Genomic DNA, 288,358 nt, shown 5'->3' on the forward strand with positions numbered 1-288,358 from the left:
CAACATCCTTCAGCACTATCCACAACTCCACCGACATTAGTGTCATCAGCAAATTTACTAAATCATTTTTCTGCGCCCTCATCTCTGTCATTTATAAAAATGACAAACAGTTTTGAATCCAAAACAGATCCTTGTGGTACACCACTAGTAACTGAACTCTAGGATGAACATTTCCCATCAACCATCACCCTCTGTCTTCTTTCAGCTAGCCAATTTCTGATCTAAAGCCCTGCTAAATCACCCTCAATCCCATGTCTCCATATTTTGTGCAATTGTCTACCATAGAGAACCTTATCTAACCCCTTACTGAAATCCACATACACCACATCAACCGCTTTACTTTTATCCACCTGTTTAGTCACCTTCTCAAAGAACTCAATAAGGTTTGTGAGGTATGAACTACCTTTCACAAAACCGTGTTGACTATCCCTAATCAACTTAGTTCTCTCTAGTTGATTATAAATACTATCTCTTATAACCTTTTCCAACAGCTTTCCCACAATCAAAGTAAGGCTCACTGGTCTATAATTACCAGGGTTATCTCTACTCCCCTTCTTGGAAAAAGGGGCAACATTTGCTATCCTCCAGTCTTCTGACACTATTCCTGTAGACAATGATAACATAAAGATCAAAGCCAAAGGTTCTGCAATCTCCTCCCTGACTTCCCAGAGAATCCTAGGATAAATCCCTTTCGACCCAGGGGACTTAACTGTTTTCCTACTTTCCAGAATTGCTAACACCTCCATCCTGTCTAGTCTAGTAGCCTGTATCTCAGTATTCTCCTCAACAACATTGTCTTTTTGCAGCATGAATACTGACTAATAATATTCATTTCATGCTTCTCCTATCTCCTTGGACTCCACGCGCAATGTCCTAACAGCTGAACTGTAACAGCTTGGTTTGGGATACCACCAGTTCTGGAGCACAAGTCTTTGGTACTATTACTGGAATTATTTCAGGGTGTATAGGCGTTGAAGTATCCAGTGCCACTAACTATTTCTTGGTATCATATGGAGTAAAGTGAGTTGGCTGAAGACTGGCATGTGTGATGGTGGGAACCTTGGGTGGATGACAAAGTGAAACATCCAGTTCGCAGTTCTGGCTGAAGATTATTGCGAATGCTTTATTCTTATCTTATGCACTGATGTGCTGGACTCCCCTATCATTGAGGATGGGGATATTTGTGGAGTCTCCTCCTCTAGCAAATTGCTTAATTACTCATCACCTTTGACAACTGGATGTAGCAGGAGTACAGAGTTTAAGGCCTTACCTGTTAGTTTTGGGATCACTTAGCTCTGTACATCGGCATGTTGCTTCTGCTGTTTGGCATGCAGATGGTCCTGTGTGTTTTTAAGTATACATTGTGTTGCTCCTGGCATGCGCTCCTTTACTTTTCATTGTATCAGGGTTAATCCCTTGACCTGATGTTAACGATAGAGTAGGGTACATGTCAGGGCATGAGTTTACAGATTTTTTAATACAATTCTGTTGCTGCTAATGGCATATAGCACTTTGTGGATATCCAGTTTTGAGTTGCTAACTCTGTTTGATGCTTATTCCTTTTTGTACTGTGTTAGTGCCTTACAACATGATCATGGTGCTGTGATCATTTCTACCAAAACTGTCATATGGAGATGTATCTGCAACATATAGATTGTTGAGAACAAGTCGATCTTGCTGTCTTGTCAGTTCCCTTACCAGATGCCACAGATCCAGTTTAGTTATAGAGTCATAGAGTCACAGAGTCATACAGTGTGGAAACAGACCCTTCAGTTCAACTCGTCCATGCTGATCTAGACATCCGAATCTGACATAGACCCATTTGCCAGCTTTTGGCCCATATCCCTCTAATCCCTTCCTATTCATATACACATTCAAATACCTTTTAAATGTTGTATTTGTATCCATCTCCATCACTTCCTCTGGCAGCTCATTCCTTAAAGGCACCACCCTTTGCATGAAAAAGGTATCCCTCAGGTCCTATTCAGCAAGCAGGGACTGTACTGGCTACCCTTGGTGATGGACTTTGAAATTTTCCACCCAGAATGCATTTTCTATACCTCAGCAGTTCTTTCAATGGATCTTAAAGGATCTTGAAGGAGGGTTGATTCATCAAAAAAGGAAGGGGCATTAGGTATTAATCAACTGGAGGTTTCCTTGTGCATGTTTAATCATAATAATCTAATCAAGCAAAGTCAGCTTGGCTTCAGGAAAGGGAAATAGTGTCTGACTAATTTATTAGAGATTTTTCCATATAGTCTCGATCAGAACAAGTAGAAGGGACCAGTTGATATGCTTTATTTGGACTTGCAGAAGGCATTTGAAGTTACTTTAAAAAGTTTGGAGATAGTATATTGGCATGGAAAGAGAATTAGCTCAAATGCAGGAAACAGCGAGTTGGATAAAGGGTTCTTTTTCACATTGGCATCAAATTTGGATTCCACAGGGATGAATGCTGGGACTGCAACTGTTTACAAAAAATTAATGATATGGGTGATGGAACTTAACTCAACAGTAAAATACATGGAAAGGCAACTTGTGACAAGGATATAAACAATTCACAGAGAGATATTGATAGTTAGCAAAAAGGTTTTTAAAAATGGAGTATAATGTGGGAAAATGCAAAGTTATTCATTTGGGAAGGGATAATAAAAGAGTAGAATATTATTTAAATGGAGAAAATCTGTAGAAATCTGCAACGCAAAGGGATTTGGAGATGCTTGTGTATAAAACACAGAAAGCTCGCACACTGGTTCCGCAGACAATCAGAAAGGCTAATGGGATGTTGGCCCTTATTTCAAGGGAACTGGAGGATAAGAGTAGAGAAGTCTTACTGCTGGTGAAGTAAGAGCAAGTCTAAAGTACTGTGAGCAGTTTTGAGTCTTTTATTTAAGGGAAGATATCATTTGGTTCAAGGCAGTTCAGAGAAGGTTCATTCGGATGATTGCTGAGGGATTGTCTTATCAGCAAAGGCTAAACAGGTTGGGAATCAACTCACTGGAGTTAGAAGAATGAGACATGATTTTACTGAAACATCTAGGATTTTTAACGGTCTTGACAGGGTAAATGCTAAAAGGATGTTTCCTATCATGGGTGATTCTAGGACCAAAGGGCATAGTCTCAGAATAAACGGGTGCCAATTTAATACTGAGATCATGAGAAATTTCTTCTCTCAGAGTTTTGAGAGTCTTTGGAATTTCTTGCCACAGAAAGCTGTGGAGACAGACAGGCAGGAGGCTGGAAGAACACAGCAAGCCAGGCAGCATCAGGAGGTGGAGAAGTCGACGTTTCAGGTGTAGCTTCCTGATGTTGACCTTAGATTTCAGCATCTGCAGTTTTTCTTTTGTTTCTAACAGACAGCTGTGGAGGCAGAATCCTTGTGTACAGTTAAGGGTGGGATGCATAGGTTCTTGATCAGTCAGGGCCCCAAGGGTTAAAGGAGAAGGGCAGGAAAGTGGAGTGAGGGAAGTCAGATGATGGAGCAAGTTGAGAGGCCAAACAGCTTAGTCTGGTTCTACTTCTTATGGTCTTGTGATCTTAGACCAGCTGCCAGTGTTATGGACCAGACTAAACCCCTCAAAACATACCAAGAAGATAGCCTAGACCTCAACTTTTTCTTATTTATTAGGGAAGTGTAAGGTGTTGTGTTCCAGATGTAATTCAATTGGTCAAACTACCAGGCTTAAAGCAAAATACACATTATTCTTACACTATAATTCAAATTTAAAAAAAGAAAAAAGAATTGGAATAACTTAACTCTATTGGAAAACAACAGAATGATAGATTACTTAAATACTAAAGAGCACTTGTTCCAATATAGTAACATCCCATAAACACACCCTTGGCGAAGGTAAATTCAGTAAAATAAGTAGCTTCACATGAAATTCTCCAGTTTTGGGGGAAAGAACACCAAGAGAAAACTCATAGAGAGAAAGAGAGAGAGAGAACTCAAGCATTTAGCTGCTGCAGGGAGAGGCGTATAGCAGCTTCCAAGCCCCAACAGCAACTGAAAGTTAAACTCAAACCCTGGTTTTGTGTGAGCTTGACCCTACCCCTTCAGGCGGCTTCAATTGTTCCAGCTTAAAGAAAATTCCAAGGCCTCACAAGCTGTTTACTTTGTGGCTTTGAGCAGACCACTTGGTAATTCGGTCTCAACGTCTCTTCATAAAAACAGGATACAATGTACCTCTTAAAGCCATAGCATTGTCACACCAGGAGACTTCATGGAGGCCAGAGACAACTCCATCTCTCTTGTATTCTGCTGAGCCATCATCTCAATGATTGCCTCCTGCCGATAGGTCAGGATTAACCCGTTGATATACCTTATAATTTTGTCTGAAAGCTCTCATAATTTTGCAAAAATGTTTACATAATTAATAACAGTGGTCCTTTTTTTGTTGTTGTTCATAGCAGTTTTTGGTACGACTGAGTGGTTTTGCTAACACATTTCTGGGTCAACCATATTGTTGTGGATCTGGAGTCCGGGCCAGGTAAGGATGGTAGAGTTCTCTTTATAAATGACATGAGTGAACCAGATGAGCTAAATGACAATGGACAATGGTTACTATTAGGCAAGCTTTTAATTCCAGATTGATTGCATTTCACCATCTACCCTAGTAGAATTCAAATCCATATCCACAGAGTGTCAGCCTGTGTCTTTGGATTATTAGTCCAATGACATGGTCAATATATTACTGCCTCCCCTTGCTTGCCATCTCCCTGCTTCCCTCACAGTTACCTTTGACATCTGATATTCTGCTCTCAGTAGCCACTTAAATGTTAACTGCCTACCCCCAGCAGAAAAAGGAAAGTGAGTGAGCAACAGTGCATATTGCAGAAGGGCTAGGCCTCTTGATCAACACTTGCAGTCACCACCTTAGAATCAGCACTGCATTTAACTTGAAGGCAAGTGTTATGCCTGAATCAGTACATGGTGACTCTTTGGGAGAAATGGGCTGATGATGTATGTACCAGGTTAGTGGATAGTGAAAATTACAGACAGATGCTGTCATAGGGGGCTTGACTGGATGCAGGAGAGCCACTGATGACCATGCACACCAATGCTATGTGTATCAGTTGGCTTCCTGGAGCAAAGAGTTGTCTTGTTTGAAGTTGACAGAGGGGCACATTGAGTTTTGCTCTTACTACACTCTCTATCCCATCTCCTTGTCATGCTACAGATGCAGGCACTCCCACTGTAGAGGAGTTGTGGTTCTGTTCACTGCTTCACTACTCGCTCCTGGGTTCAGGTTCCATTCCATAACTTAAATAGATAAAAAACTAAAGCTGACACTCCAGGAAAATATTGAGGTAGCACTACACTATCACAGGTAACTGTGTTCACTTTATATTAATAAAATATGAAATGTTAAAGTCGCACTGTCTGCCTGCTCAGGAGGAAGGACAGGGGAGTTAATTCCAATGTCCTGGCCAATAACTGTCCTTGAGTTGACATCACAAAGAATAACTTATTTGATCATTATCACATTCCTAACGACATCTAGAAAATGAAATAAATATTGGCTGAATGCTAATGTTAGTCTGTGATGCTGACACAACTGAAGAAGTCGAAGCCACTGTCATATTTGTTATGTATACAGGGTTTCCAGATTCCCTGCCAGATCCTCCTTTGAGGATGTAGAAGTATGCCAGGAACTCACTCATGTACCTCCCAGACATCTCCACAGTACCTCCAATCACTTTGTTATTGCAGAATGTATTCAGGATCAACTTTGTATTGGTTTTACTGGTCTTTTAAATAACTCTCACACCCTTCTCCTTTTGCAGCTGAACACTTGATATTTGGTGAGTGACATAGGAAATTATTAACTAACCCAGAGAGTCCAGGAGGGTAGTGTGGCAGGAAATCTCATTACCTTGATAAAGTTATTGGATGTTAGTGTCATAACATTCAAAGTTAAAGGTTTAGTGCAGGGAAATTGCACTATTGTAGGTAGTAGTATATGAATGGTGGTGCAGTCTTGATGGGCTGAAGGGCTTCTTCTGTACTGTGTGGTTCTTTAATTCTATGATTCTATGACTTGCATGGGTCCAGATATTAAAATAAGTTTTGCATCAGCTGGTAGGGTTGAGCCAGTTCATGATGCCACCAGCCTAGTTACTTACAGAACTTGTAGAGGTCACCTATGCAGGCACTCTTCGCAAAGCACTGGATTCTGGAAGGCTATCTCTAGCACAGCTCTGGACCCATGTCATACTCTGTTTGTGCAATATTGGTAAACTACTTTCTTTTTCTCTTGCTCTTGTTTCAAGACTGTGAAACATAAAGACAAATTACTTTACAAAGTCCCAGATAGCTGACATTTTTGACAATATTCTGCCCCACAGAGTGAAATCAACTGAAGTTTCATACATAAGAAGAAAACATTCCAAGGTTTTCTTGATGCAGCCGTAATGTAACTCCAATGGCGTATCTATAGATGAGGCCAAAAAGGTCTGAAAAATAAAAAAAAAAGACTGTTTATGAAGCATCTTTTACAACCTCAGGATATCCCAAAGTGCTTGACGACCACTTGAGTACTCTTGAAATGTACTCACTGTTATAATGTAGAAAATGCAGCAGCCAATTTGTAAACAGCCAACTTTCACAGAACAACAGTTTAAGAGGCAATTTTAGAATCCTTTTGGCAAGTTTGGAGGTGAAGAGTGATGGACTTTGTGATTTTTCTATATGTCAGTATCACAGAATTGGGTCCTGACTTGGATAGATACGTTAAAGTTTATTGATAAAACTAGCTGTTTACTTGGCTACAATGCCAAAGACCAAGACACACAGTCTGCGCTTTGTGCTCACTAATGTATCTGCACTTTACATTTCACATGGCTGACTGACTGAAGACACCACAATGACTCAATTACAGAGACAGAGTGATTGAAGGTGAGGCAGATTCCTTTGCATGGAACATCGCATGTCATGTAACTGTCTTAAAGGTAAAACCAGTCTGCCATGGAAACTGTCACAACAATGCAAGAGAGAGGATATTTATTCAGATGGGATGATGGCAGTTCTGTTGGGCAGTTTTAATTGGTGTGAGTGCAGGAATCTGTGTGTGTGGTAGGAAAGTCCATGGATAGCTTACTCATCCCACCAGTTATAAAGGCCCTCAAGGGGAACTGAATGCTCAATTCAATATCTACTCCAGCTATCACTGGAATTAACCCAGCAAACATGCAAACCTGTGAGAGTTGCATTTTTTCTTTCATTTAATCATGGTCTGTAGGGGTATCGCCAGCTTGGCCAGAATTTATTGTCCATTCCTAGTTGGCCTTCAGAAGATGGCAGTGGGCTGTCTTCTTGAACCTTTGCAGACCATGTGCTTCAAGTCGACCCACAATGCTGTTGGGGCAGGAGTTCCTAGATTCTAACCCAGCAACTCTGAAGAAACAGTAATATATTTCCCAATGATGATAGTAAAAGGAGGTGGACTTGTAGCTGGTAGTGTTTTAATGTATCTGCTGCCATTGTCCACCTAAATGATATTGACCATGGGTTTGAAACGTGTTAAGGATCTTTGGTAACTTTCTGTGATGCAAGTTGTAGATGGGACACACAGTTGCTATCAAGCATCAGTGGTGGAGGGAGTGAACGTTTGCTGATGTTGCTTCAATCACGTGTGCAGCCTTATCTTAGATGATATTGAGTTTCTTGAGCATTATTGGAGCTGTACCCATCCAGGCAAGTGGGGAGTATTCACCACAATTTTAACTTGTCTTGTAGCAAGTGAACAGGTTTTGAGGAGTCAGGAGTTGATTTGTTCATTGCAAGATCCCTAGCCTCTGACCTGCTCTTGTAGACACTCCATTTATATGACGCATCTTGTTCAAATTCTGGTCAATGATAAATCCTGGAGTTTTGATAGTGGCGGTTAGAGTTATGATGATAACATCAGTGATGCCAAAATATTGAATGTCAAGGGGCAGTGGTTAGATTGCTTTTTTTAATTGGAGGTGGCTATTGGCTTACATTTGTGTGGCACGAATGTTATTTGCCACGTGTCAGCCTGAACCTGGATATTATCCAGATCTTGTTGCGTGAGACCATGGATTGCTTCAGTACCTGAGGAGTCATGAATGGTGCTAAATGAATAGTGCACAAGCATTAGCAAATATCCCCACTTCTGACTTTCCAATGGAGGGAAGGTCATTGATGAAGCAGCTGAAGATAGTTGGGCCTAGGACACTACCCTGAGGAGCTCCTGCAGAGATGTTCTGGAGTTAAGGTGATTGACCTCCAACAACTATGATCATCTTCCTATGTGTCAAGGATGACTCCAACCACTGGAGAGTTTGGCTCCTGTTATCTATTGATTCCAGTTTTGCTAGGGCTCCTTGATGCTATGCTTGATCACTCCCACTTCACCTCTCCAAATGCACGTAAATCCAATCTCTCAGAATCCTCTCCAGCAACTTACTCATCACTAATATCACCAGTCATCTCCCAGGCATCTCCTTACAGTCTTTCTTAAAATAAAGGCACAGCATTAGCCACCCTTCAGTCCTCCGATGGCTCACCCAGTTTTGATGGCAAGGGCTGTCACTCTCACCTGCCCTGCAGAATTCAGCTCTTTTGTCCATGTTTGAGCCAAGGCTGCAATGAGGTCAGGAGCTGAGTGGCCCTGGCAGAACCCAAATTGGGCATCACTGAGCAGGTTATTGCTGAGCATGTACTATTTGATAGCAGTGTTGACAACACCTTCCACCACTTTACTGATGATCGAGAGCAGTCTGGTGGGGCTGTAATTGGCTGGGTTGGATTTGTCTTGCTTTTTATATGCAGGACATACCTGAGCTATTTTCTACATTGACATGTTGAAACCAATGTTTTCACTGTACTGCAAAGGCTTGGTTTAGGATACGACATGTTTTGGAGCGCATATCTTAGTATTGTTATTGGAGTATTGTCAGTGCCCATAGTCTTTGCAGTATCCAGTATCTTTAGACATTTTCTTGATATTACATGGAGAGAATCGAGTTGACATATATGATTTTGGAGACCACAATGAAGACTGAGGTGGACCATTTACTCAGGACTTTTGGTTGAAGCTTGCTGTGAATACTTTAGCCTTTTATTTTGCACTGTTGTATTGGGGTCACCTGTGATTGAGGAGAGAGGTATTTCTGGAGCCTTCTCCTCCAGTGAGTTGTTTGATTATTTTTCACCCTTCACTACTGGATGTGGTAGAACTGCACAGCTTAGATCTGGTCCATTGGCTGTGGATTCATTTGGCTCTATCTGTCATTTGCTGCTTAAGCTTTTTGGTATGCAAGTAGTTCTGTTTGGTAGCTTCCCCAGATTGACACCTCATTTCTCGGTTTGCCTGGTGCTACACCTGGCATGCCCTCCTGTGGTCTTCATACAAAACCGCAGTTGCCACCACTTATCTCTGGGGTGTTTCCAGGTATGTCCAGTAGGTGTCATTCTAGCAGCAGCCACTGCATTGGTACTGCTGTTCTATAAAGGCTCTGACTGGCTGGCAGTTTCTGTTAGCAGTAAGATAGAGACGGCGACAGTGCAGCACTCCTCAGTGTGGGCCTGGATTTTTCTGCTCAGGCCTTGAACTCATAATCTTCTGAATCAGACATGAGGGTTACTCCATGAAGCATGACTTTTGTACCGAGTTTCTGTACAGCCTGGTGAGGGAAAAGCTTCCTGAAAAAAAATCATAAAATCATGATGATAAAGGATTGTAGGCAGCAAGGTTTGGTCATTTGACCACGATCTTCGAATGATGTGATTGCGTCCCTAACCCCACTTTCCTGCCTCTTCCTCATAACATCCTCAGCAGCAAAATTTAAATCAAAATGCTAAGCATTGGAAATAAATTAAGGCACTCACCAACTTTAGCATTGCAGTTCCCTAACCAATTTGGAGGATTTTCTTTTTCTATGACTCCTGAGCAAGCTTGGGAAAATAAATGTGAGGAAAATCATATCACAAAAGCCTTGCCTTCTGGTTGTGGAGCATCCATTTTTGTGGCAGCTGAACAACGTGAGAAGCCTACAATACGACAGGTAAAATGTACACATGCATTACGAGGAAAGGCCAAAACATTGTTATACAGTGCACGTATTTTTAACACAATAGAAACTTTGTAAAAACAATGACTGCAGATGCTGGAAACCAGATTCTGGATTAGAGTGGTGGTGGAAAAGCACAGCAGTTCAGGCAGCATCCGAGGAGCAGAAAAATCAACGTTTCGGGCAAAAGCCCTTAATCAGGAATAGAGGCAGAATGCCTGCCGTGTGGAGAGATCAATGAGAGGAGGGTGGGGGTGGGGAGAAAGTAGCATAGAGTACAATAGGTGAATGGGGGTGGGGATGGAGGTGATAGGTCAGAGAGGAGGGTGGAGTGGATAGGCGGAAAGGAAGATAGGCAGGTAGGACAAGTCATGGGGAGAGTGCTGAGCTGGAAGTTTGGAACTGCAGTGAGGTGGGGGAAGGGGAAATGAGGAAAATGTTGAAGTCCACATTAATGCCCTGGGGTTGAAGTCTTCTGAGGCGGAAGATGAGGCATTCTTCCTCCGAGTGTCGGATGGTGAGGGAGCGGCGGTGAAGGAGGCCCAGGACCTCCATGTCCTCGGCAGAGTGGGAGGGGGAGTTGAAATGTTGGGCCACAGGGTGGTGTGGTTGATTGGTGCGGGTGTCCCAGAGATATTCCCTAAAGCTCTCTGCTGGGAGGCGTCCAGTCTCCTCAATGTAGAGGAGACCGCATCGGGAGCAACAGATACAATAAATGATATTGGTGGATGTGCAGGTGAAACTTTGATGGATGTGGAAGGCTCCTTTGGGGCCTTGGATGGAGGTGAGGGAGGAGGTGTGGGTGCAGGTTTTGCAATTCCTGCGGTGACAGGGGAAGGTACCAGGACGGGAGGGTGGGTTGTTGGGAGGGGCGTGGACCTGACCAGGTAGTCATGGAGGGAATGGTCTTTGCGGAAAGCGGAAAGGGGTGGAGAGGGAAATATATCCCTGGTGGTGGGGTCCGTTTGGAGCTGGCAGAAATGTAATCAGATGATTTGGTTTATGCAAAGGTTGGTACCTTAAAAATTTTTACACACCTAAATATGGCACCTAAAATATTATGTGTGACCTACTACTAGGTAGGTTTAACCTGTTGTAGCAGGCACTAATGCTGGCTGTTCTGAGGAATTAAAACAATCTAATAGGCTGCACTTTATGGAATTTGAGACCAAAATAAGCAAATAAAGTTTTCAAACTTTCTTGACTTGCATAAGCAGTAATATGTCACCTTTTATGATCTTTAAACAATGGAGCACTGCACCATTCAGGCCCAGAGTTATCAGTCCCAAATTTCCAGGCCATCATTTTAAGTTCTGAAATTAAAAGAAAATGCCATTAATTATGCTAAGCCAAGTCAGAAGAATATAAAAAGCAGCAAAGAAGGACATAAAAAGGGGCAAAATTACAGACTGAGAAAAATAGCCTGTAATGTAAAAACAGATAGTAAGGGTTCTATAAATATATAAAGAACAGCTAACAAAGTGAGTGTGGGAAATGAGGCTGGAGAATTAATAATAAAAAATAAGGAAACATCAAATAGGTATTTTGCATCAGGCTTCACTATAGAGGATTTCAACAACAACTCAGAAGGATCAATCGGTCAGAAAATGAAAGGAGGAAAGGAAATCAGGAAAGTCACAATCTCCAGTGAATGAGGTACTAAGCAAATTGATGGAGGTGAAAATGTGTTGCTGGAAAAGCACAGCAGGTCAGGCAGCATCCAGGGAACAGGAGAATCGACGTTTCGGGCATAAGCCCTTCTTCAGGCTTATGCCCAAAACGTCGATTCTCCTGTTCCCTGGATGTTGCCTGACCTGCTGCGCTTTTCCAGCAACACATTTTCAGCTCTGATCTCCAGCATCTGCAGTCCTCACTTTCTCCCCAAATTGATGGAGGTGCCAGCTGACAATTGTTTGGGTCCTAATGGACCTCAAACTAGGGTCTGTAGGGCAACACCTCATGGGTGACCCATCTTTAAGTTGCTAGATCTTACCAATATTGTACTGACAGCTTAATCTACAACAGATGATGAAACCAAGTATATTTTTCTTGCTTGTTGGTATTATGGGATCTCATGGTATCTAGAGTTAATATTGAGAACTCCCAGGGCTACATTCTCCTCTGGTATGCATCTGCACCACCATCTTTGCTAGATCTGTCCTATGAATGAGTTATAACAGAGCTATGTTGGCAAATGGTGTTGTCAACCGCATTGTCGTGGGCCTGGAGTCACTCAAAGACCAGACCAAATAAGCACAGCAGTATCCTTTCTTTATAACAATCAGTTTGGAATCATGAGACTTATAAAAATAATTACTCAGTATTGGTCCACTTTTTAAAAGAGATTATGTAAATTAATTTGAATATGTTCAGAGAAGGCTTGTTCAAATATTGACTGGATTGGGTGAGTTGCCCTATCAGGAAAGGCTGGACAGACTAGGCTTGAATTCACTAGAGTTTAGAAGATTGACAAGTGACTTGATTGAGGTCTGTTAGGTCCTGAAGCTTTTGATAAGGTGCAGATGGAGAGCATGGTTCCCTTGGGGAAAGAAAAAAAGAAAATTAATGGTCATTTTTAAATATAAGACATCACCCATTTAAAACAGATTAGATTAGATTAGATTACTTACAGTGTGGAAACAGGCCCTTCGGCCCAACAAGTCCACACCGCCCCACCGAAGCGCAACCCACCCATACCCCTACATTTACCCCTTCCCTAACACTACAGGCAATTTAGCATGGCCAATTCACCTGACCTGCACATGTTTGGACTGTGGGAGGAAACCGGAGCACCCGGAGAAAACCCACGCAGACACGGGGAGAACGTGCAAACTCCACACAGTCAGTCGCCTGAGGAGGGAATTGAACCCGGGTCTCGGGCACTGTGAGGCAGCAGTGCTAACCACTGTGCCACCGTGCCACCCAGATGAGAATTTCATTTTCTTCAAAGAGTGTTGTGAGTGTCAGGGGATGGCATGGTGGCTCAGTGGTTAGCACTGCTGTCTCTTAGTGCCAGGGACCTGGGTTTGATTCCTGCCTTGGGCACCTGTCTGTGTGGAGTTTGCACATTCTCCCCGTGTCTGCGTGGGTTTCTTCCACAATCCAAAGGTGTGCAGATCAGGTGAATTGGCCATGCTAAATTGCTCCTAGTGATAGGTGCATTAGTCAGGGGCATATATAGGGTAAGGGGATGGGTCTGAATGCGTTATTCTTTGGAGGGTGAGTGTGGCCGAAGGGCCTGTTTCCATACTGTAGGGAATCTAATCTAATAAGTGGAGATCTTTTTTCTCTAATGCCTTGTGGGAAAGGAATTTTTGAATATTATTAAAGCAGAGATGGGTAGATTCTTGATAAGCAGGGGTTGGGAGTTTATCTGATTCAGCACGAGTATAGAATATTCATATCAGCCATGGTGTTATTGAATGCCAGAGCAGCTTCAAGAGGCCAAGGAACCTCCTGATTCAAAAGGCTGCATGTCATCTTCATTTTGCCACCTTCAGGGTATTTTAGGAGATTTGGCAGTGCTCACGTATCTTTCATAAAAAGAACTAGACAATCTTGTCTAGCATGGTATTGAAAGATCAAATAGAGCTTGTAACAGCTCATTGATATCCACAACTATTACGTTCATAGGTACTTCAGTCCTTTGGCTGGTCACATTGTTTGGTAACAAAAGGTAGTATGCTTTCAGCAGCATGTTGTGCTTCAAGTGACCAAAGTTAGGATGGAGTCTGAGACCAGTATATCCTCAGGTCACAGATTGTGTACAATACTGAGATGACATCATGACCATATCTCTTCAAGGCATAACGACATACTGACTGTAAAACATAGCAAAAGTATATGTAATTCTTTGTTCCTTCATTGCTTGGCTTTTCTAGTTCCCTATTCTATTTGTCTTATCATTGATCGCCAAGGCTATGCTCTGAACCTTGAATTTGTCTCCTTAAAAACTGCTGTCTCTCCACCACCCTCACCTCTGTTCACTACACCCAAGCCCACTACAATCACCATCACCACAACCAGTAATACACATCTTAAACCCTAATTTCTTCAACAAGATGTTTAGTCGCTACTCCTAATATCTCCTTTTTGGCTAATTGTCAATTTGTGTTTGATTATGCTACTGTGAAGTACTTTAGAATGATTTTCTACATTAAATCCAACATAATCGTTGTTGTGATTATTGACAAGATCATTGTGAGACTTGTACGAAAGAAACAATGAAATCTCATTAAAGATAATGAGGTAACAACAACAATGTCAAAATTTGAAACAATAGACCTGATGAAGCTAAATTTAAGACAAAAAGATCATTTTTTTCAAGATCAAAGCAATTTCAAAGGGTGCAGCTGGCTTGCATTCAGCCTAGGAAAACCATCCTCAGTCTGTATTACCCTATAGTGATGAACTGGCAAGAAAAACATTTAGATCCAAATATTGTGTATGATAAAGCATCCTGGTATTGTATACACATTCATGGAAGGCATTCCAAATGGATACACTTACATGACATCTACATTGGATTTCAGTGACATCATGAACAATCTCTAGTTTCTCCTGATTCCTGACTGGTTCAGTGTCCTAGTTCTCTGGGATGGTTTCTGTTTGCCTCAGCATTGTTTTATCTTTGGCAATTTCTCACTCCAGTCATCCTCAGGCTGTAACTGCTTGTTTTTTTGGCTTATCAGTTTAACTATCTGCAGCATTCAGCATTTCCTTTTAGAATCTGTTAAAAACTGTGTCAGCAACTGATGTTTTCTCTGCAGTCTGTTATGATTCTTAATTAGTTCTCCATGCTGAAGGGCAACTTTACTTGAATTAGTTTACATTATTTATAGTTTTACTCCTACCATTGCTCTTAATAATTTTATTTGCTTGCTGCTTGCTGATCTAAGATGCTTTAGCATTCATTTCCTGTGCATGTCTGTTTATTCCACTTTCATCTTTCATTTATGCAGTTAATCTAATTTTTCTGAATGTGATGCATCTCCTCCAACAATGAAGGTAAATATGAATTTGGAATCCACATTTGGTCATAATATTCACAAAGAAACAGTCCAGACATCCTGTTGTCTGGTTTGTCAAAGACTGGGAGTACAACCTAATCTATGAGTCAAGGTCCTACTGAAGTCCTGCTATACTGACTCCTTGGGAATTGCCCAAGGAGGTTTGAACTTTGGGTGGACAACTTTCCTACTCTTCAGCATGCTGTAATAAAGTATCTGACTCTATAAGTCAGAGGTTTTGGATCATTCCAATTTCATTACATACATAGTTACCAAGAAGTGTTAGACAAGTAACAATCCCAGTCTAATTCCTGGGTGATTGTGGCTCAAAGGGACCAAACCCAGCCATCGGTGTGCTGATGCTGATCTCAGCACTGACTTCCAGTTCTGGAGTTCAATGCCGTAAATGAATTTTAATCATCCAACCTAATTACTTTGGCCAGCTACACTTTTACACATTTGCATTTTCACCCACCACCCATCATCATCTTAATGTAACTGACTGTGTCCTCTTCACAACTTATTTTTCTATCTGTTTTTATGTTGTCAGCCAATTCAGTAAACATCCATTCCATCCCTTCTCATACGTTGTTAAAAAGTTGAGATGCCAGCCAATGAACCCTTCTGCATGTCACTCTTTGCATCGTGAAAATCTGAAATAGACTCATTTACACGGACTCTCTGCTTCCTGTTAGCCAGCCAATCTTTTATCCATGCCAATATGTTACTCCTAACGTCATGAGATTTTATTTCCAGCAATAACCTGTGATGTAGCACATTCTAGACATTTAAGTGCAGAATATATATCACTTCCACTTTGTTCATAACTTGTCACTTCCACAAAAATGCCAATAAAAAATCGGTTAAATATGATTTCCCATTCACAAACCATGTTGGCACTGTCTGAAGAACTTTTCTAAGTGCTGTTATAACTTAATTTATATTAGTTTTAACTTGTTTCTTGTGACAGAGAAGACAATAAGGCACAGTAGTACCAGTAGGTCATTTTGCCCATCACATCAACTCTGCCATTCAATGAGATCATTGCTGATTTAATAATCTTCAAATCCTGCCTTTTCTCCATAACCTTTGATTCCCCTAATGATTAAATCAGTCTGTCTCAGCCTTGTTTATATTTAATGACCTAACCTTGACAGTCCTCTCTGATAAAGAATTCCACAGACTCATTAGCCTCTGAGAGAAGAAATTCCTCCTTACATCTATCTTAAATGTGAGATCCCTTCTGGCCCTAGATTCCCACAAGGAGAAATAAACTTTCCACATCTACCCTGTCAAATACCCTAAGAATCTTATATGTTTCATTCAGATTGTCTCTCATACTTCGAAATTCCAATGGGCAAAGGCCCAACTTACTAAACCTCTCCGTTATAAAGTTGGGATCAGCCTGGTGAACCTTTTGTGTACTGCCACCAATGCCAGAATATCATTTCTTCCAAAAGAAGCCCAAGACCGTTCACAATATTCCAGCTGTGGTCTGACATGTGACTTGTATGGTTTTAGCAAAACCTCTCCTCTTTTCTACTCCATTCCTTTTGAAATTAAGGCCAACATTCTATTTGTCTTCCCTGCAGAACTTGGATTCTAATTTTTAGTGAGTCATGGACAAAGAGTCTTAAATCCTTCTGTTCTATATCTTTATTGAGTCTTTCTCCAATTTAATAACATTCAGCTCCTCTACTCTTCCTAACCTTTAAGTACTTACAATTTTCTGCAAAATGTTCCATCTACCTCACTCTTTCCAATTGCTTATCAAAATCCTTCTGAAAACATTTTACACTTTCCTTACAACATAAGTTTCTGCTTTCCTTTGTATCATTTGCAAATTTGAAAATATTACTTTTGGTCTCCACTTCCAAATCATTGAAAAACATTGTTGTCAGCTAGGGCCCAAGTATTGATCCTTATGGTACCTAATGAATCAAGCTAAATGCACTAATGTGGACTCATCTTTTTCCTGCTCTCTGTTTTCTGTGTGTCAGCCAATCCTTAGTTCATGTTGGTATCTCCTATGTAATGTACTTTAAGTTTTCTAACCAGCCTTCTGTTGCAGACATGATCAAAAACATTCTGATAATCCAAATCTATTACATCCATTGACTCTCATCAATTTTGGTGGCAAAATCCTCAAGAGTCTCCATCAATTTTGTCAAACATGATTTTCCCTTTACAAATCCACACTGACTGTGCACAATCAGATTTCCTATTTATCAGTGTCCATTTATCACATCCTTTATGATAGTTTCTAGAATTTTCTCTATGAGTGATGTAAAGTTAATGGGTCTGCAGGTTTTTTTTCATTTTCCCTTGCTCCTTTTGAGTAACGAGGTGACATTTACAAGCTTCCAATCTGTAGGAATTATTCAAGTATCTCTGGAGTTAGGAAAATGATTACCAATACATCAACTCTCTGTAATAACTTACTTTACCAGTCTAGGATGTAGACTGTCAGATCCCAGGAACTTATAAACTTCCATCCCCATTAATTTCTTCTGTACAATCTTCTTGCTAAAACTAATCTCCTTCAATACCTCATTCTCCTTAATCACTTGGATGTCTACTGCATGGAATAGCATAACATCCTTACAAAGTGGAAACAGGCCATTTGGCCCAACAGGTCCACACCTATCCTCCAAAGAGTGCCCTACACAGACCCATTCCCCTACCCTATTACGTTATATTTCTGGGAGAGTTCTTGTATCCTGAAAACAGACATAAATTAATCATTTAGCTTCTCTGCCAACAAACAAAGCATAACAAGAAAAGCAGAAAAGAAAAACTGACCGAAAGATTAAAAAGGAGGGCAAATGTATGAGGGGTAAATAGCTAGAAATATAAAAACAGATAATAAGAGTTTCTGTAGATGTTTAGCAAAGAATAATTAACAATATAAATATTAGCCCTTTTAAAGTGATTTTGCAAAATTAATAAAGTAAAATAAGAAGATGACAGATTAATTGAATGGTATTTTGCATTGATTTTCATTGTAGTGTATGTAAGTAACATCCCATAAAGAGCTGTAAATTAGGAAATGGAAAGGAGGGAGAACTCAAGAAAATTATAATCTATTGAGACTGATACTTGGCAAATTATTAGAAATGTGGATTCAGAAATATTTGCGTTCTGATGGACTTCATCTTTGGGTCTAAAAACATGTCACTAGTTAGATAGATGATGCATTGGTTTCACTGTTACAGAATTGTTTCGATTCTGGGAAGATTGCATTAGTACAGAAAATAGTGAATGTAACTTATTCAGAAATGGAGGGAGACAGATGCAGCAAACTATTGGCAATTGGCCTAATATCATGACAAGGGACAAAGGATGGGAGGAAATCAATATAATAACTATTTCTAGAGAAAATATGGTAGTGAGTGAGCGTGGTTAAATGCTGATAAGTCCCTTGGATCTAATGGGATATTAACAGGAATAGCTACAAAGATAGTAGATATATTAGTAGGAATCTTCAAAGGATCTTTAGATTCCAGAAAAGTCCCAGAAGATTGGGAATTTGCCAATGTCACACCTTTTTTTGTTTGAAAAGGGGAGACAAGAGCAGGTGGCTTGGTGGTTAGCACTGCTGCCTCATGGTGCCAGGGAACTGGATTCGATTTCAGCCTCAGGCAACTATCTGTGTGGATTTTGCATATTCTCCCCATGCCTGTGTGGATTTCCTCTGGGTGCTCCGGTTTCCTCCCATTGTCCAAAGCTGTGCAGGTTAGGTGGACTGGCCATGCTGAAATTGTCCATGGTGTTCAGGGATGTATAGGTTAGGTGGGTTAGCCAGAGTAGATGTGGGGATATGGGTCTGAGTGGGATGCTCTTCAGTGGATCAGTGTGGCTAAATGGCTGCCTTCCACACTGTAAGGATTCTATAAAGTAACTTTAGGCAAGTTAGCTTAACTTCTGTCATTGGGAAAATATTAGAAATATTATTATGAAAACATATTCCATTTTCCTTCCTCAGCTTGACCTTAAGCACTCACAGTGTTGCCTTGCTGCTTAACAGCTTGTCATAGTCATCAGCAGTTATCAGTCAAGAGAGTGGACATCTTCCTGTACGGCATTATACTTAGCCAATTTCACACCTATATAACCTTTTTGCCCCCAACCTTTTAGGCAGTTCTGAATATGGGTCACTGGACCCAAAATATTAACTTTTCTTTCTCTCCACAAGTGCTGCCAGACCTGCTCAGTTTTTTCCGAAATATTCTCTCATTGTTTCTGAACAAGAGAAGATTTAACCATCACTGCTTCAGTCAGTGCCAAGGAAGTTATAATGGGAATAAAGAAATGGCAGAGTGATCAAATACATAATTTGGTTATGTCTTCAGAAAGAAGAAAGCAAGTAACATGCCAAAAATGATTTGGAGATGTCAGTGTTGGACTGAGGTGTACAAAGTTAAAAATCACACAACACCAGGTTATAGTCCAACAGTTTTAATTGGAAGCACACTAGCTTTCGGAGCAACACTCCTTCATCAGGTGGTTGTGGCTGTGCCTTACAATTGTATCCGCCACTATCACCTGATGAAGGACGCGCTCTGAAAGCTAGTGTACTTCCAATTAAACCTGTTGGACTATAACCTGATGTTGTGTGATTTTTAACCTCATGCCAAAACTGTTAGGGATTGCAGGACTAGAGAGAGAGAGGAGTTGAAGGAAATCAGCATTAGTAGGCAAATGGTGTTGGGCAAATTTACGTGATTAAAGGCAAATAAAGCCCCAGTGTCTGATAATCTCCATCTCAGAGTATTTAAGGAAGTAGCCCTTGAAATGTGGATACATTAGTAGACATCTTTCAAAATTCAGTATACCTGGGACAGTTCTTATGGATTAGAAGGTAGCCAATGTTACTTAAAAAACAAATTGAGGTAAAAGGGAAAACAGAAAATTATAGACCGAAAATTGGTACTGGTAGTGATGAAAATTCTAGAATCTATTATAATAGCAGAGAATTTGGAAAACAGTGACAGGATCTGACAAAGTCAGCGTGGTTTTTTGAAAAGGAAATCATCCTCAACATGTGCACTGGAATTTTTGAAGGATGTAACTAATCAAGTTGATAAGGGACAGCCAAAGACTATGGTTGACTTGGTCTTTCAGAAGACTGTCAAAAGGGTCCTATATAAAGAAATGAGCATGTAAAGTTAAAGGGCATGGGATTTTGGGTAATTTACTGACATGTAAAAAGAATTGGCTGGCAGACAGAACACAAAGATGAGGAATATACTGGACTTTTCAAATGGACTGCAGTATTTCAAGAAGACAACTCACCACTACCACGTTAAGGATGGCTATAAATCTTGACCCACCCAGCAACAACCACATTTCTTGATTGAACCAAAATATACTTAGACATTGACCAGAGTGATAGCGCCAAGGCGCGGTGGGGAAAGACCACTGTGTAAAGTCTGCCTGCCTAACGAAGAACAGGGGGCCCATGCAGTCATTTGGACTCTGCTGACGCCTCAGCTAATTTTTTGGGCATATGATTGAAAAATGTACAGACCTGTATAAAAATGATAAATTCTGATCTCTGTATGTACATGTTTACATATGTATGGCATGACCAACTGTACAGACCATCAAATTATTTTATGAATAAAGTATATTTTTGAAATTAAAAAAAAGATATTTTCCAAACACTCAAATACCAACTAAGCATTGAAAAGGGTGCAATCCCTTTCAGTTACAGTACATCTGAGAATTGACAGGCAGTGCCCACAAATTAAATGTGTGGAGTCAATGGCATTCTGTACAATGGGCATTGCTGCAATCCTGTCAAACCATCTGCTCATAACAGCTGCTTCTGTAGGGCAGGAGACAATGAAATATATTCAGCTCTCTTGAAATGCACACTGTTGTGACCTTCCTTACACATCAGTGGGTGGCAGACTGGAACACTGTGTTCAAATATCACCCGCTGCAGCTTAAAAGAAGCCTGACATATAAAAGTTAATTTTTGCAGTCACCCTCAGAGTCACAGACACTGCCACCTTCACTCTACCCTGACTTTCCAACTGTGGCTACAACATGTGGCAGATCTTCATGAGGAGATTTAGTCAAACAGTAGCATCTGATGCACTGTCTCGTGGAGCAGGATGTTTCATAAAACAAGGGAGCTGAGCCATTGGGAGGCAGGGATACCTGCAAACTTTGTACCTGAGTTAAGGTGAGGAGGTGATGTGGGTGTGGATTGACTCTCCAATGGCTGTCACAGAGCTGATAAAAAAACTGATGAACATGGAGGATGATAGTATATTCCTGCCTCATGTCCCTTCTTAGCTTGCAACTTAGTCTTATCCTGTAACATGATGCAATGATGCTGCAACCTGCAGTTAGTGTAACAATGAATCTTTTACATGTCAATCCTTTCCTCTAACCTTTCCCTTCTGCTTTCAGATATGCAAGAACTGCCACCTGCCCAACTCTGGATGGAAAGTAGCAATTCAGAAATGATGGAAAATTGCCTGACCTGACCTGGCTCACCAGCTGAGAAGCTGTTATTGTTTGTTCTTTAAAAGTTAGAATGGAGTTGGAATTAGCACATGGTCAATCATGTGGGCATCTGGACCAAGGATTACAGACTGTTCATATGCCAGTCACTGGAAGTGAGGTTGCAGACGAGTTCTGCTCCAGAGGACATCAATGCTGCGGCATTCGGTGAAGCACTCATGGACATATACTCTGTGATGCTGGGACCATTGGGTGTTTTGCTAGACAGACTCCTGTCACTGTTCAGGAGAACTGAAGAATCCAGCTCCAACTTTGCAAAAGCCATTGCACAGAGCTTGTTCTTTCTGCAGCCACAATCTCACCATCATGTTACATACTTTACGTCACTGTGACTATAATTTCCATAACTATTGCAGTCTTTGGGTCCACAGATCACTAAATTCCTTCCTTCTCTGTATGAAGGCAACAATGTTCTCTGTCAACTACAAAAACTAAACGCTACTCATCCAAAAATATTCCTGAACACTTCCAGTTTTCTTGTAACTTTAAAACAATCTGGCCTGCATCTGGCTACTTAGCCCTTTAACTAACAACGGTGCTGATCCCCTTTGGAACTGAGCATTTCATTGTTGAATGAGAAGTAAATTTGTTGAATGGATTGGTATGAGCGGGTAACACTTCAGCCAGTAAGGTCAGCCACTATACTTCAGCTCCGTATAGTGCTCATGATGGTGAGTCCACAATACCTACCTGATTCCACACAGGCCTCACGAGAAGAGACTGGCAGCCCAATGTGCCGCCCAGGTTGAAATTCCATCTCCAAAGATGAGAATTTCTCATCCCATTGTCCATGCGCAGCTACCAGTAAATGACTTTGTCACTGCTCACTCCGGATGGTAATGGTCTCCTGCTGCAGTCAGTTCCTTCTTGTCAGCCTTCTCCAATAACTCACTCTTCCCTGTGTTACCTCTGCACCTGCTTCTTGTCATATATAGTTTGAGGGGAATATCCACCGCTGCACTCATGTCTCATGCGCCTCATGAATTATATCCTTCAAACTTGGCCTCAGAGCCCCCTGTAGACACTAACAACCTTGCAGAATTATAGAAACCACTGGCCAATAGTGCAATTGCAGCAACAACCAGTATAAACTAACCAGATAAGTAGAAGTTTATATTCACTTTGAGCAGCACTGGTGAGTGATCCTTCCTGCAGTTAACCATGTGTTCAGCTGTGCAATTTAAGAGAGGTCACTAGCTGGAGTTATGCTCCAAAGTGACAGCATTGGCATCAAATCACACTGATTTACATCTCAGTCTGCCCACTCTGCATATTTCCAGCAAATATCCCGACATGTGCTCTAATGTCCTTATCAAAATGGTTTTCAGATCTATGCTTGTGAACCTCTAACGTCATATTGAAGTTAAGATAGCATTCACAATGCTGACTAACTGGGCACTAAGGAGCAGAATTTTTGGAGCCAAAATATTTTATTTTTGGAAGCGAATTCAATCTCCGATCAAAATGTTCTTGCTTTCACAGATGGCAATAGGATGCACGTGTACTTTTTCCAACTGTTAGCAGTACATTTTCTGTCATGCTATGTTCCTTTAACTTGGAATTGGTCACAGCATAAATATTACAAAAGAGATGCCTCAATTTCAGTAAGTGACAATGCAAGAGCACAGCATCTCCCATTTTACATTGCCATGTAAATGGTACTTAGAGCAAAATGCAAACAACTTCTGGTTTCCAGGATAACAGGTTAGAAGCAAAATATTGTAGATACAAAAGTTCTTCAATAAAAACAAAAAAACCTCAGCAGATCTGGCAGTATCTGTGAGAGAGCAAAAAAAACATATAACATTTTGAGTCCAATATGTCTCTCTTTCCATGGATGCTTTTTCTTTATATGCATTCACAGGATGAGGGTGCTGCTGGCTAGACCAGCATTTATCAAGCACATTGCTTTGGGTCTGGAGTCACATGTAGACTCGGTAAGGATGGCAGATTTCCATCTCTAAAGCCTCCGTAAATCAGATGGGTCTTTCTCACAACAATGGCGGCATGGTGGCACAGTGGTTAGCACTGCTGCCTCACAGCACCAGACACCCGGGTTCAATTCCTGCCTCGGGCAACTGTCTGTGTGGAGTTTACACATCTCCCTGTGTCTGCGTGGGTTTCCTCCGGGTGCTCCGGTTTCCTTCCACAGTCAAAGATGTGCAGGTTAGGTGAATTGGCCATGCTAAATTGCCCGTAGTGTTAGGTGAAGGGGTAAATGTAAGGGAATGGGTCTGGGTGGGTTGCTCTTCGGAGAGTCGGTGTGGACTTGTTGGGCCAAAGGATCTGTTTCCACACTGTAGGGAATCTAATCTAAAAAAAATGGCCATCATTAGACTCTTAATTCTAAATTATATTTTTCCTTTTCATTGAATTCAAATTTCACCATCTCCAATGGCAGGATTCAAACCAAAGTCCTGAGAGCGTTGCTGCAAGTCTCTGGATTAATCAATAATAATATCACTAGTCTATCACCTCCCCGTGGTGCTGCACTTATCATGACCTCCTCCACTCTTCATTGAACCAGAGTTCATCTCCCAGCTTGATGGTAATGGTGGAGTGTGGGACATGCTGGGTTTTAATGTTATAGATTGTCACTTAATACAATTCAGGTACATAGCACCTCTTTGTTGTCCAGTCTTGAGGTGTTAGGTCTATTTGCAATCTATTCTATTGAGCATGTTGGTAGGTCCACACAAATTGATGGAGGGTGAAAACAGGACTTTCTCTCCATGAAGACTGTGCAGTAATCACTCTTACCAATATTGTCATGGTCAGATATGTCTGCTGCCAGTCCTGCTGAAGATAAACAGGTTATTAGACTAATCAAATGATTTGTAATGGAATTTGTACCTAACAAGCTCTCAGTGGCTGAACCAGACAAGTAGTAGGTCTGCCTGACAGGAATACAGAAATGAAATACACACCGAAGTTTCAATGCTCCAGCATGTTAAAAGGAGAGACCAGTCTTTTAATTTTTGACCTCTTAGATCAATGCAACAAACAAGTTCAAATATCTACCGTAACCGTTGGCATTGATCATTCTTTGAAGATGGGTCCTTCCCTAAACTAGGCGAGCTTTGTAGCTCAGCACAAATGAACAACTGGAGGGCACCAGGGAATATGCAGTACAGTCTGCTAGCTTTATGACTGTGAAATATTTGCCAAAGTCTAAGCAATAGGTGCTGGTTTGATGATTACTGATATTTCAGCTAATCTGCTTCCTTAATATTGATTTTAAACATGGCTCAAAGCACTTTAGTGTTAAAAAAACTTCACAAAAGCGCAGATCAGCAAATGCACTTCTGGTAAGGTTTTATGCTAGTCAGAACTACTGAAAGTACACTAATTATTTAGCCTTGCATAGGAATAAATTTCTTCCATATTCACAACCTTTAGCTCAGGAGAGGACCCTTTTCTTTTCTATGATCAACTACTAGATGATGTGCTGAGTATTTTTGATCAGAAGAAAACATATGAGCTATTTGAAAGATGGGTTAGATATGTAGATTATTTAATATTTGAAATTATTTGTTTATTATTATGGAATATCATTTAACATATTCACATGGCATCACATCACCAACAGTAATTCCATTCCCATAAATATAAGATGATGAAAGAACAAATTACTATTTGTTGCACTAAGGCATTCAATAATTTATGTACAATTTATACTGTGATGAACTCAAAGTTTAAAATGAACTCTAATGAAAGTGAACCATGGGGAACATATAGTGCTATTTGGTTCATTTAGTAACACTGATGCCTTTAAGTCACAAGATCATGTTTCAACCATTCTCGTATCCAAAGTCTGACACTGCAGTGCATTTCTGACAGAGTGCTAACACAAATGGCTATTCAGAAACAGGCTATTCAACTGCCCAAGCATGTTTCATCAGTCAATTAGAATTGGTTGATCTGTACTTCAAATCAACTTATGATGAGAAATGGTGGCTTTCTACTAATGTCATTGACAAGTAAGACCAAAACTTAGCAATATTTTTGGGATACTGGTTCAAATCCTACCAAATCCTACCACATAATTATATAATTTTGAACTCAAAGGTAGTTACAGTACTGGTTCCCACAAAAGATTTCTTTTCATTCATGGGATATGGGCATCAGTGGCTGGCCAGCATTTGATGCCCGACTCTAGTTGGCCTTGAAATGGTGGTGGTGGCAAGCTGCCTTCAATAGACAGTACACACTGATGGTACTGAATGTCAGTGGTGAAGAGGCCTAATGCTTGTGGATGTGTTCTCAATTAAACTGGCTGCTTTGTCCTAGATGTTGTGAAGCTTCCAGGCACGTGGGGGGGGGGGGGGGGGGGTATTCCATCATACTCCTAACTTGTGCCTTGCAGATGGTGGACAGGCTTTGGGCAGTTGGGGGTGAGTTACTTGTCGTAGTGTTCCTAGCCTCTGGCCTTCTTGTAGCCATTGTGTTTATAAGGCTAGTCGATTTCAATTTCTGATGCATTCGTTTATGGGAGTGTCTGTGTCTATCTGTGAGTGTGTGTCTGTCTGTGTGTATGTCCATCTATCTGTGTGTGCATATAGTGCAATGGGGCCACCTGTAGTGTGACATGAACCCAAGATCCCGTTGAGGCCATCCCCATGGGTACCGATCTTGCTATCAGTCTCTGCTTGGCCACTTTTCGTTGTTGCCTGTCCCAAAGTCCGCCTTGGAGGATGGTCACACCAAGGTCTAAGGTTGAATGTCACGGATATCTGAAGTGTTCTCCGACTGGGAGGGAGCACTCCTGTCTGTTGATTGTCAAGCGGTGTCCATTCATGTGTGTACTGACAACTGAAAAACCAGGAACACTACATACAACTACCTGTCGATCCGACCAAAGAGCACACCCATGAATTAAACACATCGATCAGAACTTTATATCCATTGCTTCAGAGTTCCCAATGCATCCTCATCCCACGTACTTCTCATGTAAATGACTTTTACTGCCTTCCGAAGATGCACATAGCCAACACACCAGGACGTCCCATCGTATCAGGCAATGGGACCTGTGTGAGAATCCCTCTGGCTATGTCAAAGGTATCGTGAAACCCATTGTACAGCCCCACCCCGGCTTCTGTTGCAACACTACAGATTTTTTACAGAAACTTAGCACCCATGGACCAGTCAAACCGGGAACATTCCTCGTCACAGTGAACGTTTCAGCACTTTACACCAGCATCCCCCACAATGATGGCATCACAGCAACAGGCTCAGTACTCAACACCAACAACTGCCTATCTCCAAGCACCATCCTACAACTCATCTGCTTTATCCTTGACCACAACATTTTCACCTTTGACAACCAGTTCTTCATCTCGACACATGGAACAGCCATGGGGACCAGATTTGCACCCCAATATGCCAGGTTCGAACAAGACTTCATCTCCGGTCCAACCAACACTATACACCAGGTACTATGACGACATTTTCTTCCTCTGGACCCATGGTGAGGAGTCATTGAAGAAACTCAATAGTGATATAATTGAGTTTCGTCCCACCATTAAACTCACCATGGACTACTCTTTAGTATCTGTCTCATTCTTGGACACATGCATCTCGATCAAGGATGGGCACCTCAGCACCTCACTCTACCACAAACCCACATACAACCTCACAATGCTACACTTCTCCAGCTTCCACCCAAACATATTAAAATAGCCATTCCCTATGGACAAGCCCTACGCATACACCAGATCTGTTCAGATGAGGAGGAATGTGATGGACATCTGGATGCTCTCATAAGAATGGGGTATGATGCTCAACTTATTGACCACCAGTTCCGATGTGCTACAGCAAGGAACAGTAATGACGTCCTCGGGAGACAGACACAAGCTGCTAGCAACAGGGTACCCTTCGTTGTTCAGTATTTCCCAGGAGCCAAAAAACTATGCCATGTTCTTCGCAGCCTGGAAAACATTATAAATGAGGATGAGCCCCTTGCCAAGACCTTCCCCACACCTCCACTTCTCACCTTTAAACAACCACCAAACCTCAAACAAATCATTGTTTGCAGCAAACTGCCCAGCTTTCAGGGCAATGCCATTTAACCCTGTCACGGTAGACACTGCAAGACGTGTCAGAGTGTTAATACGGATACCACCATTACGCATGGGATACCTCCCATTATGTATGTGGCAGGTACTCATAGGACTCAGCCAATGTTGCCTATCATGTGTGCTGAAGCATGGTACATTGGCAAGACCAAGCAGAGGCTATGGCAACTGATGAATGGGCACCGCACAACAATCAATAGATATGAGTGTTCCCTCCCAGTCGGAGAACACGTCAGTAGTCCGGGACATTCGACCTTGGATCTTCAGGTGACCGTCCTCCAAGGCTGACTTCAGAACAGGCAACAATGAAAAGTGGCCGAACAGAGGTTGATAGCCAAGTTCAATGCCCATGGGGATGGCCTCAACCGGGACCTTGGGTTAATGTCACACTACAGGTGACCCCACTGCACTACATACACACACACACACGTTTGTACTTACAGAATTACATTTTATATTGCTCAAAAACTGCATGAATCCATGTAAGATTCTGTGAACCCACTTTTTAGATTAGAATCAGTCTACCCATTGTGGCACAGGCAGTCTCACACAGGGCACCTCACACCTTCAATGTATTATCTGGTCTGACATGACACCAATTGTTAAAGTTCACTTGAGAATGTAACTTCAAAAGTTCTGCGATTTACATATGAAACAACTGAAACCAAAATCTTCATTCAAAAATATGAGAGACTGAACAAATAATCCATGTCTTTTTCAATTTGTAATTTCAGTGACATCACACTGTAAACTTTTGTTGTAATTCTGTGTCTTATGATCTTATACTCCACAGCCACCTGATGAAGGAGCAGTGCTCCGAAAGCTAGTGCTTCCAAATAAACCTGTTGCACTATAACCCGGTGTTGTGTGATTTTTAAGTTTAAGGTTATTGGCAGATTTCTACTATACTCTGTCTGAAAAGGTACTCTGCATTTTACTACTATATCGCATAATTCAGTTTAATTATGGGCTATGTTCTTCTGCATTTTGTGATCAGAGGAAATGATTTCTCTGCCTTACTGAATATTTTCATTGAATCGCAGAATCTCAATTTGTTACAGAAGAAATCTATTCACTCAATAATGTCCATGCTAATTCTTCAAAAGAGCATCTCACTCCATACCATTCTGTCTTTTTACTGTCACCTTACACTTGTTCCTTTCCAATTTACAGTCTCGTTTCCTTTCGAATGCCTCGATTGAACCTGCCTCCAACACAATATCGTGCCAGATCCTAACCACTTGTGCATGATAAAATTGTTCCTCATAACACTTTTTTGCTTCTTTTTCTGATTACTTTACATCTTTAACTTCCTATACTTGATCATTTTACATATACGAGTAGTTTTTCCCTATTTACTTTACTCAAGTTTCTCATTATTTATAATGCTTCAATCAAATTGGTTAGCAAGCAGCATGGTCAGTGTGAATAAGACTGCAGTGGAGGGAGACGAAGGCTGAGTGAGTCATTGACTATACTATTGGAAATTTGGTTCAAAGTGGAAATTTGGTGCGAAGAGGGACAGAGGTGCTTTAACCAGGGGGTTTTACTGCAAGAAGTAAACTCGCCACAGTGTGAGGAAAGAAAAGCGTGAATCAAGAGGCCATCCTGCAATGAGACCAGCAGCAAAGTGACAGGACGGACCAAGCGTAACACGAGTGGAGGGGAAAAAGCTGATTGGTAAGTGGGCCTGGTGAACAGTTCTCATCATTGAACTAAAATTCAAGTCTTTGGTTTGTTTCGGTGATGCTCTTGTCCTTTTTCATAAAAATAAATGGTTAAGTCTTAGATTTATGCTGGTGATTTTGTTTCCATCCTTTTAGTTATATACATAATATATCAACTCAGTGAAGGGCAGGGAATCGCAACTAATTAATTTGTAAGTTTAAATCAAATAAGATAGTGATGGCAGGATAGGTGATGTGTTACCGAGAAGTCACTAGTTAGATCACAGTTGGAATACAGTGCACCGTTTGGGGCCTTTTATCTAACAAAAAATGTATTGACTTTGGAGACAGTCCAGAGAACTTTCACTAGGCCAGAGATTCCCAACTTTTTCAATACTGAAGCACATTTCAATAAGGCAAACAATTCTTTGGCATATCCACTTTTCTGAGCAGGACTGATTGCTCATTTACTCTCATTACAGCCTTCCGAGAGAGGTTCCCAACAAAGTGCACACAACCAGCCAAAGAGAGATCAGAAACATTAATGTTTCAAACCACTGGCACAAATATACCATCTTCAATTGTGAGCAAGGATACGTTTTCAAACTCAACTATTTCTAACTAATTATTAACAATGGATCAGAGCAAAGCACAAAGTAGAGCAAATTGCAATTTACTGGGTTATTGAGAAACTTGGACAGGCTGGTGTGCACAGAGTCTTTTGTCGGTGCTGATGGAACACTTCAAGTGAGCTGTTTCTTGCCAAAAGTCAGTTTGGGCCCAAAACCTTGAAGTTTATCTGTGCATGTTCAAAATCATTTCATTCTTCCCTGCATTCGAGGATTCGGTTTATTCAAGTGGCTGAAAATGTCTGCGAGATGGGCCAACTTAGTCTACCAGTAATAATCAGACAGCAAGCTTTTACACAAAAGTTCATGCATTGTTGGAAACTCTGTCAGCTCTCCCCAAAGCAATGAACATGGGAGAGAATCCTTCCCCACAATAACTATTGCACTCTAGTGTGTAACAGTAAACTATGATGTCTGCCCCATCTCTGCACACTAAATAATGAATACATGGTCTCAATGGCTGAAATTTTACGTAATTTATAATTTTCACCAGAGTTAACTCTAGTGGCATTGTTTTGACTACAAGTGCTTCATGGTGGAGAATGCTAATGGTGACCTGGATGTCAGGATTTTGCTTTTATCTTACTGATAAATCTTTTGAATCTCCCTGTCCGAGACAATGCTCCATCAGTTCGAATCCACGAACACAACTTTGCTTTCCCTCAAGTAGATATCTGTGACCCAAAAATCACACGACACCAGGTTATAGTCTAACAAATTTATTTGAAAACAATTGCTTTCGGAGTGCTGCTCTTTCATCAGGTGTTAGTGAGAGAGGAAGACCTTAGACACAGAATTTATCAGAAAAAGATCAAAGGGTCATGCAGCCAATGCAAACGAATTGAACACCCATAAGATGGCCCTTAAATCTTTAATCAGTTAGAATGGAGATGCAGGTTTCGATTGATAAATATGCAAATCCCAGAATTTTTTTCAAGTCGCTGTGCTGAGAAAACTTAAGGTGTTATTAATGTAAAGGAGGTGACATCTGGTGTCATGTGATTTTTGATCTTGTCCAACTCCAGCACCTGCATATCTGTTAACCAAAATATTTCACGACCCCTCACATGACTTAGTAGCTCCTTTTGAAAGCAACATTCTCCTGAATAGAGCTGCTATCAACAAATCAGCCATTTGGTCAGTAATGAATGGCATCAGCTTATATATGTGGATTCGTCCATGTGTAGAACAAAACTTCCCATGAATAACTAACTTTTCTTGCAACACCTCCTTGATGCCAGATGACATGTCATCAATTCACTGCTTAACTGTATTATCAGAAAGTGCAATTCTGTCAATCTCTTTAGTAGCATCTACCTCTGACATCACAATTATATATTTTTTTATTTGCAGGCATGATTAAGGTTTTGGCAATGGTATGGGGCTTCTTTGATTTTGCTATCACCAAGTTCAATCACCAACCAACTAGCCCCTTGAACTTTATCCACTACCCGCGCACACTCCAGTGGGTCTGCTTGATATTTTGTTCTCTCAATCTCTTGGAATGCTCAATGCGTTTGTTCACAAAAGATGGATACTTTGTGTCTTAACTTAATTGGTACCATTATAGTGTTTGCCAACATCCCCCCACAGATGATACATTCGGGGAAAGGGCAGGTATCATCTCCTGTCCATGAACATCCAAAGACCAGACAGCTGTCGTTGTGCAGTGCCCCGACAGTTCTTGCTTCTTTTGCTTTAGGTTCAGATGTTTCATCAATGGAATTAGTAGAGAAATTGCCTCTTTTCACAAGAAGAGGCAATTTGTTTCTTCCGCAAATCTAAGACTTAGATAGGTGGCGTAAGTTTCAGAAAAAGCTTCCGAAAACATTCATTTTAAAACCCATTCTAAAGTGGGTCCAGGCAGACCAGCTCAAAAGCCATTGCAATTGTGCAGCTCTTGACTGAACATGCACCCTTTATCCTCATATCAAATGTTTGGTCCCATGCATTCACGTGCTAAATCTCTGCACATGTGCAGTATCAGAAACCATGACATAAAGTGGTGCTGCTCCCTAACGTTTCAGAGCACACTTCTACACTCAGCTGATATCAGATATGGAGAAAATGCCTGACAGGACAGGTTGAGTAAGTTGGGCCTATAATCATTGGAATTTAGAGGTAACCCTATTGAAATATATACAATTCTTAGGGGACTCAACAGGGTAAATGCTGGGAGGTTCTTTGTTCTTTTTGTGGGAGAATCTAGAACTAGAGGGCGTAATCTCAGAAAAAGGCGGCGCACATTTTAAGTTAGAGATGAGGAAGAATTTCTTCTCTCAGATGGTAATGAATCTATGGAATTTTTTTTTACTGCACAAAATGCAATGCCCAGAAGTGAATATCATATTCCAGCTGAGGCTGCACCAATGAAATTCAACAAACCCTCCTCACTCTTGTAGTCTATGTCCCTATTGATAAACCCCAGAACATTGAAAGTTTCAGCTGCTATCTCCAACTATACTGCCATCTTTGATGACCTGAACACATATACATTCAGATCTCTCTACTACTCCAGCCCTTTACAGTTCTAACCTTTACTTTGTATTGTTGCTCCATGTTTATCCTGTCAAAATATATCAAAACATAATGCTCCACATTGAATTTCATCTGCCACTATTTGCCCATTCCACCAATCTGACTATTATTGTGAGCAATCTCTAGGCAAGGTTCATCAATTTGCTATGATTCCATATGGGATATCCCAAATTGTCAAGATCTCAGTTAAGGAGTGATTAACAGGCTGCCCTTTTTATTCGGCCACGTCAACATGACTGAGCTGTTCAGACACGCGCCCGCACACACACACACACTCGTCCATGCCAACCAGATATCCCAACTCAATCTAGTCCCACCTGCCAGTGCCCAGCCCATATCCCTCCAAACCCTTCCTATTCATATACCCATCCAGATGCCTTTTAAATGTTGCAATCGTATTAGCCTCCACCACTTCCTATGCCAATTCATTCCATACATGTACCACCCTTTGTGTGAAAAAGTTGCCCCTTAGATCCCTTTTAAATCTTGCCCCTCTAACCCTAAACCTGTGCCCTCTACTTCTGGACTCGCCCAACCCAGAGAAGAGACTTTGCCTATTTATCCTAAAAATGCCCCTCATGATTTTAAAAGTCTCTACAAGGTCACCCCTCAACCACTGACACTCCAGGGAAAACAGCCCCAAGCTGATCAACCTCTCCCTACAGCTCAAATCCTCCAACCCTGGCAACATCTTGTGAATCTTTTCTGAACCCTTTCAAGTTTCACAACATCCTTCAAATAGAAAGGAGACCAGAATTACACGCATTATTCCAAAAGTGGCCTGTACAACTGCAACATGATCTCCCAACTCCTGTACTCAATACTCTGACCAACAAAGGAAAGCATACTGAACACCTTCTTCACTATCCTATCTACCTGCAACTCCACTTTCAAGGAGTTTTGAACCTGCACTCCAAGGTCTCTTTGTTCAGCAGCACTCTATTGGACCTTACCATTAAGTGGATAAGTCCTATTAAGATGTACTTTCCCAAAGTCAGTACCTCGCATTTATCTAAATTGAACTCCATCTGCCACTTCTCAGTCCATTGGCCCATCTGATCAAGATCCCAATGCAATCCAAGGTAATCTGTCCACATTCTTTGCTGTCCACAACACCTCCAATTTTGGTGTCATCTGCAAACTTACTAACGATACCTCCTATGTTCACATCCAAATCATTTATACAAAGGATGAAAAGAAGTGAACCCAGCACCGATCCTTGTGGCACTCCACTGGTTACAGACATCCACTCTCCACTACCACCCTCTGTCTTCCACCTTTGAGCCAGGTCTGCATCCAACTGGCTAGTTCTCCCTGTATTCCATGAGATCCAGCTTTGCTAACCAGTCTCCCATGGGAAACCTTGTCGAACATCTTCCTGAAGTCCATGTAGCTCACATTCACTGCTCTGCCCTTATCAATCCTCTTTGTTACTTCTTCAAAAACCTCAACCAAGCTTGTGAGACATAATTTCCCATGCACAAAGCTGTGCTGACTATTCCTAATCAGTCCTTGCCTTTCCAAATACATGTACATCCTATCCCTTAGGATTTCCTCCAATAACTTGCCCACCGCCGATGTCAGGCTCACTTGTCTATCATACCCGGGCTTGTCCTTACCATCCTTCTTAAATAATGGCACTACGTTAGCCAACCTCCAGTCTTCTAGCACCTCACCTGTGAGTATTGATGATGCAAATATCTCAGCAAGGGACCCAGCAATCACTTTCCTAGCTTCTACAGAGTTCTAGGGTATATCTGATCAGGTCCTGGGGATTTATCCACTTTTATGTGCTTCAAGACATCCAGCACTTCCTCCTCTGTGGTATGGACATTTTTCAAAATATCATCTATTTCCCTACATTCTATATCTTCCATGTCCTTTTCCGCACTAAACACTGATGCAAAATACTCATTTAGTATCTCCCCTATGTCCTGCGGCTCCATACAAAGGCCGCCTTGCTGATCTTTGAGGTGCCCTATTCTCTTCCTAGTTACCCTTTTGTCCTTAATGGGTTTATAAAAACCATTTGGATTCTCCTTAGCTCTATTTGCCAAAGCTATCTCATGTCCCCTTTTAGCCGTCCTGATTTCCCTCTTAAGTATACTCCTATTGCCTTTATACTCTTCTGAGGATTCACTTGATCTATCCTGTCTATACTTGACATATGCTTCCTTCTTTTTAACCAAGCCCTCAATTTCTTTAGTCATCTAGCATTCTCTCCTTTCACCCTAACAGGAATATACTGTCTCTGGACTTTTGTTATCTCATTTATGAAGACTTCCCATTTTCCAGCTGTCCCTTTACCTGCGAACATCTGCCCCCAATCAGCTTTTGAAAGTTCTTGCCTAATACCGTCAAAATTAGCCTTCCTCCAATTTAGAATTTCAACTTTTAGATCTGGTCTATCCTTTTCTATCATTATTTTAAAACTAATAGAATGACTTCACATTCAAACAGTATCATCCATCATTTACTGCTTGCTGCAGTAAATGAAAACAAGGTGTTTTTAGGGCAATTAGTTCCCTTGTAACCATTGTCATTGGTTGTCAAAAATCGCCCCCTATTTTTTTCCTTGACCTTTGTGTTAAATATTGTTGGTGCTGAATGAAGTAGTCTGTGGCAGGGATGTGTACAGCAAACAGGGAGTTAATGCATAAGGGCCAACAGGGCTTAGGGACCACACAAGTTCATGTCCAGTACATTGCATGGAACAGTGTGTACAGTTCTTATTCTCAAAAGAGTATCACATCTGAGTCTTGTAGCACCTCCCACATATTTTGAGACATTTATCCTGCCCACACAGGGTGTGATCACAACAATTTACTTCACATTGCATACTTTTGATTTCCAACATGATGGAAGGTGTCAGGTAGTGAGTGCTCCCCTTCCTGATAGCCTTTCTGTAAACCCTGTAGAATTCGCCCCTCCTCAATTCACTAAAATAATTTGGAGCAATCTGCATTGTACACCTCTAATGTAAATATATCCTATTTGAGATACAGTGCACAAAACTGAACACAAATTTAAAATGAGCTCTGAGCAAGGGCCTGTACACTTTGAAGTGTAACTTCCATTCTGTTGTTTTTTTTTATTTCCTTGAGATAGCGATGGAAAGCAATTGGAAGGTACTTATAGGTATTGATTTATTTTTTGGTAATCTTTTGTATTAGTGCAGTGTCAGTGGTTTGTGAACTTGCATACTCAAATTCCTTTGACGCTCCACAGTTCCTCATCTTTCATCTGTGAGAAACATATTGTAATTAGTCTTTCTTGGATGCAATGTAGATGAGATCTCACATCCCTCATTGAAATCCAGCTACCATTGTTTTGTACACAGGTTTAATTTGTCTATGTCCTTTAATGCCTTATTGTTTCTATTTGCAATTGTTACATTGTGTTCTACTTAAATCTCAACATTTGAATGCATAAACTATATTCTTTCAGCCAAGTTACAAATATACATGGTGACAAGCTGACATCCCACTTCATTTCTGTAGGAAATGCCATTGTTCACAACCCTCCCATCAAAAAACATTCTTTTTTATTCTTACATTTTATGTTCCACCGAATATAATTAGTAATCCACATCAAAAGATTGTCTTAAATTCCATGCTTTTACTACTGCTATTATTCATTGTGAAAAAACTTATGTCCTCTGCAAGTCCACATCAACAGTATTCATAAACTTCTTTAGCTTAGTGCAACCACCCAAAAAGAAAATTAATCTAAATTAGAATTTAAATAGTAAAATAGGTAACACCAAACTGAGCCTCAATAGTCTCCAGTAGTGAAAACCTTCGAGGAGAAAGTGAGGACTGCAGATGCTGGAGATCAGAGCTGAAAATGTGTTGCTGGAAAAGCACAGCAGGACAGGCAGCATCCAAGGAACAGGAGAATTGACGTTTCGGGCATAAGCCCTTCTTCAGGAATGAACTCAGGAATGAACAAGGGGTGAACTCAGATTTCTCCAGTTTCCTCATTTCCACGCCCCCCACCTTGTCTCAGTCAAATCCCTCGAACTCAGCACCGCCTTCCTAACCTGCAATCTTCCTCCTGACCTCTCCGCCCCCACCCCCACTCCGGCCTGTCACCCTCACCTTGACCTCCTTCCACCTATTGCATTTCCAACGCCCCTCCCCCAAGTCCCCCCTCCCTACCTTTTATCTTAGCCTACTGGACACACTTTCCTCATTCCTGAAGAAGGGCTCATGCCCGAAACGTCGATTCTCCTGCTCCTTGGATGCTGCCTGACCTGCTGCACTTTTCCAGCAACACATTTTCAGCTCCAGTAGTGAAAAGGTTGTTAAACGCACTTGCTGTGAGATTTATTATGGCACTGTGAGAAGCTATGCATAATGATTTGTAGAGATTTGGTATGTGCAAAAATAATGGCAATGTTGTCATATTTGAGATTTGCAGATAGGGAAGGCTGCACACCCTTGGGTAAGTTTGTTTTTAAAGGCATGGCATGGCAATATTAGTAATTGGCGGCATTCTTATTTGTTCCTCAGTTGAAAACTTTCCCTAGGATCTGAAAATCCAATTGTCTGGCTGCAGGTAGAACTGAATTTTAGTGTAACATTGTTGAAGGATTATCTTGAAGTAATCCCACTGTGATCTACAGTTGGGGAAATACAGGTGCTAACGGATAGCAAACAAGTTACTTCAGATGTTTGTTCAGTCTGGCATCTGCGTGGTAGGCATTGTCATCCATCCTTAGCAAAGCAGAGGACCAGAGAAGACACAAAAAGGAGACCTCAATAGTTGCCCAATTTGTTAAAACAATTTAAAAGTGCATTGAATTAATTTTAAATTCTTAGCTCTCCTTTAGAAATGCTAAAATAAAAACCAAATAAAGAAAATTTCAACAAGAAGAACTATTTTATCATTATAAAAAATGTTAACATTTTACAAAAGCTTAATGGCAGCTTGCTCTAAGAGTGTTAACGTCCTCATGCATGAAGTGCCTACAGGTTGCTACAAGCAGGCATCATCATGCTTCCTGAGACGCTTTTTACAAATGAACTCCCTGCTTTCATTTGCCTGGAGCAAGAAACCAATCAGTTATACAATGCAGGCCAAAGCAAAATGCTTTTGAAGTGTTTTTCTAAGCAGGAAGCAAGAATATATCAGGCCTTACCATTCGCTTTTCTTCCATTAGTCAACAGGGTAGCATTGAAAATGAGCACTATAACGAAGGAAAGTCAGATGCATTCAAACAATGATGTAAGATATAAAAAATACTAATGATACTGATACTGCAGGATAAAGGACAAATATTTCTTATGTAAGTTGTTACTAATGCTGGCTTTCTTTCTAGACATAGATTAAAACATAGAAGGTCTTTAAAAAGACACTGCACCAATTAATTTACTATACAAGTTAAAGGTGAAAAGTGAGTGCAAGAGAAGTTTGATTACTTCTCTTGTATATTAGTCTGTTCCATGTATATTATTGACCCATGGAATGCTTGCTTACAAATGTTTCTAGTCTATGCCAATTCTTGTTAAATATTACATAATACATCAGAAAATATTGCTGATTTTATTGATCAGGCTGCTTATCTGATATTCAGTACAGAATCAGCAGATATTTGTTCAAATGCAATATTAGGAAAATTAAGCCATTGCTTTCAGATCCCATTGTGAATTCCATTCACTTGCTACTTTGTCCTTTTCTCTGTCAACAATCTAAGATAAAGCCAGACAGTTCATGACTTTAGTGTCACAGCTTATATGGCGATGACCTTCTGCCAAGAAGACCTTTAACCAAACTTCTGTCTTAATATTTCACATGTGTCTTGTGGTCAAATTTTGTGCAGTCACCTGCCTGTGAAACATGTTGGAATGTTCCATTTTGTAAATAGTATAAAAGTCAAAGTTGATGGTTATGCTTTTCTAACTTACCTTAAAATCGATACATTTCACATTGGAGATTATTTGGTCAGATTTTCCCATTAGGAGTGGGGATTGGGAGTCAGGAATGATCCAGTATTGCATTCCCATCTCTTTCTTCAAGGGCCCCAATTGTCCTGGAGATGGGTCAATCTGCGGATCCTGTACTGAATATCAGATAAACAGCCCAATCAATAATCTGGTGCATTATGTAATATTTAATAAGAATCTGCCTAGACTTGAAACATTTTATGCTCAAAGCTACTTAATTCAAGAAAAATAGTTCTCTCTTAAGATTCTATACAGCCTCCATTAAGAGTTTTAAGTAACTTGCTGGTTTTCTAAAGTTTTCATCAACATTATAAGGATTTTTTTAAAAAAACATGAATTGATTGTACTCCCAACACCATTATTCAATTCACAACCTGAAGATTCCATACATATAATTGTTTGCTTTCAGAACAAGGGAGGTTGAATCACATTTATTAACAATTATCACCTTGTTGAAAGTGTATGTACACTGTTAATTACCAGTTTTAATTATCAGACCTACCTAGCTGTGACCAATTTAATGAGTAATTGGCAGAAAAATACAGCTTTGTCATGAAATTCACAGGGATACTTGCCTCAAAGATGAGTGAAGTGGTGCAAATTGGTCAACAATTTGTACAAATCACTTGCATGGTGTCGCTTTTCCTTGCAATAACTTACTTGCAAAATTTTGCATTAGAAATAGTTTACATTGTCAGACAGCAATATATTTGGAGGAAAATCTGGCTGTTATATTTGTTTATGCTAAAAGGATTTAAATATTCATCTATTCACAAATGTGGTGCCATATTTTAATTCTCACTTTAAGTAACAAACTTGGAATGCCTGAAAACGAACAGTCTATAACCAAATGAATATACAGATTTTGTTTCCATTGCCACCTTGTAATACTCCTCAATATACAGGTATTAAGATTCAGCTCAACAGTGTACTACATAGGACATTTCTTTTAGTTGATGTATATTTTAATGTTTTCATTTTAAAAGCCCAAAATGTGGGTGAAGTATTATCAGGCTTTGGAGTATGGAGTCTTTTTTATAGAATTTGAGTTTTATAATATCCCTACAGTGCGGAAAGAGGCAATTCAGCCCATTGAGTCTGCACCAACCCTCCAAAGAGCATCCCAACCAGATGCACCCCCTACCATATCAGTGTAACCCCAAATCTACACTGCCTAATCTACCTATCCTGCACATCCCTGGACACTACAGACAATTTAACATGGCTGATTCAACTAACCTGCATACTTTTGGACTGTGGGAAGAAACCGGAGCACCCAGAGGACACCTACACAGACACAGGGAGAATGTGTAAGCTCCACACAGACAGGAACCAAGGCAGGAACCTCCATGGTGCCCCTATGGCACATCATAGATTGAGAACTGGGTGAGCTATTTGGCAAGGTTCATCTCAACATCAAGATCATCTCTGCTTGGGGGTGGCCGAGCATGATTAGTCAAAGGCAGCCACCCACTCCAGTCTCAGGCTTTGCCATGGTCAGCTGTCCAGTTAGGGTAACATTGCACAGGAGACTGCTGTACTGAGGAAGCAGGTCATGTCGCACGTTTGTCTCCATAGGGAACACTCTTTTGTGGGGAGGAGAACTGTCACAGTTGGGACACCTGTCTCCACCAGTGAGGGATCTGGGAAGGTCCGCTCACACATGAGAGGGTGAACCACAGCCATCCTGGCATTTCTCACATAGATTAAGGGGAGGGTGGGGAGATGGTGAATACCGGGAACTGGGGAGGAGGGGTACAGGTTGGTAGTTTCTGTCACATTTGTCCAGCTTGGGTGATGACCTGGCAATGCATGAAACCGATGGGTTCAATGGAATAGGCAGCTAGAAAGATTCCTGATGAAGGGCTTTTGCCCAAAACATCAATTTTCCTGCTCCTCGGATGCTGCCTGACCTGCTGTGCTTTTCAGCACCATACTCTTGACTCTAATCTCCAGCAACTGCAGTCCTCACTTTTGCCTAGCTAGAAAGGAGAACCTGATGTGGGGACCCTCAATAGCACATTAATGCTGAAACTGAAAACTACTCACAGAGGACTAATCACTGTCCTACCAATCGCGAAACATAAAAGTAGCTAGCAGTATTAAGGAGAATAACTGGAAAGGGCCTCACAATGGGTGAGATAAGTGAGTCAACTTGTGAGGGAGAGAGTTGCACATGCAGAGGGAGCAGCATTGATGGGCTAATGGACTGAGGATGGCAGATGGAGTTTAATTTAGATAAATGCGAGGTGCTGCATTTTGGAAAAGCAATCAGAGCAGGAGTTATACACTTAATGGTACTAAAATTGGTGGAATAGTGGATAGTGAAGATAGTTATCTAAGAGTACAACAGGATCTTGATCAACTGGGCTAGTGGGCCAAGGAGTGGCAGATGGAATTTAATTCAGATAAATGCAAGGTGTTGCATTTTGACAAGACAAACCATGGCAGGATTTATAGTTAATGGTAGGGCCCTGGGGAGTCTTGTCATGACAGAGAGACCGAGGGGTGTAGTTACATAGTTTCTTGAAAATGGCATCACAGACAAAGTGGTGAAGAAGTAGCATGTTTGCTTTCATTGGTATTGAGTACAGAAGTTAGGATATCATGTTACTGCTATACAAGACATTGGTAAGGCCACATTTGAAATACTGCATACAATTTTGCTATAGGAAGGATATTATTCAACTGGAAAGGTTGCTAAAAGTATTTACAAGGATTTTACCAGAACTGGAGAGTTTGAATCATAGGGAGAGGCTGAATAGGTTGGAGCTTTTTTCCCTGGGATATATGAAGCTGAGGGGTGACCTGATAGCTGTATTTAATATCATGAGTCACATACAGAAGGTGAAGAGACAAGGTCTTTTCTCCAGGATAGGGGAGTCCAAGACATAAGTTTAAAGTGAGAGGGGAAAGATTTAAAAGGGATCTGAGGGGAAACTTTATCACACAGAGAGTGGTGCACATATGGAATGAGCTGCCAGAGGAAGTGGTAGAGGCTGGTACAATTACAACATTTAAAAGGCATTTGAACAGATACAGAGTAACCTTGATTATCCAGCATTTGATTATCCGAATAGCAGATTGTCCAGCAAGAACACAAGATTCAGCGGGATATGGGCCAAAACCAGGCAAGTGGGATTGGGTTAGCTTAGAAAATATGATTGGCATAGACAAGTTGGGCTGAAGGGCCTGCTTCTGTGCCGTGTGACTCTATGTCTCTATTAGAATAATATGTGCATATTTTCCAGCGATATCAACACATCAGCAGTACACTTCTCTCCTTTTGTATCTCCCACAGTGTTTTACCGAGATGGAATGGAGAGACACTGTTCAGTTGTGCAGTTCATTGGCCCTGAAGGTTTGGTCAATTGACTCCAGGGGCATTTGGTTTTGAGGACCAGATCTGAAGAGGCAAAAATGACCTTTCTTGACTGAAATTTCCAACGTTCAGAGGAGGACTCGCAGGGTGAAGGTGGAGTTCTCAAAAACATAGAGTCACAGAAACAGCACGGAAAGAGACCATTCGGTCCAACTGACTAGATAACCTACATTTATCGAGTCCAATTTAGTGAAGGGGCAAGTATTTGGCTCCTTCTTTAACTGAGTACCTTCCTGTACCACCCTATCACCTTGTGAAGGGGTGTGTGGGAATTGGACTTGACTTCTCATCCTGCCTTCAGTCCTGAGGTCCATTGTGTATGGTGATGGAGTGCAGCTGTTTTTGACTCTCTAAGCTGCTGAAGCTGTTGGGCCTGTTTCTCTATGGTAGCCACAAACCTGTCCATGCAGACAGACAGACCACCACAGGACTGACCTGAGACTGATCTCTTTTATTTGTTAAGCAAAGGTATTAAGGGATTTGGACAAATGCAGGTATAGGGGGTTATCCCACAGATCAGCCACGATCTCACTGAATAGCAGAACAAACTCGAGGGGCTGAATGACCTGGTCTTGTTGCAATGGTCCTATGACTGCATTGTTGACTGGTAGTGTGTCGCTATACTGACTGTATTCAACTTCTCCACTTTGAGGCTAGTCTATCTCTCTCTCTCTCTCTCTCTCTCTCTATCTCTGTCTCTCTCCCTCTCTCTCTCTCTCTCTATATATAGGCACACATAGGCCAAGAATTTGGTCAAAGGAGCTTCCTAAAGGAGAAGAGAGAAATAGAGCTTTAGGAAGTGAGTTCCTGAGCTGAGCTCCCAGTCCGGTGAAGAGATGGCCACTAATGGTAAGGCTTTTAAGAATGGATATTACTCAAGGTGCCATAATTGGAGGAGTGCAGATACCTCAAAGGATTTGAGGGCTGGTTGAGATTTCAAAGAGGAACAAGGCCATGGAGGATCTGTACCTGACTGCTTGTTGGTTAAGTGGGAGGCATGAGTTGACTGAAGTGATTCACATTGTGAGGCTGAGCGAGTTTAATTATCACCACTTTAATTGTCGTTTGAGCCCTTACAGTGAGAATCATGTCCAATTTCTGACCATTCTTCCCTTGCACAATTCACTGAGGAGATCACCACTGTTTTCCATCAGACAAGCACCTGTTTGGACCATGCCATCTTTCATAGCCTGAAGCACACCTTGAGGACTGATGAATCTACAAGCCATGCTGCTTGGCTGTAGTAGGCTTCAGGAGAGATGCCAGACAAGGGCAGATTGACACCACGGCTATCTGAGAGGGACCTGGAGGTCCATATGGACAGATTGCTGGAGAGATGAAATGTCCTCTCCCTGGAGGACCAGTAGAGGAGGCCATGCTATGAAACCATGTCAGCCTGGTCAGGAACTGCCATGCAGATCAGTGCCATCTCCAGGGTGAGAAAGAGGAGGAAGCAATACAGGAGGTAGGTGAATGACCTGGTCACCCATCAGGGTAAATGCAATACTTGTCCATCTGCTGCTTCATGCTTATCTGTGCCATTTCAGCCAACCCCCACCAATGCAAATGTTCTAGTACACCCTGTGCAGCATAAAACACCTCCCCCCGGCTCATTCTCATCACCCCCATTTTCTCATCACCCCCATTCTCTCACACCCTATTTATGCTGCATCCTCACTCCCTCAGAACCTTACCCCAACAAGCACCAGCCCTAATAACCATGCCACCCTCAGTCAGCCCATTCTCATAGGAACAGACATCCTCTAATGGGGTGAACAATGGCAAACAGGTTGGCAGTGTTCCAGACACCTGTCTCCTCACATCCTCTGAGGAAAGGAGAAGCTGGGGACTTCTCCCATGGGGCTGGAGAGATATCCATATCCCGAAACCCAAGCAAGTGACATATGTTAATCCAGCTACAATGTTTTCTACCCATTTTGACTTCCAGGCAGAACCATCTCGCCCAGGAATGGTCCAAAATCCCAAAAGATGCCCAGCGAGGAGCAGCAGTGACAGTAGGCAGGTGTATATATAGGAAGTTAATATTGAAGTTTACTGCATATCATAATGCAATAGCACATTTCAAATATTCTTCTAAGAAGCTTTATATCCTTTGAGCAAATATAAAACTAAGAAAGGCAAATGAAGAATATTTCTGAAAGCAAGGGGATGAAATGCCGAGAAGTGGAAATCATAGACACATTGCAACTTCATTCCTACTATTTTCAAATTAAGATAGAGTTCCACATTTCAGGCAGGGGATTGCAATCACAGCTCCTTCAGAATTAAGGGGTGTACCATAATGTAATGTAATCACTGTCTCGTAATGTAGGATTGTCAGGGTAAGTAGGACCATACTCCATTTCTCACAGCAATAGTTGCTGTTGAGAAACACAGACAGCCAGTTGGATAGTTCCTGTAAAAGAGTAAGAATGGAAGCTAAGTATAGGGTTAGACTGCAGGTTGGTCAGGTGGCAGGGTATGAGGAAGTAGGATATAGGGTCCACAGGGTGCCAAGCAGATTCTCTACCATGGTGCCAGGTACAGAGAGTGATGAGTGATGGAGTGTTTAGGAAGGGATGATTCCGATCTTGGAGACAGTGGTGTTGAAATGAGGAGAAGGTTGTTGGCTCTCCAGTAGGAAGATGTGTCAGATCCTAGGAGGGAGGGTATCTGGTGATGGTGGAAGAGGGGTGTGTTGGGGCTTGGCAGGAGAAGAGCTTTTCATGTCCCAGAGAGGAGGGGATTGTTTTGTCGCAGGGGAACAATCCTGAGTAGGATATGATGTCAGGTTCTGGGTGGAAGGGCTGCGTCAAGTCCAGAGGAGAGGCTGTTGGGTGCTGGGAGTGTGGTTCATGTGGCTTGGAGGAGGGTAGAGGGATTGTTGTGTGCTTGATCAGTGTCCAGAGATGTAAGGCATCTGGGGGGAGGCTTCATTGGGGAATGAATGCTAAGGTGGGAGCTCAGTTTAATAACGACGTTAGACTAAGTTTAAATGTTTTAACTTTTCCTGGGTTACCATTAACGTAACAGTGCCATAACTCTCCTAACTCTCCAATCTAACTGGATACCGACAGAGGGTTACTGTTGTAGGGGAATTGCTCAACTGAATCTTTAATTTCCCAAACAGTTCTCTGAATCTGCTACATCAGAGATTCTATCGTGTCCCAATGAGCAATTCCCATCATTGCTGCAGAAATGACATTCTGACTGTTGGAAAATTCAGGCCAAGATTTCATGCCATTAGGATTTAAATGGTATTTTCTCATTTAACAGCTATGTGTTAAAGGCAGTACCGGCTTTGATTCATATTTTCCTTTATTCTGTAAGATAGGAACTAATTACCCATAAATATGACAAATAATTCAGGTAATTAACTTAAAAATATTATCGCTTGCGGTTTGTCTTTTTTTTGTCTATTTTTCTTCCATTTATTACATCCTTCTCCAAACCATTGAGTCTAGGTTCAGCTCTATTCTCGAGATAGTGGACTTCCAGTATTTTCAACACTTTGCATGCCTGAGCCCAGTGAAGTTGAGATATCTGCTAACCTTTTGGTTAACACCACAATCAACAAGTCGATTCACTCCAGACATTTGACAACAAAATCCACGCAAATTATGCAATATTGAAGATGCAGTCATTTTCTAATTGAGGTGCTCAATGCCTCTTCTGCCAGGCTAGCTTTCTTTACTTTCCTGACATTTACAAATTTATCCTTTCCAACCAAGCTCAGGGAGTAGGTAAGCTTAGCTGATGCTTTGTTAGATGGTGCAGGGACTTCGAGAGCAATTACAAAGTTACAATTACCAGCTTTGCTGAGGGCAGCTAGTTCAGCATAACTTGCAAATTGAACCTTTGACCTTTATTCCTATGTGTCTCAACTACATTCTGGTTTTATCAATAAGAAATCACAATGTCATATTTTCTTTTATTCTTGAAAAATAGAATAGAAGGACCAAGGCCAGAAATTGCAGGACCCCAGTTTAAAAAGAATAAGGAAAGTAGGGGAAATAAATTAAGAAATAATCAGTTCATAATGAAATGCTTGAGTTGTAGAAGCCTGTAAACCACATCATTAAAGGAAGATTAGAGGGCCTGAGGCATATTGTAGCTTTGAACATAGAGAATTGTTAAACTAGAAGAGAAAGAAGGAAAGTGAAGGTGACTGTTATTGCAAAATTGTAACGGACAAGATGGGGTTGGGAGGGATATTTGAAGTTACCACTGTGCCTCTTGCAAGTTGCTTACATCTCATTTCAAACTGGTACCTTTCATTTCTGGTGTCTGCATATTTTGTAAAAGGAGGAGAATAGATTTTTTAAAATGTCACCGTGAGCTGGAAAGAATGTTACTAAGCCGAGGACACGGCCTGTGTTCAGTCTGGCAAGTACACTGTCCATCTTGCTTTATTCTGCTGCCCTGGTACAATTATCATCAAAAACACCTAGGACAACCAGTTTGGAGGTAAACTTGGTCTCATCTGAGACAGATGTATCGCATTCCCTCCTCAGTTACAAATATATGACCATACAAAATAAGGGGAGAGGTAAATCATTCCTCCCTTGATCCTGTTCTGCCTCTTAATAAGATAATGGTTGATATGTTTGTGTTATAAATTCAATGTTCCAGGTGACTTTGGTTTTCTTGGCTAACAAAAATCCATTCACCTCTCCCTGCACTGCCTTCTGAGGCAGAGTTCAACAGTCACCTGACTCTCTAAGAGAAGAAGGTTCTCTTCATCTCTATTCAGAAAGTGTGATCCTTACTTTACAACTAAGCCTCCCTTGTTCTTCACTAGTCCACAAGGCGAAATATCCTCTCCATGTCCATCTTTTGAAGGCATTGTAGGATCTTATATAATTCAATACACTCATTCCCCATTCTTTTAAACTACAGTGAAAAGCAGCCCAGCATGTCCAACATTTCTTCCTAAGACAACCCACTCATTTCAGGTATCAATCTAAGAAATGTCCTCTGCACCATCTCCAACGCATTTACATCCTTTCTTAAATAAAGACGTGGTCTCACCACTGACCTGTAAAATGGAAGCATAATGTCTTTACTTTTTTGTTAAATTCTATTTGTAATAAAAGATCACAGACAATTAGCCATCTTACTGTACCTCCAGGCTAAATTTCTATAACCTTGGAACTCTGCAGTCATTCTCCATTGAAGTAGTGCTCTGCTTTAATGTTTCCTGCTAAAATTCAGAAGCATTTTCCCACGTTATCCTCCACCTGCCAGATATTTTCCTATTCACTCAATCTCCCTATGTGCATCTGCTACGTTCGTTAGTCATCTTCACAACATATTCTCCTGTCCTTGTGCTGACCTAGCGACCATGCCTTCACTCCCATCATCTCGGTCATTGAGGTAAATCATAAAAAGTTGGAAACCAGCACACTCATCTGTCAGACTCTAATCATCACATCTTGCCAATCAGACAAAGAGACATTTATACATATTCACTGTTTCCTGCCAGCCAGCCAATCTTCAATCTGTGCTAATTTGTTACTCTCTGCACCACCAGCTTTTATTTTCTGCAAAAACCTTTAACACAGCTATGCATAAAATGCTTTCCAGAACTCGGTCTACAGTACACCTGCAGATTTTCTATAATCCACAGCATGTATTACAGCTTCAAAAAACTGGAATGAATTGTTTAAAAAAGTGATTTCCCTTTGATAAAATAAAATAAGACCATAAGACCCTCTCCCGACGTCCCCAACAGTACCCTTCCACTGACACTCTCATTCGTTTGGCCGAACTGGTCCTCACCATTAACAATTTCTTCTTTGAATCCTCCCACTTCCTCCAGACCAAAGGGGTAGCCATGGGTACCCGTATGGGCCCCAGCTATGCCTGTCTCTTTGTTGGCTACGTTGAACAGTTGATCTTCCGTAATTACACCGGCATCACTCCCCACCTCTTCCTCCACTACATTGATGACTGCATCAGCGCCACCTTGTGCTTTCGTGAGGAGGTTGAGCAATTCATCAACTTCACCAACACATTCCACCCTGACCTTAAATTTATCTGGACCATCTCTGACACCTCCCTCCCCTTCCTGGACCTCTCCATCTCCATTAATGACAACCGACTTGATACCGACATTTTTTACAAACCCACCGACTCCCACACCCCTCCAACCGTAACAAGTACAGAACGCCCCTGGTGCTCACCTTCCACCCTACCAACCTTCGCATAAACCAGATCAGCCGCCGACATTTCCGCCACCTCGAAACGGACCCCACCACCAGGGATATATTTCCCTCCCCACTCCTTTCCACCTTCCGCAAAGACCGTTCCTTCCGTGACTACCTGGTCAGGTCCACACCCCCCTTCAACCTACCCTCCCATCCTTGCACCTTCCCCTGCCACCGCAGGAATTGCAAAACCTGCACCCACACTTCCCTCACTTCCAGCTAAGGCCCTAAAGGAGCCTTCCACATCCATCAAAGTTTTACCTGCACATCCACTAATATCATTTATTGTATCCGTTGCTCCCGATGCAGTCTCCTCTACATTGGGGAGACTGGACGCCTCCTAGCAGAGCACTTTAGGGAACATTTCCGGGACACCCGCACGAATCAACCCCACCGCCCTGTGGCCCAACATTTCAACTCCCCCTCCCACTCTGCCGAGGACATGGAGGTCCTGGGCCTCCTTCACCGCCGCTCCCTCACCACCAGACGCCTGGAGGCAGAACGCCTCATCTTCCGCCTCGGAACACTGGGCATCAATGTGGACTTCAACAGTTTCCTCATTTCCCCTTCCCCCACCTCACCGCAGTTCCAAACTTCAGCTCAGCACTGTCCCCATGACTTGTCCTACCTGCCTATCTCCTTTTCCACCTATCCACTCCACCCTCCTCCCTGACCTATCACCTTCATCCCCTCCCCCACTCACCTATTGTACTCTAAGCTACTTTTTCCCCACTCCCACCCTCCTCTAGCTTATCTCTCCACGCTTCAGGCTCTCTGCCTGTATTCCTGATGAAGGGCTTTTGCCCGAAACGTCGATTTTGCTGCTCCTCGGATGCTGCCTGACCTGCTTTGCTCTTCCAGCACCACTAATCCAGAACCTGGTTTCCAGCATCTGCAGTCATTGTTTTTACCCATAAGACAATAAGACATAGGAGAGGAAGTAAGGCCATTTGGCCCATCGAATCCACTCCGCCATTTAATCATAGCTGATGGGCATTTCACCTCCATTCTTCCGCAGTCTCCCCATAGCCCTTAATTCCTTTCAAGATCAAGAATTTATCATTCTCTGCCTTGAAGATGTTTAATGTCCCAGCCTCCACTGCATTCCATTGCAATGAATTCCACCACTCTCTGGCTGAAGAAATGTCTCCTCATTTCCATTCTAAATTGACCCCCTCTAATTCTAAGGCTGTGCCCACGGTCCTAGTCTCCCCACCTAACAGAAACAAATTCCCAGCATTCACTTTTTCTAAGCCATGCATTATCTTGTAAGTTTCTATTAGATCTCCCCTGAATCTTCTAAACTCTAATGAATACAATCCCACGATCCTCAGCCGTTCGTCCTATGTTAGGCCTACTATTCCAGGGATCATCTGTGTGAATCTCCGCTGGACACGCTGCAGTGCCTGTATGTCCTTCCTGAGGTGTGGGGCCCAAAATTGGACACTGTATTCTAAATGGGGCCTAATTAGAGCTTTATAAAGTCTCAGAAGCGCATCGCTGTTTTTATATTCCAACCCTCTTGAGATAAATGACAACATTACATTTGCTTTCTTAATCATGGACTCAACCTGCAAGTTAACCTTTAGCAAATCCTGTTCTAGCACTCCCAGATCCCTTTGTAATTTGGATTTATGAATTGTTTTCACTTTTTAGAAAATAGACCATGCATGTATTCTTTTTTTCCAAAATGCAAGACCTCGCATTTGCTCACGTTGAATTTCATCAGCCATTTCCTGGACCACTTTTCTAAACTGTCTAAATCTTTCTGCAGCCTCCCCACCTCCTCAGTACTACCTGCCTGTCTGCCTAACTTCGTATCATCAGCAAACTTTGCCAGAATGCCCCCAGTCCCTTCATCCAGATTATTCATATATAAAGTGAACAGCTGTGGTCCCAACACTGAACCCTGCAGGACACCACTTGTCACCGGCTGCCCATTCTGAAAAAGAACCTTTTATCCCAACTCTCTGCCTTCTGTCAGACAGCCAATCCTCAATCCATGCCAGTAGCTCACCTCGAACACCATGGGCCCTTACCTTGCTCAGCAGCCTCCCGTGAGGCACTTTATCAAAGCCCTTTTGGAAGTCTAGATAGATAAACATCCACTGGGTTTCCCTGGTCTAACCTACTTGTTACCTCTTCAAAGAATTCTAACAGGTTTGTCAGACACGACCTCCCCTTACTAAATCCATGCTGACTTGTTCTAATACAACCCTATACTTCCAAGAATTTAGAAATATCATCCTTAACGATGCATTCTAAAATTTTACCTACAACTGAGGGTAGGCTAATCGGCCTATAATTTTCTATCTTTTGTCTTGATTCTTTTTTGAACAAGGTTACAACAACGATTTTCCAATCATCTAGGACTTTCCCTAACACCAGTGACTTTTGCAAGATCACAACCAATGCTTCCACTATTCCCTTAGCCACGTCCCTTAGAACTTTAGGCTATTGTCCGTCGGACCAGGAGATTTATCAATTTTTAGACTTTTTAGCTTTTCTAACACTTTGTCTTTTGTAATGACTACTATACTCAACTCTGGCCCCGACTCTCCTTAACTGTTGGGATATTACTCATGTCTTCCACTGTGAAGACTGACCCAAAGTACTTATTAAGTTCTTCAGCTATTTCCTTATCTTCCATCACTAGCCTTCCTGCTTCAATTTGGAGCAGCCCAATGTCTACTTTTGCCTCTTGTTTGTTTCTTATGTATTGAAAGAAACGTTTACTATCATTTCTAATATTACCGGCTAGCTTACCTTCATATTTGATTCTCTCCTTCCTTATTTCTCTCTTTATTATCCTCTGTTTGTTTTTGTAGTCTTCCCAATCTTCTGATTTCGCAGTGCTCTTGGCTACTTTATAAGATCTCTGTATTTCTTTGATACATTTCCTGACTTCCTTTGTCAGCTGTGGCTGTCTAATTCCCTCCTCCCAGATAATCTTTCTTTTCTTTGGGATGAACCTCTGTGCTGTGTCCTCAATTACACCCAGAAACTCTTGCCATTGTTGCTCTACTGTCTTCCCCACTAGACTCTGCTTCCAGTCGATTTTCATCAGTTCCTCGCTCATGCCCCTGTAATTACCTTTATTTAACTGTAACACTATTACATCCAATTTTGCCTTCTCTCTTTCAAATTGCAGACTGAACTCTACCATATTATGATCGCTGCCTCCTAAGTGTTCCCTTGCTTTAAGTTCTTTTACAAAGTCTGGCTCATTACAGAACACTACGTCCAGAATAGCCTGCTCCCTTGTGCGCTCCATCACAAGCTGTTCCAAAAAGCCATCCTGTAAGCATTCCATGAATTCCCTTTCTTTGGATCCACCGGCAACATTATTCCTGCACATTGAAGTCCCCCATGATCACTGTGATCTTGCCTTTCTGACATTCCCAGTGCATCTTGCGCCCCTGATCCTGACCACTGTTAGGAGGTCTGTACATAACTTCCATTATGGTTTTATTGCCTTTGTGGTTTCTCAACTCCACCTGCACAGACTCCACATCATCTGACCCTATGCCATTCAGTGCCATAGATTTAATTTCATTCTTAACTAACAAGGCAACCCCGCCACCTCGGCCCACTTCCCTGTCTTTTCAATAATTTTTAAGTCCCTAGATGTTTACTGCTAGTCCTGAACCCCCTACAACCACGTCTCTGTGATGCCCATCACATCATAATCATTAACGATGATTTGTGCCGTTAATTCATCTACTTTGTTATGAATACTACAAGCATTCAGGTAAAGTGCCTTAATGCTAACTTTCTTATCCTCATGATTTCCAACATCTCTCGTCATATGTCCTAAGTTATCCTTCCTTTTTGCTTCATTCCTAGTCTGCCTCGAACTTAAACCCTGCACACATGCTAACCTGCTGCTTATGTTTCTACTTGACTCCATACTCTCTGTTGCTTTCCCTTTTCCTTCCCCTGACTCACAAATTTAAAGTTCTTATGACCACCCTATTTATCCTTTTCACCCAAATACTGGTTCCAGAAAGGTTCAGGTGGAGACCGTCGCATCGATACAGATCGCCCCAGTTCCAAATCTGATTGGAATAGATTCCATGAAATGGAATCCCTCTTTCCCACAACAATCTCTTAGCCATGTGTTTGCTTCCCTAATTTTCTTATCCCTATGCCAATTGGCACGTGGCTCGGGCAGTAATCCGGAGATTATGACCCTCGAGAACCTGTTCTTCAATTTCCTTCCTAGTGCTTGATAATCCCCAAACAGGTCCTCCACCCTAGCTTTGCCTATGTTGTTAGTGCCAATGTGGACCACAACAACTGGATCTTCTCCGTCTCACTCCAATATCCTTTCAAGCCGGTCAGAGATGTCTTGCACCCTGGCACCGGGCAGGCAACATACAATGTGGGACTCCTGATCCCCCTCAAAAAGGATACTATCTATCCCCGTAATTATAGAATCCCCTATAACAACTACTTGTCTTTTTGCTCCCCCCTTCTTGAATGGCCTTCTGCACCATGGTGCCTTGGTCAGCTGGCTCATCCTGTCCAGAGCCCTTTTCCTCATCCATACAGGGAGCAAGAATCTCATACCTGTTGGACAAGGTCAAGGGCTGAGGCTCCTGCACTCCTGAACTCAGAATCCCCCCAACTGCCTCACTTACAGTCACACTCTGATGTCCCTGATCACTAACTGAATGTGAATTACTTAATCTCCCGGGTGTGACTGCCTCCTGAAACAAAGTGTCCAGGTAACTCTCCCCCTCCCGGATGTGCCGCAGTGTTTGAAGCTCAGATTCCAGATCATCAACTCTGATCTGGAGTTCTTCCAGCAACCAACACTTGCTGCAGATTTTGGTCACTGCCGTTCACAATGGGATCAGCCAGCTCCCACATCATACAGCAACAGCACACCACCTGCCCAGCCATCTCTGCTTAGTTAATTAATTTACACAGATTTATGAGTCAAATAATTTCTCGTACTTCTCTCTGGTCTTATTCAACTAACCAACTAACAGTAAACTTTTAATCAATTACTCGATTCACACACGAGTCCTTTTTCTTTGGTTAGAGGAGGGGAGCGGGTGGGAGACACTACACATGCAGTGTCTCGGGATTCAGCCGCTGCCCAAATATATACCCAGCAGCCCTCTGCTCCTCCCTTTGGCCTCTCCCTCAGCTGCTCCTTTAAAAATGGTTCTTGCACTCTCCCTTCCCGGCAGCCCTTGCTTCTCTCCGCCCTCTCTCCTTGCTGCTCCTGAGGTAAGCCCCTTTTTAGGTGGGAAACTTACCCTTCCTGCAGCCATCTGTTGCCTCCGCCCTCTCTCCTCACCGCTCTGTAAAAATGGTGAATCTTCCCAATTATCTTGAGCTTTTTGAAGTGCACAGCTACAGTCTCTTTACTGTTATTCACCCTATCCATGTCCCTTATGATTTTATAAATCTCAACCACCAGAGAAAACGTCCTGCCTGTTTAGCCCTCCCTATAGCTCAAACCCTCTGGTTCTGGCAACATCTTTGTAAGTCCTTTCTGCACCTCCATCAAGTTTAACAACTCCTTCCTATACAAGAGCAACCAGAACTGTATGCAGTATTCTAAAAGTGGTCTCACCAATGTCCTGTACAGGCACAAAATGATCTCCCATCCCTTATACTGAATGCACTGATCAATTAAGTCAAGTGTGCCAAATGCCTCCTTCACCACACTGTCTGCCTGCGACTCCAATTTCAAGCAAGTATGTATCCACACCCCTCGTTCTCTTTGTTTAGATACGCACCCCAGGGCTCTACCATTAAGTGTATAAATCCCGCCTTGGTTTGCCTGACCAAAATGCAATACCTCACATTAATCTAAATTAAACTCCATCTGTCACTCCTCAGTCCATTGGGCCAATTGATCAAGATCATTTTGTAATCTTAGATAACCTTCTTCACTGGTGACTATTTTGGTGTCATCCGCAATTTACCAACCAGTCCTTCTAAGTTCTCATTCAAAGATTTAATAAATGACAAACAACAGTGGATCTAACACTGATCCCTTTGGCACACTGCTGGTGACAGGTGGACAGTCTGAATAACAGCCCTCCACTACCATTCTCCATCTCCTACTGTCAAGCCAATTTTTATTTGATTGGCCAGCTCATCCCAAATCCCATGTGATCTAACTGTACTAATCAGTCTCCTGTGCAGAACCTTGTCAAAGGCTTTGCTAAAGTCCATGTAGATAATGTCTACTGCTTTGCCCTCATTTATCTTATTGATTACATCCTTAACAAACTCAATCAAGTTTGTCAGACATGATTTCCCACTACCATTCATGACTGGATGTGGCAGGACTACAGAGCTTAGATCTGATCTGTTGGTTGTGGGATCGCTCAGCTATGTCTGTCACTTGCTGCTTATGTTGTTTGGCATGCAAGTAGTCCTGCTTGGTGACTTTACTAGGTTGACATCTTATTTGCAGGTCTGCCTGGTGCTGCTCTTGGCATGCCCTCCTGTGTTCTCCATTGAACCAGAGTTGATGGTAATGGTTCAGTGGGGGCTATGCTGAGCCATAAAGTTGCAGATTGTGCTGGAGTACAATTCTGCTACTGTTGATTGTGCAATCTTGACTTGCTCGATCTGTTTGAACTCTGTCGTACTTAACATGTTGATCATGCCCACAATACAGTAAAAGATATTCTCTATATGAAAGTGGTACTTTGTCTCCACGAGAACGGCAGGTTATCTTTCTTGCTAACACTCTCATCGACAGGTGTATTTGCAGCTGGCAGATTGGTAAGGATGAGATAAAATATGTTTTTTCCTCTTGCTAGCTCCCCCACCACCTGCCGCAGACCCAGTCCAGCAGCTATGTCATTTTGGAACTGACCAGCTCAATCAGTAGTGCTGCTACTGAGCCACTCCTGGTGATGGACAGTGAAGTCACCATTTTGCACCTTTGCCGTCCTCAGTGTTTCCTCCAAGTGTTTTTCAACATGGAAGAGTGCTGATTCATCAGAGAGGGAGGACCGGACTTGGTAATCAGCACTTATAAAATAAAAAGTTATGGTCCTTTTGTAATTGTAATCGTTTCCTGACTGTGTGTTTCTTTATGAGTGTAAGCATGGGTGAGTTTGTTTGGATATTGAACAATAAACGTGTATTTTAATCTCTCTGTTCCTCAACACTATCAAGAATCCTGCTTTTAACCCTGTAGTCTGCATTCAAATTCAACCTTCCAAAATGAATCACTTCACACTTTTTCAGGTTGAACTCCATCTGCCACTGCTCATCCCAGTTCTGCATCCTATTAATGCCCCATTGCAACCTACAACAGCCCTTACACTATCCACCATTTCACCAACCTTCGTGTCATCGGCAAACTTACTAACCCATCCTTCCATTTCCTTATCCAATCATTTATAAAAAGTACAAAGAGCAGAGGTCCGAGAACAGATCTCAGTGGAACATTACTGGTCACCCATCTCCAGGCTGAATACTTTACATCTACTACTACCCTTCTATGGGCCAGCCAATTCTGTATCCAGACAGCCAAATTTCCCTGTATCCCATGCGTCTTTATTTTCTGAATGAGCCTACTATGGGGAATCTTATTAAATGCCTTGTGAAAATCCCACATCCACTGCTGTACCTTCATCAATATGTTTTGTCACATCCGCAAAGAATTCAGTAAGGCTTGTGAGGTATGACCTGCGCTGAAAATGTGTTGCTGGAAAAGCGCAGCAGGTCAGGCAGCATCCAGGGAACAGGAGAATCGACGTTTCGGGCATAAGCCCTTCTTCAGGTTTCCTGAAGAAGGGCTTATGCCCGAAACGTCGATTCTCCTGTTCCCGGGATGCTGCCTGACCTGCTGCGCTTTTCCAGCAACACATTTTCAGCTCTGATCTCCAGCATCTGCAGACCTCACTTTCTCCTCAGAGGTATGACCTGCCCCTCACAAAGCCATGCTGACTATCTTTAATCAAACTTTCAATCAATTTTCCAAATAATCATAAATCCTGTCTCTCGGAATCTTCTCCAATAATTTCCCCACCACCAACGTAAGACTAGCTGGTCTGTAATTCCCAGGGTTATCCCTATTCCCTTTCTTGAACAAGGCAATAACATTTGCCCCCCCTTCCAATCATCAGGTACTACTCCAGTGGACAGTGAGGGTGCACAGGTCATTGCCAAAGGCACAACAATGTCTTCCCTCACTTCCTGTTGTAACTTTAGGTATATCCAGTCTGACCCAGAGGATTTACCTGTCCTCGCGTTTTTCAAAATTTCCAGCACATCCATCTTTTTAACATCAACCTGTTTGAGCATATCAGCCTGTTTCATACTTTCCTTACAAATGACAAGGTGCCTCTCATTCGTGAATACTGAAGCAAAGTGTTCATTAAGGCCCTCCCGAACTCCTCTGATTCCAGACACAAGTTCCCTCCACTACCTTTGATCAGCCCTATCCTCACTCTGGCCATCCTCTTGTTCCTCACATAAGTGTAGAGCATCTTGGGGTTTTCCTTGCCAAGGCTTTTTCATGCCCCCTTCTAGCTCTAGTCCATTCTTCAGTTCCTTCCTGGTTACCTTGACAGCCCTGTCTGATCCTTGCTTCCTCAACCTTAAGTGAGCATCCTTCTTCCCCTTGATTAGTTGTTCCACAACTCATGTCATTCAAGGTTCCTTCACCCTATTCTCCCTTTCTTGCCTCAGTGGGACAACTCTATCCAGTGCTCGCAATAAATTCTCCCTAAATAACCTGCACATTTCTGTTTTGCATTTCACTGGGAATAGCTGCACCCAGTTTATGCTCCATAGTTCCTAGCATTGTAATTCCCCTCCCCCAATTAAGTACTTTCCCATACCGGCTGCTCCTATCCCTCTCCATGACTACTGTAAATGTCAGGGAATGTCGATCACTATCATCTAAATGCTCTCCCACCGAGAGATCTCACACCTGATCTGGTTCATTGCCAACCATCTCCCTACATATTGAGTCAAGAATCCATCCTGGACTCAACTGACAAAATCGGCTCCATCCAAACATGCGCCATGGTGGCTTATTGGTTGGCACTGCTGCCTCATAGCAGATCCATGTTCGATTCCAGCTTCCAGTGTGGAGTTTGTACATTCTCACCGTGTCTGCATGGGTTTCCTCCGGGTGCTCCGGATTCCTCCCACAGTCCAAAGATGTGCAGGTCGAGTGAAATGGCCATGCTAGGTTGCCCATAGTGTTAGGTGCATTAGTCAGAGGGAAATGGGACTGGGTGGGTTACTCTTCAGGGGGTCGATGTGGACTTGTTGGGCCGAAGGGCCTGTTTCCACATTATAGGGAATCTAATCTAATCTAATCAAACTATTTGCATTAAGGAGGTTCCAATGAATATTAGGGAAGTTGAAATCACCTATAATAACAACCCTGCCACTTCTGCATCTTTTCAAAATATGTCTCCCAATCTATTCCTCCGTGTCTCTGTTGCTACTGGAGGGGACGGGTGGGTGTTTACAGAAAATTCCCAATAAAGTGACTGCTCCTTTCCTGTTTCTGACTTCCACCCATACTGACTCAGTAGACAAACCCTCCTCAAGGGGATGAGCAATAAATAGCTACCTATGTCCTGTGAATGAATTTAAAAAATAAAGTTTGAATGCTGCCTTCCTCCTAAGTATACGTTTTCATCCCTGCACACAACCCCTTGCCTAATTATTTGTTTTTATTCAGTGCCGATGCTACTTTCTCCTTTGCAATACAAACATCTCTTTGATTCTCCCATGTTCTCAAATTCTGCAGTTTGCTCTTTTATCAGGATGCTTATTCAGATTTACATATTTCTCTTTGTCCTCATTGCTTCCTGTTCATCATTCACCCATCACTATTTGTAACTAGTGCACTTGGCAAAACTTATGTTGAGTTTTGATGCTTAAAGGTAATTTGAATTGATAAATATCTGGTAGAATTATTTAACTTTTATTTCTAATTGATAAGCAGGCTCACTGGTCCTTTACAACTTCTCTGTCAAAGTTTATTGTCCTCCTCATTCCCATTCCTGATAGCAGGTAATTGATGTTGAACATAAAATTTATTGTTAGAAGATCTGACACATGACCTTTCCAAAGAATAATTCCTTTTAATCACCAATTGGGTAATTTGCACTTTTGAATTCCGAACTGAAATTCTGTGTTTTGCTGTTTGCTGACTGCTATTTGTAATCAAGGTCTGATAGCTGGTGAGATTCAAACACCACTGCAGGAGACCATTTAAATAGATGCCAGAACATGCACTTGAGAGACAGATTACAAGCAAACTGTCAGTCTTACCCTGGAAAGTTATCCACTTGTAAATTGAAGAAGTTCGCTAGAGAGAGAGATGTGGTGCTTTTTTCTAGAAAATCATTTAATTAAGCAACCTCCTAGTTTGAGAGTGGGTTGACTTAACAATAAAGCTTCACTGAATTTAGTAGTTGTGATAGCTAAGTAGTCATTCTCTCAATCATTACATCGTTAAGTAGACTTCACTTTTTTTTTGACCAATACCAACCAAACTGATCCTGAATCTAACTGCTTTTTTCCACTGAAATTAAAGTGTCACTCACTGTTAAGTTCATATATCGATGAGAGATGATATGAGGTAGCATGACACACTGTCACTTAAAAACAAACCTGTTGAACTATTCAGTTACTTCATTTTTGACAAGGTTGCAGCTGGAAGCAGTACAGATAACAGTGCCAACAACGACATGTCTATCAGAAAGTGGATGAGTCTTCCACCATATTAAAGGAATTTGCTGAAAAATCGAACAGCTAAGCCTATTTGTTGGAGAGTGGCAGACCACTGACTGTTCTGAACTGTTGTAGCCTGTGTAGAGAGTAATTTTAACGTGACTATAGTTTAGTGATTAATTGACACTAGTTAGTTGATTCCAGGTTGACAATTTAGTAAAAACAAATAAAATGGTGACCTGATAAACTATGAATGATTGTTTGTGAATATTATTGATAACTGAAACTGATGGACAATAGCTCAAGTTTTCTTTTACATGTAATTCTGGGCAAGTGCTTATAGTTTGATGTTAAGGTTAACAATCCATTCAATGGCTTCAATTGATGCAGTGTTGAATGGTTTTGATGCCACAGGGAATGTAGCTCTCAGGGCAGAAGCTCAGTATGTGGGGGATGGTCTGATTTGGCTGGTCACAATCACAATTTGAAGTATTTACCATGTTCCACTTGTGGAGCAAGTGGTTTTGTCTTTTCAGGCCTGTCCTGAAGGGATTGTATAGTATTTGCTTGGCAGGTTGTAACCCCAGAACCCTGTTACTCCAGACAGTTGTCAGGTTATGGCTGGTGATGTTTGCAGCCAACCAGAGGATGTGTCATCTGAGAGGTGGGGCTGTCATCAGTTTATAAGGTGAAGAGTGTGTTCCAGTAGAAAGTATGGGATTCCAAATGAATGTGTGGGTGTTTTTTTTTTAAGGTCTTATGTCATTAGCATGAGCCAGTGGTGTTCTTTGAGGAGGGCATTTTCCCTAAGGAAATCAAGAGGTTCAATATATGCAAACACGGGAAACTACTTGAGTTGTGCTTGTTTCCACATTCTTAACAAAATCCTCATAGCAATCCCTGTTTTTGAAAAGAAACCTCAAAATCTTTTTGGCACCAGGTTCTGAACATGTTTCAATTTAAATCCAAACTCTCACAAAAAAAATCCATAAATTATTATCTATAAAGCGAAAGAGCGCATTAATAAATGGCACAAATTGCTTTGTCATTCTTCCTGATTTGTTTTCTTGTATATTTTAATAAAACTGATCTAATGCTGTTGGAATTTACAAATTGACACTATACATGTTGATAATTTGTACAAGGAAAGATACAAACCAAGAAACATACATCCTTTAAAAGAGGATTTACTACAACAATTACACGCACAAATGCGAGGTACTATGGTTTCTAAATGGTTTTATTCAAACATATCCAATAGTGTAAATTATCCATACAATTCAATATCATCATATTCCAACATATTTATATGTTTTACAAAGTATATTAGATTTACCACTGTCTCCTGTTAACAGTACACACTTCCCTGCTCATAAAAGTTTCAACCCTCATCACTTTTAAGAGAACATTTTATGAAGTTATATCATTGCCAACTAATAGGTTTTTGCAGTGACACCACACAGCATATTATCAGTATTGCTGCTTTGCTTTATAACATTTGAAAAGTAGTTCACAAACTAATATACCTGTCACAAATGATCCTTGCTGTCTTTAAATTTGGTGGACATATTATTTAAGCTTTTACTATCAGGCCTTCAGCTGTCAGGAACCCTAGCCGCTGCTATAATCAGAAGAAAAGAGGGGAATAGACAGTACAATTATACCATAGTCTCCCCAGTACACCTTGTGACATTCAGATAATACAATTCTGAATTAGCAATATAGTTTAATTTAAAGTATACTTCACGAGTTCTTGTTAACAAAGAAATATCTTCTTGTTTTAAATCATCTTATATTGCTTGTTTGACACATCCTTGATCCTGGCACCAGGAAAGCAACACACAATTCTGATTTTTTGTTGCTGGCCACAGAAGTGTCTGTCTGTGCCTCGGACTAGAGAATCCCCTAACACAATCGATTTCTTGGAACCCAACATACACCTCATTGCATTAGAGCCTGTCACAATACCAGAAACTTGACTGTTTGTGCTACGTTCCCCTGAGAATCCATCACCCCCTACATTTTCCAAAACACCATACTTGTTTGAAATAGGGATAGCCGCAGAAGACTCCTGCACTACCTGCCTTCCTCTCTTACATTTCCTGGAGTTAACCCATCCTATAACTGCCATCCATCACATCCCCCTGCTCTTGCAAATTCCTCATTGCCTCTAACTGTCACTCTAATTGTTCCATTTGATCTGATAGGATTCACAACAAACGACATTTATTGCAGTTATAATCCTCAGTAACATGTAAACTGTCGCGAAACTCCCACATCTGACAAGAACAGCATATCACTCTACTAAGGGCCACTTTTGCTTCTTCCAATCTGCAGACCCAGAAATTAACACCGTCTTATTCCTCTACAAAACTCTGCTCCAGGCTAATGTAATACTTATGGCTTATATTTTTAAGTTAACCACGAGACATATCACAATAATACATACAATCAAGAAAGAACCCACTCTACTCACTACTGCAGACTTATAGCAAGGCCACACTTATATCTATTCACTTATCTGTTTCTGTTCTCTGACCTCTCCCAATCAGGTTCCTCCAAGATCAGATGTAAATTTCACTGTTTGTTAATTTTCCCATTTGCACTCTGATGTCCAGTGATATATGAATTCAACAGCAAAGTCAGTAACTGTGCAGGTTCACTGCTGTGTCAGTTACCAGTGGGAGTTTCTTTCCCTGTCTCTCGCCTGCACAGATCATGTGCTGTCCTTGTCTGTTCCTCTCCCTTTTAGAAGAGCTATTGTTTTCATTTTATTTCTTCAAAATTCCAAGACAATGCAACAGCATATAAAACAGTAATCGCTGCTCCCGGAATTCGAGGAAATCACCTCCAACACCTAAAAATGTAGCAGCCTGTTACAGCCAGAAATTTATTTTCCTGTCCTCCATCTTGGATTACCCAGAATCTTCCATTGCAACTACAGAAACATGACTCAGGGATAAACAGGACTGGCAGCTCTGAAGAGCAACCCACCCAGTCCCATTCCCCTAACTAATGCACCTAAGGTGATAAGGACAAGCCAGGGAACTATAGACCAGTGACCCTGATGTCGGTAATGGGTAAGTTGTTGGAGGGAATCCTAAGGGACAGGGTGTACATGCATTTGGAAAGGCAAGGACTGATCATGGATACTCAACATGGCTTTGTGCGAGGGAAATCATGTCTCACAACTTGATTGAGTTTTTGAAGAAGTAACAATTGATGAGGGCAGAGCAGTAGACGTGACATATATGAACTTCAGTAAGATGTTTGACAAGGTTCGCCATGGGAGATTGTTTAGCATGGTTAGAACTAGCCATTTGGATACAGAACTGGCTTAAAGGTTGAAGACAGAGAGTTGTGGTAGAGGGTTGTTTTTCAGACTGGAGGCCTGTGACCAGTGGAGTGCCACAGGGATCGGTGCAGGGTCCACTACTTTTCTTCATTTATATAAATTATTTGGATGTGAGCATAAGAGGTACAGTTAGTAAGTTTGCAGATGACACCAAAATTGGAGGTATAGTGGACAGCGAAGAAGGTTACCTCAGATTACAACAGGATCTTGACCAGATGGGCCAATGGGCTGAGAAGTGGCAAATGGAGTTTAATTTAGATAAATGAGAGGTGCTGCATTTTGGGAAAGCAAATCTTAGCAGGACTTATACACTTATTGATAAGGTCCTAGGGAGTGTTGCTGAACAAAGAGACCTTGGAGTGCAGGTTCATTGCGCCTTGAAAGTTGAGTCACAGGTAATAAGATAGTGAAGAAGGCGTTTGGTATGCTTTCTTTTATTGGTTAGATCATTGAGTACAGGAGTTGGGAGATCATATTGCGGCTGTACAGGACATTGGTTAGGCTACTTGTAGAATATTGCATGCAATTCTGGTCTCCCTCCTATCGGAAGAATGTTGTGAAACTTGAAAAGATTCAGAAAGGATTTACAAGGACGTTGACAGGGTTGGAGGATTTGAGCTACAGGGAGAGGCTACACAGTCTAGGGCTGTTTTCCCTGGAGCGTTGGAGGCTGAGGCATAGGTAGGGTAAATAGACAAGATCTTTTCCCTGGGGTGGAGGAATCCAGAAGAGAGGGCATAGGCTTAGGGTGAGAGTAGAAAGATATAACAGAAACCTAAGGAGCAACCTTTTCATGCAGAGGGTGTTGTATGTTGAATGGGCTGCCAGAGGAAGTAGTGGTGGCTGGTACGATTGCAACATTCAAAAGGCATCTGGATGGGTATATGAATAGGAAGGGTTTGGAGGGATATGGGCCAGGTGCTGGCAGGTGGGACTAGATTGGTTTGGGATATCTGGTCTGCATGGACATATTGGACCAAAGGGTCTGTTTCCATGCTTTTCATCTCTATGATTCTCTGACTCTATGCTGCACAACTGTCGAAAAGAACAAGAGATAAAAATGATGCAACAAAATATGAGATCAAAAGGGTCCCAGGGAAAAGGTTTTCTTTAGGTACTGATAAGTCACAAATTGTTGCTGCTAAGTTAATGGCTGCTTAACTGTTTATACATCTTATTACAGGAATTAATTTGCAGTCTTGTTCAGCATGTCCCAAATGATTTTCTCAACTGTAGTCCATTAATTCAGACCCTGCTTTACTCTTACCTGCATGTTTATTTTTACTGGTGCTCTTCCTTCTCTTCATTTCTTTTTCAATTAATCTAATACATTGTTCCCAGTGGAATGACAAGAGTAACCATAGTTACTGTCTGATTTCTTGTCTCTATTGACTTTTAAAGCATTGGAAAACGAAGAATAAAATTGCTAGAGAAGGAACAGAAGAAAGCATATGTTAGGTATAGCCAGCTGGGATCAAGTAAACCCCTTGGGTAGTATAGAGGGAGTAAAGGATACACTTCAGAGGGAAATCAGGAGGGCAAAAAGGGACATGAAATAGCATTGGCTAATAAAGTAAAGGAGAATCCAAAAAGATTCTATATGTATATGAAGGGCAGAAGAGTAACTAGGGAGACAATAGGGCTCCTGAAAGATCAACAAAGTGGTCGATGTGTGGGACCACAGAAAATGGGTGAGATCTTAATTGAATATTTCTCATCAGTATTTACCATGGAGAAAGACATGAAAGCCAAGGAACTCTAGGAAATAAATGGTAAAGTCTTGAAAAGTGTCCACATTACAGAAGAAGAAATGCTAGAGATCTTAAAATACATAAAGGTAGATAAATGCCCAGGACCTGATCAAATGTATCCCAGGATATTTTGAAAAATTAGGCAAAAACTCTTGGGGCCTCTAGCACAGATATTTGTATCATCAACAGCCACAGGTGAGGTGCCAGAAGACAGGTTTGGAGGCTAATACTGTGCCATTATTTAAGAAAGGTTGCAAGGAAAAGTCAGGGAACTACATACTGATGAGCTTAACATCAGTGGTGGGTAAGTTGTAGGAGATTCTGAGAGACAAGGTCTGCATTTATTTGGAAAGGCAAAGACCCCTGATTAAGGATAGTCAGTATGGCTTTGTGCTTGGGAAATCATGTCTTACAAATTTAATTGACTTTTTGGAAGAGGTGATTAAGAAGATAGATAAAGACAGAGTGATCAACGTTGTCTTTGTGGACTGTAGCAAGGCCTTCAACAAAGTTTCGCATGGTAGACTGGTTAGTAAGGTTAGATCACATGGGATCCAGGGCGAGCTAGCGAATTGGATACACAATTGGCTTGACCATAGGAGACAGAGGGTAGTGTTGGAAGGTTGTTGTTCAAACTGGAGACCTGTGACCAACAGCGTGCCACAAGGATTGGTGCTGACTCCAGTGTTGTTTGTCATTTCTATAAACAATTTGGATGAGAAAAGAGGAGGTATGTTTGTAAATTTGCGAATGACACTAAAATTAGTGTTATAATGAACAGTGAAGAAAGTTATCCAGGAATACAACCAGATCTTGATCAACTGAGCCAGAGGGCCTAGAAATGGCAGATGGAGGTAATGCAGAAAGGTGTGAGGTGTTTTGGTAAGTCAAACCAGGGCAGTACTTATAAAATTAATGGTAGGCCTCGAGGGAATGTTGTCGAACAGAGATGCAAGTACGCAGTTCCTTAAAAGCGGTGTCACATGTAGATAGCATAGTGAAGAATGTATTTGGCTCGCCTGTCTTCACCAGTCAGAGGACTGAGTACAGGAGGTGGATCATCATGTTAATGCCCTATTATAAGAAGTATGTTATTAAACTGGAAGGGGTGGAAAAAAGTTTTACAAGGATGTTACTGAGACAGGAAAGTTTGAATTATAAGGAGAGGCTGGATAGCCTGGGACTTCTTTCCCTGGAGTTCACTTGGCTCAGGGGTGGCCTTACAGAAGTGTATAAAATCATGAGGGGCACAGATAAGGTGAATAGCCAAGGTCTTTTCTCAGAGTATGGGATGCCAAAACTAGAGAGCATAGCTTCAAGGTGAGATGGGAAAGGTTTAAAAGGGAGCTAAAGGACAACTTTTTCACATAGAGAATTTTGTGTATATAGACAATAGACAATAGACAATAGGTGCAGGAGTAGGCCATTCAGCCCTTCGAGCCTGCACCGCCATTCAATATAATCATGGCTGATCATTCCTAATCAGTATCCTGTTCCTGCCTTATTTCCATAACCCTTGATTCCACTATCTTTGGGAGCTCTATCCAACTCCTTCTTAAATGAATCCAGAGAGTGGGCCTCCACTGCCCTCTGGGGCAGAGCATTCCACACAGCCACCACTCTCTGGGTGAAGAAGTTTCTCCTGAGCTCTGTCCTAAATGGTCTACCCCGTATTTTTAAGCTGTGTCCTCTGGTTCGGCACTCACCCATCAGTGGAAATATGTTTCCTACTGCCAGAGTGTCCAATCCTTTCATAATCTTATACGTCTCAATCAGATCCCCTCTCAATCTTCGAAACTCAAGGGTATACAAGTCCAGTCGCTTCAGTCTTTCAGTGTAAGGTAATCCTGCCATTCCAGGAATTGACCTCGTGAACCTACGCTGCACTCCCTCAATAGCCAGAATGTCTTTTCTCAAATTTGGAGACCAGAACTGCACACAGTACTCCAGGTGTGGTCTCACCAGGGCCCTGTACAGCTGCAGAAGTACCTCTTTGCTTCTATACTCAATTCCTCTTGTTATGAAGGCCAGCATGCTATTAGCCTTCTTCACTACCTGCTGTACCTGCATGCTTGCCTTCATTGACTGGTGTACAAGAACACCCAGATCTCTCTGTACTGCCCCTTTACATAAATTGATTCCATTGAGGTAGTAGTCTGCCTTCCTGTTCTTGCTACCAAAGTGGATAACCGTACATTTATCCACATTAAACTGCATCTGCCATGCATCTGCCCACTCACCTAACTTGTCCAGGTCACCCTGTAATCTCCTGACATCCTCATCACTTTTCACCCTGCCACCCAGCTTTGTATCATCAGCAAATTTGCTAATGTTATTGCTGATACCATCTTCTATATCATTAACATATATTGTAAAAAGCTGTGGTCCCAGCACGGATCCCTGCGGTACCCCACTGGTCACTGCCTGCCATTCCGAAATGGAGCCGTTTATCACTACCCTTTGTTTCCTATTAGCCAACCAATTTTCAATCCAATCTAGTACTTTGCCCCCAATACCATGCACCCTAATTTTACTCACTAACCTCCTGTGTGGGACTTTATCAAAAGCTTTCTGAAAGTCCAGGTACACTACATCTACTGGATTTCCCTCGTCCAACTTCATAGTTACATCCTCAAAAAATTCAAGAAGATTAGTCAAGCATGATTTCCCTTCATAAATCCATGCTGACTCTGTCCTATCCTGTTACTACTATCCAGATGTGCAGTAATTTCATCCTTTATAATAGACTCCAGCATCTTTCCCACCTCTGAGGTCAGACTAACTGGTCTATAATTTCCTGCTTTCTCTCACCCACCTTTCTTAAAAAGTGGTATAACATTAGCCACCCTCCAATCCTCAGGAACCGACCCCGAATCTATTGAACTCTGGAAAATAATCACCAACGCATCCACGATTTCCCGAGCCACCTCCTTCAGTACCCTGGGATGCAGACCATCAGGCCCCGGAGACTTATCAACCTTCAGACCTAACAGTCTCTCCAACACCAAATCCTGGCAAATATAAATTCCCTTAAGTTCAGGTCCTTCAGCCACTGTTACCACTGATATGGAATGAATTACCAGAGGAAGTGGTAGAGGCAAGTACAATTACAAAATTTAAAAGACACCCGGACACCATGGTGGCTCAATGATTAGTATTACTGCCCCACAGCACCAGCGACCCGGGTTTGGTTCCACCCTCAGACCACTATCTGTAGGAGTGTGCACATTCTTCCCATATCTATGTGGGTTTCCTCTGGGTGCTCTGGTTTCCTCCCACAACCCAAAACTGTGCAAGTTAGGTGGATTGGTCATGCTCAATTGCCCCATAGTGTCTGGAAATGCATGGGTTAGGTGGGTTAGCCACATTAAAAATGCAGGGTTACAGGGATAGGGGAGTAGGTCTGTATAGGATACTCTTTGGAGGGTTGATGCAGACTCATTGGCCTAAATGGCCTGTTTCCATACTGTAGTCCTTCTATGATTTCTATTTGAACAGGTACATGGATAAGAAAGGTTGAGAGAGAAATGGGCCTAACACAGGCAAATAGAATTAATTCAGTTCAGGAAATCTGATCGGCATGGACAAGTTGGGCCGAGGGGCCCGTTTCTGTGCTGTATGGCTCTATACTAACATTTTATGCCTCATGCTCTGGAGTACCTAAGTCCATTGAACTTCAGAATTCTGCAGTCATTTTCCTTTTTAAGGAATACTCTGCTTTCTCATCCTTGCTGCCAAGTGAACAACTTCATATTTTGTTTCATTATGCTCCATCTGACACATCTTTGCCCACTCACTCAACTATTGATATCCATGTACAATCTCCTTATATCTTTTTCACAATGTACTTACCAGTAAATTATGAGTTTTCTTCTCAACTTCAATAAGCTTTGATATCAACTTCCTCACTTAACTTTGAGAGATGTATCAATTGCTTTCTGGAAATCTAAGTAGAATACAGCTGTGGTCTCCCTATGATCCACATCAGATGTTACTCACTGAAAGAACACCAAATGGACTCAGTAAATAAAACATTGGTTTAAGTATGATTTCCCATTGAAAAAACCATAATAACTCTTTGTGATTATTGTCAGTTTTAATCAGAATACATTTCACCACCCTATCACTTTACAACATTAGACTCTATATAAAATTTCTAATGAGATAATAAATGTTTTGTTTTGATTTTCTACAATTTCCTTGATTCAGGAAAGGTTTCATCAGATAGGAAAGGAGCAAATATAATGCCTACATTCAAGAAGGAAGAAAGGCAGAAGAGTAGTTATGATTTCTTTAACAATCAATGTTAATACATTCCCCATGATAGATATCAAGTAAACTGGTTTACAATTTCAAATTTTCTGCCTTTCTTCCTTCTTGAATGTAGGCATTATATTTGCTCCTTTCCTATCTGATGAAACCTTTCCTGAATCAAGGAAATGGTAGAAAATTAAAACAAAACATTTATTATCTCATGAAAACTTCTTCAAGATCCTTATGTTGTCAAGTGAAAGGGAGGATGAATGCACTCTGACTAACTTCGACTAAGTTTGCAGTAACTCTTTTCAACTCAGGTGCATTTCACAGTGAAATAGACAAAGGGACAAGAGGGACAGTAGAATGTCCAGCAGAACAGTATTGAACACTTTATCAAGGAAATATAATATTTAACAGACTCTACTATCATACTTTAATTAAATTCTATTGATCTCTTCATAGGATTGCTCAGTAAACAGCCTTATATTTCTAAGTAATCTGTCTCAAAGCTACACTGGCTACCTACTTCTGACATAGACTTTCACGGATTCACTGCACCCTGTCCAAGGATGCCTACCAATGTTTTTGAACTGTTTGTCTGAAAAGACTGGTGGTACTTATTCAGTAAGGCACAGGCTGTTCGTTGGTCTGTGAGTGTTGTCATAATTGTTGATCTGGCTTACCCTCTCATTTACGGCTGCTTCTGGTCTTCGGGTCATATCACTGATGTGGTCACTCGAGGTCTAGTCAATCTGATGATGCTCACCATGAGGTACAATGAGTTAAAGATGCTGTGAAGCTCAACTGCCAGTTGAAGAAGCTCTCAGGAGATGCCATTGAAGAAAATGCAAAAGCAGAGTGGATTGGGGCTCCTGTTTGTACCTCTCATCCCCCTCTTTGTGCCTTTCACAAAGACTCTGTGTCTGTGTTCCATATGAAAACAGGTAGAAGCATTCAATGAGAGAACTCCTTTCCATACCTGGAGATCATGGAAAATAGTTTTGAATCTCCAGTTGTCAAGTGCTGATCTTGTAACTCTATGCCTCTGGCGCCATCAAATCTGTGTAACATTCTTCTAACAAAGCAGTTTACTGGACATGGAAACAATGGTGAGGCATTGGCTCAGTGGTTAGCACTGCTATCTCACAGTGCCAAAGACCCGGGTTCAATTCCAGCTTCTGTGGAGTTTGCACATTCTCCCCGTAACTGTGTGGGTTTCTTCTGGGTGCTCCAGTTTCCTCCCACAATCCAAAGACCTGTAGGTTAGGTGAATTGGCCATGTTAAATTGCCCATAGTGTTCAGGGATGTGTAGGTTAGGTGCATTAGTCAGGGAAAATGTAGAGTAATAGGGTGGGGAAACGGTTCTGATTGGGATACTCTTCAGAGGATTGGTGCGGACACGTTAAGCCAAATGGCCTGTTTCCACACTGTAGGGATTCTATGATTCAACAATTGTATGAATGGTTTATTCTGAAATAATGTGATCATTAGCACCCTGCCATGTAGTTTCAGGCCTGTCTGGTTTCGATGGGAAGTTGATTGTCAAAGGCCTGGATTGTAGTTGCCCCATGGCTGAATATGACAAAATGTTATTAAGTGTTTTTTTAACTGACACAGACAATCGAAGGAAATTTTAGCTGAACTAGCATTTCACATTATTGAAACCACAACCGTTCCAGCCAGATGATAAAATGCTTCTGAGACCTAGTAAGATGGAACTAAAATTCAGATAGTAAGACTCTCATAAGGCAGCTTGGATGAAAACCAAAACAGAAGCTGCTGGAAAAGTTCATCAGGTCTGGCAGCATCTGTGCAGAGAAACCAGAGTTAACATTTCAGGTTGACTGACTCTTCCTCAGATGATTGGAAGTCCTAGGAACCATGAAATTGTCCATCCTTGATTCACAGGATTGGATGTGTAGGTCAGCGGGGATGTGACAAGAACTGATGTCAATGTTGCATATAACCATTGCAGTGTGATACATGTAAATATCCTGCACTTTATTGGGAAAGGGAGCGTGTCATTGACCTCTGATGTGAGCTGTATTTAAGAGGGAAATGGGCCTCATGTGAAAGCCAGATTCAGACTCACTCTGGCCTCTCCCATACGTGTGCTAAAAGGGGTCCGAACAAAGATGCTGAACACAGAACTGAGACTCCTCTTTAAAATCCCTCTCCATTATCTTGGCTGCATGAATGCTGTCTATTCCAGCTCTGTAGTTTGCAATTTGCAATTTGCTGAATCCGACAAAATTTAAACTTGGCTTCCACGTTTGCTCAGCAAAACATGTCAATGTGTCTGTAACTATCCTGGAAGTCATGAGTCACTTGGCTAAACTAAGGTAAAGTCCATTGAGACCTGAGACTTATCAGCTGCAGCTCCTTCAGTTTATTTGTTATTGCTGTGATAGTACTTGTAATTTCACTAAATTCCCCTCTTTCTTTTCCATCTACCGCTTTACATCTATTAATAGAATGCTTGTTGCATCCTCTGCAGCGAAGACAGAAGCAAACTATTTTTCATTTCATCCACCCATTTTCTTATCATCTGCAGTTAAGTCTCCATTCTTACCGTCTCCAGTGCCAACATTCATTTTACTGACTGTATTTCCTTTTGAAATGCTTACCAAAACTCTTACTGTCCGTTTTCTAGCTAGTTTCCTCTTATTCTCTGATTTCATCCTCCTGATTAACTTTTCAGTCATTAAATCATTCTATATATTCTGACTAATCATCTGACCTTTTACTCATTTACATGCACTTTTTCCTTAAGCTTGATGTTTTCTTAAATTCTTGACTTAATGAAAGATGGTGGGTCTTCCTTTTATGGTAGGAGTATACTAATTTTGAATATCCTTAAATATCCTCTAAAATGTCTGCCACTGCATCTCTTTTAATCAATCCCCCAGCCTTCTATGTCTTTACACTTCAGCTACCTCAGCTTTCAAGTTCATATTGTTCCTTTATTTACATTTAAAATATTAGTCTTAGATCCAATCTGCTCTTTTTCAAACTGGATATAAAATTCAGCCATACTGTAATCTGTGTTACTAAGGGGTGCCTTTACTCTGTTTTCATTAGTTAATATTGTCACATTATATAATACCAAGCCGAATATCACTTGCTCATTGATCGGTACCAGAATGTGATGTTTGAAGGAACTATCTCAAAAGCATTCTATGAACTTCACATTCAGGCTTTTATGACAAATTAGATTTTTCCAGCTTATATGTAGGCCAAAGCCATCTATGATTATTGCTGTCCCTTATCACAAGCACCTATTTTTTACTTTCTGAATAAATAAAAGCAAAATACTGCAGATCTTGGAAATCTGAAATAACAAAAAGAAAATGCTGGGGAAACTCAACAGGTGGTTTAATAGCAATTGCGGGGGTAGTTCTTCTTCAGAACTGAAAGGGGTTTGAAAATGAAGAGTTTTCTGCTGTTGGAAGAGAGCAGGGGAATGATTTGAACAGATGGAGGGGGTGTGCAAAGCAAAAGACAAAAGGAGAACTATTTGTGGTAAAAGGAGACAGAGTTGTAAAATAGATATAAATTATCAATATGAAAAGGTGAAAATGGGTTTGCTCTGCTTGTGGGATTGTCGTATGAGTGAATGGTGTACAGGTTGGGACCCATCTCATTGAAATTTCGAGAAATGATCTCATTGAAACATACAAAATTCTTAAGCTGGTCTCATGGCATCTGTGAGAAGAAGGCAGAGATAGCTGAAGGAGTTGAACTATAAGAATACAGAACTTTTACTGCAACTGTACAAGGTGTTGGTGAGAGGATATTATTAAAAGGTTCACCAAAATGTTACCAGGAATCGAGGGTTTGAGTTCTAAAAATAGGCTGAATAGGCTGGAACTTTTTTCCCTAGAGCATAGGAGCTTAAGAAGTAATCGAGGTTTATAAACCTTATAGAGGTTTATAACATCATGAGGGGCATAGATAAGGTCTTTTTCCTGAGGTGGAGGAGTTCAAAGCAAGATGGGCATATTTTTTGTGCGAGAGCAGAAATATTTAAAAAGAACATGAGTGACAACTTTTTGACACAGAGAGTGGTTAGTGTGTGGAATGAACTGCCAGAGGAAGTAGTAGATGCAGGTATAGTTGCAGTTGCAATGTTTTAAAGTCATTTAGTCAGTATACAAATAGGGAAGGTTTGGAGGGATCTGGGTCAAATACAGGCAAGTGGGATTAGTTTAGTTTGGGAACATGGTTGGCCTAGACTAGTTGGACCGAAGGATCTGTCTCCATGCTGCATTACTCTATGACTCCATGAGACCACATCTGGAGTACCATGAGCAGTCTGGTCCCTTTATTTAAGGAAATACAGTATATCCTTTCATTGGAGGTGAATGCTGAGAGGATGTCTCCTGGCATGGAAGATTCTAAGGTCAGAAGGCACAGTCTCAGAATAAAGGTGCATCAGTTTCAGAGGAGGTTGAGGAGAAATTTCATCTCTCAAAGGGTTGAGAGTCTTTGGAACTCCATGTCATAGAGAACTGGGGCAATAGTGTCCTCGTGCATATTTAATGCTGAGATAGAGAAATTCTCGAAGAATGAAAATATTGGGGCAAATTGCCGGAAAGTTCAGGTGAAGAATGCTGAATCAGCCACAATCCAATTGAATGATGGAGCAGGTTTGAGGGGCTGAATGGCCTATTCCTGTGCCCATTTCTTATGGTCTTATAGTACAAAGAATTCAAGTAATTTTCCCAATCCTTATTACATCTCAGTATCTGAGGAACTGCCATTTTCTTAAGTTTTAATTAATTATCTAATTTTATTACTTACTTATGTTTATTTTTATATGTTTTATTAACTGAACTAATGCATATACGACTTTACGATTTAAGAAAAAAAAACTCAATAGCCACTTCACCGAGTCTCACCAAATAACGACCTTCTGTTTCTGTTGTACAGCATGAACCAGTTCCAGCTCGCTGTACTGAATCTAGCTTTGACTTTGCCTGTGCCGAGGTCTTGTTCTTACTTGCTCCTGGGAGTTCGCTCTAAAGCCACCTGCAACTTCTCCTTGAAGCCATTCCCTATCCTGCTTTGTAATGATATCTCCATTCCTTTACTGTGGCTGGATCAAAATCCTGCAATTCCTTTCCTGTCTTCACAATGGGCGAACCTGTCCCCCATGGATTTCAGCTGCTCAAGAAGGCAACCCACCATCAGCTTCTCAAGGACAAGTTGTGCAGGGCAATAAATGCTGATCGAGCAAGTGCTGCCTGCATCTGTCAACAAATAAAAATAATTGACAGTTTAGAAGTATTCCATTGGCTCTATTTGGGATTTTCAAATGTCCTCATGTTATGCAAGGCAGTATACAAGTCTCTCTTTTTCTCTTCTGGCAATACAATATAAAATATTCAGCATAATTCATTTGTTCTGCAATGATGTCAGCTTGTTCAGAACAACTCTTCGTTCAATCCTCAATATGGTATCAGGAAAAGCTTCTTTTATCGTGTGTCAGAAGTGATGTACTACTCATGCCTTAACTTCAAATATTTTATTGTGAAATATTCCAGGCAGTATTTGACATGGTAATTAGTTATTTCAATGAATAAAATTTCACTCACAATTAAATAGATTCTCTAGTAATAATTAACTCAAAGGCTAGTCTGCCTTTTGTGCTACAATAACTGGATGAGGAATGTCATCAATTGTGTTATTATCTTATATAATATCATAAATTTAGGATGGAAAATTATGAGGAATATAGGTAAGGCGAATGGCAGGTGTCTTTTCTCTAAAGTGGGGGATTTCAATACTAAGGGGCATATTTTAAGATGAGAGAATAAAGATGTTAAAAAGATATGTTTTTTTTTCCCCACAGGAATCTCAGTGAGTCTCTCTCACTGTAACCCCCACTTACTCTTCTCTACCTTCCCCCCACCCTCCTCCCTGACCTATCATCTCCATCCTCACCTCCATTCACCTATTGTACTCTTTGCTACCTTCTCCCCAGCACCCTCCCTCCCCATTTATCTCTCCACCCTGGAGGCTCCCTCCCTTCCTTTTGCCCGAAACATCGATTTTCCTACTCCCCGGATGCTGCCTGACCTGCTGTGCTTTTCCAGCACCACTCTAATCTAGACTCTGGTTTCCAGCATCTGCAGTCCTCACTTTTTCCTAATTGATTTTAACCTTACTGCAAATCCTCTTGCAAGGATGCCTACCTTGAAGAAGTTCTCCTCCTCTCTCCACAAAAATCTCCGAGAGTCTCTCTCTCACTGCAACCCCCAGGTACTCTTTGCTACCTTCCTCCACCCTCCTCTCTGGTCTATTACCTCCATCCCCACCCCCATTCGCCTATTGTACTCTTTGCTATCTTCTCCTCAGCTCCCCCCCATTTATCTCTCCACCGTGGACTCTATTCCTGATGAAGGGCTTTTGCCCGAAACATCGATTTTCCTGCTCCTCGGATGCTGCCTGACCTGATGTGCTTTTCCAGCACCACTCTGATCTAAACTCTGGTTTCCAGCATTTGCAGTCCTCACTTCTGCCTGGCTTTTTTTTTACACAGAGAGTGGTTCGTGTATGGAATGAACTTCCAGGGGAAGTGATGTTTGGGGGTACAGCTACAACATTTAAAAGACATTTGGATAAGTACATGAATAAGAAATGTCTGGAGGGATATGAACCAAGCACAGGCAGAGAGGACTAGTTTAGTTGGGATTATCGTTGGCACGGAGAGAGTGAGGACTGCAGATGCTGGTGATCAGAGTCGAGAGTGTGATGCTGGAAAAGCACAGCATGTCAGGCAGCATCTAGGAGCAGGAGAATTGACGATTCAGGCAAAAGTCCTTCATCTGAAGTGCCCGAAGCCTGAAGGGCTTATGCTTGAAATGTCTATTATCCTGCTCGTCGGATGCTGCTTGACCTTCCGTACTTTTCCAGTACCATACTCTCGGCTTATGGCTGTGACTCTGTGTATCAGGAGATATGTTTTTAATTTGCAAGATTATTCTGGATCAAATAGCTACTGCATGCAGAATAAGCACTAAGGCAGAAAGCTGCAATGAATATTATTGGAGCCATTAGTGCTTCATAACTGATTGAACTCAGTACATATAATTTATTTATTCATCAAAGATGCATTTAGAAACTGATCTGTTGCTATTCTTTCAAAAAAATTGTTAAAAAGATTATGATTATAATTCCCACAAGTATCCTTAGAATTTTTATATTGTTTTAAAGCCACCCTTGGGAAATTGTGTGTTAGTATTTCCAGGAGCCAGGGATGACATGTGGGAAAATAAGTCTGTCCCTTTTTCTTACATCACATGTAGTTAGCTTGCTTCACACCATATCCTGGTATTCCTTTATATCTTTCTCAACACAAAGCATCTCTTAATCTCAGATACACTTTGGTGTTCTTCCAAGTCATTTACTACAACAGCCTTCAACCCTCTGATCACAAATGTTTCACCTGACTTTGTGTACATTCAATTTTCAAATTGTACCAGCGGTATTTAAAATCTGTAATATATTTTGTCTTGATAATTTATGTTAATCTCCTTTATAAACTTCAGTGTGGTCTGAAAAGATTTATGAATTGAGCAGTGATGGAGTTGGATTAATATAAGTAAGATTAAGTAATTTGATTTGATTACTCAAGAGACCCTGACATTTCAGCTGGGACTAAGGCCTGGATTGTGTTGATACTGAATGATTGCCAAAAGGAAAACAAGTTCATTTCCTTGCAGACAAGAATGGATATGTTGGTGAATCTTAGCCAGCTGCATTATGAGGAGTCAGTTCAGAGATCTTTGCCGACCACAGCAGTGTTCATTCCCTTAACAGATCAGTTAAAAATAAAATCAATTCTCTGTCACCATTTCAGCCACTTATACTGGATGCCAATTTATGTTAGACGTTTTTTTTACTGTTTGTCATGGGATGTGAGTATTAGTCACAAGGCCAGCATTTCCTGCATGTCTGTAATTAGCATTGAGAAGGCGGTGGTGAGCTGTATTTGCATACTGCTGCAGTCCTTATATATGTATATATGTGTTTGTATAGAAATATCAATAGATCTGTTTGGAGGGAGTTTGAAGGTCATTCAATAAATGAGTACTGATCATTTCCAAGTTATTGGGATTGGGAGGAGTGTACTGACATGGATAGAGAACTGGTTGGCAGACAGGAAGCAAAAAGCAGGAATAAATGGGTCTTTTTTTGGTATGACAGCAAGGGAATGGTGGGCTACCATGGGTATCAGTGCTAGGACCTCAACTATTCACAATATATTAATGATTTAGAGGAAGGCACTAAATGCAATATCTCTGAGTTGGCAAATGACACAACGTTGTGTGGAAGAGTTGGGGTGATGCAAAGATGCTTCAGTCAATTAGAACAAGTTGAGAGAATGGGCCAGTACATTGCTAGATGAAGTACAATGTGGACAAATGTGAGGTTATCCATTTTGGTAACAAAAACAGGGAAACAGATTATTATCTGAATAGTGACTAGATTAGGAAGAGAGAGGTGCAAAGAGACCTGGGTGTCTGTGTATCCAGGTTGCTGACAGCGAACATGAAAGTGCATCATGTGGTGAGGGTGGCAAATGATATGTTGGCCTTCATAGCAAGAGGGTTTGAGTGCAGGAGCAGGAATGTCGTGCTGCAATTGATTCGGACTACATCCGGGATAATGTGAGCAATTCTGATTTTCTTATTTGAGGAAGGACAGTCTGGCTATGGAGGAAGTACAACCAAGGTTTTACCAGACTGATTCCGGGATGGTAAGACTGGTATATGAGGAGAGATTGGATCAGTTAGGACTACAGTCACTGAAGGTTAGAAGACATAGGGCGGATCTCATAGAAATCGAAAACTTCCAACAGGACCCAACAGGGTAAATGCAGGAAGGATGTTCCTCCTGATGGGTGAGTAGAACCAGGGTTGCTGACTATGGATACAGTTTCGGCCATTTAGGACTGAGATGAGGAGAAATGTCTTCACCCTGAGAGTAGAGTCAATAGAATCTGTCATAGAAAGTGGTTAAGGCCAATACATTGAATGGTTTTCAAGAAGTAGTTACACATAGTTCTTAGGGCAAAAAGGGTCTTAGGGTATGCGGTGAAAGCAGGAACAGGGTACTGAGTGGGATGATCAGCCATGATTATATTGAATGGCAGAGCACCATCAAAGAGCTGAATAGCTAACTCCTTCTCTATGTTTCTAAGTCAGAATAATGTGTAACTTGAGGAGAGGTTAGAGCTGGCATTATTCCTATGTGCCTGCTGCCCTTTTCCTTGTTCCAAGACTGTTTGGAATCTGTTGTCAAAGGAGCAACGGTGATATGTTGCATTGTTTATGTATATGGTGTGGCCAAAGAGGAAGGAGCAAATGTTTAAATTAACGGATGGGGTTCTGATCAAGCAGACAACTCAGTCCAGAATGGTGTTGAACTCTTTATCTGTTCTTAATTACCTACTGTTGCAGCCACAATTTATGTTAGCTGATTCCAGTTGGTTTCTTGTCAATGTTAAGGCCCAAGACAGTGATCATCAAGAGGATCACACAGGGAAGGGAGTGAGCTGGTGAGCTCAGTAATTATAATGTTATTGAATGTCAAAAGGATGTGCTAAGATTCTTGCATATTACAGACTGTCATTATCTGGCTCTTATGTAGTGCAACTGTAACAAACATGGGCTGTTGTCCAGACTTGCTGCATATGGATACAGATTGTTTCAGTAGCTGAGGAATCATGACTGGTGCTGAACATTGACCAAGAAGCTGTAACCATCCCCATTTTTGACCTTACAATGGAGGAAGGGTAATTGATTGAGCAACTGACGATGGTTGGGTGTAGGACTCTGCCCTGAGGACCTCCTGCAAAATGTCCTGACGCAAAGATGACTGATTTCCAACAACCACAAACATCTTCCTTTCGGCTAGGTATGATTCCAACTAATGGACAGCTTTGCATAGGATTCCTTTGACTTCAGTTTTGCTCAGGCTCCTTAATGCAATACCTGGTTGAATGCTGTTTGGATGCCAAGAGATGTTATCTTTGCCTTGCTTCTGAATTTCAGCTCTTTTGTCAATGTTTATAGCAATGGCTTAATGGGGTCAGGGCTCTGGCAGAACCTGAAATGAGCATAAAGGAACAGAGTATTGCTTAGAAAGTGCTACGTATTGACTGCCACTGACCCCTTCCATCACTTTGCCTGATGATTGACAGTAGACTAATAAGGCAGTAACTAGCTATGTTGGATTTGATTTGTGTATTTTGTGGACAGGGCAATTTTCCACATAGCTGATTAGATAAAAATGTTGGAGCTCTGCTGTAATAGCTTGGCTGTGGATGCAGCTAATTCTCAAGCAAGTCTTCAGAACTGTTCCTGGAATGCTGAGAGGGTCCACAGTCTTTGCAGTATTTAGTACCGTTAGCGGTTTCTTGATATCACTTGGTATGAATTAAATTTGCTGAGGACAGACATCTGTGATGGTGGAGACCTCAGGAGCAGGCCAAGATTGGTAATTCATTCAGCAAACCAGGCTGAAGGTTGTTGTGAATGTATCAGCAATATTTTTTAATGCTTAATCAGAAATTGCTTAAAAATCTCAGCAGGTCTGGCAGCATCTGTGGAGAGAAATCAAAGTTAACTTTTCGGGGCCAGTGACCCTTCTTCACTTCCGACTCTCTCTCCACAAACACTGTCAGATCAGCTGAGTTTTTCCAGCAAACTCTGTTATTGTTTCTGATTTCCAGCAGTCACAAACCTTTGTGTTTTTTTGCTTTTTATACTAAGGTGCTCTGCATCATTGAGTTTTGGGGATAGTTGTGAAGTCTCTTCTTTTTATACTAATGTGCTCTGCACCATTGAGTTTGGGGATCGTTGTGAAGTCTCCTCTTCCTGTTAGTTGTTTAATTGCTCACCAAGATTCATGGCAGGATGTGGCAGGACTGCAGCGCTTAGATCTAGTTCACTGGTTACAGGTAAGTCACGTCTTAAACCATGGTTAATCTCCTTATGATAACAATAGACTGGGAGACCACTGCATGATGGTCACTCCTACTAATACTGTCTTGGACAATTGCAACTACAAGATCTGATTCCTCTTCTTGTAGTTCCCTCACAACCATCATATTATAAACATGTAAATGTTTTTAAACACATTGGTCAGAATCTTACTGGGGGGGGGAGGAGGGGGGGAGGGAGTCTGATGTGAACTATGGCAAGAGTTGTGGCAAAGTCACATTGAAAGTCCAGTGAGGCCCAACTTGATATCAGGAGTAATTCACATTTGACCAAGATTGTGGTGAGTTTCTCACTCAGCAGTGGCAAGTTGCCAATTAAAGGCAATTAATTGTTCACATCTCACTTCATTAATATTCAGTTTCCTGTCTTACTGAACACATCAAATTAAATGTTGAGAATTCTCAACATGGAAGTCAGAGCGGGTGCCTAGCAACAACAGCTTGCCCCAGCTACAAGCAACTTCTTTTTTTTTTAATTGCTGAGGGCATAGCTAGCTTGGCCAACATTTACTGCCCATCTTTAATTACCCAGATAAGAGTCAACCACATTGCAGTGGCTATGGAGTCACATGTAGGCCAGACTAGATAAGGATGGCAGTTTCTTTCCTCAAAAGACATTAGAGAACCAGATGTTTTACTTTCCCAACAACCAAAAATAGGTTTGTGGTCAACATTAGACTCTTAATTCCAGATTTTAATTGAATTCAAATTCCACCATCTGCTGATGGAATTACCCCCAGAACATTGCCTTAATGTCTGGATTAACAGTCCAATGATAACATCATGAGGCCTTTGCCTTCCAAAAAGCACCAAAGAACATCTCAGGGTCCCATCCATCTGCACCAGACAATGAACATTTTCCAGTATCTCATGATCATCATGCCATGTCTCCAGTCCACTTGCAGGATGTTCGCAGACCTGCACTGGCAAGGAACATTGTAAGCCCGCTGCACAGATGCACTGTGTACAATGGTAGGTACATAATCATGAGATCCTCACCTTTTCTGGCAAGGGAACGGGTTTCAGACAGTGCATGTTGGATAGTCTTGGGGTAGGGCTATCATTAATATGTCAGGGATATATAGGGATCTCAACTGGGGCTATCCAATTAGGTCACTCGTGGAGTGGGCCATCGTCAGTCCTTCAGATCCGTCCTCAGAAATGAATTGGAAAGGGGAGTTGGGGAGGTGGAGGTGTGGCGGGGGGTTAGAGTTCAGACAGGGCTCTGTGTGGTTCCCCACCAGCTAACTACCTCCCAACCCCAGATAAGAGTCAACCACATTGCAGTGGCTATGGAGTCACATGTAGGCCAGACTAGATAAGGATGGCAGTTTCTTTCCACAAAAGACATTAGAGAACCAGATGTTTTACTTTCCCAACAACCAAAAATAGGTTTGTGGTCAACATTAGACTCTTAATTCCAGATTTTAATTGAATTCAAATTCCACCATCTGCTGATGGAATTACTCCCAGAACATTGCCTTAATGTCTGGATTAACAGTCTAATGATAACATCATGAGGCCTTTGCCTTCCAAAAAGCACCAAAGAACATCTCAGGGTCCCATCCTTATTTTGTAACATTGTGAGGCAGAGCCTTCAGAGTGCTCACTAAGCTGCCCACCATGCATTGATTCCTGAGGACCAGTGACTAGGCTGATGGAGTGCAGGAGTCTGTGCCTCTCCAGCAGACCCTGACTCTCTATCGCAGCTGCCAACCTGTCCAGGAGAGGCAGCCAGATGATTGCATGTGTATCTGCACTCCTGCAGCTTCTGAGCAATGAGGATGGGTGTGTCCCACATGCCTTCAGCTGTTACTGTGCCATCCTGTGCATTCTGGCAAAGTCCCTGATTGGTACCTGGTATCTCCTGCCTAGGCCTCCAGGGACTTCCAAGTGCTAGCAACATGGGGCATTTCTTCCATGGCCAGCTGCGGGTGCATGGCAGCATAATGTTCACTAGCAAGTTCTCCTGATTCTACTCTCCAACATACCTACCAGGCTGTCAGTGTGTGACTGATGAGGGAATGCCACTGCAACTATATGCTCTATTCTTCACAGCTTTTGGTGCTAGTGCAGGGCAAGTGAAGTACCCTGAGTGAGGGAGAAAGCAGTGCAGAGGGCATTTGGGTTTTGAAAGGTCAGGATGGGTCAGGGAAAGTGAGGAGAGTAGCTGCAGGCGGTCGAAGCAGTACAACAACATGAGTCTTGGTAATAGTTGGGTGTAGTAGCAGAGATCGTAAGAATGTGAAGTAGCAGAGAAAAGATGGTGGCATTTACCCTGGCAGAGAGGAAAAGGTCACTTGCCCTCTTGCTCGATAGCTGATACTGCACTGACCCAGATGGCAACATTGGCTGGCAAGGTCTGGTATCATGAGTTACTCTATTTCTCATGGGAGAAGGGACAGACTTGCTCTGCAACACCCCGTTCACCAGAACATTCAAGTCCCGTCCCCAAAACCAGGTGCTAACTTTGCAGGACATAGTCTTGGGCCACACAGGGCAGCTCTGGACTGACAGTGCTTCACCGTGTGCATCATGGCCTTTTGGTGATGGCAGCAATGTTTTGATGCCAGGATATATCAGCAGTAGGGTGGCATGGTGGCTCAGTGGTTAGCACTGTTGCCTCACAGCACCAGTGACACGGGTTCAATTCCAGCGTCAGGTGACTGTCTGTGTGGAGCTTGCACATTCTCCCCATGTTGGCATGGGTTTCCTCTGGGTGCTCCGAATTCCTCCCACAATCCAAAGATGTGCAGGCCAGGTGAATTGGCCCAGTGTTCAGGGATACATTAGTTAGGGGTAAATGTAGGGGAATGGGTTTGGGTGGGATACTCTTCAGAAGGTCGGTTTGGACTTGTTGGACTGAAGGCCTGTTTCAACACTGTAGAGATTTGATTTTATTCTAGTGAATTCTTCTGCCTTTAGCAAGTCGGAAAGTCAGGTTAACATTGGATGAGCGATATACCATAGGTGCATGGTACCTGGTTAATGAGGCAGGTTTGGGACAATAGCTTGAGAGAAACCCTCCTTGAAACTTCAGAAAAATATCGTTAGCTGCTTTCTGGTAAGATAGAGTTCTTAATTTTTCATGCACAATGTTCTATACCTCAGTGATGCAAGATTCGTCATTACATAATATAAATATAAAAGGGTTGATATTTAGATCAATAAACAGAGGAAGAACAATTGACCAGATAAGGCCAGAAAGCAAACAAAAAACATTTCAAGAACTTGATGAACACTAATGATCGAGAAGAAAAATGGGATTCTACATCTGATGCTAAATGCGTTGGTTAACAGAATGTAGCTGACTAAACTGGTGAGGGTTTCAATCTGCCACTGTGATTTCAGCAGAGGATTAGCAATAACTCAAAAATATGGCATAAAATTCACACCTTACTTTCAAAGTTCCTGATGATAATACAGCCGATTCGTGCTCCCATTTTCTTCTTTTCGTCAAAGTTATTGTGGAAAATCCTTGGAAATCTGACATCTTTGTCTTTTTTCCCCCATGAGTGTACATTGCAAACGAAATATATTTTACATGATTAAAAAGTGCATATGAAGAACACAGACTATTAATTTATTAAGGGCAGAGGTGGTACTACAAATGTTGGAGATTAGAGTCAAGATTAGAGTAGTGCTGGAAAAGCACAGCAGATCAGGCAGCATCAATGGAACAGGAAAATTGACGTTTTGGGCAAAAGCCCTCATTCAGTCTATTCCTGATGAAGGCCTTTTGCCCGAAACATCGATTTTCCTGCTCCTTGGATGCTGCCTGGCCTGCTGTGCTTTTCCAGCACCACTCTAATCTATTAATTTATTAATATGAATTTATTAAGCCTATTTTGTTACATTAAAACTGCATTACTACTTAAAATTACATCACTTTAATTAAATTAAATGTTATCTAACATTTCCTGGTTATCTAACATTGTTGTAAAATAGCAATAATGAGTTATTGTTGTTTGAGCAAATTAACAATCCAATCTACATTGTCAAACCTAGATGGATATTACGTAGCCACATGTGTACATCCCAGTATTGGAAGAAGTCCCAATGATTTAGTAAAAGTTTGGGCTGAATTTTCTGTGGAGTGGTGATCTCACGCAAATTGCCACTCTGCCAATTCTTTATTTTATGAAACGGGTGGCTCTGTATTTCCATAGCACAGCAGTGTCAGGAAACGACTCCCCTTTTTCACAGCGGTCATCTGCCATATTTTGGAAATGAGAGGTCCGAAATCACAGATAAAGACTTTGACAGCTAATGTCAATCAGTAAGTACATAAGGTCAATGTGAGGCAAAGGATGCCAAGATACCAGGTAAGTAGGGTGCCATCTAGGGAGGTTGTCAAGTAGGGTGGTTGCCAAGTGGGTAGGATGCTGCTGAAAATGTGTTGTTGGAACAGCGCAGCAGGTCAGGCAGCATCCAGGGAACAGGAGAATCGACGGTTCGGGCATAAGCCCTTCTTCTGGAATGAGGAAAGTGTGTCCAGCAGGCTAAGATAAAAGGTAGGGAGGAGGGACTTGGGGGAGGGGTGTAGGATGTCAAGTAGGTAGGAGATAGGTTTCATACGGATAGGATGCCAGGGTGTAAGGTGGCAAGTGGCTAGCTAAGTGATGCAGTGGTTAGGGTAGGTCAGGGTGGGAGGGAAATATCATGTTGGCTGGTGATGAGGAGAATGAGTGTTGGCTCTGTGGAAGAGTTGGGTCCAACAGAGGAGGATGGGAGTGTTCTGATCCCTGAGCAATGTTGGGTCTAGCAGTTGAACAGCAGAGAGAAGGGTAAGGGGAGGGCATGGGAAGTGTTTATGGGGATGTCCAAAGTAGGAGAAAGAAATTTGACTCATGAGGGTGAAGGGGGATTGGATCCAGAGCATGTGAAGGACATTTGGCTTCATATGATCACAAGATATAGGAGCATAATAAGGCAATTTGTCTCATTAAGTCTGCCCTACCATTCAATCGTAGCTGGTATGTTTTCAACCCCATTCTCCTGCCTTCTTAACGTAACCCTTGATCTCCTTACTCATCAAGCATCTATCTATCTCTGTCTTAAATGCACACAATGATTTGACCTCCACAACCCTCTGCAGCAATGAGTTCCACAGATTCACCATCACCTGGTTGAAGAAATGCTTCCTTCTCTCAGTTCTAAATGGTCATCCCTTCATTCTGAGGCATTCTGAGACTTGAGTCCCTAGTCTCTCCTACTAGTGGAAACATCTTTTCCACATCCACTATCCTGGCTTTCAGTATTCCATAAACTTCAATCAGACTCCCCCCACCCCCAACCTTCTAAACTCCATCAAGTACAGACCAAGAATCCTTAACTGCTCCTTATAAAACAAGTCCTTCATCCCTGAAATCATTCTTGTCAACCTCGTCTGGACCTTCTCTGAAGCCAACACATCCTTCTTTAGTTATGGGGCCCAAAACTGCTCATAATATTCAAATGTGGTCTGACCACAACATTATACAGCCTCAGCAGTACATCGCTGCTCTTGTATTCCAGCCTTTTCAAAATGAGTGATGGTTCTCTATTTGTTTTCCTAACTATTCATTGAGTTTTGTCATAACCCTCCTCATTTCCTGAATTAAAAGGAAGCTTTCAGACTGAACACACCTCCTTCTCCCGGCATAAGGGAATTGCCCAGTGGAAAATTTCATTTCCAGGGCAAATCCTTCCAGGTTTGCTACTACTGGAAGACAATGGAGAATAATAATTGGAAAATCCAGGCTATTGGATTACATGCATTTTTATGCATCCTCCTAAACTTGTTCAGATATTGAACACAGTCTGTTAACTGTCCATTAGTTGTTTTTGATCATTAATCCTGATAGCAATCAGGCTCAGCATTCCTTGAACATAATTTAATGGTCGATACAATCCTGCACAGACTTTGCATCTGCTGATAATAGGTCGAAGTAAATCAATGTTAAATTCAACCTTTGTTGTGGGGCATCAGACCAAATTTACAAAAGATAGGTTGATGCTTTGGGAGGCAGGACTACCATTAAAGGCTTGTCTGAGTTGCAGCACCAGATGTTTTCATGTTGTTTCAATTCTTAATAGTAGTGCACCTCTCAACATCACGGTTCTCAGTTTAACACACAGGCCCTGCTGTCTCTAAACCCTGTCTTGGATCATTCCTTCTTGTCAAAAGCTAGAACAGAATCTCCTCCCCTATTGTATAGAACTCCCTTGCTTGTTATTCATGGATTTAAGCCTTGTGTCTCGCAGTGCTCTGTCTCTACTACCATCTTTGTACAAATTAGTTTGTTTACATGCTGAATTTTCTGCATGAATACTTAACTGTTTTATGTGGTGAAGTGCTGGAATAAGCCTGAAACCTACAGTCATTGAACCCAGAGACTGACTGAATCAAAGCTGACACTGAACCGATAAAGTAGTCCTTATAAATGTCATTCGGTCACTTTCAAATTATGGGGATACAAATTGATAGATTTATTATGTAAAGCAACTTGGTAAATTTATTCCGTTTGGGGAGATTTACTCCAGTCAATAATTCTGGTTAAATTGTAAAAGTGTTTATTTTTACAATGAGCATCAATTTCTACAAAGATTCTCCGAAAATGATGTTTTTCAGAAGATCAGTGAGAGCCCCAGAGAAACACTTTCATTCTGGCCATGATCTGTTACTGCATTTATGACACATCTTCAGGAGAATCCCATGCAAGTGAATAGTGTTTATATTTCAAGACTATTTGCTGACACCAATCAGCTGACAGTAAATTCAAACTCTGTATGTTCACCTCCGATATCAAGACAATTATTTTAAAATTAAAACTTCTATGTTACTTAATAGTTTCTTTTCTTCATCAATATGTTTTTCTTTGCTTTCATGTTAAGGGTTTGTTAAGGTGTTATAATCCTTTGTTTCAGTTTAATTCAGAGATTTTGCTGCTATTAGGCATGTTGCTGGGTGTCAACAAACACAGCCCTTCTCCGTCCCTGCTTTGGTTATTTAACCTCATTCTTCAATGTCCTACAGGCTTGGGCTATGTGCTACATCCTTTAATTATTCACTGCATTTCCATCATCAATAACCACACTTCAAATGTGCTTCATTGGCTGCAAAATGCTTTGAGAGATTCATGATCTTGGAAATCTCTATATAAATGCAGGGCTTTAGTCTCCTGCAATTGTTTTTCAAATAATCTTTAAATTTTCATGAGTATTTTATCTTAAGTACTAAGTATTATTGAATAATTAGTACATCTTTCATGGCATATGACTTTGTGTTAGCATTGCAAAACATTTTTTCTTAGAAATAAGTGCCTTAGTGTAAACCTTGTTACTGCCTAACAACATTAGAAACTGTTTTGCTCTTTCCCATGTTCAGCTTATGATAGAACCCTCATTTTCCATATACATTTGCATCCTGGCCCTTCTTATCCCCATCTCACTCTGCAATCCCAATCTTACAAAATTTGGTCGATAAAACGTTTTGTTTACCTTGAGGCATTTTAGTTTCTGTGAAAATTGACCACAATATCTAATGTAAAAGCAAATTGGTTCTTAAAAAAATAAATCAATTGAAATGGAAAATACATATATCTACACTGAGCAAGCAGTAACCGGAAAAGGTTATTTTAACAATGTTTGTTTATGTCCAAATCAGGAATTGGCAGACCACAGAATAACATACCTTATAAAAATATGATACCGATGCTTAATATTCTATAAAGAAAACAAAGAACTGCAGATGCGAGAAATCAGAAACTAAAACCAAAATTGCTGGAATAACTCAGCAGGTCTGACAGCATCTATGGAGAGAAAGCAGAGTTGACATTAATATTTTACACTTGAGTTTTCAATAGACAATCTTATGCTTATTTTGACTGCAGGCCAGCCTTTTAAACCTTTCGTTCCATAAGGGTTTTTGTGCATGGTCAGTTAATTTAGGAGCTCAACTGAGAATTGAATGTAAGTGGCAGCTAAAATTTTGCCTATTCCTGGATAAACTAAATTTCTCATGTGCAGCATATGGCAGAAAAATCTCACTATGCAGTAAGTTTGGACAGGCGTTTGGGAATGGAGTGAGGCTAGTAGCCAGAAATACATTAGCAATGGCTTGAATATTGTCAGTCTCTCTGGTACAATCACTACTCCATGTATTTGTGCTTGGTATAATGATGGCAACATTAACATATTACTGCCTTACTGTGTTCTGCCTACCAACTTTATCTCCTACAGAGCAAATACTTTCCAGAAAGTTCCACATCATACTCCCAGACAGAGAACCAGGAAAGAAGCGTGCATCCAAATGAAGCATTTCCTTGTTTTGTTAGTTCCATCACATCAACATTGGCCAACAATTGAATACAAGAAACAGTGATGTAAGAAATCAATTAAGCAAGACATTATATTCCAGGCATCCTCATATATTTGACAGGATAAAGGGAGGATATAGCTACTGAGCAGGAATTGCAGTATAAAAGTTGGAGAAACAATGTTTGAAAATGTTGGTTTTGGGAAATCAGTAGATGAGGAAGATAGTCAAAGACAGAATTGCAGAGTACTGACTGTAATTAAAAAATGAACTGTGGATGATGGACATCTGAAACAAAGAAAAACTGAAATTGCTGGAGAAGCTCAGCAGGCCTGGCTTCACCAGTGAAGAGAAAACAACATTAATGCTTTGAGTCCAGTGACCCTTCTTCAGACTTCATCCTACTGTCACCTACAACAAACTGAACTGATAGAGAGAGGGGTTTATTTACAGAGTGAGAAAAACAGGAGAACTCAGTTGGATAATGTATTTGACATGGGGTTAGAGGCTGGAAACTGAGGCAAAAGTGCAAATTTGTAAAAACAACAATCAGCTAAATTTGAATTCAATGCAATGGGGAATAGAAGTCAAATAGAAGTCAGTAGAGACTGGGATGATGACTGCATGGTCCACCCAGTTTGTTCTGGATCAATGGTGCTGGAAGAGCACAGCAGTTCAGGCAGCATCCGAGGAGCTTCAGCAAAATCGACGTTTCGGGCAAAAGCCCTTATTCCTGATGAAGGGCTTTTGCCCGAAACGTCGATTTTGCTGAAGCTCCTCGGATGCTGCCTGAACTGCTGTGCTCTTCCAGCACCATTGATCCAGAATCTGGTTTCCAGCATCTGCAGTCATTGTTTTTACCACCCAGTTTGTTGCTGATCTCTAAACAGCCTTTGACATGGCGGACTATATTCTCCTCTTCCAAGGTTTCTCAATTAACCAGTCTTCAATTTGGTTCTTTCTTTTTTATCCACTCATATTAGAGAATCAAGAGTGTGGTGCTGGAAAAGCACAGCAGGTCAGACAGCATCCAAGGAGCAGGATAATCGACGTTTCGGGCATAAGCCCTTAATTAGGAATGAGGCTTGTGGGCCAGGAGCTGAGAGATAAGTGGTAGGGGGGTGGGACTGTGGAGAATGTAGTTGAGAATGCTGTAGGTAGATGAAGATGAGCATGAAGGTAATAGGTCAGAGAGGAGGGTAGGGTGGCTAGATGGGAAAGATGATGGACAGGTCAAGACAGCGGTGCCAACCTGAAGGCTTGGAACTTGGATAAGGTGGGGGGGAGGGGAAATGAGGAAACTGGTGAAATCCACATTAGTCCCATGTGGTTGCAGGGTCCCCAGGCGGTCAATGAGGCATTCTTCCTCCAGGGATCGGGTGGTTAGGGATTGGCAATGGCAGAGGCTCAGGACCTGCATGTCCTTGGTGGAGTGGAAGAGGAAGTTGTAGAGGAGACCACATTGGGAGCAACGGATACAGTTGCATTTGTGGAAGTACAGGTGAATTTCTGATGGATGTGGAAGGATCCTTTGGGACCTTGTACAGAGGTGAAGGGAGAAATGTGGACGCACATTTGGCACTTTTTGTGGTGGCAGGGGAAGGTGCAAGGAGTGGGGTGTGGGCTGGTGGGGTACATGAATCTGACAAGGAAGTCACGGAGGGAACGGTCTCTCCGAAACGCTCATGGGGGTGGGGATGGAAGTATATCCCTAGTGGTGAGGTCTGTTTGTCGGCGGTGGAATGGCTGAGGATGATGCAATGTACACAGACATTGGTGGCATGGAAGGTGAGGACCAGGGGGATTCTGTTCTTGTTGTGAATGGAGGGATGGGGTTCGAGGGGGGAGGTGTTGGAAGTGGAGGACATGGGCTGGAGGACATTGTTGACCACATGGGAGGGGAAATTGTGGTCACTGAAGAAGAAAGCTATCTAGGATTTTCTGTAGTGGAATTGGTCATCCTGGGAATAGATGCTGGGAGGAGGTGTAGTCCAGGTACTGTGGGAATTGGTGGGTTTGTGGTAGATGTTTGTGGTTAGTCAGTCGCTGGAGATGGAAATGGAGAGGTCCAGGGAGGGGAAGGAGTTATCTGAGATGGTCCAGGTGAATGTGAGGTTGGGGTGGAAGGTGTTAGTGAAGATGATGAACTGTTCAACCTCCTCATGGGAACATGAGGTAGTGCCGATACAGTTATTGATGTAACGGAGGAAAAGATGGGAAATGATGCCAGTGTGGCTGCAGAAGGTGGACTGTTTCATTGACCCAACAAAGAGGCAGGCATAGCTTGGGCCCATATGGGTGCCCATGACTACTCCTTTGGTTTGGAGGAAGTGGGAGGATTGGAAGGAGAAGTTGTTAAGGGTGAGGACTAGTTCAGCCACGTAGATGAGGATGTCAAGTGGATGGGTAATGGTTGGGAAGGCGTGAGAGGAAGAAACCAAGGACTTGGAGGCTTTCGTCATGGCAGATCGATATGCCCATGGTGAAGATAAGGCGTAGGGAGCAGGGGAAACAAAACTCTTGGAGGAGGTGAAGGATATGGGGGGTGTCCCGAATGTAGGTGGGGAGTTCCTTGACTAAGGGTGACAGGGCGGTGTCAAGATATGCAGAGATGAGTTCAGTGGGGCAGGAGCAGGCTGAGACAATGGGTTGAGCAGGGATATCAGGTTTGTGAATCTTCAGTAGGAGATAGAATTGGGCGGTGCAGTATTTCACCAGTTTCCTCATTTCCCCTCCCCCCATCTTATCCCAGTTCCAAGCCTCCAACTCGGCACCACCATCTTGACCTGTCCATTGTCTTTTCCATCTATCCGCTCCGCCCTCCTCTCTGACCTATCACCTTCTCCCCCACCTTCATCTACCTATCACATTCTCAGCTACCTTCCCACCTCCCATTTATCTCTTAGACCCCTGGCCCACAAGCCTCATTCCTGATGAAGGGCTTATGCCCGAAACGTCGATTCACCTGCTCCTCAGATGCTGCCTGACCTGCTGTGCTTTTCCAGCACCACACTCTCGACTCTGATCTCCAGCATCTGCAGTCCTCACTTCCTCCTCATGAATTCTATCCCTCACCATTACATTTAAAGTTTCCCAATGATCGTTTATCAAAAGGAAAAGTGAATAAACAATGAACAAAGAAACTGCATTTCTTTTTAGGTTAAAGCTATGGTCACTTACCTTTCATTCAAGTGTACCTCAAGGCTCATTCCAGACCAATGCAAATCTCTGAAACTTATCTTCAGGACACCCTGTTTGCACTGCATTGTATCGACAGTCAGCGAGTTCTATAATGGAGTCATCAACCATGACTAAAGAGAGCAGCCTTTATCTCCCAGCAACCACCTGAATTATACATCTGTTCTTTGAAACTAAACGGAAATGTGAGAGTGATCAAAAATATTGGTATCATTTCAATTTCCAGGGTACCTGATCCAGACATCTAAGTCATGGCAGCAGTAGCTATACATGGCTTGTCTGCTGATCAAATTGAAGTAATTTCTATTGAACAATTCAACATGTGATGTTTTGTCATTTTCAATGTTATGTTTATATAGTTGATAATATCATTCATCTGGGTAGGCCAGCTACATTGCAAAGTTCCTTGCTGTACACTAGCGAGATTCTCATCTTGCCATTAAAACCTTTGGTGAAAAATTGGATTTCTTTTTCCTCAGTATTGAGAATCCCATTTTCTGATTACACTGTATTTTTTTAACTAACTAGCCCTTGACCAGCTCTGGAGCTAGGAAGATTCTGCTTTGTATCTTCACTCTGTCCCTCTTCCTACCTATGGGGGATGCCACCACTTCCAGTATCTTATAACTGGCAAAGTCCTCATTGCTGTCACCATTTCATAATGTTGGATATGATCTGGGATATTTCGGGCTTGATGCACTGCCACCAATCACTCTTTTTAGTATTCGTCAAGTTCTTGACATGAAATGGGAAAAGCTGTCCACATGACATACCTGAACAAAGGTTAGGCTTGATCTTGACTCAAAAGATAAAGGTTTATTACATATTATTTAGCAGTTGGTTACAATCAACTGAGATACGTGACAGTCTTCTGTGACTTATCAGGCTCAACTTCAGAGTAAATACACATTGCTACTTTAGTGACATGGTGTTAACACTGAACGATCACTGAAGAATCGGATACCTGTTAGCTCTGTCCTAAATCAGCCCTTCATATCCTGATAAGTGGAGCTTGTCTTGTGACACTAATTAAGCCCTTCAAGTGCTAACTACGTTGTACAACAACAAACACTCTCTCTCTCATGACAGTGCAGCCCTAAGATCTGGTAAGACTATGGTGACTTTTTACTGTAACTGTCACAGCCAGAACCTGCCTGTTCCATTTAAGGCCTACCACATGGTGATCACAACCATCAGTTATGTCCTACTGATACATGAATTTTCAGATTAATATTAATCATTCAATGTTAAACTTTTTCCAGATTTGAAATGATAAATAAGGGTTGATATTTGTGACTGAATTGATTGCACTAATTGTTCTCATAATTTATACAAAATCTAATGTCTGAACCTCCAGGTGGCACTATAATACTCACTACAAGTTCCAAGGCTTAGGATTGCTTTTGAACTTGATGCAGTCTATTTACAAAGAAGGCTGGTTATGTCTCCTGCAATATTATTTTTGCTTACATTAAATATTGAATGATGAACTGCCATAGCTTCTAATCGCATTTGTTCTGATTGAGTTATCAGTAATAAATGATAGCAGAAATTTTAAATAACGGTTTTTAAAAAATAGTAAAACAAAGCAGGAATCTGTGAGGTTAGTGTTTTCATATCTTTATCACATTAACAATCCACATTAACAATCCACTTTGATCGAAAAACATTATTAAATAATTAAATTTGATGAAATCCTATCAGTTCAACAAAATAACAATCACTTCTCTTTTGGCAAAATGCAAATTCCTACTGAATACAAAAACACCATTAGGCCTCATTGCATGCTTCCAAGAAAACATCAAGTTATCCTTCACAAGCAAAAAAAAGTGCAGATTGATGCAGCAAGAAATAAACGTTGGTCTTTTGATAAGGTTTCTGCAGCAGTGAAATGTCCCACCATGCTGTAAGTGGGTTATTAACAGCATTGCAACAATAAGTGCACAGCTGGGCAGCACAGATCTGCATTCTATGACAGAGTCACAGAGGAAAGCATGCTGCTTGTGAATTCCCCACCACCCCCAGTTCGATTCAATAAAAGCTGAGATGTGGAGGTGTATATTGTTTATCTTTTAATTTTATCATAGTGTTTTATAACGTGACAAAATTTTATGGTGACACCATACTGGTATACAAACATTCCTTATTAATAATCACCTGGCTTCCTAATCATTATATCTGCCTGATTACACAAGCACAGACTACTGGATTTTGAGAAATAAATGTTAGTATATTCTTTCAACTGATCATTTTTCTCATCTTAACTTGCTTGGATCAATGTTTTGCTTCATATCATTTGAAATGCAGCAGTTCACAAACTAATATACCTGTCACCAACGATCCTTGCTGTCTTTGCAGTTCGGAGACATTTTATTTAAAAACTCCGATACAAATCCTCTACTGTCATCTGTTCTAACTGCTATGGCAATTACAGAGAAAGAAAGGTAGACAGTATTGCGAAGCTTGTGGCCTTGTAATGTGCCTTGTGACTGTCTAATAATGCAAATTTACTCCTGCAATACTGAGACACAATAAAGATGGATGTTCTATATCAATCCCATTATTAAATAAAATACAAAATGTGAGAGGGCAGTCATCTTGTCACGACTGCTTGATAATCTTGAAAAGGCAATGCGACAGATGATGGACTGGTTATTCTGCAGCATATATAATTGAAATATGGGTACCAATTGGTAACATCAATTGGTGACTGCAATTATTTTGTGAATGCAAAGTAGGCCTTTGTGATAAAATACTGCAGACATTCAACTGTGGTCACTTTAAGAATAATTATAGATAATTTAGATTCACATGATCAGAGCTTGTATAACAACTAAATATTGTCTGTGCAATCGATGAACGTAGAAAGGCAAAAGACGTTTGCATTTGTTTGTGTTGAATTTTGGTCGGTGCAATTACAAGCAATCTTTTAGCAGAGATTTGTCACCAGTTTTTTTTTGATATGTGAATCCAACATACACAGTTTAACCTAATTCCCATATTGAGCTTTTTGTTTTTGTTTCAATAATCTATAACACCTATCCATTTCAATCTACTGACACTGTGATAGATTCTGTGCATGCTGGGTGCTTGATTCCCTGTTATAGAGGCATAGAGTCATAGAGCTGTACAGCACAGACAAAGGACCAACTCGTCCATGCTGACCAGATATCCCAACCTAATCTAGTCCCTTTTACCAGCACTTGGCCCATATCCCTCCAAACCCTTCCTATTCATATACCCATCCAAATGCCTTTTAAATATTGCAATTGTACCAGCCTCCACCACTTCCTCTGGCAGCTCATTCCATACTCGCAACACTCTCTGTATGAAAATGTTGCCCCTTAGGTCTGTTTTATATCTTTCCCCTCTCACCCTAAGCCTAAGCCCTCTAGTTCTGGGCTCCCTCACCCCAGGGAAAAGACTTTGTCTATTTATCCTATCCATGCCCTTTATGATTTTATAAACTTCAATAAGGTCACCCCTTAGCCTCTGATGCTCCAGGGAAAACAGCCCCAGCCTGTTCAGCCTCTCCCTATAGCTCAAATCCTCCAACGTTGGTAACATCCTTGTAAATCTTTTCTGAACCCTTCCAGGTTTCACAACATCCTTCCGACAGGAGGGAGATCAGGATTGCATGCAATATTCAAAAGGGGCCTAACCAAAGTCCTGTATAGCCACAACATGACCTCCAAGCTCCTATACTCAATACTCTGACCAATAAAGGAAAGCATATGAAACCCCTTCTTCACTATCCTATCTACCTGCGACTCTGATTTCCAGGAGCTATGAACTTGCACTCCAAGATTTCTTTGTTCAGCAACATTCCCTCATACCTTACCATTAAGAGTATAAGTCCTGCTAAGATTTGATTTCCAAACATGCAACACCTCGTATTTATCTAAATTAAACTTCATCTGCCACTCCTCAACCTATTGGCCCATTTCATCAAGATCCTGTTCTTATCTGAGGTAACCTTCTTCATTGTCCACTACACCTCCAATTTTGGTGTCAACAGCAAACCGACTAACTATACCTCCTATGTTCACATCCAAATCATTCACATAACTGATGAAAAGTAGTGACCCAGCACCGATCCTTGTGGCACTCCACTGGTCACAAGCCTCTAGTCTGAAAACAACTGTCCAACAACATCCTCTGTCTTCTACCTTTGATCCGGTTCTGTATCCAAATGACTCATTCTCCTTATATTCCATGACATCTAACCTTGCTAACAGTCTCAATTTGTCATACAAATCTGTGTATCCATATGAGAATTCCAAACCTGAGGCATTCACAAGAATCAACAGCAGCTATCTATTGAAGGTATCTCTTTCTAAGATGCTCAACAAAATCTAGCCATTTGTCACAGCTCTGTATTTTTTCTAATGTTGTTCTGTGAAAGCATTTCTTGGAAGAGTTCATAGTTCTAATATTATGTGGAAGCAGTTCAATGTAAGATTTTTTTTCCCATGCTCTTCAGGAAATCGGTCTGCTTTTTACAGTCAAGGCTTGCCCTAGTCTCTTTTTTTGAGCGAAAACATAAGCTGAGCTGTTCAGTTGAACAGTGGCTGCTGTAATGCAAGGCCAATGTGCGGTGACCTCTTGCAGATTTGTTTGCAATGCTTATTTTGATACTGAATAGAAACTGCAGCATTATATTGCATCTTTGGCACAAACACAAGTGGTAATAGCCAGTGGACAAACTGCAATATAATTACAAGATCAGTTAGGTCAATTCAGGGATGTTTTAAAATGTATAATGTATACACTTACTGACTGCAGCTGACCTGTACTGTGCCAATCTTATGCTGTATGGTAACTGGGATGCACTGCACAGTCAGCACAACTAAACATTTGATTCTCTACTAATTCAGACAGGCTAAAGGTTATTGCTGGTTATGTCATTGCTGGACATAAATATTATACCAGGCATACTGTAGGGGTTTTTGGTTTATTCCTGATTAAGGGCTTTTGCCCAAAACGTCGATTTTACTGCTCCTTGGATGTTGCCTGAACTGCTGTGCTCTTCCAGCACCACTAATCCAGTTTTTGATAATCATGCAATGCTCTTCTCATTTTATAATTTAATTCAAAGTTCCTTATGATTATGCTTTGATTGAAACTGGAATACAATTAGCCAGACATTTTCTTTGAGAAGTCCTGCAAATTAAGAAATTATATAAACTTATACACTGTTCTCATTTAGTTTCCAAATGTTTGATTTTAAAAAGCAGAATGGCTTTTTATTTAAACAAGATCAAAACTTCGTTTCTGGCCCAATTGTTCCTGAAAGTTTTTAAAGTAAAAACTGATGTAAGAAAATGTGAAGTTATCCATTTTGAACCAAGTAATGATAGATCAGGATACTTTTGAGATAGTATGAAATTAAATACAGTGGATGCGCAAAGAGAATTGGGGTTCAGTTGCATAGATCTTTAAAGTGTTAGGAACAGGTATAGAAACACAGGTAGCTAAACAGCTTATTGTGTGAACAGATGGGTCAGAAACTATTAGCCCTCTGGAGGGAATGAGCTGTTTTTGACCTGTAGTAACAAGCATCTCCAACCTGAAGCCAGTCAGTGTATCTTACTGTCTCAGTTTTGCAGGCTGTGACTTCTAGTTAATCAGTCAGTGTGACCCAGTCACCCTGTGTCTCCTGCAAACAAATAAAAGTACCTGAAGAAGGCAGATTGAGAAGTATCATTTTGACTAGCAAAAGGATCATCTCAGCAAATCCTATGGACACCGAACATTAAAGTTCCTTCCCAATCATTTCCTCCACCCATAGTACCCACTTATTTTTTAATTTATCTGTGTCAGTCTGTTTGTGTCGGTATGAGAGGGTGAACTTTTATAAGTGGGTTGGAGTTTTAACTAGTTGACTTATATATCAAAGGTTCAAATTCTTTATCTGGTTAAAATCTATTTATTGTAAAAATGATAATTTTTTATAAGTATAGAAACATGGTTCATGTTTTCTGTCAACCTGAGTTTAAAACACTAGGAAATTGGGGAATTTTGAGGATCTTATAAAATATTTCAATTTGCGTTGACTCCAGGAAAATCAGTTCAGTTTTTCATCAGTAATGATTCCCAGAATGCTGATGGTTGGTAATTTTGCAATAGTAATGCCATTAAATTTTAATGTGAGCAAGTGTTCAGCTTGTAGGTCGTCATTCTGTTGTATTGGTAATGCACAATTGATACCTGCGCTATCGACAGTACTCTAGAACATTCTGCCTGTTGTATGTGCAGCCACCTGTATCTGATAAATGTATTCTTCAGAGGCTATCATGATTTAATCTGGGAGAGGTTGGCCACCTTCTGATCTAATAAGAAGAGTCATGTACAGTACATAAGTTATAGCTTATTGCAGCTTATAAGAATAGTTTCTGCATAATTACAAAGATTGTTCTCTAAGGCCCTAACCTTAAATCTGCCAACCACAACACATCACTTTACGGTCTTCCACCACATCCTCATTGTTGTCATCACAGTGGATATGGCTTACTCCATTTAATCAAACATTAATCCTTTCATAGGAGAAAGTGAGGACCACTGATGCTGGAGAATTAGAGTTGAAAAGAGTGGCTTATGCCTGAAATGTCAACTCTCCTGCTCTTCAGATGCTGCCTAACGTGCTGTGGTTTTCCATGGCCACTCTTTTCGACATAAATCCTTTCATATTCTTCCAGACCTAGAAGATAACAACTGCTTCATTATCTGATTTGGAGGTGTTGTTGTTGGACTGTGATGTACAAAGTTAAAAATCAGACACCAGGTTATAGTCCAACAAGTTTATTTGGAAGCACTAGCTTTCGGAGCACTGCTCCTTCATCAGGTGGTTGTGGAGTATAAGAACGTCCGAGACCAAATGTCTGAAATCAGGCCGAACTCCTGCATTAATAGCCTTTGGCTGAGATGATTGATCTCTGACAAACCATTGTCTTGGGATAGGTATGATTAAAATTGTATGAAGGTTTCCCCTAATTCCCAATTCATTGCTACTTGATGTCCGTCTTGATCTACTGCTGCCTTGATGTCAAAGATAGTTATTTCATTTCTGAAACTCATTTGACGCTTTTGTCCAGGCTTGAACCAAGCCATTGAAGGCTGAAGCTGAGGAATTTTGGTGTAACACAAATCTCTCAGCCCACACTTCCAATAATTACATCCAAACTTCTTCTTCAGGGTTTTCCTACTTCTTCAGGTGTCCACTACAAGCCTTCAGATTTTCTAACAATGAACCTATCTCCTTCTTTCACAAATGGTAGATTCCAAATTGAATTCTACCCTTCATTGATAATTACTTCTAACTCAGGAAAATGTGTGTTATTGTGATGAAGGTGAAGGATTGAGTTGCATTCTTGTCTTTACTTAAGAGAAAAAGCCAACTCCTTACATGCAGTAAACATTGTTATTTTGAATGGGAATTGTTAGTCATTTTTGGCAAAATTACCTACACAAGAACTGATTCAAGAGCTTTTCAAAATTCTGAGGAATTAATACAATAAAGTTAAGTACTCTTTCATTCGTTTTTTTTATCTGGGAAATCTGACTTAGGTTTACAATACATTCCACAGATGGTTGGTAATGCAACTTGGCAGAAGTGGGTACTGCAGATGCTGGAGATTAGAGTCAAGATTAGAGTGACACTGGAAAAGCACAACAGGTCAGGCAGCATCCAAGGAACAGGAAAATCGACATTTCAGGCAAAAGCCCTTCCTCCTGAACCATGCTAATCTTGACTAGAAATGTAACTTGTACGTTCATCCACTTTTCAAGGTTACTTTGTCAACAAGAAACAGCCCGTTGTACCTCTGAGTGTTCTGAAGAAGGGTTACATCTGAAATGTCGACTTCTCCACTTCCTGATGCTGCTTGGCTTGCTGTGTTTCTCCAGCCTCCTGCCTGTCTACTTTGGATTCCAGCATCTGCAGTTGTTTTATCTCATACCTCTGAGTGTGGAGCATTCTACAGACACACAAAACAAAACAGCTATTCTTACATTGTTCCGAGGAAGGGTCACTTGACCAGAATCATTAACTCTGATTTCTGTCCATAGATGCTGCAAGACCTGTTGAGCTTTTCCAGCAATTTCTGTTTTTTGTAGCAATGCTTAATCATTATTTTGCAGATTTCAGATAACAGAAATGATAATGATATTGCTTTTATTTAAAACACATGAGCAAGGATATATAAGGAGTAACGATGGTGCAACATACTCAGATTCAAATATAATGTGCCCATCCTACATGGACATCATATAAGCAATAGTCATTTAAAAGACCATTGTCTTACAGGAGATGTCATCCCCAGATCATAGTCAAGTAGCAAAGTGCAGTGGGTGCTGGAGATATGAAATAAAAACAGAGGGGTGTTGGAAAAACTCAGCAGCTCTGACAACATCTTGGAGAGAGAAACAATGCTTTGTGTTCGATATGATTAATTCCAAGGAACAGTCATATCAGACTCAAAACAATAGCTTGGTTTCTCTCTCCAGATGATGCCAGACTTGCTGAGTTTGTCCACCACTTTTTGTGTCTGCTCTAAGCCTTTAATTTTACAGAATTGCATTCCATTGAAGAAAAAGAATAAATTATAGTATTTGTTTTCCTGGATGAGTCATTTCTGAGTCAGCTGCTTTGGTGAATAGGACTCAAATGAATTAAAGCCACTAGTGTACATTTTCTACATAACATGCTCCAATTGTGGCTCAAATTTCTAGTTCAACAACACAGACATTTGAGGGACAAATGCAATGGTTCAAGCATATAACAATATTTTTATTTTAAAAACATATTGCTGTCATAGTGAATTACACAAATTCAACCAAATTGTCCTTCATTCTCTTAAAATATTGCTGAACACAGTTCAGATCATATTTCCGCAGAGTAGACTGAATGCGACTTATAAGGAAACTGAAAGAGCATAAAACATTTCTAATATTCGTGGATATGTGAAGCATCAAATTACAAACATAGCTGCACCCGCACAGCAACCCTAAAATACATAATAGTTAATAGATTACTGCTTTAGGCCTTGTGGATGATGAAAATCCTTCTTCAAAGAGGTATTTATTTTTTAAACAACTTAATCCAATGGATGGGTTTAGTCCAAACCTTGTTTGTCCAGGCAAGACAACAGCCAGAATTTTTATATGTAAAAACAATGACTGCAGATGCTGGAAACCAGATTCAGGATTAGTGGTGCTGGAAGAGCACAGCAGTTCAGACAGCATCCGAGGAGCAGTAAAATCGACGTTTCAGGCAAAAGCCCTTCATCAGGAATAAAGGCAGAGAGCCTGAAGCGTGGAGAGATAAGCTAGAGGAGGGTGGGGGTGAGGAGAAAGTAGCATAGAGTACAATAGGTGAGTGGGGGAGGGGATGAAGGTGATAGGTCAGGGAGGAGGGTGAAGTGTATAGGTGGAAAAGGAGATAGGCAGGTGGGACAAGTCCGGACAAGTCATGGGGACAGTGCTGAGCTGGAAGTTTGGAACTAGGGTGAGGTGGGGGAAGGAGAATTGAGGAAACTGTTGAAGTCCACATTGATGCCCTGGGGTTGAAGTGTTCTGAGGCAGAAGATGAGGCGTTCTTCCTCCAGGCGTCTGGTGGTGAGGGAGCGGTGGTGAAGGAGGCCCAGGACCTCCCCACCGCCACCCTCCAGAATTTTTATAGCCACTTAACAACATGGACAATAGTGAGACAGTTGAAAATATACAATAAGAATGGGAAAAGAAAAGAAGATTATCAGTAATAAGAAAGAAATGCTTGACTTTTCTTAGAAGTTTGTACAGAGAATATCATGAGTTAGCACTAAGTGGGCTATTTGTGCGTATTAACGTCACTTTGTTATCTCCTCCTGCCTCATTTATAAGCAAAAGATAAAAAGAGAAATTGGAACTCAATTCTGAGGAAGGGTCACTCGACCCAAAACATTAAATCTGATTTATCCCCACAAATGCTGCCATATCTGCTGAGTTTTTCCAGCAATTTCTATTTTTGTTTCTGATTTACAGCATCCACAATTCTTTTGTTTTTCACTTATATTCAAGCTGCTATTTCTCAGACTGAGAATAGAAACTAAAATTTCTGACAAGAAGCTTAGATCAACTAGAAACTGCAGCTTGTTGGCATCTTCTATGGACATTCTCTTTGGCCAGCAGTTCTAACATTTCAAGGCTATATTCAGGCATCTCGTTACCCTCATTGCCTGATGCTTCCAGGTCCCAGTATATGGAATATGACAGTAAACAGTCATTTATGGTGTTCTGTGATTGCTGACTGATCACATTACAAAAGATATCTTTTGTCTCTGACAATTAGTCACATGGGCTCATTGGAAAGATCACCAACTGATCCTGTAGCTGTTGCTATCTTTATTACCATGGCACCATGAGTGGCCAGTGAAATCAATGAGAATCTCAGATGTGTGGAAGCCCAGGACCAGGAGCAAACTCTGGTGGATGTTGAACAGCCTCTAAAAGCAGAGTTTCATCTGAAAGGTCCACTCATGCTCTGGTGAATACGAAGGAGGCCCACAGTCTTTAATCTTCAAAGGAAAGTTCTCCAGCTGAGCAAGGCACAATGCCATCTCCAAATGATACTGTCCCAGGACATTCTGATAGAATTGCAGCATAGGTAGCCAGGGTGGTTAAGAAGGCATTTAGCAGGCTTGCCTTCATTGCTCAGACCATTGAGTCTGGGAGTTGAGACGTTATCTTGAGCTTGTACAGAACGTTTTGGAGTATTGTGTGCAGTTCTGGCTGACATCCTACATGAATAATATTATTAAGCTGGAGAGGGTTCAGAAAAGATTTACGAGGATGTTGCCAGGAATGGAGGGTTTGAGATATAAGGAAATGCTGGATATGCTGGGACTTCTGTTATGGAAGCGTGGCAGGTTGAAGGGTGACCTTACAGAGGTTTATAAAATCATGAGGGGGATAGAGAATATGAATAGTAAAAGTCTTTTCTCTATGGTAGGGGAGTTCAAAATGAGGGAGCATATTTTTAAAGTGAGAGGAGAAAGATTTAAAAGTGGCCTGAGAGGCAACATTTTCACACAAAGAGTGGTTCTTGTGTAGAATTAATTGCTTTAGGAAATGGTAGATGCACACACAATTTCAACATTTAAAAGGTATTCGGAGAGGTACACAAATGGGAACAGTTTAGAGCGGTTATGGGACAAATTTCACAGGCAATTGGGATTAGTTTAGTTTGGGAAACTTGGTCAACATGTACTAGTTGTATGACTGCATGACTATATAATTATATGGCTGTGTCATACGCTGGAACTGGTGGGGAGAGGTGGGTTGGTAGAGGGTGGGGGGGAGGGAGATGTCTACAAACAGAGTGTGTCACATTGTCATTGCATGTTGTGCACTGAATAATCAGAGGCACAAAAGAGATGTTGTGATGGACGCTGAAGTGCTGGAAGAATAACAGTAGTCTTCCAAGGAGGAAGATGAGGATGTTGAGGAGGATGAACCTTACTGCTGCCATGATAGAGAGATACAGCAATGGGCACAACAAACAGGCACCTGCTTCCAATGAAATTGAATGGAGTAACATCACCATGATGACTGATCATGTGTTAATGCGAGAAGATCAAGTAGGTTTTATTTATTCCAAAACACAAATGCAGTTCTTCTGATTCATCTTTCTTCATGTTTCTAGGTTTTTCATAAAAAAGTTAACATTACCAACTGCTATAATGTTTTAAAATATCTGATACATCACATTTAAACAAAACAGATGTTATGCTCGAGTGGGTATTAGGAGAGTAGCATCTTTCAAACAGGTTGATGCGGCACGAAAGAAGTATACCCTCAGTAGCTTCATTCTTGTAGCTGTATCTAAATGACAGACAATCAGACTGGCAATGATGTAAAATCCCAATGTATTTATGTATGTGGTATTGTATTTCTAATAAGCTATCATGAATACCATCAATGTGTCCTCAGAACGTTGTCTTTTACCTTTGCCTCCCACTACATTCAGTTGTAATCGGGAGTCTGTAACTGGGATGGCATGTGCGAAAGTCTGCTTGCAGATGAGCTAGAGCCAATGAGTGTTACGAATATAAAATTGACTGGCAACAAATATCTGATTGATCTAGAGAATGGTGGCCCATTGACAATAACAAATGCACTCTGCCCGTAACAATATGTGATTGGTTCCTAGATAGCTGAACAGCAGTAAATGTTTGTATAAAATGGCATTGGACACTTGGAAAGGAAAGAACTGTCCTCATCTGCAGTAAAAAAAAACACCTCAACCCTGAAGAAAGCCAGTTTACTTCCCCCATTGGTTGCTGTAAGCTATGCTTATGACAACATGTAAGAGATAGTGTAAATGTTAAATAGTTGACCTGTACCCCCTGCAAGCAAGTGAAAGTACCTAAAGAAGGAAGACTGTGGAGCCATTGTCTGACAAACTGGAAGGATCATTTCAGTTAGCCCTGTAGACAAGTAATATTGAACTCCCCTGCACCAATGATAGCCATGCTTTTGTTTGTGTCTGTCTGCATGTGTGTGTAGGGGAGCTTTGTAAGGGGTCTAGAGTTTTAACAAATGGAGTAATAGTTTGATGATTCATCATAATTTGTAACCAGAATCTATTTATTTGTAATAAATGGTAATTATTCTGAAGTAGAGAAACCTGGTCCATGCTCCCTGTCAACCTGGGTCTAAAGGATGGGTTAATTGGGGAATTTGCCTTACTTTTACAGATTTTATTTAACTTTTATGATTACTCTGGGAATAACAGGGCTTGACTTTCAGAGAGGTGTAACAATAAAACAGTCCTACTTCACAGCAAGACAAAATTGCTCAAGAAATCTCCCTAGAGCTCACAGAAAGGAATCCTCTGTGAAACTCCTCACAATTGGTGCTCAGTCAACCTTTTTGTAAAGTTTAGCCAATTGGGAATGTCGGCTTGCTGATTACTTTTCCAAAATACTTTAAGGAAAAAACAGACAATAATTCAAACATTTTGCGGAAGCAGTGTTTTGAAGTAGTATTTTGCGTTTCAGAATGTTCTGGCACTTGCTTGTGCTTTTATTTCTCAATGCCTTCTCCCAATAAGCCATTTCCAATCAGGTAGTTTCTTTGTTTCATTTCATTGCACAAAATATTATGTCATGGGAGCACTCAAGTTAGTATGATAATGTACTGATTGCTTTTGTTTCAGGCTTTTTACAACATTCCTTACAAATACAAGAAAGAAACAAGAGAACCTGATATGTAATTGTGAATATGTTCTTTCAGAACAAGACACCTTCCAGTGAACAATTTACAGTGTCCATGCACAATGCATATGAAAAAGAAATGGTGAATTTCTTTTCTTTTTTCACTCCACTATCTCCTGAATGTATGGGAAAATTCTGGCCATTGGACTAAACATTAGCCAAGTGTATATTTGTGGGACATTTCAATGGTGGTTTCTCTCAGTGCACTAGAGTGAGTTATGTCATGTGGTTTTTCACTGCTCATCTCATTATATATGTGCCACACCTCTGTGGTGCTGTCCCTGTGCAACTGTGTGTTCACCAGTAGGTGGATATACTCACTTCTGCTGGAAGTGCCCCAGATATCCTCTGACTGCAATATATCAGAAGCACCAGGTTGGTTGTGAAGGCTAGGAAGCATGAACTCTGTCTGGGTCAGTTGGCTGGACAGTTGGATTGTGGTGCAGACTGACTCTAACAGAATGACATCAACCTTTGCCCTTGCCTGAGGTGCTAAACTACCATCAGTTACCTTTCTCTGATGAAAGGTACCAGTGTCGAAAATGCAGAACCAAATTCTAAATGGATCAGAAATGTGGCTTGACGTGATTGCCTTTGATGATGAAGCTGCACTTTGGATGTAGGTACAGATATTCATCTCATAGGTTCAATTAAGGTGCATCACAGGGGCTCCTCGCTTGCTATCTTAGCACCCACTCAATACCAGCCTATTTGGGAGCTCTCATTATCTCTGCCTTGCCTTGAATTGCCTTTTTGCACTTCTCCCCTTAATTCAATTTAAAAACTCATTGTACTTCTTTCGTATTTTGCCTTTAAGACCCAACACAAAGCCAGACACTTTGTCATGATTGTCAAGGGGTGGAATTGTTGCTATATAGCATCACACTACATGAATGTCACACCAGTACTGCATTAAAAAGCCTTAAGTAACTGCGAAGGAGTTTCAGGCTGGAACTTCCTGTAGATGAAACCAATAAGAAGTAGCACATTCCTTTCTCTTAAAAGTATTAGAGAACTATTTGGGGATTTTGTGAAAATTTAATTTTTATTCCCTGGTTCAAGACCAGAAATTACTGGATTAACTGAATCTAAATAAATTATGAATTATAATCTGAATTTTACTTGAGGAATATAGTAAAGACTATACTGTCATTTCTAAATGCAGTGAATTTTCAATGATTGCATCACAATTAGTCTAAAGCTACATTGAGAATTTCTCTCCTTGTGAAAACCACTGCAGCTAAAATTAAGCTGGATGTCTTTTGTAAAAAGGCTATATGTTTGCAATGTCTACAATGACTTAATCCTAATTCATTTGGCATTTTCAGTTTATTTGCACTTTCGTTAGTAATTTTTTTGATTTGATAATTTCATTAATCACATTCTGCAACAGATAGCCAATCATAATTTATGACTAATCGTATTTGATACAAATCAACCAATTATATTTTTCAAATCACATTTGATGCAGTCAACATGTCATGCCTGACTGAACCTGGCTATTACAGAAAATAAGGTAATTCGTCAAAGTTCAGGACCTCTGTTCCTGAAGAAGTCCTCTATTACCATGCTAGGGAGATGTTGCTACAATTTTTTTTGTAAATGCAGAATCTTAAATTGAATCAAATGCTCCACAAGCTTACATTTTGTGTATATTGTCATTGGAATGTTTCCAGTCTCATGAGAACTTTTGAGAATTCAAAGTAAACTTAACAAGACTGCGATTGGGAATAATTACAACAATTCATGCTTTTTTAGCACTATGGCTTGGTATTCTTTCTCTATAGGATTCCATTCTTCTTCTTTAAAGCAACAAAAACTGCCCAAACAACTCAGATATGGATCATGTGACTTCCACCTTTGTGTGGAAGTTTGGCAGTTCTAGATAAGAAAATTAATTTAATAGATTTGAAATATTATTGGTTGCATATATTAAACGTAAAGCATTTGCAGTTTTGTCCAGTATAGATGGTTGAATATAAAATGATTGTCAAATGTGCACACTTCATTTTTATCTATATGGCTTCAACTCATTAAAGTAGGACCATTAAATCATCAGGAGAAAGTGAGGTCTGCAGATGCTGGAGATCAGAGCTGGAAATGTGTTGCTGGAAAAGCGCAGCAGGTCAGGCAGCATCCAGGGAACAGGAGAATCGACGTTTCGGGCATAAGCCCTGCTTCAGGATTCCTGAAGAAGGGCTTATGCCCGAAACGTCGATTCTCCTGTTCCCTGGATGCTGCCTGACCTGCTGCGCTTTTCCAGCAACACATTTCCAGCCATTAAATCATCAGTCTTGTACAATCATCCATTTTTCTGTTAATTAATTATTCCTGCCATCCATACCGCTGTAGACTATTCCTTTTGATCTTTACTTCCTTTTCCCACACTCTGTCTCAGTATCGTCAAGGAACTGTTAGATCCCTGAGTGTTTCCAGTTCTGATGAAAAATCGTCATTTTCTGTTCATAATTGCTGCCTGAAGTTTCTAAACTTTTCTAAAATGATTCTTTTTCTTTTAGATTTTCAAGAGCAGCAGCTTTTTGTTTTTATATAAATATGTTTTCTTTTTTAAATTGCAAGTATCATTGTAGCAGTTCAAGTCAATGCCAGAAGTAGATCCTCTAGCCTCTTAGTTGTGATGAGTTATGTCAACCATTACCAATGCATATTCGAAAATCATGGACTATTCCCAATGATTTTCTGATACATACTGAATGCAGATGACGACTCCTGAAAGGTTACCCTTCTGGGACCTAATTTAGATAGTCCTTGATATGAAAAACAATGTTATTTCAATTTTATATAGAAATTTATTATGCAATTATTATTTTATAAAGAAAACTGAATGGGAAAAAATAATTCATTTATCTTTGAATTACTCAAATGAGTTCATTCAAACATTGTCAATGTGATTATTCTGTATTTTTCCTTCCATTACTCAGATGCCTCTGACAGTTTGACACATAAATTTATAAATAAATTGTCATTGAGAACCAAGAGTCACAACTCAAACCATCTGTCAGCATTACAAAATTGTAGAAATCTTGGAAAACAGGAAGAGATCAGCACATCGAGCAAACTTTCTTATTTTTCAAACATTTACTCAAGTACTGCTACCCAAGTGGGTGGCACGGTGGCACAGTGGTTCGCACTGCTGCCTCACGGTGCCAGAGACCCAGGTTCAATTCCTGCCTCAGGCAACTGTCTATGTGGAGTTTGGGTATTCTCCCCGTATCTGCACGGGTTTCCTCCGGTTTCCTCCCACAGACCAAAAATGTGTACATTAGGTGAATTGGCCATGCTAAAATTGCCTGTAGTGTTAGGTGAAGGGGTAAATGTAGGGGAATGGGTCTGGGTGGGTTGCTCTTTGGAGGGTCAGTGTGGACTTGTTGGGCCAAAGGGCCTGTTTCCACACTGTAAGTAATATTGGGCGGCATGGTGGCACAGTGGTTAGCACTGCTGCCTCACAGCGCCAGAGACCCGGGTTCAATTCCCGCCTCAGGCGACTGACTGTGTGGAGTTTGCACATTCTCCCCGTGTCTGCATGGGTTTCCTCTGGGTGCTCCGGTTTCTTCCCACAGTCCAAAACAATGTGCAGGTTAGGTGAATTGGCCATGCTAAATTGCCTGTAGTGTTAGGTGCAGGGGTAAACATGGGGGAATGGGTCTGGGTGGGTGCGCTTCGGCGGGTCGGTGTGGACTTGTTGGGCCGTAGGGCCTGTTTCCACACTGTAAGTAATCTACTGCTCATTATTTTTATTCTTATTGGATATGTTGTGAACTGATAACATGTCTCAATTTCAGTTCTAATCCTGAACTTTTTAGTTTTAAATTTAAATGATGCATCTGTTGTCATATAGCGGATGAATAAAAATTCACCATCTCCTCACAAACTTGAGCAACATAACTTTGATCAAGAAATGATAGCTGTCATGAACATCAAGTACATGAACATAAGACAACTCAGTCACTGGAAGCCTAAGGAATAGTTGGAAAAAAAGCATAGCAAGAGTAATGACTGTTTTAGTGACAAAGGTGACCTTTTAATGGAAGTTGAGATACCTGTGAAATTTGCCATTCAGTTTCTTATTTTACAAAAAATTGAAATGTGATCTTTTTATGAGACCTTACTATTTTTGGTGAGATTGTGAGCCACACAGTTGGTTTCCAATAGTTACTAATCTTCGTTTCATACATTGGTTCCTGGGTCAGTGATTGATCAGGGCTTCTGGTCAGAATCAAGATTAAGGTCAAAAATCACACAACACCAGGTTATAGTCCAACAGGTTTAATTGGAAGCACTAGCTTTCGGAGCGACGCTCTTTCATCAGGTGGTTGTGGAGTACACAATTGTCAGACACAGAATTTATAGCAAAAATTTACGGTGTGATGTAACTGAAATTATACATTGAATAATACCTTAATTGTTTGTTGTGGCTTTCATTTGTTCGAATACTATGATAGTTTCACTTCTTTTATGTGTAAATCACAAAAACACTTTTTAAAAAGTTGCATTCTCTGGTTAACTGTAACAATTGGTGTTAGCTAGACAATATGTTGAAGGTGTTAGCCCCCTGTGTTCTCTGTCTTTGCCATAATGTTTAGACCGATTGCAAACTAAAAAGTGAGATAACAGAGTTTTACATGAATTCATGCAGTTTTTGAGCAAGGTACAATGTAACTCTGCAAGTCCAAATTCACCCCACAAACGTATGTGTGTGTGTCTGCCTGCCTGGGTTGGGGGGTTGTGAGTGTGAGAGAGTGTGTATATGTGTGTGTAGTGAGTGTAGAGTCTCTTAAGTCTGTGAGGGGGTGCATGTTGAATGTGGGAGTGTGTGTGTCTGTAGGAGTGTGTGTATGTCTGGGGTGGGGGATTGTGAGTGTCTGTAATAGAGAGTGTATATGTGTGTGCATGAGTGTAAAGTAGTCTAAGTCACTGAGAGGATGCATGTGTGAGTGTGGGAGTGTGTGTGTGTCTGTAAGGGTGTGTGTGAGTATCTGCGTGCATGTCTGTGTACATGTGTATCCGTGTGTATGTGTGTATGTGTGTGTATAGGAGTGCCTGCGTGTATATGTAGGAGTGTCTGTGCGTGTGTTTGGTGCAATGGTGGTCAAATGAACCCAAGGTCCCGTTTGAAGCCCTCCCTATGAGTACGGAAATTAGCTATCAGCTTTTGCTCGGTCACTTTTTGCTGCTGCCTGTTCCACAGTCCGCCTTGGAGGATGGTCACCCGAAGGTCCGAGGTCGATGTCCTGGACCGCTGAAGTTTTCCCCAACTGGGAGGGAACACTCCTATCTGTAGATTGTTTTGCGGTGCCCATTCATCCGTTGTTGTAGCCTTTGCTTGGTTTCCCCAATGTACCATGCCTCAGGGCATCCTTGCCTGCAACGTATAAGATAGACAACGTTGGCTGAGTCACATGACTACCTGCCATATACATGGTGGGAGGTGTCCCCACGCGTAATGGTGGTATCCATGTCCACACTCTGACACGTTTTGCAGCGGCTACCATGACAGGGTTGTATGGAGTTGTCCTGAGAGCCGGGCAGTTTGCTACGAACAGTGATCTGTTTGAGGTTTGGCGGTTGTTTGAAGGCAAGTAGTGGAGGTGCGGGGAAGGTCTTGGTGAGGTGCTCATTCTCATTGATAATGTGTTGTAGGTCACAAAGAACATGGCGTAGTTTTTCAGCTCTTGGGAAGTAGTGAACAACGAAGAGTACCCTATCGGTTGCAGCACGTGTCTGTCTCCTGAGGAGGTCATTACGGTTCCTTGCTGTGGACAACTTCATACAACCTTGTCATGGTAGGCGCTGCAAGACGTGTCAGAGTGTGAACATGGATACCACCATTATGTGTGGAACACCTCCCACCTTGTGCATGGCAGGTACTCATGTGACTCAGCCAACGTTGTCTATCTTATACGTTGCAGGCAAGGATGCCCTGAGGCATGGTACATTGAAGAAACTGAGGCAAAGGCTACGGCAACATATGAATGGGCACCCCACAACAATCAGCAGACAGGAGGGTTCCCTCCCAGTTGGGGAACTCTTCAGCAGTCCATGACATTTGACCTCAGACCTTCGGGTAACCATCCTCCAAGGCGGACTTCGGGACAGGCAGCAGTGAAAAGTGGCCGAACAAAGGCTGATAGCTAAGTTCCATACCCATAGGGAGGGCTTCAAATGGGACCTTGGGTTCATGTGACCACCATTGCAATATACACACACAGACACTCCTACATTCACACACAGGCACTCCTATACACACACATACACACGGACACACATGTACACAGACACACACGCAGATACTCACAAACACCCTTATAGACACACAAACTCCCACACTCACACATGCATCCGCTCAGAGACTTAGACCACTCTGCACTCACGCACACACATATACACTCTCTCACAGACACTCACAATCCCCCACCCCAGACTCACGCACACACACTCCCACAGACACACACACCCACACTCACACATGCACCACTTCACAGACTTAAGACACTCTACACTCACATACACACACATATACACTCTCTCTCACTCACAACCCCCCAACCCAGGCAGGCAGACACACACACACACACACACACAGACCCCCCCCCACACACACACAGAAAGACCCACATGCACACAAATACATATATGTTTGTGGGGTGAATTTGGACTTGCAAAGTTACATTGTACTTTGCTCAAAAACTGCATGAATTCATGTAAAACTCTGTTATCTCACTTTTTAGTTTGCAATCGGTCTAAACATTATGGTAAAGACAGAGAACACAGGGGGCTAACATCTTCAACATATTGTCTAGCTATCACCAATTGTTAGTTAACCAGAGAATGCAACTTTTTAAAAAAAAGGTTTTGTGAGTTACACATGAAAGAAGTAAAATTATCATAGTATTCTAACAGATGAAAGCCTCAATAAACAATGTATAATTTCAGTTACATCACACTGTAAACTTCTGCTATAAATTCTGTGTCTGACAATTGTGTACCCCACAACCACCTGATGAAGGAGCGTCGCTCCGAAAGCTCGTGCTTCCAATTAAACCTGTTGGACTATAGCCTGGTGTTGTGTGATTTTTAACTTTGTACTCCCCAGTCCAACACTGGCATCTCCAAATCAAGATTAAGGTCATGAGTAAACACAGAACAGGATCTCAATCTCCACAAAATAAATAGACAGGTTTCTAAGATCAATTATATTTCAAAGTCACTTTTTCAATTAGATTCCCTACAGTGTGGAAACAGGCCCTTCCATCCAACAAGTCCACACCTACCTCTGAAGAGTAGCTAACCATTGAGCCACCATGCCTGAGTAAGAACCTGAATATTAATCTTTAAAGGGTAATCAAACCTTAGTTGGCAAATTATTTGAAGTATACATTTCTGTTTTTAATCATTACAGTTTTACTGATCTTATAAAATGATTTATATGAGCTGTCTACTCACATACCCTAATTGGAAACTTGCGGACATTTTATTATGTAACAGTCATTATGTCTGATGCATTTCTGGATTGATCTTTGAAGGATATAACACCAAATGGAGCATATTTATTGCAAAAACTACTTGCTTCTCCAGGCCTAATTTAATTGTGCCTTGACCACAACGTTCCTGCATACTCCATGGACACAGTCCTTTTCTACTCTCTGACCATGCAAGTGAACATCACCAAATATCTGGCTTCACAACATCATCATGACTGCTTTTGGACAAACACACACACCATTCAGCCCTCCAGGGCTTCACTTTGGGACTCAGGGATAATTATGACTTTCATAACTCTTCCATGTCACATTACACAGGGATACAAAACAGGATACTTGTGGCTTTTAGCTTAATTTATTGCAACTCACTCACTTTGTGCTTTCTTGGAGGCAGTCTGCCTTTGTAGTTTCTGTAGTCTTTTTAGTGCATAGGGAAAAGCAGGGAGCTTGTCACACTTCACAGCACTGAATTGTCAATTGTGTAGACATTTTGCTGTATGGCAGCATGCTACATCAATGTCATGCCTAAAGCATGTGTCAGCAGCTCATGCAGCGAACACACTGCATGTGTGAAAGTCAAAGAGATCAGTCCATAGTGGGGTCAAGAGGAAATACGGTCACTCAGGGGAATACTGCCACAGTCAGTCAAGGGGTTCTTCTAATTCTCGTCCAGGGAATTTGTCAGTCCTGCAGGTCATGTGCAACCACTTTGGGGATTGCAGTTATATTCCTATAATGTATGTAGTCAAGCTACTGCAGCAACATCAGCCAGTGGTCAGTCTTTCCTGAGACAAAGGAAGAGAGTGAGAATAGTGGAACGGGAGAGCAGTTAGTTGTATTGCAGGAGCAGCAGAGATAAAAATGAGTGAATAAGCTATGAAGATCGCAGGAGGGTTAGTAGTTTGTCAAGATGAGGTGTTTGAGTGGACATAATCCATGCAATAATGAGACGTGTGGTCCATGAGACTTGGAGAGATGTATGTGCAGTGGCAGTGTTGGCATTGGCTCTGTGTGTGGGAGGTAGAAGAGAGAAATGGTGGCATTCAGAAGGTTACTCACCTTGTCCATGCATTGCAGGATGTTGCATTTCACCTGAGACATTGCTCTGAACTGGGGCACTTTCTCAGTTCACGCCAGCTGAGTTTGGCAGCACAGTCTCCTTTGTCAGTCAGCAGCAAGAAGAACTACTCTCTTCTCTACCACTCCACCCATGTACATTTGCAGATCTCTGTCAGCAAACTAAGGAGGTGACTTGTTTTTTTTATTTGTGCTTTTTCTTTGAGGATATGGTGCAGGACTAGAGAGTAGTTCTTCCCTTGCAACATCTGAACTGAGTGGAGGTGTTGTTTAATTATGGCACTAGCAGCATGAACGTTACAAGTTATGACAATGGAGAGCGTCCCTCTGCCTTTCCTGCCCCACAATTAAGATACAGACACCAAAGAGGCTAATTGCATATGAATGTGAGGAAGAGTAGAAGATTTGTGAGAAAAGTCAAAATCGCCCATGATGGACCAGCCATCATGCATTTGTCTTAAATAGGTGCCTTGCCAAAAGATGAAAAATGTCAGCCTGATACGTAACAAATATTATTCAATAGCATAGATGCCAAGAGATCATGCTGAATCTTTGGGAAGTCATTTAATAGAGGCTAGTTTATCTAAGTGTAGAATGGGCATTTTAATAAAGCTTTAAAAAATCATTCGCCTTAATGTTTTGTAATAATTTAATAGCAGAAGCCTCAGGTCAGTCACTTCAGGTTTAAGAGTAATTTTCAATGAATTTCTTGTTTTATTATCTATGAGTATCATGGTGCTTTCTTTCTGCAAGAAATTAAGTTGTCACACTGGTCATTCAGACAATGAATATTTTATCAAAGTATTTGCAGATTTTCTTTCCAAGAATAGGAAGATTATTGCTGCTGGAAGCTGACCAAAACACAAAGCCCTTTTGAAAAAGGCACCAATTCATTTGTCACATACTGGACGTGTTGTTTTGGTTACTGAGGCAGCAAAAAGAAAATGTTAATCTGTTCACGTCATCAAAGATCATGAAGACTTTTGGTTTCAAAAGCAGCAAAGTGCATGTTATTTAATTTCCCCAGCAGCTTGTGCCATTGTCCATAGTGTTACATTTCCACTGCACCCTATACTGCCCCATGCTTATCAAGTGTAACAAGGCCTTTCAGTTTATTCTCTTTAAGCCATTAGTTCCTCATTTAATTAAATTCTTTGATTTGTATTGAAATTTCATGCTCAGGTTTTTTACAGGTAATTTTCATCAGCATTTAAAAAGAAAAGATTTTGTTGAAGATGATGATGCTGTTTGTTTAGATTCCTGTTCTTAGTCAGGATTAATTTAAAGAAAAGCTAAAACTCGAAAGAGTTTGCAGTAAGGCTAAATGTACTTACACTTCTTGCTCCCTCGGGAATGCACCACCATAATCAAAGAACCCCCCTTCTCCCCCTGCCCCGGTTATACTCTCTTCCAACCTCTTCCATTGGGGAGGAGGTACAAAAGTCGGAAAAAATGTACTAACAGATTCAAGAACAGTTTATTCCCCGCTGTTATCAGACTTATGAATGGACCTCTCAGATATTAGAGTTGATCTTTTTTCTGCACTTTCCCTGTAAATGTTACACTATATTCTGCATTCTGTTCTATTTCCCTGAAGAACTAACGTAAGGTATGATTTGTCTGGTTAGCATGCAAAGCAATAGTTTTCATCATACCATAGTACATGTGACAATAATAATGCAAATTTCAACACAATTACAACATTTAAAGATTTGACTTTACATACCAAACGAAGAGTGTATTTAGCATCGAAAAGTGTGGTGCTGGATAAACACAGCCAGTCAGGCAGCATTCGAGGAGCAGGAGAATCAACGTTTCGAGTAACTCTCCTGCTCCTCGGATGCTGCCTGACCTGCTGTGATTTTCCAGCACCACACTCTTCGACTCTGATCTCCAAAATCTGCTGTCCTCACTTTCTCCAAGGAGTGTATTTAACCAATGACAAAATATTACATTACCATTGAGTTTTTGTGACAGCACCAAAATTTAAGTTTCACTCAAAAACCTATTATTTATTTCTGAATTCAGGATATCATTAGCTTAAACTGAGAATCTCAACGTATTATATGAGGGATGCTCGGTACTGGCAAGAATTTGACTACTTACCACAAAATTTCACAGTATTCCTAAGAAATAGGCAACATTTTATGACTCTATGGAATGGTACTAATCTGCATAATGTCTTCATGTTGTAAATATGATGACTCATACAGTTACAATGGAGGTAATTTGTGGCCCCTGTGAATTTAGAGTACTTTACATGAAAGATCATTAAAAGAAGAACCAAAGATGCAAATGGTTCCTGTAAATATTTTGTCACATTCTCTGCCCTTGCAGCATTCTATATTTTATCAGCATTGCAATTTGTGACAACTTTTAATTTCATGGTCATGCCATGAATCTAGCTCACAAACAATAGTGATCCTGGCATCAACATTTAAACCATAATGAGATTACGTTTCACCAAAAGTATATTTCTTCATTTCGCATAATACAACTAGCAATACTCTATATTGGACCTTGGTCAAAAAAAAAGAAAGTACAAAACTCAGAATTCCAGTCATGTAACTAACCAGATACATGACCGTCATTAGTCAAAATTGATTGAAATACATCTCTGAAACGCACTACAGTAATCAACTCCAAAACATTTCAATTAGAGCCAGGATGTTAACCCCACCAACCTCCATATACATCGTATCATCTGTCGTCATTTCCGCCATCTCCAAACGGACCCCACCACCAGGGATATATTTCCCTCCCCTCCCCTATCAGCGTTCTGAAAAGTCCACTTCCTCCGTGACTCCCTCGTCAGGTCCACACCCCCACCAACCCAACCTCCACAACCGGCACCTTCCCCTGCAACCGCAAGAAATGCAAAACTTGCGCCCACACCTCCCCCCTTACTTCCCTCCAAGGCCCCAAGGGATCCTTCCATATCCACCACAAATTCACCTGCACCTCCACACACATCATATACTGCATCCACTGCACCCGATGTGGCCTCCTCTATATTGGGGAGACAGGCCGCCTACTTGCGGAACGTTTCAGAGAACACCTCTGGGACACCCAGACCAAGCAACCCAACCACCCCGTGGCTCAACACTTCAACTCCCCCTCCCACTCCACCAATGACATGCAGGTCCTTGGACTCCTCCATCGCCAGACCATAGCAAGACGACGGCTGGAGGAAGAGCACCTCATTTTCCACCTAGGAACCCTCCAGCCACAAGGGATGAACTCAGACTTCTCCAGTTTCCTCATTTCCCCTCCCCCCACCTTGTCTCAGTCCCAACCCTCGAACTCAGCACCACCTTCCTAACCTGCAATCTTCTTCCTGACCTCTCCGCCCCCACCCCCACTCCGGCCTATCACCCTCACCTTAACCTCCTTCCATCTATCGCATTTCCAATGCCCCTCCCCCAAATCCCTCCTCCCTACCTTTTATCTTAGCCTGCTTGGCACACTTCCCTCATTCCTGAAGAAGGGCTCATGCCCGAAACGTCGATTCTCCTGCTCCTTGGATGCTGCCTGACCTGCTGCGCTTTTACAGCAACACATTTTCAGCTCATTCTTTAAGGGGCCAATATTCCCTTTGATTTCTGTCTTCCTTACTGTGTGTTTAAAGAAGCTCTTGCTATCTGTTTTCATCTTACTTGCAAGTTTATCCTAAAACAAAGTATAATATCCTTCATTGGTTTTAGTCTTTTTTTAAAGCTTTCCTAATCCTCTGGCTCACCACTAATCTGTGCTACACTCGATATTTTTTCTTTGAATCTGATGCTGTCCTTGATCACCCAAGTTAACCACGGCTTGCGTATCTACTTCCGAGAATTCGTGTTTCTCACAGGGAGTTACATTTTTAATTACCCAATTACTAAGACAATCATATGATGGCTCATTAAAATCTTGTTTCTCGGGAAATAATTTTAAGAGTCGATACTGAGAGTTCCTCCCTCTCCATTCAGAAGTTGATGATGTGTTTCATTTTGGAAAGGGAATGGCAAGACAGAAAGACAAAATTCATAGGAACAAAGGAAATAGAATCAGGAGTATGCCATTGTGGCCAAGCGACTAGGGGCCAAAAATTACACATTCTAAATTGACCCACAGCCTGATAAATCAAGCCTGACAGAAAACTGACCAAACTAAATTAAATAACAGCCAACAGCTATTAGCTACAGGGAATAGTGGAAATGAAGTTCAATGAGGTCACAAAGTTTCGGGGGGACTAGTTACAATCAGCCAGAGCATTGTATGTTTGAATTAGACTTTCTGGCACTTTAACTTACAGACAATGCCTGAAGACGTGCACTTTACACCTTCCTGGCCTGGCAACAGTAAAGGCGTGTGACCCCATTGGTGTGAGCCCATTGGATGCTTTGAACCTAGCTCATGACTCCATTGGACAAAGGCTACAGAACATTCAGAAAGGTCTGGAGCGAGGTGGAAAACAAACACACACTTGGAAGCCACCTCCTCAGGAAAGGGTCACAGCAACACTGGCAGAAGACAACTTTGCAATCTTGAAGACCCAGGAGAAGATTTGGCCTGGCCTGTGAGACCCACCTTCATGGAAGAGAACCAACCCTTCATCAGATAGGAAGGAGATTCCAATAGCTCAAACATATGGATCATTGTGGGTAATATCCTTTCTCAGACAGATAGAGCAAGATAGAAAGTAAATATTGTGGGAATTTGGAAAATGATGACATGGTGTTTTAATAAGCAATATTTTGTGAATTAAGTCATGTTGAACCACAAATCAAATTCTGTGTCTTTTTGTCTGCCTCATCAACAAGAGAATTTGGGTTAAGTGTTTTTAGTACATAAACTGGTCAAAGTGTTTTTAATACATGAACTGGTCAATGTGTCCAAAGCAAGGACAGCACCATTTATCTGATCAGCCTTTTCCGCCATGCAATAAAATGATTGTTGATCTTCTATCTTAATGCTGTTTTCCCATGTTATCCCCATATCCGAGAGATAAGTCTGATGAGCCTGTGTTGCACTTCCTCTCTGGTAATTCTATTCTTCCTTTGGTAAAGAGATCAAAACAGCACACAAACCTCAAATGCAGTCTCACCAGGCTCTGTAAAAATGGACAAAGACTTCCTGACTCTTGTACTCACGTTTTTGTTTTAAATAAAGTTCAACATACCATTTGTCTTCCGAATTGCATCCTGCAGCTGCTCCATGTTAACTTTCAGTGACATATAAACAAAACTTGTGTGGACATCAACATATCCCCAATTTCTTACCCTTAAAAAGTACATTTCATTTCAGTTTATTTTCCTGTCAAATTGAAAAACTTCATATATTTCTACATTAAATTCCATCTACAATGTTCTTGCCCACTCACTATGCCGAATTTGGATATATCATTAATGTTGATCACAACATATTATCAGTTTGTGATAGTGCTATGAACTAGGCCAGACCACTGAAAACATTCTTAAGCAGGCAGCCCCACACCATTTCTTTGCAATTTGTTTTGATACGTGTACAGTGAAAATTACCCGGAGTAAGATCGCTAGGTTGACTACTAGATTTTAAAACAGGCGAAAATTTTATTCACAAAATTACACAATGAAACACAAAGAACAGAGTAAAAGAACCCCTACAAAACTCAACCTATCCAGCTTGACTTAATAATGCTGTTCCGAATACACACAACAGCCCCAAAAAGTAAACTCCCTTTAAAACCCAGTACAAATAGAATGCATACTTACAGGTTGAAGTTGAAGTTGAAGGGTAGAAAAGAGAGAGAGTTTTCACAGCTCCCTGTTGAACTTCCCAGTTCAAGACTGAACTAAAACTGCTCAGCTCAGCCACCTTGAGAGCTGACCATTCCCTTCTCTTTATACAGGTCACTTCTGACCACTTTAGCTTGAAGTCTCAACTGTTTACATATAAACAAAAGGTTTCTCAACATGCTTTTCATCTCTGTACCAAATCAGACTGTTTCAAGTCCGGCCTGGTTTATTGACCCTCTAAAAACAAATCAAGGATAGGGTCTCCTTGAGCCAAGGAACAGCTTTTAGAAAAAAAAAGGATTAGATTTGTGTCACCGCACCCCTTAAAAAAAGAACCATCCATACAAAAAGATGGCTTCATTTTTAACCCTTCGAAACCCGGTTAGTGGTCTAAACACACATAAACACTATACACATGCACAAATGCACAACCACATGAGAATTCAGGCCATGGCACACCCACCACCGAACACCTCTTTATCTCTTTCCAGTCTCGATAACGCATCGGCAATCACATTTTTGCGACCTGCCACATGCACAATTGTCAAATTGAATGGCTGCAACAAGAATCTCCATCTGAACAGTCTGGCATTTTTGTCCTTAAGTTTTTCCACAAATATCAATGGGTTATGATCAGTGCATATGATTATCTCAGATGCATTGCTGGTAATATAAACACTGTAATGTTGTAATGCCAACACCAAGCTCAAAGTCTCTTTCTCTACAGTTGAATATTTCTGTTGATAAATGTTCAACTTCCTGGAAAAATACCTGATGGGTCTTTCTATTCCCTCGTCATCGTCCTGCAGGAGCACCGTACTGACACCCACATCACTGGCATCAATAGCCACCTTGAAAGACTTTGAGTAATCATTAGATGTGACTCATACTGGGGCAGTTGTGAATACAGTTTTTAGGCTGTCAAATGCCTTTTGACAGTCCCCTGTCCACTGAAATTTCTTGCCCATTTTTAACATTTCAATGAATGGAGCAGCCACACTGCTAAAGTTTGGCACAAACTTTCAGTAAAATCCATTTAACCCCAGGGACCATAGTAGTGCTTTTTTCATTGATGGTGTGGGAAATTCCCCAACTACTTTTGTTTCCGCATCTTGTGGTGCCATTTGTCCATGCCCAATAACATGGCCCAGGAAGGTGACTTGGGCTTTGGCAAATTCATTTTTAGCTAGGTTTGGCTTTTGCCCGAAACGTCGATTTCGAATACTCCTTGGCTGCTGCCTGAACTGCTGTGCTCTTTCAGCACCACTAATCCAGAATCTAGTTTCCAGCATCTGCAGTCATTCTTTTTACCTTGCTACCAAGCCTGCCTTCCGAAGTCAATCGAACAAGTCTGACAAATGCTGTAAATATTCCTTCCATGAGTGAATAAAAATCACCAAGTCATCAATCTCTACCACACAGCTGGGTAATCCGGCAATGACCTTATTAGTCAATCTCTGAAAAGTGGCTGGAATGTTTTTCATACCAAATGGCATGACTTTGAACTGATAAAGTTCATTTGGTGTTACAAAAGCCAAAGTTGCCTTTCTCTCTCTGACAAAGGTATCTCTCTCTTGCCAGTATCCTCTGAGCAAGTCCAATTTAGAAAAGTAAATTGCTTCTCCCACAGTCCTCCAACCGTGGAATTGGATATGCATCAGTCTTTGTAACAGCGTTGACTTTGCGATAGCCCACACATAACCGTTGGGCACCATCTGGCTTTAGCACCATAACTATGGGTGAGCTCCAGTCACTGTAACTCACTTCGCTTATGCCATCTTGGAGCATCTCCTTCTGAACCTGTGCCAACTTTAGAGAATTATGCCTATAAGGATGTTGCTTAATCGGAACAGCATCTCCTATATCTACATCATGCACAATTAAGTTAGGACTTCCCAGTTTATTTCTGTATATCTTCCCAAGTGATAGTAATAGCTCTTTCTGGTCATTTTGATTTTCCTGTTGAAGGTAATTCGATAATTTATCCCACGTTTTGATGACCTCCTCATTGTCCAATTTGATTTGAGGAACGTCAAATTCAGAATCCGCCATACTTGGTTCTTCCTTCTGTGCCGTAATCATTGACACGGTCTCATCTTGCTTTCCTTCCCTGTCAAAATACCATTCGAGCATACTTGTATGACACACTCTGTGAGATTTCTTCCTGTCCGAACTCTTTAATAAATAGGTGCAGCAAGGTGGCTCAGCGGTTAACAGTGTAGCCTCACAATGCCAGGGACCTAGGTTCAATTCTAGCCTTGGGTGACTCTCTGTGTGGAGTTTGCACATTCTCCCCATGTCCGCGTTCTGGTTTCTAAAGATTGCAGGTTAGGTGAATTGGCCATGCTAAATTACCCATAGCGTTAGGTGCCCTGGTCAGAGGGAAATGGGTCTGCGTGGGTTACTCTTCAGAGGGTCAGTGTGGAGTTGCTGGGCCAAATGGCCTGTTTCTGCACTGTAGGTAATCTAATCTAGTTCACCTCACTCTGTATCTTCTCAATTTTATAAAGTCCACTGAATCTTGCTTTTAAAGACTCACCTGTTCCTGAAAGTAACACCAATACCTTATCCCCAATTTCAAAATTACGAATTAGTGGTTTATTATACACTTTTTGTTTCATTGTATGCGGTGAGACCTTCAAATGCTGTGTAGCCAATGCCCCAGCTCTATTTAATCTTTCTCTAAAATTTGATACATAATCCAAGTGGGTGGTCTCTGAAGTCTGACTTATTAATTTCTCCTTAATCAATTTTAACATTCCTCGAGTTACTTCATGATCAAAAATGTGGTCGATTCAATTGATCCATCTCTGATCGCAAACAGTACAAATGGAACTCCCTTATCCCAATCATCTGGATAATCCTGATCATTAGCCCTCAACATGGTCTTTAGTGTTTGATACCATCTCTCTGGCCCTCCCTGCGATTCTGGGTGGTACACAATAGATTTGAATTCATTTATTCCCAAGTTATCCATAACCTCCTTGAATAGTTTGGATGTGAAGTTTGATCCTTGATCTGACTGGATCTCTATTGGTAGGCCGTATCTAGTAAAAACTTTAAGTAATTCTTCTACAACCCTTTTAGCTGTGATATTGCATAATGGGATTGCCTCTGGAAATCAAGTCGACACATCCATTATTATTAATAAATACTTATTCCCACTTTTTGTTTGAGTTGGAGACTTACAGAAACAATTAAGACTCATGTGAAAGGTTCCTTAAATGCTTGAATAGGTATTAAAGATGCAGGCTTTATTACTGCCTGTGATTTTCAGATCAGCTGACTTGTGTGACACATCTGGCAAAATTCAACTATATCTTTGTGTAGTCCAGGCCAGTAAAAATGTCTTTATACTTTAGCCTGTGTTTTCCTTACCCCAAAATGACCTCCAAGTGGTAGCTCATGTGGCACTTTTAGCACCTCCTTTCTCTCCCCTACTGGCAAAACAATTTGATGAATCTCTGCCCATGTCTCATCTGCTTGAATATGCGCTGGTCTCCATTTCCTCATTAAGATATCATTTGTTAAGTAATAACACACAGGAATACATTCACTTTCTTTCTTTGGAAATGCCTTTTGATATAACAGCTTTAAATTCTCATCTTTTTGTTGTAATTCAATCAGCTTAGCAGAGGTAAAGATACTTGCCTGTTTACCTATTTGCTCCTTCTCTGTTCCACTTATCTCATCAAAGAAGATCTTGGATAATGCTATTGTCAGCTTCCTTATCTGTGCCTTTTGATCTCTCCTGCTTCAGTTTGTGCATCTGTGATCTTGGGATCACACAATCTGGGAAAATTTCTGGATAAACATTCTCCAGGTCTTCAGCTGCCTGCATCTCCACTGGCTTTTCAACTAGAGTAGGCAGCACACCTACCAGTGAATCAGCTATATCATTTTCAAGGACAAATTGTATTCCTGGACAAATTTGTACTCCTACCACAAATTCTCCACTCTTCTCTAGACTCTATAGCCTCACTTAACATAACTGAGCACTTCTTATCTCACTATGAATTCCTGTTACTAGTACCTTTTCTGGCAGTAGTCTCTCAGGAGTGCATAACTCCTCATCCATCTGCATTCAAAACTGAGAAGATTCTGTGCCCCTTAATAGTGTAACATCCTTGCCTATTACTCCTGGCCTTGTGAATAAACTTTATCCTTGCCTCTATATTTTTTAAGCAGATCTGGCACTTCCTCCTTCATCAACCTCTGATTATCTTGTACACTCTAAGGCAGTTGTCTAACTTCCCTTGTGCTTTTTTTCACTCGTCCAAAAGAACTTCACTAAGATCTACCTTTCCTATTCCATGTGAAGATTTCTCTTTGTCCCAATTTCTATCCTTCATCGACTAAAATTAATTCTGGAATCCAAACTGAGATTTATGGACCAGCTCATAATCATCAGCTACTTCAGCTGCTAACCTCGCTGTTTTGACTGTCTGCTCTTCCACATGAGATTGCAATACTTCCTCACTGAGCCTGCCCTCAGCCTTTATCTCCAGCCTTTAAGCTGACTTTCCTTTTCAGATGTCAGTTTTTGATGTTCAATAGCTCTTTCTTTTTCTTTCTCTGCACTCTCTTTTTCCCTCTCTTCTATTTTTAATCATAATTCAAACTGCTTCATTTCTGCTGCCCTTTCCTTGTCTCTCGCCTCTAACTCAAGCTGCTTCATTTACAATTGAATTCCTGCCATCTCTATCATTTCTGATGGTTTCTCCAGCAAGTTTAAATGCTGAGTTACTGCTGTAATTATCTCTGCTTTCTTCACAGAAGTAGACAGTTCCAATTCCAACTTCTCTGTTAATTCTTGCAACTTGGTCATATTCACTTTTTGCAAAACTTCTGATGTCCCTGTATCCACTTCCAGAAAACATTTGGCAATTGAAATAACTCCACCTATCCCAAGCTTTAGGAAAAAGTGAGGACTGCAGATGCTGGAAACCAGAGTTTAGATCAGAGTGGTGCTGGAAAAGCACAGCAGGTCAGGCAGCATCCGAGGAGCAGGAAAATCGGCATTTCGGGCAAAAGCCTTGAGCCACAAGGAAATTAGCACAGAGTCAACTAGATTAAAGAGGTGATGAAGGGCCTTTGCCCGAAACGTTGATTTTCCTGCTCCTCGGATGCTGCCTGACCTGTTGTGCTTTTCCAGCACCACTCTGATCTAAACCCTATCCCAAGCTTTGTTTACCCAACCAAACAACGCCTGAAATAAAAACACTAGCTCCTACCACTTGCTGTTTAAAATCCAGCAAAGAGCCCCCAATGTGTTATGGACTAGGCCAGGCCACTCAAAACATTCTTAATCAGGCAATGCCAGACCATAACTTCGCAATTTGTTTCAGTGAGTTTGCAGTGAGAATTACCTGGAGTAAGATAGTTAGGTTGACTACTAGATTTTAAAACAGACAAAAAAAATTATTCACAAAATTATACAACGAAACAGAAAGAACAGAATAAAGAAGCCCCACAGAACTCAACCTATCCAGCTTGACTTAATTATGCTATTCTGAATAAGCAAACTCCCTTTAAAACGCAGTATGAATGGAACACATGCTTGCAGGTTGAAGTTGAAGGGCAGAAAGAAAGAGTGAGTTTTCACAGAGCTCCCTGTTGAACTTCCCAGCTCAAGACTGAACTAAAACTGCTCAGCTCAGCTGGCTAGAGAGCTGACCACTCCCCTCTCTTTATACAGGTCACTTCTAAAACATGACCACTTTAGCCTGAAGTCTCATCTGATTACATAAAAAAAGGCCTCTGAAAATCCTTTATATCTCTGTACCAAACCAGACTGATTGGAGCCTGGTCTGGTTTATTGCCCCTCTGAAAAAAATCAAGGACAGAGTCTCCTTGAGCCAAGGAACAGCTTTTACAAAAAAGGGACTAACTTTATGACAATAGGTTAAATAAGTAGGCAAAAATTTAGTTAATGTCTATATTGTGGGAAGTGGGAAGTTGTTCATTTTAGAAGAGAGAACCAAAGAACAGTATTATTTAAATGGAGAAAAGCTGCAGCACATTGCAACATGAAGGAATGTGGGAGTACCTGTGCACACAGATCCAGCAAATCATCAAGAAGCCTCATAGAATTTTAATCCTTATTTCAAGGGAGTCGGAATGTAAGAGTAGGAAAGTATTACCACTGTACAAGGTGATGGGGAGACCACATCTATAGTCCTCTCAGCAGTTTTGGTCCCTTTATTAAAGAAAGATATTTCATTGAAGGCAGTTCACAGAATGTTCACTAGGATATTCCCCATTATGGTCCAATTATGAGCAAAGGCTAAACAGGTTGGGACTCCACCACTCTCTCTCCACAGTTTTACATTTCCTTCCCCTCAGATAGCATTCCAATTAATTTTTGAATGCCTCAACCACACTTTCAGGCAATGCATTTGAAATCTTAACCACTCACAGCGTGAAGAAATTTTCAACATGTAACATTGCTTCTTTTGAAGAACACTTTAAATCTATGTTCTCATATTTTTGATGTTTTCACTTGCGAGAACAGTTCTCCTGATCTATACTGTCCAGAGCCCTCATGTTTTTAATGCATCTATCAAATGTTCTCTCCACCTTCCCTCGGGAGCAACTTCCCAGCTTCTCCAGTCTGTACTTAAAACTGAAACTCATCTCTAAAGCATTCTTGTGACTCTTCTCTGTATATCTTTGAATGTCATCACATATTTCCGAAATTAAGTCACCCAGAACTGGACTTGGGTTCTCCAGTTAATGCCAAACTATTTTCTTATACAAGTTCAACATAACCTCTTTGTTTTTACTGTACATCTCTATTGATTCAACACGGCTTTGTGAGGGCAAGTCATGCCTCACAAACCTTATCGAGTTCTTTGAGGATGTGACTAGAAAAGTTGATGAAGGTCGAGCTGTGGATGTGGTGTATATATGGACTTCAGCAAGGCATTTGATAAGGTTCCCCATGGTAGGCTCATTCAGAAGGTCAGGAGGAATAGGATACAGGGGAACTTAGCTGTCTGGATACAGAATTGGCTGGCCAACAGAAGACAGCGAGTGGTAGTAGAAGGAAAATATTCTGCCTGGAAGTCTGTGGTGAGTGGTGGTCCACAGGGCTCTGTCCTTGGGCCTCTATTGTTTGTAATTTTTATTAATGACTTGGATGAGGGGATTGAAGGATGGGTCAGCAAGTTTGCAGATGATACAAAGGTTGGAGGACTCGTTGACAGTATAGAGGGCTGTTGTTGGTTGCAGCGGGACATTGACAGGATGCAGAGATGGACTGAGAGGTGGCAGATGGAGTTCAACCTGGATAAATGCGAGGTGATGCACTTTGGAAGGTCGAATTTGAAAGCTGAGTACAGGATTAAGCATAGGATTTTTGGCAGTGTGGAGGAACAGAGGGATCTTGGGGTGCAGGTACATAGAACCCTTAAAATGGCCACCCAAGTGGACAGGGTTGTTAAGAAAGCATATGGTGTTTTGGCTTTCATTAACAGGGGGATTGAGTTTAAGAGCCGTGAGATCTTGTTGCAGCTCTATAAAACTTTGGTTAGACCGCACTTGGAATACTGCGTCCAGTTCTGGTCGCCCTATTATTGGAAAGATGTGGATGCTTTGGAGAGGGTTCAGAGGAGGTTTACCAGGATGCTGCCTGGACTGGAGGGCTTATCTTATGAGGAGAAGTTGACTGAACTTGGACTTTTTTCATTGGAGAAAAGAAGGAGGAGAGGGGACCTAATTGAGGTATACAAGATAATGAGAGGCATAGATAGAGTCGATAGCCAGAGACTATTTCCCAGGGCAGAAATGACTAACATGAGGGATCATAGTTTTAAGCTGGTTGGAGGAAAGTATAGAGGGGATGTCAGAGGTGGGTTCTTTACGCAGAGAGTTGTGAGAGCATGGATGCGTTGCCAGCAGCAGTTGTGGAGGCAGGGTCATTGGGGATATTTAAGAGACTCCTCGACATGCATATGGTCACAGAAATTTGAGGGTGCATACATGAGAATCAGTGGTCGGCACAACATTGTGAGCTGAAGGGTCTGTTCTGTGCTGTACTATTCTATGTTCTATGTTCTATGTTCTATGATAAAGCTTAAGATTCTGTATGCTTCACTAAAGGATCAGCTCAGTTCCCTGAAATATTGTCCCAGCTGCATTATTCAATAATAGTGCCATGGCCTCCATTGTCATATCCCCTTACCCTGACAACCACTTTCCATGCACATGTCAACTTATCCACGACCAATCCTCCAATGACCCCTCATATGCTAACCCATGCTCACCGCCGATTTTCAATGGCTTTTCTAATATTAATGCTATAATTATAGTCTACTTTGGGCCACAGCATGACATGGAGATGGAATAGCACATTAGCCAACATTTTCTTACTGCCTGCCTTGTGGGTGTCTTTTTCTATACTAATTCTCTGCGCAGTACCACCCTGGCATTTGTCACAAGGCTGGCAAAAAGGTCCTAACTTTTAAATTGAGAAGCTACAGAAGGTTTTTTAAGATGCCCTTGTGAAGCTCAAGAGTGGAGCACCTGGTTTTGGATAGCCTCAATGGCGTAAGTCATTGCAGTGGCCACAGTTAGCAGTTCCTCCTTCGAACGATGACAGCTCTCCAATAAAGAAGGACTGATTGCATTTAAAATTGATGAACATAACTGCAACACATTAGCTGATCATGCAGCCACACCCCATGCTATGTATCCAGCCAGCCACATCTATAGGTTGTGCTTTACTGAATATGCTACCTCTTTATTTTAGAGTTTTTAGCAAAGCTGATTTGCTACGTACTCAACAGAATGTTTCACAGGCTTCTTGCAAATCAGAGGCTAGATGTCCAAAGAAATGGACAATTGTACTCTATCAAAAGCTGTTGAATGATATATATCTCTGAGAAATTAATGCCTAGATGATTGAAGAAGAAGCCTATTTTTCTTCACCAGAAGTTGCATTTATGTTACCGGAACTTTGGTTGCTAAAGCAGAGCCATTTTCTTAGCTAGTGCTCATTCAATATTGTAATATCTGGAGACATATTTATCTCTGGCACTTTTCATTTTCTTTTGTTTTGTTCTTTAAGTAGCCATTAACCAAAAATATAAATTTGCTGGGGATAATGTGTTGATTCTCTTAGGAACATCTCCAAGTGAATTACTTTGAAGGACAGTGACTTGCTGGATTGTGATGCTGATGGTGTAGCAAAGTGAATAGGCAGAATTCAAATTAAAATGAGTGGGAATTGCTTTAGTAGACTTGTTCATTCAACTTGGAAGAGCAAGTGTAGGATTAGTTTACTTTTCTATTCAAAATAATGTTCAGAAAATGAATCAACATGCACAGTCTTGGCTCCCTCATGAAAAAAAATATTTAGGCAAGGCATCAGTGCTCACCATTTCATACAGATTCAGTGAGGGAGCCCTCCGACAGTGGAGGCTTATGAGATGTGAGAATGTGTGGAAATATAAGACTCGAACACTACAGCCCTTCTTACTGAACTGCACCTTCATTAACTGAGGCTCCACTCCACAAGCACTGCCTTTCTGAAATTAACCGCAAAGGTTATTCCCTCAAGGAGAGTCATGAACTGGAGAGGTTAAAAAAAATGTTTTTACACATGGAATGGTTAAAGGATAGAAATATCTGCCACAAACAATTACTGATGCAGAGTTCAGAAACTCCTTTGTAACGTGATTAGGTCGTGATTTGGTAAAGAGGATTATTAAAGGGCGTGGGAGGTTAGGGCAGCAAGGTTAGTAAAACTATCAGTGCACACCTGACAGACAAATTTCTGTTCATTGCCTCTAAAGTTCGAGTCACAGAACCAGAGAGTAATACAGCACGGAAACAGACCCTTCAGTCAAACTCGTTCTTGCAGATCCTACACTGATCTGGTCCCATTTGCCAACATTTGGCCCATTTCCCTCTAAATCCTTCCTATTCATGTTCACATCCAGATGCCTTTTAAATGTTGTAATTGTACCAGCCTCTTCTGGCAGCTCATTCCGTACACGCACCACCATCTATGTGAAAAAGCTGCCCCAGCGGTCCCTTTTAAATCTTTCCTCTCTCACCTTAAAACAATGCCTGCTAGAACAAAGCACAAAGAACATTACAGCACAGGAACAGGCCCTTCGGCCCTCCAAGCCTGCACTGATCCAGATCCTCTCTCTAAATCTGCTGCCACCTATTTTCTAAGGATCTGAATCCCTCTGCTCCCTGCCCATTCATGTATCTATTTAGATACATCTTAAATGATGTTGTCATGCCTGCTTCTACCACTTCTGCTGGAAATGTGTTCCAGGCGCCCACTATCCCCTGCGTAAAGAACTTTCCATGGATATTTCTCTTAAACATTTCCCTTGTCACCATGAACTTGTAATACCTAGTAATTGAGTCCCCCATTCTGAGAAAAAGCTTCTTGCTATCTACCCTGTCTATACCTCTCATGATTTGTAAACCTCAATCAGGTCCCTCCTCAAACTCCGTCTTTCTAAAGAAAATAATCCTAATCTACTCAACCTCTCCTCATAGCGAGTGCCCTCCATACCAGACAGCATTCTGGTGAATCTCCTCTACACCCTCTCCAAAACATCCACATTGTTTTGATAATGTAGAAACCAGAACTGTACACAATAGTCCAAATGTGGCCGAATCGAAGTCCTATACAACTGTAACGTGATGTGCCAACTAGTCTAGTTTGGGACTTCCCTAAACTGGGAAAAACACCTTGGCTATTCACCCTATCCATGCCTCTCATGATTTTAAAAACCTCTGTAAGGTCACCCTTCAGTTTATGATGCTCCCGGGAGAACAGCACTAGTCTATACAGCCTCTTTCAATGGCTCAAATCCTTCCATCCCAGCAACATTCTTGCAAATATTTTCTGAACCTTTTCATGTTTAATAAAATGTTTCCTATAGCAAGGAGACCAGAATTGAATGCAGTATTCCAAAAGTGGCCTAACCAATGTCCTGTATAGCCACAACATGATGTCAGAGTCCTGCACACAAAGCATTGACCAATGAAGGCAAACATGCCAAATGTCTTCTTCACCATCCTGTCGACCTGCGACTCCACTTTCCAGAAACCCTGCACCCTAAATGTCTTACAGAAGAAGGAAAATGAGGGAAAATTAAAACAAGGATTATTTTATTTTGACACGGCCACAAAAAGAGACAACACAAAATGTTTGTACTTAGCCACTGAACCTACCCACAATGCCTCAAATTGGCCAAACCAGCTGCTCCAGACATTACACATACCTCAGGACATGACTCATCCAGCTCCAGACCAAGATAATATACTTCTTCAGACTAACTGATAATGAGCCTCCACTCCACAATAGCCCAGCCATCTGTGATGTCCTTAGGGCACAACTATTTCCACTATGAGTCAAGCCTTCACAAAGGGTACCCAGACAAGGAGGCACCAAAGTACTTCACTTGCCCCCTCAACAATACAAACAGAATGATACCAGGATGAAACCCATTAACACCTACTCCATACTCCAGCCAAGGATCAGAATCTCCTGAGTCATTTAAGAAACTCATTGTCAGACACCAGACATTTGAGTATTTTCAATTAATGAATTTTATTTCTCTTTACCATTCAACAATTAGCAGACAGGGGCGTTACCTCCCAATCAGAGAATACTTCAACAGTCAGGGACATTCAGCCTCCAATCTTCAGGTGACCATCTTCCAAGGCAGACTTAAGGATATGCAAGAATGCAGAGTGGCCAAGCAGAGGCTGATAGCCAAGTTCACTACCCATGGGGATGGCATCAACCGGGACCTTGGGTTCATGTCACACTACAGGTGACCCCATTATACTGCACTACACACACACTCTCTCTCTCTCTCTCTCTCACATACACACACACACAAATATATAAGCTCTTGCATGTGTACATACACTCGTACACTCTCTTACATACACACTCATGCAGACTCTGTCTCATACACATGGTCGCTCTCACACATACACCCCGCACACTCACACTCACACGCATACCCTCTCACAGGCTTATACTCCATCACACTCGCGCACATATCTACCAGGCATGCACACATGCAACCACACGCTCTCTCATGTGCACTCACACTCACATGCACACACTCACTCTCTCCCTCACACAAACACACACATACACACACTCAAGTCTATGGGGTGAATTCGCGTTTGCAGATGAATTCTATTTTTGCTCAAAAGGTGCACAACCTACAGGCAGTCAATGCAGGCAGTCAATCCATGTAATATTTTATAAATTTCTACTTTGGAAATACAACAAGTCTAACTCAAGACTGGGATACAGACAGACTCCAAATTCACACCTTTAATACATTGTCTGACCTGAGATGTCACCTTTATTTATAAAACCTTAAATTATTTTGAGAATGTGACTTAAAAGACGTTCTGGGATTTACATATTAATGAACCAAAACCTGCAATCCATTATGAAAGATGAAAGACTTAACAGCAATCTAGGTTTGTTCAATTTATCATTTTAATTGCATGACATTATGATCTTTTGTTATAAATTCCGTGTTTTATGATCCTGCCCCACCAGTTACCTGATTAAGGAGCAGCGGTCTGAAAGCTAGTGCTTCCACATAAACCTGTTGGAATTTAACCTGGTGTTGTGTGATTTTTAACAGGTTTAACAATGGTTCCTTCCACACTGTTATCAGATTCATATATTAGAGTTGATCTTTCTCCGCACCCTCTCTATAGATGCAACACTATATTCTGTATTCTGTTCACGTACCCTGATATACTTATGTAAGTTATGATTTGTCTAGATAGCATGCAAAACAACATTTTTGCTGTATCTCAGTACACGTGACAATATTAAATTAAACTAAATCAAAGAAAAAAAGACTTTTTGACCAATCAAGTCTGTGACAGTCAAAAACAACCACCTAACCTATTCTAATCCCATTTTCCAGCACTTGACCTACAGCCTCGTATGCTTCTCATTACAAGTGCACATTTAAGCAGTTTTTCGATGTAGAGGGATTTTGCCTCTACCAAGTTTACAGGCAGAGAGTTCCAGATTCCCAACACGTTTTGAGTTAAAACATTTTTTCTGACATCTCGTCTAGACTTTCTGGCCCTTATCATAAATCTGTGCCCCCTGGTCACTAACCCCTCCCCCAAGGAGAAATGTTTCTTACTGTCAAACATATCCATACCTATACCCTTATAATTTTATCCAGCTCAAACATTTCCCTCCTCAGTCTCCTTGCTCCAAGGAAAACAACCCTGACAACAATTCTTGCAGAGAGGTCCTGGAGCTGAGGTGATTGATCTCTCATAAACACAAGTATGTTTCTTCAGACTAACTATGGCTCCAACATGTCGGCCAGGAGATTGTTTTATTTTACTCCTTCCTTTTAATAAATGGCAGTGTGTTTTCCTTCCTCCCTCTCTTTGTGCGTTCTGATTCTGCAAGGAAGGCAACAGCATTGTGGTAAAGTTAAGCCAGAAGGAGGATTTATTTCACACTCACAGATATAGGGGAGATCTAATGAGACAAACACACTCACGGATACAGGCTGGTGGCTTTAAATTACAGGCCGGAGACTTCGCTGATTTTATAAGCTGATTTTGACAGTAGGATGAATGTAAAGGTGCTTACTCCTTAACAACCTGCAATTTCAAAACTGTATAATTCAAAAGGTAATTGGGTAGCACACTGTGAGAGTCACATGACCATGCCACCTGGGTGAAGAGAAGCAGTTACCATCGAGACAAAGCCTTGCATTGCAGATAACCAATTGTCTAGGACTCCTTCCAGTTTAAATAGAAAGTCATTTAACACATCTTATGAGACAGGTGCAAATTGCAACCCAATTGTGTAGGACTTTTTTTCTTGGAGGCAATCATTTCTATAGCATCTTTATGAAACTGGTTTAGTATTCTAGTCTCATGAGGATGTATATGAAGAATTGAGAGTCTGGCTGATGTTGCCTGCTGAGAAGCGTTTGGAAGGACTGCTATGTCCAATCATCTGTTTATAGCAGCAAACCTCATGGGACAGTTTAGTGTGTTTTTAAAGCCACAAGGTATGTATGTAATCAAACAAATTTTATTCCATTTAGGACAAGACAATCCTGATGTAGAATCATTCTGGGAGAAAATAGACAAAAATTATACATTTGATATTTCATGCTTCAAGAACAGCTTAACAGGATACAGAACTGGGCTGATAAGTGACAGATGGAGTTCTCCCTGAAAAAGTGTGAATGATTCACTTTGAAAGGTCAAATTTGAATGCAGAAGACAGGGTTAAAGACAGGATTTTTGGCAGTGTGGAGGAACAGTGGGATCTTAGGGTACATGTCTATAGATCCCTCCAAGTTGTCACCCAAGTCGATAGGATTGTTAAAAAGGTGTATGGTGTGTTAGCTTTCGTTAGCAGGGTGATTGAGTTTACGAGCTACAAGGTTATGCTGCATCTCTAGAGAGCTGAAAATGTGTTGCTGGAAAAGCGCAGCAGATCAGGCAGCAACCAAGGAGCAGGAGAATCAACGTTTCGGGCATGAGCCCTTCTTCAGGCTCTGGCTTGACATGGAGGAGACCTGACCAAACTGACCACAAGATTCCCCGGAACACTTGTGAATGAGACTAGTGCCCAAGACGCCAGGAGATGTAGCTACTTACCCTACCACTACTGGAACCACCTACCCAGAGGCCTGCCAACCTCTCAGGCCTGATCTCCCCAACCTCATGGAAAACCAAAACTGAGGTCTGACCAGCATGGGAACAAGACCTGACCACATGGTGACCTAACAACAATGAACCAACTACAAAGCTCTCCCCACCCCTGAAATGCTCAAGGTCGTAACTGGTACACAGACCCCACTGGAAGCACAGACTTAGTTCTTGAAGAAGCAGACTTCCCTCGCTGTCGCCTGGGATAGACCAGGAGCAGCCACCTATCCAAGATCATCGCAGATGGCTGGACTTCAAGTGAGGCTGAACTGTCTGGCTTTCACGTCCATCCACCCCTATGTACTGCTAGCTAATGGAGAGGGATAAGTGAGCACTGCAGGGCAAGAGTTATAGCTGGGGGAAGGGAAATTATGATGCAGTGAGGCATGACTTAGGATGTGTGGCTTGGAAAAGTAGGCTTCAAGGCAAGGGCGTAATTGATATGTGGAGCTTGTTCAAGGAGCAACTATTGAGTGTCCTTGATAAATATGTACCTGTCAGGCAGGGAGGAAAGGGTCGTGTGAGGGAGCCGTGGTTTAATAAGGAATTGGAATCCCTTGTTAAATGGAAGAGGGCGGCCTATGTAAAGATGAGGTGTGAAGGTTCAATTGGGGCGATTGAGAGTTATAAGGTAGCCAGGAAGGATCTGAAGAGAGAACTAAGAGCAGCAAGGAGGGGACATGAAAGGTCCTTAGCTGGTAGGATTAGGGAAAACCCTAAGGCTTTCTATAGGTAGGTCAGGAATAAAAGAATCACTAGGGTAGGAATAGGTCCAGTCAAGGATAGTAGTGAGAAGTTGCGTGTGGAGGCTGAAGAGATTGGGGAGACACTGAATGAATACTTTTCGTCAGTATTCACTCAGAAACAGGACATTGTTGCCGATGTGAATACTGAGTCACAATTAAGTAGAATGAATGGCTTTGAGGTATGTAGGGAAGAGGTCTGGAAATTTTGGAATGGGTGAAAATAGATAAGTCTCCTGGGCCTGATGGCATTTATCCTAGGATTCTCTGGGAAGCAAGGGAGGAGATTGCAGAGCCATTGGCCTTGATTTTTATGTCCTCGTTGTCTACAGGAATAGTGCCAGAAGACTGGAGGCTAGCAAATGTGGTTCCGTTGTTCAAGAAGGGGAGTAGGGATAACCCTAGTAACTGTAGGCCGGTGAGTCTCACTTCTGTTGTGGGCAAAGTCTTAGAGAGAATTGTAAGGGATAGGATTTATGAACATCTGGATAGGAATAATGTGATCAAGGATAGTCAGCATGGTTTTGTGAAGGGCAGGTCGTGCCTCACAAACCTTATTGAATTCTTTGAGAAGATGACTAAGGAGGTGGACGAGGGGAAAGCGGTAGATGTGGTGTATATGGATTTTAGTAAGGCGTTTGATAAGGTTCCCCATGGTAGGCTACTTCAAAAAATACGGAGGTATGGCATTGAGGGTGAGTTGGAGGTTTGGATTAGGAATTGGCTGGCTGGAAGAAGACAGAGGGTAGTAGTTGATGGTAAAGGTTCATCTTAGAGTGCTGTTACTAGCGGTGTTCTGCAAGGATCTGTTTTGGGACCATTGCTGTTTGTCATTTTTATAAATGACCTGGAGGAGGGGCTAGAAGGTTGGGTGAACAAGTTTGCGGATGATACGAAAGTCGGAGGAGTTGTTGACAGTGAGGAAGGATGTGGCAGGTTACAGCGGGATATAGATAAGCTGCAGAACTGGGCAGAGAGGTGGCAAATGGAGTTCAATGTAGCTAAGTGTGAGGTGATTCACTTTGGTAAGAGTAACAAAAAGATGGGGTACTGGGCTAATGGTCGGATACTTGGTAGTGTGGATGAGCAGAGGGATCTTGGTGTCCATGTACACAGATCTTTGAAAGTTGCCACCCAGGTAAATAGTGCGGTGAAGAAGACATATGGCGTACTGGTTTTTATTGGTAGAGGAATTGAGTTCCGGAGTCCTGAGATCATGTTGCAGTTGTATAAGACTCTGGTGCGGCCGCATCTGGAGTATTGTGTGCAGTTTTGGTCGCCATACTATAGGAAGGATGTGGAGGCACTGGAACGGGTGCAGAGGAAGTTTACCAGGATGTTGCCTGGTATGGTAGGAAGATCGTATGAGGAAAGGCTGAGGCACTTGGGGTTGTTTTCATTGGAGAAAAGAAGGTTTGGGGTGACTTGATAGAGGTGTACAAGATGATTAGGGGTTTAGATAGGGTTGACCGTGAGAACCTTTTTCCACATATGGAGTCAGCTATTACGAGGGGGCATAGCTTTAAATTAAGGGGTGGTAGGTATAGGACAGATGTTAGGGGTAGGTTCTTTACTCAGCGAGTCGTGAGTTCACAGATTGCCCTGCCAGTAGCAGTGGTGGACACTCCCTCTTTATGGGTATTTAAGCGGGCATTGGATAGGCATATGGAGGATAGTGGGCTAGTGTAGGTTAGGTGGGCTTGGATCGGCGCAACATCGAGGGCCAAAGGGCCTGTACTGCGCTGTATTCTTCTATGTTCTATGTTCTATGTTCTAATGTCCAAGTCATTGAGACAAAAATGGATGAACTTAATGATAGACTGATCTTCCAGAGGGATTTGAGAGACTGTTGTGTGCTCTCTTTCACAGAGCCATAGTTCACTGATGCTACACTGTGCCTTACAACCTGAGGGATTCTCAGGTCACTTGCTCAATGTCCTCGGCTGACAAAGGGCAGTGGGTCTGCCCCCAGATCAACACTTCCTGGTGCTCAGACGTGGGCAATCCTGGTGAATCACTTCTCCCCAGACCAGAATGTGCTACCAAAATGGATCAATGTGTCTCCTGTCCACCAGAAGTCTGAAAATCTATGACCAGACCCATACAATCATCAAAGATGCCGACCACTCTGTACTCCAGCCACATTTTGGAAAATCAGATCACACTGCTGTGCCTGGCTTACAAGCAGAAATTGAAGTATGAGGATCCAGTACAGTGAGTAGTACAGTATTGGTTTGATGCAATTGAAGGGCTTCAATGGGACTGCTTAGTGTTGGTGGACTGGGACATACTCAAGAACTTAGCCACCAACCTAAACAAGTCAGCAACCCAGACATGTACAGGTAAGCCAGGTACAACGTTCGCAATGCCATCAGGGATGCCAAGAGGCAATACTAAAGTAAAATTTAGACCCAGGCCAACCATACTGACATCCATTGTTTGTGACAAGACTTACAAAACATAATGGGCTACAAAGCAAAGTTGAACAGAATTGGGAGAAACAGTACATCCCTACCTGACATGCTCGCCTTGAGCAGAAGGTCAATGAAATGATGTCACATATCAACAGTCTCGGATGCACCTGTATCCTCGGTCAGCACTGCAAATGTTCACTCGGCCTTCTTTTGAGTGAACCCATAAAAAGTGACTGGCCCAGATGGAGTCCTTCACCATACACTCAGATCCCATGTGGACCAGCTGACTAAAATAATCACATACATCTTTAATCTCACCTTACTTTGATCTGTAGACCACCATCGTCCTGGAGCCAAAGAAAAACCATGCAACATGCCTCAATGACTGACACCAGTTAATCTGGTCTTCATAATTACAAAGTGTTTTGAGAGGTTAGTAATGGTTCACATCAACTCCAGCCAACTGAATTGCTTTGATCCTTTGAAAGTTGCCTACTGGTTTAAACAGGTCCACAGTGGACTCCATCTCCCTGTCCCTACAGATATCTCCAGAACATTTGGATAACAAGGGATTCCTACATCAGGCTCCTATTTATTGACTGCAGTTCCATCTTCAACACCATAATTCCAAATTAATTCATCTTTAAACTCTGAGACTTAGGTCTAAGATCCTCTCTCTGTAATTGGATCCTCAACTTCCTGACCCTTAGGCTACAATCAGTAAGGATAGATGACAACACCTCCTCCAAACTCATCAACAGTGGTCCCCTGCAAGACTGCATACTCAGCCCCCTATTATACTCTCTACACACTTATGACTGTGTGGTCTAATTCCACCCACAATTCCATTTACAAATTTACTGACGACACCACTGTTGTAGCTTGAATCTCAAACAATGATGAGACATAACAAAGGAAAGAAATTGAGTGCTGAGCGACATAGTGTAAAGACAACAATTGCTCCATTTAGTAAAATGAGGAAGCTGGTCATTGACTTCAGAAAGCAGAGTGTCTGCGTCAATGGTGCTGAGGTGGAGATGATCGAGAGCATCAAGTTCCTGGGAGTGATGATCACCAGCAATCTGTCCTGGTCCACTCAAGTTGACACAATGGGCAAGAAAGCACAACAATGTCTCTACTTCCTCAGGAGGCTAAGGAAATTCAGCATGTCCAAAAGGACTCATACCAATTTTTATCGATGCACCATAGAAAGCATTCTATCTGGATGGATCATAGCTTGGTAATGTCAACTGCTCTTCCCAAGATCACAAAAAAACAACAGAGAGTCGTGAACACAGCTCAGTCCACCACACAAACCAGCCTCCCATGCATTGATTCTATCTATACTTCCCTCTGCCTCAGGAAAGCAACCAACATAATCAAAGGTCTCTCCCTTCCTGATACATTCTTTTCTAACCTCTTCCATTGGGCAGAAGATACAAACGTTTGACTACACAGATAAGTAGATTCAAGAACAACTTCTTTACGGCTGTTGTCAAAATCTTGAATGGACCTCTCAAATGTTAATATTGACCTCTTTCTCTGCACCATCTCTGTGGCTGTAACACTACTCTGCATTCTGTTCTGCTACCCTAATGCACTTTGTATGGGACAATCTGCCATTGTAGTACACAAAACAACACTTTTCTCAGTATTTCTGGACATGTGACAACAATAAATTAAATGGCTTAATGTGACAACAATAAATTAAATGGCTTAATAGCCTCAGTGTTTATCATCTCTTCCTACATCTCATTAATAAATCCATAAAATTCAGGAATAAAAGGAAGCCATTTTCCCTTCAACTCTGCGCTGCCATACAGTGAGATCATGGTTGAGCCGATTATGCACTACTCCACTTTCTGGTTTTATCCCCATAACCATTGAGTCCCTTAATGATTAGAAATCTATCTATCTCAACCTTGAATATACATACTGACTTAGCCTCAGTTGGTCTGCTGTAGTGAAGAATCTCTTATAAATGTCAGGGCAATGTCACGTGTGAAAGTGCATGGGAGGGAAGTAGATGCATGCGCAGTAGAATTAAGTTTAGGCAGACATTTCACTTAGAACTCTCCTTTGTACTTCTACTGTGCAAAAATGCAATAATAATCCTAACAGAGAACTTAAAATAAAATTGCATCATGAAAGCCAAATAACTGAGAAAATTATAGCATTCAGTTTTCAAGACAAGATCAGATTGGCGACATTCACTGGACTTGGCAATGGCAGACTCGAAATATCTAATCTTTTTCCCTCCTGCTTTCCTGGGCCCTTTATCCCTTTCCTTAATTATTTGCCACAGTCACACAAGATAATAGCACACAAGAATTTGAAGCTGCAATAGGCCATTCGGCCCCTCAAGTCTGCTCAACGTTTGGAAAGCTATGATCCAGCTATGATCCTAACTCCACTTTTTTTTCAGAGGAGTGTTCTGAGGAAGGGTTGCTTGATCTGAAACACTAACTCCCTGATTTCTCTCCACAGAAGCTGCCAGCAATTTCTGTTTTTGTTTTCATGTTTTCTTCTGCTTTCCCAAGTACAGCTTGACTCTTTGTTGATCAAACAAATGATTCAGCCTTGAATGTTTCCAATGTCCTTTTTCGCTGCTACCTCAGGAACAGACTTCCATAGACTAACACCCCTCTGAAAGAGAAAAATCAATCACATTTTGGTCTTAAATGGGAGAATTCTCCTTCTTTAAATGGTCATTGGATTGGGCATTAAGCCTCTCTACTGTCCATATACTGATGCTGCATACTAGTCCACCAAGGCACTGTTTATAAATAAAAAATTAGTTTATCCTATCAATTGACTGATCTTTCTAATATCCTCTGGCAACACCATTATTATATTTCCCAGTGATTAGAATGTTTCTTGAAACATCATGATTTTCTTTTGGGAAAAGTAAACCTTTGACATAAAGGGAAAGAATCTTATTTAAAGAAAAGGTTGTGACCTAGAGTGAAAAGTATCTCTTTGCCTCCAGAGTGCTTTCTCATTTTGTCTTGGAGGATATTTGCTTATCCTTATAATTATTTGAATTATTTAACAATTTTCACCGTGTAATGTTCACAGTTGTTAACAGTTTTCTACATAGTCTAGGTAAACATTTTTTAACATGAACAATGCTCTAAGAGCTGCATGATTCTTTTAACCTTTCAGATTATCACAATCTTTTTTTTATTTCCATCTTGTTTTTAATTCTGTGAACCTATCAGCTTCGCCTGAACTTTTCACCCCAGTTACAGGCTGTAGAGGCATTGAAAGATTTCAAGCTGGTAGCTCTAATACTTCACTTCAATATAAGATCACTGACCCATCTTCCTGTGTGAATTTGTTGCCCAATCACTCCCCTAATTTCCTTTCACCACCATGGTTCAGGAGACAGGAGGTGCACTTAGTGCAGACTTTAACAGATGGATATGTGCCTATTTGTATTAAGAGACCTGGCTGTGACCTGACAGACCTCATCAATCATGAAGTTTAAATGTCTGCCACCATGGAAACTCACGTCTAACCTCACCCGTGCAAACTGAGCAACTTTGCTCATTTATTGCTGAAGATATTGCGCAGTATCAGGCTACTTTATTCCCTGATCCCAAACCTTGCCAGAAAGCAACAAAACTGGCACTTTTGCAAATAGATGTTTATTTAATTGAAAATTGCCAATTGCAAGCTAAACTATTACGAAAATTTTCACAAGCTTTTGTGAATGGTAATGGTCTTCAGTGTCCCCTACTCTGCATATGAAATATATTGGATCTCAAATCTGCATAAAATCCTGTCTATGACAAGAGAGGTACACAGGCCGCACTCTTAGCATCTTGGTTTGAGTGTCAGCTGTGTTTCATTAGTTACACTCTTGTTTCAGAGTGGGATGTACAGGTTCAAATTGGGTGCGATTATGCAATGACCACATTACTAATAATGCAGTGATCTGAGTACAAATCTGTCCATCACAGTTAGTGCATTTGAATTTAGCTTTTTAAACGGAAAATAAATGTGCAAGAAAGAGCTGTATAATTGATAGCAACCATGAAGTTAGTGGTTTGTGAGGCTTGGCTGTACAAAAATTGGTTTCTGTATTTCCTATGATCCAACACTGTCTACATTATAAAAGTACCTCATTAGCTTGAAAGCACAATAGTGTTCCTCAAGTAATGAAAAGTGCTATGAACTTTTTTTCTTACTGCATCATCCCTGTATATTTGAGAGAAGTTGAACAAAGTCAAGATTTAGCCTCAAATTGAAAGCACAAAGAAAAGTAAAATGTACATAGATTAATTAGTTCACTTACCATCATGCAACTGTTATTTAATTAAACTGTGTAAATTAGACTCCTGGTTCTTGCATTCTCTTTTCTATTATATGCTCAGCACTGTCCCTGCTATTAGTATTCTTTGGAAAGATAATAGTGATAGCATCCTTTAAGGCCAGGGAACAACTCCAAGAAGTGACAGTGACTAAGATCTCAATAATTATGGGGAGATGGGGAAGATCTGGCTGAGAATAATAAACGTATGGAATGTAGAAGTCTTGCTGATTTTACAAACAGGAATGTACTGATTCTAGCTCTGCTTTCAGCTAACCAGCCACCAGTGGGCAAGTTGTCTGATGGATAGAAAGGAACACCACAGCAGGAGGCTATACTGAGCAGGATATAGGTGATTGCATTTTTATGGACTGGGAAGGTCTGTGATGAGGACAGGGGAGCAAGGGAGGGTGGTGGTTGTGCTGATGTATGAAAATGGGGAAGCACCTATGATCAGGAGTGGGTAGGATAGTATTTGGAGACATGGGACATGCTGGAGATTGGGAATTGATGGACAGGAAGGTTTATGATTTATCCTAGGGAGACAAATGCTTTTCTGAGAGGCCTGAGGAAGAGCAGGCTTACTCCTCATGTCTCTTGAGGAACGCTGAAGCTTGCACTTGCCTTATGGAGCAGGTCACTCTTACCTCCATTTCTCTGCCAACTTTTCCAATTGCACTGAAAAAAATCAATCTTAATATTCAAGTTGATCATCTAACCTCTACGTGTTGATTGCAATTCAGCTACATGCATATTAATTATCTTAAGATATGTTGTGATTGCAAACAACACAAACAACTAATCTTTCACATGTTCTGCATTAATTTGCTGCTATTTTCTTTAGTTCATGCCCCAATCTGTGACAGGCTAACTCAGCTCACCAATATTTAGCATGGGATTCTTAACCTGATGTTGTGAGATACCATCTTTTCTGATACAACCACAGACTTCTATTTCTTTTGACTTTCTCCTCGGCAACTCAGAACATTGTTTACCCTTCAGCCTGCCTGCCAACCCCACCCCCCCAAAAAAAATGGACAGCCTGCACTGTCAATACAGTGTGGCTTCTGTTAAGAATCTCATCTTTCTGAATAAATGTTTATCTCCAGTTTATCTCTGAATGGCCCTGCTGCTGAGTACCAAACTCCCTCTCTCTCCCTCTCTCTCACTGTTTCTCTGGGTTGTGCACCCCATGGCAGAAAATATCTTAAAATCTATCTCCCTTGGTGTAGGAGGACTTGTGACTCATTTAACTGAAGTCATACAATTCCTTGAAAATGTTGACTTTCATTCACCATTCAAAGATTATTTTTTGACTTCTTTCCAAACGATTTTCACTCACGGAAAAATAACATTTATTTTCACTTCACTTGAGAACCAATCCTCTCTAACAATAATAATATTTTATTAATTTCAAGTCATAAACAAATAATCTTACATTAATTTAAAAAGTGCTAATTTCCTATTAGATGATAGGTTGATCCAATGTTTTTAAAGGATAGGGTTGCAGAAAGAAAAGAAATTAGATGTTGGAAGTAAAAGTATTCTGATGGAAATTGTTTCTGTCAAAAATTTATTTTGCCTTTTGGGAATTGATATCAAATATGAATGCAGAGTTAACACTGAATCATTGTCACAGGATGTATATATTATTGTTACAATCCAATATCTAAGATAACGGCCATAAGCATGACAATGGAAATTGTTCCAATTATTTGTCATTGCCTAGAAGCCAATGATACGAGTTAGCCGTATCTGCATAGCAACAGAATAAAACATACTCTGAGGAAATGGATTGATCTTTTACTGAGCATGTAGGAGAGGTGCTAAATGATGCCATACTGGTTTAGATCTCAAGAAAAATCCAGACAAGGACCAGGTCAGTGTATCATTGCACTTGAGTAGCATCAGCCCTGACACCATTCTCACCATTCCTGAAGAAGGGCTTATGCCCGAAACGTCGATTCTCCTGTTCCCTGGATGCTGCCTGACCTGCTCCGCTTTTCCAGCAACACATTTTCAGCACCATTCTCACCAGACAGAAATGGCAATACAAATTGCAACATGCAACAATGGAATTGCTGAACAACGGAACAATGAGGGGGAAGCAATGGCCTAGAGGCTTTATCACCGGACTGTTAATCCTGAGACCCAGATAATGTCCTGGGGACCCAGGCTCAAATTCCACCATAGCAGATGGTGGTATTTGAATTCAATAATAATAAAAAAAATCTGGAATTAATAGTCTAACAATGACTATGAATCCATTGCTGATTGTCTGAAAAACCCATCTGGTTCACTATTACCTTTTAGAGAAGGAAACTGCCATCCATCCCTGGTCTGGCCTACATGTGACTCCAGATCCACAGCAATGTGGTTGACTCTTAACTTCCCTCCAGGTAATTAAAGATCAGTAATAAATGCAGACTTAACTCGTGACATCCTATCCTGTGAATGAATAACAACACAAAATTAAGGTCTTCAGCTTGTATTTAATTTTAACCATTGATTTTTAGTTTGAGAATGAATTATGTTGTATCACAAAAAATTATCAACATGTAACCTTAGGAATTGAGGTTGCATGGTGACCGATTTTTGTGGGGTTGCTGAAATAAACTTTGGGATTTCTGCAAAGGAAAGTTGATCTTCCATGACTGTAAGCAGTGCAGTCTACTGAACTGGCTGAACTATGAAAACAGGGTAGAGTTCTCAGTCAAAGGGAAATAATTTGATTGGCATCAGCCCAGTTCCTCTGATTCAGTTCACTTTTTAAATCAGAGGATTCCTATTTTGCTTGGAAAACACCACACACAGGGCAAGAGAGGCCACTCCTGCCACTTGTTTTGTGCCCATGTTGTGGCAGGAATGCTTCACCTTGATGCCAACCATACCCAGGCAGCAGTGCTGAGTGGCGTGCATAACATAAGATGGGCCATTTTCAGGAAGTTTGCTGAAGCAATGACAAAAGCTTTCAAACTGAGGTGAAGCAATTTCAAAACAAGCAACTTCTGCCTACAGCTCCCTGAGAGCTCAATACTGCTGAGATCTGTTCTTGAGGAAAACGGTAGTTCAACAATGGCAAGCTGTTAATAAAAAGCTTTCGATACAAAAGTTATGCAGACGTTCGATGTTCATAAATTGTTAATCTTCAATGCATTCTGGGCTCTAAACATTGAAAATGCTCAAGGTTTTTTTTTCATTGAATAGCCAGAGGTTTTAAACGATAGAACTTTAAGAGGTACAATGTGCCTTGGAGAAGCTAAAGGTTGATCAAAAAAAATCCCAACCCAATCCAAGTTAAACAAGAATTGGAGCAGATTGACTTTTATGCAGGAGCATTAAAGTCCAGCTATTACACCAGTCACACAATACTATCAAGCCTCAGAGCATGAAAAAGAAAAGGTCACAGGTTTCCAAAAAAATCCTTTGCAGTAAGTCATGCACTTGAGGCAAAAACAGTCTATGTGGAGAGGAATATAGCTCTATTTACTGAAAATAGTCAGAGTTTCAAGATCACTGTGAATTATTAACTGAAGAAAACTTTCTGATGCAAAAAATGAGTACTGATATTTTGCACGATAAAGAAAAATCTAACAGAGAGAGGAAAGATGTTACTTTAGTTTTGTAGAAGACAATGATGAAGATACGAGCCTTTGTTCACAATAGAAATAACCTGCAGAATAAGGGTAATCATTGAAAACAATCATATGAATAGATGGAGAAGTCAACTAATTTGTCATCCTGCAGTGCTGCATGGCAAGTACTTGAAAATGCTGCCCCATAAGTCTGTGGCCTTATCCACAATTATGTCCTTTTCCCTATTGATGGAGTGCTGGAAATCTTCCAGTTTGTAGGGAAGCTTCCATCCTATATATGCCTGTGCTTACTTTGCCAGACAGCACGCATCTTACATATCTTCCAACAGAGATGAGAAAGATGTTGTAATTAATGTTTCAAGATTTTCAAGGGATAAGTGAAGAATAAAAGATAATTTTTAATGATTAAACAGTAAGGCTAGAAGCAATATTGTAAAAACAAAACGTGGAACCAAGGGTTAACTATAGCTTGACTCTAAGAGCAGCTGCTTATAAGGAGATAAGCAGCTGTCAGGTCATATGGATCTATATACCCTGGGTCTGTAAGTATCCACAAGATGCATTTTCTTGTCATACTTACCATGTAGTTATTTAAATAGTATGTCTGTCTCAATGTTACAAACAAGTGTAGAGCATTTCTACTACAGGACTATATACCATATTTTGGACATTACCAAAATAGTGGGTTGTGCTCTATTGGGTCACAATTAGCAAGCAATAATGAGTTTGATATGTGCACAATAAGTTACCAAACTCTAATCATAAAAGTTCAGGAGAACCTCCATATTGTGTAGACTAATATCTACCCATCAACAAATAAACTAAAGCAGATTATTTGATGACTATGTTATTTACATTTATGGGATATTGAAGTGCAAAGCTTAGCTGTCACCTTTCCTATGCTACCACAGAAGCTACATCTCTAAAAACTCTCATTGTCTGTAAGGTGCTTTAAGATCTTCTGAATTCAAGAACGGCACAACAGCAATACATTCTATTTCATATCACTTTACTATAAATTACATCAGTTAAGTCATCATAGCACATTCGGGACATTGTCCAATTTTTTAAAGAAAATTAAATTCATTAAAAATAATGACTTATGTCACTTATCCAAATGAATATGGATTCCATGGATTAGATGGTTTCTTAAAGAAAGGCTGTAATGCTTTGCAAAGACAGTAAAAACAAAAGCAAGAACGTTTGGGCCAGTTGGGCTTTGCCAATGTTTATGATTTACTTGAACTTTGCCTTCTTGATCGAACTACATCAATGTATCTTAAGATTAATTTCTTCCACATGTATTTGCTTAATTTCCCTTAAATGTATCAACATGAACCGCCTCAATTACTCCTTGTATTAGGAGTTCAACATGCTAACCAGTTTTAGACAAAAAAATGTTTCTCCTAAATCCCCAATTGAATTTATTCATGGCTATTATTTTTTGTATTCAGTAATTTTTGTCTGTCTTGCACAAAAAATGTATTTTACTGCTAAATATATCAAAGAGATGTTGGTTGCCTTTAATACTCTCTCAAAGATAGATGGGAGGCTCATTAAATCCTGCACAAATTACTCCAGATGCAGGGATTGGCATTGGGTGGCTCATCCATCTGGCCCAGTTGAGATCCCAATCTGGGTAAATAAGTACTACTGTGGGCTGGTAATGGCTCTCCTTAATATGCTCTGTAGATTTATCAGCGGATCCACCAAGATATTTTCCTTAGGTTACCCTCTTTATTGGCATTTCATAGTGAAGCCCCAACCCTTCCCTCCTTATCAGCATCTGTCAGCCTGACACCTGGAAAGACAATGAACCTCAACCTGTGCTATGACTTTCCAGAATGCTGCTCTAGACTCATCAGTTTCCTTCTCTGGCAGGGTGTCACACTTTACTTGCTCTCACTGATAATAGTGTTTCTAGAACTTGCAGGCACCTCTGTCAATGCTTTACCTGTGGAGAAAGCAAGGACTGCTGGAGAGTCAGAGTCAAAAAGTGTGACATTGGAAAAGCACAGCAGGTCAGGCAGCATCCGAGGAGCAGGAGAGTCAAAGTTTCAGGCATAAGCCCTTCATAAGCATAAGCTTTTCCTGTATCTGACATTGTGATTTTTGATAAAAAGGAATGGGGCAGAATTGTATCCTTTGCAGAAATAAAGCTTTAACACTGTTCTACAATTAGACTCTAAGACATTTTTTCATTTTAAAATAAGACAAAACAATTGTAATCTATAAAACAAAGTCTGTTGTCCATAGGAATGCTACACACAGGAACTGGGAGTAGGAGAAGTCCAATCTTTCAGTTTCTTTTCAATATGTTTACTTCATTCCTCTAATCCAAAATGGTATGTATAGTTCTGTCCAGCATCCTTCAGAAGGATGCTAACAGCCTCCATAACTACTGAAACCAGCTTATTGCGTTGCTGACATGACATTGCCTCCTCATCATCTTCACATTAACGATTTATATTTGTGGCCGTTCCTCTCTGAAACCCATTACAGCCAGTTGCACTAAATTCCACCTCACAACCAGATGAATCGTCTTTCAACAGAACTGGAAGATGCAGGAAAATAAATGCCTGTTAAGGAAGAATAGAGGTCGATGTCAAAAATGCATTGTTATGACACAAGTCCTGATTCAAAGAGTCCTGTGACATGGTGGTAGTTTCCCTTTCTAAGCCAGGAGTCCCAGTTTCAAGTTCTACTTGCTCCAGATATATTACTTTACATTTCTGAACAGTTTGATTAGAAAATACCGTAGCTCCGCTTGAAAAGGGTTCTTGTAGTATACTGATAAAGAAGGCAAAAGTACAGGAAACCTGGGTCAATGTGGTGATTTGGATCCAACATTGCCTTTGTGGTAGGAGATGGGGGTGGTGGCAAAAGTTTATTTCGGAGATTGAAGGCTGATGTCCAGTGGTCTACCATAGGGAACAGTACTGGGTCCCTTATTTTTTGTAATATAATATAGATGAGAAAGTAGAGGGGATGGTAAGTAATATATGGATAACAACGGTTGGCCAAGTAGTTGACAGTGAGGAAGATGATCTTTGGGTACAGGAGGGTATCGATGGAATGATCAGATGGGCAGATCTGAATTTAACTCTGATTGGTGTGAGCTGATGCTCTTTTGAAGAAATAGCAAGACAAGGGAGTACTCAATGGTGCCAGGACATTGGGAAGCTTGAAGGAACACAGGAACTTGCCCACATATCCCTGAATGTGGTATGGCAGGTTAATGGGCTGGTTAAGAAGGCATATAGGTCACTTTCTTTTATCAGTCATAGCACAGAATATAAGAGCAGAGACATTATGTTGAGGCTGTACAGAATTTTGGCTAGGCCACAGCAAGAGTACTGTGTGCGGTTCTGGTCTCCACACTGCAGGAAGGATGTGATTGCATTGAGGGGTTGCAGAGGAGATTCACCAACATGTTGGCTGGGAGAGAGCAGGTTAGCTGTGATAGAAAGCTGGAGAGGCTTGTGTTGTTTTCTTTGGAGTGGAGAAGACTGAGAGGAGAGCTGATTCAGGTGTATAAGCTTATAAGGGACATGGACAGTGTGCATAGAAAGCAGCTGTTTCCCTGATTTGAAGGGGCAATAACAAAGTGACACAATATTAAGGTGAAAGGCAGGAGCTTAGAAGGGATTTGAGGAAAATCTTTTTTCACCCAGAGGCTGGTGGCAAACTGGAAAGCCCTGTTTGGAGGATTGTTGAAGCAAGAAAGCATAGTATTAGGATAAGCACATGGAATGTCCTAACAATCAATGCTGTGAGACTCACATAGATTTAGAGCAGATCTTTGTCAGACACGATGGGCAAAGGGTCTCCACTGTATTCTATGATTATATAAATTACACTACCATCTACCCAATTAAATTTGTTAGGCATGACCTCCCTCAGAAAAATCCATGTTGTCTATCCCCGATGAAATCTTGCCTCTCCAAGTGGAGATTAATTCTCTCCATCAGAATTTTCACCAATAATTTCCCTATCACTGATGTGACACTCCCTCGTCTGTAATTCCCTGTTTTATTCCTACCAAGCTTCTTGAAAATTAAATGTTTTCAAGTCCTTTAGCAAATCCACTGCAGTTAGAAGGACTTAAAAATATGGGTCAGACCCCTTGATTCTTGAGTTAATAGGAAAGAGTTGTAGATGGGAATGAGTAAGAGGACTCTTTAGCCTGAAACCAAATTTGGGTCTCAAGATAAAATTGAGAATTCCCATATCCAAAAGATCAATACCACAGTGCCCCACCATTGTTTGCTGAAAGAAACCACCCTACGAGTGGACCTGTATCAGAACTAACTCATCCATGGGCCAAGTCTTCCACCATTGTACTTAGTAAGGAGCAATACCATGTATTCAACTTACTGTCCAGGTATTACCCATGGTTTTCCCTGATCCATTGCCTCTCCTCATTAATAAAGATGTCTAATATATTTCTTATTTTGTCTTGCAGCAATCTCCGATGTTGGCCCTGTTGAGTCCTTTGGATGTTCTGAGTGTTTTACAATGCAACACAGGAACAGGCCCTTCAGCTCAACAAAGTTGCGCCAATTCCTAATCCTTACTAAGACCTGCTACTTATTGCTCAGCGTGGTTTTTCTCCCTCTGTTTGTCTCCTGTTCATGTGTCCTTAAACATTGCTGACATGCCTGCTTCCACCATCTCCACTGACAGTACATTCCAGGCACCCACCACCGTCTGCATGGAAATATTTTCCTTGCATTTCTCCTCAAAACTTTCCCTCCTCACCTTGAACCTGTGACCTCTTGTAGTTGACCTTTTCACCCTGGGATAAAGCCTTTGACTATCCATCCCATCTATGACCTTCATAATTTTGTAGACTTCTACTGAGTCGCCCCTAAGACTCTGTGTTTAAAGTGAAAACAATCTGAGGTTATCCAGTCTCTATTCATAACTGAATCCCTCCAGACCAGACAACATCTTGGTAAACCTACTCTGTACCCTCTCCAAAGATTTCACATTCTTCTGAGGAAGTGGATAAAAAGCAGAGTTAATGTCATGAAGTGGAACTGTCGGTATTGGACTGGGGTGTCCATCACTAACTGCTGGATCAAAGTGAAGAGAATCTCCAAGATGATTGCACATATTGCCACAGACATCATGCTTCTGCAGAAATATAAGAAAGCAGGAAAGATCCCAAAAGCATTACGGATCAAGTCAACCTACAACACAAACTACACTGAGAGACTTTGCCATCATACCTCTCGCAAACTCCTCAATCATCTTGTGTTCCAACTCAACAGCAGGTGCCACTACCTTGAAATCAAGATAGAGTCGACACTCTCAGCTTGCACACAAAATACAGCAGTACAGTTGCAAGACACTGCCAAGCAGTCAAAGCAATAGAACTACACCATGTACATGTACACCAAGAACAAGACACTAGAGAAACGTGGCATCACCACCAGCAATAGCCAACCCTCCCCTGGCGCCACAGCTGAAAATGTCATCACCATGGAGAAATCGATCATCAACTTATCAGACCATACTCTCTAATTGGAAGTGATTGAAGTTCTCAGCTGAGGGCTTGATTTCTGCCCCAACACCAAAATGGACCCCATTGTTCTTATGGCAGACATGGAAGAATACATCAGACGAATAAGACTCCAGGAATTCTTCCAAGATGTCAGTAGCAAGCTCGGTTAGACAATTGATGAACTGGAACAGTAATCAGAGAGTTCCGTAGTGGAGTGACCAGAGAAGGAGTTGATTTGGACCCCTCAGGAGGGCCGCTGTCCTGGGCTTGTCTTGTATGCTCAACTGTCAGGAAATGTGTGAATGCCAGATTCAACAGTCACACCCATAAGGTCAAGCAAAATATCACCCAATCACAATGCAATGCCATCCATGCTCTCAAAACGAATCACATGTTGGACTATAACCTAGTGTTGTGTGACTTTTAGCATTGATGAAGACAAAGCAGTGGATGTGAAATACTTGGATTTTCAGAAGGCATTTGTTAAGGTGCTATACATCAGACTACTTAACAGGAGAAAAGCATATGATGTTGGATGTGGAGTGTTAGCATAGATTGAGGATTGTCTAGCTTTTAGAAGACAGAGACAATATGGTGGGCATTTTCAACATGACAACCTGCAACTGCACATGTATCAGAAGGATCCATCTGGGGCTGCACTTATTTACAGTATGTATGACTGACTTGGATGAGGAAAGTGAATGTAGTACAGACAAGTTTGTGGTTGACACAATAATATATGGAAAGGAAAGTGGTAAGGATAACACAGAGTACAGACAGATATAGGCAGGTTAAATCTTTGGGCAAAAACCTGACAGATGGGGGAAAGGGGGAAAAGAAATGGAATGTTGCCCCTTGTTTCAAAGTGAATGGAATTTAAAGTGGCGTTGCTAATATTATAAAGAGTACTAGAGAGAACATTGGAATACTATGAACACTCTTGGCCACTTAGCAAAGGAAAAAGTATACATTAGCAATACAGGCAGAAAAGAGAAAGTTCTCCTTCTTTATTATTTATGTAATTGTATTTTTATTGAGAACATTTTAAGGACAATCCTTGGGTTTACTGCTAACCTTTGCTACATTTAGTGCTCCCTTTCAATCTAATGCTATTCTTAACTACGCTGGTTAACCAAAGATTCTTCTTCCTCACTGGAATATGTTTTTATTATTGAGTTGTATAGCATAAAAATAGGCCCATCTGCTATTTCGATGCTAAGTGACTCTATAATAAATGTCTTTGCCAACTAACCCAGACCAAACTACAATTAATCTTCAACTTAATCCCATTTATCTGCACTAACTCTAAGGCCAGCATTTTAAGTACTTGTCCAGATGCTTCTTAAATACTCATAGAATCATATCATGGAATCCCTATGGCCATTCGGCCCATCAAGTCCACACCAATGGGTCAAAGAGCATCTCACCCAGACCCACCCCCTACCCAGTTCCTGTAACTGTGCATTTCCCACGGTTAATCCACCTGGCGAGTACATCCATGGACACTATGGGCAATTTAAAATGGCCAATCCACATAACCAGCACATTTTAGACAGTGGGAGGAAACCGGAGCTCCCAGAGGAAGCCCACGCAGATACAGGGAGAACAGGTAAACTCCACACACAGACTCTTGAGGGTGAAATCAAACCTGTCCCTGGGGCTCTGAGGCAGCAGTGCTAACCACTGAGCCACTGTGCCATTGTGAGAGAATCTGCCTCCACCACCCTCTCAGGAAGCATATTCTGTACATGCCTTTTCACCACCCTGTCTACCTCTGCTGACACCTTCCAGGATCTATGGGGTTGTACACTAAGGTCCCTTTGTTTCTCAGTATTTCCAAGGCAGTTCGTATTCATTGTAGATCCTTTCCTTATTAGACCTCCCAAAAGGAGGCGGTTGTGAGTCATAAACTATTTTCTTAAACATCTGCCATGGTTCTTCAACCATCTTTGCTGCTAAGTTCCTTTCACAGTCCAATCCAGCTCTCATTGCTTTGAAATTGCCCTTATTTAAGCTTAGCACAGTTATTTCTAACCTAAGTTCTGCCCTCTCAAACCAAATGCAAATCCTACCTTGTTATATTCATTCTTTCTGAGGGCACCATTTGATAAACCTGCCCCATCACATATCACAAGATCCAAAATAACCACATTCCCTCTTTTGATCTACAACATTGTTCCAGGAAACTGTCCTAAATGCACTCTTTGAATTCTTTCTCATAGCTTCATCTGCCCAACCGGTTATCACAACTTACATGAAGATTAAAGTCATCCATGATTACTGTACTGACTTTGTTACAAACTCCCATTATCTCATGACTTATTCTGCAGGATGTTGAACAGAACTGTACATACCGTTTGGGATTAGAAGAGTGAAATGTGATCTGACTGTGAAGAAATGGGAGGAAGATTCACTGCTGCTCAGTTTACAAAATAAAGCTCTTCCACTAGTTGGTAGCCTTTTTAATTTTGATCAGTGTACACTTCTGACTTTGAGCAGCCACTTTGTGCAACATGATGGCACATGGTTTGAGAATGAGTTAAGTTATTCATAAAAATGTTTTTAGAAAGTATGAAGCTTTTTAAAAGAAGTATCTTTAAGCATTCATTTGATTTATCTAAGCTTTAGCTCTGAAGAAAGGTCTTTGGACTCAAAACATTAAAACAATTTCTCTCTTCCCAGACAGAGTAAGGATTCCAAGCCTTCGTTCCTGAACCAGGTTACCAAAAGCCATAAGCTGCAGTGCAGTAAAAAAAATGGATCCTTCGATTGTTCCCAGGATCCTTTCTGCTTAATCCATCTGCGGCAGCAACCTTCAACTTTCGCCTATAGAATGCATTGCAGCTGCTGAATTCTGATTCCACGTTTCCTATCAAACAACAGGTGATAAACTGAAGCCATCTTGAGAATGTAACTTAAAAGGAGTTTTCAAATTTACATAATAAAGAGCCAAAACCAGCATATCCCATCTTAAAAGATGCAAAACGTAATCTAAGTTTGTTTAATATATCATTACAACTCTGTGACACTGTAACCTTTTGCTTTAAGTTCTGTGTCTTCTGGTCCTGCTCCACAACCACCTGATGAACAGGCAGTGCCCTGAAAGCTAGTGCTTCCAAATAAACCTGTTGAACTATAACCTGGTGTTATGTGATTTTTAGCAGTGTAGTGGAGTCAGTGAAGTGTGTTCAGTCAGTCAGTTAAGTGTACATAATGTCAGGAAGCACAGAACAGGCTATGTATAAATCTGTGGTATGACAGCATTATAAACAGTTATAAAATCATAGAATTATACAGCACAGGAAAAGACCCTTTAGTCCAATTCATCTGTACCAACCAGATATCTTAAACTGATGTTGTCCCATTGGCCAGTGTTTGGCCCATATCCCTGTAAGCACTTCCTATTCATGAACCCATCCAGATGATTTTTAGATGTTGCAATTGTACCAGCCTCATTACCTCTTCTAGTAGCTTGTTCTGTACATGTACCACCTTCTTCTTTAAAAATTGTCCCTCAGATCCCTTTTATATCTTTCCCTTCTTACCTTAAAGATGTGCCCTCTAGGTTTAGATTCCCCTCCCTCAGGGAAAAAAAGACCTTGGTTAATACCATATCCAGGTCCCTTGTGATTTTATAAACCTCTATGAGGTCAACCCTCAGCCTCCAATGCTCCAGGGAAAAAAGATTTGATTATTGATTTGAGTTATTACTGTCACATATACAGAGGTACAGTGAAAACTGTTGTCTTACATGCTTTACAGGGAGATTGTATGATGCCAGCGCATCAGGGTAACAGAACAGAGCGCAGGATACAAGGTTACAGCTGCTGCGAAAGTGCAGAGACACTTAAGAGGTCCATTCAAAAGTCTGATAACAGTGGGAAAGTAGCTGTTCTCGAATCTATTCAAAGTTTTATAACTTCTGCCCGACAAAGGAGAATGAAGAGAGTATAACTGGGGTGGGAGGGGTCTTTGATTATGTTGGTTGCTTTCCTAATGCAGCGGGAAAAATGCCCCAGCCTGTTCTGCCTCTCCCTACAGCTCAAACCCTCCAGTCCCAGCAACATCCTTGTAAATCTCTTCTGCACCCTCTCAAGTTTAACAACATCTTTCCTATAGCACAGCGACCATAATTGTACTTGAAAAGTGGCCTCACCAATGCCCTGGACAGCTGCAAGATAATACCCCAACTCTTATACTCAATGATCTAACGAATGAAAGCAAGCGTGTCAAACACCATATTCACCAACCTGTCTACCTGCAACTCCACTTTTAAGAAACAGTGCACCTGCACCCCCCGGGTCTCTGTTTGGAAACACTCTCCAGGGCTACCATTAAGTGTATAAGGCCTGCCCTGGTTTACCTTATTATATTTTAGAAATTTCAAAACATTTGTGTCAACAGGAACCAAATCTTTGTTGAATGCTTATGTTAACAGATAGTGCAGCTCTTGGGCAATATCATGTTGGCAGTTTATAAACATGAGAGATGATCTAATTAAAACATTCAAAATGCTCAAAGGACTTGGCAGGGCTGACATAAGAGATTGTTGCATGACAAAATAAAAGTAATATTAAGATGATAATATCAGTAAGATCTCCACTTTTGACAACAGTGGTGCCAAGGTGGGTCTATGGATCAGCCATAAGAAGACAAAGGTGATGATGATTGGATGGTAGTATGACTGTCTCATCACCTTTAGATTACAAATCAATAAGGACATTGAACACTTTCCCAACCAAGAAAACAATATCTCCTGAGAATGTTATGTAGAGATCAATACCAACATAAAGGTCAACAAAACAAAGTCTTTCACAAGTGTCCACAAGGTCTGGCATTCAATACCACCATCTCAGTTGTGATGTTGTCACTGTACATGTCTACAGTAGAATCAAATGGATTCTATGCCAATGAGACATAGAGAAGGATAACAAAGATATTAGATAATTTGGAGATTGTCCATGAGTTACATAGCAGCCTACAGAGTATTTTGGACATCATTTGGAGAGACAATATCTCCAATAAAGATATCCTACAGAGGACAGGCCAGAGGAGCTTACAGGCATTGTGTAACAGAGATGACTGAGATTGACAGGACAAATAATCAACTCCTGGACATATACCTGCAAGAATGACAGTAGAATAGACTTCTTGAGTTAGAAAACTAAGACCAGCAAATCGAAGAACCATGGAAGGAATATTTAAGGTGCTTCAAGAACTGGAAACTGCCTGGGCTTGAGCAAAAGAGTAGGCAATGGACTGGGACAATGGGCAGAGTCTTGCCGACACGTTTTCCATGCAGGACTAGAGGAATTAAATCTGAATGAATTAGTCATTTAGCAGCCTGGGATACATTTCACATTGAGCTGGTGTCAGACCCGCTTTGTGAAGCAAACTCCTCAATATTTTCCCTCTATTTTCATTGCTTTAATCTTTTCTCTTTCTTAAATGAAGTCTCAGCTGTCTCCCTCTCTTGTGAAGGCACAAAATATTCATTAAGGCATGCACATTCACCTTCTGCCTCCACACACACGTTACATTTTGATCTTTAATCTGAAGATTTTGGGTCCTGTAGGAGTTGAACGTAGAATCTAGATAGATGTTCAGGTGATGCATTGAAGATATGATGAGTTTTTATTACATTTAATGCCATGAGATATTTTCAGGAACTTAGATAAATATAATTGTCATCAATCTTAACCAAGTTTGCATCTGTCAGTTTGGTTGATTGTTAAAAATGTCAAATTCTAAACCACTGTTATTCAATTTAAAATAGATGGAGAATTATTAAGACAGGGCACCATGAAATGGCATACAAATATGCTTACTTGTTGAAATAAAAGCTTTTATATTGACAGTGTTTGTTTTGCAGTATACATAGATGGCAAGTGACATATTTATGAGAAATATAAACTGCATCAACTCTTCATTTTTGACACGCAAACATTTCCTAGGATTATGACTTGTTTGGAGTTAACCGTTTACAGGAATATTATAACAATCCTTTTCAAGTTAAAAAATTTGAGACTGACCATGAATGTACATAATGGCTGAAAAAGGAGTTGATCTCTGCATTGTGATTTACAATAAGTGACATTTTTTTTCTCACACATGATTTTTTTAATGACTGACTATTTACATATTGCAAAGAACTGATATCAGCATAACTACTGTGAATTTCGAATAGAGAACTTGTATTCCCATATATTTTAACTCTAGTCTTTATATTTGATGTTATAATTTGCTTCATTTTGTTTGGAAATTTTAAAATTTAGTTTGTGCTGATACACTTTTCACATCAGTTCAATGCTACCTAACAATTTGAGAACAAATTATATTCTTCATGAGAATAAAAAGCTGATCTCTAAGCTTTGCCTCCAGGATTTCCATCAGCTGGGAGAGCCCCCATGGAAATAAATGGCAAGAGATTTACAAGTAGTGTAGTCTATTTATACAGATGCAGTGAGCAATTATTTTGTCAACTCCCACTTGCAACAAGCAAATGCTGCTGATAAAAATCTTAAGAGACAACATATTGGCAACTAGTAACAAATAAATTAGCAAGTAAAATCAGCACTTCAGATGATTGCCTTGCAATGTGAAATGTCACAAGCGTATATATATTTAACAAATTGAACAAAAAGCTATATTTAAACACATTTATATTTTGCTTTCAAGAATTTTATATTTCAGAAATATTAATAAGACTGAAAATATTATTTTAAAAATATCTCATTTATTAGTGCAGTTCTTGGGAAAAGTTACAGTTCCACAGCATTAGCTGGGAAAAGTCTGCAGTCTGAATATAGAATTTAATATACAGTGATTAACAAATAGCTTTTGTGAGAAAATTACAAAACCACACTATCTGACATTTCACTCAAATAATAAACAGGTCAGAACCCTATAGTTACAATGCTATCTGTGCTGAGGCACTGCATCTTTAATGTAGGTGATCACTGTGAGGATTGACATGAGCTGCTTTGAATCTTTCAAAATTAAAGAACATGAACACAACTGAAATACATTCCCTCAAAATTATGGCTGACCGTGTTGTTTTAACTGAGGACAACATTTAATGAAAACTTACTCTATGATCCCATTTGACGGTACTGTTGGATAAGTTAGACACCGGAAGTAAACTTGGATTGACAGATTTGTTAGTTCAGTTTGTTAACATGGTGGTTTGTCATTGAAACATTTTGACATGAAGTTGCAGATTTTCTTTAACAGCATCACCACTATTTATTACATGGACGAAGAGACAAAAAATGCTACCTAAATATAGTAGATAATAGAATGATATCAAAGCACACAGCAAAATGGGATTTCAACCTGTTTCCTAACACTATTCATTACAGAAACTCAAATCCAGAGAAATTATATCTCTATCTAAAGTCTTTAAATTTTGATCTAACTAGCCACTTATATTTAATAAAAACCAAAAGAACTGTGGAAGCTGTAAATCAGAGATAAAAATAGAAATTGCTGGAAAAGCTCTGCAGATCTGGCAGCATCTGTGGAGAGAGATCAGAACTAATGTTTCAGGTTGAGTGACCCTTCCTCAGCACCTTAGAATTTTGGTCACTTATAATTTATTTGCCATGACAATTCAATGAGTCCTTTCTAAGTTACCAACATGAACTTTATACAAAACGAAGATTCTAAACTTTCCTATTTTGATAACTTGTGGATATTGGAGAAAGCTCTTTTGGCTTGGAATATTCACCAGCTGAACATTTCTGCCAAGGGAATCGATTCTCTGAGGTGTCTTAAATAGTGTACTGTGTACAGTTTTTGTCATATTAACAAAGAAAGGCCAGGTTTGCATTAGAGGAAGTTCAGAGAAGGTTCAATAGATTAAATCCTGGAATTAAGGCATCTCCTGAAGAAGATTGAGCAAGTTAGGCCTCAACTCAGGGTTGAAAATAATGCAAGTGATGTTATTGAATGTTCAAATATTCTTCAAGAGAGTTTGACAGGACAGAAGCGAAGGGAATATTTTCTCTTGTGGAGAATTTAGCTATGGAGGTACAGGTTAAAATAAGGTGCCTACCATCAAAGACAGACATTAGGAAAAAATGTTTTTCCATCATGGAACTGTTATTCATTTGAATTCTCTTCCTTAAACCTCAGTGAAAGCTGCTTTATTCTAAGCAACACAATAAAAAGAACAAACTGCTGATGCTGGAAACTAAAGCAGATATCTCAGCACCTCTGGCAGCATCTGTGGAGACAAAGCAGAGTTGATGTTTGAGTCCAGTGACCCTTCTTAATTGCTTTTCAGCAATATCTGTTTTTGTTGTTGCATGATTCTAGACATTCTATGCTAACATTGAAGTTCTACTTTATCCTCCTCACAGTTTCCAATGCTTCCAAATTTTGAAATTCTTCCAATGATTGCAACATTTAACACTTGTCCTGTGCACCAAGATCTAAATCATTTATATATCTGAGGAAAATCAAGAAACCCAACTCTTAACTTTCGGATTTAGCTAGAGTTCAGAAACAATAATGGTAAAAGTACATTGCTCACTCTAATCAAAAAGCACCGACGAGTGGAAACGATGCAAAGCAACAAATCTACAGGAGAGATACAAAAATTACAGAGTAATTATATTGGAGAACTTTTATGATCCAAATGGAGACTGAAATAGTCATACTGTAAAGGACAAAAAAGAACCAATGATCCGAAATTGCATTCAGAAAATTTTTGACAATATTGTATCCAGTTCAACATGAAAGGAGGCACTGCTAGACCTAGTTCGTGGAAATAGTTTTTGCCACGTTGATCAAGAGGGGTAATATTTGAGGCAAGGTAATTACTGTATAACGAGGTTTAGGATGACAGTGGAAAAGATTCACAGTAAGAATCATTAACTGGGTGAGACCTTACTTTAATGGGATAAGAACAGAGTTCAGCTGAATAAACTGGAGCCAAAGGTCGTTAGAGAAAACTCACCCTTCAAAGAAGAGATTGTTTGGGCATAACCAAAGGAGGCAAATAAATCCATAGCTCTGTGGGTTAGAAATGAAGATAAAAAAGAAAGAATATATTTATGACAAGTGTCAGGTAGTAAACACAACTGAAAGCCATAATGAATATAAGAAGTTTAGAAGAGAGGTGACAACTAATAAAAGAGAGGCAATGAAAGAGTCTGACAGCTAACAAAAATGAAAACCCAAAGTCATCTATAGGCACCTGCATAGTAAAAGAGTGGCAAAAGGAGGAGTTGGGTAGAGTAAGGACTGAGAATGTGATTTTAAACATGGAAGATGTGGTTGCGGTCTGAAACAGAGATTTTGAATCTGTCTTTACTAATGAAGCAGATGTTACCCAGTTCCTAGTGGCAGAGGAAAAAACTCATTCACTCGAAAGGTTCAAAATTGACAATGTATTGGTTAGACTGTCCATATATTTGAGAAGGTACTGAAGCTTAATGAGATGCATCTAAAGATACTGCAGGATGTCAGAGCAATTGCAATCCATCAGTTTTTTGTGTTCCATACACTTGGACATGGTGCCAGAAGATTGAGGAATTGCACCCTCATTCAATAAAGGGTAAGCCCAGCAATTACAGACCACTCAATATAACTTTGCAAACCTCAGTCCAACACCAGCACCACCAAATCATGACTACCATTGACAATTTAACTTTGGGTGGGCAAAAACTTCCAGATTTAGTATACATCAAAGAAGGGATGACCTTACAGAGGTTTATAAAATCATGCGAGGAATGAATAGTGTGAAAAGCCAAAGTCTTTTTCCCAGGGTAGGGGAGACCAAAATTAGGCATAAAGTGAAATGGGCAAGATTTAAAAGGGACCTAAGGGGTCACTTTTTCATGCAGAGAGTGGTGCGTAAATGAAAAGACCTGCCAGAGGAGGTGAGGAGGTGGGTACAATTGCAATATTTAAAAGGCATTTGTGTGGGTGCATGAAGAGGAAATGTTTATATGATGAACTGGAGCAAAGAGTCTGTTTCTGTGCCGCATAATTCTATGACTCAATGACTCCAACTGTGGATGCTGGATAAACAAATCAGAATTAGAAATAGCCAGAGAAACTCAGCAGGTTTGGCAGCCCTTGTAGGGAGAAAATCGGATGAATGTTTTATGTTCAGCTATCTGAAGAGGCGTCACTGGACTCAAAATGTTGACACTGTTTTCTCTCCACAGATGCTACCAAATCTGTTGAGATTTCAGCATCCTGCTTTTGTAATTTGGGATAAAATTAATAGACACACGGGCAAATGCGGCTTAATTAAGGAGAGCCAGAATATATTTTCAAAGGGAAAATAATGTGTAACAAACCTATTGGAGTTTTTTGAAGAGGTAACAACAAGGTCTGATGAGGATAATATTGTTGACATTGTGTGTACTGACTTCCAATAGCTGTTTGATGTGGTACTTACAACAAATGCGTGAGAAAAGTTACAGCTCATGGAGTAAAAGAGACAGTAGCAACGTGGAGTCAAACCTGGATGAATGGAGCTTAAGGTGAAGGAACCCTTAGGAGGCAGTGATCATAACATGATCAAATTTACTCTGCAATTTGAGAGAGAGAAGATAGAATCAGAGGTAAATGTATTTCAGCTGAATAAAGGCAATTACAGAGACATAAGGGAGGAGTTGGGTAGATTTGACTGGGAGAGGACCCGAGCAGGAAAGACAGTGGAACAACAATGGCAGGGGTTTCTGGGAGTAATTCAGGAGACACAGCAGAGAATCATCCCAAAGAAAAAGAAGCATGGTAAAAGGAGGATGAGGCAACTATGGCTGATGAGGGAAGTCAGTGATAGCATAAAAGCAAATGAGAAAGGGGCGGCACGGTGGCACAGTGGTTAGCACTGCTGCCTCACAGCGCCAGAGACCCGGGTTCAATTCCTGCCTCAGGCGACTGACTGTGTGGAGTTTGCACGTTCTCCCCGTGTCTGCGTGGGTTTCCTCCGGGAGCTCCGGTTTCCTCCCACAGTCCAAAAGATGTGCAGGTCAGGTGAATTGGCCATGCTAAATTGTCCGTAGTGTTAGGTAAGGGGTAAATGTAGTGGTATGGGTGGGTTACGCTTTGGCGGGTCGGTGTGGACTTGTTGGGCCGAAGGGCCTGTTTCCACACTGTAAGTAATCTAATCTAATCTAATCTAAAAAAGCACAGAAAGTCGAGATGAGCAGGGAAGCCAGAGGATTGGGGAACTTGCAAAGGCCAACAGAAGGCAACAAAAAAAAGAGAAGAAATAAGGAGGGAGAAAATTAAAATGAGGGTAAGGTGGACAGCAGATTAGATTAGATTCCCTACAGTGTGGAAACAGTTTCTTCAGTCCAACAAGTCCACACCGACCCTCAGAAGAGTAACCCACCCAGACTCATTTCGCTCTGACTAATGCACCTAACGCTATGGGTAATTTAGCATGGTCAATTCACCTGATCTGTATACCTTTGGGAAGAAACCGGAGCACTCCGAGGAAACCCACGCAGACACTGAGAGAATGTGCAAACGCCACACAAGCAGTTGCCCAAGGCTGGAATCAAACCTGGTGCTGTGAGGCAGCAGTGTTAACCATTGAGCCACTGTGCCATCCCTGCAATATAATGGAAGACTGTAAGAGTTTCTTCAGTTATATTAGGTGCAAAAGCGAGGTAAAAGTGGACATTGGGCTGCTGGAAAATCATGCAGGAGAGACAGTAGTGAGGAATAAAGAAATGGCCCAGGAACTGAATAATTACTTTGCATCAGTCTTCACAGTGGAAGCCATGAGTAATTTTCCAAAAATTCCAGAGAGTGAGGTGGCAGAGCTGAGTATGGTGGCCATCACCAATGACAAGATGCCTGAAAACTGAATGGCCTGAAGTTGGATAAAACTGAAATGATGAACTTAATTACATTGCATTGGTTAGACAAACTGAGCCTGGAACCCGTGAAGACTCTATGACTTCAGTTTCTAAGGCCGATGTAAGTTGGATGTTATATCAATAAAGAATAGCAGAAATCTTATTTAGAAACTGGATCAACATTTATGGTGATGTTCCAGGTTCCTACAACACTTGCATTGCAAGTATGTCCCAAAGCAGGGGAATGTCCATGGTCAGTCATCCTTAGTTCATTTTCACTATTGTGCTCAGTTCTCTTCAGTGTTTTTTATTGACAAATTTCTTTCTCCTTATGATGTCCATTTGAAAAGAAAAATCCTGGACTAACAGCACTGTCAGACATAATTTGTTATTGTTGTTATCACTTGGATAAAAATAGCATGCAGCAAAACTTAATTTGAGCTATTGAAGTTTGAAGTGCAGGCATTTCCATCTTTATACATGTTTCTTTAATGATGCTTTCAGAAGGTTTGAATTGAAATCAGGTTGTTTTCAGTGGTATCTTTATGTAATTAGAGTGTAGTATTTAGTTGATTTTACTGTCTTCAATTGATTAGATCTGTTATTGCCACAAAGATGCATTTTGTTCTGATTATTAATTACAGGTGTTATGCTTAATAGATGAGGGAAATTCAATGAACACAATAATTAAAAGATAGAGTGAAATAAAATGTTCTGGTAGCTTCAAAAGATGGTATTATCTAAGTACACTTAAAATTCAATTGAAGTAGAAATAATAACTTTTGTACATAATATCGCTACAATGTCTATTCTGAGTATTTTTATTTTGCCAATACTGCCTTATAAGCAGCAAAATGTCTGTAGAGGAAAGACAGGATAGAGTCACTTTTTATTTAGATGAGCATGAAGGTTATATAAAAACAAATAATTTATTTTTTTAAAAGTAATGGCATCCAATTTTTTTTTTAGAGAGATTCCCAAAGATCTATGTCTTCAACTAGGAACTTCTGATCATCTTTTTGATTGTGACTTTTATTGACCTTTATCTCTTCAGGATATTGATTAGTGGGGCCAAATCTTACAGTTGTGTAGTGAGCGGATATCATTCCTGACCCACTGTCAAAACAGCTGTGGTGATGCCAAATGTGAGTGGTGCAAGAAGCCCAAAACCTGCCTGCCTTCAAACACAAGGTAATCAAGGTGTAGCAAATAATATGTAAAATCGTCACTATCCTTGGCTGCTCACGTGATTTATCAGTGGTTACATGGGTGGTGGAGGCACTATTGGGTACATATTGAGCTGCACAATATTGAAATAAAAGCATTCACCAAAGAAGCAAACTGAGAAATTGGAGGGACTGTTGGTATTATAAGAGGTGAGGGGATTTGATTTCTGAACACTGAGAAAATGTCTGGTGTTAGCTAATTTGAAAGAGAATTTAACTGAGGAGAGATCATTGTGATTTAAGTTTTCTACATTTTATTGTCATTTATTTGAGAGTTTGGAATTGAGTTAGTGGCATGTGGGTTTTGATTTATGTTTCTGAAGGGGTTTCATGATTCATATTTGGGTATTTCTATAGCCATGGTGATTTATTTGTAAAAGCAGTATATGAGATAGTTCTTGAAGTCCAATGTGATTTGGTTTATGTTGAGAGAATTTACAAGCAGATTTGCACAAACTTTTTATTTTCGAAGACTGAAAGGCGATTGTTTTGATAAGAACCTGATGGGTAATCACCAGGCACACTTTAAAAATTAGGGGTCTTCCATTTAAGATTGAGATTAAGAGATTTCCATAGAATCCCTACAGTGGAGAAGCTGGCTATTTGGCCCATCAAGTCTACACCAACCCCCTGAAGGGCAGCTCACCAGATCTAACCTTGATTCTATCCCTGTGTTCGCCATGGCTAGTCCACCTAACAATTTAGCTTGGCCAATCCAACTAACCTGCAGATCTTTGTTAAAAATCACACAACACCAGGTTATAGTCCAATAGGTTTAATTGGAAGCACACTAGCTTTTGGAGCGCCGCTCCTTCATCAGGCGGTTGATGAAGGAGCGGCGCTCTGAAAGCTAGTGTGCTTCCAATTAAATCTGTTGGACTATAACCTGGTGTTGTATGATTTTTAACTTTGTGCGCCCCAGTCCAACACCGGCATCTCCAAATCATGACTGCAGATGTTTGGACTGTGGTAGGAAACCAGAGCACCTGGAGAAAACCCACGCAGACACGGGGAGAATGTGCAAACTCCACACAGAGAGTAATCTGAGGCTGAAATTAATTCAGGTCCCAGGCACTGTTAACCACTGATCTCACCGTGTTGCCCAATTTTCTTTTCTTCAGAAAATAATTAGTCTTTTCAATGATCTTTCCCATGTCATTGAATATATTTGAAGCTGAGATGCACAAATGTTTGATCATTTGGGGACTGTCAGGGAGTGCGTGGAAATTAATAGGGAGCAGACTAGAAAATGGAGTTGTCGTCACAATCAGACTAACTTGACATTATTGAATGGCTCAAGAGTGTGAATGGACTGCATCTGCTCCAAATTCTTTTTTTGTGTACTTGTGTGCAGCAATACTTTATATTATAGGTTCCAATCAACCATTTTATCACACAGAATGAAAAAAGCAACAGATGTGCCACGGAAAAGGATTAGTGTTCTTCTTTCTGCAAAGAGTAAATTCTGCCCTGATTACTTTTTTATCAGTGATGACATTGTTCGGTGCAGGGAAAGCAGTGATGGAGGTGTCTGAAGGCCCCAGAAGCACAATTATAATGAGACCAGGTAAAGGGTGATTCCCTGCCAGATAACTGGACAGGCCCCACAAGTCATTCCTTAATTGACCAGTGATCATGTGACCACAGTTGGTCAGTCTCTTCACACAGCTCAGAAATCCAGCTGAATGTCAGGTCTAAAGGCAGAGGCACCATCCCCTCCATCTCTGTTGGACTAAACTCTATTTATAAACTGTTTCTCTCTCCATAGACATTACCTCCGAGCTGCTGAATGTTTCTAATATTTTCTAGCTCTCTTTCAGTTTTCCAGCTGCGTGCTGATTTCATGATAATTTTACTGAATTTCACAGAAGGACAGAGTCACAGGACTGATACAATGTAGAAGGAGGCCATTTGATCCATCACGTCTGTTTCATGATTTTGTTCCCAGGCCCCTGCATATCCTAACTACACACTGTCAGGAAAAAGCACTCTCACTTCGTTTGCACATCATTTTACATCTATGCCACCTTGTTCTTTATTCTTTTATAGCTGAAAATGTGTTGCTGGAAAAGCGCAGCAGGTCAGGCAGCATCCAGGGAACAGGAGAATCGACGTTTCGGACATAAGCCCTTCTTCAGGAATCAGACTTATGCCCGAAACGTCGATTCTCCTGTTCCCTGGATGCTGCCTGACCTGCTGCACTTTTCCAGCAACACATTTTCAGCTCTGATCTCCAGCATCTGCAGACCTCACTTTCTCCTCCTTTATTCTTTTATACACGGGAAAGCCTCCCATGATTTGGTCTATCCAGCCCACTCTTGATTTTGAAATCCTCTATCAAATCTGCTTTTAACATCTTCTATCCAAGGAGAGCAGTCCCAACATCTTCAATCTACCCTAATAATTGAAGTTTCTCATTGCTTAGACAATTCTTGTAACTCACTTTTGTATTCTCTACACTTCATTCATATTTTTCCTATATTATGGCTCCCACAACTGAGCATGAAACTCCAGCTGATGAATATGTGATGATACTATAGCTTTATGAGGTGTATTTTGTCCTGGTTCTTTTTTGAAGAGAGGTTATTAGACAGAGGTGCCAAGTTAACTATTCCAAACCAATAATGTAAACAACGTATGAGGCCCCCCTTGGTTTTTTTTTTAAGTTAGAACAACTGAAGCAATAGGAATGGGTGGAGTCAGGCTCGCGCAGAACAAGGGTTTTAGTTTAGTTTTGAGTTAATGGGGTTTTGAAGTTGGTTTGGAAGTTGCTCTACACTTCTCTGCTGTTTAATAGATAAATAACGTATTATTCTGTTTATTTTTCCCAAAAGAGTTAAAGTTACACCAATTCTTCTTTCTTTTGTTTGTTTTTCAACTGGGTCCAAGAAGAAAGTGTATTTTGCTTAAAGTTGCATAGTGTGATCAGTCAAATTACATCCGGAACACAGCACCTTACACTTGCCTTTAAATAAGGTAAAGGTTAAGGTCTAGCCTATCTTCTTGATATATTTAAATGGAGGTTTGGTTTGGTCCATAATATAGAGCAAGTGTCTTGTACAATTCACTATTACCTCTCTGCACTAGTACTTTATACCTGTACCAAAAAAGCAGAGGTCACCTTACATTTTATTAACTGATGTCTCCACCTAACCTGGCACTTTCGGTGTTCTATGCACATTATTGTGAAGTGAAAGGTAAATCTACTCTGACTAACCCTGATCAGATCGCAGTAACCCTTTTAAACTCAGGCATGTTATACGGTGAGATAGACAAAGGGACAAGTGTCAGAGGAAGGTCCACCATAACTTTATTGAACACACTATCCAGAAAAAATAATATTTATCAGATGTTAATATTCTACTGTAAATAAATTCTACTAGCCACATCACAGCAATCTTCAGTAAGTCTTAAATTTCTAAGTAAATCGGCTCAAACTTAGATTCGCTATTTACTTCTGTCACACGCTTCCCATTTACAGGACCCTACCACAGTATTTGAACCATTTAGAGTGATAGAGTTGTGCAGCATGGAAACAGACTCATGCCCATGCTGACCAGATACCCTAAATTAATCTAGTCTCATTTGCCAACTTTTGGCATGTATCTCTCTAAACGCTTCCTATTCATATACCCATCTTGCTAACATTGATCACGCCTAGTGCATGCCCTGTGCAATGTAACCTATGTGCCTCTGTCTAAGTCTTTTTGATCTGTATGTCCTTCCTTACTATGATCTGACTGCACTGCTCATAAACAAAGCTATTTATTGAACTTTGGTACACATGACAATAAATCAAATCAAATCAAATCCGGATACCTTTTAAATGTTGTAATTTTACCAGCTTCCACCACTTCCACTTGCCTGACAGGACTGGTAATACCCATTCAGTAAGGCTGAGAAAGTCTGTTCACTGGTCTTTGAGGGTTGACACATATTTCAGGATCTGCAGTCATTGATTTGGCCGTTGCCTTTTGTCCAGGGCTGATTCTGGTTTTCAGGTCATCTCACTGAAGTAGTCTCTCTGGGGTTGGTCAGTCTGATGCTGCTCACCATGAGGAGCTGGTGTTGACATGGAGCTTGCTACCAGTTGAAGGTGCTCACTGGAATGCCATTGAATAAAGAGCAAAATCAGAGAGAAGTGGGGCTCCATGTTATCCCACGTTGCATCCTTCTTGAAGATTCTGTAGCCAGTGTCAAATATTAGCACCAGGCACAGGTAGAAAAATGTATTTGGGTGATTATGTTCTATACTTGGATGTACAGGGCACAGTTTTCAACTTACAACTGTCAAGCGTTGTCCTTGTCATGCGCTGCCTCTGGCCTCCTACTGAGCTCGGTGGCACAATGTCTGTATGTTCTGACAATAGACAGCAGGTATGAAAGGGATCCGGCAGGAGACTGTGATGTTCTAAGAATTCTATCAGCTTTTTGGAACAATAATCACACTGTGCAGGGGATGTTATAAATCACCATACAGAGAGTATAGCACAACACAGACATTATTTGGAGTTTGGCAGAGTTGTCAGACAGTGATAATTAGTAAGTTAGCACAGTGCAGCATAATTTTAATATGTTGGACAGTTATTGATGTAACTGAGAAATTTGATATCACATCCAATGTTTCATTCAGAAGCTTCATTATACGGAGTCATGACATTCAAAAGATAAACCTGCCTTTCACTTTCAGGTTCTAACTATCCGATCTTCCTTTCTGAAAGGTTTCTCATTTATTACACGTTTCCATGATTGTTTGATTTTCCTTCTAGTCTGAATATTAAATTAAGGAGCTGAATTAAAGGAGGTGCTGAATTCCCCCTTCCCACCCCCTGGCTAGCAGAGTGGGGGAAGTAATGACCATATCGGGGAACCCCGACTGACAGTTGGTTGCTGCTGGATTGATTGGAGGTGGAATGCCCACCCACAGGATGTCCCACCTCAGGGAGCAATCAATCGGAGACCAACAGTTTTCTGGAACATCAGGACTGGAGTACGTGGTGTCAGTTTAAGGTTCAGGTAAGCATCTTGCCAGCTGTAAATCTGGCAGGTCCTGGTGAGGAGGTGGAGGTTGTGGCATGAAATGTTAATGGGGGAGGGTAACCCAGGGGATAAAACCTTGATGGATGCATCAAGTAGGACCCAAGGAGCACATTAAGATTTCGTCGCCTAGATCCTAAGTAGGAATTATTTACTCACCAAAGAGTCTTGATTAGACCAGATCACTCAATACCAACCCCTGTCACTGGCATAATTTACTTGGGGAAGGATTTAATGGGGCTCCCGGCCATCAGTGAGGTCGCATTAAAACCCCAGCCAATATCTCTTCGATGCATTTTGCAGTAAAATACAATTTACACACAGTGCTGGAGAGACCAAAAGTACTGACTCTAGCACATTGAACTCCCTACCACAGGGAGTAGTTGAGACAGTTCATATTGATACATTTAAGGGAAATTAAGTAAATACATGAGAAAGAAATTAATTTTCAAGTAGATTAATAGAGTTCAATCAAAACAGAGAAGGCTCAAGTCAAAGACAAACATTGGCAAAGTCCAACTTTTTGTCATCGTTAACTGTGCAATGCATTATAACCTTTCATCAAGAAATCAGCTCATCCATTGAATCCACATTCATTCAGATAAGCAAACAGAATCATTATTTTGAAATAATTTAATTTGTTTTTAATATTGGGAAATATTCCTGAATATATTATTGTTATGACTTTTATTGGTTTAATTTATATTAAAGACATAGAAAAATATTGCTGTTGTTTCTTACATGAATTCAGAAGGTCTTAAAACATCTTAGAGACAATGAGAGCTTTGTGAAATATAGCCTCTGTGGTAAAATCAAAAAGTGACAGCTAATGTTTGCACTTCAGTGTCCCCAAAATACTAAAAGGATAATAATTAAATAATCTGCTTTAGTCATATTGGTTGAGGGCTAGATATTATTCTGGGCAGTAGGAAAGTTTTTTTTATGAACACTGTTTTGGAAACTTATTGTGCACATTTCAAACTCATAAGTGCTTGCTGATTGTTAACCAAAGAACATAATGCACAATTTTTACAATGTCTAAAATACAGTATACAGTTCCTGCAGTAGGGCGAGGTCCACATTCTTGACTGTGAACATTAGCATACTATTTTAAAATAAATATATTGAAAGAATGATAAGGAAGAACATCTAGTAGAAATGTACAGAAATGGCGTCCAGTTCTCTGTAATCCGACAGTGTCATGATACAGCTTCTTATGTACATGTCCAGCAGCTAGGTGTTGTGACATCAGCCTGTTCAGAGATATCATGACACAGCTCTGGAGCAGGTTTGATTTGAACCCAGACCTGGTATGGTTTATTTATTCCACATCACCTCCTTTTTGTTAATCGTACCACTCTTAATAATTAATGTTGAATACTGAACATTTAACTCTTTATTCACCATTTCTCCCTCACATAAATTGCTTCCATTTGCAGCATTAATTGCCAAGAGCATTCTCAGCTCGCTTGAAGGATATGTCGGATGCATGTGGTCATGTGGGTTCTCAGGAAGGTGAGATAAAGAATGATTGACTGACTGCTATTGGGAAGTGATTCAATGTGCACTCGTAGATGTAATATCAGATTTGTTATTTGAGTAAAATAGCCCAAATAAAGGATGCATCTGCCTCTTAGAATTTAAGCATTTGAACTCTTTTACCTAAAGTGGCGCTGATTTAATTAACTAAACTGCAGACCTCAATAAGAATTCACTCACGATACAGCTCATAACTGTTTAAGTATTAGATTGATATGAATGATTTCTTTTCTCTCCTTTTAGTTTACTGGAACAATCTATCAGTGCAGTAAAGTGTAAAGGGCAACATTGTCCAGTAATTAATTTCTAAGTAAAAGCACATTTAATTCTTATAGCAGGACAGATGATGTGTTGCTGTTGCAACATCTGGAAACAGCTGGACACTGCGGTGACCCAGAGTAAACACATCTGGAGTAAGTGTTTACAGCGCAAGGTCCTTTGGATCCAGGTTTTGCGGAACTGGAGTCTGAGAGGTAGACATTGTACCACTTCTGGGAAAGGGGAAAGGTATCCATTACATGAAATCAGAAGGCCTTAAAATATCTTAAGAGACAATGAGAGCTTTGTAAAATGTAGTTTCCGTGGTAAAATCGGAAAGGTGACAGCTGATTGTGCACTTCAATGTCCCATAAGTTCCAGTACAATAATAATCAAATAACCTGCTTTCATTATATTGGTAGAGGGCTATATATTATTCCAAGCACTAGGGAGACTTCCATGACCTTTTATGAACACTGCTTTGGAAATGTATTATGCACATATCAAACTCATAAGCTAATGAGAGGGGCGCGTTAGTTTACAAGGAAATGGAGTAGAGCAGCATTACGGGCCAGCTACTTGGATCATGATAACCTGAATGCAACAGGAAGTGACAGAATATACAAAGATATAAAATGCAACAGGAAATAGGGTCTAAAAGAGAAATAATGGCAACAAGGAAAAAATAATTGTCCATTATTTGATTGGTGTGTCATATTTGGAACATAGTAAATGAGTACTGGTTTACCGGTATTATCTTACAACAATTGCAAAGATATAGTTAGAAGGAGATCAAAGATGGGAAAGAAATGTTCACAGATGTGTAACTATTTGAAAGGACAGTCAGTAAACCCAGGGCAGTACTGACTGAGGTTAGTACTAGAGATGGAAATGTGTTGCTGCGCTTTTCCAGCAACACATTTCCATCTCTGATCTCCAGCATCTGTAGACCTCACTTTCTCCTCTGAGGTTAGTACTAAGTCAGTAGCAATTAGCACTACGGAATACCATTTTGATTTTGGATGGAATAAACACAATAGCAATAAATTATCTGGAATCAAAGAATGTGGAAGATGTATGGGTGGAGGTAATAAATAAAAAGGGAATAAAGACCATAATGGGAGTCATCTATACATCCTAGAAAAGTAGCTAAATAGCATTACAAAGAATAAGCCAAAACATAAAGAGTAACAAAATCAGTACAGTAATCACGTGTGACTTTAGCCTCTTAGGTCTAAAGTCTACTCAGAGGAATAGGTTTAAGGTGAGAAGGGAAATGTTTAAATGAGATGTGCAAGGCAAGTCTTTTAACAAAAGGTGGAAAGTGCTTAGAATGTGCTGCCATGGAAAATGACAACAATGTTTAAGAGACATTGAGACAGGCACATGAACAGGCAATGAATAAAGGATGCAGACCATGTGCAGACAGATGGGATTAGTTTAGAATAGCATCATTTTTGGTGCAGTTATGGAGGGCTGATGGGTCTGATCCTGTGCTGTATTGATCTATTTTCCATAGTCTGAATTTATGCAAGTATTCCACTGAAAGAAGGTGAAAGAATATAGGCTCATGATTGGCTCCGTGGATGAGAGTGCAGTCTTCTGAAGGGATACTCAGTCAATTGAGTAGATACAATTGAGGAATGATGTCATCATAATATTCAAATTGTTCAAAGAATTTGGAAGGGCTGACAGGAAGTATTGTATCAAAACAAACTAAGAGGATAATTGCATGGCTGTATCAATAATGATAGAGGCATTGGATTAGAGAAATACATGGGCAGTACCTGTACAATCAGTTCACTACATGATTCTGCTCCTTATTCATGTCCTATGATGGAAGATTTGGCCCATATCTGGCAACCCTTCTTGCATAATATGATCTGAGAGCTGCAATATATGTCAACTTGTATAATACAGAACACAAATACTTGGGTTCTTAGTGAGACTGGAATTTTGAAGTTTGCTAGCAAAATCAAATATTTATAATACTGTAACGTCACTGACTTTTACATAATGCTCACTGTGCTCAGTGACATCATGTACATATAACTGACTTACTGAACACACTACACTGACTGCACAACACTGTGACAGAAGGTGAGGTTGGGACACTTAAACCAAAACTTCACACGTCATGAAGTTATGTAACTGTCTTCAAGGTACAAGCCTGTCCAGTCTGGAATTTATACAATAACAGAACAACGCTGATAAAACTGAATTATTGCAAGAGAATATAGCCTATTATCTAAACCTGCATTCTGGAGGGAGAACACTGATGCAAGTGACAGGACAATGAAAGTATGGATTATTGTACAAAATTGAGCAGAATCTGAACAGAGCAGGCATCATTGAGTTCCCATGGGTAAACAGTAACAGATTTTCACACCATTGCAGATCAGTAATATGAACGATTTGAAGATTTTCTTTCCAAAGTGAAGAAATTGGAAAGTTTGGAATCAGAATTCAGCAGCTACAATGGACTCTATATTGAAAAGTTGGAGATTATTGCCATAGGTGGAGTGAACAGGAAAGATCCTGGGAGTGATTGAAGGATTCATTATTTGTTTTTACGGTACTGCAGATTGTGACTTTTGGTAACCTGGTTCAGGAAAGAAGGCCTGGAATCCTTGCCTTGTTTTTCTTTGAAAAGTAGAGACAGCTTCAATGTTTTTTCAGCACAAGACAGAGGTTGCTATCGATCTGAAATAAACATGCAAATGCTGCAGATCCTCAATGTGTCTGGCTGCACTTGTGGAGAGAGAAACAGAATTATCAGTTTAAGTCCAATGATCCTGTTCTGAACTGGAGCTCTGGAGAAGTCAAGTGAATGTTAAAATGTATTTCGTTTGCAAGTTTCGTTCCTTCTAAAAGTGTTTTTAATAAACTAAATGATTGAGTTCATTCTTCCCAGATCCATATGTCATTGAATTGCACAAAATAGCTGCTCACATTCGAACTTTAGAAGATGGAAAGATTAAATGGCTGCAACCTCAACACTGGCAGTCCATGCTTGCATATTCAGTATTCAATTAGTACAGTTAATCAAACTATTTAACTTTGAACCATTTCTACCATTAGCTTTAATGGTTGACATTCTGTCAGGTTGTTGTTGAGTTAAAAAGAATATTTCACAATTCAACACTCTCCTTGCACCTGAAACCTTCCCTCTGGCCTTTTACCTTCAATTGACTTGTTCACTGAGAACTGTCAATGTGACATCACTCACATTAATTTTTCTACCTTCATACTTACAAATTAGAACCTATCTCCCTTTGAACTGACTGCAATTTCAGCTCTTAGATACTATGACTTTATTATTAAGCTTTCTGACAAGCATGACACCATTGTTGCCTGGTGTACTGACCTTGACACTGCGGACCCAACTCTCAGGTACCTTCTCCTGTCAACCTCTGGACCATGACAGAGCATCAAAACATAACTGTCACCAACCTCATCTCATCTAGTCACCTCGCACCAACAGCGTCCCAGCTCATAGCCCCCCAAACCCATACATCCCACATCTATTTCCCCCCAAATCCACAAATCGGATTCCCTCCAGAATCATTGATTCTGCCTACTTCTGCCCCACAGAATTTATTTCATTTGACTGTGACTCTATATTTTCTCCCCTTGTCCAGTCCCTTCATTCTTACATCTGGGATTCCTCTGACACTTGATGTCCGTTTCAGAATTTCCAGTTTGCAAGTTCCTGCTGCCTCCTATGGGCGTACAGTTCCTTCAGACATCCTTCTCCCAACAGGATGGTGTCAGGACTCTCTGCTTATTCCTGGAAAACAGGCCTGAACTGTGCCCACCCAACACCACCTTCCACTGCCTGGCCGATCTTGTCCTCATTCTGAACAACTTCTCCATTAATAACTCACTTTTTTCAGCTCAGAGGAGTGGCCATGGGTACCCACATACCTAGGTACATGGAACATTCTTTGTTCTAATCCTATTCACATCCCTCACCAAAATTCAATGTCCTCTTTGATGTTGCTTCCCTCTCGCTTGTCCAAAATTTGAGAAGTTTATTAATTTTGCTTACAATTTCCAACCTGCTCTCACTTCCACCTGTTTATCACTGACTCCTCCCTTCCCTTCCTCGACATCTCTGCTTCCCTTTCTGGGGTGGGCTGGCTACCAATATCCACACAACCCCACTGATTCCCACAGTTACCTAGATTATACATCCTCAAACTCAATCGTCTGTAAGCACTCCGGCCAATTCTCCAAATGTCTCCATCTCAGTTGCATTTGTCCTGACAATGTCACCTTCTGCAGGGAAGCCTTGGAAATTTCCCATTTTGCCTTAATTGAGGATTCCCTGCTGCAGTACTCCACAGCTCCTTAACCATGTTTGACACTCATCCTGCACTTCGGTCCTCACCCCTTCTTTTCCCTCCTCCAACAATGATAGGTATTCCTGGCCCTCACATACCACCCAACCAGCCTCGACATCCAAACCATTGTAAGCCGTTATTTTCATCATTTTGAATGGAATACTACCACCAGACACATATTCCCCTCCTATTTCAGCATTCTGCTAGTCTGTTCTGCCTGGGACACGCTGATCCAATCCTTTTCAATTCCCAACATTTCCTCACACCCCCACAGCACCTTCCCCAGCAATCATAGAAGATGTAAGACCTACCCATTTACTTCGTCCCTCCTCACGACCCAAATTCCCAGACACATCTTCCAGATGAAGAGTAAAGTGTACTTTACTCAGTCTAGTCCCCTGTATTTGCTGTTCACAATGCGGTCTATGGGTTGTTTTCATGACAACCCATACATTCTCCCATACTCTTAGTTCTTTTCATCACTTGTTCAGATTTTTTTAAGACTTTGCCTGCTATACATAACCTCCTTGTTTACCTAACCCTTTACTATACCTCTCTGGGTTCCATTTCCACCTATCCACTAACCTCTTCCACTCCCAAACTCTTTTCCTCAACTTCATCTTCAGCATAAATTTGACTTTTACCTCGCTGCTGACAGTACTGATGAAGATTCTGGATTAGAGGGGCTGGAAAAGCACAGCAGTTCAGGCAGCATCCGAGGAGCAGTAAAATCAATGTTTCGGGCAAAAGCCCTTCATCAGGAATACAGGCAGAGTCCCTTCAGGCACTCTGCCTGTATTCCTGGTGAAGAGCTTTTGCCCGAAACGTTGATTTTACTGCTCCTCGGATGCTGCCTGAACTGCTGTGCTTTTCCAGCACCTCTAATCCAGAATCTGGTTTCGAGCATCTGCAGTCATTGTTTTTACCTAGTACTGATGAAGAGTCATCGGACTCAAAACTCTAAATCTGCTTTCTACCCATGGATACTGCCAGATCTGTTGAGTTTCACTAGCAATTTCTGTTTTTTGTTTCGATCTCTAACACCTACAGGTCTTTGTTTTATTTCACAGCTTCAGGTCAACCATTGCCAAGGTGTTTCTATTTATACTTGGACATGTTTATAGAAGTTCAAAAGATCTCTTGTGATTTCTTCTTGAGCTTGTTCCATACCAACTGAATCCACAAATGTAATCATGTGACTTCTCAGAATCGATATTTGAGAATTATTTCTGTCCATTTCAAAGAGAGTTTAGCTTTTTTCACTATCTCTCATTATTTTCTCACCAAAATGCTCTTTTACACATCTCTGGAGTAGGTGGGTTTTCAGTCCAGTCTTTCTGACCCAGAGGTATGGACATTACCATTGTACCACAAGACCCCTTCTTTCACAGAATGTTTGTCACAGTGTGACACCTACCTCTATTCTTCATCAACAATCATTCATTTTCCAACACCTTTCGGTTCTGCTGAAAGATCATTGATGTGGAAATTAGTGTCGGTGGCTGCAATGGGTTTCAGGGCAAGGAGGGTCACAGAAATAAATGGTTAATGTGAAGGTGATGAGGTGGCAATGTCACATCAGCATGGCGGGAAGCTGATTTCGATAGTTATGGAGGCTGTTAACAGGATGCTGAACAGAACTGCATACTGTAGAACATTTGGGATTAACAGAACAAAAAGTGAGCTGACTGTGAAGAAACAGAGGGAAGGTTCCCCTATGGGGATGATGAAGCACAATTTAAAAAATAGGGTTCTTCCATTTAACACTGAGATGGAGAGATGTTTCATTCCTTTGAGAATAAATTGTGTGCACAATTCCCTTTTTGCCCATTTCCAGCCCGCAGACTCAAGGACAGAATTATTTATTGTACAGAGGGACATGATTAGCCCAGATGGACAGGCCACCCAATGCCAATCCCTATCACTGCTGTAATTTACTGGGGGAAGGATTTAAGGAGGTTGTCATCCATCACAAATGTCACATTAAAGCTCACCCAATTTCTTTTTGATGCATTCAGCAGTAAAATACAACTGACACACAATGCTGAGGAGACCAAAATTACTGACTATAGTAATAACAGTCATGAATAATCCAGTGGGAATTCAAGACAAATGTTTTTATCCAAAGAATAGTTCGCATATTGAATCCCCTTCCACATGGAACTGTTGAGGCTTAACACGTTGATACATTTGGGGGAAATTAAGAACATTAAACTTTTTTATGAACTGGAATCTATTGCACCAGGAGTGTGCCAGTTCATCAAATATTCTGGTCGATCAAGAGGTCCACCTGATCAATGGAAAAGCGCACACTAAATAACAGAGACGTAATGCAGTGAGTATACACATCACTGTTATACTTTATTTACATAATAAATCAGTTCAACAATAATGTAACTTTGCCTGGAATAAAACTTACCATCAGACAGCCTTCTCACTCACACCCTCAATTGACTGCTTGGTACATCGCTGCAGATTGTGGTATTTGAGGGGAAACTGGCGTGAAATTGGGATTCTATGAATTCTATGAAACTGAATTAACTGTTGATATTTCATGTGGCCACATGATTGAACAACTAGCATATATACATTGAGGTGAATAAAGTAATAAACTATAATAATTGGACAGAATAATATGTATTTTCAGTATATAATTCTTTTGGTTTATTGAGAGTGCCAGTTCAAAAGATGCCAGTTAGAAGAAAGTTTGCCTTAAGTACATGAGAAATAAATGAAGTTTAAGATGTGTTGGTGGAGCTTAATCAAAAATGAGAAGACTCAAAATGAGCTCATACACTGGCAAAACTCAATTGGGCCATAAGTTCTTCTTTTTTGTCATCATTAATAATACAATGCTTTATAACCTTTCATCAAGAAACCACCTAATCCATGGAATCCATATTCATTCAGGTGAACAATCTGAATTTTTATCTTGAAGTAATTTGACATGTTTTTAATAATGGATAATGTCCCTTGGAGCATCATGACTTTTACTGGAGCAATTTTTATTAAAGTTATATGGAAAAAAAAGGCATTGCTCTTGTGTCTTACGTAAACTCAGAAGGCCTGAAAGCATCTTAGAGACAATGAGAGTTTGTGAAATGTAGTCTGTGTGGTAAAATAGGAAAGGTGACAGCGGATTTTTGCACCCATAAATAGCAATAAGACAATAATCTGCTTTAGTTATATTGGTTGAGGGCTAGAAATTAGTCTAAGCACTAGGGAAGTTCCAGTGACCTTTTATGAATAGTGTTTTGAAAACTTATTATGAACATATCTAATTCTCAACTGCTTGCTGATTGTGACCCAACCGTGCACAATCAACCATTTTGGTAATGTCCAACATACAATGTACACTTCCAATAGTCGGCCAGGTCCACATTCTTGTTTGTGAATATTAACACACTACATTAAAATAACTGCTTAGAAAAAATGATAAAGAAGAACATCTTGTGAAAATGCACAGGCTCCAGTTGTTTATAATCTGAGAATGCCATGACACAGCTCCTTATGTACCTGCTCAGCAGTTAGATGTTATCTGATCAAGCTGTTCACAGCTATTATGACACACCTCTGGAGTTGAATCCAAACATTGTGTAGTTAACCAGTTATTCCACATCTCTTCCTTTTTTCACACATTACCATGATGTTGCCGAGAATGAAGGGTTTGAGATATAAAATAAGGCTGGATAGGCTAGGGCTTTTTCCTCTGGAGTGTAGAAGGCTGAGGGGTGACCTTATTGAGGTTTATAAAACCATGAGGGGTATGGATCGGGTGTAGCTTGCAGCATTAATTGCCAACACACATTCTCAGTTCTCTTGCAAGATATATCAGATACATATCTTCATGTGGGTTCTCAGGCAAGTAGGACAAAGATCGACTGACTACTATCAGAAAGTGATTCAAAATGCGTACTCAACTGATGCATCCTTGTGGGCGGCACGGTGGTTAGCACTGCTGCCTCACAGCGCCAGAGACCCGGGTTCAATTCCTGCCTCAGGCGACTGATTTTGTGGAGTTTGTACATTCTCCTAGTGTCTGTGTGGGTTTCCTTCCACAGTCCAAAAATGTGCAGGTTAGGTGAATTGGCCATGCTAAATTGCCCGTAGTGTTAGGGGGAATAGGTCTGGGTGGGTTGCTCTTCGCTGTGGACTTGTTGGGCCGAAGGCCTGTTTCCACACTGTAAGTAATCTAATCTGTCCAAATTCAGTTTTAGACATAAAATCAGATTAATTGATTAAGCAAAGTAGCACAAATAAAGGATGAATCTGTCTGTTTCTGCCTCTTAGAATTCAGGCATCTGAATTATTTTGCCTAAGGAAGTGCTGATTTAATTAGCTAAATTGTAGACCTCGATCAAAAAGAGAAGGCATTCACCACACTTCTGTTGAAGTATCAGATTGAGAATGATGATTTATTTCTCTTCGTTTAGTTTACCAGAACAATCCATCTGTGCAGTAAAGTGTAAATGGTGGAGAAATATGTTATAAGTTTTATCAAGTATGCACAACAGGACGGGACAGGTTATTGCAACATCAGCAAACTGCTGGGCACTGCTGTGACCAAGAGTAAACACATCTGGAGTAAGTGTTTGCAGTTCAAGATGCTTTGGATCTGGGTTTTGTGGAACTGGTGTCTGAGAGGCAGACATTGCACCACTTCAGGGAAAGGGGAAAGGTACCTGGACACTTTGCACAGAAAGCAGTTACAGCCTTCAGATAGATCATTCAAAATTGATAAGGAATTGTGAATAAGGGCAGGAGGGTGTGACTGTAGGTGAACCAAGGTAAGAGGACCCAGACAGAATCTTAGCCGCTGCCAATTCCCCAAATGTATGAGTCCTTACAGGCTGTGTGGATGAAAGTAGAAACTGAAGGACAAGAGGAGAGGAAATAAGTGCAATATCCATGATTAGGAAAAATGTGCGATGAATGTAATGTGATTCAACAGCAATAGATCAATAGGACCTAGGCACTTACTAACTTGATGACATCAACACACCCAGTGCACAACCTGTTCAGTATTCTCTTCTCAGTCTAATTTGGTAAAGATGTCTTTTTGCTCAGATGTGTATTTTTTGTGTGAGTTATGATACTGAAAGAGCTTCAGCTCTTTCCCTTCTATTTTGTAACATTGCATGGGTTCCCTCTTTCCTCTGCAGTTTTTCTGCTCTGGTTCCATATCCATCTGAAGCCTATTGAGAAAGGGGAGTCCAATGTCTCACAGCCCTCTCAGAAAAATAGACTCTTGCCTCTGTCTTAAATAGACAACCACTTATTTTTAATCTTATCCTCGTGTTCTTGACCTTCCCACAGGATAAAACATCAATTCTAAATCTACCCGATCAAGTCCCCAGAGAACTGTATATGCACCAATGCAGTCACGAGGTCACCTGGACCTCTCTCATCTCAGAGCTCAGCAAAATTCCACCATTTCAATGATATGCTTCTTCTTCATTTTTCTGCCAAATTGGACAATTTCACACTTTCCCACATCATATTAATTTGGCAGAAATTGCACATTCATTGAACCAATCCATAGCCCTTTTTAGGCTCTGTGCCTACTCTTCAGCATGGAATCACATCACCGTTCATTCACTGTTGCTGGGTCAAGCACGGAGAACTCCCTGCCGATCAGCACTGTGGTTACCCTAACATCACAAGGACTGAAGTAGTTCAAGAGGCCAGCTGATGAACAGATTCTCCAGAGCCAATCTCCAGAGGATTGGAAATGAATGCTGATCAAGATGGCAATGACTAAGTGTCATGAGCAAGTCAACAAAGTTCTGATGTGACCACTTCGAGAGCATAATTGTTGCTTCTATATTTAAGAAAGTATTCCCTTGTAATGATGTCTGTGTAATGATTTTGTGATCGTTTCTGTGGTTGAGAGTTTTGTCTTGTGATGAGAGGCTGTTTTACTTGTTTGGATACCTTTTGGAGTTTAGAAACATGAGGTGATCTCATTTCAATATTCACCAAAATATTCTGAAGACTTGGCAGGGCTGAAATGGGAGAATATTGCAATACAAATACAGGAAATACTAGATAGCTATCAATAAGAATAGAGACATTTGGTCAGAGGATTACCTGCACAGTCAGTTGACTTTATGATATTGCTTCTTACTTGTATCCCATGGTAGAAGACTTGTCCCATAGATGAGATAGCCCTGACATAGGTATACTTGCAGAGTGATGTATCTCAGCTAAAAAGGGTTAGGACTCTGTGGTATTGATTTGAGAGGGTATGGGAATTCTGAATATTATCTCCAAACCCAAATTATATTTTCTAGCAAAGAGTCATTTTATTAATTACATTAGACTAGATTCCCTACTGTATGGAAACAGGCCATTTGGCCCAACAGGTCCACACTGACCCATTCCCCTACCCCTGAGTAATGCACCTTACACTATGGGACAATTTAGTATAGCCAATTCACCTAACCTGTAAGTCTTTGGATTGTGGGAAGAAACCAGAGCATCCAAAGGAAACCCACAAAGATATGGGGAGAATGTAGAAACTCCACACAGACAGTCACCGAGGTTAGAATTGAACCCGGTCCCTGGCGTTGTGAGGCAGCAATGCTAACCACTGAGCCACCTTGCCGCCCGAATATTATCAAACTTCGCTCCTGTCAAGTCAAGAATCAGTGCTGCGCAATTGAAAATCATTTGGAAAATGTACTGAGAGCCAAATGGACACAGAATATTTTTTGAGTGAGTTCTTCAATACATGACATGGTTTCTTGGATTTTACAGCACTTCCTGCATGATATGATATGAATGCTGCAAGATATATTAACTAATATCGTATATACCACAAAGATTTGTTTTCTTGTTGAGACTGATGTTTTGAAGTTTTTTAACATACCAAATATACATAATGCTATAATTCTACTGACTTTTCCATAGTCTCTTCAGTGCTTACTGGCATTATATACACATAAATGACTGATTAAGCACACTGCAATGACTCTACTCCACTGAGAGAGTGACTGAAGATGAACATTGGTTATGAATGTCAGATCTTCACACATCATAAGGTCATCGGACTATCTTCAAGGTAACTGAGTAAATCCAAGGGAATATAATCCAAACCTGTGTTATGGAGTGAGAAACCCAATGCAAGGAACAGGACTAGGAAAAGTTGGATTATTGAACAAAGATTAAAAGAGCAGATTAAAGAACAAATTGGTAATACTGAAGTACTGTGGGACATCAGTAACAGAATTTCACACTTTTGCAAATAAGGAGCATTAATTGCTTCAAGGTTCTCTTTTCAAAGTGAAAGAGTTGGAAAATATGGAATTAGTGGGCGGCATGCTGGCACAGTGGTTAGCACTGCTGCCTCACAGCACCAGAGACCCGGGTTCTATTCCTGCCTCAGGCGACTGACTGTGTGGAGTTTGCACGTTCTCCCCGTGTCTGCGTGGGTTTCCTCCGGGTGCTCCGGTTTCCTCCCACACTCCAAAAGATGTGCAGGTCAGGTGAATTGGCTATGCTAAATTGCCCATATTGTTAGGTATGGGGTAAATGTAGGGGTATGGGTGGGTTACGCTTCGGCGGGTCGGTGTGGACTTGTTGGGCCGAAAGGCCTGTTTCCACACTGTAAGTAATCTAATCTAATCTAATCTAATCAAGAATTTAGCAGCTGCAATAGATTCTACCTTGAAAAAGTTGGAGTTTGTTGCCACAGATAGATTGAACAGAAAAGATCCTGGGACTGATTGAAGGGTCCATTATTTTGGTTTTACTGCACTGTAGCTCATGGCTCATTGTAGCCTGCTTCAGTAAAGAAGACCTGGAATCCTTGCTCAGTCTCCCTGAAGAAAAGCAGCGACCTCTGGACTGCAAGAACAATTTCTGCATAAACATTCTGAGAAGTTTGTGACACCTGCCTCCATAGTTCCTCAGTAATTATTTATTTTCCAACACCTCGAGTTCTACTGAAAGATCATTGATCTGAAACTTGGGCAGAATTGAGTGCAACAGGTAATGAAGTGTGAGTCATTGAATGCATTTGAGGCTGGGTTGCATAAATGTTTGATCAATGTTTGGTATGGTAACAAAGGCAGTGGGAGCAGACTTGAAAGTAGAATTGTAGTCACAATCTGACCAGCCATGACTTCATTGGCTGAATAGACTACACTTGCTCCAAATTGCTGTGTTGTTGTTTACGTGTGACTTTGCATTAAAGCTTCCAGTCATCCTTTTAGTCCTACAAAATGAAAAGAAAATCTTACAGAGACTTGGTATGGGAAAAGAGGAATGTTCTTCTTTCTGCAAAAAGTAAATTCTGTCCTGATTACTTTTTTATCAGTGATGACAATGTTCGGTGCAGGGAAAACAGTGATGGAGGTGTCTGAAGGCCTCAGAAGCACAATTATAATGAGACCAGGTAAAGGGTGATTCCCTGCCAGATAACTGGACAGGCCCCACAACTCATTCCTTAATTGACCAGTGATCATGTGACCACAGTTGGTCAGCCTTTTCACACCGCTCGGAAATCCAGCTGAATGTCAAGTCCAAAGGCAGGGACATCACCCCTTGCATCTCTGTTGGACTAAACTTTATTTATAAACTGTTTCTCTCTCCACAGATATTGCTCTGACCAGCTGAATGTTTCCAATATTTTCGAGTTCTCTTTCAGTTTTCCAGCATTGTGTTAATTTCATGATAATTTTACTGAATTTCACAGAATGACAGAGTCACGGAACTGTTACAGTGTAGAAGGCGGTCGTTTGGTCTATCATGTCTGCTCCACGTGTAACACTTAGGGCCAAACTCATGATGTTGTCCCCAGACCTTTGAATATCTTAACTAAACTCTGTCGGGAAAAAGAGTCTTCTCTTCATTTGCACATCACTTTACATCTATGCCATCTCGCTCTTCTTTCTTTTCTCGCTTTCCATGATCTGTTCCCCCTCATGATTTTAGAATCCTTTATCAAATCTGCTTTAAATACCTTCTCTCTAAGAGAACAGTCCCACCTTCTTCAATCTACCTTCATAACTGAAGTTTCTCATTGCTTGGACCATTCTTATAAATCACCTCTGTACTCTCTCTAGTTGATTCACATCTTTCCTCTATTGTGACTCCCACAACTGTACACAATGCTCCAGCTGTATTATATAGATGTTTAGGGCATTTAAAATTGCAAAGCAGTCATCTGAGGTGCTGATTTTACTTGCTAATCTATTTATTACTAATTATCAGCATGTTATCTCTTAAGATTTTTATCACCAGCATTTGATCATTGAAACTGGCAGTTGAAGAATTACTTCTTTATTGTATTTGTATTAAGAGGCTAAAGAGGAGAAAGTGAGAACTGCAGATGCTGGAGATCAGAGCTGGAGATCAGAGACTACACTACTTACAAATCTCTTGACATTAATTTCCATGGGGTCTCTCCCAAGTGATGGAAGTCCTGGAGGTGAGGTTGGAGATCAACTGTTTCATATTAACAGAATTCTCATGCACAACCTAACTTGCTCTCAAAAGTGTAAGGGAGCAGTCCATCAATGCAAACAAAATTAACACAAATGTAAAAAATAACATTTCCAAACAAATAGACAACTTTTCAGATCGCCTTTAAAGATTAGAGTTAAAAGGTATGAGGACAGAAGTTCCCTCATATCCAAGTCACAATAGTTATGCTTAAATCAGTGCTTCTGGATTTATCTGGATCCTTTGTCAGATCTAGGCCTCTCTTGGTCAAGACAGGAGTTATTCTTGCCAGGAAACGTGATTTTGTATACTCTGGATCAAGCCACTTTGCATGTTTTAGATGGAATATCCAGCGAATATGGACTATCCAGTCAAGCAAACTGTCTTGGGGTCTTCAGGCAATATTTGTGGAAACCCAAGATCACTGTTGCAAGGCTGATACCTTACAGCTGGGTGCAAACTGAAAATATGCTTTTGATTTGACGAAAATGCACAGTAATGCCTCTTCTTCCTCAAGAGGCTTAGGAAATTCAGCATGTCCTTAGGACCCTCACTAACTTTTATAGATGCATCATAGAAAGCATTCTATCTAGTTTTATCATGGCTTGGTGCAGCAACTGCTTTGCCCAGGACTGTAAGAAACTACAGAAAGTTACGCACACAGCCCAGACCATCACGCAAGCCAATCTCTCATTCATTGACTCCATCTATACTTTTTGTTGCCATGAAAAGGCAGCCAAGATCATCAAAGATCTCTCTCATCCTGCTTTATAATCTCTTCCAACCTTTTCCATCAGGAGGAAGAAACAAAAGCCTAAACATATATTCAAGAGCAGCTTCTTCCCTGCTGTTATTAAACTTCTGAACGGACCTCTCAAATTTAAAATGTAATGTTGATCTTGCTTTTTGTACACCTTGTTAGTAGCCCTAACTTTGAATCCCTCATTCTGTTCAATCACCCTATGATCTTTCTATCTTTGTCTGTTATGACTTGCCTGTATTACACGTAAAACAAAACATTTCATTGCATTTAGGTAAGTGTAACATTATTAAATTAAATCAGTTTATCTTGATTTGTCTGTTACCATTGTAACAGATTCTGTTTTATTTTAAATAGCAACATCTCACACTGACATAATAAAATTGCTGGTTTCTGGGAATACAGTAGTGTTCCTCATGCTCAGTATTACTGTGATACAATTAATGTCAGTTGTTTAATGTTGCAACACATCTGACCATATATGGACAGATTTGATGGGCCTCGCACATAAATTGCATTGAGAAATTGGTAAGATATGATTGTGACTATACAGTATAATAGTCAGTCCAACTTTGGTTAAGTTAGTAAAGAACGAAGGTATAACCCAAGCAAAAAATCAAAGATCTTAGAGACTTTGATTATTTCCAGTGTCATAGTCCAGGAATATTATTACACTTCATGGGGCTAGCCTGTTGAAATGAAGTCACATTTTTCCCAGAGTCATCACAAATGACAAAGATGTTTACAATTCTTGCACTATTCCCTAATTTACCCATGTGTTAGACCCAGGTAGATGGAAAGCATGGACCAGATTTCTGCTCTTAACAAGGATTGCTACTAATCACAAATAAATGGATTAAAGTTAAAAGTTATGAATATTTGATATATAGCTCGACCAGTTAAAACTGTAATGCACTTATTTAGCCCTACTCTACAAACACAGACACAGTCAAAAAAAAAATGATGTGATCACAATTCTGTACATTTTAAGATAGTAATAGATAGGGATCAGACTGGTCCTCATGTCAAAGTGCTAAGTTATGAAAAGTAGGACGGGCAGAGTAATAATCTCAGGATTACTAATGATGCCACGGGCTAGTGAGGTGAGGAACAGGGAGTCAGTGGAGCTAAACATGTGGCTACAGGGCTGGTGCAGGAGGGAGGGCTTCAGATACGTAGATCATTGGGGTACCTTCTGGGGAAGGTGGGACCTGTACATGAAGGTCGGGTTGCACTTAAACTGGAGGGGCACCAAAATCCTGGGCAGGAGATTTGCTGGAGCACTTAGAGAGGGTTCAAACTAGTTTGGCAGGGGGATGGGAAATAAGACCTACAGATCAAACGAGAAAGTATTTGTTGAACAAGTAGAAACAGAATGCAGAGAGTCTGTCAGGAAGGATACACAGTTGATAGGGCAAAGGAATGGGTTAAAGTGTGTCTGTTTCAATGCAAGGAGTGTCAGGAGTAAGAGTGATGAATTTAGAACATGGATCTTTACTTGGAAATACGATGTTGTGGCCATAACGGAGACATAGATTTCACAGGGGCAGGAATATTTGCTGGACATTCCACGTTGTAGATCTTTGAAAAATAACAGGGATGGGGGTAAAAGAGGAGGGGGAGTAGCATTGTTAATTAGAGAGTGCATCACAGCTACAGAAAAGGAGGTTGTTGAGGAGGATTTGTCTACTGAGTCAGTCTGTGTGGAAGTCAGTAGTCACTTTATTGGGTGTTTTCTATAGACCCCCACCACCATCCCCCCCCCCCCCCCCCCCCCCCCCCCAACAGCAACAGAGAGATGGAAGGACAGTTGGACAGCAAATCTTCGAAAGGTGCAGATGTAACAGAGTTGTGTTTATGGGTGACTTCAACTTCCCCAATATTGATTGGAACTTCCTTGGTGCAGATGGTCTGGATTGGGCCAATTTTGTCAGGTGTATCCAGGAGGGATTCTTGACTCAATATTTAGATAGATCGACAAAGGGGGAGGCCATATCGGGTTTGGTGTGAGTCAGACCTGGTGTCAGATCTCTTCGTGGGAGAGCATTTTGGCGACAGTGATCACAACTGCCTCATCGGTTACCATAGCCATAGAGAGGGATAGGAACAGACAGTATGGGAATGTATTTAATTAGGGGAGGGGAAATTATACTGCTATTATGCAGGAGCTGTGGAGGGGAAATTATATTGCTATTAGATAGGAACTGTGGAGCGTGAATTAGGAACAATTATTCTACGGGAAAGATACAATAGAAATGTGGAAGTTGTTTAAAGAGCACTTGTTGCAAGTGTTGAATAACTTTGTCCCACTGTAACAGGCAAGGAATGGTAAGGTGAAGGAGCTTTGGATGACAAGAGCAGAGGGGCTTCTCATCAAGAGGAAGAAGGAAGCTTACTTAAGGTTGTAGAGGTTTATAGGGTAGCGAGGAAAGAACTCAGAAATGAAGTGAGGAGAGCTAGGAGGGGGCACGAGAAAGCCTTGGTTGGAAGGATTAGAGAAAACCCAAAGGCATTCTTCGTGTACTTGAGTAAGTGAATAGTCAAAGAGAGGGTGGGGCCAATCAGGGATAGTAGACGGAACTTGTGCCTGGAGTTTGAGGAGGTAGGGGAGGCTTTAAATGAGTTTTCTTTTGCTTCAGCATTCACTAGAGAGAGGGAGCTATCTGATAGTGAGAATACCATGGACCAGGTTAATAGGCTTGAACAGACTGATGTTAAGGAAGTGGATATGTTGGAAATTCTGAGAAGCATCAAGATAAATAAATCTCCAGGACAGGACCAGATATATCCAAGGTTACTATGAGAAGTGAGGAATGAGATTACTGTGCCTCTGGCCATGTTATTTGCATCCTCACTCTGTACGGGAGTAGTACCGACTGATTGGAGGGAGGCAAATGTTGTTCCTCTGCTCAAGAAAGGAAATAGGGAAATATGCGGGAATTATAAAGCAGTCAGTCTTATGTCTGTGGTAAGCAAGCTACTGGAAAAGATTCTGAGAGACAGGATTTATGACTACTTGGAATAACGTAGATTGATTAAAGATAGCCAGCATGGCTTTGTGTGGGGCAGGTCATGCCTCACAAGCCTTATTGAGTTCTTTGAGGATGTGACGAGACAAGTTGATGAAGTTTGAGCAGTGGATGTGGTGTATATGGATTTTAGTAAGGCATTTAATAAGGTTCCCCATGGTAGGCTCATTCAGAAATTTCAGACGTATGGGATACAGGAAAATTTGGCTGCCTGCATACAGAATTGGTGGCTCAAAAGAAGTCAGTGGATGGAAAGTACTTCGCCTGGAAGTCGGTGACCAGTGGCCACTGCAGGGAACTGTTCTTGGGCCTCTGTAGTTTTTATAAATGACTTGGATGAAGAAGTGGAAGGATGGGCTAGTAGGTTTGCTGATGACACAAAGGTCGATTGTGTCGGAAATAGTGTCAAGGGCTGTTGCAGGCTACAACATGCCATTGACAAGATGCAGAGCTGGGCTGAGAAGTGGCAGATGGAGCTTAACCTGGATAAATGTGAAGTAATTCATTTTGTAAGGCCAAATTTGAATGCTGAATACAAGGTTAAAAACAGGATTCTTGTCAGTGTGGAGGAACAACGGGATCTTGGGATCCACGTACATAGATCCCTCAAAGTTGCCATCCAAGTTGATAGGGTTGTTAAGAAGGCATATGGTGTTTTGGCTTTCACTAACAGGGGGATTGTGTTTAAGAGCTGTGAGGTTTTGCTGCAGCTCTATAAAACCCTGGTTAGACCACAGTTGGAATATTGTGTCCAGTATTGTTTACCTCATTTATGAGAAGGGTGTAGATGCTTCCGAGAGGGTGCAGAGGAGATTTACTAGGATGCTGCCTGGTTTGGAGGGCTTGTCTTATCTAGAGAGGTTGAGTGAGCTAAAGCTTTTCACACTGGAGAGAAGAAGGAAGAGACTTGATAGAGATGTACAATGTAATGAGATGCATAGATAGAGTAGATAGACAGATAGTTTTGCTGAGGGCTGTCATGAGGGGTCATAATTTTAAGGTGATATGAGGAAGGTATAGGAGAGATGTCAGAGGTAGGTTCTTTACGCAGAGAGTGGTGGGTGCATGGAATGCACTACCAGTAATGATAGTAGAGTCAGAGACATGAGGGACATTTAAGCGATTGCTGGACAAGCACATGGATGACAGTAAATTGAGGGATATGTAAGTTAGGTTTATCTTAAATTAAGATAAATGCTCGGCACAACATCATGAGCTAAGGGCCTGTACTGTTCTATGTTCTATATCAGCATTAGGCAAGAATTGGAGAAATCAGATTGGGAGTGGCTATTTGAGGGAAAATTCACATCCAATGTGTATGGGCCTTTTAAAGGCCAGAGCTGAAAAATGTGTTGCTGGAAAAGTGCAGCAGGTCAGGCAGCATCCAAGGAGCAGGAGAATCAACGTTTCGGGCATAAGCTCTTCTTCAGGAAGGCCAGTCAATCAGAGTTCAGGACCCGGATGTTCCTTTGAGGATGAAAGTTAAAGAAGTCAAAATTCAGGACTTTTGGATGACAAGAAATATTGTAAGTTTAGTCAAAAAGGGCAACTTTTTCACGCAGAGGGTGGTGCATGTATGGAATGAGCTGCCAGAGGAAGTGGTGGAGGTGAGTAAAATTGTAACATTTAACAGGCATCTGGAGGTATATATGAATAGGAATGGTTTAGAGGGTTATTGGCCAAATAGTAGCAAATGGGACTAGATTAATTTAGGACATCTGGTTGGCATGGATCAGTTGGACCGAAGGATCTATTTCCATGCTGTGCATCTCTCTGACTCAATGGTACTAAAAAGGAAAAGGAAAGATTTGTAAGGTTTAAAAAATTGATACCAGATAGGGCCTTTGATGAATATAAAGGGATCAGAAAATAGCTGGAATAAGGAATTAAGAGGGATAAAAAGGGCCATGAAATATTCTTGGAAAGTAGGATTAAGGAGAACCCCAACACATTTGAGACATATATTAGAAGCAAGAAGGTAGCTATGGAAGAGTAGGCCCACTCAAGGACAAAGGAGGGAATTTATGCATGGAGCCAGAAGAGGTAGGTGAGGTCCTTAATGAGTACTTTGCATCAGTATTCGTCAAGGAGAAGGACATGGATGATGATAATCCTCGAAATTATAGGCCAGTGAGCCTGACATCAATGGTACAATTATTGGAGAAGATTCTCAGGGACAGGATTCACTCAATCTGGAGAAGAATGGAGTTATTAGGGATAGTTGAATGGCTTTATGCGGGAAAGGTCTTTCCGCACAAATTTGATTGAGTTTTTTGAGGAAGTGACAAAGATGATTGTTAAAGGTAGGGCAGTGAATGTTGCCTATATGGTCTTCACTAAAACATTTGACAAGATCTCTCATTGCCTGCTGGTTGAAAAGATTAAGTCGCATGGGATCCATACTGACTTGGTAAGTTGGACATAAAATTGACTTTGGAGTCTTGGAAGACAGAGGATTGTGGTGCAGGGATGTTCTTATGACTGGAAGTCTGTGATCAGGGGTGTTCCACATGGATCGGAGTTGTTAAATATAAACCTTAACAAACCATGTTGCAACAGTATAAGATTTTAGTTAGGCCACATTTGGAGTATTATGCGCTGTTGTGGTCACTACACGATTGGAAGATGTGGAGGTCTTGGAGAGACTGTAAAAGGGGTTTACCAGGAAATTAGCTGGATTGAAGTTTATTAGCTACAAGGAGATGTTGGCCAAACTTGGATTGTTTTGCATTGGAGGGTGAAAGGACAATCTGACAAGAATATATAAAATTATGAGAGTCTTGGCTAGGGTGAATAGTCAGAGTCTTTCTTCCCAGGGGGGAAATGTCAAACAGTAGGGGACATAGGTTTAAGTTGAGAGGAGAAGGTTTAAGGAGATGTGTGAGGTCATTTTTTAACACAGAGAATGGTAAGTGCCTGGAATGGACTGTCAGGGGAGCTGGTAGGAGCAGATACAATACTAATGTTTAAGAGGCATTTAGACAGACAAATAAACAGGCAGTGAATAGAGAGATGTGGACTGTGTGTAGGCAAGTGAGATTATTTTGGAATGGATCATAGTTGGCACAGACATCGTGGTCTGTTCCAGTGCTGTAGTGTTCTATATTTGATGATCTTTGATGGGCAGAGGGAACGACACGGAAAGCCTACTTCTTGCTGGATCTAAAAGCAGCAACCCTCTCTGCTTTGCATTGTTGTGCAGGATACAGAATACTGACTGCACCTTGAGGTAATCATGGCCCTTGTGGTTTATAAAAACAACTGGAGTTGATGAGGAGTGGGCTCCTGATTGTGAGGAGGTGCGAGGGGAAGAGTGACTATCATAGAGCTGGCAGGAATTAGAAATCAGTGCCTTGTTTATGTCATGTCAGTTTTCATGCAGCTTCCCACCTTTGTTGGGTGAATGACTGTGATCATTTGCATTTTGTGAATATTCAGTAGTGGAACCTTTGATAATTGCATCCTACCATCAAAATAAATTCAGCCCTGCACATGGTTCATGCTCCTTTAAATGCTCACATACTGATCAGCTGGTGGATAAAAAATATATCCTAATGGTTTTGTTTTGTTCTTCAGGAAATTGAACAAGGAAACAGAGGCAATGTGGAACTTGAGCAATTGATTATTTAAATTATGATTACCCAATATAAATGAATGTTGAATTGCTGACACCTGGTGCCTCAGTTCTCTTTGTCAAATATTTTCCAGACTGTTCCCTCTGTGACTGGATCTTCTTTAAAAATTTTGCAGGGTTTCAAACTGACAAGATTAGGATTGGAGCATTGGTGGATGTGCTTAACAATATATCAGAAAAGGAAGAGCCTTGAGATGGTACATGTGGTATTTGCCAAGATAAACATTGCAGTCACCTTGTGGATTGGCCACCTCAACCAGCATGTGGTTGTCCGAGTTATTTTGGTAAGGGTTGTCCGAGTTATTTTGTTGCTATCAATCCCTGTTAATACACCTATCGGAAGGATATTGTGAAACTTGAAAGGATTCAGAAAAGATTTACAAGGATGTTGCCAGGGTTATAGGGAGAGGTTGATCAGGCTGGCGGCTGTTTTCTCTGGAGTGTTGAAGGCTGAGTGGTGACCTTGCAGAGGTTTATATAATCAAGAGAGACAAGCATAGGGTAAATAGAGAAGGTCTTTTCCCCAGGGTGGGGCAGTCCAAAACAAAAAGGCATAGATTAGATTTCCTACAGTTTGGCTGAAGGGCCTGTTTCCACACAAGTCCACACTGACCCTCTGAAGAGTAACCCACCCAGACCCATTTCCCTCTGACTAATGCATCTAACGCTATGGGCAATTTAGCATGACCAATTCACTCGACCTGTGGGAGGAAACTAGAGCACTTGGAGGAAATCCACACAGACACAGGGGGAATGTGCAAACTCCACACAGACAGTTACCAGAGGCTGGAATTGAACCTGGGAGCTTGGTGCTATGAAGTAGCAGTGCTAACCACTGAACCACCATGCCACTCTAGTTTTAATGTGAGACAAGAAAGATTTAAAAGTGACTTAAGGGACAACTTTTTTCACCCAGAATGTACTGTGGATATGGAATGAGCTGCCAGAGGAAGTGATGGAGGCTGATACATATGCCATATTTAAAAGGCATCTGGATGGGTATATGAACAGGAAGGGTTTTCAGGGATATGGGCCAAGTGCGGGTAAATGGGACTAGGTTTATTTAGGGTATTGGCATAGACAAGTAGGACCAAAGGGTCTGTTTCCATGCTGTACATCGTTATGACTATAACTCTGAAAAACTTTCATCCAGAATACCCAATTCTCTGTTCTCTTTAACCATAACTAACACAAAATCTTGATTGCAACATTGTTTCTCCTTTCACTCCTTAATTTGGTTATTTATTCTCATGTATTACTTTAAAGCTATTCTCACCCGATAGTATCCTAATGCTGTCTGTTCCACTTTCCTTAAAGATTGAACATTTATTTATCAAAGAATTATTCAATGATTTGGAAGCTTGTGACATTGCAATAAACACTTATTTAATGCTCTTGCTTTGATGTCTTTTGTTAGGCATATAATTCTTTTCACTTCAACCTTTCACAACTTAATCTTTGTGCAATTACTTTAAAGTTTATCCACCCCCCTGCTCACAGGGATTTCTAACTTTACTCATGGAGATCAGACTGCCGTCACAAGTCCCTCTAATGTAGTGATGCCAATCTTCCCAGTGTAACCAACTTTCATTTTCTTCTGAGCTCAGATTGCATTTTTTCTGTATCTTTTCCCTACTCTGAGGTAAAGATTTGTTTTTCTCTAGTGTGCAGCCATTGTTTTGCTGCTCCTTCCATGTGTAATGATGACTACTTGTTCGTTTGTATATTTAAAAGCAGCTGGCTGACTGTCGTCTTCAAAGTCGCAATGTTCTTTAGTGTTATTTGATTTGATTTATTATTGTCACATGTAACAAGATACAGCGAAAAGTATTACATTGCATGCTCAACAGACAAATCGTACCTTACATGAGTACCTCAGGGTAACAGAACAGAACACAATATAATGTTACAGCTGGAGAGGAAGTGCAGAGAAAGATCCGTTCTAATATGAGAGGTTTGTTCATAAGTGTGATAACAGTGAACAGAAGCTGTTCTTCAATCTGTTAAGTGTTTCCAAACACTTGTATCATCTGCCCAATGGAAGAAGGTTAACTCAAATTTATACAAAGTAATAAAGTAATTAACTAAGCAGAGATGGCTGGGCAGGTGATGCGCTGTAGCTGTATGATGTGGGAACTGGCTGATCCCATTGTGAACGGCAGTGACCACATCTGCAGCAAATGTTGGTTGCTGGAAAAACTCCGGATCAGAGTTGATGATCTGGAATCTGCGCTTCAAACACTGCGGCGCATCCGGGAGGGGGAGAGTTACCTGGACGCTTTGTTTCAAGACACGGTCACACCTGGGAGATTAAGTAATTCACATTCAGTTAGTGATCAGGGACATCAGAGTGTGACTGTAAGTGAGGCAGGTGGGGGGATTCTGAGTTCAGGAGTGCAGGAGCCTCAGCCCTTGACCTTGTCCAACAGATATGAGATTCTTGCTCCCTGTACAGATGAGGGAAAGGGCTCTGGACAGGATGAGCCAACTGACCACAGCACCATGGAGCAGAAGGCCATTCAAGAGGGGGGAGCAAAAAGACAAGCAGTTGTCATAGGGTATTCTATAATTAGGGGGACAGATAGTATCCTTTGCAAGCCGGATCAGGAGTCTTGAATGGTGTGTTGCCTACCCAGTGCGGGACATCTCCGACCGGCTTGAAAGGATATTGGAGCGGGAGGGGGAGGATCCAGTTGTTGTGGTCCACGTTGGGACTAACAACATAGGCAAAGCTAGGGTGGAGGACCTGTTTGGTGATTATCAAGCACTAAGAAGGAAATTGAAGTGCAGGTCCTCAAGGGTCATAATCTCCGGATTACTGCCCGAGCCATGTGCCAATTGGCATAGGGATAAGAAAATTAGGGAAGTAAACACATGGCTAAGGGATTGGTGTGGGAAAGAGGGAATACACTTCATGGGGCATTGGCATCAGTTTTGGAACCGGGGGGATCTGTACCATTGGGATGGTTTCCACCTGAACCGATCAGGTACCAATGTTCTAGTGAAGAGGATAAATAGGGTGGTCAGTAGAACTTTAAACTTCTGAGTTGGGGTAAAGGGAAAGTGAAAGCGACAGGGAGTATGAAGTTAAATGGAAAGATAAGCCACAGGATAGCATGTGTGCAGGCGGATTTAAACTTGAGGCAGACTTGGAATGCAGCAAAAAGGAAGGATAACTTAGGACATCTTATGACTTCCAATATCTCTAATGATAAGAAAGTTAGCATTAAGGCACTTTACCGAATGCTCGTAGCATTCTTAACAAAGCAGATGAACTAATGGCACAGATCATCGTGAATGATTATGATGTGGTAGGCATCACAGAGACGTGGTTGCAGGGGGGTCAGGACTGGCAGTTAAACATCCAAGGATTTTCAACTTATCGAAAAGACAGGGAGGCAGGCAGAGTGGGCAGGGTTGCCTTGTTAGTTAAGAACAAAATTAAATCTATGGCACTGAATGACATAGCGTCGGATGATGTGGAGTCTGTGTGGGTGGAATTGAAGAACCACAAAGGCAAAAAAACCATAATGGGAGTAATGTACAGACCTCCTAACAGTGGTCAGGACCAGGGGCACAGCATGTACCTGGAAATAGAGAAGGCATGTCAGAAAGGCAAGGTCACGGTGATCATGGAAGACTTCAATATGCAGGTGGACTAGGTAAATAATGTTGCCAGTGGATCCAAAGAAAGGGAATTCATGGAATGCTTACAGGATGGCTTTTTGGAACAGCTTGTCATGGAGCCCACAAGGGAGCAGGCTATTCTGGACCTAGTGCTATGTAATGAACCAGACTTTATAAAAAAATCTTCAAGTAAGGGAACACTTAGGAAGCAGCGATCATAATATGGTAGAGTTCAGTCTGCAGTTTGAAAGAGAGAAGGCAAAATCAGATGTAAAGGTGTTACAGTTAAATAAAGGTAATTGAGGGCATGAGAGAGGAACTGACGAAAATATACTGGAAGCAGACCCTAGCGGGGAAGACAGTAGAGCAAAAATGGAGGAGTTTGTGGGTATAATTGAGGACACTGTACAGATGTTCATCCCCAAGAAAAGAAAGATTATCTGGGAAGGGATTAGACAGCCATGGCTGACAAAGAAAGTCAGGAAATATATTAAAGAGAAAGAGAGATCCTATAAAGTGGCCAAGAGCATTGGGAAATCAGAAGATTGGGAAGACTGCAAAAACAAACCGAGGATAACAGAGAGAAATAAGGAAGGAGAGGATCAAATATGAAGGAAGGCTAGCCAGTAATATTAGAAATGATAGTAAAAATTTCTTTCAATACATAAGAAACAAACGACAGGCAAAAGTAGACATTGGGCCATTTCAAACTGATGCTGGAAGCCTAGTGATGGGAGATAAGGAAAAAGCAGGAGAACTTAAGTACTTTGCGTCAGTCTTCACTGTGAAAGACATGAGTAATATCCTAACAATTAAAGGGAGTCGGGGGCTGAGTGGAGTATGGTTGCCATTACAAAAGAGAAAGTGCTAGAAAAGCTAAAAGGTCTTAAAATTGATAAATCTCCTGGCCCCAATGGGCTACATCCTAGAGTTCTCAGGGAGGTGCCTGAGGAAATAGCGGAGGCATTGGTTGAGATCTTTCAAAAGTCACTGGAATCAGGAAAGGTCCCGGATGATTGGAAGATCACTGTTGTAACCCCCTTGTTCAAGAAAGGATCAAGACAAAAGATGGAAAATTATAGGCCAATTAGCCTAACCTCGGTTGTTGGTAAAATTCTAGAATCCATCATTAAGGATGAGGTTTCTAAATTCTTGGAAGAGCAGGGTCAGATTAGAACAAGTCAACATGGATTTAGTAAGGGGAGGTCATGCCTGACAAACCTGTTGGAATTCTTTGAAGAGGTGACAAGTAGGTTAGATCGGGGAAACCCAGTGGATGTGGTCTATCTAGACTTCCAAAAGGCCTTTGATAAGGTGCCACACGGGAGGCTGCTGAACAAGGTGAGGGTTCATGGTGTTCGAAGTGAGCTACTGGTATGGATTGAGGATTGGCTGTCTGACAGGCAGAGAGTTGGGATAAAAGATTCTTTTTCGGAATGGCAGCCGGTGACAAGCGGTGTCCCGCAGGGTTCAGTGTTGGGGACGCAGCTGTTCACGTTATATATTAATGATCTGGATGACTGGGGGCATTCTAGCGAAGTTTGCCGATGATACAAAGTTAGGTGGACAGGCAGGTAGTACTGAGGAAGTGGGGAGGCTGCAGAAGGATTGAGACAGTTTGGGAGAGTGGTCCAGGAAATGGCTGATGGAATTCAATGTGAGCAAATGCGAGGTCTTGCACTTTGGAAAAAAGAATACAAGCATGGATTACTTTCTAAACGGTGAGAAAATTCATAAAGTCAAAGTACAAAGGGATCTGGGAGTGCTAGTTGAGGATTCTCTAAAGGTAAACATGCAGGTTGAGTCCTTGATTAAGAAAGCGAATGCAATGTTGTCACTTATCTCAAGAGGGTTGGAATATAAAAGCACTGTTGTGCTACTGAGACTTTATAAAGCTCTGGTTAGGCCTCATTTGGAGTACTGTGTCCAGTTTTTGTCCCCAAACCTCAGGAAGGACATGCTGGCACTGGAGCGTGTCCAGCGGAAATTAACACGGATGATCCCTGGAATGGTAGGTCTAACATACAAGGAACGGCTGAGGATCCTGGGATTGTATTCATTGGAGTTTAGAAGATTAAGGGAAGATCTAATAGAAACTTACAAGATAATACATGGCTTGGAAAGGGTGGACGCTAGGAAATTGTTTCCGTTAGGAGAGGAGACAGCCTTAGAATTAGAGGAGGTAAATTCAGGACAGAAATGCAGAGACATTTCTTCAGCCAGAGAGTGGTGGGCCTGTGGAATTCATTGCTGCAGAGTGCAGTGGAGGCCAGGACGCTAAATGTCTTCAAGGCAGAGATTGATAAATTCTTGATGTCACAAGGAATTAAGGGCTACGGGGAGAATACGGGTAAGTGGAGTTGAAATGCCCATCAGCCATGATTGAATGGCGGAGTGGACTCGATGGGCTGAATGGCCTTACTTCCACTCCTATGTCTTATGGTCTTGAGAGTATAACCAGGGTGGAATGGTCTTTGATTATGCTGGCTGCTTTTCCCAAAGCAGTGGGAAGTTTAGACAGAATCAATGGAAGGAAGGCTGCTTTTCATGATGGAGTGGGCTACGTTCACAACTTCCTGTAATTTCTTGTCTTTTCTTCTGCAAATCTTTCCCTCCTGGGTTGAATGGATCCTTTTCACTGTTGTCACCTTGAGGCACTTATGCTATAATCGCACTGCAGTAAATCACCATGTCATATGTAGTAGCAGAAACCACTGCATCCTTGTGATTGGAATAGAGTGCTGCTACTAATCCTCCTTTCTACTGTCTTAAACTGTAAATTATCAAAATTAGGTGAAGCAGCTCCTAATGGAGCACTAGAATAAAAATATAAATTAATGGTTAACAAAAACTTATATAAGGAAATTGATGTTTAGTTAATGAAAATAACTTTACCTGGGATGATAATAGACCCAGGATCCTGCTGTGCCCACAGACTCTAAAGGCCTTTATCATTCTGGTGAGCACCACAGGCTCCCTGTCAATGGATTCCTGAGCATGAATGCAATTGTACAAGAAGGGCAAACAGACAGGTACAATTGTCAGTGTGAGCATTTGACCATAAGACACTGCACACATGGGAAATATTTGCTAGACACGTGTATAAGTATGTTAGATAGAAGGCCATAGTGTCAACAGCTATCTTAGCATGCAGTAAGCCTGTGGGGTTTGGAGGATGGGAAAGATAATGATAATGGGACCAAAGCAACAAAGTATCTCGCAGGTCAACAAGAGATGATGGAGAACTGCACAAGCCAATGTAGCTTTCCAGTTTTGGACGGATTAGTGTTCACTTGTCTTAACAAAGAAGAGGACACACAACATGCATGAATGTTCACTGGCATGTTGTGGAGTGCCCAATATCATAATACTGACTGCTTTGGAGGATGACACGTTTGAGCTGACTGTATAGTAAAGGATGAAATAAGATGGTAGAGCAAAGGTAAGGATTAGATTAGATTCCCTACAGTGTGGAAACAGGCCCTTCAGCCCAACCGACCCTCCAAAGAGTATCCCACCCGGACCCATTTTCCTCTGACTAATCCACCTAACACTGGGCAATTTAGCATGGCTAATTCACCTGACCTGCACATCTTTGGACTGTGGGAGGAAACCAGAGGAAACCCATGCAGACACAGGGAGAGTGTACAAACTCCACACAGTCATCCAAGGCTGGAATTGCTGTGAGGCAGCAGTGCTAACCACTGAGTCATCATGCCAGGAGTCTTGGCCAAGTTGGTAAGAATGAAGGGGACACACTTGCAGCAATAATATTGTTGCAATATGGATGGAACAGCGAAGGGATGTCTAGTTATTGATTTCAGCTAGTAGGTCCCAAAATCATCACCAATCAGGATGTGTGGCATGTCTGTCTGTGAGATGATGCAAAGCTGATTCGTGTCAATAATAATCGCTGTGAAAACCAAAACTTCATTTGATATATTGAGGACATTGGCCAGGTCACTTTTGGAATGCTACATTCAATTCTGTTCTCCTTGCTATAAGAGAGATGTTGTTAAACCTGAAAAGGTTCAGAAAGATTTACAAGGATCTTGCCCGGGTTGTAGGGTTTGAGCTATAGGGAGAGGCCAAATAGGCTGGGGCATTTCTCCCTGGAGCGTTGGAGGCTAAGGAGTGACTTTATAGAGGTGTATAGCATCATGGGGGCATTTTTTAGGATAAATTGTCAAGTTCTTTTCCCCAGAGTGGGAGAGTCCAGAACTAGAGGGCATAGTTTTAAGGTGAGTGGGGAAAGACTTAAAAGGGACCTCAGGGGCAACCCTTTCAGGCAGAGAGGGGTGCATGTATGGAATGAACTGCCAGAGGAGATGGTGGAGGCTGGTACAATTATAACATTTAAAAGGCATCTTGATGGGTATGTGAATAGAAAGAATTTAGAGGGATATGGGTCAAATACTGGCAAATGGGAGTAAATTAATTTAGGATGTCTGGTTGGCATGGACGAATTGGTTTAAAAGGTCTGTTTCCTTGTACATCTCTATTACTCTATATTGCACCAAACTGAAGTAAACTTAACAGAAACGAACCAAAGAATCAGCATGATAATATGGTGTTTCGGTGGGTTTTTCAGTATCCTGGATTTCCAACCACAACTAGTTTATAGATGAGTGACAGAAGGACTAAGGAAATTGCCCCTGATACTTTGAGTAGTTTTCTCACTGAAGTGGAAAGTATACTGATTATCAATGTTGTGCTTCCCTTATAGGAATGTGGAAAGAGCTAAAATTACATAACATCTTTCATGATGTTGATTTTTCAAAGTGATTTACAACCACTGAAATGATTTGGAGTGTAGTCATTGATGTAATCTAGGAAGCAGTAACAAATTTGCCTTTATTGCTCTACAAAAAAAAGACAGAACCTGTCTAATTTGTATGCTACCATCCTACTAAATGAAAGCTACAACTATGATGAATTGCTAATGAATCATAGCAGTCAATCTCTATCATTATTCCACAACAGACCTGTACATAATAGGAGAAAACAAAAAAACAGCAGTGAAGAACTTTTGGATCAAAGGTTATCTATTTCTTCACAAGCTTGTGACACTTGCAACATATCATCCATATTTCAGATTCCGTGGTATTGAAGTGAATATTGACTTCAAAATGACTCAACACATTCTGGCAAATATATCAGAATATGATCACAAGTGAAAGAGACTCACCAAATTTTAAATTGCTCATATGAATCTACCACTTTCTCTGTTGAAATAATAAATTTGCCTTTATGTAATAGTTTATCTTGCTGAAGCATTTTAAAGAGCTTTGCACAACAAATTATTTGTGAAGTGCAATTACGCAGGTGTTTTATAATAATGATAATGGCAGTTTTAAGAATAAGTGCTTATAAATTATACATGAAGTAAAGAACAAAAATTAGATACCATCCAGAAAAAAAAACTTAGTGGAAAGCATATAAAAGAGGACCAGGTTTGTCTAGTATGGCTGATTGAGACATTATGCAGCCAAATATTACTATTAATCTACCATTTTGTCAGGCACTCTCCTGAGAAACGTAGCTGTTAGCTGCACCCTGAAGTGAGATACTATGCTAACCTGTGATAGTGCTATTAATCTTTCAAGACTGCATTTACACTATAACAGTATCATCTGTTTTTAAAAAGTCCTACAGCTTGCAGTAATACTTAAAAGGCCTTGTAAGAATCTAGGGCCATGTAATTTAGTTGTGAGCCATGGACAAAAATGGCATGAAAATTTCTCCTTCAAGCAGATTCACCTTGTTTTGCTTGAGAGTTAAATCTGTCTTGATCCAAATTGTAATTCTGCATTGTGGCTTTATCTATATCATGACATTGGCCACTTTTTCAGCACAGCCAACTCATTTTCACCTACTCATTGTCTCAGTTATCAGCTTTCTCTTCTTCCACAGCTTACTATCAAACATCACTTTATTCGACTCTCTGTGTGTGTTTCTGTGTGTGTCTCTGTCTTCACCAATCTATCCCCCATACTCTGTCATCGACATAAATACCATCTTTTCGTAGATACTTTCAGTTCTGAAGAGTCACCAGTCTTGAAATACTAACTCTGTTTTCTCTCCACCATTTCCTGTCAGACCTGCTGAATGTCTCCAGCAATTTCCATTAACGTTTCAGATCTTCAGCATCTGCAGTTAATTTTTAAAAATTAAAATAAAGTGTGTTGGTCCTCTAAACTGTGAGAAATTGAGGGTAAATTGTAGATAATAAAGAAATGACAAACATATTGAAAAATATTTTCTTTCTGTCCTCATGGTAGAGAATACAAAATAAAACCCCAATAATAGCTGTAAATCAGGAGCTTGATGGAAGAGGGAGGAGAAGTGGAATTATAATCACTGAGGAAGTATTAGTCAGCTGCAAGTTGATAAGTCTGGCTTGTGATAATAAGTGCGATGAACTTAACTTTCCAAATACATTTAATTTCGAAAAGGTTCCCAGAATGGAAAGTAACGAATATAACCCCTTTAGGCAAGAGTGGAGGTTAAAAGGAAACTGAAGGCCAGTTCGTGCAGTATCTGTCATGGAGAAGGTGATATAATTAAACATTAAAAAGTTATAAATGGGCACTTGGAATGCTCAAGGTCATTGGGAAGAGTCTGAGAAGGAACTCAAATTAAGCAATTTATTGGAATTCTTCATAGGAGTAATGCGCTGTCGTCAGGGCTAGACCTTGAGTTTTAGCGCCGAGGTGAAGAATTTGGTGTCCCCACATTCAATATCGACAAATAATGAAATCGAGAATGAAATTTTAACATTACTTACTTGGCATTTCACATGGCAAATTTGACATTCTATTACAAAGTCTGTATTCCTAAGTGATCAACAAGTACCGCATGATCAGATTGGTCTTGCCTGTGTTTAAATGGGACTTTGTTGATGTTCTGTACTTGGATTTCCATAGTGATTTAACAAGGTGCCATTTGGTGTGAAGAGTGTAGAGACTAGATCACTGAAAGTATTAAAGAGGAGGTAGATAGAAATTTTTGAAGTTGAGGGCTTTATGTTTTATGCAGGATACAAGTTAAATCCAACAAATTTATTTCTAAAAGTAAAGATGCCATAGTCCTAGCAGACTGTAGGGGTGCTCTCTCATTTTTAACCTGAAGGTCACCACACCTCACGTAAGGGGAAAGATCGAGACGTAGTGTTATTCCAGTTACTTCCGGTAAGATGGCAGTGGAGCAGGATCCCCCAGCTAGAATTCCTCTGCTATCCTCGTTCTTTTACTACTTTTTCTCCCTCTGTTCTTCTTTCTGTTGGCCTCTGAACCTCAGTCACAGCCTCCGACTCCCAGCCTCCAAAGTGGGTTCGGCAGAGATACCAGTGACTGGAGTAGGGAAGCCAGTGACCTCCCACCTTCACCTCCTTCTGCACAACCTTATTCTCCTACTCTTTAAATTAATCCACTGCTACATCTCCATTTAATGGTCATGATCTCCATTTCCATTTTGTCTCCTCCTCAAAGTTTTCCTTTGCTCCCTCAACCTCCTCCTCCATCTTGTTCTCTGGCTTGAATTTCTTCTCATCAGCCATGTTGACTTCCTCCTCCTTGACCTCTTCTGTTGCAACATCCTCCTACTCAGTCTCATGTTAGAAAATTGGGAGGAATCAATCCTGGGGGGAGGGAGCAGAGTGTGCATGGATTTGGAGATCAGGGGGACCTAAATCCAGGAATCGGGAGGTCAATAGAATCTCAGTCCTGTTGAAGGACACCCATCCCACTTGGGCAGCTATGAAGGGACCATTTTCCCCATCTCCCACTGCCACTATTCCAATGGCAGGATCACACTTCATTTCTTAAAGAGGTGACCATTCTGCACTAGGGTGGCACAGCCAGAGAAATGTGAGAAATATCTGTCAAACCAGCCCTAATAAATAATGCTAAAGTAACTAAAATATCATATGGTGGTTGAGATTATGAATAGGTTTTTTGATTAGTTATGTAACGTGCAATATTGCAAACATATTAATTCACAAATTTAAAAACTATAAAAACTCAGCAGGTTTTTCAGCATCAGTGAGAGAAAGGAGAGTTAATGTTTTGGGTCCAGTAACCTTTCTTCAGAACTGGGGTTCCAGCAACTTCTGTTTTTGTTTCTGATTTCCAGCATCCGCAGGTTTTTTGGTTTTTGTCAAGATCATATAATGCCTGCTAAACCTCAAACTGGCTTTCATGTGGTTGGAACTTCTTTTTCTCTCAGGTGTGACCTGATATAACCAGAGATTGAGATATGTCTGTGATGTTGTAACTATGATTTCACAAGTATGGTACTACTGCTTGACTAGTCTGAGAGACAGCTCTCACAGGCCTCAGACCCCAATGATAGTTAGGAGGACTCTATAGACTTGAAAGGGTTGTGTTTGATATCGGAATTTCTGTAATATCAGCCAATACCAATTAGTCTGTCAAGTTTCATTCTTTTTTCTTCAAACTTTTGTTGAGGTTTGATACAACTGAGTGACTTGCTAGGACCATTCTAAAGGGCACTTAAGAGGAAACCACATTGCAATTGGTTTGAAGTCATACAGTCATAGATTCATAAGTTGTACAGCACAAAAACAGACCCTTCAGTCCAACTTGTAGACCAGACCAGGGAAGGTGAGCAAATCTCCTCTCCGAAAGGACATAAGTGAAATAAAAAGCTTTTATAATAACAGATAATGGCTTTGTGGTCACCATTAGACATTTGCAATTAAAAAAAACTTCATTTTAAAAAAAATTGTTCATCAAATTTAGGTTACACCAACTGCCTTGGTGGGTTGCAAACCAATATCCTCAGACCACTAGCCTAGCCAGCAAGATGGCTAGTCTAAAACATTACCAGAAGCCATCAAGGAGTCCTTTGTAAAGTTTAAGTCATTGAGAATTGGAAACAATACTCAAGTGGATGGAATCATACCAAGCACAAAGAATGATGCTTGTGATTGTTGGAAGATAACAAACTTATCCCAACAAAGTAACTGCTGGTGTTCATCATAATGGTGGTCTAGTTTGAATCATGTTCAACCAGCTTCATCCATGACATTTCCTGTCATGTTAAGACCAGAATTGAGGTTGTTCACACATGGTTGCAGATTGTTCAGTTACTGAACAATCAGAAACTGAAGTAATCCAGGTAAGAGTGGAACAAGATCTTGCCAACATTGAAAGAAGTGGCAAGTATCATATATGCCATGTGATAACCAGGCAATGACAATTTCCAATGACCGAGAACTTAGCTTCCCCCTCAAATTTCAACAGCATCAACATCGCTTGATCCCTCACCATCAACATTCTGCATTACGTTTGACAGAAATCGAAACTGGACTACCAAGATTAATACTGTTACTTCATAAACATGTCAGCTACTGGCACTTCTGTGCTGAGTAATTCATCTCTTGTTTCCATAAAACCTGTCTACTAACTACAAATCACTTCCGGGGCATAATGAAAAGCATTTCATTGTTGGAGCTGCACTCAACATTCAACATCATTGAGGGCAAAGCAATCCATTTGATTGGCATTCCAACAAAACCCTTCAACATTCACCTTTTCCACCACCAATGTGCAATGGCATAGCGTGTCTTCTGTATAAGATGCAAGACAGCAACTCACCAAATACTCTAATGACAGCTTTTGAAAATGTATGATTGCTATTACCCAGGATGACAAATGCAGTAAATGCACAGGATAGGTTCCCTTCCAAGTCATTCACTATCCTTACTTGGAAATTTATGGACTATCTCTGCCTGGAGGTAGGTCAAAATACTGAAAACAACCTCCCTAATAACAGAGCATTACATAAAGAACGGCAGTTAAGGATAGTGGCTCACAAACATTTTCAATGAGTGTTTCGAAGTATGAGTAAATTACACGAGTTACAAATATGTAAAATAGATAGAGAATTCACTACATATAATCCCTACAGTGTGGAAACAGGCCATTCAGCCTAACATGTCCACATCAACCCTCGAAAGAGTAACCCACTCTTACCCATTCCCCTGCATGCACTCCTAACCTACACATCCCTGAACACTATGGGCAATTTAGTATGGCCAATTCACCTAACCTGCATTTCTTTGGACTGTGGGAGGAAACCCACACAAACACAGGGAGAATATGCAAACTCCACACAGAAGTTGCCTGAGGCTGGAATCAAACCTGGGTCCCTGGCACTGTGAGGCAGCAGTGCTAACCACTGAGTCACCATGTCACCCTAGCAGAAAGGTGTTGTAGCATTTTATCTGTTCTGCTCTCTTCAAGCATGGACTTCCAATGGGATTAGGAAAGATTAATTTATGCACCGTGTTGGTGCAAATACTCTTGCTACAACTGTAGTGCAAATTAAATCAGACAATAGATTTGTAATGCGAGCATTTCACAATAACAGGATGGGGCAGAAAATCCTTAATATGAAAATGATGGATTATCTGCCCCACATTCCACAATGCACCACAGGTGGGTTCAACTGGAGGTGTGAGAATTTCACCCCTCACTGGGATGAAGTCCCATCTTCTTGATCTGACAGCCAATCCAGACTTCAGGCTGGAGACCCAATAGAATCCAGAGTGAGGTATGTCAGGGGTGCTTTCGGCAGGACTTTCTTTGACAATCCCATGGAAGGGAGAAGGGAGTTGGATCTTGTAGTACAGGCAGATAAGAAGGAAAGGCAGTACTATCTTCTTAGAGGAGTCATCAGTGAGCAAAGAGCACCCTCCCCACTCTCAAAAATAATACCCTCCCTTCTTCCCATTGCTGCAAACACTTTGAAAAAGAATACCTACTTCTGTCTTCCTATCTATGTCAAATGATTTATAGTGTGGGCAATTGTAATGTTATTGTTCACTTCCTTTTTTTTGTTACATACTGGGCAGCTTACCAATTAGAGCGATCCATCCAACCCACCATGATGGGTGGGAAGTTGGTGAACACACCATCCAAACTACATTACATGCAGCAGGTGGAATTTTGTTCCCTAGTTATTAGGAATAACTTTAAGTCCTGTTAGGATTTTATAGGTTTGAGATTCCTTGCCCATCACACTTCTAAACTCCAGTGAATACAGACCTAATTGATTCAATCTTACTACTTAGGTCAATCCTACCACCTAAGGAATCAGGCTGGTAAACCTTTGTTGCACTTTTCCACAATATTCTTTCTCAGATAAGGAGATTAAAATTGCATACAATACTTCAGATGTACTCTCTCCATGGCCCTGTACACTTGTAGCAAGACATTCCTGCACTTGTATTCAAATCCTCTCATTATCACGGCCAACATATCACTTATATTCTTAAGTGGCTATTGCACCCTGCATGCTTTCTTTCAGCAAATAATTCGGGTTCTTAAGAATGCAGTAAAGTATCATAAAAAAATGGTATGGGAGCATTATTATAAATGGTAGAAAGAATGATGTAATTCTATAAAAATGATAGAGATTTGCCTATGCGCACACATACCTGGTGTCAGCAGTAAAATCATTTCCCTCCGCCTGTTGTTTCACATGGCCTCTTTAAGAGCATTTTATGGCTATGCATGTGTGCATCTTAAAGGGAATATGGGTGAGTGCAGCCTATTTGTTTCCTGTATGGTATGATGCAGATTGCTGCTTGGTCACAAGTTTTTTGCAGCTTACAAGGAACAATGACTGGGACCACAATTATTATTTAAAGTGGCAACACATCACATCTCTAAAGTTATAATAGCTACAGAACAATATTAAACATTTCAGCATCAATGAAAAAAACTCACGATTTTCAAGGAATCAAGTCTGACTTAGTGGTGATTTGTTGCTTACTAGAGCAGATAGAAGGTTTTAACTACTTGACAAAATTTTTCAAAAGGAAATAGTCAATCATAAAAATAAATCACTGTTATCCAGCTAGTTACATTCAATGGATTCCTTGACTTTCTCCAATAATTAATTAACAATTTTAATGTTGTGCTCTTTACCTATTCGGACAGTCAGTAAGAATGGTGAAGGTAATGAGACAAATGACCTGAGCAGAGAAATGCCACTGATTCGATCTTAATTGGTTGAAGAAGATTGAAGTATGAGATGTAGCTTTATTCAGTGTGACAATCCAGATGTTCAAAAGAGTCAGCAAGGGTGAAACTTAACCTTGCAGAAATGTAAAATTGACAATACTAAATTGTCAGCCTGTTTTGCACTAGTGTTTTGTTTTCTCCCCTGATTAATTCAACAAAGCTGATTGCCCAATTCACTATCAGTTATTTCTTGGGCCTGGCCAAGATCAATTTCATCCCAATTAAATAGTGTCTTGCTTTGATCTATCTTGTTCCCTATCTGTTCCCTGGCAATGTTGATCTGAAGCCTCTGATTTGTTGACATATCAAATCTAATGACAAGGTCATATTCAAGCAGCCATATCTTTAAAATAAAGACATCACCACAGAAGAATAGCAAAGATATGAGATTATACTATAAACAACATCATTGCAAAAATGATGACTTAAACAACTGGAATTTTATCCTATTTATGAAAATTACAAAACTGTCTTAACAAAATGTTATTTGTACAATTCTGTTCAATTGTTTACTCACATCAGTCCTCATTGATTTAGGAAAAAATATCCTAAATATTTTGTTAATCAAAGTGGAGTGAGTATTTATTGGCTTAAAATGAACATTAGAAATAACAATGTACACTGTAAAATGTTAATCAAGGTTAAGTAATGAATGGCAAAACCAGAAACACTAATCATGTTTGAAAATATAACCAAGGGAACAGAAAGCATTAATGGTCGTATGCTAAATTATGTATGCTAAAGTTTCTCCATGCTAAGTGAGCAAAAACACTTATTGATCGATTGAACCGTTCTTGATTTACATAATTGAATAGTAAAAATGTTATCATTTTCCAGAAGTCCTTGACTATCTCTGTCTCTCTGTTTTGTATCCTTGAGAAAAAAAAATCTCTGACTGATCAAAAATAATAAATTATCTTCCTTTTCCTGATTCAAAATGGCGACCTCTCTGTTTAGAACAGCAGATGGATAAAAGTCACATGCAATCGCTAACGTCTCTCAAGGGATCGTCTTTGGAGAATGGGAATATCAGCATTCATTGATAAAGCATTCAGATATACCTGCAAGCTGCACTAGTAATGAAATCCCTTTACCTCATGCTTTGTAGGAAGGGATCACATCTTCCACTGAATGTCCATTTATGATGACATAAATCTCTCATAGATAATTTCAGAGCAGCTATTTTTAATCAAATATTTATTGAAATACATTAGTTACATAAGTAATATTTATTAATCTTCGCAAAACTGGAGTTGCTTCAGCGTAAAATGAAAAATAAGCATGTGAAGAAAAGGCCAATAAGATGTTTCACTTCTCCCACTCCTATTGTGTTGCTTGTGACAAAACCTCACTATTTACTTACCCTTGGCTGCTTCTCTTGTTCCTTCTGTTTTTCAAAATATATCATCAAGTCTGACTTTGTTTCATTTTGTCTTTGATGTTCTCCATATCTATTGTCTTGATTTTGCATTTGTCCATTATTTTGATTTTCAATTTTATTTTTGTTTTTCATTTCTTCTCAAATTAGTAAACTACATTTTTTTCTAAAAGAATGAATATCGACTTCCTGTCTTATCTACTTTTGTTGCACCACAACAATAACCAAAATACCTCATTGTCTCCACACAAGGCATTTTCACCATGTAACAAACAACTTCCCAATCTCTGTTACTGCACCACGGCAAATATTCAAAAACAAGTCCAAGTTTCCAGATGAAAGAATGCTCAACAAACAATGGTACAACAAGCTTCCTCTCTCCTACAATAATGCAGATGTACATAACAGTCAAAAACCTCCAAATGGATTCATAACTATGGGGAAGAATAGCAAAAAGTATCCAACTTAACTAAGGTCAATCACCTGCTGTGAGTTGATTGTTACTTCAAGAAGCTATCTGAAACAAAAATACAATAAATGCTGACAAGGAAATTGACAAAATATGAAAATGGTCTGCCTATTACTGTTTTATTCTCAGAATTTATGATTTTAAAGTATGTTTTTTTTCATCACATTGACTTTTTGTTACCTCTCTGACTTTAACCTTATCCCTTTCATTGTTTTTAGACAAGAAGGCTGGTTCTTTTGATTGACTGTAATTGGAGCTTATCTACAATTTTTCCTTTCGGAGCATCCATTTGAGCATCCAGGTCACAGCAGACGGTCCTCAGTTTATCGGTTCTGCCTTTATTGTCTGCTGACTATTGCTTAAATAAGCATTTTACACACATCATATAAAGAAGTTTGAATTGTGATTTAAAAAAAAAATTATTGAAGAAAATAACAAGTTTGCAACAATGGGTCAAATCTGCATTCACTTTTTTAAAAAAAATCAGAATGTGAACTCTGACCTTTGACCCAGATTCAAGAACAGTAAAGATTGTTAATAATTACTTTGAAATTATATGCCGAATTTGTAATTATATGCCAAAATGTTTGAAAATAGCTTTTAAGAGTTCATATGAATAGAAAAATATCAATTAAATAAACCTTAACCAGATGGCATACCATCAGGAAGGAAGTTAAAATATAGATGCCATGTCACAGAAAGAGTAAATGAGGAAAGAGCTCAAGATGAAGAGTGGAGACGATCAGCAAGCCAAGGTAAAGAGCAGGACACCTGAGTTCTCGATAAGCACAATTAGGATTTTGTCGCTGGTATTTCACTTCAGAGTGATTGAATGCCATACCATATAAATATAAAAACAATCTTGGTAAACTCACATTATGATCAATGAATAGGAGCCAAGAGTAAGTAAGGTTCAAGAAAGAATGTGCATAAAGTAGAAAAGTTTACCACTGGAAACCTGTTTACATGAAAGCTACTGCCTCCAGATAATTGGTCAAGCCCTTGAAGAAATGACACAATTCTCCTTTGGGTAATAAAAACTTGGAAATGCTTTGTGGATTACAACATTGACCATAGAGGCAGCAGGGTAGATCATTTAAAATCTCCACAAGGTTTACTTTGTCAAGATGGTGCCAGCGGCAGGGTAGAAAGTGCCCGGGCTCTCTGTCCGTACACTTACCTGGCCAGCTGTTTTCTTCTTTATTCTTTCATTGTTGTTTTTGATTCTTCATTTCTCTTTTGTACCAAAGTACACCTTTTTCTTCTTTTCTGGGGTAGGAAGTGAGTGGTGAGGATCTGCAGCAGCAGCAGCAGCAGTGTGGTGGATCTGGATGTCCATTCCTCGTGGCCACGGTGGCTGAGGCTTTATCGATGGCTTCATCATTAGTGGGTCTGGCCCATTCTTCCTGGCGGTGGTGCAGCAGTTTCAGTGGTGGCTATAGCAGTGGTGGTAGCATGGTGTTTTTGGTTAGTTCCCCATGGTTATAATGATAATGTGACAGCATTGGACAGAGATTGGTGTGGTCATGGCTTCAGAGTTGGCAAATTGGTGGGTCTGTCTGTCCCTCCTTGCTGTTGTGGTGATGCAGTGGTTTCAATGCCAGCTTTGGCAGTGGCAGTGTGGTGGGTCTGATCTGGAAATCCTTGCTTTGGTGGCCTCAGGCACAGCTATGGCAGCAGAATCCTATAGCCACTCCAGAAACCCAGATTGCCGCAGAGGAACAAGATAAACTTTGTCCTAACTTTGTCTCAATTATTTCTTTTTGTCATTTCTGTAATTGAAACGGTGCCAAATTGTGGCAACTTATGCACATCCAACAGTATTTTCATAAATATATGATGATAAATTGCTATTTTATTCTTTTCTATTCTATTATGATTCAATGTGTAAATCACAGTTTGTACTAACTGTAATCTGCTTGTAAATTTATGACTAATTTACCTCAATTTTGATCGACAGTAAAATATAAAGTACAAATACTGAAAGTTTATTTGGTAAATTTCTTCATCTGAGGGTGTTAAGTATATTTAGTTATTTTGGATTACAGATTCTCACTGGGGTTATTACAACACCCTTATTTAACACTCCAGTTACACAGTGAGACATTATCAACAAAGGTCATTGACCTGAAATATTGTTTCTTTTGGTATCAGAACAGGGTGAGCCCCAATATCGGAGTCACACCTAGCTCCTGGGTCTTCAAGGATGGACAGGGGCATCGCAATGGCAACATTTTCTGCAGTGGCCTCTTGTGGGTCTCTATGCTACTGGTGCAATCAGAGAGCTGGCAACACCACAGCTTTGGCACTGCAACTAAGAGGTGGCTGCAGATGATGTTGGAAAGAGAATGGTTGAGAACCTCCTTAAGATAGTTTATTTTCTTACCCTGCAGGGGATGGGCATCAGTTGTGATGGTCTCTATCGCTTCTCGGCCTTCTGGCTAAGATCAAGTGTCTGTTCTTATCAGAATAGGGGTCGAGTTGCGAGTCATCAGAGCTAGTGGAGATCATCGCTGGATCGTGATTGGACGTTGGAGGATCGTTTGGTTGTGCTGACCTGCTATTGGTGGATCTTCATGCTGGCTTCGGCCTAACGCCAATTCAGGGACCAGCCAACCTCAGAGCTATGGCCTCAACAGCTGCCCGCAGCCCTGGGCAGGGGGTTCAAAACACCGTCCGGGTGTCTGTCAAGAAGGTGGAAGAGTGTACACCAGTCGATCGGACGGTGTTCGTCAAGAAGGTGTTGTTCAAGTGCTGTGGATTCGCCGCAGCAGATATGTACTGCCTGTAGGATTTCCCTGGGGCAGGCTACTTTGACGTCACCTTCAGGAGCGTGAAGCAATGTGAGCAGCTCCTGAAGGTCTTCAAGGAAAAGGAAGGGGAGCCGCTGTTCTCCATCTTGTCGGCGGTCCCCTTGTGTGTGCTTCCTGCATAGAGGAGTCGGGTTGTTACAATCCATGTACAACCCCTACGTGCCAGCAACTGATGTCCTGACGTTCCTGGGAATATATGTGCAGGTCGAGGGACAAAGCACCGATGTGGTTGACTCTTTCGGGATCTGGACCAGCAAACGACCAGCAAGGTAACCCTGAGGGTGGATGCGGGAATATTCTCCACCCACCCTCCAGCTTTGCTATCGGAGGGAGCAGAGGGTACCTGACTTATGCAGGGCAGCCGAAAGTGTGCCGAACCTATAGGAGGTCAGGCCACATGGCAGTAGACTGCAAGGTCACGATCTGTCAAAATTGCAAGAAGGAGGGCCACCCGACCAAAGAGTGCAAGGAGGAAAAGAACTGCAATCTGTGCGGGGAGGCGGGCCACATGTACAGGGCCTGCCCAAGACGAGGGGCCGCCACCTACGCGCAGATGGCCGGAGGCGGGCCACAAAAGACGGCAAGGCACCGCAAACCGGCAAGGGAATGGTGTCTGGGGGCACGCAACAGGAAGGACAGGCCGGAGCAGAGCAGATGACAGTTACCAGAGAGGTACAGCTGCCGAGCGAAGCTCCGACAGGACAGGCGGAGGAGGAGGAGGTGGAGAAGGGAAAGAAGGAGGCAGAGGAATGGACCGTGGTGCAAAACAGTAAGAGAAAAACCCACCCGGCCACCAAGACCTCCCAGAAAAAGGGGAAAAAACAGCTGCATGGGGAAGACACGGAGACAGCTGTTCGGAGGGTGAGGACGGGCGTAAGGAGGGTCGTCACCAAAAGAAGAGGCAGAGCGCTGCGAGGAGAAAGGAGAGCAGCAACTGCCAACCAAGGGACGAACCTCCTGAGGAAACGGGAAACCACCACCCCCCACCAGGTGAAAGCCAGGAGGGCCCCACCGCCACACAGCTCCAGGTCACTGGGAGCAGCGACCCTCTGACAGCCCCGCTGTCAGATATAGAAACAGACAGCGTGGACCCTGGTCTCGGCCCGATGACACCGAAGCGGGCAAATGGGCCGAGTGGGGAGCTGGACAGCTACCTCAGCCCTGCGAGGGTCCAGCAGTTCGTGTTCTGCATGGGGATGCAGACAGCTACCCCAGAGGGGCAGGAACCAGCGACAATCGGACATGGGTAACTCTACAACCTGTTTAAAAAAAAAGGGGTTAAAAATTGCAACTATTAATGTGCGCAGCATAAAATCTGCTGCGCGATGTGTTTCAACACTGGCCTTCCTGGCCAACGTGAAAGCCGATGTCCTGTTTCTGCAGGAGTGTGGGATACCGCACCTCAGCAGTTACAGGAGATGGTCGAGCTTGTGGGCCCATGGGCCGTCAGTGTGGTCGGGGGGTAACGATAACCGCTCCCCGGGCCTGGGTATCCTGTTACGGGGAGGCAACTTCACCATCTCCGAGGTTAAGGAGGTGGTGGGCGGGTGCCTCCTCGTAGCTGATGTTACCTACAGAAACGCTCCTGTGAGACTAACCAACGTGTACGCCCCAGCGGGTAAGAGGGAACGGTTGGCCGTCCTGCAACAGCTTCCACTGTTGCTGGCTACGTCCAGGCCGGTCACTCTGGCCGGAGACTTCAACTGCATCATTGATGCAGAAGGACGATCCGGCCAGGGGGACAGTAAGCTGGAAATCACGTCCAGAGCCCTGATGGACACGGTAAAAGATGCCAAGCTGCACGACGTCTTCAGCACCCCTGCAGACGGAGCGCAGCGTAGATACACCTGGTCACAGGCAGACGGGTCTGTCCGCTCAAGGATAGATTACCTGTTTGTGTCCCGAACGCTCTCGGTCAGATCCACCGACGTCAAGCCGGTGTTCTTCTCTGACCACTGCCTCCTGCTGGCCGACTGTCACCTACAGGACGAGCAGCGGGCTGGTAAGGGAACGTGGAAACTGAACACCAAGCTGTTGACCCTGGGAAACATCGAGGAGCTCAAGAGGGATTACGCAGGTTGGAGAATCGTGAAGCCCCTTTTTGAGTCTCCGGCGGACTGGTGGGAAACAGTAAAAGGGAACATCAAGAGATTCTTCATCCTCAAAGGTGTTCAGGAGAGGCGGGGAAAACTGTCCCAGCTCCAGGAAAGTATGCAGGACCTGCTCCTGCTGCAAACGTTGGGGGTCGATGTCACGGAGGACCTCAAGGAGGTGAAGGGCCAGCAAGCCTCGCTCTTTGCCTCGGAGGCCTCCAAGAAAATCTTCCGGTCCAGAGTCTGCTCCGTGGAGCAGGACGAGACGTGCTCACGTTTCTTCTTCCAGAAGGTGCACAAAGAGAGCTCCGTGCTCAGCAGCCTGAAGGAAGAAGATGGCTCGGTAACGTCATCTCAGGCTGACATCATGAGGATCAGCAAATCCTTCTATGCCAGTCTGTATGACTCGAAGCCAACCGACAGCGCGGCCTCCAAGTCGTTCCTGTCCTCTATCACGGAGGTCCTAGACGACGGAACACGAGAGAGGCTGGACCAGCCGCTATCTCTGGATGAGCTGACCAAAGCCCTCGAGTCCTTCGAAAAGAATAAAACTCCCGGAAGCGACGGCTTACCGGTCGAGAACTATTCCGCTTTTTGGGACTTCATTGGCCAGGACCTGCTGGAGGTGTATGTCAGTATGCTTCGGGCAGGTACCATGAGTGAATCCATGAGGAAAGGCATCATCACCCTCATCTACAAGCAGAAGGGGGAGAGGGAGGAAATTAGAAATTGGAGACCGATCTCACTGTTAAACACAGACTACAAAATCTTGTCAAAGGTCATCGCTAACCGGGTCAGGTCTGCTCCGGGATCGGTGATTCACCCTGACCAAACCTGTGCTGTACAGGGCAGGAAGATCGCTGAGAGTCTCACACTCCTCAGAGATATGATTGCCTACGTGCAGGACAGGGGGGTGGACACCTGCCTCATCAGCCTGGACCAGGAGAAAGCCTTTGACAGGATATCGCATACATATATGAGGGATGTCCTCTCCAAAATGGGCTTCGGGGAGGGAATCGCTAATTGGATCAGACTGCTCTACACCAACATTGTCAGTGCAGTCTCAATCAATGGGTGGGAATCAGATAGCTTCCCAGTCAGATCTGGAGTCAGGCAGGGCTGCCCTCTCTCTCCTGCCTTGTTTGTGTGTAGCATAGAGCCATTTGCCGAGTCCATCAGGAAGGATGCGAGTCTGAGAGGGGTGACTATTCCTGGCAGCGGGGGTCTGCAGGTTAAGGCCTCCCTGTACATGGATGACGTCACCGTTTTCTGCTCGGATCCGCTGTCCGTGCACAGACTCATGTGCATCTGTGACCAGTTCGAATGGGCCTCGGGGGCCAAGGTAAACCGAGGCAAGAGCGAAGCCATGCTCTTCGGGAACTGGGCCGACCAATCCTCTATCCCCTTCACCGTCAGGATTGACCACCTGAAGGTGCTGGGTATTTGGTTCGGGGGGGCTGGGGCGTGCGCCAAGACCTAGGAGGAGCGGATCAGGAAGGTGAGACAGAAACTGGTAGATGGGAGCAACGGTCGCTCTCCATCGCGGGTAAAAACCTGGTCATCAGGTGTGAGGTACTCTCAGTATTGTTATACGTGGCACAGGTCTGGCCTATACCCAGAACCTGAGCCACCGCAGTCACCCGGGCCATCTTCCACTTCGTGTGGAGATCAAAGATGGACCGGGTCCGAAGAGACGTAATGTACAAAGACTGGTGCAATGGGGGAAAAAACACACCCAATGCCACCCTCACCCTGATGGCCACCTTTGTGTGTGGCTGCATCAAGCTGTGCGTGGATCCCCGGTACGCAAACACCAAGTGTCACTACGTACTGAGGTTCTACCTGTCCCCGGTGTTGCGAAGGATGGGCCTAGCCTCGCTGCTGCGGAACGCTCCGAATAGTTGGACCGTTCCGTACCACCTGTCCTTCGTGGAGAAATTTATGAAGAAAAACACCTTTGACCACAAGTCCATCAGGAAGTGGTCAGCACGTAGTGTCCTTGAGACCCTTCGGGAAAAGGAGAGGGCGGATCCTGTCGAGCGGTTCCCTGAGCAGACTGTCAAAGCCATTTGGCAGAATGCCTCATCGCCAGAACTTTCCAACAAGCACCAAGACATGGCTTGGCTGGTGGTGAGAAGGGCTCTGCCTGTGAGATCCTTTATGCACGCCCGGACTCTCTGCCGCACCGCACGCTGCCCTTGAAGTGGCTGCGGGGGGGACGAGACTGTCACACACCTCCTTCTGGAATGTGCCTATGCAGAGGAAGTCTGGAGAGGAATGCAGTGGTGTTTGTCGAGGTTCGTCCCGAGCAGCGCCGTGACGCGGGACTCCGTGCTCTACGGCCTGTTCCCCAAGACGCACACCGAGACGAACTTCAACTGTGCCTGAAGGATCATCAACTCGGTGAAGGACGCTCTCTGGGTGGTCCGAAACCTGTTGATCTTCCAGCTGAAGGAGTTGACCCCGACTGAGTGTTACAGACTGGCACGTTCCAAGGTTCAGGACTACGTGTTGAGGGACACGCTGAAGCTTGGGGCAGCTGCCGCCAAGGCGCGGTGGGGAAAGACCACCGTGTAACATCTGCCTGCCTAAGAAGAACAGGGGGCCCACGCAGTCATTTGGGCTCCGCTGGCGCCTCAGCTCAATGTAATCGCACCAACCTGTGAATAGGAATGATTACCCTGTTTCGATACGCAAAGAAATGGAATGTTTACAGAAGGATGGCATGTCCAATTGTATAGATTAAATATTTATGAATAAAGTATATTTTTGAAATAAAAAAAAATCAGTTGTGATGGTCTTTTCTCTGATCTTCTAGCAAGCTACTGGAAGGCCATCCACCTAAAGCATAGCACCTCTTAGTACAACAGCCTGTTCCAAATCTGGCCTTGAAGGGACTAATGTCACAGGTCATCCATTCACTTGATACCTTTCCTACTGCCAGTACAATTCTCCAACAGTCCTGATATTTTTCCTCAGCAACTTATTAGTCTATCATGTAAGGACTGGTATGTTCATGCCCATAAACTCTGATTCTCTCTCCACAATGTTTAGTATTTCCAAATGTTTCAGTTTTCCTTCAAATTTCCAAAGAATATAGTATTCTAACATATTGGGCATGTTGCAGAGAGAGATAACAGGTATCTGTAAGCTAGCCAGCCTTAGATCAGTGATAGGGAAATTTCATGAGACTAGAATCATGGACAGAATTAATTGTTAATTGGAAGAACCTGGATTAATTAGCAGCCAACATAGAGCTGAAATAAGTTTGTCTAACTAACTTGAATGTTTTGGTGAAAAGGACAAAGCAGTTGATTTTGTTTTATTCACTTGTGGGATGTGGTGTCACTGGCTGGGCCAACATTTATTGCCTGTCCCTGGTTGCTGTGGAGAAAGTGGTATTGAGCTGCCTTCTTGAATCACTGCATGTGGTGTGTTTGATATACATCAATTTCCAAGAAGTGTTTGAACAAGAGGTATATGGTAGACACTCAAGCATACTTGTATTAATGGCATAGATGCAAATTCAGAAAGGCAATTTTAAAATGGAAGCAAAATGATAGAATGTCGGTCTCCCAATGTGAACTGGATGCAGGGCTTGGCCTTTCTCACAAATTGGAAGGCTGGGGGCACACACCAGATAAACTGAAATGTTGTGGGATGCCAGCTGTTCATGTTTAGAACCTCATTTGTGAAGGAAATCTAAATTTTGAGTTGACAAATTACCATAAGTGGCCATGAGGAAGTTGCTGAAAAGTATTGCAGGGAAAAGTAAAGAACAAGGTCAGAGCAGTCCTAGTGAAGAAGGGCATTGGTGGCAATGAGAAGAGGTAGTTAGGAGCAGGTGGAGTGATGGTCAGGAAAAACTCTGTGTTGCTATGAAGAACTTCCTCATCCTTTATATCTCCCACAGGGAAAGAGGTATAACTAAAGGGAGGGCAATTGTGATGCAATTAGGCAAGATTTAGGATGGGGAAGGAAACTACAGGGGATGGACACGTTTGAAATGTGGAGCTTATTCAAGGAACAGCTACTGCGGGTCCTTGATAAGTATATATCTATCAGGCAGGGAGGTAGTTGTCGAGAGAGGGAGCCATGGTTTACTATAGAAGTTGAAGCTCTTGTCAAGAGGAAGTATATTTAAAAAACATGACTTTGCGCTAGTGGCCTTTAATGAATTCTTGAAGGACAGTCAATTAAAATAGCTCCATTAAGTGTATTGCAAATGCAGGACTGGGTCTAGAAACATAACTTAAGCCTGATGTTAATTCTATTTGGAGTTTTGATACCTATTCTTGCTTCCCAATATGGTGTGTGTGTGTGAGAGAGAGAGAGAGAGAGAGATTGTGTGTGTGTGTGTGTGTGTGTATGCGGGCGCTCACACCTATGTGTGTGGGTGCTACTTACTGGATTGAATATATAAGCAATTGCTTCTTTCAGGTATTAGTGCTTGGTGATATTAGACAATTTCTAACCTTGATGAAAAGTTTTTAATTTAGATTCTGTAAAAACTGGTTAAGAAATAATTATCAACTGGTTACAATACCAGGATATTTAGGTTCATGTGTGAAATAACTCCACAGAGGCTAGTATCCTTTCACTAAGCCACCTTTTATTTACAGTTGAAGAGTCTTTGACACTGTTCCAGCTCTCTCAGTGCCAGTGCTCAGAGTGAACTGGATGTTTGACAGTCCTGTCAGCCAAGGATCCCTGAGTAGACCAGGTTAACTGCCCCAATCAGAGGATTCATATCCTATGGAGACATCGTATGTCAATATGAAATCTAACTTTGGATCATAATGTGCCAGCCCCTTAGATGAAGATAGCTGTTTCTGCACTTCCTTGAAAGCTATGACTTGGCTACATGACCATTTCCAAGGCTGATCGTTTTTTTTTTAAGAGCTGATGAAAAGGTGCCAGGTTATGTATAAACTTTCTGTAATAATTCACCAGCACAAGGAAAAACTGAAGCTTTCAGAGCCACGAGGTCATGCTTCAGCTGTACAAAACACTGGTAAGGCCGCACTTGGAGTATTGCGTACAGTTCTGGTCACTGCATTATAGGAAGGATGTGGAAGCTTTGGAAAGGGTGCAGAGGAGATATACTAAGATGTTGCCTGGTAGGAAGGGAAGGACTTGTGAGGAAAGGCTGAGGGAACTGAAGCTGTTTTTGTTGGAGAGAAGAAGGCTGAGAGGTGACATAACTGAGATGTATAAGATAATCAGAGGGTTAGATAGGGTGGACAATGAAAGCCTTTTTCCTCAGATGGTGAAGGCTAACACGAGGGGACATAGCTTTAAATTGAGGGCTGATAGATAGCGGGGTATTTTCTTTATTCAGAGTATTAGGGGTGTGGAATGGTCTGCCTGCAACAATAGTAGAGTTGCTGGTGTTAAGGGCATTTAAATGGGCATTGGACATACAAATGGATAATAATGGAACGATGTAGTTTAGATGGGCATCAGATTATTTTCACAGGTCAGTGCAATACTGAGGGCTGAAGGGCCTTGACTGCGCTGTAACGGTCTATGTTCTATTTTTGATGTAACTTGGGGTGCCTGATTTTCCCTTGTAAGACGTACGCCTGGGATAAACATCTAATGATTATGTCCAAGTTCTCGAAACCCTACTTTATGTTTTTTACTGTTATTAGCCAATTATTGAGATGAATGGCAAACTCGGGTAGACCTTGTTAAATGTTTTCCATTGGGTATACCATGTTAAATGTCTTACATCATCTGCTGAAAAATTCACAGGCTATTAATACACCAAGTGGCAGTTTCATATATTGCTACAAATCCTTATGGGTATTCATTGTGGCATGCTTATGGGAATCCTCATCCAACTGCAATTGCAAGTTTGCATGGCTCAGGTCCAGCTTTATGAAGGGCAGCCCTCCACAAGCTTCGTTTATAAATCCTGTATGTGAGGGAATGGGTATTTATTCAGCTGCTAAAAGCAGTTTACAATCAGTGCTGCCAATTCTGCAAATTGGACAGGTTTGATGTTTCCTTCACTTTCCAACCTTCTGTTTACTGCCTCTACTTTTGCCCATGAAGCTATGAGGACTTGAATATACAAGCAGGGATGTACTTCTGAAGCTCTGTCAGGTTCTGGTCAGCCCACATTTGGATGATTGTGTGTAGTTTTGGGCCCCCTGGCTCAGGAAGGATGAATGGCCCTGGAGCGTGTTTAGGGGAGATTCGCAAGAACGGTCCGAGGAATGAACAACTTAGCATAAAAAATGGTTGAGGATTCTGGGTCTATACTTGATTGAGTTTAGAAGGATGAAGGGGGATATAATTGAGTCTTACATACTACCGAATGGCCTGGACAGAGTAGGTGTTGGGAAGATGCTTCCATTGATTGGAGAGACAAGGACCCAAGGCACAGCCTTAGAGTAAAGGGAAGACCCTATAGAACAGAGATAAGAAGAAACCTCTTCAGCCAGAGGATGAATCTATAGATTTCATTGCCACTGAAAGTCAGGTCATTGAGTACGTTTAAGACTGAGATAGGTTCTTGAGGATCAAGGGGTAAGGAAAGAAAGCAGAAGAATGGGATTGAGAAACTGATCAGCCATGATTGAATGGTACAGCAGACTCGATGGGCTGAATGACCTAATTTCTGCTGCTCTGTCTTATGGTCTAATGGTCTTGTAGGCCTTGCAGAATTGTGGAATTGCTTCCTGGTCAATATGCAAGGTGGCCTTTGCTCTTTGCCCACACCGGTTTTGACTATCATTAGAACCAGGTGACCATTTAACCAAACATTTATTTTAATTGGTTCTGATTTGAATGTTGCTAAGCCATTTAACTTTGCCAAACCAGATGTAAGCGGACTTTCCATGGTGTGCACTCTCTTGAATACCAGCCTGTGAGTTGTCTTATTCAGTTTAGGTCTATTGGGACTCTTTTACTGTCTCCACATACTGGCAGAAACTACAATGGCTTGCTGGCCTGGATCCAGAAGATAGTTTTAATCATTTGGCTGAGGCTTGGTTTTGTTTTGGGGTGTTGCCACATGCTGACCTTCCGTTCCTCTATTCAGGATATGTCCTGAACTCAAATACTGTTCATCAAACTCTGTTGTACTGGTGAGTATGTGCATTGGAATATGATACAACTCATATGCTTCACTTGCTGCATTTTCCAATGATAAAGCTAGTTGTACTCTCTGAGGTCCAGATGCGCTTCAGCTAATAGGCACTGCCACCCATGTTTATATCATTAATCCCACATACCAACTGGTCTCTCTGCATCACATTAAGGGTTAAACCAAAGTCACATGTGTCTGCCAGTTTACTTAACTTAATCCAACATCCTGATACAGAATCCCCTGGTTCTCAAATTGCCGAGTACAACTGATAGCATCGCACAGTTACAGGAGTCTTGGAGTTCTAACATTCCTTAACTAAATGTGTCGACTCTTCAAAGATTTTAGCATCTGGTGCCGCAGGGAAAGTTAGGCTCCAAATAACTGAAAAAGCTACAGTCCAAACGCTATCAAGAGATTTGCTTGTTGCTTTTTGTTTGATCTGATATCATTTGCCCGGAAAAAAGTAATGCATTGCTTTGCATATTGGGTCCAGTCTTCAATGGCAGAATCAAATGAATTAACCTTCCCAAATAAGTCTGGTGTCAGAAATGCTTATTCCAACTCAAGGACAGCTGTTGCAAACAAATTTCTTCAGGAGGATGCTTTTCTCTTTGGCACTGAATGAACTCCACAGAGGCTGGTATTCTGTCACCAAGTCACCCTTTATTTACATGTGAGGAGTTCTTGACACTGGTCCAGCTCCCTCTCCAAGTGAACAGGATGTCTGACACTTCTGCTCTTATCTATTAGCCAGGACTCCCTGATTGGACCAGATTAACAGTCCAAATCAGGAAACTCATGTTCTATGAGGTACGGCTAACTGGCTTCAGACCAGTATTACAATGTCAAATATTCCTGACTCCACATGTAATAGTTGATGTACACGTTGAGCGAGGATTATTTGTCATCAAAGTTGAGGGTCAGCCATCTAATTAAGATTTTACCTTCTTGTGAAATTTTGAGGATCAGCAAGTTGCTGAAATATAATGAACTAAGATGTGGATCAGGGTTTTTGGATAGAGGTGTCTCCTAGCTTGCAAGCTGTAGTGTCAATGGCAAACATATCACTGTCATCGTTGGGTGCTCTCGCAGCTATAGAATGCTTTGAGGAATTTTACTCCATTGGACCCTGCCCTCTGCTCAGGTAGACATTGCACCTCTGATAGCTGTCGATCGATCTGATTGGCTGGCAGCTTTTTGTTCCCAGCAGCGTCACATTTTTGTTAGTCAAAACTGGGACTTCAGAAGTCTCAAGGTATGTCAAACCCAATCTTCAAGACTAGGGAAGTGCAGGGATCTCAGTGTAAAGTGGGGAGTTGAAGCTGAGTGGGCCAGTACAGAGCTGACAGTAATGGAAGGACCAATGGAGCTGAGGGAGCACCTATGGGACCACACTTTATGGGAGGCTGATGTTGAGAGGAGACATCTGGTGGAGCCGACCTTTCTTCCACTTCTAGCCTGGACATCCTTCACTGTAAGGGTGAGACTTCATCTCCACAAAGAATGGGCGTTGGTCACTTTGAATGATATTGACATAGGCTGATGCATCTGTGACAGGAAGATCAATAAGGATAGAGGGGTCAAGTATATTTTTCCTTTTTGTTGATTCTCTCACCACCTGCCACACCTAGTCCAGCATTTATTTCAGGAGCCAAGCATTTCAGTCAGTAGAGCTGCTGCCGAGCCACTCTTAACAATGGATATTCAAATCCCCCACCCAGAGTACATTTTGCACCCTTACCACCCTTAGTGCTTTGTCTAAGTTTTTTCAACATGTAGGAGTACTGATTCATCAGCCAAGGATGGACAGTACATGCTCCTGTTAATTTTCATTTATTGGAAATGTACATCTTTAGGTTGGGTTTTTTTGATAGGTTTCTACCTAAAGATTTCCCTGTCCAAGTTGATATGGTGCCATGGCTTCTGGAGTCAATGTTGAGGACTGCCACTTCAACTCCCTCCTGGCTGAATGACACTGTGCTGCCACTTCTGCTGAGTCTGTCCTGCAAGTGGGACAAAAAATATCCAGGGAGTGTGATGGTGGTGTCTAGGACATTGTCTATAAGGTGTGACTCCATGAATATAAGTTCGGCTGTTGTTTAACCAGTCTGAGACAGCTCTCCCAATTTTGGTACTAGCCCCCAATAGTAGAAAAGAGGACTTTGTAGAGTTGACAGGGCTGCAAGATGAAGAGATGTTTGCGCCATTTTCATTTTCAGTGTCTTGGTTGATGCCAGATGGTCTGTCCAGTTTCTTTCTTTTTTTTTGAGATTTATGTAATATCTTTATGCATTTGTATTTGTGATTGTTGGAAAACATTGTGCTCCTCAGCACAAGTTAAATTAACTTGAATCATTAGAGCCAAGCTTTCAAACTTTTCATTGTTGTTTTATAACTTCTTCATTTGCACATTAGATTCTCCACCTTAAAGATTATGTGGGCCCTGCACGAAAAGGAATTTTGCAATGGAGTCTGCAGATCTGAATGTACCGATTTTAAATGCAGCTTCAGGACATCGAACAAGATTTAGAGAAGATCATGCTTTAACTGGTGAAACATTAAAAGGTATTCATGACAATATGCTGTTATTTGTTCACTGACATAATAGCTGGGAAAATATTTTAAATGTGTCAGGTTTTTCAATTCACAATGGCACTGTACTTCCACTTCTTAGGGATTTTATTATGTTTAATGGGAGGTTACGTAAGGCTATTCTGAGATTGGTCAATCCATCATCTTGCTATGTAATAGAACATAGAAAAGTACAGCACAAAACAGGCCCTTTGGCCCATGATGCTGTGCCGAGGATTAATCCTAATGTAAAATAAAATCAAAATCTACGCATCCCTCAATTCACCGCTGTCCATGTGCATGTCCAGCAGTCGTTTAAATGTCCCTCATGACTGCTTCCACCACCACTGCTCGCAACACATTCCATGCATTCACAACTCTCTGCTTAAAGAACTTTCCACTGACATCCCCTCTATACCTTTCTCCGAATATCTTAAAACTATGAGCCCTCGTGCCAGTCAGTACTGCCCAGGGGAACAGTCTCTGGCTATTTATTCTATCCATACCTCTCATTATCTTGTATACCTCTATCAGGTCACCTCTCTTCTTCCTCCTCTTCAGAGAGAAGAGTCTGAGCTTAGTCAACCTCTCTTTATAAGACAAGCCATTCAGTCCAGACAGCTTCCTGGTAAACCTCCTTCGCACCCTCGGCAAAGCCTCTGTATCTTTCCCATAATAGGGCAACCAGAACTGGACACAATATTCCAAGTATGGTCTCACCAGGGACTTGTAGAGCTGTAGCAAAACCTCACGGCTCTTAAATTTTATCCCCCTGTTAATGAAAGCCAAAACACCATATGCTTTCTTAACAACTCTATCCACTTGCATGGCAACCTTGAGGGATCTATGACTTGAACACCATGATCCCTCTGTTCCTCCACACTGTCAAGAATCCTGTCTTTAATCCTATATTCAGCATTTGAGTTCAACCTTCCAAAATGCATCACTTCACATTTATCCAGGTTAAACTCTATCTGCCATTTCTCAGCCCAGCTCTGTATCCTATCTATGTCTCGCTAAAGCCTGCAATAGCCCTCGATACTATCAACAGCACCTCCAACCTTTGTGTCATCTGTAAATATACTAACACACCCCTCAACATCTTCATCCAAGTCACTTATAAAAATTACAAAGACCAGAGGCCCAAGAACAGAGCCCTGTGGGACCCCACTCACCACTGACCTCTAGGCAGAATACTTTCCATCTACAGTCACTTCTCTGCCTTCTGTCAGCCCACAATTCTGAATCCGGATAGCTGAATCTCCATGTATCCCACATTTCCTGACTTTATGAATGAGCCTAACCATGGGGAACCTTATCAAATGCCTTGCTGAAATCCATATACACCCTATCCACTGCTTGAACATCGTCACCCTGTCTTGTCGCCTCCTCAAAGAACTCAATAAGATTTGTGAGGCATGACCTGCCCCTCACAAAGCCATGCTGACTGCCTTTAATAATGCTATGCTTTTCCAAATAGTCATAAATCCTATCCTTCAGAATTCTTTCCAAAACTTTGCTGACCACAGACGTAAGACTGACTGGTCTGCAATTGCTAGGAGTTTCCCTATTACTCTTCTTGAAAAGAAGAACAAAATTCACCTTCTTCTAATCCTCCGGTATGACTCCTGTGGAGATTGAGGAAGCAAAGATCTTCACCAGCGGCTTAGCAACCTCCTTTCTTGCTTCCCGGAGCAGCCTAAGATAAATTTGATCTGGTCCTGGTGACTTATCAATCTTAATGTTTGCCAAAATTTCCAGCACATCAACTTCATCAATCTTGATCTGTTCAAGCCTGTATCCCAGCTCCTCAACGTCCTCATTCACAACAAGGTCCTTTCCTTAGAGAAAACCGAAGCAAAAAACTCATTCAGGGCTTCCCCAATCTGCTCAGACTCCATGCACATGTTCTCTATGCTATCTCAGATCGGCCCTACCTTCTCCCTGATCGTTCTCTTTTTCCTCACATTTGAGTAAAATGTCTTTCGGTTCTCCCTAATCCTTCTTGTGAAGCCTTCTTCATGCCCCCTCCTGGCTCTCCTCAGTCCATTTCTGAGCTCCTTTCTAGCAAACCTGTAATCCTCTAAAGCTGTGTTAGATCCTTGTTTCCTTCACCTTCCGTAAGCTGCCTTCCTTTTGATGAGAAACTCCTCTGTGCTCGTCATACAAGGTTCCTTAATCTTACCCCTTCTTACCTGTCTCAGACAAACAAATTTGTGCATCATTCGCAACAACTGCTCCTTAAACAGTCTCCACACGTTTGCCGTGTCCTTTCTGTGGAACAATTGTTCCCAGTCTGTACTGGGAAGAAGAGCTTATGCCCGAAACGTCGATTCTCCTGTTCCCTGGATGCTGCCTGACCTGCTGCGCTTTTCCAGCAACACATTTTCAGCCCCCGTCTGTACTTACCAACTCTTGTCTGATAGTGTCATAATTTCCTTTTCTCCAATTAAATATCTTCCCTTGGTAACTGCTCCTTTCCCTCTCCAAGGCTATGGTAAATGTGAGTCAGTTGTGATCACTGTCACCAAAGTGTTCTCCCACCGTGAGATCTGACACCTGTCCTGGCTCATTGCCGAGCACCAAATCCAAAATGGCCTCTCCCCTTGTCGGTCTGTCGACATATTGAGTAAAGAAACCCTCCTGAACACACCTGACAAAAACAGCTGCATCCAAACCATCTGCACTAAGGAGGTTCCAGTCGATATTGGGAAAGTTGAAATCCCCCATAATAACAACCCTATTACATCTGCATTTTTCCAAAATCTGCTGGCCTGAGTTCTTCAATCTCTCAACTGCTATTAGGAGGTCTGTTGAAAGCCCCCAGTGAGGTGGCTGTTCCCATGCTGTTCCTAACTTCCACCCATACTGACTCAGTAGACAAAACCTTCATCAACCACGTTCGTTTCTGTGGCTGTGACGCACTCGCTGATTAGCAATGCTACACCCCCTCCTCTTTTTCCACCCTCCTTATTCTTTTTAAACATTTGGAACATCAAGCAACCATTCCTGCCCCTGTGAAACCCACGTCTCTGTTATGGCCACAACATTATCGCCCCAAGTGCTGATCCATGCTCTAAGTTCGTCACTCTTATTTCTGACACTCCTTGAGTTAAAGCAGATGCACTTTAACCAATCCCTTTGTTTCATTGCGTGAGAAACCTTCCCAATAGGTTCATTACATCCTGTCATTGCCCCCCTCTCAGATATATAGCTTTGATTCCCACGGCCTGCCAAACTAGTTTAAACCCTCCCAAACCACACAAACAAATCTCCCACCCAGGACATTTGTGCCCCTCCATTTCAAGTACAACCCATCCTTCATGTACAGGTCCCACGGAAGGCATCCCAATGGTCTAGATACCTGAAGCCCTCCCTCCTGCACCAGCCTCGCAGCCACGTGTTAAGCTGCATTCGTTGACTGTTCCTCATCCCACTATCTCGTGGCACCGAGAGAAAACCCGAGATCACTACTCTCTACTCGTCCTGCTCTTCAGCTTCCAAACTAGCTCTCTGTAATCACCTTTTCAGATCTTCAATCCCTTTCCTGGCTATATCAATGGTGCCAATATGTACCATGATTTCTGGCTGCCCACCCTCCCCCTTCAGAATACTGCAAACCCGATCGACAACATCACGGAACTTAGCACCTGGGAGGCAACATAGCTTCTGGGAGTCTGGTTCCTGATTACAAAATCTCCTGTCAATCCGTCCAACTATTGAGTCCCCTACCACTTTTCTATTCTTCCCCCCATTCCCCCACCCCCACTCCTTCCCTTCTGAGCCACAGTGCCAGGCTCAGTGTCAGAGACCTGACAACCATGGCTTTCCCCTGGTAGGCTGTACCCACCAGCAGTATCCAAAACGGTATACTTATTGCTGAGGGGAACGGCCACAGGGGATCCCTGAACTATCTGTTGGTTCCCTTTCCTCCCCTAACTGTAACCCAGCTGTCCTTATCCTGTGTCTGAGGAGTGACCACCTCCTCTTACTGTTGCTTTTCATTTCATGCTGTCATGTTAGGGTGAACTACAGCAACATTTGATAATAGTACCCCATGCTTTCGATTTAAATACATTTGATTGAAAATATGCAAAAAAGACAAGCTCTACTTTTATTTTGGTGCAAAGCAGATAAAGATAACTGTCTGTCAAGTAGCCATTAATAGAAATCCACATATTTTGGTAAGGATTTACCTGCATTAATAGCTTTTATCTAAAATCATAAGAAGAAGCTGGCAGAGTTCATTAGAAACAAAGCAGGCAATATTAGCTCTGGGTCATGTCCTTTCTTTGTGAACCTTGCAATATAGATGTTGCATAAAGTCTACTCATCTTTAAAAAGGAGCAACAGCTGCAGATATTAAAAGATTTGAAACCCTCAGATCTGAATTGCTTAATGCTTAATTAATGCCAGTAGCAGATCACCACTCTTGGTAACCTAAAACGTCAGCTACAATACAATGACTGAGAACCAACCTTAATTTGTATTTAGTTCTGGAATCCAGAATATAGTCTCTGCTTTTCTGATGTTGGCCTTGCCTGCATGTCCCATTTAAACTTGAAAAAATTATTGGCCCCATAAACAATATTTAATTACCATCAGCACACAGCATCATTATCATCTCAAAAAAACAGCGAGTCCTTCATCCCTTATGTGACCTCCAGTTCTGCGATATTATGCTGAGAAGAGTACTCCAAGCATTTTTACTGGAAGCACCCTCACCAATTTAGGTGCAGCAGCCCATGATAATGTCTATATCTTCTTTCTTTATGAAAAGAATGATCTAGATGACTTAAGGTGAAATTTTGCAGAGAATGTAAAGCAACAGTAAGCATAAACATAAATGTCCTGTGAAATTAAGATCAAAGAACTAAGTGATTTCCTTCATATCATCAATGGTTTCTCAGTGTGAATTAGGAAAATCCCTTATCACTTTTTCAAAAATAGTCTCTTATTTTTAACCTGTCTATTATTTCACAAAAATGCTCATTTTCTGTTTCATTCTACACTTACAGATAGAGATACTACCTAGTTGGTCATAGCCTTGTATCAAACAATTTGACAACCATAGCTAACATTCAGAAAACTTTTGAGTAAACATTTGTGCCAAATTCATTAAACAGGCACTCAACCAGTATATGATAATATAAAGTTCTTGGCAGTCATATTTATGTAGCATGACCAAAATTGGAAGTGATTATCATGTCATTTCTTGTGATATATCCCTTCAACCGTGGGAAGTTGTAAAGATCTCCAATGCATTTGCCTCCCACACCTATTGGACCTCATGTTCAGTGACAGCTTAACATGTTTACCGATGAAAAGCACTCCTGCAGTCTCTCACATGGCCCAGAGGGATCTGAGGGTTCATGAGTAAAACAGACCTTTCTCCATGTACGTTATTCATTTCTGCTCCAAATTGCATACTCTAATATTTTATTAATGCACTGAGCATTATTTATAAGGATTAATGGGTAATTCAGCACTATTGTCGGAGGTTCTTTCGGCTGCAGGCTTTGTTGTGTGTTACTTGTACTGCATCTAAGCTCTAAGAATGTGTTGTGAATAGATTGTTGGATTCCTGAGAGAGTTCTAAAAATGGGAGAAAAACTGATTCTCATTTTATGCATGTTAAGAGTAAATTAAGTGCCATTGTAGGCTAATGCTTTGGGGGATATATTTGTCTTTTTCCAATTTGTGAAGTTTACTTGATCTGGAAATGTCTGTGGCTCAACTGTTAGTGAATGCATGATTAGGAATGTGAGAGAATGGCAGCAGAAAAATCAAACTGACCTGGCCAGTCGACAAAAAATCTGCTTAATATGTGTCCTAAATCTTCATTTCAATAGTTTAAATTGAAAGAAAAAATGAGCTTTTATCCTAATGTTTTACTTTGAGGAAGAAAAGTAGCAAGTTTTATGAAGGAGTCTAGCGGAAATGTATTTTTAATATTAGCCATGCATGAAATTGCTACTTGTCACTTTAAGACAAGTATGCAGGTTGTACTTATTAAGCACAACTTCCAATACTTGCAACTCACTGCTGGTTATTTTCTTCTAACTTGGATGCTTAGACATCTTCAGATAAAACATTTTGCTTTGAATACTTTGCAAATATTCATGTGTTCCAAAATTGAAGTTGTATGGGTCAAATGTTCACCCCTCTAGTCAATTATAAAACCTTCACTTAACAACGTAGTTAGTAAAAGTCCCATTTGCACATCTACAATTTAGTTTTAAAATCCACCTTTTTTTTGTAGTTTCTGGCCTGTCCGTTCTCTTGATGAGTGAATTGCTTTGTTACTAATCTTATGCACCATTGAGTTGGAACAATAGCATAGCAATGCAAAGCAATTTTTTTTCAAAGCTTATTTAGGAAGACCAATTTCTACCTCATGGAACTGGTTCATATCTGTCTCTTTCTATTAGGTTTTGTTCTACCTACAATGGAGGCAACTGCATAGGAAATTCAGTTTTTAAATATATACCATACATGCAACACTCTGTTATGAGGTGGGTTCTCCAATCAATTCTACATTTCCAAACACTTGAGCAAATTGTTTCTTTTAAAATGGATGACATGTTTTTCTCATCCAGTGCATCAACACATTTGTAGTCCATTCAACTTGCTGTTTACCCATGATCAAGCACAGTAGCTCCACATTGCACTGTGCTCCTTGTCTACCTCTTGTAGAGATTATGATATGGTGAGAGCGTAAAATTAAATATCACCAATTTCTCAAAACAAACTGAAAAAAAACCCAAAAAAACCAATGGAGAGGAACAGAAGTTCCACGTTCAGATTAACCAGAGATGATATGAAAGATTGTAAAGGAAGTGGGGTGGTGGTGGTGGTGAGGTCGGCCAGATATCCATAGTTAAACAAGGAAGTTTAGATAATATGAAGACAAAAACTATGACATGCCATATTGCAAAGTTGCATGGTAACTGGAAGTTTAGAAAACTTCTTATATTAGTAACCCTTTGTTGATATTTAAGCAATAAAAGTCATAAAAAGACCAAAGATAAATTATGAAAGAAAACTAGTACAAAATATAAAAATAGGAAAACAAAAACGTCTGTAAGTATATATAAGGGAAGAGAGTTGTGAATGTTGAAGGATGAAGCTGGGAGTTAATAGTGAGAAACAAAGGAATGGTGAAGACATTAAATCAATATTTTGTTTCAGTTTTTGCAGTGGAGGATATTAGCACCATCCCAATAGTAACTGGTATTGCAGAGGTTATGGGAAGTAGGGAGCTTAAAACGTCCACTGTCAGTAAGGAATCAGTACTGGGCAAACAATCAGGATTGAAGGCAGACAAGTCCTCAGGGAAAGATGGCCTAAATCCTCAGGTCTCAAAAGAAGGGCAGCAGGGGGAGTGAATGCATTGGTTATAATATTCCCAAATTCTCTGGATTCTGGAAAGATTCCATTTGATCAGAGAAATGCTTACATACCACCCTTATGATATAGAAGATGGTATTAGTAATAACATTACCAAATTTGCTGATGATACTAAGCTGGGTGGCAGGGTGAAATGTGAAGAGGATGTTAGGAGATTACAGGGTGACCTGGACAGGTTAGGTGAGTGGTCAGATGCATGGCAGATGCAGTTTAATGTGGATAAATGTATGGTTATCCACTTTGGTAGCAAGACCAGGAAGGCAGATTACTACCTAAATGGGATCAATTTAGGTAAAGGGCAGTATAGAGAGATCTGGGTGTTCTTGTACACCAGTCAATGAAGGTAAGCGTGCAGGTACAGCAGGTAGTGAAGAACGCTAATAGCATGATGGCCTTCATAACAAGAGGGATTGAGTATGGAAGCAAAGAAGTTCTTCTGCAGCTGTACAGGACCCTGGTGAGACCACACCTGGAGTATGTGTGCAGTTCTAGTCTCCAAATTTGAGGTAAGACATTCTGGCTATTGAGGGAGTGCAGCGTAGGTTCACGAGGTCAATTCCTGGAATGGCAGGATTACCTTACACTGAAAGACTGGAGCGACAGGGCTTGTATACCCTTGAGTTTAGAAGACAGAGGGGATATGATTGAGACATATAAGATTATTAAAGGATTGGACACTCTGGCAGCAGGAAACATGTTTCCACTGATGGGTGAGTGCCAAACCAGAGGACACAGCTTAAAAAAACGGGGTAGACCATTTAGGACAGAGATGGGAGAAACTTCTTCACCCAGAGAGTGGTGGCTGTGTGGAATGCTCTGTCCAAAAGGGCAATGGAGGCCCAGTCTCTGGATTCATTTAAGAAAGAGTTGGATAGGGCTCTCAAGGATAGTGGAATCAAGGGTTATGGAGAAGGCAGGAGCAGGATACTGATTAAGGATGATCAGCCATGATCATATTGAATGGTGGTGCAGGCTCGAAGGGCAGAATAGCCTACTCCTGCACCTATTGTCTAAGAAGAAATTCATAATTCCTTAAAGGTAAAACAGGTGAGCAGGAGCAATCCCTGAAAGTGGGGATATTGTCAATGACAAGGGGGAAATGCCATGGATAGAGGAATGTCAATGGATATTGGTTCTTTGGGCTTCCCAAGGCACTTAAAGTCCTACATTAGAGATTGTTAACTAAAGTAGAACCCCATGGAATTGAAAGCAAATTACTGAGATGGCTAGGAAATTGATTCAGTGACAGGTGTCAGAAAGTAAGGATAATGGATAACTCAAATTAGCTGGATGTGACCAGTGGTGTCTCACACGATCTGTAGTTGAATCATAGACTCATAGAGATATACAGTATGGAAACAGACTCTTCAGTCCAACTTCAGTCTGACCAGATACCTGAAATTAACCTAGTCCCTTTTGCCAGCACTTGGCCCATATCCCTCTAAACCCTTCTTATTCACGTACCCATCCAGATGCCTTTTAAATGTTGTCATTGTACTAGCCTCCACCATATCCTGTAGCTGCTCATTCCATATTCGCACCACTCTTTGTGTGAAAAACTTGCCCCTTAGGTCCCTTTTAAATCTTTCCCCTCCCACCCTAAACCTGTTCCCTCTAGTTCTGTACTCCCCCACACCAGGAAAAGACTTTGGCTATTTATCCTATCCATGCAACTCATGATTTTATCAACCTCTATAAGGTCACCTCTCAACCTCTGACACTCCAGTGAAACGTGCCTTAATTATACATGTTATTTGTTAATGACTTGAATAATTGCATAGAGAGTCATATATCCAAATTTGCGGATGAGGCAAATTTAGATAGAATTGTAGACGGTGTAGATGATAGCATAAAATTACAAAGGAATAGTTGGTACACTAGATAACTGGACAGATGGATTTCAATATAAGCAGGTGTGAGGTTATGCATTTTGGAGCAACAAAGGATAGATCAGGTTACTTTCTAGATGGTATGAAGTTAAATACACTTGATGTCCAAAGAGACTTGGGCTTCAGTTTCTTAGATCTTTAAAATGCCACAAACAGGTACAGAAAACAGTCAAGAAAATTGATGGATTATTGTCCTTTATATCTAAAGAACCTGATTATAAGGACCTATAAGACATGCTGCCGTTACACAAAACTGTAAAATGGTTAAATCTGTAGCAGATATGGACTCCACACCTTAAGGACATATTGGCCTTAGAGAGAGTAAAATGTAGGTTTGCAAGAATGATGCAAGGACTCCAGCGGTTAATTATGAGGAGAGAGTATATAAGTTAGGTTTGTTTTCCCTTGTGTTTAGAAGATTAAGGGGTGATCTGATCAAAGTTTTCAAAATATTAACAGGAAACTACCGGATAGATAAACATAAAATATTTCCACTGTTTGGGGATTCTAAAATGAGGGACATGGTCTGACAATTCAGACCAGAGTATTCAGGAGAGATGGTTGAAAGCACTTCTACACATAAAATGTAATAGATTTTGGGAACTCTCTTTCACAAATGGCACTGGATGCTGGATCAGTTGTTAATTTTAAATCAAAGATAAATATCTTTTCATTCAGCAAAGTTATTGATGGATATGGACCAAGGCAGGGATATGGACTTAGGCCACAGAACAGACATGATCTCATTGAATGTCAGAATGGGCTCAAGGGGCTGAATGGTCTACCCACAGATGTTAGTACACATTTCTGGAAAGATGAGACTTGAACACAGGCCTCCTGGTTCAGAGATTGGGACACCACCCAGTTGAGAATTCATAAGAGGGGAATTGGCCCTCAGGAGATTCTGTACACTATTCTGAAGAGGAGTCACTGAAGGGATGATCAGGAAGGAAATGATGTGGAAGAAAGTTTGCAACTGCTGAGAAGGATGCACATTTACAGGGAAGGCTGATAGGAAGGAGCCACCTGAAATAAGGAGGATGAGAATAGTTCACTCACTCACACAATCACCAACTCATTCACTCCTTCACCTACCCACTAAAATGGCATTATTTAAACATGTGTCCACCCATTCACCAATCTCATCAATCATTTCTCCACCTGTTCATCTACAACTCACTCATCCGCATACTTACTCTGCCACTATTCATTGTTCAGTGCCACAAGCCATGTCGTTAATGGGTATTCTTCATCCTTAAGTAGCTCGACATACAGTGCACTGGTGGCACAAAGACCAATGGCAACTGCGTGTTTAAGAATATAAACCAGGGTGTCACAATCTCACATTCCAGATACCAAGGTGATTATGATTTACACATGAAGAGGGTGAAATATCTGTTGCTTGACAAAAGCCTCTGTATGAAATCTTGATGGATATGTGTATGCAATTGTGTGTTCCTTGAACTAAGGATTCCACAAGGGTCCCAATTTCTCTTGCTGATTCAATTGTGTGTACTCATCAATGATGAATTTGATAAAGTTACCCACCCTCCCACCCTTCTGAACAATGCATCCGTCTAAAGCTGGATGCATTGATGAGCTGCTTATTGTGAGATGCTACAGAGATCTCTTCTTGATCCTTGAAATGAACCAGAGGTACAGACCTTGAGTGAAACCATGACCTTCATCGTGAGAGGCCACCCATATCATTGCACTTACTTCCTCTTTGAGCATGTTGTAAATAGATGCAACTTGGAGAGCTGCAGCCACCAACACTGGAATAAGTATGGATAATTTGATGGCTGTCGCTGCTCTCTTCCTTCAGAGCAAGCTTTTTGGTGTTTGGGTGAATGTGTCGTAGAAGGTTTAGAACATAAAAAACATAAGAACTAGGAGCAGGAGTAGGCCATCTGGCCCTTTGAACCTGTTCCACCATTCAACAAGATCCTGGCTAATCTTTTCATGGTTTACCAACCCTCTCAACCGTAACCCTAATTCCTTTCTTGTTGGGAAAAAAAAACAACCTTAGCTTTAAAATCATTTACTGAAGTAGCATCAACTACTTCACTGGGCAGGAAATTCCACAGATTCACAACCCTCTGGGGAAAGAAGTTCCTTCTCAATTCAGTCCTAAATCTGCTCCCCCAATGTTGATGCTATGCCCTCTTGTCCTACTTTCACCTTCCAATGGAAACTCCCTCTCCATGTCTATCTTTTTTATTTTCCCCCAAAGGACAGCAAGATTCTGTCTGGGAGAATAGTTGAAGTGGGTGATCTTTTAAAAGATGAGTGCTTGAAGTGTCAAAACATTCAAGGCTATTATCCTAGTGCGAAAATGGATGATTTAGTGCAGATTTAGTGTATTTTTGGGAGCATAGACATGATGGCCCAAAAACTCTCTTCTCTACTGTTTGGACTTTTTGAGCAGTACTTATGACAGGACTTCTGACGGATTCTGAAGTGCAACAAGAGCAGGTGTCTCAATGTTTGCTGTTGCCGACAGAAAAAGAAACCTGACCTAGTAGCAATCTGGAGCTAACATTTTGCATATTTACGCTGTACCTCATAATTTGGCATTATAGATAAAATCTTGAGAGTTTAAAGACATTACAACATGTTATCTGATCTTTGATATTTTCCCATTAATATTGGTCAGCCTTTATAAGGGAATTAAAAGTAAGAATTTAATGTGACTTTAGATTTTTGAGTATTGGCTGATGCAAATTTATCTGAAAGAGGTTGTCTGAGATTTTGATTCGAAAAATGTGTTGCTGGAAAAGCGCAGCAGGTCAGGCAGCATCCAAAGATCAGGAGAATCGACGTTACGGGCATAAGCCCTTCAGGAATGAGGAAAGTGTGCCAAGCAGGCCAAGATAAAAGGTAGGGAGGAGGGATTTGGGGGAGGGGCGTTGGGAATGCGTTAGATGGAAGGAGGATAAGGTGAGGGTGATAGGCCGGAGAGGGGGTAGGGGCGGAAAGGTCGGGAAGAAGATTGCAGGTCAAGAAGGTGGTGCTGAGTCAGAGGGTTGGGACTGAGATAAGGTGGGGGGGAGGGGAAATGAGGAAGCTGGAGAAATCTACATTCATCCCTTGCGGTTGGAGGGTTCCTAGGTGGAAGATGAGGCGCTCTTCCTCCAGGCATTGTGTTGCCATGGTCTGGTGAGGAAGGAGGCCAAGGACCTGCATGTCCTTGGTGGAGTGGGAGGGGGAATTGAAGTGTTCAGCCACGGGCTAATTGGATTGGTTGGTGCGGGTGTCCCAGAGGTGTTCTCTGAAACGTTCCGCAAGTAGGCGGCCTGTCTCCCCAAAATATAGGAGGCCACATCGGGTGCAGCGGATGCAGTAAATGATGTGTGTGGAGGTGCAGGTGAATTTGTGACGGATATGGAAGGATCCCTTGGGGCCTTGGAGGGAAGTGAGGGAGGAGGTGTGGGCGCAAGTTTTGCATTTCTTGCGGTTGCAGGGGAAGGTGCCGGGAGTGGAGGTGGGGTTGGTGGGGAGCGGTGTGGACCTGACGAGGGAGTCACAGAGAGAGTTGTCTTTCTGGAACGCTGATAGGGGAGGGGAGGGAAATATGTCCTTGGTGGTGTGGTCTGTTTGGAGGTGGCGGAAATGACGAAGGATGATACGATGTATCAACCTCCCTATCTTTTATCTTAGCCTGCTTGGCACACCTTCCTCATTCCTGAAGAAGGGCTTATGCCCGAAACGTCGATTCACCTTCTCCTTGGATGCTGCCTGACCTGCTGCGCTTTTCCAGCAACACATTTTTCAGCTCTGATCTCCAGCATCTGCAGTCCTCACTTTCTCCTGAGTATTTTGATTCATCTTGTACTTTCTAAATTTCATATGTTTTCATGTGGAGATGACTTTTGTTCATTTTACAATTTAAAATTCTAAACTATATTTATACTGAAAGATGTGTTGTTTTAAAGGTTGGCGTAGCGAAGTGCTTTTACGAATCAAGGTGGATATTTTCAATTGAGATTTCTATTTTGAGTCAATCCACTTCCACCTTTCTCTCAAGTATTGAATTTAACTCCTGTTGAGAACTGTGGCTTCAACACTCCAATGGTTGTTCAATGACATTTCTCATTCAGCATGACCTTCATTATACAAGTGTTGGCCATGTGTGATTGGGTTGCAGAGTGAAGATAGCTAGAACAGACACTCCTGTCATTTTAGTAGCAGTTATAGAGTCATAGAGATGTACAGCATGGAAACAGACCCTTCGGTCCAACCTGTCCATGCCGACCAGTTATCCAAGCCCAATCTAGCCCCACCTGCCAGCACCTGGCCCATATCCCTCCAAACCCTTCCTATTCATATACTCATCCAAATGCCTCTTAAATGTTGCAATTGTACCAGCCTCTTCCACATCCTCTGGCAGCTCATTCCATACACGTACCACCCTCTACATGAAAAAGTTGCCCCTTAGGTCTCTTTTTTTTTTATATCTTTCCCCTCTCACCCTAAACCTATGCCCTCTAGTTCTGGACTCCCTGACCCCAGGGAAAAGACTTTGCCTATTTATCCTATCCATGCCCCTCATAATTTTGTAAACCCCTATAAGGTCACCCCTCAGCCTCAGACACTCCAGGGAAAACAGCCCCAGCCTGTTCAGCCTCTCCCTGTAGCTCAGATCCTCCAACCCTGGCAGCATCCTTGTAAATTTTTTCTGAACCCTTTCAAGTTTCACAACATCTTTCCGATAGGAAGGAGACCAGAATTGCATGCAATATTCCAACAGTGGCCTAACCAATGTCTTGTACAGCTGCAACATGACCTCCCAACTCCTGTAATCAATACTCTGATCAATAAAGGAAAGTATACCAAACGCCTTCTTCACTATCCTATCTACCTGCGACTCCACTTTCAAGGAGCTATGAACCTGTACTCCAAGGTCTCTTTATTCAGCAACACTCCCTAGGACATTACTATTAAGTGTATAAGTCCTGCTCAGATTTGCTTTCCCAAAATGCAGCACCTCGCATTTATCTGAATTAAACTCCATCTGCCACTTCTTAGCTCATTGGATCATCTAGTCAAGATCCTGTTGTAATCTGAGGTAACCCTCTTTGCTGTCCACTACACCTCCAATTTTGGTATCATCTGCAAACTTACTAACTGTACCTCTTTTGCTCGCATCCAAATCATTTACGTAAATGACAAAAATTAGAGGGCCCAGCACCAATCCTTGTGGCACTCCACCGTTCACAGGCCTCCAGTCTGAAAAACAACCCTCCACCACCACCCTCTGTCTTCTACCTTTGAGCCAGTCCAGTATTCAAATGGCTAGTTCTCCCTGTATTCCATGAGACCTAACCTTGCTAAGCAGTTCTCCAGTTTGATTTGTTTAATATCAAATTATTGGAACAGGAGACATGTGTTGCATGATCACATCAGTACTGCCCACTCCTGTTTCTCTCTGTTCAAAGAGAAGACAATGAAAGCCACAAAGCCTACTATGTCTTTAATATAGCAATGGATGGTGAATTGTGAATGCTTTTAGCAATGTTGCCAGTTCAAGTCTGGAGGGATCTGGTCATGAAGAAATGGAGGTCACTGGTAGTCTCACATCACTCTTTTCTGAAGCTGACAGAATGGTTCCTAGGTATATAACCAGAATTTAGAAATCTGGTTGTTTTAGAAGCACAGCTACTATTCAATGTCCTTCTGCCGAAGGTAAGGTAATTGCTTCCTGAGAATTCAAGATGGCTAAGAACAATTCTGTTTTTTTTCTCCTTGCTTTGTAAGCAGCTTGTCTGTCTGCTGCATCTACATCTTCTTCCAGGGGCTCCCATCATAGTACCTAAGGCCAGGTGCAGATAATGTCCTTAGACTCTGCAAATTCACTCAGTGCCTTTAAAGATATGCAGTATCACCATCTGAAGACTTGTAACAACTTGTCAAAATACCCAACACTTCCACAAACCCAAAAAGAGTTAGTAAATACTTTTAGAGTCATTATTATATACCTCTGGAGCAGATGGGACTTGAGCCCAGGACTTATGGCTCAGAGGTAGGGATACTACCGCCATGCCACAAGACCCCTAAAAAGAGTCAGTAAAATGTAATCATCATATAGCTTGCCATTGAGGATGATCACTTTAAATAGTGAAAGATGAGGGGAATCTTTCATATTATTGAGTGTTAAACTGTATGAAATTTACAGAGACTGTTATATAAAGAGGATAAGTTCAAAATAGCAGATCTGCTGTTAAATCTGAATTAGTAGTTAACCAGTTTCATATTTGTTTCTACTCAGCATGTTTCATAAGCACACACAATGGCTAATAACCTCACCAAGATGGCTCTTTCAGGAAGCAGGTGGATGCCATTTTGCTGCTAGCCTATTAATATGTGGACTTGCATTTGTTGGCCAAGAGTTACACAGCTTTTACACTGCAGCCCTCATTCACAAATTAGCTTCAGGTGAGGACTAATTTGTGACACGTAAGCTGTATGCAGACAAAAGATTTTCTGCATTTAAAATTATTGCTAACAACGGCACACTATTTTAATGTTTAGCTACAATCAATAAATGTTACAGATTCCAACATAATTGTCCGTTTCCATCATCTTGGGTAGCATCTAACTGACAAATCTGTTGGCTTAATGTTCAAAACTGATTATTATTTAGTTTGATTTTGCACTTAGTCTGATCAAAAACAACTAAATCACTATTAATGTAGCTGACAGAGCTTTATAGCTGAGTCTTTAAAAATATCACACACAAGATAAAATAGTTCAGTTATCATCATTTTATTACATATGAAAAATTAAGGGTTTGACTGCCTGGGGGCAGCAGTGAATTTTCCACATAGAAAGCCAGATTTATGATGTTTCAATAATTTAACATCACCAACCCTTAGGAATACATTGTATGATATGTTCAGAACACTACTTGCTGCTTGGAACCGGTCAGGGCAGAAGACGATTTTACTACAGACTTGACCAATTTTGATGTATGTGATGTTCTTTTGGGCCCTTCTTTTGGAATTATATATCTTTTGGAATAATACACTTTCATTCATTTCAATACTTTGGGATAATTAGCACCATTATCTTTGAAACAACATAAATCCAATATCTACTAATGTTTCACCCACTCATTTTCTTGTCTTGCATCGTTGATGATGTCTACATGACAAATTCTGAAAGATGAACAGTAAAATGTGTTTCTTTGTATTATAAATTATTATTTAGAGTTTAGAAGCATAGAGAAACCACATTTTAGAATAACTAAAATTACTTTTCATTTCTCCTTCTAACTCCCTGCTGTCCTGAAGAATGAGACATGCTGGAGGTCAAGTTGAACTTTCATGTGTGAGGTTTAAAGCTGAACACGGAGGCTTTTCAATATCTGTTCAATCATCTCCTTTCAATTTCAACTGAGGTCACAGTTTAACAGTCAAGGTTAGAAACCCAGTCTGACATTCTGATGCAGGCATGTTGATTTTAATGATAGTGCCCTACCATTGTTTCAACTTGTAAGCTCAGTGTAACCAGGGCTGGATGGGAAAACTCCTGGTGCCAATAGCATATCTCACAATATATTAGCTGTTATAAAAGGTGACTGAAATCTTTCTCAAGCAATTAAAATTAACCTTTCCCATAAATACTTCAGAGAATATTGTTCTCATGAACTAGCAATGGAATGATACAAATGTTGGCAGAAATATAAAATGACAGCAAGTATAGAGCAAAAAGTTAAAATTCTAAATTATTCATTTTTAATGATTTCAATGATCAAATTAAAATAAAATGACAGCTTAAAAGTTTTTTGTATCTTTTTCATTTCGCTATCAATCAAATAGCTCATATCTGATGCATTCATCACAATAAAATAGACATGTTACATTGCAATGGAGCTTCCTAATAGCTGTTAAGTATTGAGCCACAGAGACTAGTACTTTCTCAGGTTCATTTCAAGTTAGTTATTCTTAGCTTAGAGTGTCATTTATAACACATGACTATGTTTGATTGTGTGAAAATAAGCTGAAAGTCTCATTTTTGATTGTTGTTTTTATGGTCTCTAATAGAAAAATCCCACATGCAACCTCAGCTGAAGATTGAATCAGATTCAGCTGTGATAGACTTGAAGGTCAATCATCTATGGTGTGCAAAATGACAACTTAAAGCATTCCAATTTGAAAAAAAGAAAAATATTAAATTGTATTTTTTGTCTGTTCATTTTTTCTGTGCTGATTTGATATTGGTGATTTCTTAATGCTTAATGATCTATCACTTACATAGACAAGTTTAATCAGATTTATTTTTACTAAAATGGCATCATGCAAGCATTTCGCTTTCCTTACCTGGTGTTAGGGGTAATTTACTAGTGGACACAATGCTCTAGGTATATCATTAATGCCTTGTACATTTGCAGCAACACTTGCCTACGTTTATACTCTAGTCCTTTGGTAATAAATGCCGAAATTCCATTTGTTTGCCAAATTACTTGTTGTACCCATATACAAGTTTCCTGAAACTTTCAAAATGTTCTGCATGAATGAGGATAGCCAGATCCCTCTGCACCAAAGTGCTATGAAGTTTCTCTCTATTATTATTTTTATTCTTCCAACCAAAATGCATAACCTCACATTATGACCTAAAACTTGATCTGCCAACTTTTAGCCCTTTCAACAAAGCTAGATATGTGCATTTGTTATTTTTTTATTTCTTCATTGCAACTTACTTTCCCATATTTTTAGTGTCATCTACATAATTAGCGACAGTGCATCCTATGCCGACAACCAAGTTATTAATATAGGTTGTAAATAGTAAATAATCCACTAACTAACAGTTTAAAGCCAGAGAAAAAAATTCTCTGCTTTCTGCTGGTTAGCCAATACTCCAACTTCAACATGTACAAGAAAATATATTGGGTGCTTGTGATAAAAGGGCACCTATTATCATGACACAAACTGGAAAAATGTGATTAGCAGTGGTAACCCAGAAGAGGGCTGAAAATGTGTTGCTGGAAAAGCGCAGCAGGTCAGGCAGCATCCAAGGAGCAGGCGAATCGACGTTTTGGGCATGAGCCCTTCTTCAGGAATGAGGAGAGAGTGCCAAGCAGGCTAAGGTAAAAGGTAGGGAGGAGGGACTTGGGGGAGGGGCATTGGAAATGTGATCGCATTTCCAACGCCCCTCCCCCCAAGTCCTCCTCCCTACCTTTTATCTTAGCCTGCTTGGCACACTCTCCTCATTCATTCCTGAAGAAGGACTCATTCCCGAAACGTCGATTCTCCTGCTCCTTGGATGCTGCCTGACCTGCTGCGCTTTTCCAGCAACACATTTTCAGTTCTGATCTCCAGCATCTGCAGTCCTCACTTTCTCCTAACCCAGAAGAGGAACATGTTTTTTAACTAATCAGAGAGCTGGTTATATTTGACTCTGTATTGTACAATCAATTAATGACGTGAGAGTTAGCACACGCCTCAGTAGCAGCAACACCAATATGATTGAATTTTATATCCAGTTTGAAAGGAAAAGGTTGAGTCAAAAGCTAGTATTTTAAACACAAGCTGACTATGTGGACATGAAAGCTGATGTAGCTGAAGAGAACTTGCATTCTAGGCTAAAGGATAATCAAAGGAAGCACAATAGCAGGCAATTAAGGTGCTATTTTAGAATACTCAGAAAAAAGCTGTTGTAATGCCAAAGAGAGGGATCCTTACCTGAGAATCTACCATCTATGGTTAACTGAAAATGTGAGGGAAAAGTCAAGTGAAGGGAAAAGCATATAACTGCACTGAAATGAATGGCAGGTCTGGTGATCGAATATAAAGAACGGCAGAGAATGACAAAAAGGTTAATCAGAAGGAAGCAGTTATGTGATGTGAAGAAGACAGCTAGAACTGTAAAATCAAATAGCAAACATTTCTCCAGGCATTTAGAAGGAATAGAGTAAGTGCAGTGAATATCCATCTGTTAGAAAGTGAGAATGGGAAATTAATTATAGTTAATAAGGAAATAGCATATGAAACAAACAAGTAGTTGGCTTTGGGTTTCACAACAGAGGATACAAAAGTTCCAATTATAGCTGTGAATCGAAAGATGGAAAGGAAGGGGAAACATGACAAAATTATAATTATATGAAGGAAGTGCTCCTCGGCAAACTGAGTGAGCTACAGGCTGACAAGCTTCCAAATTCAGATAGACTCTATACTGGGGTCTGAAAAGATGTTGCTAATGAGGTAGTAGGATTCATTGGTGTTAATTTTACAATTTTCTATCAATTCAGGAAAGGTTCCATTAGACCGTAAAGTGTCAAAAATAATCCTGCATTCAAGAAGGGAAGGAAGCAGATAAAAGGAAGTATAGAGGTAAAATGAAGGGCTTTTGTCCGAAACGTCGATTTCGAAGCTCCTTGGATGCTCCCTGAACTGCTGTGCTCTTCCAGCACCACTAATCCAGAAACAGGAAGTATAGGCCAGGTAAACTGACATCTGTCACAGGGAAGGCATTAGAATCAAATACCAAACAAAATAACTGCATACTTTTTAAAAAGTGCACATTTCACTGAAGAGTTATGATGCATAAAGAGCTTTTGAGTCTGCACCAGATCTTCAAATCAGCTGCATGACTGAGTGACATTCGCATTCCTTTTACCATATCTTTGCACTGTCTTTCTATTTAAGTAATCATCTCATGCTCTCTGAATGCCTTAATGGAATCTGCCTCCAACATTCTTCCAGACTGTGAAAGCATTCTAAACTGAAACCATTCATGCAAACAAATTCTTTTCTCACATTTAATTTGCTTTGTTTGCAAATGATTTCAAATTTCTGCCACCATTTACAAAGCAAGAACAGTTTATTCCCGTCTACTATAAACAGACCCCTCATGATTTTGGAAATTTTGAACAGATCTCCTTTTAACCTTCTCTCCAAGGAGAATCATTCCAGCTGTTCTAATCTATCTTGTTAACTGAAATTTCTCAACTCATGGAGCCATTTTGCAAAGTTCTTCTGTACTCTTTCCAATCCAGTCCTGCATTCACATCCTAACTTGAGAATAATTACACTCCAGGTCATGACTTACACCATCCCTTTAACCTTCTGGATTCCTCTTGGTTCTTGATTCGTATTTTCTACCTGACATCTGTTATAAACACACTTTTTTTCTTCTTTACCTTAATTTATACCTCTTTATCTCATCCAAGGCGCTCTGAATATGTTTGTATTGCTTTTTCTTTTTGAAGAAAACTACCTTTAATATACCTGAACCATCTCCTCTTTGGGGTTAGTCCATTGCTCAATTAGTGTTTCCCATCAACATTTCATTCCAGTCTATATCAACCTAAATCCTACAGTATAATAATCACTATTTGCTAAATGTTCCCTCGCTGACATTTTATCTCCTGGCCCAGCTCCGTTTCAAGAAACATGTCTAACAATACATCCTCCTGTGTTGGGCTGGAGATATAATGCTGTGTGAAATTTACTTGAACACAATCTAAGAACACTTATTTCATGCTGTTCCTTACACTATCAGTATCCCAGTCTATATTTGAAAACATAATTTTTCCAATATAATTATTTTGTAATATTATCACATCTCTACAATTTCTTTGTCAATTTATTCTTCAACAGTTTCTCATAAGTTTGTGGTCTATAGACTACACCAAGTAATATATTTGCACTGCTTTTGCTCTTTGTGGCTTTAATTAATTGATTCTATCCTGGATAATTCCTGGGCATCCCTGTTCTCCTTAATCAATACTGGAACTCTGTCTCATTTCTTTCCTATCTTTCCTGAATACCTAGTACCCAGGATTATTTAACACCCAGTCCTTCCTTCAGCCAGGTGACTAATATTGCTACAACATCATACTTCCACATGCCAAATTGCACATGCAAATTACAATTATTAACTGCTATATTTGTGCATTCATTAGTTTCTCCCTTACTCCGAATTCCCCTGAACTTGTATTTCTCTGTTAGTGCGATCTGTCCCTTTAAGTAGTTTGTGAACTCTAATACGCCCTTGTAATATCCTCTCAAGGCTCCCCTATTCCTGACAAGATAGTCCTCCCAATAGTTTGAGCAAAAAATACAACAAGGAACTCAGACCCAGCTCTGGGTGGATGCGAAACATTCAACTTGTAAAAATACCATCTTCCCGAGAGTCGGTCCCAGTGTCCCAGGCACTTAAATCCCTCCTTGCTGCAGCATCTTTTTAGTCATGTATTCATTTGCTTATCCTATTTCTGTATTCACTTGCATATAGCACTGGGAGTAATCAAAAGTAATAGAAAAAGATAATCATAGGTTTCTTTTTCAGGGAAATCATATTTATTGTAACAAGTGCTGTGGATAAAGGGGAGCCTGTAGATGTAGCATGTTTGGATTTCCAGAAGGCACTTGGCAAGGTGCCACGTGGAGTCATAACATTTTTATGTCATGGAAAGAGGCCTTTCAAGTCATTGAACCTCTTTTATTTTTGAGGGAAATACAAGATTACTGTGTAGGGAGTAATAAATTAACGTGGTTTAAAGATTGGCAAGTGTAAAGCAGAAACGTTGCATGAATTGATTTTTTTTTCTGATTGGATACAAAGAATGGAGGGGTTTGAGATGGATTCTCAAAATTTTACAATTTACGTGAATGACTTTGAGGGCAGTGAAGGAAACTACATTGCATAAAAGACATATCAAGCTGCAGACAGAATGGCTGAGAATCTGGTACATATGGAAAAATGTGAATTTATTCACTTTAGTAGGAACAATACTTAAATGGAGAATGACTGCAGAATTCCAGTTTGCAGAAGGATTTAAATGTACTGGTACATGAGTCACACAGCGAATATGAATGTACAACATGTAATCAAGAAGGCCAATAGGAAGCAATAGTTTAATCGAAGAGGAATGGAACATGATTGGTTCGACAGGCTGAGTTTTTTTTCACTGGAGTTCAGAAGAGCAAGGGGTATCTGTCTTTCAATTTGGATGGTCATCCTGGATGGTCTTGACAAGGTGTACATGGAAATTATAATGCAACAAAGAAGATTGAGGCCAGAACAGTTGATGCGATCCATATGGACAAGGCGTTTGACAAGGTTCCCCATGGGAGACTGATTAGCAAGGTTAGACCTCATGGAACACAGGGAGAACTAGACATTCGGATATAGAACTGGCTCAAAGGTAGAAGACAAAGGGTGGTGGTGGAGGGTTGCTTTTCAGACTGGAGCCTGTGACCAGTGGAGTGCCACAAGGTTTGATGCTGGGTCCACTGTTTTTTGTCATTTATATAAATGGTTTGGATGTGAACATAAGAGGTAAAGTTAGTAAGTTTGCAGGTGACACCAAAATTGGAGGTGTAGTGGACAGCAAAGAAAGTTAACTCCAATAACAACGGGATCTTGATCAGATGGCGCAGTGGGCTGAGGAGTGGCAGATGGAGTGTAATTCAGATAAATGCGAGGTGCTGTATTTTGGGAAAGCAAATCTTTGCAGGATTTATACACTAAATGGTAAGTTCCTTGGAGTGCAGGTTCATAATTCCTTGAAAGTAGAGTCGCAGATAGATAGGATAGTGAAGAAGGCATTTGGTATGCTTTCCTTTATTGGGCAGAGTATTGATTTTAGGATGTTGGGAGGTCATGTAGCGGCTGTACAGGATATTGATTAGGTGACTTTTGGAATATTGTGTGCAATTCTGGTCTCCTTCCTATCGGAAGGTTATTGTGAAACCTGAAAGAATTCAAAAATGATTTACAAGGATGTTGCCAAGGTTGGAGGATTTGAGCTATAGGATGAGGCTGAATAGGCTGGGGCTGTGTTCCCTGGAGCATTGGAGGCCGAGGGGTGACCTTATAGAAGTTTATAAAATCATAAGAAGCATGGAAATGGATAAATAGACAAGGTTTTTTTGATGGGCTGGGGGAGTCCAGAACTAGAAGGTGAGAGGGGAAAAATATAAGAGACCCAAGGGACAACCTTTTTACACAGATGGTGGTACGTGAATGGAATGAGCTGCCAGAGAAAGTGGTTCAATTACAGCATTTAAAAGGCATCTGGGTGGGTATGTGAATAGGAAGGGTTTAGAGAGATATGGGCCAAGTGTTGGCAGATGGGACTAAATTAGGTTAGGATATCTGATTGGCATGGATGAGTTGGACTGAATGGTCTGTTTCTATGCTGTAAATCTCTGATTCCATGACCCTTGTGGGTGAGCCCAATGCTTTAAAATTGGAGACCATCCTTTCAGAATGGAGATAAAAAGAAATGTCTTCATTCAGCAGGCCCCAGGAGAAACTCCCCAGGAGACAGGGGCATGATGTATTTTTAAAACAGAGTGCAGTAGGTTCTTGTTAGGCAGGGGAATCGTCGAAGGCAATATGAAATTTGAAACAGAAACATAAACTGTGATCTTCTTGAATTATCTACTTTGGTTCTGTTTTGTATGTTTGCATGCACATTTTAGATTATCTAGGAAATATTTTCTAATATACAGAACCACATCTAAATATCAGACACTGAGTTTTGAGTTTTGCTAGTACAGACTGCTTGGGTATGGTCAGCACCCTGTTAATTACTAACAACCAAACAAAGGTACTATTTGGTATGAGCTGCCAGTTTTTGGAAGGTCCGGCTTACCAACTTAGAATCACATCTTCACTAAAAATCATACACCACCTTTCTCCTTAGTTTGTCTTCATATCCTTCACCAGCATCTACTTTCAGACTGCTCTAGTGTTAACTCCAAATAATGGATAATCAATTTAATCATTATTTTTGTTGTTTATTTTTATTTCTGTCCATTCTTTGTCAACTAAATCTCTGTTTAGCCTTCGTCAAAAATTTCAAATAATGCATTGTTTCATCTTCTGCATCCTTAAGCAGCTTCCAAACACATCTTCAAATTCCAAAAAATGAAATATATTTCACAGCAACTCCTATTCATACATCTCATACCTCCACATTTCTTTAATTATTCACAGTTCCTTCTTAAATTCAATAAATTTTAATCCTGTGTAAGATCCAGGTGTTTACAATTCTGATGTTAATACTGGGCAAGTCAGGTGCAGAGTGAAACTTTATTTATTAGATCCTAACATTTTTTCCTTAACCATGGAGCTCAGTCATGCAATCACAAGAGGCTGCCAGTGTGCTTTTAACACAAAAAATAAAACTTTTGATAAATAAGAAAAAAATAGAAATGAACTATGAATTATCTTGTACCTGGTAAAAGGAAAGGATGGAAATATTTAATAACAAATACTTGAAAATGATTCAAAATTCAGACTGTCCCGTTTAGCCCAATAATATTCTTATAAATATCTAAATATTAGTAAAGGGTCACTGCTACTTGCATAGACCTACTCAGTTTCAGGGTGGGACAGCTTTCTGTAAGAGTCTGTGCAGTCACAAAATGTGTTTTCCCTTCAGTTGGTGTCTCATTGTGAGACACCTTAAATAAACTGTAAACTAAACCCTCCAGTATTTTAAACTTCAGAGTGAATTCAAGAACTAACTTAACTCAACTCAACCCCTGTCACAAGGCAAGGATGGTTCTTTCTCACAATCTTTTCTCTCATGCACTGAACAGTTTAACTTAATGGTGCCGAATAAGTGTGAAGGAATCAAATTTTCTGACTGATGGTACCAAAGTCCCAAGCTCACAAATGAAACTCAAAAAATGACTCACCATTGTAACACACCAAAACACAAAATATGAATTCAATTTGAAGTAATGCATTAATCTCAGCACTTCATTTACATCTCTGTGTAAAATTCCACCATGTTTTTGAGTGTTCTTCGCATGCTGTTGCATTCCCTATTATACAATTTACCTGATGTTTTTGTAACAAGCCTCCCATAAGACATTTGTGAAACACCTTTCAAGTATTCATATTCATAAAATCTAAACATTTCCTTCATTCAATCAGTCACTCTATCAAATCTTCAATTAAATTTGTCAAACTCACTGCATGCCTTGTGTACCAAATGTTGTTCCATGTATTTCCCAGATTGGTACTGTCATCGAGGTACTTAACACCTCTGTTCCCAAAGAATGGCCCTTTTCACAGTTTCTAGGTTTTCTGTAAAAAGCTAAGGGAAATAATTTTCATCAGCTATTTATTTCTTTTATAATTCTTTTACAATTGCCGTAGATCTGTGGGGTTGAGATGAGGTAGGCTGCCTTGGCATTCCACATAACTTGTCTGAAGGAACATTCATTGATTGCTTTCGTACAAAAATGTCTAATGATAGAGACATAGAAGTGTACAGCATGAAAACATACCCTTTGGTCCAACCCGTTCATGCCGACCAGATATCCCAACCCAAAATAGTCCCATCTGGATGGATATATGGCCCATATCCCTCCAAACCTTTCCTATTCATATACCCATCTAGATGCCTTTTAAATGTTGCAATTGTACTAGCTGCCACCACTTCCTCTGGCAGCTCATTCCATACACATACCATACTACCCTCTGAATGAAAATGGTTGCCCCTTAGGTCTCTTTTATATCTTTTCCCTCTCACCCTAAACCTCTGCCCTCTAGTTCTGGACTCCTCAACTCCAGGGAAAAAACTTTGTCTACTTATCCTATCCATGATCCTCATGATTTTGTAAACCTATAAAATCACCCCTCAGCCTCCAACGCTCCAGGGAAAACAGCCCCAGCCTATTCAGCCTCTCCCTGTAGCTCAAATTCTCCAACTCTGGCAACATCTTTGTAAATCTTTCTGAACCCTTTCAAGTTTCACAACATCTTTCCGATAGGAAGGAGACCAGAATTGCACACAATGTTCCAACAGTGGCCTAACCAATGTCCTGTACAGCCGCACCATGACCTCTCAACTCCTGTACTCAATATTCTGACCAATAAAGGAAAGCATACCAAACGTCTTCTTCACTATCTTATCTATCTGCGACTCCACTTTCAAGGAGCTATGAAATTGCACTCCAAGGTCTCTTTGTTCAGCAACATTCCCGAGCACATTACCATTAAATATATAAGTCCTGCTAAGATTTGCTTTCCCAAAATGCAGCACCTCGCATTTATCTGAATTAAACTCCATCTGCCACTTCTCAGCCCATTGGCCCATTTGATCAAGATCCTGTTGTAATCTGAGGTAACCTTCTTTGCTGTCCACAACGCCTGCAATTTTGGTGTCATCTGCAACCTTACTAATTATACCTCTTATGCTTGCATACAAATCATTTTATATAAATGATGAATGACCTGTTCCGAGAACCCAATTGACTGGCAGGTCTGAGGGAGCCCTGGAGTAAGATTAAGGACAGATGGTTGATTTAATGTCATTCCTTAGTTATCCAAGATGTCTAGAGTATCTTGAATTTTCTGTTGCTGACTGCCATTAGAAATCATAGGATCCTGAGCTCAGATATTGAAACATGAAACTACATGTCAACCTGTCAGCTGTGCTAGCATTTCATGCCTGGTGTTTTTGAAAATATAATCCCACTTCATACCCTATCTAACTAAGGTGTCTTACCTCTTTAATGGCCAAAGTCTGTCCAGGAACTATTCACATAAGAGAGGACAGGAAATCTGCCTGGAATTAATAACCTTCCCAAGCTTTTATCAGTTCGCGGCTGTTCTCAAAGCTCATTTTGGAAACAAATTACAGGCTACATGTGTTTTAGAGCCTCTATTTAAAAAAAAAACTAAGTCGAGAAATAAGTCCAATTTCTGACACCTATTTTTTCACAGAACATTTCTATGAAGAAAGATTTTAAGGCTCAGTTACATAATCCAAGCCAATTACGATGCACCCATAATAACCTTCATTTCTCACTTTTCAAGTACCTTAACTGTACTTAACTGGAAGAAATAAATGGAAAGAACTGACAGTGCACAAAGCAACAGTGAATTCATGAAGATAAATTCACTTGCAGGACCAGGGAAATGCTCAGCAATTGGATCAATGGAATTGTTATTTTTGAATTGCAAAGATAATAATCATTGCTAAATTCTTGCTGAGATGTCACGGACTAGAGACTTCAGTTTTGACCATGGTACAGATCAGATAGGAACCCCTGAAAAACGTTTCACAACTCTGAGAAGAACCTTAAAAAAGTCAGTAATCCAAACTGCAAGCTAAGATATAGAAAGGATATATATCATGCTGATGACACTTTTACTGCATAAAGTCAAGAAGTAGATATACAACTGTTACAGATTCCTTTCTTAATTGAAAAACAAATTGACAAATAATATGGAGGGACAATTCAGGCTCAATTGTACAGGACTACAGGAGCAAGTTAAAACAGTTGTTAACAAGGCTTATGGGATTCTTGAGTGTATAAATCGAGGCAGAGAGTATAAAAACAAGGAGGTGATGCTATGCCTCTACAAATCATTGGTCAAACCACAGTTAGAGTATTCAAATTGGAGTGTTCAATTCTGGGCATCTTACTTAAGGAAGGATCTTGAAGCCCTGGAAAGAGTTCAAAGGAGCTTTATGAGAATGATACCAGGAGTGATGGATTTCAGGTACAAAGAAAGATTAGAGAAATTGAGATATTGTCCTCAGAGCAGATAAAATTAAGAGGTGACCTTATTGAAGTATTCAATATTCTGAGTTGATTAAGTGTGGCACTGGAAAAGGCACAGCTGGACAGGCAGCATCCAAGGAGCAAGAGAATCGATGTTTCAGGCAGGACCCTTCTTCAGGACTGGGGTGGGGTTAGCGAGTTAAGAGATAAATAGGTGAAAGGGGGTGGGGCTAGGGGAAAGGTAGGCGATAGGTGGGCGAAGGTAGGAGGCGATAGTGATAAGTCGGTAAGAAGAATGGAACAGATAGATGGGAAGGAAGATGAACAGGTAGGTCAGGTCAAAAGGGCAGATCTGAGTTGGAGGATTGGATCTGGGATGGGGTGGGGGGAGGGTAGATTAGGAAAGTGGTGAATTCACTGTTCATGCCATGTGGTTGTAGACTCTCAAGGTGGAAGATGAGGTGTTTATCCTCCTGTTTGCAGGTGGCCTTGTGTAGACGGTAGAGGCTCAGAATGGATATGTCCTCAGGGGAGTAGGAGGGGGAGTTGAAGTGGATGGACACAGTAAGGTGGATGTGGTTGTTGCTTATGGACCAGAGATGTTCCCTGAGCAGTTCCACAAGTTTGTGATCTGTTTCTCCAATGAAGAGGAAACCACATCGAGAGCACCGGATGTAATAATGAGGTTGGAGAATATACAAGTAGATCTCTGTCAGACTTGAAATGATCCTTTGGTGCTTTGGATGGAGTGGAGGGGTGAGGTGTGGGTGCAGGGTTTGCACCTCTTAAAGCAGCAGGTGAAGGTGCCAGGAGTCGAGAGGGGATTAGTGGTGAGTGAGGACCTAATGACGCGGTAGGGGAGGGAACGGTCCCTACGAAATGTAGATAGGTGTGGGGAAGGAAATCTATTTTTTTGTGGTGGGGTCTGATTGCAGGTGGTGAAAGTGACGGAGGATGATGTGCTGGATTTGGAGGTTGATGGCGTGGAATATGAGGACCATGAGAATTCTATCTTTGTTGGTGTTGAGGGTGTGGGGATCGAGGACAGAAATATGGGAAATGGAGGAGACGCGATTGAGAGCATCACTGATCACTGGGGAAGGCAAGTTATAGTCCTTGAAGTAGGACAATATCTGAGATGTCCTGGAGTAGAATTGCTCATCCTAAGAGCAGACATGGCAGAGGCAGAAGAATTGGGAGTAGGGGATCATTATTTTGCAGGAGCGAGGAGAGTGGGAGGAGGTGTAGTCAAGGTAGCTGTGTGAGTCAGTGGGTTTGTAATAAACGTTGGAGTGTAGTTGGTCACCAGAGATGGAGATGGAGAGGTCCAGGAAGGGGAGGGTGGTGTTGGAGAAGGGCCAGGTGAATTTGAGGTGGGGATGGAAGGTGTTGGTGTAGTGAGTGAGCTGTTCAAGCTTTTCGTGGGAGCCCGAGGCAGCACCAATACAGTCATTGATGTAGCAGAGAAAAAGCTGGGGAATGGTGCTGTGTAGCAATGGAGGAGGGATTGTTCCACATATCCTACAAAGAGGCAGGTATAGCTGGGACTCATGTGAATACCCATAGCCACCCTCTGGTTTGTAGGAAGTGGGAGGATTGAAAGGAGAAGTTTTTGAGGATGAGAACCAGTTCCGCCAATCAAATTCAAAATTCTGAACAATCTTAACAGGGTAAAGAAGAATATTCTGTTGCCACTAGTTGATCTGCCAGTAACGAGGGATCACAATTTCAAGATTTTCAGCAAGAGAGCCAGGAATGCAAAGATGAGAAACTTCTTTACTCAGAGAGCTGTTCTGATACATTGCCTGGAGAGTAGTGGTGGTTTCAAAAGAGAATCATATATATTTTTGAAAGCAATGAATTTAGAGGGCTCCAGAGATAGATCTGGGAAATGGGACGAGCTATGTAGTCCTTTCGGAAACCAATACAGACATGTGTCGAATGGCCTCCTTCTCTACTGTAAAATACATTGATTTTATGCTAGAAATGCATGGGTGCTGAAGAATTTGTGATTTCAGTTTGCCAGAAGAATGAAATGCAAGAGGTGCCATTAATTTGCTTTCTGACCTTTACCCAATGGTGTGTGCCCAAGCCACAATGTGTTTCTACTTGAGAAAAGTAACTTAGGCATAAGCCAATGCCACATATTAAGGTTATTATACTATGGAATATTTCTGCTGAAAAATATACTGATAACTTTATGGAAGCAATTATTAGGATCTGGGTCTACAGCCTGAAGAAGGCCTCATTTACACAACTGAACTGGCCTGTATGTCAGAATCATCTCAGTTTTAAAGAGAATTCAGTAGTAATGTGCTTGGTTGAGAAAATTCATAGGATGGGAACACTTTTCCTCCACTCACTCTCTGTTCATTTCAGAATCTATGTTCTGCCAAATAAAAGTTCTCTCTGCTCCAGTCTGGATGCAAATTGACAACTGAGACTGAAGTGATTGTTCCTGACACTTAGCTGACCTCCCATCTTTTTCCCTGCACTCCAGTCAGTTTAAACTGGGGTTGAGCAAATAAGTCTGTAGATAATTTTGCAATTTGAGGAGTCTTTCTTTCTTTCAATTTCCTTCTGCAGAAAAGAATTATGGATAAATGTTCAACTATTTCTTTCATTAATTATGTGGAACAAATTGAACTTTTTTCACAGAATGGAAAGAAGTAAAATACAATTGAATGTGAAAGAGCACTTCCTACAAATCGCGATTAAAGTGATACAAAGAGGATAGTAACATAAGAATAGGGACAGGTCATTTAGACCCCCAAGCTTATTCTACCAAAAATTAGATCATGACTGAATTTTAGTTCACTAAATGTACATGTATTTTTCTCTAATTTTGATATCCCCAGTTAATAAAAGTCTGTCCATAACAGTTTGGAAATGTTTTAATTGACTCAGCATCTTCAACTGCTTTAGAAAAGACAATTATAGATTCCTACTGCTTGGTGTATGAAAAGAATGTTTTCTGATTTCATTCATAATAATCCTAATGTTACAACACAGGGTAAATCCTTCTGCTTATTTAAAACCAGCAACACAAAAAAGACTTATCGCGTGCAGTAATCTGTGAAAATTCGAGAGGTCAAGAACTATGTAAAGTAAAATTTAATAACTTTACTTCTTAAAGTATAACCCAGAATAATTAACTCACAACTATTTACAACTCCTTCCTCTAACCTATCTTTTACCTTTCCCTCTATAATACTAGTTCAATAAAAATCCCGATTAAGATTTACAAAACAAAACTTCTTATCTCAAAACCAGGCAGCTTTCAGTTTTCTCTGTATTCCTGTCTTCTTTGCTTCTTCTTGGAGATTCTACTTCACAGTTTACTGATTGATAAAGGAACCTTTAAGAGAACTATTTTTACATGCTAGTAGCTTGGCAGTTCTCCTCTCAACTGTTCAATTTTCCCCAGTCTTATACTGCCAAAGCATCAGATTATGTCATTGGCTTTTAGATTGTCAACATACTAAATTTAAACTGGATTGGAGTTTGGTATTTGTTCATGGTATAATTTAAAATGATTGGCCTAATTCAATCTATTTTGTTGTTTCCAGGCAATCAGTAACCCTAGCTACCCTAGTAGCTGGAGCACATGTAACACTGCATCTTATTGAGAACACTTGGAGCTATCACTGCTTGCTTTTAACTCTCTTAAAGGTACAGTATAGCCACATCTTCATAACACCTCCCCTCTAAGAAAGAAAATCAACCATTAAACTGAAAAGATGGCTCAATTTTTTCTCTTTTTTTCAAACACCCTGCCCTAACATACAGATAACTTTAATATAAGTTCACCTTAACTTATTCCCATATACCTGTATGTATATAAAACATTAAATAAATACAAATGTCCATCTAAACTTTAACAGTTAAATCCAAGATAATGCACCTGCAATTACATTCTTACAACCTGCAACATGTATGATTTTTAACTTAAAAGCCTGTAACATAAGACTCCAACGAAATTGTCTCATATTCTTGTCATCACAGCAGTCTAAGAATGTAAGCAGATTGTGATATGTGTACACCACCATCTCCAACACATTGTTCATGACATACACATTAAAATATTATAAGGTCAGTACCAAACTCAGTAGTTCCTTTTCAGTTGTGGAGTATTTCCTCAGGTGGATTTTGATCTTCTTTGAAAAGTAACCAACTGGCAGTTCAATCCTATCCTCATCTTCCTGTAGGAGTCACTAGCATCAATGGCAACTTTAAAAGGTTTGGTGTAGCTAAAACTGGTTTGGTGGTAAATATGGCTTTCAAATGGTCAAATGCTTCCTGTCGTGGTTCTGTCCACCGAAACATTGTGTTCTTCTTCAGTAAATCGGTTAATGGTGCCACTACACTGCTGAAGTTTGCAACAAACCTCTGATAGAATCCGCTAAGTCTGAAGAATCAAAGCACCTCTCTCTTCAAGGTTGGTCATGGAAATTCCTCAATAGCCTTCATCTTTGCATTCTGTGGGGTCAACCTTCCATAACTGATGTTATGTCCCAAGAATGTCACTTCTGCTTTTGCAAATTCTACTTTATTTAAGTTTATCAACATTTTTTTCTCATAGTCCTTCAAAGAGATCTGCCAACTGTACCACCTGATCTTTCCAGGACTTAAAGATCACTACATTGTCTAAATGGATTGTGCAGTTGTTAACCCAGTCATAACTCTGTTCATGAGTCTTTGGAATGTGGCAGGTGCGTTCTTCATTACAAAGGCCATCACTTTAAACTGATATTGCCCATTTGGGGTTACAAACACAGAAATTCTTTTCCCAACACTGATAAAGGTACCTGCCAGTAACCAAGCATGAAGTCCAACTTGGTGATGTAACTGGCTTGCCCGACTTTCTCGATACGTCCCTCAATCTAAGAACTGGATATGAGTCCGATTTTGTAGCAGCATTGACTTTCCTATAATTCACGCAGAATCATTGAGTCTCATCAGGTTTGGGAACTAAGATGATCAGCAAACTCCACTTGCTCTGGCTTGGTTCAATGATGTCCTCATCAAGGATGACCTCCACCTCCTTCTGGACCTGTCTGGCTTTGAAAGGATTAAGTCCATAGTGGTGGTGTTTTATCAGAGCAGTATTCCCTACATCTAATCCATGTACAATAGCATTAGTCCTCCCCATCTGATTCTTATATATGTCCTTATACAGCCGTAACAAATCTTTCAACTGTGTTCTATGCTCCTGAGACAGATAGCTTACTAATCTATCCCACTCCTCAAGGACATCTTCATTTTTTAAATCTATTTTGAGGCACATCAAATTCACATCATCTGGATTTATCTTGCTCACTCTGCAGGGCAGTAACTAACACCTGTTTCTCCAGTTCCTTCTCTCCAGTTTAATATGGTTTTAACATGTTCACATAACATACCTGATACTTTTTTTTCTATCGGGTATCTTTATGAAATAGTTCACCTGACTAAACTTATTCTCAATTTGATAGGGACCATTAAACTTGGCTTTGAAGGGATCTCTTATCATTGGTAACAGTACTGACATGTCATCCCCTCAGGAAAACCTTCGAGTCTCAGAGCTTTTATCTGCCACCTGCTTCATTCTATACTGTGCCCTCTTTTGGTGCTGTTTAGCTAACTCACCTCCTTGATTTAATCTCTTCCTAACCTCCGATATATAATCTCAGTGTGAGATCTCCAACTTTGGTCCTGTTATTTTTTCTTTAATTAATTTCAAAGGGTTCTCGTGTCCTGCCCAAATATTAACTCAAAGAGAGTGATCTAAGTAGATTCATTTGGGGCATCTTGAATAGCAAACAATACAAATGGGATACCTTTATCCCAATTATTTGGGTAATCCTGACACTATGCTCTCAACATGGTCTTCAAGGTCTGATGCCACCTTTCTAAAGCTCCCTGGATTTAAAGTTCTGTGCTCCTCAGCTATCCATAATCTTCTTAAACAGCCGAGCAGTAAAATTTGACCCTTTGTCTGACTGAACCTCTCTGGCCGCCCATACTGTGTGAAGAAAGCTATTAATTCCTCTCACACATTTTTTGCCTTGATACTCAGTAATGGAATTGCCTCCAGAAATCTGGTTAACAAGTACTGGTTCCCAGTTTTAGTTCTCGTGAGGGGACCTACATAATCAATTATAACCCACATGAAAGGTTCTTCAAACATGGGAATTGACAACAAAGGTGCTGGTTTTATTACCACCTGTGACTTACCTACCATTTGGCATGTATGACACGTACGACAAAAGTTAACCATATCGTTGTGCATTCCAGGCCAATAAAAATATTCTTGCACCTTAGTCTGAGCCTTTCATATCCCTGGGTGACTTCCTACAGGTAACACTTGCTATCTCTGTGCTACCGACAACACAATCTGGTGCACTTTGGCCCATTTCTCCTCTGCACTAACCTGCCATGGTCTCTATTTCCATCTGAGGATTCTATCTTTCAGATAATAACCTTCTGGAATATCCTCTTGCCTCCTTTTTGGAGAATGCATCCATATAAATCTCTTTTATTGTCTTGTCTTACTGTTGCAAGTCCCTTAGCCTTTCAGGATTAAGCATTTCTGTCTGACTCTCTGCCTGTTCAGGTTTTTCCTGCACCATTACATCAAACAGGGTACCCGCTAACTGAACCTCAATTCTTTCATCTTTCTCTTTACTTTTTGCTTCGTGCTGTGACTTATGATCTCGGGACCTGGTTACCACACAGTCTGGGAATATACCAGGATATTTCTGTTTTAACTCTTCAGTTTCTTGGTCTTCCTTGGGCTTCTCCACAACAAGGTGTGTCACTCCCACCTTGGATCCTGCCAAATCATTCCCAAATCAAACTGAATTCCTGGAACTGACACTCTGTCAATCACTCCCACTGTAACTTCCCCAGTGTTAAATTGGCACTCCAACCTGATCTTACTTAGTGCAATGTTAAATGTCTGTCCATCTATCCCACAAATTACCACGCTCTTGGGTAACAGATCAGAAAGAGTGCATATTCGCTCATCTCTCTCTGTTAGAGACTGGTTAAATCCTGTATCTCTCAAAATTATAACTTTTTGTCCCTCTCCCTCTGTTATTTCTGAGTAAACTTTACCCACAGAGGTGGATTCTTTGTAGAGATCAGGTACTAACTCCATACCCAGCCCTTGCCTAGACTGTGCACTCTTCTGCAGCTTCTTGGCACTTCTTGAGGTCTCCTTTACTACTTTCACTAATACCACTAGATTAGCTTCTTTAAGCACATCTTTTCCCACAGTGCCTTTCTTTAATGACCAGCATTGTGACTTTATGTGTCCCACTTTACCACAGTAGAAACACCTGAGGCTTTTCACCTTCTTTCCACCTTCTTGGGCTTCTTTTTTTAATCTGTGTTAATTCTTACCATTCCTCTCTACTCTTGGTTTCCTAGTGTGGGATCTCCCCTTCTCCCAACTTCTATCCCTCACAGGACAAAATTCTGGCCGGAAGCTTGTCTTATGTGACAACATGTATTCATCTGCTAATTCTGCTGCCCCTCTCACTTCCTGAACTTTCTGTTCCTCCACGTGAATTGTTACCATCTCTGCAAGTTTTTTAAACTCCTCCAACAAAATAATCTCTCTCTCTCAGCCTCAAAGTTGTTATTTATTTTCAAAGCATGTACCCATTGATCAAAATGGCTATGTTTAATTCTTTCAAACTCAACCTAAGTCTGACCTGGTTCCTTCTTTGTGTTTCTGAACTGCTGTTTATATGCTTTTGGTATCAATTCATAAACACTTAAAATAGCCTGTTTAACTTCTTCATAATCTCTTGACCCCTCATCTGACATTGCGGCAAATACCTCACTAGCTCTGCCTATCAGTTTAGTCTGAACTAGCACTACCCATAAGTCCTCGGACCACACCATCCACCTAGCCAATTTTTCAAACGAAATAAAGAAGGCTTCAACATCTTTCTCATCAAAATGTATGGACTTTTGGCATATTTATATATGATCACTACCTTCTCTTTTAATCTCCATCCTGTTAACTTGACTTTGCTGACTAAGTCACAACTTCTCAAGATCAATTCACTCTCTTTTTGCTCAGCTAAGAACATTCTCTCTCTTTCTTTTTCCTCTCTATCTCTCTCTCTTTCTTCTCTCTCCCTTTCTCTCTCTCTCTCTCTTTGCTCACACAAGAACCTTCTTTCTCTCCTTTTCCTCTCTCATTCTCCTTTCTCTCTTTTTCTTTCTTCTCTCTCTTTCCCTTTCTCTCTCCCTCTCTCTTTCCTCTCTTTCTCTTTGCTTATCTTCTAACTCAATTTTCCTCAATGGTAATTTTAAGCTTTTCTACCTCGACTGCACTTCTCTGTTTCGCTGACAGTTTCTCTGTTTCGCTAAGTGTTTGAGTAATTCATGAAAATTTCATCTTTACTTTTGTCCTTGGTTAAACCCAAATCTAACTTATTTGGGAATTCTAAAAGTATGGCCTTTTTCTTTCTTTCCAAACTTTCTTGGCAAATTTGAGAACCATCTTCAAATCCCAGAACCTCTTTAGCAATTTTAAGAGCCATTTCTCTCACTTCTAATTTAATCAAACACAAGTCATCAAAATTAAACAAATTGTCTCACCTATGTTTTAGTGAAAGATCTAGGACACTAGCTGGCAAGTGTTTAAATCTGCTGGGATTTCTCATGCCCCCAAATCTATTCAAATCTGTCTAAATCAGTCCAAATCCCGGACAAGCCCCTAAACTGTTACAACATGGGATAAACCCTCCTGCTTATTTAAAACAAACAACACAGAAAAGATTTATCCCATGCAGTAATCTGTGAAAATTGAAAGAGGTCAAGGACTAGTCAAAGTAAAACTTAACAACTTTACTTCTTAAAGTATAACAGAGAATAATTAACTAACTAACAACTATTTATGTCTCCTTCCTCTACCCTATCTTTTACTTCCTCCCTGTAATACTCATCTGAGAAAATCCTCGATTAAGATTTACAAAACAAAACTTCTTATCTCAAAACCAGACAGCTTATAGTTTTGTCTGTATTCCTGTCTTCTTTGCTTCTTCTTGGTGATTCTGCTTCACAGGTTACTGATTGATAAAGGTATCTTTAAAAGAGCTATTTTTCAGACCGTCTTTTTACATGTTGATGGATTGGCAGTTCTCCTCTCAACTGTTCAATTTTCCCTAGTCTTATATCGTGAAAGCATCGGATTGTGTCATTGGCTTTTAAGATTGTCAATATACTAAGTTCAAACTAGATTGGAGTTTGGTATTTTTCGGGGTATAATTTAAACTGATTGGCATAATTTGAATCTGTTTTTGTCATTTCCAGGCAACCAGCTACCCTTGCTACCTCAGTAGCTAGAGCACCTGTTACATTGTAGCTGATTGAGAACACTTGGTGCTGTCACTGCTAGCTTCAGCACTCTTAAAGATACAGTACACCAATATCTTCATAACACTAATTATAATTTTATTAGTGAGCTGTTATGAATGTTCAATAAGAGAAACCAGTTCACTGTAAGCATCTTCTTGAATCTCTTCATTCTTTTAAATAGCTTGATTGGGTCATCCTCAACTTTTTGAATATGTGGAATGGAAAGTGATGTTGACGTGCAATGGCAAAGCTAGGCTGCATCAGCTGTTCCCATTCAAAGAAAATAACTTTGCTTCCTTGGGCAGTGAGGTTTATGCTGAAAATGTGTTCCTGGAAAAGTGCAGCAGGTCAGGCAGCATCCAAGGAGCAGGAGAATCGACATTTTGGGCATGAGCCCTTCTTCAGGAATGAGGAATGGAAGAGAGCTTCTTCAAGGAAGGCATCCTTGTAAGAGGATTCGCAGTAGGTTAAAATCAACTAGGAGAAAGTGAGGACTGAAGATGCTCTCTGAGCTGAAAATGTGTTGCTGGAAAAGCGCAGCAGGTCAGGCAGCATCCAAGGAGCAAGAGAATCTGTGATTGCTGTGAGGTTTATGCCATTCGTTGGTTGAACTTAATCCTAAGTAACTTGAAAATCAATGCAGACTCACCTTTCCAGATTTTATTAATATTCCGACATTCTATGATAATCAAGTTGAGTGTCACTAACCTGCTTAGTGTACAAATTGTGACTAACTACAAAATCGTGTTTTACTTGAATATACAGAGTACATCAATTTATGTATTCTTACATGTCAATTAACTCCCATAGGTCATTTCTTTGCAGATGATGGGAGCCAAGCACATGGAGAAGTAAAGAGAAGACAAGAGTCCATGCCATTATCAACTCTGGTGATGGTGCTTTCATTTATTAAGGATAATTTAATGGGACATTACAACATCTCTGAGCAGATATTTTAAATTTAAGTATCAAGTTAAAAATGTGCTTGAAAAATAAACACCATTTGTATGAGATGAAACTGACAGTGTGATTGACCACACGATTTGTATTGCTGATATTTGTGAATTGCTGGATGGGGCAGCATTTACTGTCCATTTCTAATTGCTGTCAGGAATATGATGGTGCTAGTTTTCTTGAAACACTGTAGTGATTGAAACGGTTAAAGGTGGATAAATTCCCAGGACCTGATCAGATGTACCCGGGAACTCTGTGGGAAACTAGAGAAGTGATTGCTGGGCCTCTTGCTGAGATATTTGTATCATCGATAGTCACAGGTGAGGTGCCGGAAGACTGGAGGTTGGCAAACATGGTGCCACTGTTTAAGAAGGGTGGTAAAGACAAACCATGGAACTATAGACCGGTGAACCTGACCTCAGTGGTGGGCAAGTTATTGGAGACAATCCTGAGGGATAGGATGTACATGTATTTGGAAAGGCAAGGACTGATTCGGGATAGTCAACATAGCTTTGTGCATGGGAAATCATGTTTCACAAACTTGATTGAGTTTTTTGAAGAAGTAACAAAGAAGATTGATGAGGGCAGGGCAGTACATGTGATCTATATGGACTTCAGTAAGGCGTTCAACAAGGTTCCCCATGGGAGATTGATTAGCAGGGTTAGATCTCACGGAATACAGGGAGAACTAGCCATTTGGATACAGAACTGGCTCAAAGGTAGAAGACAGAAGGTGGTGGTGGAGGGTTGTTTTTCAGACCGGAGGCATGTGACCAGTGGAGTGCCACAAGGATCGGTGCTGAGTCCTCAAATTTTTGTCTTTCACATAAATGATTTGGATGCGAGCATAAGAGGTACAGTTAGTAAGTTTGCAGATGACACAAAAATTGGAGGTGTAGTGGACAGCGAAGAGGGTTACCTCAGATTATAACAGGATCTGGACCAGATGGGCCAATGGGCTGAGAAGTGGCAAATGGAGTTTAATTCAGATCAATGCGAGGTGCTACATTTTGGGAAAGCAAATCTTAGCAGGACTTATACATTTAATGGTAAGGTCCGAGGGAATGTTGCTGAACAAAGAGACCTTGGAGTGCAGTTTCATAGCTCCTTGAAAGTGGAGTCACAGGTAGATAGGATAGTGAAGAAGGTGATTGGTATGCTTTCCTTTATTGGTTAAAATATTGAGTGCAGGAGCTGGGAGGTCATGTTGTGGCTGTACAGGACATTGGTTAGGCCACTGTTGGAATATTGCGTGCAATTCTGGTCTCTTTCCTATCGGAAAGATGTTGTGAAACTTGAAAGGGTTCAGAAAAGATTTACAAGGATATTGCCAGGGTTGGAGGATTTGAGCTATAGAGAGAGGCTGAACAGGCTGGGGCTGTTTTCCCTGGAGCATCGGAGGCTGAGGAGTGACCTTATCGAGGTTTACAAAATTATGAGAGGCATGGATAGGATAAATAGGCAAAGTCTTTTCCCTGGTGTGGGGGAGTCCAGAAATAGAGGCCATAGGTTTAGGGTGAGAGGGGAAAGATATAAAAGAGACCAACGGGGCAACTTTGTCATGCAGAGGGTGGTACGTGTGTGGAATGAGCTGCCAGAGGAAGTGATGGAATCTGGTAAATTGCAACATTTAAGAGGCATTTGGATGGGTATATGAATAGGAAGAGTTTGGAGGGATATAGGCCGGGTGCTGGCAGGTGGGACTAGACTGGGTTGGGATATCTGGTCAGCATGGACAGTTGGACCGAACGATCTGTTTCCATGCTGTACATCTCTATGACTCTATTTGGGGTGTGTCAATATCTACAATACTATTAAGAAAGGAATTCCAGGATTTTGATGCAGCAACAGTGACTACATTGAAATATAATTTCCAGCTGGGATGGTGCTGAAGGGAAACTTGAAGATATGCCCACCAGATGGCTTAGAAGGTGTTGTCGAAGAAGGTGAATTACTGCAATACATTTTGTAGATGATTCACACTACTGCCACTGTGTGTGAGTGATGAAGAGTGTGAATGTTTAAGTTGGAAGTTTAGTAGCTATCAAACAGATTGCTTTGCCCTGGATTGTGTCAATCAGTGTTGTTCGATCACAAGTGGACAGACATTGGTAAGAACAGCAAGTGCATTCATTTCATAGCCGTGGCTAGGCTCTGACCTGTTCTTCTAACTGCAACATTGACATGCCGTGTTCCGTTCAGTTTCTGGTTAACAATAACATGCCCAGAATGTAGAAAGTTCAGTATTGGTCATGTTGTTTAATTTCAAGTTGAGATCGTCTTCACCTGGTATGAATGCTACTTGCCATGTATCAGCCCAAATCTGGATGTTGTCCGTGTCCTGCTGCATACAGAACTGGACTGTTTCAGCTGTTGTGAATGATACTGAACATTATGCAACCATCAGGGAATATCTCTGCCTGTGACATCATGGTGGAGAAAAGGTCATTAAGGAAGCAATCGAAGATGGTTTGAACTGGAACATAAGGGTCTCCTGCAATGATATCCCAAGATGAGATGTTTGACCTTCAACAACTACAAACAGTTTTCTTTATGCTTTGTATGGCTCCAATCTATGAAACCTACATTACACTTTGGCTGGTACTCCATGATGACATACTCAGAGACAAATTGTTTTGATATTAGGGCAGTCATTATCATTTCACCTTTGGAGTTCAGATCTTTTGTCAATATTTTGGACAAAGGCTGAGCAGCTTTGGCAAAACACAAACAGTTGGTTTGATTTGATTTGATTTAATGTAGTCATGTGTAACTAAGTACAGTGAAAAGCTTTGTTTGCAAGCAGTATAGGCTGATCATAGTAAGCAATGACATATAGATCACAGTGTGCTTAGACAGACTGAGGCACACAGGTTATACTGCACAGGAAGTACATGAAGTAAGATCAATATTAACAAGATGAATGTTATTTGAAGCTAGAGAGTTAATTCAGTTCTAATAACCACAGGAAAGAAGCTGTTCTTGAACCTATTGTTGTGTGTGTTCAAGTTTCTATACCTTCTGCCTGATGTGGGTAGGATGGGGGGGTGGGGGGGATCTTTGACGCTGGCAGTCTCTCCACAGCAACGAGAAGTGTAAATGGAGTCCATAGATGGGAGTTGAAACTTTATTGCTGGAACAGCACAGCAGGTCAGGCAGCATCTAGGGAACAGAAGATTCGACGTTTCGGGCACATGCCCTTCTTCAGGACATGTGCCCGAAACGTCGAATCTTCTGTTCCCTAGATGCTGCCTGACCTGCTGTGCTGTTCCAGCAATAAAGTTTCAACTTTGATCTCCAGCGTCTGCAGACCTCACTTTCTCCTCCATAGATGGGAGCTTGGCTTCCGTGATGGTCTGGGTTATGCACACAACTTGCTGTATTTTCTTATGATCCTGGGCAGAGCAGTTGCCATAACAGGTGGTCATGCACCCAGACAGTATGCTTTTCATGATGCATCTGTAAACATTGGTGAGGGTCCTTATGGACATTCCAAATTTCCTAAGCCATCTGAGGAAGAGGATGCATTGTTGTACCTTCTTGACCATTGAGTCTACCTGGGAAGTCCAGAACAGGTTGTCGGTTATTGTCACTCCCAGGAACTTAACACTTGCAACCCTCTCAACCTCTGCTCCACTGATGCAGATAGGAGCATGCTTGCCTCCTTTCTTTCTGAAGTAAATAATCAGTCCTTTTGTTTTGCTCATATTGAGAGAAAGATTATTCTTATTGCACCACAACACCAAGCCCTCTATCTCCTTTCTGTATTCTGACTCATCATTGTTTGACATCCATCCTACCATATCAGTGTCATCCTCAAACTCGTAGATGGTGTTCGTTCAGAAGTTGGCAGCACAGTCATGAGTTTAGTGAGTATAGTCAGGGGCTGAGAATGCACCTTTAGGAGGCTCATGTGTTGAGTGTTATCGTGGAGGAAGTGCAGTCTGTGAGTCAGGAATCTGAGGATCCCAATGCAGAGGGTAGAGACAAGACCTAGGTCTTGGAGTTTTGAAATCAGCCTGGAAGGGATTATGGTGACCCCTTCCATGACTTTGATGATTGAGGTAACATGGTAATTGGATTGGTTCTGCTTTTCTTTTCATGGGCAGGACACACTTGAGCAACTTTCCAATATAGCTGTCTCAATTCCTTTGTTGTCGCTAGATTGGAATAAGATGTCTAGGGGTACAGGAAGTTCGAGATTACAAGTCTTCAGTCCTATTATTAAAATGTTATTAGCATTCACAGTGCCTTCAGCTATTTCTTGATATCACATGGGCTGAACTGTATTGGTTCAACACTGTCATTTGGGATGCTGGAGAATTCAGGAGGAGGCTGAGATGGGTATCTACTTGTCACTTCTGGCTAAAAATAGTTATAAGTGTTAATGGCTTGTCTTTTGCAATGAAATGCTGATATTTCCCATTGTTGAAGAAGGAGATATTTGCGGGACCTCCTGCTCCAGTGAGTTGTTTACTTGACCTTCAACATTGACATATTCCTGAAGAAGAGCTTATGCCCGAAACGTTGATTCTCATGTTCCCTGGATGCTGCCTGACCTGCTGCGCTCTTCCAGCAACACATTTCCAGCTCTGATCTCCAGCATCTGCAGACCTCACTTTCCCTTCAACATTGACAGCTTGAAGTTGCAGGACTGCAGAGCTTAGATCTGATCCATCGGTTGGGTTCACTTTGTCCTTTCTATGAATGCTGCTTCCACTGTTTGGGATGCAAGTAGTCTTCTGCTGCAGCTTCACCATGTTGACAGCTTTTTTTGCGTTATGTCTGGTGAAGCTCCTGGCATTCACTCTTCCAGCCCTCCTACTCATTCCCTTCTTCATTGATCAAGGATTGAAACCCTGGTTTATTGGTAATGATAGAGTGGAGATTATGTCAAGCCATGAGGTTGAATAAAATTCCATTCCTACTATAATTCACAGTGCCGCATGGATGCAAATTTGGAATTGTTAGATCTGTTGGAAGCTTTTTCCATTGACAACGTTGCACAGTGCATTCCCACACAGACTATGTGGTTGCCACCAGCATTCCCATTAATTTTCTTCCTCATTGTGCAGGTCTCCAAGGCCCATGCATGGCAGCAAATTCCAGAATCACAGAGTTCCTGTCACAAGTAGATTGATCAGGATCAAATCAGGTAATGCTTTCTCTCTTGCTGGTTCCAACTCGCTGCCACAGACACAGTCTAGAACTTAATGATCTCAGTCAGTTACATTGCTACTGACCTATTCATAGTGATGAACATTGAAGTCCCTCACCCAGAGAACATTCGGTGCCTTTGCTGTCCTCAGTATTTCTTCTATTTAAGACCCTGCTCCCATTTTGTCAATGTTAATTGCTTGACACAATCACATTTTTGTAATTTTCATTGCTGCATCATCCATTGATATCAGTGTGTGGCATGACATCACAAATTGTGTTAAACAGTTTGTTCAAATTCTGCCCTCTCTTCTAGGATGATATGACAAACATTTTTAAGAAAATATCCTCTGTTGCCTGTTCCAGCATAACATTCATGTGACACATTGTGCTCCTTAGTGAGATTCCTTTTCAATTTTTCACCACGTCTGATGGTGCTGATGCCTCAGTGATTCCCCCATCTGGCCACTGGATCCATTAATGTTAGGGAGCGCTATGAATACTCAGTTTGCTCTGCCCATGGTAAATGTCGGTTTGTACAGAGTTAAAGGCTTGTCACCAGGATGCCACTCACCACTTACCTTTCCAGACCTTATCAGATCAATGGACTCACACCCTCGTGCTGATTCCTTGGCCGCTAACCTCTGCAGACATCTCCAATGATAGCCTGGTCTCTCTTGGAGGATTTCTTCTGCTGGATAGAAAGAGAAGAATGCATTTCTCCTCTTAAAGATGCATAAATTAAAGCTCCATGGAAGGCATTTGAATAGCATGGGATGCCTGTCAAGGTCTATATTGGTTCTCAGAGCTCTGTGCTGCTAAATAGATTCATGGAACAGCTAATACAATAATGAATATCATTTGCCTTTTAAAATCATCTAATATTCCCAGGTCTCACCACTTTGCTGCTCCTGATACCTCTATCCGAGTGTTATACTGAGCTTTGTTGTAGCACCAAAGATGACATAGTAAATGGATGTGACCTGGAAATGGGCCAGGCATCCCATTCCTTACCTCACATTGAAATTCCAGTCTGTTATATTTATCATCACTTCAATCTGTTACTTTCTTTCAGAATATACTTGGGCAGCAACTCTTGCTGCTAATGACGCATATTGAAACATGGAAGTCGCTGATAAATGTTAGAGCCATCAGACCCCTGAGGTAATTGTCAATGTGTCATTATCCTAGTCATCACCCTCTGTGTTAACGTATATGTGGATTGTTATTAAATGGGAGTGAGTCTGTCGTTGTATTGCAATTAATTAATTAATAATACTTCCATTCTTTTAAAATTTATCATGTCACCTTGAGATGTCTCAAAATGCAGCACATGTGATGAATTGTTTTCAAGTGTAGCTCTATAGGGCCTCCAGGAATTGGCTGTTTCAGTGATGTTTCCAGAAAGTAGGCACTTAAGTTGCAGCATTACAATGTTTTGTTCTGATCAAAGAGCAGCACTGAGAATGGCCACTTAATATCTAACTAAATCTTTGATGTTTTAGTTGGATAATTTTCTCAGACCTAAAGATTATTTTATCAATTGTACCTGGTGTGCATGCATTTAAATTATGTGAGAGAGGAGCTGATAGTTCTAAAGCATTTTAACTCATTAACAGCATAAAAATAACCTTTCACTTCAACATATTCATGTTAGTATTTGTAATCCATACACTGCTTATCCCACTCAAATTTTGCTAGCCCCCCAATATAGCCTATATTCTGAATCTCTTACATATATAGATTCCACTTAACTGCATCTGTGTTGCTTGCCTCAACCACTGGTGGCACAGGTGCTTCTCTTAAATTCTCTTTTGGCTTAACAGTGAAATTGCGACAAGTTAAATTTGGATAGCTCAAAGCTCTGATATAAGTGAAACTGTCAGCCATTTCTGCTGGGTAATGCAGATCCCAACAGAAGGATGCCTGTTGTAAGCCCAAATTCCCAAATGGTATCTCTGGGTTGGACGAACCCCCTATACACTTGTCACATGATCATGCCAAACAACATTTTCAGTGCCTTCTACTGTACAACGTCAAGCTCATGTAAGGTATGAACAAATTGAAAAATGAAGACTTTTTCATGTTTACAGCAACTCTGTTTTCATTTGGTTTTGCTTTTATCATGGTGTGGAAGTAATAAGAACTTGACATACTGCTGCATGATGGGATACTTGACCAAGGTAAAAGGTGATCTGGCTGTCAGGCTCGTAGCTGTAGTGGAAAAGTACTGCTGGAGATAAAGACTAAGGTTGTGTAATTGTAGTTTGATGAAATATAAAGAGTGGATCTTAAGCTTGTTAGTCTTTCTATCCATGGGAAGCATCAGGAATAAAGGGAACAGCTGCACTGTGCTCTTCTCGATCTTGAATTATTGTATTTAACATTATTTGAGTCCTGTATGTAATCTAAGTAAAACACACAAAGTTGTTTGTATCCTTGTTTAAATATAGGCTGACTTTTCGGCTTGAGAGAGTGTGCTGTGAGACAGTGGAGACTGTGGCAGCCTCTCTGTGAATTCACAAAAAATAAAACTTCTTGAAACAAGACTTGAAGTCTCAGACTAAGTAATTTCCTCAACACAAGGAGTACATTTGTTGGCACATTACCTTACATGGGGATGTCCACAGATATCTTGAAGTTCCAATTAACACAAACTTGTATGTGCTCCCTTACTGAGGTTCAACCTATCGCATCATTATTGCATGACAGACTCTCATTTTTATGCCTTCTAATTCTGATCATAAGGCAAGTGCTACCATCTTCACTGTGTTTACCTGATCAAATGCCTTCATAATCTTCAAGGCCTCTGACAGGGTCACCCATGTCATATGTTGCAATACAAACCATCCTCATGTTAGTGGCCTGTGGTTGGGGTGGACCATTGCCAACGAACCTTGTTTCTATTATTTTAGAATAACCAAACTGGAAGAAGTTATTGCAGACAGTGATAAAGGGCACTAATAAGAAAAATTCCCATTTTAAAGAAAACGTATCAATTTAAATTAAAATATCATTTTGTGGAGTGGTGAATGCAGTCCAGTCCCTGCAGTGCCCATTAGTCATGGAACACCCGAACCATTTCTAAAGATACCATGTGATCCATCTCCAAGAGTACCAGAGTGCAGACATAACCAAAAAGAGAGGCAGGTAGGCAGCACCAATAACTCCCTCCAGGGCTCACTGTCTGAAACTGTCAATGGCCACTTTGGCCAGTCTCAGGGCCAGGCTTGTGAACCGTACATCTGATGTGGGCTTGCTGCACAAAGCTTAGGCACATGAGTTCAAGTGCAATCAACAATTTCAGCCCAGGCCTTTGTGGAAATTAAAATGTGGTTGGAGCCTATTACAATTCATATAAATCTGGTCCTTAGGCCAGAAATTTCACAGGTCACCTAGGGGCCCTTTCCCTTTGGAAGTGAGCTCCTATACTGTTTGTGAGAGAAACACAGCAGTGTGTGTGTGTGAACACACTCTGCACACAATCGTCAATCCTCCTTTCCCCTCTTTTAAAACAAAACTTTGATTGGGTTAAACAATCCCCAGTGGGACACTGTAACAAAATCAAACTTTAAGAATCAATAGCAACCTAAAAACTAGAACATCAACTTATTACATCAAAATCACATTGTCCAGGTGATGATGCATCCCAACCCCTGCAGTGTCCTCCTTCCTCTGTTGACTCTACAGGCCTATGAAGGATAAACCTCTATTAGGTCTTAATAAGCAGGCACTTGTCCTCACATAAAGATGCAATTTATTACGTGAGCAATAATTACAAGTTGCATTGATGATTTAGGCACAGTTTCAATGACTATCAGTTGCGGGAGGTGACATGCCTGTCTCAGCTGGAACTCATAGTAGACTGCTCCCCCTTCAACCAAGACTCTTTGACATCATCAGACTGAATAGTGCTTCATGTGGTTTTAACATTTAACCCTCTCAGTTATACAAACACGATACAAAGCCCGTCAGCCTTTTGCTTCCCAGAAAAGAAAACAGTTCCGAAACAAAGTCATACCAAAATCGAAATATTAACTCTGTTTCTCCCTCTACCGCTGCTGTCCCATCTGCTGAGTTTCTCCAACATTCTCTTTGTCTTTGTAATATTTCTAGCATCCACAGTACTTTGCTTTCATATGGGTATTAAGTTTGTTCATAACTGCAGTCACCCTTTCAAACATCAGTCCACAGTCATCGCCCTTATTTAGTTTAGATACTATTTTAATACATTACTTTAGCACCTTCTCCACTTTCTAAACCTTGTTCTAATGTTGAGGCCAGGCTATTCAGAGTGTCACAAGTATGTTTTGATCAACATTTAAACAAGTTAAATGTAATTATTCTGCTTTTAATTTCCATCCCCCTTGGAGTCTGCTTTTTCTTTTTAATGACCTTATGAATGTATGTTTTATTCTCTATTGACAACTTTTACTCCTTAAACCCGCCAATCCTTTGCCTCATTTAAATGTGTCTTTTTTAAAGTATACAGCTTACTTTTGACAAATATACACTACGTTGTACTTGATTAGAGTTCATTTGACAATTGCACATCTATTCTGTGAGTTTATTGAACACTCGCTGTATTTGACTGCAATTCACAAGCTAGTTCTGTTGCTATGTCTAATTGTAACCTTCCCGAGTAATAACTATCTCCCAGGTTTTGTATCATCCTCAGATTTTGAGATTATGTTTCTTGTTCATTGATCTAAATTGTGAACAACAATTGCTCAAGCATCAAATCATGTGGAATACCACTTGCTACCCGATTATACATTTATTCCTGCTGACTGTTTCCTGTTTTGTAGTCAGGCTTTATTCCAGGACCTTCAAAATATTTTTATAAATGCTGGAAAGTTCTAAGAGTTAATACCTTTTTCAAATTAAATCCGACAATTATAACTGTTGTGAAAAGTGACATTTGACAGCTGATAAAATGAAATAGTTTGAAGACTATATTCTCAGAAATAATGTTCTAGTGAGTGAGTTCCAATGGCTGTGATGAGTGGTAAATGATTCGCATTGTTCCTGAATTCATCTTTAGTTAAGTATGAACAGATTATGTGATAACTAGAGAAATACAAATATACAGTACTCATGGCTTAAATTATGCTCAAGTTAAATTCTTCTCCACCAACCCCTGAAAGGCCTTGCAACCAATGAATAATGCAGGTGACAGGCTATACATCTGTATTATTCCAATGAAGTCACAGTGTGAATTTAACCTGCTGTCTTTGACCAAGTGGAAGTGTTAGTACATAGCCCCATGTTTTCCATATCCATTTCTAAGATATGGCAGTTTTCTAGTAGATATGCCTCACTGGATCATTTGATCTGTGAATGGTGTGTCCTCAATACACTTTATTTTTCAAACCCATCATTGCATCATGTGACAGCTAACAATGACCCAATGACCCACTTTATTAAGCCCAAGGAATTCAAATACTAGCATTCGCAGATCATGCGAATTTAATATTTCAGGAATTCCAAGAATGTATGCAATCAAAACATTCAAAATGTTCTTGTTCATTTTTGCTGTAACAGAAATTCTGTGGTACTTTCTCAGAATAGATCACTAATAAAGCCCATATTAATTTTGACAGTTTTTTTTTCGTTAGTAGAAATATGCACCATTCAAGAAGAAAACTGAATAGCAGTAATGCTTGCCATTATAGTCACAGTCGGGTTTTACTTGGCATCTTGCTCCTTTTAAAACATTTTTTTAATGGTTGCTATACTAACTAGAGGTGTAATCTAGATGTCCTTAACAAATCACATGATTTGGTGGTGTTACTGCCAAGATGAATTATGAAAAACAAATGCAATTGTTTTGTGTGTGATCATTGTGATCATCTTTGGAAAAAAAGGCTAAAAATATCCGTAAGTGCCAAAGGATTTCTTTTTAATTTTTGTAATAAAATAACCTTTTAATACAAATTATTTAAAGGGAAGTTAGATTATTAGCTGCCTAGAAAACTATTGAAGGATTAAATGACAGGGAGATATGCCTATTAAATGATACTTTCTTTGACTACATTGCCGTTCCCTAATACAGCTTCCTTATATTACATCAGGGAGCCTCATGTTATCCATTAAGGATGAAACATACTGAATAATTCATGAAGGGTATGAGAAATTGTCTCCTAGAAACAAATCCTTTTGAGCTACCCAATTGTTAAGTTCTTACAGAAATAATTTTTAAATTTATTTTGATTCATTGCTATTTTTAATTCCATGACATTCAAGTCTTTTTGCATTTTGCACCCATAATAATCTGCCATCAATTCACAGGTAACAGAATGTACTATCGTAAGGATAGCCAAATCAAGGAGAAACTCTGGATTAAAAATTGAAGAGAAGTATTTGTAAGTATGGGAATAAATATGATTTTTTAATTTGACCACAAGAATTCTTTCTATGCTATGTCTATTCTTCAGCAACAGGAAATGGAATCTAAATCAAAGACCCTTATGGGGTGGAAGGAAGCAGCAATAACTTACTTGGCATCCCAGGTGGAATTAAGGTGGTTTGCTGCCATTAATGGAAAGGTCAAGCTCAGTTAATGCTGATCATAATGGATAATGAATGTGATCATTTGAAGGACCGGAGGTGCACAATGTCCCATTATGAAAATGACTACATACACCCAATACAAAAACACCTGTCACATCTGTAGGCTTTTGATAAAACAACTTCACTCTGAGTAGGATCATACGCTTTTAAATTTAAACACAAATTATTTTAAAACATATAATTGTTCATAAGTTTCCAAATTTGCTGAGCATTATATTTTGTGACTAACAATGTAGAGCTGAAATAGGGGTTAATTGCAGCCGTCTAATGAGTTTTATTGACTGCTGGACATTAATTATTAGGACTAATGTAGACTTGTTCAATCATTCAATATTTCAGGTTGGACAGTCACCTTTCCTTTCAATGTATTTTAAATACACTGAAATATATAGCAAACGCAGAGAAAGATGTGTGTTCAATACCAGGAGAGCAGTCATCATGAATTTTGTGTAATGGATTAATCAAGAGCAACAATGTATTTTTCATCAACAAATCAATATTGTAACGATTACATCCATTTTTGTGCTGAACATGCTTTTCTCCTGATCCTTTATAGATTCAAAGTTCTATAAATAAATGACACTGGCTTAATAGTTATGGGGAGCTAAATTTGAAAGTCTCCCGAAACAGGTACAGAGATTGTAGTGCAAGACGGACTCGTGTCCATTGGTTGCAACACATGTAGCATTCCAACTTTCTCGCACAGAGCAAGTGTGTACTTACCATACTGTTAATTGCCTTGGTGCCTAGGCAGGGAGTCAATATCATGGCTAGTTAACATCAGCTATAGCTATCATGTACTGTTGAAGCAACCTTGCATCTCTTCAGGAATGAAAACAAAAGTGCTGGAAAAACTCAGCAGGTCTGGAAACATCAGTGCAGAGATGCACAGAGCTAATGTTTGAAGTTGAACATGAATTTTTCAGAACTAAAGGAGGGTGAAAATGTGATGGGTTATAAGCCATTAAAAGCAGGAGGAGGATAGAAGGAGAGGTCTGAAACGGTGGAATGTGGGAGAGGTGAAATGACTAAGATGTCATAAAATAACAGGCAAAGACAGTGGTAATGTTTATATTAAAGAAACAAAACAGTTGTCCAGAAGGAGTATAAATGTCACAACAATTAACAACTGAACCTGTTTAGAGAAATGTATTTGCATATTGTACCCATATGGTTTAGTCATATGATCTCTGCAGCGACTTGCTTTCAGTTGAGAACTGGAAGCCATTAAAAACAATTTTTGTAAAACACAATATTAGAAGTGTCCAGCTGAATTGTGTGGATTTTCAGAGATGTAAGCAACTGTAAGAAACAGGGAGAAATAATCAGAAGACTAGTCTGAAACTTCGAAATTTTGGAGGAGTGATGATGACAGTAAACTTTTCAGTCTCTAGAGCTGTGGAAATGAAATGCTATGAGAGACAGAATTAGAATTTCTTCCAGCTTTAGTCACAAAACTACGAGACAGTCACAGAATTGATAAAGGAAAAAAAACTGCATAAATAGAAAAAGTAGCTCTACTGGCAGTGCTCAGGAAAGAGTGTTCCAACCTCTATAGCACCTGAAATCTCACTGAGGAGCAGAAAGGTCAGACTGGAGAAATGTAAAGGCCTTGGAGATACAGGTGAAACATTCAGTAAGTAATACTGTCAGGCCAGCAAAGAGATAGCAGCTGGATAGCAGGATGTAAATATTGCTGAGGCAAGAGAAAAGGAAGCATTGTCCAGAATGGGGTATGCATTGCTCTAACAGCAAGACGCTGAATCACTTTGCATACATGTACTTAACTGTGAAGATGCAAAGCAAGATAACTGTTGGACAGATGTCTCGTGATGATTCTAACAATCATCGTACATCTTGCAATAAACTGTTATCATCAGATCCAAATGTAATACATGGTTTGTGACTGTTAGAATGCTACCTGCAGAAGGAAAGATTCAATGAATGTGAAGTCTCAGGTAGACCCCAGTGTACCATGTATCATCATGAGATTTGTAGACCTGTACAAAGTGGTTCAAAATAAAGTTGGATCAGTACTTCTGTTTTATTCATTTGTGGAGTATGGGCATCACTGACTAGACAGCATTTATTGCCCATCCCTAGTTGCCCTTGACAAGATGATAGTAAGCAGCTTCTTGAACTGCTACAGTCTATGTGCTGTGGGTAAACCCACAATGCCCTTAGGGAGAGAATTCCAGGATTTTGACCCAATGGCAGTGAAGGAGCAGCAATATATTTCCAAGTCAGATGGTGGTGTTGCCATGTATCTGCTGCCGTTGTCCTTCTAGATGGATGGTTGTGGGTTTGTCATAGGATCTTTGGTGAATTTCTTCAGTGCATCTTGTAGACAACATATACTGCTGCTACTGAACGTCCCCATGATGGAGGGAGTGGATCTTTTTGGATGTGGTGCCAAAGTGGACTGCATTGTCAAGCTTTTTGAATCTTATTGGAGCTGCACGCATCCAATTAAGTGGAGAATATTCAATCACACGCCTGTTCTGTGCCCTGTAGATGATGGACAGTCTTTCGGGTGTCAGGAGGTGAATTACACACTACAGTGTTCCAAAATTCTGACCTGTTTTTGTAGCCCCTGCATTTATATGGTGAGTCCAGTTGAGTACCTGGTTAACAGTATCCCAAATAATGTAGGTAGTGGGGGACTCATTGATGCTATCCCCATTGAAACTCAAGGGATGTTAGTTAAGAACATAGAACAGTGCAGATCCTTCAGTCCTCAATGTTGTGCTGACCTTTCATCCTATTCTAAGATCAAACTAACTTACATATCCTTCATTTTACTGTCATCCAAGTGCTGATCCAAGTGTTGCTTAAATTTCCCTAATGTATGTGACTCTACTACCACTGCTGGCAGTGCATTCCATGCACCCACTGCTCTCTGTATAAGGAACCTACCTCTGACATCTCCCCTAAACCTTCCTCCAATCACCTTGAAGTTATACCCATTGTGACAGCCATTTCCGCAATGGGAAAGAGTCTATGGCTATTCACTCTATCAGTGCCTCTCATCATTTTGTACACCTCTATCAAGTCACCTATCCTTCTTTGCTCCAATGAGAAAAGCCCTAGCTGCCTCAACATTTCTTCATAAGATATGTCCTCTAGTCCAGGCAGCATCCTGGTTAATCCCCTCCACACCCTCTCTAAATCTTCCACATCTTTCCTATAATGAGATAACCAGAACTGAGCACAATATTCCAAGTGTGGTCTAACCAGACCTTTATAGAGCTGCAGCATAACCTTGCAACTCTTAAATTCAATCCCCCTGCCAACATACCATACACCTTCTTAACAGCCCTATCAACTTGGGTGGCAACTTTGAAGGGCCTATGGACATGTATCCCAAGATCCCTAGTTCTTCCACATTGCCAAGAATCCTGCCTTTAACCCTGTAATCTGCATTCAGATTTGACCTTCCAAGATGAATCTCTTCACATTTCTCCAGGTTGAACTCCATCTGCCACTTCTCAGTCCATTGCAATCTACAACAACCCTCCACACTATCCACAACTTCACCAGCGTGTGTCATCAGCAAACTTTCTAACCTACTCTTCCAGTTCTCATCCAACACATTTATAAAAACCACAAAGAGCAGAAGCCCCAGAAAGGATCCATGTGGAACACCATGGGTCACCCAGTTCTGGGCTGAATACTTTCCATCTACTACCACCCTCTGTGTTCTATGGGCCAGCCAATTCTGTATCCAGACAGCCAAATGTCCCTGTATCTCATGCCTTCTTACTTTCTGAATGAGCCTATCATGGACAACCTTATCAAATGCCTTGCTAAAATCCATGTATACCACCTCCACTGCTCTACCTTCATCAATTTGTTTTGTCACATGCTCAAATAATTCAATAAGGCTTGTGAGATCTGGCCTGCCCCTCACAAAGCCATGCTGACGATCTCTAATCAAACTATGCTTTTCCAAATAATCATAAATCCCATTTATCAGAATTTCTCCAATAATTTGCCCACTACTGACATAAGTCAGACTGGTCTGTATTTCCCAGGGATATCCCTATTCCCATTCATGAACAAGTGAATAATATTTGTCACCCTCCAATTGTCTGGGACTACTCCTGTCAACAGTGAGGATGCAATGATCACAGCCAAAGGCGAGCAATCTCTTCCCTCACTTGCCATAATAAACTTGGGTGTATCCCATCTGGCTCAGGGGGCTTATAGAGTCATAGAGACGTACAGCATGAAAACAGACCTTTCGGTCCAACTTGCCCATGCCAACCAGATATCCCAACCTAATCTAATCCCATTTGCCAGCACCCGGGTCATATCCCTCTATACCCTTCATATTCATATACCCATCCAAATGCCTCTTAAATGTTGCAATTGTACCAGCCTCCACCACATCCTCTGGCAGCTCATTCCATTCACGTACCACCCTCTACGTGAAAAAATTGCCCCTTAGGTCTCTTTTATATCTTTCCCCTCTCACCCTAAACTTATGCCCTCTAGCTGTGGACTCCCCAACCGCAGGGAAAAAGACTTTGTCTATTTATCCTACCCATGCCCCTCATGATTTTGTAAACCTCTATAAGGTCACCCCTCCGCCTTCAACGCTCCAGGGAAAATCCTTATCTATCCTTATGTTTTTCAAAATTTTCAGCATATCCTCCTTCTCACATCAACCTGTTCAAGCATATCAGCCTGTTTCATGCTGTCCTCACAAATGACAAGGTCCCTCTCACTAGTGAAAACTGAAGCAAAGTATTCGTTAAGGACCTCCCCTACTTCCTTCAACTCCAGGCACAAGGTCTCTTCACTATCCCTGATTAGCACTACCCTCACCCTGGCCATCCTCTTGTTCCTCACATAAGTGTAGAATGCCTTGGGGTTAGATTATCTCTTATTGGAAGTGTTCATTGCCTGGCAATATAATAGAACAATACCTACACTAGTGGATAAAATCATAGAATCCCTACACTGTGGAACAGGTCCTTCGGCCCAACAAGTCCACACTAACCCTGTGAAGAATAACCCATCCTCCTACATTTAACCCTTGACTAAGGCACCCAACCTACATGCCCCTGAACACCGTTGACAGTTTAGCACAGACAACTCAACTAACCTGCACATCTTTGGATTGTGGAAGGAAACCGTAGCACCCAGTCGAAACCCATACAGACACAGGGAGAATGTGCAAACATCACACAGACAGTCACCCGGGACTGGAATCGAACCCAGGTCCCTTGCACTGTGAGGCAGCGGTGTTAACCACTGTACCGTCCTGATATATTAAGATGAAAGTCCAAGGCAATGAGAAGAATAAAGATCCACAGCCTTAGAGACAAGACTTCACCAAAATTAATTCATCTCAACTAAATCAAGTCTAAAGCTTAGATTGGTTACCTTTACATATCCCAGAGAAAATTTGCAGACACCAATCCATAGACTGCTGCAATGATCCTAAATAAATTACAAAGATGTTTTCACAGGCCATGCATATCTTCCTAGTAAATATCAACTTAAAGTAGCTGTAAGTGTGAGATCCCCTTAGCAATCACGGAAGTTGGTTAGTGAGGTTGGCTGGATGACTAGTTTGTGATGCTGAGTGATGGTAACAGTATGGATTTAGTTCCCTCACTGGCTGAGGTCACTAATAAGGTCTTTTCTCAATCTCTCCCCTTGTCTGAGACATGGTGACACTCAGATTAAATCACCATCAATTACCTCTCTCCAATGGAGAGCATCCCAATGGTCCACATGGACTCGACTTCACATTTTTACTGTTGATGAGAGTTCCAGTTGTCTTCTAGATTAAATGGAAAGACAAGAGACAGGAACCAGTGACAAAGTGAGCAATCAAGAAAATTACGATTCTTATCTATATAGTTTAACAACATGTTAGCAATGGGAAAAAAAAAGAATAGATCCAAAGGCTTTCACTGTAGACCTCATTACTTCATGGTAACCATTGAACAAATTTTGCTGCAAATTGCCAAGCTAGATCTTTATTTCCCTCAACTCAAAGGCTTGATAGTGGCAAGTGAAACTTTCCACTTCATTGGACATGTAACAACACAAAAAGTGCGAGATGGCCAGTGATCTTCCTGCAAAAGAGGCTATAATTGAAAATCTGGAAACTTGATGGAAGAATCCATTGAAGACCACAACGAGAATCTATGCATCTCCATGCCAGATGAGCCTGTAGCTGAAGAAGAAAAAAGATTCAATTAAAGATACCTAAATTCAAGTGCAAAGGTCATGTCATGGGAGAGAAAAGTTCAGATCCTCCTGGATGCTGATCTACACAAGCTCACTGCTAAGAGGTGCAATAGGTTTGGGATACAAACAAATAGTAACTTTCATTTGTGTCAAGTAATTAGTGGTAAAGATGTTAGGGCTGACTTACAACAATGCCAATGATGAAGTCACTTTACAGTGTGATGACAGTGAGACAGGATTTTGAGCAGCTTTTATGCTGCAAGGACAGCCAGTTTTATTTGCATCCAGAATGTTAATGCAGAATGATTGACACAGTGTCCAATTACAAGTACAATTACAATCTACTTCAGACTATCTTTCTCAAATTACTTCCATCTGGTCCAAAGCACCTTTAAAGATTGTTACTTTGCAAAAATATCATTTACAGGGGAAGTACAAGCAGGGGAGGTGAATGTACATTGGCAATGCATGGCAGAACATAAAATCACAGAACCATAGAATTGTTACAATATGGAAGGAGGCCATTTGGCTCATCATGACTATGCCAGTTCTATTACCTAGTGCTAATCTCCTAACTTTCTCAAAAATCCCTGCACACCATTTCAATCAAAACAATTATCCAATACTCTCTTGAATGCCTCTGTTGAACCCACTGCATTTTCAGGCAGTGCATTCCATAAGCTGTTCACTGAGGGAAAAGGCATTTTTTTCATTTCTCCCTTCCTTTTTTTCACATTTTTAACTTATGCCCTCTTGCTCATTTTTATTTTCAGCATGGAAACAGTTTCTTCCTCTTTACTCTGTCTAGTCTGCTCGTGATTTTGAAAATTTCCATCAAATCTCTTCTCAGAGGGAGAACAGTCTTCAATTTATCCTTAAAACTGAAGTTTTGCATTCTTAGGTGCATTCTTGTAAACTACTTTTGCACTTTCTCTGATTGCATTCATATCTTTCCTATAATGTTGCGTCCAGCAGAGCATAGGACCATAAGACATAGGAGGAGAAATTACGCCTTTCAGCTTTCTGTCTGTAACCTTTGATTCTCTTGACAATCACGAATCCACCCATCTGTGTCTTAAATATATCCAGTGACCTGGGTTCCACAGCCTTCTGTGGCAGTGAATTCCATAGATTCACCACTCTCTGGCTAAAGAACTTATCGCCATTTTGAAGTGTCTTCCCTTTTATTCTAAGGCTGTGCCATCGAGTCCTAGTCTGTTGTGCCAATGGAAAAATCTTTCCAACACCCACTCTGCCCAGGCCTTTCAGTAATCTGTAAGTTGCAATTAGATTCTCCCTCATTCTTCTCCACTCCATCAAGTATATACCCAGGGTTCCCAAATGTTCCTCATATGTTTAGCTTTTCATTCTTGGGATCATTCTTGTGAACCCCTTCTGGACCTGATCCAGGGCCAGTACATCCTTCCTGGGATATGGGGCCCAAATTACTCACAATACTCTAAATGTGGTCTGACCAGAGATTTATAAAGCCCCAAAAGTAAATTCCTGCTTTGGTATTATAGTTCCCTCAAAATAAATGCCAACATTGTGTTTGCCTTCTGAACTACTGACTCAATCTGCAAGTTTACCTGAAGAGAAACCTGGACTAGGACTCCGAGGTCCCTTTGCATTTCAGATTTCTGAATTTTCTCCCCATTTAGAAAATAGTCCATGCTTCTGTTCTTCCCACCAAGTGCACCACATCACACTTTCCCACATTGAATTCCACTTGCCACTTCTTTGCCCATTCTCTTAACCTGTCTAAATCTTTCTGCAGAGTTGAAAATGTGGTGCTAGAAAAACACAGCAGGCCAGGCAGCATCCGAGGAGCAGGAGAATCGACGTTTCGGGCACAAGCTCTTCTTCAGAAATCTTTCTGCAGTCTTCCCACTTCCTCAATACTATCTATCCCTCCACCTATCTTTGTATCATCTGCAAACTTATCCAGAATGCCCTTAGTTTGTTCATCCCAATCATTAATATATAAAATGATAAGTTGTGATCCCAATACTGACACATGTAGAACACCACTAGTCACCAGCTGCCATCCTGAGAAAAACCTTTTTATCCCAACTCTCTGCCTTCTCCCAGACAGCTTCTATCTTCTATCTGTGCTACTACCTTGCCTCTGACACCACGGGCCTTTATCTTACTCAACAACCTCCAGTGTAGCACCTTGTCTTCTGGAAGTCCAGATAGATGATATCCATTGGCTATCCTTGGCTTAACCTGCTTGTTACCTCCTCAACACTCCACAGTACTTCAGCTGAGGTCTAATAAGTGTCTTGTACAAGTTCAACATCACATTTTTGCTCTTCTACTCTGTGCTCTATTAATAAAGCCCAAAACATTATAATTACTTGCCTTATTAACTGCTCTCTCCATCTGTCTTGCAACCTTCAATGATCCATGCACTTCTACACAACATGTATGCCCTTCTCCTGTATGCTCTTTAGAATTATATTCTATTTTTAATATCGCCTTTCAATTTTCTTCCAAAGTGCTTCACCTCATGCTTCTCCACAATTTATCAATGTCCTCCTCCTCAGTTTAAGATTCTATCAATCTGAGTGTCTTCTGCAAACTTTGAAATTGTTCCTTTCACAACAAGATTCAGATCATTAGCATATATAAGGAAAAGTATGGGTCCCAATACTGGGGAACTCTACTGCAAGCCTTCTTCCAACTAAAGAAAAATCTAATGACCATTATTCTCTATTTCCTGTGCTTGGCAAATGTTATATCCACATTGCCTTGCTACTTTCAGACCATGGCTTGTAGAGAGGAAATAGAATCATTACCATTAATGAGATAAGAAGAGATGTGAAGTGCATCCAGGCAAGAGAAGTGCTGCACTCACTAAATATGAGCAATGGGATTATGGAGCACGTGCATGTTAAAAAATGCCATCTTAAACAAGCTAAAGAACTACTTTGGGAGGCTGAGGGGGTGATCGAGAGGAGTTATAGGGATGCCATTACACCTAAGTTACAGGATAAAGGTAGCTGGGTGACCATCAGGAGAGGCAAAGGGAATAGGCAGACAGTGCAGTGACCCCCTGTGGCCATCCCCCTCAACAATAATTATCCCATTTTGGATACTGTTGGGAGGAATGACGTACCAGGGGAAAGCCTCAGCAGCCAAGTCTCGAACACTAAGCCTGGGTCTGTACTCAGAAGGGAAGGGATGAGAATAGGAGAGCAATAGCGATAGGAGATTCAATCGTGAGAGGAACAGACAGGAGATTCTGTGGTCACGAATGAGCCTCCCAGATGTTATGTTGCCTCTCAGGGGTGTTTCGTATCGAGTCTACAGGATACTTAAGGGGGAGGGAGAGCAGCTAGAATTGTGGTTCACATCGAAACTAATGACCTAGATAGGAAAAAGGATGAGGACCTAAAGTGACCTGAAAAAGCAGGACAAGCAGCCTAGTAATCTCAGGATTGCTCCCGGAGCCATGTACCAGTCAGGATAGGAACAGAGAGCGAGTGCAGATGAAAACATGGCTGCAGGGCTGGTGTAGGAGGGAGGGCTTCAGATATGTGAATCACTGGGATATCTTCTGGGGAAGGTGGGACCCATACATGGACGACAGGTTGCACCTGAACTGAAGGGGCACCAATATCTTGGGCGGGAGTTTTGCGAGAGTTCTTCAGGAGGGTTTAAATTAGTTTGGCAGGAAATGGGAACTGGAGCAATGGATCAGAGGATGGGTAGCTGGTGAACAGGCAGATACAGTATGCAGAGAGTCTGTGAGGAAGGATAGACAGTTGTTAGGACAAAGTTACAGTCAGTGTGATGGGTTGAAGTGTGTTTATTTTAACACAAGAAGTGTCAGGAATAAGGGTGATGAACTTAGAGCATGTATCAGTACTTGGAGCGACGATTTTGTGGCCATTATGGAGACTTGGATATCACAGGGGCAGGAATGGTTTTTGGATGTTCCAGGATTTAGATGTTTCAAAAGGAATAAGGAGGGAGGTAAAAGAGATGGAGGAGTGGCATTGCTACTTAGGGATAGTATCACAGCTGCAGAAATGGAGGTCATTGAGGAGGGTCTGTCTACTGAGTCATTATGGATGGAAGTCAGAAATAGGAAAGGAACAGTCACTTTTCTGGGAATTTTCTACAGAACACCCAATAGCAACAGAGACACAGAGGAGCAGATTGGGAGGCAGAATTTGGAAAGGTGCAGAAGTAACAGGGTAGTTGTCATGGGTGACTTTAACTTCCTTAATATTGATTGGAACCACCTTAGTGCAAATTGTTTGAATGAAGAAGCTTTTGTCAGGTGTGTCCAGAAAGGATTCTTGACTCAATACGTAGATAGGCTGACAAGAGGGGTGACCATATTGGATTTTGTGCTTGACAACGAACCAGGTTAGGTGTTAGATCTCTCTGTGGGAGAGCATTTTGGTGATAGTGATCACAACTCACTGACCTTTGCTATAGCCATGGAGAGGGATAGTAGCAGTCATTATGGGAAAGCATTTAATTGGGGAGGGGGAATTACAATGCTATCAGGCAGGAACTGGGATGCCAAATTTGGGAACAGATGTTCTCAAGAAAATGCACAACAGAAATGTGGAGGTTGTTTAGGGAGCACTTGTCGCGAGTGCTGGATAGGTTTGTCCCACTGAAGCGGTGAAGGAACCCTGACAAGGGATGTGGAACATCTAGTCAAGAGATAGAAGAAAGATTACTTAGTTTTGAGGATGCAAGGACCAGACAGGGCTTTAGAGGGCCACAAGATAGCTAGAAAGAAACTGAAGAATGGACTGAGGAGAGCTAGAAAGGGGCGTGAAAAACGCATTAGCCGGGAGGACTAAAGAAAACACGAAGGTATTCGATACTTATGTAAGGAACAAGATAATGGCCAGTGTGAGGGTAGGGCCAATCAGGGAGAGTGGAGGGATCTTGTGCGTAGGGGAGGTCCTGAATGAATACTTTGCCTCATTATTCACTATTGAGAGGGACCTTGTCATTTGTGAGGACAGCATGAAACAGACTGAAATGCTCGAACAGGTTGAAGTTAAGAAGGAGGATATGCTGAAAGTTTTGAAAAACATAAGGATAGAGAAGTCCCATGGGTCGGATAGGATATACCCAAGGTTACTATGGGAAACAAGAGAAGAGATTGCTGTGCCTTTGGCAATGGTTTTTGCATCCTCACTTACCACTGGAGTAGAATTAGTGTCTCTACAGTGTGGAAACAGGCCCTTTGGCCCAAAACTCCACACCGACCCTCCAAAGACTATCCCACCCAGACCAATTCCCCTAACTAACGCACCTAACCTATACATCCCTGAACACTATGGACAATTTAGCATGGCCAATTCTGCACATCTTTGGATTGTGGGAGGAAACCCACGCAGACACGGGGAAAACGTACAAACTCCACCCAAGACTGGAATCGAACCCAGGTTCTTGAGCATTGTGAGGCAGCAGTGCTGACCACTGAGCCATCATGTCACCCCTTTTTCTGAAAGACATAAAATGAGTAATACCAGATGATTGGAAAGTGGCTAATGTTATTCCCTTGTTCAAGAATGGGAATAGGGGTAACCTTGGGAATTACAGACCAGTCAGTCTTACGCCTTTGGTGTGCAAATTCCTGGAGAGGATTCTGAGAGACAGGATTTATGATTATTTAAAAACCATACTTTAATTAGAAATACTCAGCATGGTTTTGTGAGGGGTATGTCATGCCTCACAAGCATTATTGAATTCTTTGAGGATGTGACAAAACACATTGATGAAGGTGGAGCAGTGGATATGATGTACATGGATTTTAGTAAGGCGATTGAAAAGATTCCCCACAGTAGGCTCATTCAGAAATTTATGAGGCATGGGATACAGGGACATTTGGCTGTCTGGATACAGAATTGGCTGGCCCATAGAAGACATGGTAGTAAATGGAAAGTATTCAGTCTGGAAATGGGTGACCAGTGGTGTTCCACAGAGATTTGTTCTGGGACCTCTGTTCTTTGTGATTTTTATAACTGGATGAGGAAGTGGAAGGATGGGTTAGAAAGTTTGCCAATGACACGAAGTGATGTGGTGGATAGTGTGAAGGGCTGTTGGAGATTACAACAGGACATTGACAGGATGCAGAGCTGGGCTGAGAAGTGACAGATGGAGTTTAACCTGGAGAAGTGTGAAGTGACTCATTTTGGAAGGTTGAATTTGAATGCAGAATACAGAGTTAAAGGCAGGATTCTTGGCAGTGTGCAGGAACGGAGGGATCTTTGGGTCCATGTCTATCAAACCTTCAAAGTTGCCAACCAAGCCGAAAGAGTTGTTAATAAGGTCTATGGTGTGTTGGCTTTCATTAGCAGGGGCATTGAGTTTAAGAGTCATGAGGTTATTTTGCAGTTCAATGTAGTCCTGGTTAGACCACTCTTGGAATATTGTATTTAGTTCTGGTTGCCTCATCATAGGAAGGATGTGGAAGCTTTAGAGAGGATGCAGAGGAGATTTACTAGGATGCTGCCTGGACTGGAGGGTATGTTTTATGAAGAAAGGTTGAGGGAGTTAAGTCTTTTCTCATTGGAGCGAAGAAGGTTGAGAGGTGACTTGATTGAGGTGTACAAGATGATGAGAGGCATAGGTAGAGTGAATAGTTAGAGACTTTTCCCATAGCAGAAATGGCTATCACAAGGGGGCATAATTTTAAGGTAATTGGAGGAAGGTTTAGGGGAGATGTCAGAGGTAGGTTCTTTACCCAGAGAGTAGTGGGTGTGTGGAATGCACTGCCAGCAGTGTTAGTAGTATTAGGGACATTTAAATGGCTCTTGGACAGGCACATGGATGACAGTAAAATGAAGTGCCTGTAGGTTAGTTTGATCTTAGAGTAGGATAAAAAGTCGGCACAACATAAAGGGCCGAAGGGCCTGTACTGTGCTACTGTTCCATGTTTTATGTATTTATGATCCATGAAATTCCAGATTAATCCAGGATGAAGTTTGGAGTAGCCACCTTTACTTTCACAAAAACTAATTATTTTGTCATAGTTTACTACTATTCTGGCAACTTGTGTCAGACCAGCTGACATCAATAGTTCCAATGAAATTGTAGAACATGTGAAAGCATATTTCAGATATTGCAGCATTCCAGAAACTGCGATGGGAAACAATGCCCCTTAATTTGTGAAGTAGGAGTTCAGGTATTTCGTAATTATTGGTAAATCCAGTATCACACAACTCTTCAACTTTATCTTCAGCTGGGAAAGTACTAAAATCACCGCAGAGTTTCCAAATAAATCAAACAATTCAGCACAGTGCAAGACAATGTTAGAGTAGAGAGCACATCTGCTGAAAGCATGTAAAATAATCTAATCTGACAATTAATGCAATAGAAGAGTCAACGTTTCAGGCATAAACCCTTCATCAGGAATGTGGAGGGGACCCAACGGGGTGAGAGATAAATGGAATGGGGGTGGGGCTGAGGGGGAAGATAGCTTGGAAGATGATAGGTGAATGAAGGTGGGGGGTGATGGTGATAGGTCAGAGTGGAAGGTGGAAAGGAAGGACGGTTCAAGAGGGCACTACTGAGTTAGAGAGTTAAATTAGATTCCCTATAGTGTGGAAATAGGCCATTTGACCCAACAAGTCCACCCCAACCCTCCAAAGAGTAATCTACCTAGACCCATTTCCCTCTGACTAATGCACCTAACGCACTATGGGCAATTTAGCATGGCCAATTCACCTGACCTGTACATTTTTGGACTGTGGGAGGAAACCAGAGCACTGGGAGGAAACCCACAGGGAGATACAGGGAGAATGTGCAAATTCCACACAGACAGTTGCCCAAGGCTGGAATCGAACCTGGGTCATTGGTGCTGTGAGGCAGCAGTGCTAATCACGGAACCACTGTGCTGATCTGATTGAATCTGGGATACGGTGGGAGGTAGGGGGTTGTATGCGGAAACTGGCGAAATCAACATTGGTACTGTGTGGTTGGAGGGTCCCAAGGCGGAAGAAGAGGTGTTCTTCCTTGAGGAGTCGGCTAGAGTCTGGCGGTGGAGGAGGTCCAGGACTTGCATGTCCTTGGCTGAATGGGAGGGGGAGTTAAAGTGTTTGGCCAAAAGTCACTAGGGTTGTTTGGTGTGTGTGTCCCGGAGATGTTTAGCAAGATGGCGTCCTGTCTCCCCAGTATACAGAAGACCACATTGAAAACAACGGACACAGTAGATGAGATGTTTGGATGTGCAGGAAAATCTCTGACAGATGTGGAAGGGTCCTGTGGGGCCTTGGATGGAGGTGAGGGGGGAGGTGTGCTCCCAAGATGAGGTTAAATAGTTCATCAACTTCACGAACACCTTCCACCTTAAACTGAAGTTCACCTGGACCATCTCAGACACATCCCTCTCCTTCCTGGACCTCTCCATCTCCATTTCCAGTGACAGACTCAACATGGACATCTACTTCAAACCCACAGACTCCCGCAGCTACCTAGACTTTACCCCCTCCCACCCTGCCTCCTATGAAAACACTATCTCTTAGACTCCCAGGGACACCATCACACAAACTTGCGAAAGAACTACAACAGAAACTGAAACACCTGATCAGCGGATCCAGACACTCTATACAGTTAACACAGGAATTCTTGGACATCATCAGAAATATACATATAGACAAGGAAGAAACTATGGTCTCATTCGATGTAACGGCACTGTTCACCTCTATCGACAAAACCCTAGCCAGAGAAACAATAGCCAACCTGCTGGACACACAGAACAGACAACAAGACTGGGAACCTATCAACAAAGACTGCATACTCAAACTACTGGACCTGTGCCTCACAACACACTTCACATTCAACAACCAAATATATGAACAAATCAGCGGCACCACCCATGGGCTCACTCATCTCTGGACTCATAGCAGAAGCGGTAATGCAAATTCAACCCAAACTCTGGGTCGGATATGTGGATGACACCTTTGTAATCATTAAAAACACAGAAATAGAGAACACACACCGGATCATCAACGCCACACTCACAGGAATCCGATTCACTAGAGAGGAAGAAAAGGACAACCAACTCCCATTCCTAGACGTGATGGTACAGAGAACACCGAATGGAGAATTCACCACAAAGATATACAGGAAAGCCACACACACACAGACCAAGTCCTGAACTATGAAAGCAACCACCCCAACACACACAAATGAAGTTGCATCAAGACACTATTCAAAAGGGCCACAACACACTGTGGTACACCAGAACTGCAAAAAGAGGAAGAATAACACCTATACAATGTATTCGCCAAAAATGGATACCCCCCGCAATTTCATCAACGGATGCCTAAGGGAAAGATAACAGAATGAGGAAATACCACAACCCAAAGGACTAGCCACATTACCATACATCAAGAACATTTCTGAACTGACAGCCAGACTACTACGACCAGCCACTCTCAGACAACAACTCACCAGAACGAAGGACCCAATACCCAGCATGAGCAAAACCAATGTAGAGTACAAAATCCCATGCAAGGACTGCACAAAACACTACATAGGACAAGCAGGAAGACAGCTAACGATCCGTATTCATGAACACCAACTAGCCACGAAACAACATGACCAGCTATCCTTAGTAGCCACACACGCAGATGACAAGCAACATGAGTTCGATTGGGACAACACTACTATTATAGGACAAGCCA

This window comes from Chiloscyllium plagiosum, unplaced genomic scaffold, assembly GCF_037043375.1.
Source record: "Chiloscyllium plagiosum isolate Xiang-an unplaced genomic scaffold, Cpla_swu_hap1 HiC_scaffold_1, whole genome shotgun sequence".
Taxonomy (NCBI): Eukaryota; Metazoa; Chordata; class Chondrichthyes; order Orectolobiformes; family Hemiscylliidae; genus Chiloscyllium; species Chiloscyllium plagiosum.